Below are 211214 nucleotides of genomic sequence, written 5' to 3' on the forward strand. Positions count from 1 at the left end.
GCGCCTAGCGGGATTCCGCGAAACCTCGGCGGACAGGGGGCGTGTCGCGGCCCCTCCCACTCCAGTCCGCCCTGGGGACTCCGCGCCTTGGGGGTCCCAGTCCCTAGACATGTGTAGGCAGCCCAGTGACCTTGCGCTCCCCCCTCTGCCCATGCTCCACAGCGCTCCTGTCTGGGGCCCCTCCTCGGAAGCCCCCCATCCCACACCCCAGCCTCGGTCAATGGACTCCTACGGCCCGTCCCGCCAGGACCCCAGAGCGCCTCCACTCCAGGACCCCGATTCCGCAGCCACCTGCAGCCTTCTCTGCCCTTGACCTGAACCCCTCCGGCCGTTCCTGGAACTCCCGCGGGCTGGAGGATCCCTGCTATTCGCCAGGCGCGACCAAATTTCGGAGTCCGTGGCGGGACGCTCGGGGAGCAGGGGGTGGGTTCTACCGGGATACAAACTCGGGCCCGAACCCCGCGCCCCTTCAGTGCGCAGCCCCCAGCCTCGCAAGCTGCCGGGCGCCCTCTGTGGGCGCAGGCCGGGCGGCGGGACGCCTGCCTGGGGAGGGTGGAGGCCCGGGACAGGGTCTCCTAAATAACCTAGGCCCACGGGGAGGTCTTTGGGAGTTAGGGGGGGTGGGTATTAGGCAACACTGCCGGGGGAGATGGACCTGAACAGGATCCGGAAGGTAAGCAGGCACAGAGAGAAGACCGGAGAAGCGAGGGCCGGGAGGCCACAGCGCTGGGCCCTTTCAGAGGCGCAGGTGCGCAGATGGCCTGACATGACAGCTGGGCTGGGGTGCTACGGCTGGGCCAGCCCCGCAGCCCCCTCTGCCCCCTGGAAAGGACCATGGACTCGCCCTACTCACCCCTCTTCCGCCGCCGGGAGACCCTCCTGCTCCACGGGGTTCCTCCCCTGACACTCCAGTGGCAACTGGAGGACACTGTCTCCACCTGACTGCACCCGACGGGCTCATCATAAACACCTTATCTGCCCGGCACAGGGCTGGCCATTACCACTGCTCTGCCCCACCCGGGCCTCGCGTCAGGAAGACACCCCAGGAGGAGCTGCCCGCCTCCCGATCCCCATGGCCACTCCTGGCCTGGGGCAGAGATCAGGGCAAGCCATAAGGAGGGCCGGAGTCCCCCACTCCCCCTCCTCAGCCCCTCCTGTCGGCCACTGGAGGCCACCCTGGGGACCTCCCACCCTCTTCCCTCCCCACCTCTCCAAGACCCTGATCCTGGGGGGCTTCCTCCAGTGGACCCCGCTCTTCTGGGAGGGGGCTGCCGCCATCTCAGTGGATTGATTAAAGCCATCGTGGGGATTTTTTTTAACATTTAATTTACCAAGCACGCCGCGGCCAGTCAGAGCTGTCCCCGGGGAAATCTAGGCCAAGGGAGCAAAGGAGAAAAACCCCTGCAATTGAGTGCAGCTCTGACAGGATTAATTGCCGGACTCCGCTTCCAATCAGACCCCGCGTGGCAGTGTTTCAGGAAGGCGGGAGCAGCCCCTCCCTCCCCTCCATGGGGGAGCCTGAGCCCGCCATGCCACCGCCTCACCGCGACCTGCTGGGGACACTGGGAAGCCCCCCCAGCTCCACATGCAGCCCAAGTTCCCGTGGGTGGTCTCCGGCCCACCCCCAGCCAGCCTTTCTAAGAGGGGCCAAGCCCTTCCAGCCAGCAATCTGAGAGCCGGGCCGGCATCCTGACACGCGTCCGCGTTGCACTTTGGAAGATGAATGCCTGGCAGCAGTCTCTGTGATGGTGGGAAAGTGGACCAGTAGGGAAATGGACAGCAGATCCTAACACTCGATCCTCGCTGACAGTAGACACAGGTCAAAGACCAGGGGACCCTGGAAAGATGCCCAGACACAGTGTGCAGCAGGGTCAGGTTTGCATTTCTAGAGAACATTTAGTCCCATAAAGGCCTGGACCTTTCCTGGGAGAGACGCAAGGGACAGGTACGAGTTGTTGCTTCTGCGGAGAGGAGAGGGTGGGCCAGGGAGAGGCTTCCCTCCACTTGCTATCCCCCCGTGTGGTTTTAACTCTTGCAGGGCTTTTAAACCATGAGTGCGGGTGTTTAATAAAGAGATCAAGAAGGGTTGCAGTGCCTAAGCTGCCAGAGATGAGATGATCTGAGGTCCTCGAACTAGGACCCCACTCAGCTCGGAGCAGCCCCTCCCTCCCCTCCATGGGCAGGGTGGGGGCGGGAAAGAAACCTTCCCCCCTCATCTCAAGGGGGGCTTGGGACCCTCCCCACTTCCCCAAGTCTGGTCAGCTCGCCAGGCGCCCCCTCAGCACCCCTCCAGGAGGCTGGGGTCGCGTCTGGGGTGGGGGAGGGGTGCCTCAGGAGGGCGGCCTGTGATGACAGCCCCACCGTGTCCACAAGGGAAGCCCACCTCGGCTCAGGGCAGGGCCTCCTGGCCAGGTCACCTCCCTCCTCCTCCTCAGCTCCGGGGGGGTTGCGGGGGGACAGGCTTCAGGTCAGGAGAAGATCAGCCATGTTTCCAGTTCTCCTTCAGGGGCGGCTGAGTGCTGGGGGCCACTCATTTAATTTTCTCAACAACTCTAGCAGGGGGTGTTATTGCGATCGCCAGCACACAGATGAGGGAACAGGCAGAGTGGTGAAGTGAGTTGCCAGAATGCATCCCAGGCCGTCTGGACCCAGAGTCTGTGCAGGTAGCCCAGGGCCTGGCCTCCGTAGTGCAGCTGTGGAGGGCAGGACAGGGCCTTAACCTGGGGGCTCTCAGCTGGGGGTCAGAAGCAGGAGGCAAGGAAGATCACATCCCCACCCCATCCCCACCCCCACCCCTGCCGCAGTCGGCTGCAGGATAAGGGTGTGTCAAGTAGAGAGAGAGACCAGCAGAGTCAGGCCGGCTCCCTGTAGAACAGGGACGCTCACTGGTCACTGGGCCAGCCCCTCCTGCCCTCTGCCCCGCACCCCTGCCCAGCACCCCACGCCAGGAGGAGCCCCAGGCCCAGAGAGATGGGATCACCTCCAGCACTGTGGTTTCAGCACCTCGGCCAGCACCGGCAGAGGTACTAATGTGGCTCAAGGGCCCGCCCCTTGGCCCTTTCTTCAAGTCACGTGGGGATGGGCTCATATAAGGACAGTGGAGGAGGGGGGCTCCTGGGTGTTGGGTTTTCCATCATTCACTTGCTCATTCATTCACTCAGTTCAATCACCCTGGAGTCATCCTTGACTCCTGCTTGCTCTCGGCGCCCTTGGGTCCTATCCATCAGGATTTCCTGTTCCCTCTCCCTTGACAGAATGCCCAGAGTCAGACTGCTTTTCACAGCCTGCGCTGCCCATGCCCTGTTTTGGCCACCATCATGTTTACTGCAGTGGCCCCTAACTGGAGCCTCTGTGGCCACTGCCACCTCCTTGGGTCTGCTCTCAACACAGTAGCCAGGGGTGCCTTCGAGCAGGTGGGTGAGATCACACCACCTCTCTGCGCAGAACTTTTGCTTCCCTTCTCACGCCCTGGGAGCCCCAGCGTCCCACAGTCTCACCGACTCCTTGCTGTTGCTGAGCACGGCCCCTCAGGGGCTCACTCCTGTTTCCTCTGCAGGGGACGCTGTTCCCCAGACAGCCACTCTGCCCTCTCTCTCTTTTCTGGAAGGTCACCTTCCTGGCAAAGCCCTCCTTGCCCACCTTACCTAAAACCCCAAACCCTCCCAATATTCCCCAGCACTCCACTGCTTTCATTTTCCTCCTCAGCACCTACCGTGCGTTACTATGAATGTTTCTTATTTGTCTTGTTTATTGCCCATCAGCCCCATTAGAAAATCAGCTGTTTCTCTCGTACCTGACACAGAGTAGATACCCACTGATAGTTGTTGAAGAAATAAAGGCATGAGTGATCCCCAGGCATGCTCTTTGTTGCTAATTCCTGTGTGAGGTCCCATTGCAGAGGGTCTCCTGCCCTCCATCCCCTTCCTGGGGGCAGCCCTTCTGGCCCCCCACCTGGATGTCTGCTCTGGCCTCCTCACACTGCTTCCCACCCGATCCAGAGCAAGGCTGCAGGGTCACACCCTGACCCTGGGATGACTTGACCAGACCCACCCAGCCCAGCCCTAGGTCAGCGGGTTTGACCAGCCTGAGGACACTTTCTGGCCCAGATGGAAGCATTCCTGATCTGTCTGCGCCTCCCCAGCTCCTGAGAGGAAATGTACGTGGCACTGAGTGGTCCCCAGACCCTGTAATGAGTGGCCGCACCATGACAGGAGCACTCCGGCCCTGCAGCCCAGCCTGCAAGGCTCCCAGCCCCAGTAGAAATTCTGAGCTCTTCTGAGGTGCCCCACGGAGAGTGGTGGTCGCTCAGCCAGCCCACAAGGCACCCAGCCTGGGCCTCCTCCTCTTTGGACTCTGCTCCTTCAACTTCTTTTGTCCTCTTTGCCTGGACTTCCCCCTCATAGCTGACCAACTCCAACATCAGGGTGCACTCAGATGCCGCCTCTTCCAGGAAGGCTTCCAGCCCTAGGCAGAACTAGTCCCCCAGTCCTGGTACTCCTGCCACACCTGGCATGTTCCTGTGCCCCTCCAGGGCACAGGTGTCACTGATTCCCAGGTGTCAGCGAATGCTTAAGGAAGACAGGAAACCAGTCAGGAAGGTCACCAAGTAGCAGGAGCAGACCCCTCCTCCCCGACTCCCTGGTTGATGGGGTCAGAGGGCAGGAACCAGGACTCTGGGAAGCCAATCCCCTGTGTTCACACAGCCACAGCGGCAATGGGGACACTGCCACTTGTGGCCGGCAGATGGCGCCCCTTGGCCACAGTCTCCGGTGAAAAAGAATGCATCAATATTTAAGAGAGAAACCGTCTGGTTTCCCTCTTGTGCAGATAGGAAAACTGAGGCCCTGAGAGGGGCAGGGGCTTGCTTAGACGCCTGAGAGTGAGAGGTGCCAGCCCTGAGACCTCTTCAGCATCCCCTCCACGTGCCTCCCTGTGTCCCCCCCACCCCCACAGGCCTCAGCCCACCCCTGACTCCCTCCTCCTCCCTCACCCCCGTTCTTGCTCCCTCTCTCCCTACCCCTCAAAGACCTGGGCTCAACCTCTAGCTCGAGGACAGGCAATGACCAGGGTAGAGGGACACATGGGGGCAGGGGGTGCAAGCTGGGAAGCTCTGGGAAACCCCTAGTGCAGCTGCATCGCTGCCCTGCCAACGTGCCAGAAATGGCCTTGCTGCTTCCCGAGGAGCCCGTCTGGGTGACTGTCCCATACAGACAGCTCCCTACGCCTCTCCAGGGCAGGGGCAGAGTCAAGCTCAGCTCTGGATCTGCAGGCACCAGGGCTGGACGTGAAGCTGCCCTTGTGAACACAGGTTGGGGGTGTGTGTGTGTGTGTGTAATACAGCTTACACAAGAGTGTACAGCATGATGGGCCACACACACTGAGAATGCAAACAGTATGAGCTGGTATGCTGGATGAATAAAGATGGGGGTGCTGAGGGAGCCACGCCCTCCAGACCCCAGGGTCCAGGCACACCACTGACCATGTCGAGGACAGCTGCATGCCTCATGAGCCACCATCCCTCACGCATCCTGGGCATGGCCATGGGGGTTCCTCAAAGAAAGAAGAGAAGATGTTGTGTTCCATGAACTTAAGTACAGATGCAATTCAGAGAACAATGAGAGAAGCACTTGGAATATAAAACTGTGATAACAGAAATAAAATTCAAAAGGATGAAAGGTAAAGTCAAGGAAATACCCCCAGAAAGTAGAAGAAAAAGAAAGAGAAAAATAAGGGGAGGAGGAGAAAGAAAAAAAATTACAGGATTAGAGTAAGAAGTTCAATATCTGAATAATAGTAGTTGCAGGAAAAAAGAGCAGAAAAAATAAGGGTAAGGAAATAACGGAAAAAAAAAAAAAAATCCCAGAACTAAGGACTGAGGATTTAATGGCTTCCACAATAAAAAAAAAAAAAAAAAGAAAGAAAGACCAACATCTTTGTGAAATCTCAAAACAACACCAGGAACAAACAGAAGATACTAAAAGCTTGCGATGGGGGGAGGAATCCACATGTCAAGCAAGAAGCAGATTGGCCTCCAACTTCTCAACAGTAGCAATGGAAACTAGAAGAGAATAGAGCAGTTTCCAAAACCCTGAGGAAAAATTATTCCCTATCTAGAACTCTATACCCAGCCAAACTATCAACTGAGTAGAAAAGTAGAATAAAGACAAAAACTTGGCCTTTGATCTTTCCCTTTCTCCAAGTTCCTGGCAGATGGGCTCCTCCCAAATAAGGAACTAAACCAAGGAAAAAGAGGACATGGGATCAAGGAAATGGGACTCCAACCCAGGAAAGAGATAAAGGGCATTTCCAGGGTGGTGAACAGAGGTTTACAGGTGTCAGCTGAGTCCTAAGAGTCCAGATTGGAGCAGGCATTCAGAGCACTGTACAGGGAAGCCTTAGAAAGAAGGAAAGAAAGAAGGAAGGAAGGAAGGCAGGAAGAGAGGGAGGGAGGAGGGGAGGGAGGAAAGGAGGGAGGGCGGGAGGGAGGGAAGGAAGGATATAGATTACATAATGTATTTGAACACATTTAGAAGGGATATAAACTTCCATCATAACTATGCAAATTAAAAAAATGAGGCAATTATTTTTTTTAATTAAAAGGCTGTACCAGAAAGGAATTGTGACATAGTATGCTAACTTGGGGCAGGAATATATAGGGCAGGAAGCTCCTGTTTTTCTTAACAAGTTTTATAATTATTATTTGACTTTTTAAATTATATAAATGCATAAAGTTCACTTTTAAAAGAAATTATTTGTTTAATTTAGAAATGTAGATGAAAGTGAAAACATACTTCTGAATAACTCTAGAGAAAAATCCCAATGGAAATTACAAAGAAAGCAATTGAGTGCTTTATACCACCACCCACGGTCTGAGACCAAAGTGACTCCAAAGGAAAATTAAATCCTTATCTGAATGTTTTTTAAAAGGAGGAACAAAGACTAAAGAAGCCAGACTTCACAAAATGTATGGCCAAGTGTCACCTTGCCCATGGCGTGTCGCCTTGGCCTGTGTGCTGGGGCATCTTCCCAAGACACTCTTCAGGCACGCTGGGGACTTGGCCTGGAGATAAAGGAAGGCTGAGTCTTGGAGGGAGGGGGACAAGGTACCTGGAGCATCCCCTCTGCCGCGACTGAGCTGGGTCTGCCACTTAGAGACCCCCAGGAACCACTTCTGGAGGTGGCCACCTCCACCCACTCCTGCTGAGGCCAGGCCCTCAGGGAAGTTGTGTGTATGTGTGAAGAGTTACACGTGGATTTAGGTTGGCTCTGACGGAGCCTCCATGCCCCAGCACTGAGCCAGTGGAACATCTGAGCCCCCAGGAGAATCCAGCATCACGGGTGGTAAGCACGAGGAGTCCAGGAGAGGTCTAGCTCCAGAGGAGAGCTGGAGACCCAACCTGTGTGTCTGTAACAACACTGTCGTCCCTTGGGGAAAGCCAGAAACATTTCTGGGAAAGGACCATGGCAGAGAATCAGCAGACCGCAGCGGGAGGTTTGAGCTAGTGTTCTTGGGGTAACGGGGCGGGGGGGCTTTTTGAGCCAAGATAGAGCAGCAGGGACCAGATTCACACTGCCACCAGAAATATTCAAAAAGGGACAAAATAGATGAAACAACCGTTCACAGACATAGGCTCTCAGGCAGGACAGGACAGGGACCCCTGAGAGAGGGGAGCAGGTGAGGCAGGGCCTGCGCTGGCCCAGCCCACTGGCCAGGGAGAGCTGATGGGCCTCAACACATGGAGGGGGCACCAGGAGGAGCTCTCAGGCATCCCCGGGCAGAGGGCACACCGTCAGGACTCTGGGGAAGCCAAGGCTGCGCGAGTCTGCAGGGCAGAGTCTCAGAGAGAAGAGCTGCCAGAGCCACCACAGCTCTGGAGACCGGCAAACGGGCCCCTTGAGTCTCTAGCCTGGTGCCCGTCAGCACGTGAAGGAAAGGACCTTCCCCAAGGCCAGAGAAGGAGCCACCGGGAGGGAACGGAAGGAAAGCTGCCTGCGTTCCAACCACGTGGGAACCAAGACAGATGCGCACACGCCACGTCCGCGGCAGCATCAGTCCCGGCAGCCCAGAGGTGGAGGCAACTCAGGTGTCCGTTGACAGAGGAACGGGTCAGCAAGCTGTGGTCCCTCCACACAGTGGGACACTGCTCTGCGCCTTGAAAAGGCAGGAAACCCTGACACCTGCCACAAGATGGATGAGCTCTGAGGACATTCGCTCAGTGAAATTAGCCAGTCACGGAAGATGGAAATACAGGATGACTCTGCTCATTTGAGGTAACTGTCTTAACTCTTAAAGACAGAAAGTAGACGGACTTCCCTGGTGGTCCAGTGGTGAAGGCTCTGCACTCCCAACACAGGGGACCCAGGTTCGATCCCTGGTCGGGGAACTAGATCCTGCATGCTGCAACTAAAGATCCTTTGTGCCACAACAAAGATCCCACGTGCTACAACTAAGACCCAGCGTAGCCAAATAAATTAATAAATTTTTTTTTTTTTTAAAGACAGAAGGTAGAACGGTGGTTCCAAGGGCTGGGAGGAGGGGAACGAGGAACTATTATTTAATGGAGACAGAGTTTCAGTTTCACAAGATGAGAAAAAGTTCTGGAGGTGGATGGTGGCGTTGGTTGCACAGCAATGTGAGTGTACTTAATGCCACAGGACTGTGCATTTAAAAATGGTTAAAAGAATAAATTTTATGTATTGTATATTTTCCCATAATTAAAAAAAATTTTTAAACATGCTGGGAATGGTGTGTGTTCCCACTGACCAGAAGGAATAAGCCTCATCGTTTGCAAGGTGTGGGGTAGAGGACTTGAGGGCTGCCTCATTGTTGGGGCAACAGAATAAAACAGAATAAATGTTGAACAGCTCCTACTTAACAAAGCTAAAAGCAATCCTCAAAAGGATCAAACTCTCTGCAGGTAGCTCAACCACATCCCGGGACAAGGCTCACAATGTTTGTAAGATACAAAATTATCCAGCACCCAGCAGCGTTTAAAGCCACAATGCTTGGCAGCCAATCAAAAATTACCAGACACACAAAGAAACAGAAAACCACAAAATGAGGAGAAAAATCAGTCAATAGAAACAGGCCCAGAGAACCCTCCTACACTGTTGGTGGGAATGTAAATTGGTGCAGCCACTATGGAGAACAGTATGGAGGTTCTTTTAAAAACTAAAAATAGAATTACCATATGATAGAGCAATCCTACTCCCGGGCATATACCCAGAAAAGATGAAAACTCTAATTTGAAAAAGTACATGCACCCCATTGTTCATAGCAGCACTATTCACAATAGGCAAGACATGGGAGCAACCTAAGTGTCTATCAACAGATGACCGGATTAAGAAGATGTGAGATATATCTCTGTGTATATATATATATATATATCAGAATACTACTCAGCCATAAAAAAGAATGAAACAATGTTGTCTGCAGTAACATGGATGGACCTAGAGATTATCATACTAAGTAAGGTAAGTCAGATGGAAATAGCATATGATATCACTTAAATGTGGAATCTAAAAAAATAATACAAATGAACTTACTTACAAAACAGAAACAGACTCACAGACATAGAAAACAAACTTACAGTTATCAAAGTGGAAAAGGGGGATAAATTAGGAGTTTGGGATCAACAAATACACGCTACTATATATAGAATAGATAAACAACAAGGATTTACTGTATAGCACAGGTAACTATATTCAATATCTTGGGGTTTTTTAATTCTGGGTTTTTTTTGTTTTTTTTTTTTGGCTGCGTCAGGTCTTAGTTGTGGCATGTGGGATCTTCGCTGAGGCATGCCTGATCTTTCGTTGCGGCACACAGGCTTCTCTCTAGTTGTGGCGTGTGGGTTTTCTTTTCTCTAGTTGTGGCATGAGGGTTCCAGAGCACGTGGGCTCTGTAGTTTGCAGCACGCGGGCTCTCTCGTTGAGGCTCACGAGCTCAGTAGTTGTGGTGCGCGGGCTTAGTTGCCCTGTGGCATGTGGGATCTTAGGTCCTTGACCAGGGATTGAACCCGCATCCCCTGCATTAGAAGGTAGATTCTTTACCACTGGACCGCCAGGGAAGTCCCTCAATATCAATATCCCTATAAAGCAAAAGAATCTGAAAAAGAATAGATAGATAGATAGATAGATAGATAGATAGATAGATAGATAGATAGATGTATGTATACACACACACACATAACTGAATCCCTTTGCTGTACACCTGAAACGAACACAATACTGTAAATCAACTATACTTCAATAAATAAATTAATAAATAACACACACACACACACACACACACACAAACACACACACAAAGAAACAGACCCAGAAATGATGCAGATGATAAAATCAGTTCACAAGAACCTTAAAACTATTTTTGTAACTATTTCAGTATGTTCAAGAAGATCTAGGAATGCTTAAATACATTAAGCAGAGATGACACTATTAAACAGACCCAATCGAACTTCCATAGATGGAAAATATAATGTCCAGGACGACAATTACACTGATGTAATTAATACCAATTAGACACTGCAGAAGAAGCAATTATTTAGCTAGAAATAGAAACTATCCAAAGTGAAACACAGAGAAAACAAAACTGTAAACAATGAACAGAGGGACTCCCCTGGTGGTGCAGTGGTTAAGACTCCGTGCTCCCAATGCAGGGGGCCCGGGTTCCATCCCTGGTCGGGGAACTAGATCCCGCATGCCGCAACTAAAGATCCCTAACACAGCAACAAAGATCCCACGTGCCGCAACTAAGACCTGGCACAGCCAAATCAATCAATCAATCAATCAATATTAAAAAAAACCAACAACAATGAACAGAGCTTCAGGGAGCTTTGGGTCAACCTCAAATGGCCTAACAGACACCATCTTAAGAAGCTAGAAAAGCAGAACAAACAAAACCTAAAGTAAATAGAAGAAGGGAAATAACAGATAAAAGAGTGGAAATCAATTAAATAGAAAACAGAAAAATAATAGAGAACATTAATCAAACTCAAAGTGGGTTCTTTCAGATGATCAATAAAAATGATAAACCTCTAGCCAGGCTGAGAAAACACAAAATCATCAATATTAAGAATGGGAGGGGGGACTTCCCTGGTGGTCCAGTGGTAAAGAATCCACCTTACAATGCAGGGGACACAGGTTCGATTCCTGGTCAGGGAACTAAGATCCCACATGCCGTGGGGCAACTGAGCCCGTGCGCCACAACTACTGAGCTTGTGCACCTCAACAAGAGAGCCCACATGCCACAACTACAGAGCCCATGCGCCCTGGAAACTGCACGCCACAGCTAGAGAGAAGCCTGCATGCCACAACAAAAGATCCCTCATGCCTCAGTGAAGATCCTGGTGCCGCAACTAAGACCTGACACAGCCAAAAATAAATAAAATAAATAATAACTTTAAAAATCTTAAAAAAAAAATCCTCCCTGAAAACCATCAGGGAGTTTGGGTTTATAAAAAAAAAAAAGAAGGCGAGGGGACTTCCCTGGTGGTCCAGCAGTTAAGACTCCAAGTATAAGCCACTGCAGGGGGGCACGGGTTCAATCCCTGGTCAGGGAACTAAGATCCCGTATGCTGGGCAGATAAATAAATAAATACAATTTTGAAAAAATAAAAGAATGTGAGATGGGACATTGTACAGATTCTACAGATGCCAAACGAATAATAATGGACTATCATGAATAACTTTATACCAATAAATCTGACAACTTAGATTAAATAAACAAATTCCTTGAAAGATACAAACTGATAAAACTCCCCTGAGAAGAAATAGATAAACCAAATAGTCCTATATCCATTAAAGATATTGAATGTGCATTTGAAAACCTTCCAAGAAAGAAAACTTCGGGTCAGGGGTGGGGGGGTGTTGGGGAAGGGAGGAAGTAATCGCAAAGGGCCAGATTAACCCCATTGGGTGGTGGATCTGCTGCTTACCTTGATAATGGAGATGGTTTCATGGATGTATGCATATGGCAAAAGTCATCAGATTGTACACTTTAAACATACATTGTACATTTTACTATATGTTAATTACACCTCTAGACACTGAAAAAATAAAGACAAGGGTGAGCTCCATAGACAATGGAATATTGCTCAGCCATAAAAAGCAACGAAACTGAGTTGTTTGTAGTGAGGTGGATGGACCCAGAGTCTGTCATGCAGAGTGAAGTAAGTCAGAGAGAGAAAAACAAATACCGTATGCTAACACATATACATGGAATCTTAAAAAAAAAATGGTTCTGAAGAACCTAGGGGCAGGACAGGAATAAAGACACAGACGTAGAGAATGGACTTGAGGACACGGGGAGGGGGAAGGGTAAGCTGGGACAAAGTGAGAGAGTGGCATGGACATATATACACTACCAAACGTAAAACAGACAGTTGGTGGGAAGCAGCCGCATAGCACAGGGAGATCAGCTCGGTGCTTTGTGACCACCTAGAGGGGTGGGATAGGGAGGGTGGGAGGGAGATGCAAGAGGGAGGAGATATGGGGATATATGTATATGTGTAGCTGATTCACTTTGTTATAAGGCAGAAACTAACACACCGTTGTAAAGCAATTATACTCCAACAAAGATGTTAAAAAAAAAAAGAATACCTGATTAAAGTCATCAACTATGTGTATTCAATAGTATCCATTGCAATTTCAGAGCTATTTTTTTAGATGAGTTATGATTAAAAAATAAAATAAAATAAGACTTCCAAAAAAAATAAAAAGAGTGATCCCCAACGACTGGAGGGCTTGAGGAAAGCTCTCTTGGACGTGTCCCCTCCCATCTGTGTGCCCTGCAGTCTTTAAGAACCACAGCAGATGCTCAGAGAGCCCATCACAGTGGACACTCACCAAGTCACTGAGGATGTGGAGGAAGTAGGGAACTGTCATCTGCCCCTCCTCCTCTATGAAGATTCTCAACCTCAGAGGCACTTGGAGTTAGACTCGCTGTAGCCTGGGGGGAGCCCGCAGCAGGTTGCCCGTGCAGTAGGGACTCGGGCAGGGATGCTGGGGACAGAGGGACTGACAGGCAGTGTCTGTTCTGGGCTCTTGCTCCCCTGGGGATTAGAGGCTCGGGACATCTCCACAAGCCGCAGGTTCGGGGGTCTGTCCACCCTCATTCCTCCAATTCTTTTCTCTTGCTGAGATCTACTACTTAAGACAGTGGTTCCCTGCCTCGGGCCTCGGTCAGAATCGCCTGGGAACCTGGCCAAGGCGCAGGTTCCCTGCCATCCTGCTCCTCTGAGCCTGGGCCTGGCGATCTTCACCAGCCCTCCCGGTGACAGCCACATGGCAAAGCTGGAGACCACTCGCTCAGAAGACTGGTTTAGCTACTTTAATAGAGACCAAAATAACAGTGGCTTTAAAAAGACAGAAGGTTAATTTCTCTTGTGGAAAAGACAAGCTGGTAAGTGGTCCCAGGAACCAGGGTGGCGGATCCCCCGAACTGGTCCAGGGTGGGGTGACCAGCTGTCCCAGTTTGCCCTGGACAAAGAGGGTGCCCAGAACATGAGATTTCTAGTGTTAAAACCTGAAAGTCCCAGGCAAACCTTGATGAGTTGGTCAGCCTCATCCAGGGAGGCTCTGCCATGGCCCAGGGTGGTCCTCTGTCTGCAAGGCCAGGGCGGGCTTAGCACCACAGTAGCCTGGTTCCACCCGGAAAGGGGAAAGAGGAAGTAGAGGCAGGCCAGAGCCCCACACTAGCAGCGCAGGGGGCCAAGTGCCCAGTGGACACGAGGGGCTTCCATTGCTAACGAGAATGGGTACTGGGGCCCTGAGTATCATCTGCCAGAGAGAGGAGAGGTGTCGGGGGGCAGGGGCAGGGGGCAATGTATGTCAGGAGAGACAGGGCTTGTCACAGAAAGCCCCAGGGACCGAGGGGGCGTGGGGTGAGGCCCCACCCCATTGCTACCTGGGGTCTTCCCCCCACCGGCCCTCCCCCACGAGGTATTACCGTCCCTGCGATAAGCTCTAGCTCTGCCCCACATCAGCGCTCTGGGAGTGGCCCTGCAGTGAGCCCCACGAGATGGGCACTACCAGCCCCGCTGCCAGAGGAAGCAATGTGCTCTCTGAGAGGAGGGAATTGCCACGGTCACTTGCTTATGGGCGGCAAGGCTTGTAACCACGACTGACTCTCAGCCCGTGCCAGGATGGGGGAGGGGGTGGGTACGGCCGAGGAGGGTCCTCCATCACTTCAGCCCCTAAGCCCTCCAACCTTGCCCCTCCCGGTGACCAGAGCCCAGCCAGGCTGGGCATGGTAGCAGCCAGCCAGGCGCCAGTATGGGGTGAGGCTGGAAGCGGGTGGAGCCGCCTGAAATTGGGGCCCCGGGACCAAGCCGTCTCCCCAGCCCGGCTCCTCAAGGCAGCAGCTCAGAACAGAAGGGGGTGGGGAGGGGCCCAGGGGCCTGGGTCAGGGAGGTGGGAGAAGGTTTCAGGAGATGTCCCTTCCCCAACTAAGAGAAAGCTGGTTGGGGCTTGGGGCTTGCTGGGAGGCCACGGGGCCAGAGGCAAGGCAGAGGCTGGCAGCCAGGCCAGGTGAGGACCTGGCCACCCCCTACACAACTGTCCTCATTTCTCTTCCTCTGGGGTTGGAAGGAAGAAGAAGAGACCACGACGAGGCCTGGGGGAGAAAGGACAGCCAGCCCCAGGACACGATGATGCTTTAGAACATATGTTTATTTTCATCAGTCTGTAATGTATATATTCACATCGTACAAAATGATTCCAGACCACAGACTAGGTAACACCCCATGACCCCTCACCTGGACCCCAGCAGGGGAGCCCCTGCCTCTGGGCTGCTGGGAGCACAGCAGGCGGCGCAGGAAGAACACTGTCGAATGAAGCTGCCACTGGCGGTCAGGAGACAGCGTCAGCATCCTTGCTGAGACCCTCCGGGCCCCTCAGAGCACCGCGGACCCGGCCTGGCCCTGCTGTGCTCCCGAGAGGCGGCTGCAGTGGAGTTTACTGAGCAAAAGGGGAAAGTGCTGGCTGGAAGGTGGACCCTCACGCCGGGAACACGACCCCCTCCCCCAGGCAGCCAGAGGGCCCACAGCCCGGGCTGGGGCCACATCCTTCTGCGGCCACCTCTCTCCCTCCACACCACGTCTCCTGTCCTCACACCCACCCTGTAGGGGCCTGGCATCCGCCCCTCCCACCCCCCGAACCACCACCACCACCACACTCACGAGCTGGTGACTGGCCCAAAGCCATCCAGCTGGTCCGCGCGCCTCCGGTGGGCCTCAAACCCAGGCCTGTCCGACCCACCATCCAGGCCCTTCGGCTCCCCTACACCCGGGGCCAAGGAGGCAGGGACCTTCCCTCCCCAGAGGGTGGCGCCAGACCCGCGGGCCAGGCAGGCTCCCGGGCAGGTCGGTCTCATCCTCCGGGAGGGACGCCTCGCCCTGGCGGGAGGTGGGAATGGGGTGACACTTTGCTGAGCCCCTCCCGGGGCCAGCCCCTCCCAGAGATACGCGGGCTCCCGCGGCTCCCACGGGACCTATCGGGCGCGTGCTCCCAGGACGCACTGCAGAGGGGACGCCCTGGCCAAGGCGGTCCGGCCGACCGAGTCCGCGGGCCTGTTCCCCTACCCGGGGCGTGGTCTCCCAACTTCCTCCCAACCCACGTTTCTGTCCCTGGGGGTCCTTCATTCATTCCACACGCTCTCACTGGGCCCCTGCAATCGCCCCGCACGCGCCCTCTGCGAAGCGAAGGCTCCAGCTCTCCCCCAGCGAGCCCACGACCCACTCCCGCCCCGGAGGGCGCGGCCGCCGCGTCACCAGGACCGGGAGGCCGGGGGCTAGGAGAGCTCCTTCACCCCGCGCGGCCACCGCCAGGGCCCGGCTCGGAAGCCGACGGAGTTTCAAGGGGCGGGGGGCTGGGGGGTGTGCTCGGGCTGCAGGAGGACAGCAGTGGCGTCTCCGCTCAGGCAGCGCGCCAGGAGCGTGGGTCCGGCGCGCCCGAACCCCAGCCCTTCACAGGGCTTCCCAGCCCTTCCCAGCGCTTCCCAGGGCTTCCCAGGGCTTCCCAGGGCTTCCCAGCCTTTCCCAGGGCTTCCCAGCGCTTCCCAGCCTTTCCCAGGGCTTCCCAGCCCTTCCCAGGGCTTCCCAGCGCTTCCCAGCGCTCGGCGCCATCACGCCCGGCCGCCTTCCGCTGCGCTCGGCCCCAGGCCCGGCCTCGGGGTCTGCCGGGCGAGGTACGGAGGGCCCGGGCCGGCCTGGGGTGCGCGGCGCAGGGTCCGAGGGCTCCTTCCAGGCGCCCCCGCCCCGGCCCTGCTCCCGGGCCGCGCGTGGGCCGCTCCATTACTGTCGCTGCGTGCAGGCCCGCCGGGTCTAGTGGTCCTAAACATTTCACAATTGCGCTACAGAACTGTTGAACTGTTAAGAACCACTGAACCCAGCGCGCGATCCGCGTCCGCCGCGCTGTGGAGAGAAGAGCCCCGCCGCCCGGGACCCCGGCCGCGCGCCCCGACGCCCGGACACGCAGCGGGAGCGCGGCCGCCGGACCCAGCCCCGCCCGCCCGACCGCGCCCGACGAGCCCCCGCGAGCCCAGCCGTCCCGGCGGCGCGTCCCCTCCGCCCACGGCCCCGCGATGCCCGGCGGTGCGTCCGTGCGGCGGCGGCGGCCAGCGCCTCGGCGCCTTTTAAGCGGGTGGCCGCCCTCCCCCGCCGCCGGAATGCGCCCGCGCCGCGCCGGCCCGACCGGTTTTTCCGGGCGGGGCGGCTCCCGGGCCGGCAGGTCGCGCGGCCGGTCGTCCGCGGCCCGGGTACCTGCTCGGCGCGCCCACGCGGGGGTGGCCCTGACTCACCGGCCTCCCGGCCCCGCCCGGCCCGCCGCCCCCGGCGCCCCTGGGGTCCACGCTCCGAGCCCGGGGACCATACCCGCACCGTCCCGCCAGGGACCCGGGGCGCCCGGGCTCACTGCGGGGAGGTGGGGACGGCGGCCGAGTTGGTGCCCAGGTGAGGACCGGAGCCGGCAGAAGCCCGGGACCCGGGTACCGTCCATGGGTGGCGGGAGGGCCGGCTGGACACGCCCATCCGTGTCCCTTCTCACTTCAAAGGGAACTTCATGGGAGAGGGGAGGAGGGGAACAAATGGAAAGTGAAACTAGAGGGAGGGTGAGGAGGCGCCGGCAGGTTTCTGGTTCTCAGACGCTGTCTCCTCCCAGAGGGTAAGGAGGGCAGCCCGGACCCCTCCTCAGAGCCCACGCTGGAAGCCCCATCCTGCGCCCACACTCCCCACCCTGGGCGGCAGGGGAGCCAGGGCACGACATTCCTGTCCGCGTCCCCTCCACGCCCGGCAAGAGCCCTGGGCCGGCACCCCGCAGCCCCATGCGCCCCGGCCTGCCCGCTTTAGTCACCTGGACGTGTTGGGGCAGCAGAGCTGCCCACTGGGGGCTAATGGCGGAGTCCAAGCTTTAGGAAAGAGAAAATTTGGAGGGAGGTGACCCCTAAAGTCCTCGGCCCACACCCTGAGCCACTGGTGCGGCCCAGGGGTGGGTGGGCAGCGGGCGGTGGTCACCATCGTTTGGCTAAGTCCGGGGTGGCCACACAAGGCCGTGCCGCCAGCTGCACCCCAGTGTCCTCTGGGCTCGGGAGCCCAGGCTGGTCCCAGGCCGGATGCAGCCACCGAGTTGTGACGGACCCTCTAGACCTTGTCACACGTGCTGTGTGTGGTTTACCTGCACCACCACCCAGTAAAGTGAGTAGCAAAGGTTTCATCGTTTCCATTTGCAGTTGGGGAAACTGAGGCTCAAAGAGAGGCAGTGACTTCTCAGAGGTCACACGGCGCTCCATGGTGGAGCTGGGACTCTACACCCCACGTCTCTGCTGAGTCCACTGGCCTGAGTGGCAGTGTGTGGGGGCAGGAACTGGGGGGAGGGGGCACAGAGGTGTGTGACCAAGACAGTGAGCTTGGGAGCTCCTGCCCCCCGTCACCGCATGGGCAGAAAGACCCCACCTCTCCTGTCCCCTGTTCTCGGCCCTGGTGCAGCCCAGGCCGGGGCAGACCCCTCCCTCCACACTGCCTCTGTCGCCGGCGCCAGAGGGGACTGGTAAGAGTGGAGAGGAAGAGGTGACCAGTACCAGCGCCTGGGCCCCCCACTTGCAGCAGGAGGTATTGAGGTGTGACCTGTATCTGGGGTGAGGGCGGCCCTAACTGAGAAATCTGATCTTAGGACGGAAGACACTGGGTAAACGTGGATAACGGCCTAAATCAGAGATGTTTCCCAGTGATAACCCTGGGATCCCAGCGACAGGAGATGGGCCGTTGGGAGCTGGAGCGCCACCCCAAGTGAAATCACCGGGTGCGAGCCACGCAGCTCCGGCCCCTCCGAGACCCCGAGGGGCTCCGGGCACCTTGCACGTGTACCCCGCCCTCGCCGAGCCTCGCCTCACTCCCGCGTCTCCCGCCAGCCCGGCGACCTCTCCCGGTGGCACTACCTTCAAGAGGTGAGGGGGCCGGTGCAGTGCCAGGCGGGCTGGTAGCCCAGCTCTGCCACGTGCCCGCCTGGGACCCTGAGCACAGGCCTGGGCCTTAGTTTCTTCAGCTGTAAAGTGGGAAGGAAGATGGGCCAGTGCCCATTCGGGGGCATCGCGGGATGGAAGCTAGCGCCTGGCAGGTGACCCTTCAACTTTGTTATCCCCGGGGCTACCCCCCCTCGCGCGGCGCTGGGGGCGAGGAGGGCGGCCCTTTACTCCCCTGCTGCGACTTGGCCATTCTCTGAGGAATGGCCCTGGGGAACTTTCCAAACAGATGCCTGAGACTTTCCAGAGCTTTCTGGGATGCCTGCCCAGTCCAGGAGCCGCTCATTGTAGGGCTCTGCATCCCCCAAGTGTGTGGAGGGGCCTGAGAACAGGGGGCCTGGAGGGGAGCTCCCCACATCTGCCCCGCTGGCAGAAGCCTCTCCCCTGCCCTCGATGACCCACTTGGGGGAACGCCAGCGCAGCGAGTGCTCTCCCCCAGGGACACCGGGCTCCAGTGGGCACTTCTCCACTGGCAGGCTTTCTGGGAGGGAGGGCCCATGTGGGGTAACTTGAGGCACCGCAGCTCTCACAATCTGGGCTCCGCGGGGCCTGGGAGACGTGCTGAGTGTGGCGTGGCCGTGAGCACAGGCTCTGCCCCATCCCGTCCCCCGTCCCTCGGAAGCAGAGCCAAAGCGGGTGGCTGTGTCTGGTCAGCTGCTGTGTGCCGGGCGCCACGGAGGACGTGGAGATGGGCACCGGCCGTGGGATGCGGAAGGCGCTCTCCAATTGTCCAGGTACTTGTCCAACGGTCCTGCCGCCCCCTGGCCTTCTGAGGGTCCCGGCCCACCGGCAACTGCAGGGCCTCCGGCTCTGGAGCCCCAGGGCCCCTCTTCCCCGCAGGCCCCCCGCTCACTGGGCTGTCGTCAGGATATGGGGCCCCACCACACTCGTGTGGTGTCACCTGTTTGTGCAAGGCCCAGGCACACCCGTGTCTGGGCAAGATCTGGAAGGCTGCCAGCCCGGGCCTGGGAACCGGGCTGAGAAGCCTGGGGGTGCGGGCGGAGCCGCCCCCGGCCCAGCGCCTCTGGGAGAGGCTGCATGGTGGGTGCAAGGGAGAGCTCTGTGGGGTCACCCTTGCCCTCAGGCTGGGCCCAGCGGCTTCCTGAGCCCCCAGAGGGGCCAGATGGACAGATTGAAGGCAGTCCTTCTGGGGGCAGTTAGAGAGGGGCCAAGGTGGTGGGGGACCTGGAGCGGGGAGGCTCCTCATGGCCAGCAGGGCGGGGGGCGGGGCGGGTGGGGGGGGAGGGAGGCCTCGGGCCAGCCCAGGCCCAAGGGCATGCCCTTGTCGCCGCACGGACTGCTTCCGGTTCAGGCCGTGGGTCCAAACACCTGATTTCAGCTCCAGCGGGGCCTCTGGTAAGGCACTGACACTGGCCTCAGAGAGCCACACCCACCAGGCCTGGGCCTGCCCTGCCCATCCCACACCTGCGCACAGCAGGGCGCTTCCACCCATCCAGGCTCCCCAGGATGGGCCTGGCTCATAAGAGGTAGCAGGTCCGGCGCTACCAGCAGATCAGGGGCTGCAATGAACGGGGCCAAGGGGCCAGCAGACTGCAGAGGCCCCTGTGAAGACCGGATGAGGGGGACCGGGAGGACTAGAGAGATGGTCTCCGCGAGGAGAGTTAAGCAGAAGCAGATGTGGGTGGGGGCTGCCTGGAGGAGGTGACTCCAAGCCTCAGGAGGAGGACTGGGAGGAGAGGAGATGGGGCAGAGGTTGTCTGGGGGAGGGAACAGCCTGAACAGCAGGCAGGGAGGTGAGAAAGTAGGGGAGGGGAACAGCCTGCCCACCCGCCCAGGGGGCCCACACTCACACTCACTCCTGGTGCCTTGGGAAGGACTGGCGGAGCGTCCCTCACCCCCAGGGTGCTGAAGACACCACCCTTTGACCCAGAGCCTGGGGCCTCACAGCCCACACACATACCCATGGTCCTGGGACCCAGACAGACCCACTGGAGCCGGGCTTTGGGGATCTAGGGAGGGAATGGCCCTCAGAGAGATTTTATTGCCCCTCTACCCAACGAAGACCTTTAGGCTGCGTCCTGGAAACAGAATGGGAAGCAGCTCCAGCAGCGAGGAGGGGGGCAGGGGAAGGGGGCGCACAGCACAGTCAGAGCCGCGGGGGTGGGTCGGCTGCCATCCTTCCAGCAGGCCTCAACAGGAAGGAATGGCTTACGCTGCAGCAGGACAGCCTCAGGTTAGACACCAGGCAGCACTTCCTGACAATGGGAGGTCTCTAGAGGAGGAGTGGAGGCCCAGGTACTGTATGGGGGCAGGGCAGACAGACAAGCCCGGGCACCTGTCAGCGGGAAGCAGCCTTTCACAGGGGAGGGACCCAAGGACCTGAGCAAACCCAACCAGCCTGGAGAGTCTTCCGGAAGGCCAGCTGATGGGGTGGGGGTGGGAGTCAGCTGGAACCTGGCCCACCCAGCCCAGTGGGTGCTGGTCCTGGTGGGGCGGGGCAGGGCGGGCAGGCCCCCTCCAGGCTCGGGGAGCTTCTTGGCCATGGCTGGGGCCTCCAGTGCCGCGGCAGGGTGCACAATGGGGCGGCCTGACAGGACGGAAGCAGGGGTTCTGGGGTTGGTCCAGAGCCCCAGTTTGCAGCTCCCCACAGAGGGTGCGCCCCGCCACAGGAGGGGCTCTGCAGGCCCCACTGAGTTAGACCGGCTCTGTCCCCAGGACACAGTCCCCACCAGGTCCAACCCCACAGGGGGTTGGGGGACTTACTGGGCCCAGGGCCTGGTCACCAACCCCACCCTGAAGGCTCTGTAGAAGGGCCACCACTTCCAGGTTCCCAGCTGCCTCTGCCTGCGGTGGGGGGCGGGGGGGGGCGGTGAGGGAGAACGCGGGAGGGGCTGCCTCAGGGACTCGGACCAGCAACCTGGCCCTGAACCCCGCCTCCCACCCCCAGCGGCCCACCAGGCTGCCCTCCCACCCATGCACCAAGGACCCCATGACTCCTCCGTTGCCCTTGTCCCCACAGGTCTGGGCCCTGGGAGGGAACCTGGGACAGGAAAAGGGACGGCCCTCCCTCCCCTGTGGTTCCCGCATATGAAGTGCATCCACCCGGAGAGCAGGAGTTGGGCATTTGGGAAGGAGGAGCCAATGGAGCTGTCAGGGAGGCCTTCCTGGAGGAGGTGGCCTCAGAGGGCACTAGTGGTACTCACGACATGCAGGGCGCTGCGCCCATCATAGCCCGGCTGCTTCAGGTCGGCCCCCGCCTGCCACCATGCCCGCAGGCCTTCACAGTCTGCCCTGGATGCCAGCCTGGGAGGGGGAGCGGAGAAGGGGGAGCCGTCAGAGAGCGCTGGGCACCTGTCCATCTGCCCACCGGCACTTTTGCAAAGCCAGTCCCAAACAGCTGACCCAGCAGTGCCCGAGCCCTGGGGCAGGAGTGCAGGAGTCGCTGCGGGCCAGCTGACGGCCTGGAGTCTGGTTTCACTCAGCAAGGGTGACTGGGACTCAGGTCAAGGGTGCACACACGAACGCACATGCATGAGGATGCACGCACACGCGTGCACGTGCACACACACCCCACCGGCTGAGTGCCGCCCGCCAGTTTCATATTTCACAACACAGCTCTCCCTGGCGGGGCCCACAGAGGCAGGAGGAAAGTCTGAGGAGGCGGGGGATGGCCCTGGACCCAGCAGGCCGCATGGGGGGTCCTGGCTAGGAGGGGGCCTGGGCCTGCCTGCCCTAGGGAGGTGGCGGGGGACTCGTAGAGCACCTCCCAGGCCCTCGTGGGGTCGTCCGCATCCTCCCTTTGCTCTCAGACGAGGCCACTCCCCACCCTGGGACCAGGCAGGGAAGGGGTCCAAGCCAGGTGTGCTGGCCAGGGCAGCCGGGCAGGAAGGGCCATCCCCCAAGGGGGCCCTAGGGACTCCCTCTGGGTCAGGAAACGGCAGCAGCAGCCCCCAAAGCGGCGCTGGGTCATTCCTGAGGTGAATCATGCTGATGGCGCCACCACCCGCCCCGCCCCCAGATCTGCCCCCAGGCCTCTCGCGCTGGTTCCCACACACCCTCGCCTCCTGGAAGAGCCGGCCAAGGGCCCCCCGCAAATCCAGCCAAGCAGCTCAGGTCGGACGACCCACTCCCGTGGGAGCTGGCTGTCACTTCCCCCCTCTGCCTCTTTCCCCATCTGTCAACGGAGCCATCGAGGCCCACCTGGGGTGCAGCTCTGAACCAAGTCACCCCAGAAGTCCCTTCAGAGCCAAGACCCTCCCCGCCTGGGCCCCGCCACCATCCCGCACATCTGAGACCCCCCCGCCCCCCCTTAGCCCTGTCGGTGCTAAGAGGCAGGTCAGCCAGCAGGATTCGTCCCCCCAGGGACGCTGCACTCCAGGGAGGGAGGGGCTGAGGCTGGGGCCAGTGGGCTCTCTCCACCCCACTGTGTCTAGGACGGGGCCTCCAAGGCTCGGGGGTGGGGGGATGCTGGCCGGTGGGGACGAGGGGGCCAGAGCTTCAGGTCCTCTTCCTGGAGAGCAGGCAGCACGCCTCCTCACACCACAGCAGCCGCGGTCTAAGACACCGCCCTTGTCACCCAGCCCACGCCTGGGGGCTCTGACTTCCAAGGCGCTTCCAGCCCCCCGGCCTGCCCCCCCCACCCCACCCCCCCTCCTCGAGGCCTCAGACCCGCCCACGGCAGTCCAGGCTGGACACAGGAGGGGCTGGCGGGCGGGGCACATCAGCAGCGCCACGGGGAGGGGCCCAGGGGACGGAGGAAGGAGCGGAGGCCGGCAGCCCTGGGCCTGCCCCCTGCCCAGCCTACCACCACCCCTCCCGGGGCCGCAGCCCCCCCAGGCCTGCTTGGTGGTCACTCAGAGCGCCTGAGGTCAGAGTCCTGCTGGCAGCTGGCAGCCGAGCGCCGACCAGGGCAGGGCAGCTCCTGGGCCTGCGGTGTGTTCCCGCCGCATGGGGCCACGCTGAGCTCACCCCACGGGGGAGCGCGGCTGCGCGTGAGAGCTGCCGACTGCCCTGCCCCCACCCCGTCCCCCCAACCTCCCCAAACACAACCCAGGCTCCCCTCAGCCCACACCCAGGCCCCCTTCCAGCCGACCCCTCCACGGCCCTCCTCGAGCCCACACGCACGCACACCCTCACACGCGCCCCCTTGCTGGACTGCTCCCTCTGCTAGGAACGAAGCCCACCCTCAAGTGCTCCAAGGGCCCAGCTGGTGCACAATGGGCTCTCCCCGCTCTGAAGCCCGCGTCCTGGGAAGCACAGGTACGCCTGCGACCCTCACCTGCATAGCTCTGTCCCCGAGTCCTCCAGCTCCTGGGGGGACAGGCAGGCCCCAGCTGCCCGCAGCAGCCCAATGACACCCTGATGCCTGCCATGAGAAAGAGCGTGGTGACCGCCTGGACGCCAGCAGGGCCTTGTCCTGTGCCCAAGACCAGGAACCCACCCTCCCCAGACTAGGGCCACCCCACCTCGGTCCCCAGCACCCAGACCCACGCCCGGGGTGAGGGGGGTCAGTCAGCCCTGGCTGAGCGGCAACCCCATCCACAACCCCCCCCAGGCCCCGAGGCACTGCTCTGGGCGCCTGCGTATGGCCCACCCTGGAGGAGCCTCCCTGCCGAGCTCACACCCGCCAGGGCCGAGTCTGGGAAAACAGAATCCCTTGGGCCGGTAGTCTGCCCTTGGGGATGGGGTGGGCATGAGACACTGACGGAAGAACGTGGGTGTCAGGCTGGCCCGGAGCAGGGCCCAGAGGTCTGTGGGTGTCGAGGCACCTGTTCCGAGCCCAGGGAACAGAGAGCACAGAGCCCCGAGGCTGCCCCCTTCCCCAGTTTGGGGGTGTACCATCAACTGCATGGTCACCCCACTTTTAGGGAGCTGGAGAGGAGAGTGGGGTCCCCCCCAGAGCCCTCCAGGGTGAGGCCAGCCCCTCCAGGGCACAGCAGGGCCCGCTTGGGGGTGAGCCGGGAGACCGGTTCGGGAGGTGCCGTGACAGCCAGCTGGGGACGAGCGGGTGGGACCAGGATGGGGTGAGCTCACCATGCTACCACCCACACCCAAGCGTGAGCAGCAGAGTCTCCAGCCAGATCACCGGGCCTGGGCGCCACGGGCACACCCCACGCGCAGCCCTCCCCCTCTGTCCCCCGCCTGTGCTGAGAGCCCTTTGATGCTCCCAGGAGGCTGGGAGGGAGGGGCTACCCCACTGCCCACTGCCCCAAGGGTGAGGCGCCCCAGCCCAGGACTGAGCCGAGAGGTCTGGTGGCCTGGGCTCTCCATGAGACTCATGAAACCCCCAGAAATAACCCAGGGTCCTGCAGGCCGAGAGCCCCCTGGGGAGGGCCCAGGGCCTGTGGCAGACGCTAAACCGAGACCAGCTCTGCATTCGGAAACAGCAAGACTACAAGAGATGGAAAGCAAGGGCTGTGATCCCCATGTCCCAGACACACACTCACACCCGTGTTCACCAGTGCGCTCACGCTCACACACACACACACACACTCACACACACATATGTATGTGACGCCCCTCCCGGCTGCCGGGCAGGGCACGGGGAAACAGGTGGGAGAGGGGTCCCGCCCCTGCCCCTAGGTCTTCCCAGAAAGCTCCAGGCCTCGGAGCAATGTGAGCCCCTAGAACACGGGGCCAAGTGGCTACCAGGCCCCACCCGTGCCCATCCGCCGTGACTTCCAACTGTCCGTCAGAGCAGGAGAGGCCTGCCCCTCGGAGAGATGCCAGGCGGGCCTGGGAGGGCAAGGAGACGCCTGCCCCAGCAGAGGACACGGGTACAGGTGTTCACCAGCCCCAATGCCTGCTCCTCCGGCCTCGTGCTGGCTGGCTGCCCGCCCGCCAGGCCCAACCCCAGGGGAAGGGGTCAGAGCCTGTGACCCCGGCTCCCAGGTGGTGACCACCAGCTCGTGCGTTTTCCTTCACATCGATCCTCACACAACCCGCCCTGCAAGGTGCCGCCGCCCCAGCCTGCAGTGCACGTCACAGGTGAGTACACAGGGTGACCCCTCCAGGGGGCCCCAGCCTCTGGCCTTGGCTGCAGGGCAGGGGGCCTCTGCTCCTCCTTAGAAGGAACCAGACAGGCTTCCCTGGTGGTGCAGTGGTTGAGAATCTGCCTGCCAATGCAGGGCACACGGGTTCGAGCCCTGGTCTGGGAAGATCCCACATGCCGTGGAGCAACTAGGCCCATGAGCCACAACTACTGAGCCTGCGCGTCTGGAGCCTGTGCTCCGCAACAAGAGAGGCCGCGACGGTGAGAGGCCCGCGCACCGCGATGAAGAGTGGCCCCCGCTCGCCGCAACTGGAGAAAGTCCTCGCACAGAAACGAAGACCCAACACAGCTAAAAATGAATAAATAAATAAATTTATAAAATTAAAAAAAAAAAACCTACAAAAACAAAACAAAACTTCCATTAGAAGGAACCAGACGTCAGGTACCCACACTGCCTGCCCGGGGCCCTGGGGCCTCAGCAAGAGCTGAGCTCTGCAAGTCTCCACTTGGGCGGGGGCCCCCCAGAAAACCCAGGCTGGGGCCCTGCCTTAAAAGTTCAGGGTTTGTTGGATGGGGCCAGCTTGGGGGACCCCCCCACTAGCATGCAGGCTGAGCCTGCCCCCTTGGGGACCTGTGCTCACCCAGCCCAACGTCTGGCACTATGTCACCTGCTCTGTACGTGCTCCATCCCAGTGCTGGGCTGGGGGTTTCTCCCCTCGCCCCACCCCCAGCCCCTCAGGTGGAGGATGGAGGGAACACACATGAGACCCCTTGTGCTCTGTAAGCGTTTTTCTTGTCTAGAAATTCCGTGCCAGGGTCTTGCCGGGCCTGCCTGGCTCAGCTTGGAGGTCACCTCCAGGAAGCCCTCCCTGACCACCGTGCCCAGAGTCAGTCCTCCCAGTCTGGGTCCTGTTCACACCTGGCAAGGTCACCGCTAGTGCCTAGGGCCCAGCTGGAGGTGGGCGAGGCTCCAGGAAGCAGGCGTCCTTGGTCCCCCCTGGCTTTGCCTGGGGGTGCTGTGTGACCACCCGCACACTGAGGGCCCCCTCTGAGGCATCCCGGTCCAGGCCCTGCCCCACACGGCACCCCTGCCCGCACATCCGCCACAGTGCCCGCCCCCCGCAGCCCAGTACCTGCCCCTCACGGCCAGCAGCAGCGGGCTGAGGCCATCCCTGTCCCGTGCGTTCACGTCCAGCCCTCTCTGCAGCAGCATGGTGACCACCCCAGCCTGGCCCCCTCGGGCGGCCGAGTGCAGCGGAGTTTGACCACCAAAGTCCTCCAGGCTCAGGTCACTGCCCTGGGGCGAAGCATGGGATCGTCACCCACTGAGGGAAGGCCGGGCAGGGCCAGGTAGGCCACAGGGAAGGGACAGGGTCGGGGTGCACCCAAGGGGGGCCTGACACAGCCACGTGCCCCCCTCAGCTGCAGGGAGGCGAGCAAGCCCCGGCACAGGCAGTCCTGCCCACATCTGGGCAGCGCCCCAGCCCCCTGGGCCTGGTGCAGCTGGAGCTGGTCCCCGAGGGCGGGCAGGGGTCTCACCAGCTCTGCAAGCGCCTGCAGGGCCTCCCGGTCGCCGGCGTGGGCCGCGGCACAGGCCAGGCTGGGTGCCAGGGCATCCCGCACGTCATCAGCCTCCTGGGGTGAGGGGTCCGCAGCACCTTGGGACCCCTGCCGCTTCCTGGGGTCCCCAGCACCCCCAGGAGTGGGCAGGGCCAGGAGCAGGGGAACAGGTGGGCCGAGGTGGAGCGCAGGGCCCGTGGGAACCCTGCTGGCCCGCACACCGCGCCGGCAGTGAGTCCCAGGATGGGGTCCAGCGCCCCCTCAAGTCTCAACATGGTAAAAGAAAGGGGCTGGGCACCACATCTGAGGCCTACTCGGGACCCCCACCCCTGCGAGCAAAGTCCAGGCAGGACACAGGCCACCACCTGGCTCTGTCCCATCAGCTGTGTGACGGGGGCCTGCCACCCGCCCGCTGAGACCCACGTCCTCGCCTGCCTCCCCTGTGGGCCAGGAGGCAGGTGTAACTCATAGGGCACCTGCCTGGGGGAGGGTGGGAAGGGGTGCCTGGCCCTCCCCAGAAGGAAGGGTCGCCTGGCCCCGGTGCTGGGAATTCCAGGGGTCGCCTAACAGCTCCCCAAGGCGCCAGAAGGCTGGGGGTCCCGTCAGAGGCCCCCGTAGGCATCCCCGCACCAGGCACCACGGCGGGGCCTGACCCCTCGAGTCACTTAGGCCCGAGGCATCCACTGTAACGACAGGCCGCACACGTCTGGCTACTGCCCATCCCTGGCAAGCAGGTTAAGCTGCTGCCACTCTCCACTCTCCCACCCTCACTCTGCAGAGGGGAAACTGAGGCACGTGGTGTGACCCGGGTCAGCAACGGGACACAGTGCCTGTCTCCTGCCAGGCGCACCAGGTCTGGACACTTCGCCCAGAGGCCGATGCCGGGGGTGGTGGTGAGGTGGGGCATCAGAAGGCCGCAGTCACCCCCGTGAGCCTGGCCCAGCTTGAATCTCAGATCCCAGGCCCGAAAGCAAGTCCTCGGTCCCTTCCTGGGCCTGGGCACCCTGGCTGGGAAGTAAAGGAGCTCCAAGCCTGGCCCCTCTTCCCTGGGAGACCCAGAGCAGACACCTCTCTCCTGCCAGCAGCAGGACGGACGGAGCGCCCATGGTGCCTGAGAGCGCCCCCTTCACGAGGCAGCCCTGCACCAGGGCCAGTAGGCCCGGCCCGGCTGCCCCCCGGGTGAGCGGCCACGTTCTGAATACTGTGTGCACGCTGCAAGGGCCCCTCTCCACTGCCTGGCCACTTCCCACACACTGGCCCACGAGTCCCTGCAAACCCTCCCCACTGTGGCCCCGAGCCCAGAACCAGTTCGTGCCTGGTGGTTTTCTGCTCCCGGCACCAAAATGCCAGGGCACAGGAGCCCATCCCTCAGGGACCCACCGCCCAGACACCCTCGCCCACGCTGGACAGTACCTGGCTCAGACCGAGGAGCTGGGCGACCCCGCGGCCCAGCGTGCTGCCCCGCAGAGAGGGCCGGAGCTCGTCCACAGCAGGCGGCGTCATCTCCCCGCGCAGGTCCCTGGCCAGCAGCTGCCGGGGGAGCGCACGGAGAGCCGGGCCAGCTGCATCAGGGCCCGGACCCAGCAGCCCAGACCAACCTCGCAGGCCAGGCACCCCAGGCCCCGGGAGAGGGCTGCCCCGGGCCTGAAACTCCTCCCTCGGGCTCCATGCCTGAGGCCGGAGCCTAACCGCAGCCAGATCCCCACACCAGGCCAGCCCCACCCTCCAGCCCTCCAGCTCAGGGTCTCCCGGGGCCCCTGTGGCCTCTGCCCAGCCCCAGGGCCCGGGGACAGCTGTGTCTGAGGCCAGCCTGAAAAGCAAGAGGGAGGGGATACCCTGGGAGCAGCTAGGGGATCCTCGGCCCAAGCCAGACCTGGGGCTCCTCGAGGTGAGGACAGGCAGTGCCCGGGCTTGGGGTTGGCAACCGATCGGGGGAGCCCCCCGTCCCCGCCCCCCTTCCAAACCCAGGCACACACCCCCCGGACTGGGCCCCACCGCCCACCAGTGCGGGCCCGGGTCCCCAGCCGGAGGGCCACGCACCTCCTTCCTGCCATCCAGGCTCAGCCCCGGCAGGCCAAGCACATACGACAGCTTGGCCAGGGCCGCCTCCGATGTCATGTCGGAGCCTGAGATGGTGCCGGCTCCCGCCAGGGCCTGCAGGAACGGAGGCGCAGGCGGACGATGGGGCATGGGGTCACAGCCGGACTTGCCCCTGCCCTCCCTCCCAAGGCCTCGGTGTCCCCGCCCCACCGTGCCAGCGCCATAGTCCGAGGTGACGGCGCCCTGAAGGCAGTGGGTACAGTTGACGATGAGTAGGCCTCGTTCAGCTGCCGCCCGCAGCTCCTGAAGCAGGTCGGGCTTGGTGGGCCCGTTTCCCGAGCCGAAGGTTTCCATGACCACACCCTTTAGAGGGGGCTGCAGGAACACCCGGACCTGCGGGGGCCGGGAGGCGAGAGTCAGGGGCCTTGCTTCCTGCTCCAGCGATGGGGACCAACAGGCTGGCCCTGCACCCTCGGTGCCTGCCACGCTCCCCAACACAACCCCCAAAGGGACCCTTGTCCCCTTCTAAGTGTTAAGGCCACAAACACCGTGGAAATGGGTCAGAGGTCACAAGGAGCCACTGGAGATGAGAAAGGACCATCGGAGGTCTCACGGAGTGATGGGCCCCCCATCCCAGCTGGGCCACCACACTGCCCCTCCCGGCCCCCTGGCCCCTCCATCCGGCCCAAAGCTCTGCCCCGTCTGACACACAACAGGTGATGCTCCCAGCAAGCCAGTGTGTGGGGAAAGGGCCCTGCAGGTAACACACACGTGCAGGGTTCCGCTTAAACCAGGGTGCTGCGCGCACATCCCACGAGGCCACAAGGCTCCACTCAGAAGACAGAGGGTGGGGGCTTCCCCGGTGGCGCAGAGGTTAAGAGTTCACCTGCCAGCGCAGGGGACACGGGTTCAAGCCCTGGTCCGGGAAGATCCCACATGCCGCGGAGCAACTAAGCCCGTGCGCCACAACTACTGAGCCCGCGTGCCACAACTACTGAAGCCCGCACTCCAGAACCCATGCTCTGCAACAAGAGAAGCCACCGCAATGAGAAGCCCGCGCACAGCCATGAAGACCCAACGCAGCCAAAAATTTAAAAAAAAAAAAAAAAAAATAGAAGAGGACGGGGCCTGGGGTTTACCTCGAACAAGGATGGTCCCCTCAGAGGCCACCCTGCGGGGACACCTGTTGCCCAGCTCAGCCATGCCCTGTGTCAGCACAGTTGGGCACAGCCCAGAGGCCCCAGGGCTGAGCACTGTCTGTCCCTGAACCTGCTGCACAGGGGGAGCCCAGGGGCCAAGCTGCTGGCCTGTGCAGCAGGCATCCAGCCCTCTGGCTGTGCCCCCATCAGAGCCTTTCAGAACCGCCATCGGCTCCCTCTGCTTCTCCAGGTAGAGGCCAAAGGTGAAAGCAGACGTGTTCCTGGCAGATACCCGGGAACGGGGAGACTGGAGACCAGGACCCGCTGCCGGACAACGCTCACCACCAGCAGGCCCTGCCCCGACGGCCCGGAAGTCCCTGTCGAGTCCCCTGGGGGTCCCGTCCCCCTGCCTGAGCCTGGCCCAGCTTATGGCTCTGCACTCCCCCAGCTACAGCATGTTCTAGAAAGACTTCACAGGCCAGCATGTTTTCCCAGAAGGAGCCTGTGCGGCTCAGCCCCACTTAAGATGGCAGCCTCGTGCAGTGACCTCTGGCTACTACACGACGTGAGACCCGTGCATGGGCTCCGGCCACCAGCCCCTGGGACGACCCTCATCTTCGAGGGCAGCCCTCACTGGAGCGCGCCTCCAGCAAACCCCTTCTGGTCCCATCGCGGCTCTGCCCCGTCCGTCCCCAGCGCCCTGGGAGGAGAGCAGGCTCCAGTGCACAGACTGCGGCCCAGAGGCTAAGGGCAGCCTGGTGCCGGCCCACCCCGGGTAGAGGGACACACCTGGGAAGCCTCGTGTGTCAGGTAGAAGAGGGGGCTGCAGTGCCCCGCCGGTCACAGCACTGAAGCAAGCGTGTTCTGAGCCCCCTGCAGCCCCGCACTCGGCGCCAGTGATGCCCAGAGACGCTTTTACCCGAGACCCTCCATCCAACTGGCAGCCCAGCGTCTGGGCCTGGCTCACTGCGCAGGATGGAGGCAGGCACCGTGTCCGCCCCAGGGACAGCTGGTGGCCAAGGGGTGGACGGCAGGGACCACCAGAGCAGCCACAAGAAAGCAGAGTCCAGGGCCACACTCCATCAGCCTCAGAGGAGCCCTCGGAACCCGGCGCTGCGACGTCCGCGGGGACAAGCCCAGTTCACAAATAAGGTGAACGGGCTGAGAAGGCAGCAGAGGGGGTGCAGGTCCCAGTGACACGAAGGTGGGGAGGGGAGGGGGTACAGGAGGCAGGCACCGCGGGGGCTGAGCCGGGGTCCCTACCAGGGAGGCGGGGATCCCAGGGTAGAGGCGCAGCAGGCCCACGTCGCGCTCCATGCTGCTGTGCACCACCAGCCGGCCCTGCCCACGGACCCTCCGCACCAGCTCCCGGTTGACTGTGAGGACAGAGGGACCAAATGCACACCTTCCGGCCATCTGCAGGCCACGGCCCCGGCCCAGCCTCCCCGGACCCCCCAGCCTCCGTCTGGTGCCTCCGGAGTCCCGTCTCCTGCCCCCTCTCCCAGCTCGCTCAGGCGAGGGGCGCAGCTCCAGCCTGAGCCAGCCCCCGTGGCGGGCGTGGGGTCCAGGGGGCGAAGAGGACCCTGCAGGGACGGAGGCCTCCAGAGCCCAGCAGGAGAGGGGAGAGGGCAGGTGGAGGAAGGGCCTTCCAGGCAGAGGGCACAGTACGTGCAACGGCGAGAAGCACAGCAGACGGGGCAGAGCCGGGGGATCACCAGGAGTCTGCGATCCTGGGTCCCAGGAGCAGTCGGGGCAGCGTCCTGTGACCAGCCAGCCTCACGTGCCCCACACTGGGCACCGACCTGGCCCACGGCCCAGCAAGTCAATGAGTGAATGAATGAATGAGTCTTCCGGATCCCTAATCTTTGGGGAAAGAAAACCTCCATCTCACTCACCCCAAAGTCTCAGAGGCCTAACGTGAGCCCAGCCTGCTCTCCACGCCCAGGGTGGCTCCTGAGCCCCGTGGAGAGTGAAGGGGGCAGTTACGTGGGGTCAGTGCGCGCCATGCAGAGAACTCCCCAGAGGATCAGGCTCCCCGTGGGTCTGAAGGCTGCTGCTCTGCGGGGACAAAGCCACAGCGGCCTCCCAGCCCTCCTGCTCCACCCATGGGCAGGGGACAGGGGGCAGGGGTCTGGGCAGCAGGCCTGGCCTTTGACCCTCAGGAGCCCGGCGCTGAGCCCAGGGTCCCATTCTCTCGGCCCCTCACACGTGGCAGCCTTGAGCAGGCAGAGGCCGGGCTGGGGGAGCAGGTACCGAGGAGACCCCGTTGTCCAGCCCAGGGAAACTGAGGCCCAGGGAGGGAAAGGGCCTTGCCCAAGGCTGCCCAGAGTCAGGTGCAGAGCCCGGAGGGGAATGGGGGCTCCAGGACCCCTGCCCAAGGCTCCTCCACCACCCCGGTCCCGTGGAGGGGGGTGCAAGCCTGCAGGCCTCCTGCTGTTTCCACCAGAGCAATTCTCATATGATAATAAACTGAGGAACGTTCCAGACACGTGCTGCCCTTTCACGGGGAGCTGGGAGGGTGGGAGACGCGGGGGCTCTGGGGGACGGGCTTGGGGGGAGGGCGGCCGCAGCATCTGTCAGCAGCGAGAGGCGTCCTTCAATTTCAGGCCCCGGCCCCAGCTGGGCGAGCAGATAAGACAGTGGCGGGTGGGAGTGAGGCCACCAGCCAGGAGTTATGGCTGCAGAGGGGGGTTTATGGAGACAGAGAGGGCCCGCGCCCCGCCGCCCGGCCAGCCCATCCCCCTCAGAGCCCATGGGACCCCAAGTCCTTCCACCTGGGCCTACTGGACACCAGGGGACCGCTGTCCCCATGCGCAGAGGGGCCGAGAGGAAGGAAGGTGGTGTGAGGACCGTCCCTGCTCTGTCCTAACAGTGCCACCGCAGGGCCACGCAGCGGAGCCCGCGTGCACAGGGAACACTGAGTCCCGCGTCCCCTTCAGCTACTGGGACCCCGCTGGCCCGAGCCTGTCGGCCTGACTCCCCCACCCTGGGGCCAGGCCTTCCGCACAGCGAGGACCTGGGGCTCCTGGAGGCCCAGTGTGACCGCACATGCCTCATCCACTCAGGGAAGGGCGGGGCCAGCACCCACCCCCCACCTCCCACCGTGCACCCCTCCTCACGCGGCACAGCTCCCGCTCCTGAGCCCCTCACCCCTCATCTGTAACGGCCTCACAGAGGGGAGGGAAAATGCAACAAAAAGCAGTGAGAGGGCGCCGGCCGCCCCAGTGCTGGTGTTGGCCCCCAGCTCCCCGCCTCCCCAGGGGCCCCGCCGGGCACACCCCGGGCAGAGGCTGGTGTTTCTCAGCGCCAGGTGCCGGGACCAGCCCGGGGCCCTCACACACCACACGGGCACCCTGGCTGGGGGGACACAATCCTCCTGGGATCACGGGCTTGGGGGTCCAAGGGCGGCCTCTCCTCTCGGGGCCAGCCTCAGCCCCACGCCCGTCCAGCCGCCCGGCCCAGCCCACAGCAGCGTGCCCTGCACCTCAAGGCCGGCCCGGGCTCAGCGTGGCACAGGTAGGGACCTGGGGATCCAGGGTGAACTCCACACCTGCCAGTGGGCTGCGTCCTGGGAGCTCCCCTCTGAGCCCCAGAGAAGGTGTGACTCAGCCCCCACGGGGGAGGCAGGCCTGCACAGCAGCCGCCCCCTCCTTCCCGCCCACTCCTCCTTCCTCAGCTGGCTGGCACCGGGGCAGGAGGGGCTGAGTGCCACTGCCCACCACAGCAAGGAAGCGATCCATCTGCCAGCACCAGCACATGGGCCACCTCCTCCAGGAAGCCTTCCTGACTCTGGCCCTCAGCAAGCACAGGGACCCCCGCCTGGCCCCCAGAACCCGGGCGTGCTATACACACCTTAGACGCACTGACCGTTCTGGGCCTTACCAACCCCCGGGGCGCTCCAGCAAGCAGGGTGGGTGGGCAGGGGGAGGGAAATGCAGGGTAAGACCCCCAGAATGAAGTCAGGGCTTGGGGCCGCAATGCCTCCCTGCATGGTCCTTCCCTCCTCCTGCTGTAGCCCCACAACCGCCTGGCAGAGGTCCTGCCCGCCACCACGCCTGGATGCCCGCGTCTCGAAGGCACAGGGCTGGGGCGGGTCTCTCACATTATAGGACCAGCCCCCCAACCCCAGAGAGGGCCTGCTCCTCCGGCTGCTCTCCAAGGACAGCTCGTGCCCCCCCACCCCCACCCCAGGGCCTCTCCAGGCTCTCAGTCCTCATCACCTTCCTAGGAAAGCCCCTGCGGGTCCCTGCCTGGCTCAGGACATTCCAGGAAGCCCTGCCCCTAGGAGGTCAAGGCCCCGGCTGCCCACAGCCCACCCTCCCCAGGGCTTGATCTGCGCTTCCTTTCAGGGTGCGGAGGGCCCTGCTACGGCAGAAGGCCTCTCATGCTGGCCTTCTGGAACTGCCCCCTCCAGGCTCCCACGGGTCCTGCCCGCATGGGCGAGGCCACGGAGCCCTCCTGAGGGGCCGGGACGACGCAGGCAGGCAGTCCAGGGAGAAGGGCTGCCTTGGTCCTGCCCTCTGTGTGGCGAGCCCGGCTCCGAGCAAGGCTTCAAGGGCCCTACATTCCCCCAAAGGAAGACGGGCTCTGCCAGGCCCTGGAGGCCCCCAGAAGGGTCCTGGGGCAGGATCCCACCGCTGGAGGGGTGCGGACAGGCGTCCAGGCCCAACACCTGCCCCAGGACCCCCCGGCTTGGTCAGGAGGAGACACGGGGGGCGAGGGGGCAGCATGTAGACGGCAGGGGCTGGGCGGACAGCAAGGCCACCGGAGCGAAGCCGTCACGCCGCCTTGCGGAGGGGCAGCCGGTGCCGGGCGGGAGTCGGAGGGGTTGGCCACGCCCACGGCGGACCCGGAGGGGGGCCGGGGGGCCCCGGAGACACACAGGAGAGCGGACACCCCGGGTGGAGAGAGTCTCCACAGCCATGAGGGCGGCTGAGCCGGGTGAGGCCTGAGCACCAACCCAGCAGCGCTCGCCGAGGACTGGGCCGGAGACGGCTTCTCAGCAGGGCCAGCGTCGGGGGTTCTCCGGGGTGGGGGGCTCAGGGTCCACCACCCACGGGAGGCGTCGGGCAGCCCCACGACGGGGGCTGGGCGGCCTGCCAGGCCCAGGGCACGGAAACGCCCCTGAAAGTCCCCAGGACGAGGTCGCACTACCAGAACCACGTCCCCGGGAGGCCGAGGTGAGTGGCAGAGCCACTGACCGTCACTGAGGGACTCCTGGGCCACGTGCCTGGGGAAAGGCACAGGAGGCTGATCGCCCGAACGCGGCCCCGCCCGGGACGGCCCCCCGGCTCAGAGCCGGGGTTACCTGCGGGGGCCCCACCCTCTGAGCAGCGCCCCCCGCCCCCGGCTTCTCCGCAGCCCAGGGCAGAGCCCCGAGCCGTGGTCTCCCGCCCAGGAGCCCCGCGCAGTCCCCACTGCCCCTCCCTGCTCGCTCACTTGTGACGTCAGCGCCCACGGTGGCCAGAGGCGGCAGGTGGGGGGAGCAGAAGGCCGCGAACCTGCGCGTGTCCACCTTGGTCGCCCGGTTGCCCCGGAACAGCTGGTTCTGGAAGAACAGGCAGACCTGCGGGGGCGGGGTGCAGCTCAGCGCCGGGCAGCCCCTGCCCTGCTCAGGAGCTGTCCCCGTGGGGCGCGCTGGGCGCCTCGGCGGCGAGACAGGCCCCGACGGCGTTCCGTGAAGGCCCTCCGCAGGGCGGGCGACCCCCTCCCAGGGCTCCTCTCCCCGTCCCCTGAGCTGTGAGGGGGGATCTTGTAAATGTCTCCCTGCGTCACCACGTGACCAGGAAAGACGAGGAAAAAGAGCCGCTCCACAACCACGCCCGTACGACGTACTGATGGAAACGTACACACGCACGTATGTATGTAGTGTAAATAAACATATACCATATCATAGGTGTGAGACAACTTAAATATACGTAAACCACACATATATATATATATGACCCGGAGAAAATCCACCACGCTGCCAGCAGCAGACGTCTCGGGGGCTGAGAGGCAGTGACTGTTTCCTGCTGCCTTCTCTGTTTTCCCATGTTCTCTACGGTGACGGTGTACTTCACGTTCAAGGGGAAAGACAGATCTTTAAAGCCTGCCAGACGCCCCCCCACCGTGTGTCCCCCTGAGCACAACACCCCGAGCCCCGGGCCTGGGTCCCCAGGAGCACGCAGGGAGGAGGGAGGAGGGAGGAGGCGGTACCTCGGGGATCACGTACTGGCCAGCCAGCAGCAGGGCACCCAGCAGGTTCTCCCGGCCGTCGTTCCACAGGGCATGGATGGGCACCTGGGGGAGAGGCCACGGAGAGGAGAGGGGCTGAGGCTCCGGCAGCGTAGGAGGGACTCAGTGCGGAGCCCGGGCAGGGTCCAGGAGAGGCGGCAGGCAGGCTCGGGGCGGTGGGGACCGCTGCTCGGGGAGCTGCTCCTGCTGGCCATGCCAGTCTGGCCCGCACCCCAGCACCCTCTGCTCCCCGCAGGCCCCAGTGCCCGCTGCCGGAGGCCGGCCGATGGGCTCCTGCCCAGGGACCCGCCACTGCCCAGCCCAGCTCCCTGGCCCTGGGGCACAGAGGCCCTGCTCCCTCACTGCCCCGGCCAGTTCTGGACCGGGTGGGCAGAGGGTGGCCAAGAGCTGACCATGGGTGGAGGCGATGGCCAGAAGCCTCACGCGGGGCCTCCGAGCACCGGGTCCCAGACCTGCTCCCGTGTCTACGTGGAGACCAATGTCTCCAGGGCTGACTCTGACCCGTACCCAGATCCCCACCACTCCTGCCCAGGAAGGCAACAAAGGGCTGGACTGCTGCAGGGTGTGCAGACGGGCCGGCTGGGCAGGGGTGGGCCCAGGGCCTCCAGAGGAAGAGCCCTGGCCTGGGGCCACAGTCCTGGGTCCTCATAAGGGGTGTGGCAGCGGACCAGCAGCCCCGGGCCTTGAGCCTCAGTCTCCCCTGCGTTATAACAGGGACGCTCCGTCAGGGCCAGCGCGGGGGTTAGAAGAGCACAAGCGCGATCCTTCCCGGGGCCAGCAGTGCTCATAATCCTGCCCTTCATCCCTTGGGGGAGGCCTGATGGCGACCTACACCCAGGGGCTCAGGAGCGTCTGGGAAGAGCCAGGGTCAGCCTGCACCCCATCCCTCCACTTGAGCTCCGAGTGGGACGTGCTCGGCAGCAGTGGGGTGTGTGCGGTGCGGCCCTGGGCCTCCCCTGAGTGGGGCCGCCCCACCGTGACACCCGCAGGGACCGTGGACAGAGCAGGGCAGGCAGCCGGGTCGGCACCTGGCCACGGAATTTCCCGACCTCTGACCCCAGGGAAGCCTCCCCAGGGCCTTGGGGAGGGCTGGCCCGATGGCGCCACCGCAGGCAGCCTCTGACGCAGGCCCTGACTGGGGTCCAGGCTTCCCCCACCCCCCCCTTCAAATCCAGCAGTTTTCTAGAATATTCCACCTGTTGGCTTTGGGGGTTGTGCTGGGTCAGGGTGAGAGAGGAGGGGGTAGCATGTGCCCAGGTGCCCAGGGATGGCATCGGTGGGAACCACAGTGGGAAGAGGAGAGCGACAAAGGGAGGGCAGCTGGACAAGGCCGGCAGCAGGCTGTGGACCCACCCCCGGGGTGGCAGGGCTGGCACCAGGCAGGACCAGGGCATTGACCAGCGCCGGCCGGCTCAGGCAGCGCAGGAACCAGCCCGGGGAGCTGCCGGACCGAGCAAGGAGCCCGGGGACCCGCCTGGGCCCCCAGCAGCGCTGAACTGCCCTGTGGCCTCAGGAAGGCCCTGACCTTATGCCCACTGGGCAGCCCGGGGTGTTACCTGGGCACCAGTGAGGATGACAGTTTTCTGCAGGTTTTCCAGCATGAAGGAGAGCACGGAGGCGGCGAAGGCCATGGTGTCGGTGCCATGGATGACCACAAAGCCGTGGTACTGCCCGTAGTGTCTCTGCAGGAGGGGCGGCGAGCTCAGGCAGGCCTGGCCTCCGGGGCCACCAGGAAAAGGAAGGTAAGGGCCCCACGTGCAGCTGGAGGGACCCGGGTCGCCGCTGGCCGGGGAAGCCCACTGGAAATGGAGCTTCTGCCTGGAGTGCCGGCGCCCGTGCTCTCCTCGCGCCCAGGACAGCCTTCTCCCGTCCCCTCGGGCCTCCCCGCGACACCCCTCGCCCACGAGAGAACTCAGGTCGGGGTCTCTGAACATTCTTATCTGAGGAAGGGAAGGTCCCCCCCGTGCAATGCCCGGTCTGGGCTCCCGAGCACACTGGTCAGCTCCGTGCTCCTGGAGGGCCCCTTGCTCCGTGACCACTGCCCCTGGGGCAGCAGGGGCTGCGCGGTGAGCAAGCCCACCAGCCTCTCGGTCCAGTGGGAGGGCCAGGCGCGGACACAAGCGATGGGCACAAGGCACAGCCAGTGCTGGGAGCTGGATGTGACACGGGAGGTGGGAAGGTGCCTCCAGGCGCACAGGCCACCTCTGCAGGGATGCACCCCCGGCCACCACCTCCTAGCGGGCAGCCACGGCTGGGCCTCAGTGGGCAGCTGGCCCAGGTTGTGGTTGCGAGGGGCACGGTCCCGGGAGACAAGGGGACCATCCCTCGTGGCCCATTGAAAGACCAAGCCAGGCTGGGCCCATAGCTGCAGGGGAGCCGAGCCACGTGGCGGGCTGGGGCGCCCTCTGCTGGCCACACAATGAATCTGCGCGTGGCTGGCCTCTGCAGCCAGGACAGCAGTCCTAGGCGTTCAGAGAAGCGGTCAGGCGCCAACTGTAGGATGCTGCGGGCCACAGAGCAGGGAGACTGCCCCAGATCACGGCTACGGACATTCAGAGACACAAGGGCCGGGCCCAGGGCCTCACGTGGCCCCAGGCGCTCACCGTGAGGGGGTGAGGCCCCAGAAGCCGCTCTGCCCCAGCAGAAGGAGCCAAGCGTGGAACTGGGGCCAGCGCCCAGCTGCCAGGAAGGGGCAGGCTGTGTGACAAGCCTCTCTGCGGGCAGCGGGCTTTCTTAAGGGAGGAAGGTGAGAAATGGGCCTGGCGGGGGCCAGGCTTGGGCAGGAATGGGGGCTGGCGCTGGTGGCCTGGGGAGGACGGGGAAGAAAGCTGATGGCGGGCGGCTCGGGCTGCAGGTAAGGCGTCCACACTGTGTGTAAACCACAAGGCCCGTGCAGGCTCCGTGCCCTTCTGTGGGCCCTAAATCCACGAAGACTATACGGTCTAGGGTGGGCGTGGGCACGGGGTGGACAGAGTAGGGGTGGGCCAGGCATGAAGTCTGCAGGGAAGCGCTGCACGTCTCAGCCCAGGGTTCTAACTGGGACAAACTGACGGAACAAATCGAGACGGCCACCCGGGCCACTTCCTCGCCGGGAAAGCGGACGTGGCCCTCGATGCCCACCCTCATGGGTGCAGGTAAAAGGGCCTTGGGAGCCTTGCAGCTGAGGTGCGACCCACTTGGCTCCTGGCCCCAGCCCCGCCCACACTCCCCTGTCACCTCACCTCGATGGTCTGGGCGATCTGAACCCACTCGGTGATGGTCATGTCACTGGAGTCGAAGAGAGGCTGGCACTCCAGCACCGTGTACATGACCCTCTGCTCGGGGCAGGCGGGGCTGGCGGGCCTGCAGGAGGTGGAAAGCAGGCTCGCACTCTGCGCCCGCTCGCACGGCGGCCCCGCTCCCTTCTGCCCAGCCAGGCCCCCGCACCCAGGGCCGTGGCCGCGGGCTCTGCATCCCCACCGGCTCCCTTCCACTTGAGGCCCCAGGAGCAAGGACCGTGGTCCCCAGGAGGGGCCGAGGACAGGCCAGGCCAGGTTGCTCCAGAGCAGTGTCTCCTCCCCTCGGTGAGCCAGGACGACCCTGGGAGGAGGGCTGCTGGCAGGAGGGAGGTCAGCGACCGCGAGGGCAACTACCCGCTCAGCCGGTCAGCAGTGAAGAGCACCGGGCAGCCCGGGCCACGAACTGGGAAACAGAGGGACCTTCACGAGGAGGGGACACCTGGGACCAGCCCTTGCCTCTCCTGACGGGCTTGAGTCCCCACGGGGCTCCCTTGAAAGGGGGCTGTAGTCAGTTCTAGAGCCATCAGAGCGGGAGCCCGCGGGGGCGGCATCCTCTAGCAGCTCGCCATGGACACACCAAGAAGCCACAGCCTGGCAGGGGCCAGTCTCAGGGTGCCCCCCACCCCATGACAGCTGGCCACGGTCCCCGGCCGGGACCCCAGAGGAGCCGACACTCACGGCAGCACTAAGGTGTCCTCGGGGAGCCCACAGGCCCGGGCGTGGCCCTCGTCGTGGAGCATGGGCAGCGCCCTCAGAACCGCGGCCAGGCCCCTCCCAGGGACGAGCACTGCAGGCCAAGTGGCGCGGGGAGGCGGGGTCAGAGGTGGGTGGCCACACCCCCAGCACCGCCCCCTCCCTCCCCACTGGGGGCCAGGCCCCGGCAGGGGTGGGGGGCTGGGAGCTGGCTGGGTGAGCTCTGGCCCCCAGGGAAGTCAGAGGCTGGGCAGACGGGCCTGCAGCTGCCCCGGGCCCTGGCAAGGATGGGCAGCTGCCCCGTGTCGGGACTGCTACTCTCACCCAGACAGCCCCGGGGCTCCGCCACCGAGGCTCAGGGGGCCCTGGCCCTCTCACAACTCGGACACACGTGCCCACTCTTCTTTCCCCCCTTCCCAGAACGTCCACACTGCTCTGCCCATGGACACGCTGTTGGCTCTGCCTGGAAGTCCTCTGCTCCTTTCCGCTTCTCACCCGGCAGGTGCTTCATCCCAGCTCAGGATACCACTTCCAGGAAGCCCTCCTTGATGTCCAGATGCTGGTGCCATTCCCACACGCTCCCCGTTACCCTTTTTCCCTACCTGGACTGTGTGTGACACCTTCAGGGTCCAGCCCAGGCCCTCTGCCTGCAGCCTCCATGTCCAGAAACCTGCATCTAAGGAGGCACTGGGCAGAAATGGTGTGTGTTCTAAGAAAACCCTAAGAAGTCACAAGTGTTTCCTGGAAACAAACAACTCCTCAGCAAAGGCTCCCAGAAGAACCTTTGCACTGGGGCCCTGGCTTTTTGTCCCACCCTGCTCCCTGCAAGCTCCATGACCTTGGGCAAGTCGACTAAACTTCTCCAGGCATATGCACCCCTCACTGAGGTTCTGTTGGGCGTCTCCCACGTGCCTGGCTACATCGAACACCTGGACACAGAGGCGAGAACAGCAGGGTCCTCCCTCGAGAAGCACCCTTGGCTGAAACATGTAAGACCTTCAGGACCAGGGTCAGTGGTCACCCTGGGCGACGATATTGCTCCCAGCCTTCACCCTCTGCCCAGTGTATCAGTCTCCCGCTGCTGCGTAATAAACTGCCCCAAGTAAATCCCAGGCCCAGATCGTGCCAACCCCCAGTGAACACAGTTGCGTTGGCCCAAGGATGTTCGTGGTGCCGTCTCCCCAGCCAGAGGAGACCCAAGGGGGAGCACCTTGAACAGCCCCCCCACCCAGGAAGCGCCCTTTAGGGGCTCCATATGCTTTGCTGCAGGAGTGACGGGGCTCAGTAGACAGAGGGGACATCCGTGTGTGACTGCCAGCCCGGCCACCCTCCCGAGATGCCTGAAGTGTGACCAGGCACACACCTGCCTCCACAAAGGTCTGGACTCGCCAGCCCTGACGGCAAGGAGGCCCGAACTCCAGACCCTGGGCGTTGAAGGAGGCTCAGAGTCGCCCACCCTTCTGCGGCAGGCCCCCAAAGGTGTCCCCTCCTGACCCCCAGGACCTGAAATGCGAAGTCTTTGCAGCCGTGACTGAGTTAGGGTCCTGGGATGATGAGATGATGCTGGTTTATGCGGGTGGGTGCTGAGTGCCACCACACGCATCCTTGTAAGACAGAGGCAGAAGAGAGCTGACACCCAGACAAGGCCGTGTAAGGACAGAGCAGAGACACGAACACAGCGGCCTGCAGGATGGAGCATCTCCCGAGAGATGCTTCTGCTGCTCTAGGCCCCCGTTTGTGGTCATGAGTCAGGGCGGCCGCAGGAAGCCCGCACGCCACTCTTCACTCCAGCTGCCCTCCCAGTGGGTGGCACTGGGGTGTCCATGTAAACCTGGGGATCCACTGATGGGGCAGGTGATGTGCACGGTCACCTCCACCCAGAGCGAGGCTATTGCTAGTGGACGGTGGGGCACTGGCTTCCGGGGACACTCCACGCCTCAGGGCGGCAGGAAGGTGCAGGGCCAGCGAGCCCCACACGGCCCAGACCCTGGTGTCCCCGCCTGGGGAGCGTGTGGGTGGGCAGGCAAAACCAGCCCAAGAGAAGGCTAAACCCTCCTTCTGTTCTATTCGCTCTGTGCAAAATTCTGCCAACACATCATCACACGAAGCAGCCAAAAGTGTGGGGAAAACAGCCTTGAGGGAGGGTCAGGAAGTCAACGAACAAAAAATATTTTTCTGGGATTTGTAATGTTCTTGGCTTTTAAGAACTAGCAGTTTGTTGTGATTTCCTTCGTCATTCTAAATAAACACCTGTCCCCCCCCCCAACATAAAACAAAAAAAAGGGGACTTCCCTGGCAATCCAGGGGTTAAGACTTCCACTGCAGGGAGCGTGGGTTCGATCCCTGGTCAGGGAACTAAGATCCCACGTGCTGCGTGGTGCAGCCAAAAAAAAAACTAACAACAACGAAACAAACAAACAAATAAATAAACACCTGCTTTCTCATCTAATTCTGATTTTGTAAATTGTATTCTCTCTCTTAGCACGGGCCGCCAAGCTTCAGGCCCTACAAAAGCAGAAGCCACCCTGCCGGGGCCCTGTCCCCAGGCCGTGCAGGCAGGGAGCTGAGTCACTGGCAGCGGCCCCACCAGACACACTCATCTGTAAGCGCCGTCCCAGGACAGCCGTCCCAGGACAGCTCAGGCTATAAAACGGTGAACTTGAGAGCGTGTGGCAACGTGCTCAGGAAGGGGGTCTAGGCCAAGGGCACAAGAAGCCATGGACGTCACCCCTGCGGATGAGGCTTGGCTGCCAGGCCCTCCGGTGGCCTCCTGGGATGTCCTGGCACCTTCAGCTGCCAGGCTCCGAGGCTCTACTCACCCTGCCACCCCCGCCAGGAGCCAGGCCCACGAGGGGCGCTCAGGGCGTCAGGGCCCCTCAGCCGTCATGCTGCTCGGCCTTGGGCTTGGGGTTATCGGCTCATTTGGGATTCACGATGTCCCTTGACCAGTGACATCGTCCCTGAACTCAGAGAGGGGATGGGTGAGGGGCATCCCTAGCTGCCACGGCCTCTGCCCTCCCCTCGCCATCCTGACCTTTGGCAGGGCTCACGTGTGGGGCGTCGAGTGCCCTGCAGGCCACTGTTTACCAGCAGGCGCAGAAAGGCTCCCAACAGCGACAATACAAACAGCTTTGCCGTGGCCGCCGCTCACCGCCCCCGCCCGGGCCGGAGCCCACGTCAGCAGTGCCAGGCGAGTTAATCATTGACGCCCTCCGGATCAGAATTCCCGGGCAGGAGGGGCCTGGAGTGTCTGCGTCCCCCCAGCCCCCCGCCGGGCTCAGAGAGGGCAGAGGCCAGCAGAGCGCGGCGGCCCAGCGGGCCCAGGCCTGGTTCCTCCATCCACGTGGCTCCTTCCCCAGCCTGGGGTGCTGTCCTGAGGTCTCGTGGGTGGCTCCTGCCTGTCCGGAAGGCGCTCCCACCGCACCCCATCTTTCTAGAGTCAGTCTCCAGATCACCTTCCAGACGTGGGAGTTTACATCCTCCCTGGAAAATGCAGCGCCTGGGAGAGTGAGCCTAAGGGGCCCCGGGGAGCTGGGGGGGCTGTGAGGGGACACGACGCAGTGCAGGTGGGATCCAGGTCAGAGCCTGCAGCCTGGACCCTGGAGAACGATGAGTCGAGCTCGGTGGAATCTCAGCATCACAGCTGGCCAGGTGCCAAGCCTGGAGGGGCAGCGACAGGGGTGGGACGGGGCCCCAGGCAGTCCAGGGATGCAGACAGGGCCGACCACTCCCCTCTCTCTGCCCCAGGCCTCGGGCAGCACGGGGCAGACTCCCCAGCAGCCCGGGAGGAGCAGCTGGGGGGAAGGGGGTGAGGGGGTGTGGAAACCACGCTCCGCACCCCTGAGCCCCTCCAGGACAGGGCTCTGTGGGGGTCTGAGTCCTGGGGCCCAGCACGGAGTGGGCCTCAAGAGACGTCTGTGGATTGGCAGCCGGGGTCGGGGGGTGGCACGAACAGGCCCAGAGGACCCAGAAGCAGTTGCTGGAGCGAGAAAGTGCGAGTGGCATCTGGGTAGCTGCTTCAGTGGAAACGGCGGCCAGGAGGAGAGGGCTGGGGAAGTGGCCCCAGGACCAAGGGCAAAGACGAACGTCCTGTTAGCATGGGGGGCGGCGGGGCGGAGGCGGGGCAGCTCTGGCAAGGCCCCCGCTGTGGGGCTGGCAGAGGATCTGAGTAGGGGGACACTCCAGGGCCAGGTGTGAGGTTGCCCTGGGTGTGAGGACAGCCCGGACAGGCACCTGGGGCCAAGGAGGGAGCCCGGGGGGGCCTGTGTGGAGGGCACAGACAGTGTCCACTCTCCCGGGCGTGCTGGAACATTCTGGAGGTGTGTGCAGTCCTCTTCCCACCCCTGCAGGGCCCCAGGCTCCCCAAACCCGGTCCCTGCCCGAAGGTGCTCTGCCCGGCCTGGGGGCACCCCTGCCCCAGCGGCCCGCAGAGCTCAGCGCCCGGCCCAGCAGTCACCGCCTCGCGGACCGACTCAGGCCAATGTCACAGGGGCAGAGAAACGAAACGCCCAACCTGCCCGGACTCCTCGTGCACGTGAACACTTCCCAAAGGTGTCTGGTGCCCGCTGCCCGGCCGAGCCCGGGCCGGGAACAGCGGGGAACGGCTGGGGTCGCCTCGCAGCCGCTCGGTGGTCCCGAGTGAGGGGCCTCGGCAGACTCTGAACACCTGCCCACCGGCTTGTCTGTGCGGGGAAGGGCGCTCAGACAGACGCCACGGTGGTCGCGGCTCGGCCCCGGGAGAAGCCGGCGACAGCGCGGGGGAGAGGCTGTGCCCCCGGGGGAGGCTGACCGCCCACCGGGAGCGGCGGGGTCAGGTGCGCGGCACCGCGGGGCCTGGCGACCCCCGACAGGTCAGAGGGCGCGCGCACGACCCCCACCCCAGCCCCGGTGCCCGGACGCCGGCACCCACTCACCGCCGCGCTCGCTCCGCATGCCGATGGTGCCGCCGGTGTAGATGGCCAGGAGCCGCCGCTCGGGTTCCGTCGCGCGCGCCATGCCCGTGAGCCAGGGGACCGGGGACCGGGGGGACTGACGGAGGCGGCGGGGCGCGCAGAGGGCAGCCGGGGGGAGGGGCGGAGCCTGCCGGGGGCGGGGCGGGGGAGGGCGGCACCTGCGGGGGGTGTGGAGGGACCTGCCTGGGGGCGGACACTCGCCGGAGGGTCGGGGCCTGTCCCAGGATGGGGGGAGGGGGGAGGGGCGGGGCGGGTCCGGTCCCGGGTTGGGGGATAGGGGACAGGTCCCGAACCATCTCAGGCGATCCGATTTCAGTGCAGCGGGCCGGGGCGTTTCGAGTAGCTGTGAATTGTGGCTCAAAGGCCAGATGCCTCCCGGACGGCGGTGCCAGAGGAACCCCCATGTGGAGCGGGGTCGCCCTCCCCTCCCAGGAAGTCCCCCGAGGCCCCGGCGCTCCAGCAGATCCAGCACTGTTGACCATGCCCTCGATGTCCAGTGTCTGGGATGGCGGGGGCAGGCAGAGACCCCAGCCGGCCCACTCACACCGTCCAGAAGGGCCCGAGGGGACCCCCTCCAGGGCTAGATAGAGCCCACCACCTTCAGTCCCAGGAGAGCCTACGGAGGGAAGGGAAGGGGGATGCAGGGTACCGGGAGGAACAAGCTGCTGGCTTCATCTCAGATGCATTGAGTCCGTGTTTCCCTCCCTGGGTGCCAGCACACCAAGGCCCTGTACCCTGACTGGCGGCGGTGGCGGGCTGGGGGAACGACAGGGACCACGACGTGGTTTGCTGGAAAACTGATTCCTCTCCAGAGAGAGCCCTTCCTGTACTTGATTTTGATTCCATGGAAGTGATGAAATAAAATTCCTATTTTCTGGGCTTCCCTGGTGGCGCAGTGGTTGAGACATCTGCCTGCCAATGCAGGGGACACGGGTTCGAGCCCTGGTCTGGGAAGATCCCCCATGCCACGGAGCAACTGGGCCCGTGAGCCACAACTACTGAGCCTGCGCGTCTGGAGCCTGTCCTCCGCAACAAGAGAGGCTGCGATAGTGAGAGGCCCGCGCACCGCGATGAAGAGTGGCCCCCGCTCACCGCAACTAGAGAAAGCCCTCGCACAGAAACGAAGACCCAACACAGCCAAAAATAAATAAATTAATTAATTAATTTTTAAAAAAATGTCTCAAAAGGGTCTCCATACTCAAAATGTGGGGAGCCTGTCCCACTGGAGGGAGATGTCCTCTGCGACCCTCACCTCCCTAAAAAAAAAAAAAATTCCTATTTTCTGGCAAGACAAGGGTAAAAATAATTCTGGCCTTAAGGGAACAAAAATCTTCCTAAGAGGAACTTGCTTTTCTCCTATGCCTTTCAGATGTAAGTGTTCTACCTGGTCCTCTCTGGGAACTCTTATCCAGGCCGTCTTCTAAAAATGCAAATTTCAGGACGGTAACTCTTAACCTAAGAAAAAACAAGAGGGAGGGGAGGGATAGGTAATTTGGAACTTGACTTGTCAAGGACAGATACAAGTGTCTTCTCCCTGTATATTAGTAAAAAGTGTTTAGCCATCTAAACAGGTGACCTTGATTTGTTCCATCTGCCAGAAACCCAATTTGAAGCCAACCCCTTTTGTAACTGATGAGATTTTTTGTGGGGGTAACTTTACCTTTTATTATTATTTTTTTTATTGCAGTATAGTTGATGTAGATACTATATGTTATAGGTGTACAATATAGTGATTCACAGTTTTTAAAAGTTATGCTCTATTTATAGTTATGTGAAACAAAATTCATATTTTATGGCAAGACAAGAAAAATTTGAACATAAAACCTCTTCTCTGCCCTTTGGCCTCCTCACTCCCCGCACCGTGCATCGTGTGTCTGCATTAGGCACCGACCAGACCTCCCCCTCCCCCATCAGCAGGACTACCTGCTCAACCATAAAGAGGAACTTCCTCCCAGCATCGACAAGACAACTCCTCAAATGGTAATGTTCCTTCTTGATCTTGTAAGGGGTCACATGACTCACCAGGATGACGCTTAGATCTGGATTATGTAAACTGTCAATAATACGTCATTTGATGTATAGCCTCCTGTCTCAAAAAATTTATACAACTGTGCCTTGACCTCTAATGGGCAGAAGAGTTCTCAGAGCTTTCTGAGATGCTCTTCCCAGGTTAGAGTCCTCAAATTTGGCTCAAATAAAATTTTCCATTTCTTTCTTAGATCAACTGATTGCTTTTTCATTGACAGTTATTATAAAATATTGGCTATATTCCCTGTGTTGTATGTAACTGATGGATTTTGTACTATTGTACCTGATTCATGGATGAACTTTTGGAATGGGAACTATGGGGTCTCTGTGTCTGTTTGTGTGTTGTATCTATATATATATGTGTGTGTGTGTTGTAGATGTGTGGTGTTGCCAAATTTAACTAGTAAAAGAGCTCTATTTAACTGGCTTAAAGGGCGTTAAGCGGTTCTATAAACACTCAAAAATATAAAATAAACTAACCCAAATGAATTTCAGGATCACGTTATCCAGATTAATTTTTAATGAATGAAAACAAGCTCAAGTGTGTTGGTTTAATTAATATAGACATGTCTTTAGGGTCATCAACATTAAGTATAATACTTTTATTATACCCAGGTTTACTAAAAGTCAAATAAGATTTATTTCCTGTTGGGACTTCCCTGGTGGCACAGTGGTTAAGAATCCGCCTGCCAATGCCGGGGACACGGATTCAAGCCCTGGTCCGGGAAGATCCCACACGCCACAGAGCGACTAAGCCCTTGTGTCACAACTACTGAGCCTGCACTCTAGAGACCGCGAGCCACAACTACTGAGCCTGCGTGCCACAACTACTGAAGCACTTGCGCCTAGAGCCCATGCTCCGCAACAAGAGAAGCCACCGCAGTGAGAAGCCCGCGCACCGCAACGAAGACTAGCCCCCACTAGCCACAACTAGAGAAGGCCCGCTCGCAGCAACAAAGACCCAACGCAGCCAAAAATAAATAAATTTTTTAAAAGAATTTAGTTCCTTTAAAAACAAAAATCTTATTCCTGTTGCAAAATTTGTCAGCAAGAAAAATAACTTGATATGATGAAACTTTTAAGTAAATTAAATGTAAATAAGAGTTTCTAGGTGAATTCTTTAGGAATAAGTATGTTTTAGGACAGTCTACTTAAAAATAGTTTCTCCAGATTTTTGGTAACTTGAAACTGCTAAATTAAGTTAAGTGATGGGAATTCATTGAATATCCATATCATTTCCAAATAAGATACTGAAACATTCATTGCTAAACAAGTCTAAGTTTACCTACTTTTGTCTTTTTTTTTTTAATTTATTTATTTTATTTTTGGCTGCATTAGGTCTTCATTGCTGCACATGGGCTTTCTCTAGTTGAGGCGAGCAGGGGCTACTCTTCATTGCGGTGGGTGGGCTTCTCATTGCAGTGGCTTCTCTTGTTGCGGAGCACAGGCTCTAGGCGCATGGGCTTCAGTAGTTGTGGCTCGCAGGCTCTAGAGCACAGGCTCAGTAGTTGTGGCGCATGGGCTTAGTTGCTCCACGGCATGTGGGATCTTTCCGGACCAGGGCTCGAACCCGTGTCCCCTGAATTGGCAGGTGGATTCTTAACACTTGCACCACCAGGGAAGCCCTTACTTTTGTCTTCTTATTAGAGAAAAACTAAAGATGTTTTGTTCATTGGACAGGTCTTGTATCCCACTGAGGAAAGAAATTAGTTTCTAGACTATGTTCTTAAATTTGCCAATCAGGAAATGCTGGTATGATAAATAGTTCATAATTGACTTCTTCTTGGTTTTCACTAAGGTTTTTTAAGGTTTTAAAACTAAGGTTAAAATTGTAATTAAAATATGTAATTAAAAATTAATAAGGAAAGCACTACTGTATGCAAGGCAGAAGAAGGTAAAAGAAATGGAAATGTGTTTTTGTAAGGGAAAAGAAAGTAATTTTGTCCTAAAGCTGGTTATTTCTAAATGGTAAAGAAAATAAAGCACAAATTAATATGGATATAGAAAGTTGTAGAAGGTTTGCAGGGGGGAAAAAAAGATCTTTAGAAGGGAATTCTAGGGACTTCCTTGGTGGTCCAGTGGTTAAGAATCCACCTTCCAATGCAGGGGACGCAGGTTCGATCGCTGGTCAGAGAACTAAGATCCCACATGCCGCAGAGCAAGTAAGCCCACGTGCCACAACTACTGAGCCCGTGTGCTCTGGAGCCCCAGTGCCACAACTAGAGAGGAGCCCACGCACCACAACGAAGAACCCGCGCACCGCAACAAAAGATCCTGCACGCCGCAGCAAAGATCCCGTGTGCCACAACTAAGACCAGATGCAGCCAAATAAATAATTAATTAATTAATTTTTAAAAATAAAGGAATTCTACGGTGGTCAGGACTAAGATTAGATTGAATTTGAGTAAATGAATTTTGTTATTAAAAATAAGCTGGTGGGAATTCCCTGGTGGTTCAGTGGTTAGGACTTGGCACTCTCACTGCTGGGGCCGTGGGTTCAATCCCCGGTTGGGAAACTAAGACCCCGCAAGCTGTGCGGCGAGAAAAAGAAAAAAAAAAAAGGCTGGCGCAAAAATGGAGTATGATTTTCTCTTTGTTAAGAGAACAAAGTTTTCTTAGAATATCAATCTGCTTTTGATAACAGATTGTAAAGTTCCTTTACGTTTTAATTAATCTATTGTACCTTTATGTATATGCCTTTGAAATCTTTTATTGTCACTTGGTTAAGTGAATAAGTATTGTTTCACAGAGACCTATGATCCTATTTGACCAAGGGTTTTTAAAGACTTTTTGATATTTTTGACAAAGATCAAATTCTAATTGAAGTTTGTCTGACCCCTGACTAACTTTGAGGTTTCCCAAGGGCCCCCAGAACACCTCAAGAGAATTGTTTGCTCTTCTTATCAAAGAAGCGTATTAAACTAATTAGGCTTATTTGGTATGTTAAATAACAAGGGAAGCATCATCAAATGAGTGATAAACCTTCTTAGGTTATATTGTTTGGGTAAATTTTATTAAAACAGATAGTCTAGAAATTATACGGGGATGTCCCTGGTGGTGCAGGGGTTAAGAATCCGCCTGCCAATGCAGGGGACACAGGTTCAAGCCCTGGTCCGGGAAGATCCCACATGCTGCGGAGCAACTAAGCCCGTGCGCCACAACTACTGAGCCTGCACTCTAGAACCCACGAGCCACAACTACTGAGCCCACGTGCCACAAGTACTGAAGCCCGCACACTTAGAGCCTGTGCTCCTAAACAAAGACAAGCCAACCCAATGAGAAGCCAGCACACTGCAACAAAGAGTAGCCCCTGTTCACCGCAACTAGAGAAAGCCCACGTGCAGCAACGAAGACCCAACGCAGCCAAAATATAAATAAATAATAAATATTTATTTTAAAAAAAGAAATTATATGGAACTCCTAAAAATCGGGTATATCCTGATAAAATGTTATCAGTTATAATTCTAGTTAACATCTTAAAATGTTGTATGTCACAACAGTAACCAAGTTTGTCAATTGCATTGTAATCAGATCTTTAACCATGCCTTTTAAAGTCTTTTGTCATTTATAGATAGTTATTGTTTTACTCAGATGCTTTTGCAAAAATGCTCCATCTTCAAGAAGATTCATATAAAGGACTTTTGGACAAGTACAGGTTTCTGATCCTTTTCAGGTCATACTGCTGAGCTGGGTAAGAAATTAAAGAATTCTTTAACCTGGTGACTTCATAAAGCTGTTAAAAGAAGATTAAGGATTAGTCACATAGACTGAGCAACCTGATGAGTATGGTTATAATTTTTTGTGTTTTTGTCTGGAATATTACTGGTTTTTAAACTGTGTTTTCCAGATATAAGGAAACCCTCCCCCTTAAGCTACTTATGACTTAAATTTGGTAAATTATACCTTTGTAATTAGAACTGAAACATTTATCTTTTCTCTCTACCTGATCCCTCCAGAAACTGGAAACTCTTAAGTTCCCAGCAGCCTTTCCAGGTGAACAAGGAAGGCCACCTCCTGACAGGTGCAAGAATCTCAAGATATTTGTGGGACCTCTAGAAGAAAGGAATCCACCCAAATCTATAGCTATTACAGGCAGAATCTGATGACAAGACCTTGGCATGGCTTTCCTGGCCTTGAGAGGTCTTTTAAAAGTTCAATTTGAGATTCTTTATAAAAAGTTCCAGCACAGCCATATTGTAAGAACCCGGATGATCAATTACACTTATGGAAATAATCAGGCCAAGTTTATGGAAACCAGACTTATTTTGCAAATTAATTAGTCTTAATTTGGCTATATCTGGTAGAAATGAAGGTAACTTTAGAAAGAAAAATATTACATTTCAGTGAACATTAAGTTCTAGTGTTGTTGTCTTTAAGGGTGTTTTTGTTTTTGTTTTGTATTTACTACATAAGAATCACTTCCCAGATGGCTCCTTGTTGCTATGTTACATTAACGTAAAGTTTAACTGAATTATATTAAAAGGACATTCTAAGTTTGTTTCTGAATCTTATCACAATAATCTATCTTTGGATGAAGATCGGATGCCCCATGAACTTCGATCAGGAGATTACGCATACTGGAAAAGGCATCAGATAAAGGATTCTTTACAGCCAGGTTGGAAGGGACCCATCAATCCTCCTCCCTCGAATGGACTGCAGCTCCTGTTTCTGACACGCTACTTCAACTAACTAAGACCAGCACTACCAGACTAGCATGAGAAGACAACAAACATCTGAAGTAGACGCCTGACCCAAGATGGTATGCAAGACCAGGCTTGTATACCAATTACTTTGATAATTGTTCACACTTTTGCTTATGAGCCCAATGTACTTCTCCCTTGGGCTCAAGGTCACCTATGGGTAGTTTTGGAGACAGTCCCTGCAGATCTGCCTGTAATGTGAGCACAACGGGTTTGATCAATTTTCCAATGGTATGACCATTTGGTGGCAATATTTGTTCCTTCACTTGGAATAGAATATAACATTAACCACAGAGGCTTTAACAAAATTTACTCAGCAAGCTTTGAATGGTAGGAATCAAGCCATTAGCTTGCTTGATTCAGAAGTCTTCATGATGAGAAAATCAGTCCTGCAGAATCGTATAGCCCTAAATATTCTCTAACTGCTTTCCAAGGGGGAACTTGTGTTATGACACATACTGAATATTGGGTTTTTTTACCTGATGAGTCTTCTAACATAACTCATCTTAAGATACATATGAAGAATCAAATTTCAGCTCTGAAGAATCCTCTTCCCAATTTAGGGGAGATACTAGGAAAATGGTATGGTTTAGCAGGATCTTTGCTTAAACCTTTACTAATGACATCGTTACTGTTATTGTCAATTTTGATTACAGTTTGTATAACATAGAAAGTGATAGTTTCTTGGGACTTCCCTGGTGGTCCAGTAGCTAAGACTCAGGGCTCCCAATGCAAGGGGCCCGGGTCTGATCCCTGGTCAGGGAACTAGATCCCGCATGCATGCCGCAACTGAGAGTTTGCATGCTGCAACTAAGAAGTCTGCATGCCGCAACTAAGACCCGGAGCAGGCTAAATAAATAAATAAATAAATATTTTTTAAAAATAAAGTGATAGTTTCTTGTCTTTCGGTCTGTGTATCACCTACTTCTATTAAGATGATATCTAAACAACTTGAAACTATTGCTCACACCTATAGTTCTCTATAAATTAATGAACATGCACAATGCACATGCAAGGTAAAATTGGCATAAGTCCTATTGGACAAATTGGAATTCACCATTAGTCCTTGCCAAATATCTTACTAGTGCAACCCCGAAAGGGAAAGAAAGAGCTGGGTTTACTAAGACCCAACATTGAGGGACATGATGGACTCAGGGCAGGTAAGCAGCCGCCCTGATATTGAGGGACCAAATATTTGACCACCTAATGCTTTCTATCAAAAGATTAATGATCAAAAGGGGGAAATTGATGAAATAAAATTCATATTTTATGGCAAGACAAGAAAAATTTAAACATAAAAATTTTCTCTGCCTGTTTGGGTTTCCTCCCTCCCCCATAGTGTGCATTGTGCATCTGCATTAACCAGACCTCCTTAGTAGATAACATTCCTTCTTAATCTTGTAAAGGTCAAAATGACCCACCACATTCTTAACTTCTTAGGAGATAAGCTTCCGTCTTAATCCTGTAAGGGGTCATGATGACCCACTACTCACTTTGAACATGCAGATCTGAATTGTGTAAACTGTCAATATGTCCTTTGACATATAACCTTTTTTCTCAAAAAAACTTACATAACTGTGCTTTGACCTCTAACAGACAGAACAGTCCTCAGAGCTTTATGAAAGACTGTCTCCCAGGTTATAATCCTCAAGTTGGTTCAAATAAAATTTTCCATCTGTTTCTTAGATTGATTGTTGATTAATTTTTTTCATTGACAGAAGTTATTTTTGATAACTGACAACAATGCAAAAGTAATTCTTGTCTACACACAAGCAAATGAACCTGTCCAGTGAGTGTTTGTGTTAATCTGCTCAGGCTGTCACAACAAAGTACCACAGACTGGGTGGTTTAAACAACAGAAGTTTATTTTCTCACAGCTCCGGAGGCTGGAAGTTCCAGGTCAAGCTGAGCAGGGTGGGTTTCTTCTGAGGCCTCTCCTTGGTAAGTGGATGGCTCTCTGCACACACATCTGTCCCTTTGAGTGAACAAATTTCATCTTCTTAAAAGAACACCAGTCAGATTGGATTAGGACCCACCCTAATGGCCACATTTTTTTTTAGTTTTCACCTAATCATCTCTTTCAAGGTCCTGTCTCCAAATACAGCCAGTCACATTCTGAGGTTCTGAGGAGTCAGGGCTTCACCGTGTTAATATAGGGGGAGACACAGTTCAGCCCCTCCACCCAGAAAGCCCAGTTTTGCATCTGTTTGCACATTCACATCACCGTTCCTGCTTTATATGTGTGTCTGTCATTGGGCTTCTCCCCGGAGCGGGTCCTAACACCTGCCTGGGCCCCTGCCTGTGGGGTAAGTAGACTCTTTCATACGTGCTCCTCTGTCTGTATGAGCCACAATTCACCTTGGGAAGCTGTTCCTTTACAACCCACTGGTTAACCGTAAGTCCCAGGAAACCGAGTTTGTATGTCGGGCAGGGTTTTTCTGGTGATACCCTAGCAATGGCTTCTCTTCCAGGGTGTGTGACTGAATGTCATTTGCAGACACCGTCTTTAGGCAGCTCAGCTCCTCTGCCAGCCTTCTTCACTGTTCTGCTTTGATGGTATTTTTGCTTATGGTTACCTACGTCTAAACGTTCTCTCACTTAATTGTTTATGTGACACGTGTGTGGGTCCCTGCTGTGTGCCAGGTGCTTCTCTAGGCCCTGGGGACTCAGCCCCTGTCCTCCTGGAGCACACCTTCTAGTGGGGAGGGGCAGCAACAGACGACCCTCCCCCAGTGTCAGGTGATGACAAGTGTTGTGAGGAACAGCAGGGGGCAGAGTGACAGATGGTCCTGTTCCCAACAGGGTGGCAAGGGACAGTCTCTCTGAAGGCTGATGTTTGAGCAGAGCCTAAGCAGAGAGTAAGCATGCCAGGCAGAAAGAGGCAGGTGCCAGGCCCCCAGGCAGGCACAAGCCTGGGAGTCTGAACAATGCCCAGGAGGTCAGATGCTGGCTGAGGGGCCGTGGGGCCAGGTAAGTACCCTGGGTTTAACCCTAAATGTGACTGTCGGCTCCCAGAGGGCTGGCTGGTGCGTCTTAAGCTCTGCTGTGCGGACAGAGGCAGACAGGAGGGGTCAGGAGAGCCGCTGAGGGCTGTGCAGTCAGGGTCCTGCAGAAGGGTGACAGTGGCTGGGGAGGAAGTGAGACGTGGTCATCCCGGGAGCATGTTTTGAAGCTTGGGGTGTGAGGCAAAGACAAGACTCAGGGACAACTCGTGCTCGCTCTGGCAGCACATATACAAAGACTGAAACAATACAAAGAAGATTACCGTGGTCTCTGCACAAAGATGACACGCAAATTCGCGAAGTGTTCCATATATTTGGGGGAATATAGCCAATATTTTGTAATAACTGTAAATGGAAAGTGACCTTTAAAATTGTATAAAAAGGACTTCCCTGGTGGCGCAGTGGTTGGGAGTCCACCTGCCAATGCAGAGGACACGGGTTCGAGCCCTGGTCCGGGAAGATCCCACATGCCGTGGAGCAGCTAGGCCTGTGCACCACAGATGCTGAGGCCCACGCGCCTAGAGTCCGTGCTCTGCAGCAAGGGAAGCTACCGCAGTGAGAGGCCCGCGCACCGCGGCGAGGAGTGGCCCCCGCTCGCCGCAGCTGGAGAGGGCTCGTGCACAGCAGTGAAGACCCAACGCAGCCAAAAATAAATAAATAAATAAATTTATTTAAAAATACAATAAAATAAAATTGTATAAAAATAAAAATCACTATAAAATTTTTTAAAAAACACACCACTGGACAATGGATTAATGCGAAAGTGGAAAACAGTGACCCATGGACCAAATCTGACCCACCACTTGGGCCAGTTCCAATAAAGTTTTTTTTTTAGTAAATTTATTTACTTATTGATTTATTTATATTTGGCTGCACTGGGTCTTTGTTGCTGCGCGTGGGCTTTCTCTAGTTGTGGCGAGCGGGGACTACTCATTGCGGTGCTCGGGCTTCTCATTGTGGTGGCTTCTCTTGTTGCGGAGCACAGGCTCTAGGCGCGTGGGCTTCAGTAGTTGTGGCGCACGGGCTTTGTTGCTCCGCGGCACATAGGATCTTCCCAGACCAGAGCCCGAACCCGTGTCCCCTGCATTGGCAGGCGGATTCTTAACCACTGTGCCACCAGGGGAGTCCCCCAATAAAGTTTTTTTTTTTTAACATCTTTATTGGAGTATAATTGCTTTACAATAGTGTGTTAGTTTCTGCTTTACAACAAAGTGAATCAGTTATACATATACATATATCCCCATCTCCAATAAAGTTTTATTGGAACACTAAAAAAAAAAACAGGGACAACTCAGGTTTGGACCAGACCAGCACCTCTGATGGAGATGTTCTTTCCCAAGTCCAGAAAGCCTGGGGCAGGAACTGGGGCCATACTGGGTGCCTTATGTTTGAGATGCCACCTGGAAAGCCCAGAGGAAACAACAGCTGTATGTTCCAGAGTCAAGAGCACAGGGATGACATTTAAAGTCATGGCAACAAGGTGTCTCAGAGTGGAAGCAGGGAGACCGAGGCCCAGCCTGAGCTTGGCATTGCAGCTGTGAAGCCAGGAAAAGGGGAGAAGCCAGGAGAGTCAGGGGTGAAGGTGGGGTCCACATGCCAACACCAGGGCTTGAGTGTGTGTGTGTGGGGGGGGGGTGCCCAGACCCTGAGCAAGATGAAGGCCCTGGGCAACCTGACCCCCAGTCGTGGAGCAGAGGGGACAAACGACCCCTGGAGGGCTGCTTCAGTGCCCATCGTGCCCCTGCCGGCCGATCTGGCTCCTCCCACAGAGATTGGGCTCCCTGACTCTGTGGTTGGGGGGATGACATGTGCAGCCCTCTCCCTGGGGCGGGAGCTGTCTCCAGTCCTCTCTCTCCCGCTGGGGGCAGGGAGCTGTCCTAGACCCTCTCCCTGGAGTAAAGAGCTTCCAGGATCCCCCAAGGCTCCTCCGCTGGTCAAGCCTTGCCAGTGGTGCCCAGACTGGGAGGGGGGTTTGGAGGACCTGGGCAGGGCCATCAGTTCTCCTCAAGGTCACCCCAACCCCTGCCTTTATCTGTTTTACTTGTCAAGTTGTTCAGAGGAACTTGTTTCTTGGACCCCCAGGGATCCCTCGTACCCTCTTTTCGCTCTCTCGTCCCATCCACACCCTTGCTAGAGCCAGTCCCTGCACCCGGCGCAGGGGCGCTCGTGCTCAGAGCCCCTCCCGGGGCATTTAAAAAATATGAGGCGGCCCCAGCCCAGGCAGCGGGATCACGGTGGGCGAGGCGTGTCTGGGGCTTGGAAGCTCCTGGTTGGTCCCGATGCACCCACAGCCCCACCTACTTGCTCCCTGCCCACCCGGCACTCGTACCGTCTTCCGGAGCAGGGCTCTCAAAGCCAGCCCTGGTCTAGAGCCTCACCTGGAACTTGGAAACGCACACTTGCCAGACGGCCTGACTCAGAAACCCGGGGGTGGACCCCGACAGTCTATGCTCCGATGGCCCCGCGGGGGGACAAGGACGCAAGCACAAGTCTGAGAACCACGGGCCTAGACCGGGGGCCGCAAACCATGACTCAGGGGCCAAATGTGGCCCAGCTGTCCCCCCAAATGAAGCGTTACGGGGACAGTCACGTCCACACACTCATGTGCGGTGTGGGGAGCGGCCGGCGGAGAACCGGTGGCCACGTGGTAGCTGGCCTTCCGGTGGCAGATGGGGACCCCCCTCCACTCAGCCCGCCCACTGGGACAGGCTTTCATCCCTGGTCGTCGCCTCCGCCCTCACGGGTCTCGAGCAGCGGTCTGAGGGCCCGGCCTCTGCAGACAGACACGTGGGGACTCCATGGGGGCAGAGCAGCCGCGGGTCCTGAAGGTACGGTGGGCGCCGGGGAGGCAGACCCCCACCAGTCCTCTGGGAAAAGCACGCCCCCTCTCGCCTGAGGCCCTGGCAGACACCGGGGGGCCACAGGCTCCCTCAGCTTCGCCCCCTTTAACAAACCCACCCGAGGGGCCAGGCACTGCGTGACACCCTCACGAACACGACTCCTTCGGCCTGGGACGCCCCTGTGTGTCAGGTGAGAGCCCTGAGGCTCCGAGAGGCTCCCGTGGCCAGTGGACAGCGGGCGGGCCTGTGGACAGCAGGTGGGGTGGCAGCCCCTGTACGGGGGCCGCGGGCACCGGCTCAAATGGCTGCAGTGCAGACTGAGGGCCGCCAGGCGGGAATGATGACATAAGGTGATTTTTAAGGCAAGAAAAGAAAAGAAAAATAAGATTTCTCTGCCGTTGGCCCCCTTCAGCGCGCCCTGTGCGTCTGCATCACACACTAACTAGACAGCCCCCCACCCCACCCCACGAGACACAGGAATGCCCGCTCGCCAAAAAGGCCGTTTCCCCTGGCGCCAGCAAGGTCACTCCTTAGGAGATAACATTCCTTTCTCAATCCCGCGAGGGGTCACGATGACCCACCACTCCCCTTGCTGGGCTCTGTAAAGTGTCCACACGTTGCCTTGACGTGTGACCCTTTGTCTCAAAAACATATACAACTGTGCTTGGACCTCTACGGGGAGGGACAGTCAGTCCTCAGAGCTTCTGAAGGTCTGTCCCCCGCGTTAGAATCCTCAGGTTGGCTCGAATAAAATTTTCCATTTTTTCTTAGGTTGACTATGGATGAATGTTTTCGTCAGCAGGAGGCTGGAGAACAGAGCAGGGAGAAGAGCCGCACCTGGGACACGGGGAGAGGCGCGGGGAGGGAGAGGCGCCGAAGAAGCCCTCCCGGTGGGGATGGGAACCGAGGAGAAGAACGGGGCGCATCTAAGCCCAAATGGCCCCCCGAGCTCAGAGACCCAGCTCGGGCCTTCCTCCCCGGACGCCGCCGCTCCACACGCCCACCGTCGACACGCTCCTGCCTGGGCCCGGTCACTGCGGGGAGCGGCTGCTTCCCCCCTGGGACTCAGCCCCGGGAGGGTGGCAGCAGGCCACCCGGCATGCACGCCAGACTCAGGCCTTGCCTCTCACCGCCTCGGGCCACTCTGAGCTGTCACAGGGCAGGCCACTGCTCCGGGGATAAAGGGCGGTGTGGAGGACGAGGGACGGGGTAGAAGGGACCCAGGGTGACCCGGGCGCCAGGCTGAGCCTTTCTGAGCCGTGCAGGGGGTGGTGTCGGGCTGCAGGGCAGGTCCCTGCGGGGATGCGGGGTGTGGCTTGCAGAGAGATGCGACTCTTCCTTTCACTTGAACTCTTAGGGGCCTTTGTAGGGGGATTAATTGGCCTGATTTCGTGCTGTCATGTGGCAGGGGATGGGGAGGCCCTGGGGGGAGAAGCGGGGGAAGGGGGGGACGGCCGGTCGGCGGAGCAGTCAGAACACAGGCACGTGCATCCACCAAGGTTGCCGGCTGACGCGGGTGCAGTTCAAGGCGCCCCAAAACAATGACAACGTAACTTCAGAGATCACAGGTCACCATAACAAATACGGTAATAATAATAAAGTTTGCGATACTGAGAGAATTACCAAAACGTGACATAGAGACACAAAGTGAGCAAATGCTGCTGGGAAAACAGTGCCAATGGACGTGCGCGACGCAAGGTCACCACAAAGCTTCAGCTTGTAAAAACACATGGTATCTGCAAAGGGCAACAACGCAGCGGCGGCCTGCAGTGTCCGCCCGGGAGCTGCACTGACGTGCGTGGTCCGTGATGAGGGCGCCCCCTCTGGCCGCCTGACCCCGTTTTAGTGAGGTTTCCCTCCATGAATTTTCACACCCCTTTTGGACTAATCTGGTAACCTAGGACGCACCATGTTTCCCTGAGTTCTGTGAGCCGCTTTAGCAAATTAATTGAACCTGAGGAGGGGGTCACGGACACTCTGATCTACAGACAGTCGGTCAGAAGCCCAGGTGACAACTGAGCCTTGTGACTGGGGTCTGACGTGTGTGTGTGAGGTGGGGGAACCATCCTGCAGGGCTGATCCCTGGACGTGAGGGCTGACGGGACGTCCCAGGCACCTGCTGGGGCCCAGGGATTGCTTGCTGGAGGTGAGGGGGAAACACCCCGACTGGACCTGGGACAAGGAACCGGAAGGGACCAAATGGATGCCTTGCACGCGAAGACGGTGCCACGCGTGTGACCAGGGGCTCTGGGAAGCGTAGGCCGCTGCTGCCCTCCCTCTCCCCGGAGGGTCCGGGCGCCCTGCAGGAGCCCCACCCCTGCCCCCAGTCGAGGAGGTGTGGGGCGTGGCCGGGCCCTGGGGGAGGCTGACTGGGGGGGCTCTTGGGACGCAGCCCTGCAGGGGAGGGAGGTCCAGCCCCAGGGAGACCCTGGCCAGCCCAGGGCCTCGGGGCCGGCCTGCACAGCCGTCTGGAGTCGGAGGGAAGGTGCTTTCAAGCCCTGTATGGATGGATCGGTCACTGGCCGCACACTTCCTCTGGAGGAAAGTGTGATCTCGGGGAGCAGGGGAGGGCAGGGCTTCTTCAGCAAAAAACGTCCCCAGAGAGAACTGCCAGCCGAGGGCCCCTGCCAGCCGGAGGAGAACACCTGTCACCTTGAGGGGAAGCCCGTGGAGCATGGCAGCATCTCCTGCAGCATCCAACAGGCTGGGGAGGTCTGCTGCAGTAGAGCCTCCGAGGGAAAAATATCCTCCGCCCCGATCTCACCCCACACAGGAGTTAATCTGACATGCGTCACAAACCCAAATACAAATGCTAAAACTGTAACATTTCTAGAAGAGAACACAGAAGAATTTCTCTGTGACTTGGGGTTAGACAAAGATTTCTTAGGAAACTCAGAGGAACTAATCATAAAATAAAAATTTTAAATTAATAGAATAAACATCAAAATCCCAAACTACTGTTCATCTCAAGACACTGTTAAAAAATGAATAGACCACATATAATAAATAACTCAAAATGGCTAAGAGACCTAAACGTAAGACCTAAAACTATAAAACTCCTAGAAGAAAACATGGGGGAAAGCTTCATGACACTGGACTTGGCAATAATTTCTTGGATGTGACACCAAAAGCACAGGCAACAAAAGAAAAAACAGACAAATGGGACTAGATTAAACTTTAAAACGTTTGTGCATCAAAGGACACAATAAACAAAGTGAAAAGCAACCTACAGAATCAAAGAAAATATTTGCATATCATGTACCTGATAAGGGGTTAATAGAACATATAAAGGATTCCCACAAATCAACAAAAATCAAATAACTCACTTTAAAAATGAGCAAAGGACTTGGATAGACATTTCTCTAGATTATATACAAATGACCAATAAGCGCCTGAAGAGATGCTCAACGTGACTAATCATCAGAGAAATGCAAATAAAACCACAATGAGATATCACCTGATACCCAATAGTGTGGCTACTATAAAAACAACAACAACAGAAAACAACAAATATTGGTGAGAAGGTAGAGAAATTGGAAGCTTTGTGCACTGCTGGCAGGATATTAAAACAGTGCAGGCACTATGGAAAACAGTACGGAGGGTTCTCAAAAAATTAAAACTAGAACTACCATATGATCCATCAATCCCACTTCTGGGTATTCACCCAAAAGAACTAAAAGCAGTGTCTTGAGGACATCTCTGCACACCCATGCTCATAGCAGCGCTATTCACAATAGCCAAGAGGTGCGGGCCACGCAAGTGTCCATGGATGGATGAACGGAAAAGCCTAATGTCCATCCACACAATGGACTATTACTCAGCCTTCAAAAGAAGGAAGTTCTGGCACAGGCTGCAACACAGGTGAGTCTTGAGAACGTTACACTAAATGGAATAAGCCAGTCACAAAAAGACAAATACTGCATGAACCTGCTTACGTGAGGTAAGACAGAAAGGAGAGTGGTGGGCGTCGGGAGCTGGAGGAGGAGGAGGGGGTGCTCTTCAAGGGGGACAGAGATTCAGATTCACAAGACGACAAGGTCCTGGAGACGGGTTTCACAGCAATGTAAATATACTTAACATTTTGTAACGGTAATTGTTTTGTGTTTTTACTACAATAAAATGAATAGGCAAGGAGAGACTAGGATAAAATTTTCGCAAAACATATACCTGACACAGCACTAATATCCTGAATAAAGAACTGCTACAGGGGCTTCCCTGGTGGCGCAGTGGTTGAGAATCTGCCTGCCAATGCAGGGGACACGGGTTCGAGCCCTGGTCTGGGAAGATCCCACATGCCGCGGAGCGGCTGGACCCGTGAGCCACAATTGCTGAGCCTGCGCGTCTGGAGCCTGTGCTCCGCAACAAGAGAGGCCGCGAGAGTGAGAGGCCCGCGCACCGCGATGAAGAGTGGCCCCCGCTCGCCGCAACTAGAGAAAGCCCTCGCACAGAAACGAAGACCCAACGCAGCCAAAAATAAATAAATAAATAAATAAATAAATAAACAAACCCAAAGTTTAAAAAAAAAAAAAAAAAAAAGAACTGCTACAACTCAGGAATAAAAACACCAACCCCCAAAATAGGCATAAGACTTGAGCAAATAATTCACTAAGGAAGATACAGGTAAAATTTAATACAAAGAACAATTAATAAGAGGGAATTAACTACTTTAGTTTAGTGGGGTAGACAGAATTCTCAAGACTACAGGAAGAGAAGGCTCAAAGCAGCCATCACTTCGGGAGGTTTGGTCATTCCTTGTAAAGTTAAACCACCATCTGCTCTATGGCCCAGTAATCCCACCACTCCTAGGTATTTATCCGAGAGACATGAAAACATGTATCTATAAGGACTTGTTATATGTCCTTGTCTTTTTTTTTTGATGTGGACCATTTTTCTTTTTTTTTTAATTTAATTTTATTTATTTTTTTAATTTATGGCTGTGTTGGGTCTTCGTTTCTGTGCAAGGGCTTTCTCTAGTTGTGGCAAGCGGGGGCCACTCTTCATCGCGGTACACGGGCCTCTCACTATCGCGGCCTCTCTTGTTGAGGAGCACAGGCTCCAGACGCTCAGGCTCAGTAGTTGTGGCTCACGGGCCCAGTTGCTCCGCAGCATGTGGGATCTTCCCAGACCAGGGCTCGAACCCGTGTCGTCTGCATTGGCAGACAGATTCTCAACCACTGCGCCACCAGGGAAGCCCCTGTCCTTGTCTTATAAAGGACAGCAGCTTTATTCATAATAGGCCCAAAGTGAAAACAATCCACATGCCCATCAGTAGGAGAATGGATGAATAAACTGGCGTTTTCGTACAATGGATAATAAAAGAACAAATTACTGATTTATACAACAACATGAATGAACCTCAAAAATATTATGTTGAGCAAAAAGCAGCCTGACCCAAAGAGTACGTTCCGCTGTAGGATTGCACTTACATGAACCTCTACCACAGTCAAGACTGCAGTGAAGGAGGTCAGAACGGTGCTTGCTGTGCATGTGGAAGCTTCAGCGCTGATGGAAACACCCTGTCCTCTTAGTAGAGGTGCGGCTGCATGAATTCATCAGCATTCGCTGAACTATGACTCAGATCCACACACTCCCTGTGTGTAAACTATGCCTCAATTTTTAAAAAAGGCAAAAATAACCGCTGATTTAGAGCTATATGAAAAAAGGAGAGAACATAAAAAGACCGGGCAATATCTTTTTTTGTTTTATGCTCTCCCAAATCAAGTTACTTTGTAATAAGCCTAAGCCACCAATAATATACAAACAATAAAACTTATATAACGCTCCATATTGTTTATAAAAATGTTTCCACAAAGTTGGAAGAAGTTCTGCTTTCTGGTCATGATTTCTCAACAGTACTTCCAATTTTGTTTTCATCTATGAGGTAGTCCCTACCATTACCAGTTTGCAAGCTAACATTCAGAAAAGCTTCAAAAGCATTGCTTATGAAGACGGACAGCTGCTGAGGCAAAACCTGCAGTTCTAGGAGAGAGCAGCCAGAGGGCAGTGCTGCTATTCTGATGTTTCTCGACTTCCGAGGAAAAAAATGTTCCCCACACTGGAATTGGTTTCCAGAAACCCAAGTATAAGTAGCTCATTATGAAATGTAATTTAAGCAAGAAAATATTATGTAAGAGATAATACGCCTCTCTCTAATTGCAGGTCTTCAAAAGCACAGTCTAATTTAAGATTCCTCTGAAGTCTTTGCCTATCATCTTTCAACATTATACTACTTCTCTGAGGTTATAATGCCATTTTTCTCTTTCGTTTAAAAGAAAAATCTTTTCCAGTTAATGTTCTAAAACTACTGTTCCAATTCAAACGCAAATCCAGGGAATAATCCGTAACATGTCAGAAAGCGGAGCACTGTATTCTGCAGCACTTCCTCACGTGGTATTTAATTGCACTCTCTCAGCCATTGTTCTCTAGTTTCTAGGAAGTCTTAACTTGCCATCAGGGACTGGATCAGATCCATCTTTTGCATTCCCTAATGTACAGAGTAACCTCATGGTGGAGAGAGAAGATGCTTAGTAGAAGATGCTTTACTCACTTGGATTCTGGCAATTTGGATACTGTCTATGCTTCTAAAAGGAAGCCTGGACTTTTGAGAGTGGGAAGCAGGTGGTCAAGAGTTACTTTGAATTCAGCCAAGTCAGAATGTATAGCCTGGAAGCAAATATCCATGACTGCACTGAATCTAGATGATATCCATTTGCCTTGGTCTCTTCTTGTGATTTTTAATACTCCTTCTGTAACTGAGCACTTTGTTGATTGAACGTGTATTCTTTTACTTTTTAAGTTTTTTTTTTTCAGTAGATATTGTATCAAACAGGAACTATGTTCGGCTGCTTGTAACACAGACCAAAAATAACAGAGAGTTTAAAAAGTTAATTTCCCTCTCACATAAAAGAAGTCTAGAGGTAGGCAGTCCAGGGCTAGTGGGATGGCTGTGGTTGACAGGAACCCAGATTCTGCCATTGTATATGGGTGGTTTCCACTATCAAGGTCATCTCAAGGTTGAAGATGGCTGCTGAAGCACCAGCCATCAGGTCTGTGTTCCAGGAGAGCAGCACAAAGAAATCTAAAAGGGCCCATCCTATCCCAGATGACAGAGGTCATTATCTAGAATGTATCCTTCCACATTTTTCTCTGTGCTCTTAGTCCCTTCCAGACAAGCATAAGCACAAATACACACACGTGTACGTGTAACATGGTTACTTATTTTTGGAATGAGATAATATGCACATTTCCACACCTCTCTGTTCCCACTCGCCCTTCCTTGTGGAATCCCTTCAGGGAGCAGCTCTAAGTCTCAGCTCACTCTTCATACAGCTGCAACTATTCCCTAACGGCGGCGGCCGGATCTTTTTAAAAGTGCTGTATCATTTTAAAAGTTGCTGATGTGGAGGTGGAAGGGAAAAATATATATATTGCTGGTAAAATATGAAGTGTTTTAGCTTCTTTGGAAATCAGTCTGGCAACATCTGTGAACATTGAAAACAGGCCTCTCCTTTAACTTTGATATGTCAGGACAGCTGCTGTACAGTGTAAGGCAGAAGAGAAGTGGTGACTACCTGTCAACGTCAGGGAAGAGTTGCAGCTGTATGATACAGCGCTTTAAAACATCTTGCCCACCAGTCTGTGGGTATAAAGCTCGCTGGTTTCTATTTCCCTTACTCCTAAGGATTTTGAGCATTTTCATGTTTCTGGCCATTAAGATTTGCTCTTCTCTAGACCTTCTATTCATATAATTGTTGTTTTTCTGTTTGATTGTTGCTCTTTCCTGACGGGTTTTTTTTAAGGTTTTTGTATAGTATATATTAGCCCTTTGTCATCCACATCACAAATATTTTCCATTCTACCCGTTGATGGGTTATGGTGTCTTTTGTCATACAACGTTTTTCAGCGTTAATCAAATATGTTTGTATCTCCTTTTATAGCTTCTGGTTTTCCCATCTAGGTTAATAAGGGACTCCCGATACCTCAAACAGGATTCTATCCTTGGGCATTTACTCATCCACATACATTTTAAGATATTTTCATCCAAATCCAGAAAGATACCTCATTGGGATTCTTGCTGGAATTGTACTATATTTGCATATTAACGACATCTTTCATGATGTAAAATCTTCCCAAGTATGCTTCTTCATCTGTTCAGATTTTGTTTCTGTCTTTCAAGACGATCTCAGTTTTCTTCGTGAGGGTATAGATCCTCCACCTTTATTCTGAAGCATATTTTTTCAGGATGTACATGGAAGGCCTTCTAGGCTCTCATCGCCACGGAAGCTAATGACTTTTGTATCCCTAGCGTGCATCTAGAAGCCTTGCCAAAGGATCTTGTTGTTGCAGAGCTCACACAGCAGGCACGATACTGGACTCCTGGAAAGGCCTGCTCGCAGGGCTGGCCTTTGCCTGGCATCTGGGAGCTTAGATTTCAGGAGGGTTCCCGCCGTTCTCTAACTGATAAGGGTGCCTCACTGAGCCTAAACCCTTTGCATAAACGCTGAGGTTTATGCTGAACTGGGAGACTGGCACTGCAGCACATGCGGGGCAGAGGGGGCCTAGGTGACCAGCCTCCAAGACGACCGACCCCTGGGCCCTGAGGCTCTGAGGAGCTTCCTGGTGGACAACACTTCACCCAAGCTGTCACAGCTCGTTGCTGGGCAGGTTAATGTGCGTGGCTCCCCTGGGAGAGCACTCTCGGAAGTTGGCACCTGGTGTTTTCATGGACTCTGCCCACGTGCCTGCTTCCTTTGCTGATTTTACTTCGTATCCTTTTGCTGTCGTAACTCTTAGCTGTGAGTCCTGCTAGTGAATCACCAGAACTGGAGGAGGTCTTAGGGGCCCCAACACATAGATTGTACATCATATCAGCAAAACAGAGCTTTGTCTGTGTCTAATGTTGTATCAGTTATTCCATCTTTCTAGGTTTACTGCATTTGCTAGAACCTTCAAGTCATTTTTTTATTAATTTTTTATAAATTTATTTATTTGTTTTTATTTTTGGCTGCGTTGGGTCTTCGTTGCTGCACGCGGGCTTTCTCTAGTTGCGGCGAGCCGGGGCTACTCTTCGTTGCGGTGTGCAGGCTTCTCATTGCGGTGGCTTCTCTTGTTGGCGGAGCGCGGGCTCTAGGCCCGTGGGCTTCAGTAGTTGCTGTGCACGGGCTTAGCTGCTCCGCAGCATGTGGGATCTTCCCGGACCAGGGCACGAACCCATGTCTCCTGCATTGGCAGGTGGATTCTTAACCACTGTGTCATCAGGGAAGCCCCTTCAAGTCGTTTTAAACAATAGCGACAGGAGACATCCCCGTCCAGTTCCTAATTTTAACTGAATGGTCTGAATGCTTTGCCACTGAAGAGAACACTTACTGTGGATTTTGGGCTTTCACTCCTTTTCAGGAGCACCAGCCTCCCAACAACTCGGTTTAGACCCCAGTGCCCGCAGCGTGGTGACAGTGAGAACTGCGCCCGGGACGAGCCGGGCGCGCGCTGAGCTCCTCCGTCCACAGGCACGCGAGGAACAGGTGCGCAGCGCGAGCGGGGACCACTCACGGCGTTTCTCCCGAAGTCCGCCGGTCCCTGATCACCGAGTGTGTTATTTCACTCACACACAAACTGCAAAGTCTGTAGGGACGTCGCCGCCTTGCCTCACCAGGGACAAACTCACATGATGTCTTACAAAAACGGACACTTGAAAGAGGAAATCGGCCAATAAAGGTGAAAGTGAAGCAAAGATACGAAAAGCGCTGATAACACTGGCAGTGAAATCGGAGTGGACCCTAACGGCCCTAGAAGAGAGGCTGCCGGGGGGACGCGGGCCCTGCGGCTGCTCTGGGGCTGGAGGCGCGCGGCCCGGGACCTGGGGCATCGGGGAGGAGGCCGCCGAGGGAGCGGGGCCAGCTTCCCGGCAAGAAGGCTGTGCTGGAGGCTCGTCCCGACCTAGGAAGGGCTGTGCCAGTTCACACCGCGGAGAAGAGGTTCCGCACCAAAAGTTACAGGGTGAAAAGAGGGAAGCGCTGTTCAAACCACTGTTTTTTCACTTTCTCAGTGTTTCTAATCTTAAATTAGAGTGTACGACATGCACTAGATTGACTATTCTTTTCATTATTCTCTGTATTTGAAGCAGACAGTGTTCCACTGTTCTGACCAAGCATCTCACAGGACAGCTTCGCAGACTCAGTCTGCATTTTCGCCGCCCCGCCTGCTGTGCAAGCAAGAACTGCCTGCAACTCTCTCCTGTTTCTACTTTACTTCACTTTTTTCTTTTGACTTAGAAATGGATGCTAAATTTCATGAAATGCCTTTTCAGCATCCATTGAATAGAACCACACACTTTTCCTCCTGTATTTATGTGGGACGTGGCTGATGGTTCTTGACATGAAACTTCTCTTAGGTTCCTGGAATAGGCCCTGCTTTGTCAGTTATTTATTTTAACATCGCTGGATTCCATTTGGTGATGACTTAGTTTTTTCTGTCTGTATTCCTAAGCGGGCTCTGTGTGCAGTGACATTAAAGTCACACGCCACCTTCTTCAGAGGAACTGGTGGCTTGAGAGAGATTAGTCAGCATTTGGGTCATCTGTCCTATGCAGGCTGCGAGCCAAGCTGATGCCAGACCCTTTTTTAGTGGTGGAATTTTACTTCATTCAGCCTGTTTTGCTCCCGTTCTTATTTTTTCTCTTAGTCAGACTTGTGAAGGGCTTATCTATTTTTATGAAATCAGCTTTTGGATTTATTTATCCTGATTAATTTCTATTTCCTGATTTTATATCTTTACTATATTTCTCTTCCAAGCAATTAAAAAAAATTTTTAATATTTTATTTATTTTAGCTGCGATGGGTCTTCATTGTGGCATGCAGGCTCTTTAGTTGCGGCATGCGAACCCTTAGGTGCGGCATGTGGGATCTAGTTCCCCGATCAGGGATCGAACCTACGCCCCCTGCACTGGGAGCACAGAGTCTTACCCACTGGACCACCAGGGAAGTCCCAGCAGTTGCTTTTCTTTGTCTAATTTCTTAAGAATACTTAGTTCCTTTTTCTTTTAGCCTGAGAATCGTACACATTTCAGCATAGAGCATCTTTTCATTGCATTCTTGGCAGTTAGTAATTTTTCTTTTAATTTCTTCTTTTGATCCAAGAGTTATATAGGGACATCTTCTTTTTCTAATTTCCAAGCAGTTAAAATTTGGAAAGGAGGGAGACACCTTTTTATTATTTATGTCCAACTTTAATGGATTATAACCAAAAACATGTGGCCTTTAAATTCTCTGATTTTAAAAAAATTGTTTCTTTGTGGTCACGTACATGATCTATTTTTGTAAACATTTCACAAACCTAAGGGAAAGGATACTTTAAATGTGAGGGATGCTGGATTCTACATACATATTATATCAGCTTTATTGACTGTATGATTTAATTTCTGTATCCTAATTGGTCAATTAGAATGCTCAGGAGTGAACCCAGGTGTGCCAAGATCACCCATTAGCACTGTATTTGCATGAAACTCTCCCAGCATTTCCAGAAACTTTCTGTTCACGCTATTCATCACTATGCTGCTTGGTGCACACGTGTTCCTAACACACCATTAATTGTGCCTTTGACATTACATAACATTCCTCTTAATTCCACACACTTGCCCTTAAACATCACCTCGTCTGATGGTAACTGCACATTCCGCTTTTTGTTCTCATTTATCTGGTATCTTTGCCCTCGTCTTTATTTTCAACTTTCACCACTTTAAATGTGTTCTCTTAAAACACTTAAAGCTGTGTTAGCTGTGTAGCGTAGAGCTGGGTTTTGTTTATTTCTCAGCTCTACATAGGCGCTTGTCCTTTGGTGGGAAAATTCAGTCCACGTAATAACTAACATACTTGATTCTGTTCCCTTCACCTTCACGTTTATTACTCATCACGAAGGGACCGCCTCTGACCACTCCCTCCCCAGTTTCCTGGTCTGCCCAGGTTGCAGCCACTGCATCTCTCCCCTTGCTTGTTTGGAAGTCCCCATTCAGGGCTCCCTCCCTTCCACGGCCCTTGTGACCATGGCCACCACGTGAAGACTAGTGTCCAAGTACTTCCCACGCCAAGATGTTTTCTTCCCCCATCTCCCCAACGCACTAACCATGGCCCAGGAGGTCTGTGGAACACTGACGTTTATGATCGGATCCCTACTTCTAAAAGGAAGAACGGGCAGAAGGGGAGGAGAAACAGCAGCCACGGAGAGACTGGGTGAGGAAGTTACTGGATCAGAGATGCTGGTGGCCACCAAGATGGTGACACATGATGGAGCTGCAGACGTTTGGAAATTAAATTCTAAGAGAAAACATAAAACAGTTCAGTGACCACCTATAAATTGCTCCATCCAAGACCCTTCCCTCCACCCAGATGCCTCTCCTGACCTCCAGACGCCTCACGGCTTCTTATACATTTTTGCTCAACTACCCACGGGTGCTTCAAGCTCAAATCCATAATCTTTCCCATTCCACCAAATCTGTTCTTTATTTTCCTGGCAAAAGATGTCACCACTGACCCAATTATCTAAATTAAACCCTAAAGGTCACCCCAGAAGACTGTTCATCACTCACTTATACATCAAGCCTACCTCCTTCAGGGGTCTGAAAATCCATTCTTCTCTCTCTCCCCAGCTCCACTGCCTGCCTCGGTCCTGGAAGGTCCCCTCCTCCTGCCCGAGCAGCTGTTCTCCCAGTCTTTGGTCTCACCATTTTCTGCTCCTATTCATTCCATCTATTCATCACCCTGAAGCCGGAATTATCTAAAGTTCAGACGTTATCATGCCACTGCTCTGCTTAACACCCCTCGCTGGCAGGCACTGCCTTCATTATAAAGCCCCACACTCCACTGTCTGCTGGCATTCTCTCAGACAAAACCCCAACCTGAACCAGCCTACCTGTCAAGCAGAGTTTATTATTAGACTTCTGGACGGTGTCATGGAACCCAGGGGCAGGACTGAGGCCAGAACAAAGGACTCAAATGTCCTTCAAGCTCCCCTGCCCCTCCCATCCCTGCTTCTCTGGACATGATGGCTTCAGCCATCACTCAGGCAGCAGGCTGGCCTTCTCCCCACAGAAGAGAACTCCAGAGCTTCAGGCCTTCTCGTTTCAGCCACTCGAGAGTGGCCTGATGCCCTGATCTCCAATTTAAAAACCTGACGGGCACAGTGGTCCAGTGAAGGCAGGTGCCCACTTCTGGATCAATATGGGGCCCACCTCACAGATGGCCTGGGAGGAGAAGCAATACTCAGAAGGGGTGTCCAGTGTCAGGAGTTCTCAGGACAGGGCTGGGGAGGTACTGCAGGGCAGACAGAACAACAGCTGCTCTCCGCCCCTTCAGTCTCCCCTCCGGCTAGTTTCCCTGCCTTCGATCCTACACCTGAGCCTTCCGGAACCTTCCAGAACCACTCAGCCTCCAGACCGTGCAGGCATTCCAGCGTCTTCACACAGCTGCCCCTCCGTGCCCCAACCACTTTCCTCATCAGACTCTCCACCTGCCCTCAAAGTTCAGCAGAAACGCCGAGTTCGGGGAGACTCCCCCCACGCCCACCTGCACCAGGCTAAGGCCCGCCCTCGACAAGAGCCCCCTGCGGCCCCGGCTGCCCCGTGACAACACAGACTGCGCCCCTCCTGAACGGCTGTCTCCTCACTGAACCACGAGCTCTTGCGGGCAGGAAGCCTCCTTTACTTCTATCTGTAGCGCCCTGGGCCTGGTGCCAGCAGGCATTCACCTGTTCAGAAAGCTGCCTCTTCCTAAAACTATTTACGTTGATAATCTCCTTCTGCACTTCTAAGTCAGAACTGCTGTGATTCACTAATCCACTTCACATTTAGCAAGTCGCTCTTACATCTGAACACAGCACTTTGACGTCTCCATGGCAATAAGCCCTGTGACAGGAGGTGGCTTTGCCAGCTGCCTCGAGACACATGCACTGGCCAGCGCCAACGGGTTTCCCTGCCAGAGAAGCCTGGTCAGGGAGGAGCACCGTCTTGGTGTGTGCCCGTGGCTCTCACCCCCGCCCGTGGCCCTCCTGCTCCTCTAAACACAGGGCCACCCCTCAGCCCCTCCCCTCCTGACAGTATGCCGATTCCCCACTCCCTCCCCAGACTGTGGTGGGTTCTATTCAAACCGTATTTGAATACCAAGTAGGTGTCAGGTATTTCAGATTCAGAAATCAATACAGATTCTACCCTTAAGAGACATATAATGTGAAACCCCTCTCTTAGCATTTACTAAGGGGCGGGGTCATTTAACCCTAACCCCCCAAAAGGCAATCCAAAAATGCTTGTGGAATAAATGAACAACTTAATTCTGGTAGCATAAGCAGATGCTTGGACCACCCAGGAAACGGGATACTTAATTCTGTCCAGAGACTTACAGACAGCTTTGCAGTACAAGGGGCACCGCTGGGGGTGTACAGAGGAAGAGGAGGAATTCACCAGGGGCAAGCAGGGGCAGAAGTCAGTCCAAGCGGAAGGAACACTGTGTGCACGGAGAGAATGTCCAAGTATATGCAATGCTCAGGAAATGATGAGAAATAGCCCCGTGGCACTGGGACCCGGGCTGCCAGGTTGTGTGGTGACACGACAGCCAAAGGCACGTCCAGGCTGGACCAGAGGCATCTGAGCGCTGAGGTGACGTGCATGCCACAGGGTGGAGGATGGGAGGAGGGGCAGCAAGTAGACATCAGGCAGGAAGCTTCAGTTACAAGGCATTCGCCTGCCACTCTGACACCATTCTGACCAAGTGTTCGTGAATCTAAAACACATTAATTAGCATTACATCAACGATGAAAATGTTCACTGAAAGAAGTATTTTCTGGAATGAATTCCACTAAATCTGTACAATTCCCTGCTCAATTTTCTAAACAGAGAATGTTTGGGGAGGTGTGTTCTACCTACAGTTGTATTAGTCAGAGCTTCTGTCACTGTGGGATTTCTTTGGAGCCATTTTTTCCCGTGTTAGATCTTATAAAGATGACGGTTGTGTCCATTTTTTAGCTTTCTGTGGCTGCTGTAACACACTGGGGGGCTTGACACGACAGAAGTGGATTCTCTACAGCTCTGGAGGCCAGGAGTCTGAGAGCAAGGGGCCAGCAGGGCTCCACTCTTCCCACAGCTCTAGGGGAGGCTCCCCCTGCCTCTGCCAGCCTCTGGTGGCTCCGGGTGGTCCTTGCCTCATGACCACATTGCTCCAACCTCCACCTCCATCTTCACGTGGCCTCTTCCCTCTGGGTCCTCTATGTGTCTTTTATAAGGATGCTGGTTAACGGCATTAGGGCCTACCCTAAATCCAGGGTGATCTTCTCATCTCAAGATCCTTAACTTACCTAATCAGATCCTTTCTCCAAGTAAGATCACATTTACAGAGAGTCCCAGGGGTCAAGATGTGGACACAGATTTGAGGAGAAGTTCAGCCCACTACACTGGTGTCCCGAGAACATTCTTCCTCTCTGATTTTTCGAATCCAACCCTCCTCCCTCGTGTCCCTTCCCCTCTGGAACACACCCCAGTCCGGCCACCTGCTCTCAGCACCAGTGTCTCTCCCTGGGCCTTACCTGCGGTGGTCTCAACCCTGCGCCCCATGAAGCAGCCAGGATGGTCTTTCTCAGAAAATCAGTTGAGGCACGATACTATGCTCAAGCCCCTCTGTAAGCCCGCCACCTCACTCAGAATAAAAGCTGGACTCTGCCCCACGGTCCCAGACCTGGCTTCTGTCTAATGTCCCCTCCTAACCATCCTTGCCCCAGCCTCCTGGCTGGCTGTCCAAATACACCAAGCATGTGCTCCCTCCACAGGGCCTGGGCACATTTTCCTCTGCCCAGAACACCTTTTTCCCAGATATCCCCAGATGGGATCTCTACTTGTTGTCCCCTCATCACAAAGGCTTTCCCTGACCGCTGTCTACAGGACATTGTCACTGCCCTGCACCTGCCCCTGCCCTCTACTACAGGGTCAGCAAACCACAACCATGGTCTGACACTTGTTTTTATAAATAAAGCTTTTCTGGAATGCAGCCTCACTCATTTGTTGAAGTATCACCTACGACAACTTCTGAGCTACGACTGCAGAGCTGACGAGCAGCACAGACACCACGGGGCCCACAGAGCCCAGGACGTTTACCACCGGGCCCTTCACAGACAGCAGGCACCTTCTGCCCCATCCCTTCGGTCCCTTCAACTGACTTCGCAGCTCTTACCACTGCCTGCCTGGTTGCCCGTCCTTTGCCTATATTCACTCTGAGGTCAGCACCATGAGGGTGTCAGTGTCCGTAAGCACCTGCCCCGGTGCCTGGGGCACAGTATGTGCTCAATAAACACCCGCTGAAGGACTGTGCAAATGAAGAAACCACAGCCGCCTCAGAGGAGAGCTCGGTGCTGGTGGGATGGGAAGACAGACTTTTCCTACCTGCCCTTTAAAACCTTTTCATTTCACATCATGGATATGTATTACTTACTAAGTAACTTTTTAAATAAAGTTACTTACTTAGCAAGTAATACATAACATTTTAAAAATAAACAACTGTTTAAAAATATGTGACTAGAGAATTATGCACATGAAAAGCAAGGCGATTACCCTCTAAAGTGATGTGGCAGGAGATGCCATCAAATACACTACCTGGTTTGCAGAAAATAATATTTACAAAGTTAATGTTATAGAGACTGATGACTGATTTAACCAGCAATATTGACGTGACTGTATGGGGGATGGGGAAAATAAGGTACAGAATGATGGAAAGAGCTCAATCTTCATCTATTCTAGCAGCAATTAATTAATGACTAAAGCAGAAATCATGAAAAAGCATAATTTACTTAATAAAGTACTTATCAAGATGGAAGCAGTTCCAAAAAAAACAGGTAAGAATTAGAATGGTTTTCTTTGAGGGTGAGAACCAGAGAAATCAGAAAACTGGATTTCTTTTTTTTCTTTTTAAACAAGCCTTTTGGTACTATTTAATTTTTTAACCATTCACAGAACTTGTCTTCAAAAGCTAACAAGCAGAACGGGTGCTCGACGGCTCAGGTCCGTCCTCCTGCACTGCTAACCCCACGGTGCGCTCACTCTGCAGACACGGGCTAACCGCTCCCACCCGGCAAAGCAAAGCGCAAACAGCAGGGTCAAAATATCCTGCTTCTTTTCACAGGGCAGGTGAACTCTTAGCCTTAAAGTTGAACAAAGGACGGTGTGTTGCTAGCTTGGTAGCACCACCTCCTGCGTAAGGTGGGAAGCGCGTTCCCCAGAAACCCCCCACTGGAATGCTTCTGCTCTGAGCTGCCTCAGAAGCAGCTGAGCAAGACTGGGGCACAGGTGAAGTGGGGGCCGTGTGCTCAGAAGGTCGTGTCGGGCGCAGCCGCTGCTGCCGGCACACTCAGCAACCAGCGGGCTTCCTGGCTGCCGGCCCAGCACAGCACTCGGCCGGGCCCCCAGTTTACAGAAGCTCCCCTAGACGGGGTGGTTTTCGAGTGCTCTACATGAGCTCCTGGTCACGATCCCACGTTGCTGACCAAATATGTGTGCTCTCACAAGCCTCAAACTGTCCGCCTGTAAGCAGCCGGCTCAGGTGGACCATTTCTCCGATCCGCCCACTGGCCCTTCCAGACCTTCACTCCAGCTTCTGTCACGCTCGTGTAAGAGCTAACTCAGATCTCATTTACTGCTGCATTTACAGTGGCTCTGCTTTTCTGGTGAAACCCTGCCTGACAAAAGCTGACTTTTAGGGCTTCCCTGGTGGCGCAGTGGTTGAGACTCTGCCTGCCAATGCAGGGGACACGGGTTCGAGTCCTGGTCTGGGAAGATCCCACATGCCGCAGAGCAACTGGGCCCGTGAGCCACAACTACTGAGCCTGCGCGTCTGGAGCTTGTGCTCCGCAACAAGAGAGGCCGCGATAGTGAGAGGCCCGCGCACCGCGATGAAGAGTGGCCCCCGCTTGCCACAACTAGAGAAAGCCCTCGCACAGAAACGAAGACCCAACACAGCCATAAATAAAATAAATAAATAAAATTTAAAAAAAAAAAAAAAAGTTGACTTTTAAAAAGAAGTCTATATTCCTTTATCAGTTTTAGAAATTTGGATTTTTTTCAGAATGAAATACCTTTTAATCTCCTCTGACTAATAACTGTCAGAAACAAACTTAGTCTAATGCTTTTATTGTTTTAACATAGATATACTAGTGACCAGGTAATCTCTCTAATTTCCAAAATGTGGACTAAGAATTTAACTTAAGTAGAAACCTAAAATATACAAAACTGAAGCAGTTTTACCAAAATTAGGTATTTTCCCTCAAGGAAAAAAAATTAGAAAATGCCATGTGGCTTTGGAAAAAACACACAGCTTTCTCCTTGTGGTAAACTGGGAGCCCTGGTTTCTCCTGTGCCCCAGGTTTAAATCACTGTAACAAAATAGAACATACAAGCATGTTCTGGAACCTTACATGAAAGATTAGCTACTTATATTTACCTTAGTAAATTGAAAGCAAAATACAGCTCTTTTTCCAAATGAAGTCTTCTTTCAAAATAATTTTTCCCAAAATGTTTATTAATACAGTGATCTTCTGTTTCTAGAAAAGACAAGACTTTTCCCAATCTTCCACTTCAACAGAAATACCACTCTCCAGCCTCCACCCGAAGAGGAAAGGAACCGGGACCGAGAAGGCCTTTCAGACCGAGTGGACAGAGGGAGGCAGCCCGCGGGTGGAGCCTTTAACAGGCCTCCGTGGCCCCCAGGAGGGCTGGGTACAGCCTGCGTCCCATCTAGGAACTGAGGACAATCAGTTTGTGCAGCTGGTACAGAAAGGCGTTCTTCCCTCTGCTGCTCTCCCGGTCCGCCTGCTCCATCACCAGCTTCAGATCAACCTATCAGGGCAAAAGGACCAGTCAGGCTCTGCAATGGGACTTTTCTAGACATAAAGTAAAACAAATAAAACTATACACACACATATACATAGACATGTAAGATGGCAGAAACTACTCTTTTAATTTTCCAAAAATATTTACAGAATGCTTCTCTATTCTCACAACAATAAATACTATATATCTGCTATTTCATCTTTAAATTCATCCTAATAATATAGCAATCTTTACCCAGAAATCTCCCATACATTCCTTCCTATGTAATTGTGAACAGTGAACGTGAACAGAGGCATTAAAGCATGTAAGTTTTCTAAACCACATCAACCTCAGAATGAAATTCTGCTTTCAAATTAAGCCCTGCTATTAGCTTCAAACACCCCCATGGAGGCTGTAGGAGAGGGGGCTGGGGCACAGCTCTGTGCACATGACGGAGCTGGCTCCAGGGACTGGTCCTCAGGGCTCTAACGGGGGGAACCAGTCATGGAGCACATGGAGAGAAGGAACATTCTGCAGCAGAAGTAACTTCCAGACTCAGAGTGGGAAAACACCATCTCCAGGGGTGGTAGCCTACTTCCACTGCCAAAGGGATGAGGAACTAGTGCCCCAGCTGGTGTATTTATAAAGACATCCTTGGCTCTAGGATTAAAGCTTCAAATTCCTCCCTGAGTTCCTTTCCTGAAATCACATTTTACTCTAAATCTTACAGATAGGAAATGTCAAGGTGCCCAATATGGGCCGTGCTCTACTTCACAACTGCTATGGACTGAATTGTGTCTTCCAAATCCCCAATGTGATGATATTTGGAGATGAGGCCTTTGCAGAGGTTATTCAGGTTAGATGAGGTCATGAGGGTGGGGCTCCCATGATGGGATTAGGATGGGATTAGTACCCGTATAAGAAGAGACACCAGAGAGACACCACTCTCTCTGCCATGTGAGGGCACAGTGAGAAGGTGGACGTCTCCAAGCCACTCCAACAACCACCGATGTACCCTAAAAGCTAATCCAGACATTCATACCTGTTTTATCCAAAATTAAAGGATAATTAGCCTGAGGTCTAATTTTTCACCAAGACATTACATAGAGTATACTATCCAGAAACAGCCTGTGTGGTCCGTGACCCCGCCCCGTTAACCGAAGAACCACGCACTTCGCCGCCAGGCTCCCTCTGCTCCCCGGGCACCCTCCACCAACCCTGCTGGAGCCCCTGAACCCATCAAGAGTTCTGTTCCCATCAATCCTGGTGGCAGGCTGCTCACATGGCCACCTATTTCTCACTCACCTGATTCCACTCATATGGCTTTTCATGCCACTTAGGAACAATCTTCTCTCTTGGTTTCAATGGACAGAACAAACTAAAATTTAAAAAAAGAGAGTTTAAGTCCCCTTAATTATATGTTAGTAACTGAAAACACTACTGTGATTTTCAAAAAGAGATTTAAATCCTATGTACTTTCCCTCAGAATTGTAACTCCAATAAGTTTCTTAAAGGTCAAAATTTATGTAATTATGATCAGGAATATTTTAACCCCCTATACATTCAAAAACAAAAACAAATGGAGCAACGTGGGTCTGTAAGACTGACCCTTGTTTTCTGTGTTCCCCTAGTAACCAGCGGAGGCTGCTCCGTTACCACACATCACCTGGGTTACTGAGTCAAGTTCTAGGAAATGTAAGAGGATCTTTTATACCATTTATTCTCAAGCAGCCATGACAAGTTGGAAATGTCATCAGCTTAAAAAGGCAGAGATAGAGAATTCTAGCAATAAGAATGTAAAGAAGTCTGCAAATCTTCTTGCACCCCCCCCCCCAAACAACTATAAAACTAGGCAAAATCGTCCAAAAAACATGCCTGAAGACTCTGGATATTAACCAAACGCAAATAAGTTCAGAAGCATTCATTCACAAAAAACTGCTGAACTCCAGGTAACAAGAGTGGAGTCTGTGGAATTCGTGCCTGGGGCTACTCCCACCCACCACTCACGCCCACCCCACCAGCTCAACCTGGCACCCTAGTGTTCCCAGGGTGAAAACAGGCATCTTCACTGCCAGACTGAATTCACTTGATTTGGAGCAGAGGGTAAAAACCCTCATGCCTGGCAGCACTGTCAGTAAAGATGGCAACCTCAGTAGGAAATAAATGGAGAAAGCCCACAGCTCTGGCAGCCTTCGGCCCTGGTCCTGCTTGGGGCCAGCAGCAGACCAGCTGACAATCCAGAAATGCAAGAGGGAGACCCTGGAAACGGGTGCCGCAGAGGCTAGCTGGGCTCACCACACATTCCCTAGCTGACGGAGAAGCGGCACACACACGTGCAGCGGAGACCTACGGAGGCCCCTGGCCTGCCACACAGCCCTGGCCGACTGGAAGGTGGCATGCACGCACACGAAAGCCCTGGCAAGAAATAAAAGCCAGATTTCAAAACTGCATGAACTTTGGATGTACTACCTGACCCACACAGAGACCCACCGGCAGAGGGCAGAAGCCTTAACGACTTAGGTATTTAAGCACAACTTCTCACTAATCATTGGCTGAGCACTAAGCAATGCAGACACAAGGATGACCCCTAACAAGCCAGGCTGAAAAATAAAAAGGAGAATTAAAAAGACAGGCACTGGGGCTTCCCTGGTGGCGCAGTGGTTGAGAATCTGCCTGCCAATGCAGGGGACACGGGTTCGAGGCCTGGTCTAGGAAGATCCCACATGCCGCGGGGCAACTAGGCCCGTGAGCCACAATTACTGAGCCTGCGCGTCTGGAGCCTGTGCTCCGCAACGGGAGAGGCCGCGATAGTGAGAGGCCCGCGCACCGCGATGAAGAGTGGCCCCCACTTGCCGCAACTAGAGAAAGTCCTCGCACAGAAACGAAGACCCAACACAGCCATAAAAATAAATAAATAAATAAAAGAGCAATGTACATACCTTAAAAAAAAAAAAAAACAGGCATTAGTGGCCTTACAACATGGTGGGGAACTGATTCTGCAGAATTCTGCAGGGAGTATTCAAAACCCTACATTAATATACTACATTATCTAAAATGCCCAATTTTCAGCAAAAATTATGAGATATTTTGTGAAGAAACAGGAATGTGTGACCCATACTCAGGAATAAAAAAAAGAACAGCCAACAGAAGCTGACGGAGTGGACTCAGATGTAGTTTTAGCAGGTAAGACTTTAAAGAAGTCACTGCAAGTATATACAAAGAATTAAAGCAAACTATGTATAAAGAAATAGAGGAAAATATGATGGTAATGACTCAAAGGTAATCTCAATAAAAATTTAAAACTATACACAGAACCAAAGAGAAATTTTAGAGTTGAAAGGTACAATAACTAAAATGGAAAATTCCTTACGTAGGAGACCAAAATCTGTAGGTGTGAGATGGACGAATAAAGAATCAGTAAACTTAAGGATAGATCAATAGAAGTTAACTAATCTGAACAACAGAGAGAAAAAGGACTGAAGAAAAATGACCAGAGCCTCAGAGACCAGTGGGATAACATCAACTGTACACAAACACATGTAAAATGGGAGTCCCAAAGGAGAGGAGAGCAGGAATAGGGCAGAAAAATCATTTTTAAAAATTCAAAGATGCAAATAGGTTATAAGTAAAAGGATAGGAAAAGATATGCCATACAAACAGTAACAAAACCAAGCCCAAGTAGCTATATTAATATCAGACAAAATAGACTTTAAAACAAGAAATATTACTAGAATAAAAAGAGAGATTTCATAATGACAAAAGGGCTAATACATCAGAAAGATACAAAAATTATAAACATAAACGTGTCTAATAGAGCCCCAAAAGACATACAAGAAAAGCTGACAGACTTGAAAAAAGAAATAACTCAATAATTAGTCAGAAATTTTAATATCCCAGTTTCAACATTCATAGAACTAGAGAGAAAACCAGTAAAGACAGTGAGTCCTAGAACACCAACTCAATCCACCCAACATCTACAAAACACCCCACCCAACAACAGACACGCATTCTTCTCAAGTGAACAGGGACCATTTTCCAGGAAAGACTGTATGTCAGGCCATAAAACAAGTCTCAATAAATTTTAAAAGAAATTCTGAAAGACTGAAATAATTCAAAGTATGTATAATACCTACACAGAAATAAATTATATATCAACATTTTAAAAACTTGAAAAATCCCAAAATACTTGAAAATTAAACAATATACTTCTAAATAACCCATCAAAGAAGAAATCACAAGGGAAACTAGAGAATATTTTAAAAAGAATAAAAATCAAAATACAACAAATCAAGAAGTATGGGATGCAGCAAAAACAGTAATGGAGAGAAATGTATAGCTTTAAATGTCTGTAACAGAAAAGAAGGTCTCAAAACAATAATTAAGCTTCTAAGTTATGAAACTAGAAAAAGAGCATGCTAAACCCAAGGCAATCAGAAGCAAGGGAATAATAATTATGAGAGTGAACATCAATGAAACAGAAAAAAAGATAAACACTAGGGGGAAAAAAATCAACAAAACCAAAAGTTAGTTCTTTAAAGAGGTCAACAGAATTAATAAACTTTAGCTAAGCTAAACTGACTTAAGAAGAAAGAGAAAATCTGAATAGACCTAAAACACAAGAAATTTAATTAGTAATTTAAAATCTCCCCACAAAGAGAAGTCCAAGCTCAAATGATTTCATTAGTAAATTCTATCAAATATTTGAAGAAATAATATCAATCTTATATAAACTCTTTCAGAAAATAGCAGGAAACACCTCCTAACTCATTCTATGAAGCCAGTACTACTCTGATACCAAATCAAAGATATCACAAGAAAACTACAAACCAATAACCCTCATGAACACAAATGAAAAATCTTTAGCAAAAACCTATTAAAAACCTTTAACTTGTTTGCTATAAAACAAGTTTATAGGGGCTTCCCTCATGGCGCAGTGGTTAAGAATCCGCCTGCCAATGCAGGGGACACGGGTTTGAGCCCTGGTCCGGAAAGATCCCACATGCCGCGGAGCAACTAGGCCCGAGAGCCACAACTACTGAGCCTGCACTCTAGAGCCTGCGAGCCACAGCTACTGAGCCTGCACGCCTAGAGCTCCGCAACAAGAGAAGCCACCACAGTGAGAAGCCTGCGCACTGCAACGAAGAGTAGCCCCCACTTGCTGCAACTAGAGAAAGCCCGCGCGCAACAACAAAGACCCAACACAGCCAAAAATAAAAATAAATTAAAAAAATAAAAAATAAAACAAGTTTATAAAAAGAATTACACACTATGTGGAATTCATCCCAGGAATTCAGGCTAGTTTTAACAACCAAAAAGCAATTAATGTAATATACCATACAAATCAAATAAAAGAAAAAAAAAACCATGATTATCTCACAGACACAGAAAAGGCATTTGGCAAAATGTGACATCCTTTCCTGATAAAAGCTCTCAGCAAACTAGGAATAGAAAGGAACTCCTTCAACCTGATAAAGAGCCTCTACAAAAACCCTGCAGCTAACATCATACTTAGTAGTGAAAGACGATGCTTTCTCCCCAAAACCGGGAACAAGGCAAAGATGTATATTCAGCTCAATACAGAGGGGTCTAGCCAGTATAATAAAACAGGAAAAAGAAATTAAGAGCATACAGATTGGAAAGGAAGAAGTAAAACTGTCTTTATTCATAGATATGATCCTGTATGTAGGAAATCCTAAAGAATCTACAAAAAGTACTGGCACTAACAAACAGGTTTAACAAGGTCACAGGATAAAAGATCAATATACAAAAATCAATTGTTCATTTCTAGCAATGAACAATGCAAAAATAAAGAAAACAATTTAAACTCAAAATAGCATCAAAAAGACTAAAATAGAAATAATTTAACAAAATTCTGCACACTTGAAAACCATAAAAAGTGTTAAGAGAAATTAAAGGATATCTAACAGACATTCCAGCTCAGTGCATTGGACAACTCAATACTGTTAAGATGGCAATTCTCCTCAAACTGATCTACAGATTCAATACAATCCCCATCACAACCCCTGCAAGGTTTGTTGTAGAAATGGACAAGCCGATCTTAAATTTTATATGGAAAGGAAAAGGATCTAAAATAGTAAAAAAACAACTTTGAAAAAGAAGAACAGAATATGAGGACTAACACTACCCAATTTCAAGAATTACTATTAAAGACAGACATAAATCAACAGAACAAAATAGGAAGTTCAAAAATAAACCTTTACATTTATGGCCAGTTGATTTTTGACAGGTGCCAAGGCAATTCAGAGGGGGAAAAGACAGTTCTTCAGCAAATGATGTTATAACAACTGGATGTTCATATGTGAAAAAATGAACTTAAGGCTCTTACACGTCACACCATATACAAATATCACCTCAAAATGTATCAAAGACCTCAGTACCATAAGTAAATATAAGAATTAGAGGAAAACAGAGGAGAAAACTTCTGTGACCCTGGGTTTAGCAAAGATTTTTCAGATATAACACCAAAAGCATAAACCATAAAAAAAATTTAAAAAAAGCTAGAGTGGACACCATCAAAATTAAAAACATGTGTTCTTCAGGATATGCCATTAAGAAAATAAAAAGACAAGCTATGCGATGGGGAAAATATCTGCAAATTGCATATTCGGAAGAGACTTTCAGCTAGCATTTATAAAGAATTTCTACAACTCAATAAGACGACAATCAAACCAATTAAAAAACAGGGAAAAGATCTGAAGCTACTTCACCAGAAAAGGTGTATGACTGGTTAATAAGGATACAAAAAGATCCTTTATATCATTAGTTATTAAGGAAATGCAAATTAAAACCATAATAAGATACTACCGTAACTCCACTAGATTAAATACAATAAAAAATACACTGACAATGCCAAGTGCAGGCAAGGACGTGAAGAGACTGGAACTGTCATATGTTGCTGGTGGGAATGTATTATGTGAGTCACTTTGGAAAACAGTTTGTCCATTTCTTAAAAAATTAACATAAACTTACTATACAACCTACCAATTCTACTCCTAGATATCTACCCAAGAGAGAAGAAAATATATGTTCACTCAAAGACTTTACATGACTTTCCAGAGTAGCATTATTCGTAACAGCCAAATACTGGAAACAATCCAAACATTTCATCAACTGGTGAATGGATAAAGGAAATGTGGCATACACAGTGGAGTATTATTCAGTCGTTAAAAAGGACAAACATGTTACAACACCGATGAACCTTAAACATATTATGCTCAATGAAAGAAGCCAGATTAAAAAAAAAACCATTATGCCATGTATATAAAATTTTCAGAGAAGGCCAATCTATGGAGACCAAGAGCAGCTCAGTGGCTGCCTGGAGTGGGGGTAGGAACAGGAGTTGCTGACAAACTAAGAACTTGTGTTTCTAAAAACAGCTTTATTGAGGTACGTACCATGAACTAATTAATTTTAAGTACACAATTTAATAATTTTAGTAAATTTATAGATTTGTGTGACTGTTCTAAGGTATTTATAAGCGAACTTTTGGGGATGACAGAACTGTTGTAGAGCTGAGTTGTGGTGATGGTTAGCACAAGTCCGCAAGCTTACTAAAACCACTGAACTGCTACCCTAACCCCCACCTACCCAGAGCACAGCAAGTCAGGACACGGCCACCCTCGTCGGGGGTGGAGAGAGAGAGGGGCGTAGGGAGAATCAAAGGAGCACCAGGTGGCTGGTCCTTCCTGACGAGAAGGCATCCTGTGCTGTCGGGAGCAGAGCTGTGTAAGAACAGGGAGCATCTGCCAACGTGGTGACCTGCCGCTCCTTCCCATATGCATCTTGGGTGATTTCTTTTAGCTTTATGAGCACTGCAAATGTTTTATAGCACGGTTTCCCTCAGCTGCTGTCACGTAGCACATTCACTGTGTGCAAACACACTGAGATGACCCGTGCACTGTATGTAGTTAAACTTCAACACAAAGTTCACGTGAAAATATTTTCAGCCTTTATCGCAATGGCTAAGGCAACTCTGTTCATCTAACAGCTTTCTGAAAGGTGCGCACTGCTCCCTGTTCTCACGCAGGGCTGGACGTGCTGGGAGCCTTCTGTTTGCTCCTCCCCCGTGACTGTCCTCCCTCCTCGGCCTCCTCTGAGCTGTCCAGGCTGACCTGGGCTCATGGCTGCACCAACGAGGGCCCCCTGTCCTAGGGACTCGGGTTGGGTTTGGCCAACGGGGAGCCCAGCAAGTGGCGGAGGGGGAGGGGGAGGCCAGGATGCTTATCCTGGGGGAAGCGCGACAGCGGGGCCCACTCCTGTACCTTGGTCCTCTCCACACAGCCTCTCAGCCTCCACAGCCCAGGCCCCTTCTTCCCTCCCTTTGCCGAGGTGCCCACTGTGGTTTCCCTCCGACCTGCCTGTGCTATTTGAAAGGGTCTCTTTATCACATATTCTTAAGCCGCCCCTACTTGCTGCCTGGCTCCTGGCTGATGATCAGGACACGGGTGGCTGGTGCCTCCGTCTGGCACCTCTAGATGCCGCCCCGCGTCAGAGGATCAATCTATCACGTCTCATAAACGATTCAAAGTGTTCACAATCTAGACAGCTAAGAAAGAAACCTTGTCGTCACACAACTCACCCTAAAAGTTTCTGCCGAGCATTATCCTGCAACTGTGTGATTCTTTCTGGCCCAAGACACATCGATCCATTTGGTCCATCACACGCTAGCTTGTTTATAGCGGCTCTGAGAATATTAATCTGTAAATAAATGGCAACGTAAATACTCATATGGTTCTTCTATAATTGAATTCCACTCCACATTCAAATAATTCATAAGCATTCAGATTTCATATTTTCATGATTATCATCAGTATGGTTTCTGGAAGAAATTATCAAAACGACACAAATAACACCAATAACCACTATCAATAATTTAAGAAACAATAACAAAAGAAAAAAAACAGCAAGGAAGGTTCAGCCTTTTCAGTGTAAGCACACTTTTTAAACTTCTATTCTAAAATTTAATAGTTTAACCCATGGGGTTACAATGTTCAAAATCTACTTGTATCACATACACAGTAAGCCCTCTGTATCTGTGGATTCAACCAACCTTGGATCAAAAACATTCAGGAAAAAAAAAAATTCCACGAAGTTCCAAAAATCAAAACCTGAATTTGCCATACACTGGCAACTATCTACATAGGGTTTACATTGTGTTAGGTATTATAAGTAATCCAGAAATCATCTAAAGTATATGGGTGGTGTGCACAGGTTATATGCAAATACTACACCATTTTATGTAAGGGACTTGAGCTTCTGTGGATTTTGGTATCTGAGGGGGGTCTTGGAACCAATCTCCCACAGATACCGAGGGAGGATCATATGTTCCTCTCACTTTGTGTGTGTCTTTTCTTCCTTTTTTTCTTTTTAATATTTATTTATTTGGCTGCATCAGGTCTTAGTTGAGGCACGTGGGGTCTTTCGCTGCGGCACGGGCTTCTCTCTAGTTGTGGCACACGGGCTCCAGAGCATGTGGGCTCGGTAGTTGTGGCGCGCAGGCTCTAGAGCACGTGGGCTTAGTTGCCCCGCGGCATGTGGGATCTTAGTTCCCCAACCAGGGATTGAATCCACGTCCCCTGCATTGGAAGGAGGATTCTTAACCACTGGACCACCAGGGAAGTCCCTTGTGTGCGTTTTTTCATTTGAGGTACAATTGGTACGTGACAGTATGTTAGTTGCAGGGGTACAACAGAACAATTCGGTGCTTGTATACACTGCACGGTAAGTCCAGTTACCATCGGTCACCACGTACCTGACCCCTTCACCCTTTCAGCCCCTCTCGGCCCCTGCTGTCGCCCTGTTGGCAGCGTTCCCACAGAAGCCTGAGGAGTGCCCCCAGAGCAACAACACGCCCTACTTTGCTCCAGCCTGTGCCACGGTGTTTAATGAACTTTCTGCTTTGAATAATCTGAAATTTAGGAAGAGCAGCAAAGACAGAACAGACGTTCCGTGCACCCCTCGCCGACGCGAGCGCCTTCCACCCGCGGTCCATCTGTCACTACTGAGAGGCTGACCTGGGCACGTCACTATTAACTAGAGTCCAGGTTCCATGTGGATTTGACCACCTTTTCCACTCACGTCCTCTTTCTGTCCCCGGACCCAATCCAGGGCACCACACTGCACGTCTTGTCACGTCTCCCCGGTCTCCTTTGGTCCAGGGCAGTTTCTTAGCCTTTTCCTGTTTTTTGAGACCTTGACAGTTCTGATTTCTGGTCAGGTATTTTGTGAGATGCCCCTTAGTCTGGGCTTATCTGACGTCTTTCTCATGATTAGGTTGGGGTGGTGAGTTCTGCGGAGAACCCCACAGAGGTGGGGGCCCTTCTCATCCCGTCCCGTCAGGATGTGTGTGCCATCGCCAAGACAGATCACCGGTGATGCTGGCCTTGGCCACTTACCGAGGCAGCGTCTGCCAGGCTCAGTGGAAGCCAGTCACTAAGTCTAGTCCACTCTCAAAGCTGGGAGGAGGGAACAGGGGAGGTTTAAGCTCCATTTCCTGGGTACTGTTGGGAATTCTCCTGAGTGGAAGATTTGTCTCCTCTTCCCCATTTGTTTATTCAACCACTTGTTTACACCCTTTGGACACTGTGAGTTATAACCCAATACCCCATGATTTATTTTGTTGCTCTGTTCCTACCTTGGCCACTGGGCTCCCATGTCCCTGTGACAGGCTGCATCCTTTTGTTTCTTGAGTGCTTCTTTACTTCCTGGCTCTACAGGAAGCTCCAGGCGCATCCTGTGTTTCCTCTGCCCATTTCTCCAAGGAGTCCTGGTTCCTTTTATCGGAAAATCCTATCAGAAACCGCAATCTGGGCCCTGGGTTTGTTCATGGCTACTGGGGTGTCATCGTTTCTTGTGCTCAGAGAGCTAGGTTATCGGTGCATGCGTACGAAATCATGTATACACACGTAACTTACTTGCATGCAGTAAGTTAAACATGAATTCCTCCTGAACCATGTCTCTCAGTCACCCTGTCCCACAGGGTGTGTTCTAGCCTTCCTTTCTAAGTCCATCTCTAAGTCTAGTAATAAGAAACCTGGCTCCCGCATCCGTTTACTCCGTTGCTCAACCCCAGTAACACGCAGTTTCAGAATTAACTTGCACTCCATGAGAAACAACTTTACCAAGAAGAAGACAGTGTATATGTGCAGTTTCTTTTTGTCTGTAGCCTTACCATTTCCAGTCAAAAGTGTTTTCCAAAGCTCCTTTTCCCCTCACCCCCTTCAATGCAATTATCCCCCAAATCCTAGTCGGTGTTGGGGTGTGTGTGTGGGGGTGTGTGGGGGTGTGTGTGTGGGTGTGTGTGTGGGGGGGGTGTGTGTGGGTGTGTGTGTGGGTGTGTGTGTGTGTGTGGGTGTGTGGGGGGGGTGTGTGGGGGGGGTGTGTGGGTGGGTGTGTGTGGGGGGGTGTGGGGGTGTGTGGGGGGGTGTGTGTGTGTGTGTGCGTGTGTGCGTGTGTGTGTGGGTGCATGTGTGTGTGGGTGTGTGTGTGTGGATTGCATATATCAGAGTTCCACTCTTTCATGGGGCACGGACTAAGTTTTGGTTTTTTTTAATTTTTTTTTTTTTTCACTTATTTGGTTGCACCAGGTCTTAGCGGCAGCAGGTGGACTCCTTAGTTGCAGCACATGGGCTCCTTAGTTGTGGCAGGCAAACTCTTAGCTGTGGCATGCACGTGGGATCTAGTTCCCTGACCAGGGATCGAACCCGGGCCCCCTGCACTGGGAGCGTGGAGTCTTAACCACTACACCAACAGGGAAGCCCCAGACTACGGGATTTTTTGTTTTTTTGTTGTCGTTTTTTTTTAACATCTTTATTGGAGTATAATTGCTTTACAATGTTGTGTTAGTTTCTGCTGTATAACAAAGTGAATCAGCTGTATGTATACATATATCTCCATATCCCCTCCATCTTGCGTCTCCCTCCCTCCCACCCTCCCTACCCCACCCCTCTAGGTGGACACAAGGCACTGAGCTGCTCTCCCTGTGCTGTGCCGCTGCTTCCCACTAGCGATCTGTTTTCCATTTGGTGGTCAGACCACGGGTTCTGACGAGCACACGGAGCCGTGCACCCACCCCCGCAGCACACACAGCGCAGCTCCGTCCCTCTCCAGTCCCTGTGGTACCCTTGTGGTCCATCACTCCTCCGCCCCCAGGAACCACGAATCTGTTTTCCGTCCCTATAGTCTGGCCTTTTCCAGGATGTCATATGAATAGAATCATACCATCTGTAGCCCCCGAGTCCTGGCTTCTCTCACTTAATAACATGCATTTAAGATTCACTCACGTTGTTGCATGAATCAACTGCTCACTCCTTTTTATTGCTGAAGAGTACTCCATTGTATGGCTATGCCACAGTTTGTCCATTCCCCTGCTGAAGGACATCTTGACTGCTTCCAGTTTTTAGCTACCATGAATTATGAATGCTGCAATCCATATTCACAAACAGGTCTTGTGTGGATGTAGGTTTTCAAATCTCTTTGATAAGTACTTAAAAGTAGGACTCCTGGGTCTTATGGCAGGTGTACGTTTAACTTTTAAGAACCTTCCCTTCCACAAAGCACTGGCTTCACTCCGCATTCCCACCAGCAGTGACAGTGTTCCTGTTGCTCCACATCCTTGCCAGCACTGGGTATTTTCAGGTTTTTGGATTTTAGCCATTCTAATAGGGCTGCAGAGGTACGTCACTGAGATCTTAACTTGCATTTTCCTAGTGACATATGATGTTGAACACCTTTTCATTGGTTTATTGCCATCCATATTTAATTTTGTTGCTTATTTTATTGAGTTTTAAGAGTTCATTACACATTATGAACAAAAGTCCTTCCTTAGATACATATTTGCAAATATTTCCTCCTCGTGTGTAGCTTGTCTTTTCATCCTCTTAACAGGGTCTTTTGCAGAGCAGGTTTTAATTTGATAAAGTCCAACTTATCAATTTTTTCTTTCACAGGTTATGCTTCGTTGCATCTACAAACTCACTGCCAAACCCAAGGTCATATAGATTTTCTCCTGTATTTACTTCTAGAAGTTTTACAGCTTCACATTTCACGACTAGGTCTATGATCTAAGGAGTACTTTTAAGCCCCAAAGCCCCTTTACATGAAAGGGCAGTCAAGTTCAATCAACAAAGCCACATGCCCCCTGGAGAAAGGACCAGCCCGCAGGCCTCGCCCAGCGCCCCTCCCTCACCCGTTCCTGCACAGCTACGCCAACCTCAGCGACGCCATGGAACTTCCAGCACTCTGGAGGAGTGCTTCCAAACTAGCTGTCCTGAAAGACCAGCTTTGTTTCTCATTTTGTAAAATGCAAGAGAACTGAGTTACTACAACAATGAAATACAAAACAAAAGCATATAAAACATAAGCCCAAATTTTTCATTATTAACTTCAAAAGCTATAAAATTACTTTTGTCACCCAAGTCTCTAAATGGTCAGCCTTAACTTGTGCACTGATCTGGTCCCAGACCAGCACAGGTACTTCCGCTGCAGAGTCGAGTTTGCACCCAAGGGTCAGCCCAGCAAGCCCCTGACCGTGTGTGTGGGAAGGACCGAGTGGGGCAGGACCTTCCTCAGTTCCCAACAGGAACTGGCGAGGATGTCCAGCTGTTCCTGGCCAGGGGTGCGGCCTGGGTAGACACGCACGGCAGTCCTGCTGCCTGCTGCTCAGTTCTACCGCCCAGGAAGGCTTACTGCGCCGGGAGGGACCTAATGAGAAATTCAGAGAGCACCACCTGCCAGGAAGCTACTTCGCACAGAAAAGTGAAACAGGCAGGTCAAGGGAGAGCGAGCGCCTCCAGGACCAGAGGCGTGCGCCTGCACTGTAAGCACGGTGTCAGACTCAGCTCCTGTTGCTGAACGGCTGTACCAGCACCACGAGAGCGAGAAGTCGCTCCCACCCTACGATGCCCTCAGCGGCCTTACCTCCGTGACGTCCTCCACGCTGAACTGCACGTCAAACGCGAGCTCCATGTCATGCTCCGGCAGGACAGGGGCCCCCGTAGTCGGATTCCACCCCAGACCACAGAGGACTCCAGTATAGCACCTGCCATCTCGATCAACTCTAAACGAAAAGTTTTGAGAAAAGTTAATATTTCAAAATTGTTAAGCCACTGGGTTTTTTGTTTTTGTTTTTTTTGAATGGGCAGCCTGAGTTTATTTTATATATATAGATAGTATATATGTATTTATTTATTTATTGAAGTATAGTTGATTTACAATATTGTGTTAGTTTCAGGTGTACAGCACAGCAATTTGGATAGATATACGTATGTATGTGCATATATCCCTCTTCAGACTCTTTTCCCTTATAGGTTATTAGAAAATATTGAGGGGCTTCCCTGGTGGCGCAGTGGTTAAGAATCCGCCTGCCCGTGCAGGGGACACAGGTTCGAGCCCTGGTCCGGGAAGATCCCACATGCCGCGGAGCAACTGGGCCCCATGCGCCACTACTACTGAGCCTGCGCTCTAGAGCCCGCGAGCCACAACAACTGAGCCCGTGTGTCACAACTACTGAAGCCTGCGCTCTAGAGCCCGTGAGCCACAACTACTGAGCCTACATGCTGCAACTACTGAAGCCCGCGCGCCTAGAGCCCGTGCTCCACAACAAGAGAAGCCACCCCAATGAGCAGCCCACGCACTGCAACGAACAGTAGTCCCCGCTTGCCACAACTAGAGAAAGCCCGCGCGCAGCAACGAAGACCCAATGCAGCCAAAAATAAATAAATTAATTAATTAAAAAAAAAAATGCGAGCCCTGCTCACTGACACACTTCTCTTTACTAAAGCCTCTAGGAGTTCCTGTCTGATCTTGGCACGAGAAAGAGCCACAGCTGCAGTCTTACCTCGCGGCACCATCGTGAGTGGGACGGGCACGGTTTCCCACTGATGACCGTTGCCAGGAGACTTGGCGCCACATCCACAGCCCGTTAACAACAGGACGTCCATCAGCGCGGTGCTGATGCTGGGCCTCAACTCCACCTCCACTTTGATCCCTTTTGCCCCACTTCAACACGCGCTCCCGTGTGAGGCTGCGTGTCTGTCAGCTCTGTGAGCTTCTTTCTAAACTAAGTCTCAGGGTAGCTCCGCAAATCACCATAAAGCCTCCCTCAATCACACTGAAGCCGGGGGAGGCGCAGCCGGCCTCCAGACCTGCCAAGGGCACTTTTCTATCAGCACTTTCTCTCCAAAAGGAAGCAGGGGCCCCGTTTCTCCCACTGGGTTCGCATCTTACCAAAGCCTGGGGACAAGACAAGTGAGCGCCCCATACCTGAGCTCCATGACTGGTGCAAACAGCATGCTGAGGAGCGCAGGAAGGCCGGGGATGTGCGGCATCAGCGAGGTCTCCCTCAGCAGCACGGTGGACCCTGCAGACAGTCACGGCCAAGGGCAGCACTGGGCGCGTCGTCATGCGTGTGACACCTTCCCGCCCCACAACTCCTCCTTGTCCTCAGGCCTCCCTCTCTGTGTTGAGTCTGTCCCCACAGATGTGCCCCAGCAGACAAGTGCTCCCTGGTGTGGGTCCCCACAGCACCCCAAGAGGAACCCCTTATCCTAAGGCTCAAGCTTTGACCTCGTTTGGGGACCCGTCCTGTCTGGTTACTCTTGCCTTTCCTTTCTCCTCCTCAGGCTACCGGGTTTGTCCCTGGGCCAAGCTCTTGGATTTGCTCTCCTTTGCGGCCAAGCACAGTGGAATGCATGGACGATCAAGGAGTCAATCCACGCACCCCTGCACAGCGGGAAAGGTGACGATGCTCCAGTTCTTAAACCCCCACCAGCCAATGCACTCGGGAAACAGCCTAAAACACGGCACACAGGCGCGAGGCTGCTCACTGATCACAGGACAAACTGTTCCGGAGCCAAGGGGACAAACTGGAGCCAAGGGGAAGAAGAGAAGAGCGACACCGAAGGGACAGCAGGCCTTCACTCACCGGTGGCGTTAACCGAAAGGGAAGCTGCGACCAGCATCCTCTGGTGGAGGTCCTCGGGGCTGTCGCTGATGATGACAGAGTTGATGCTCTCCTTCTCAATCCAAACGCGCCTGAAAGGAGAGCTGTCGGGAGACGGCTGCTCCTCGGCCCGCGAGGCAGTGAGTGATGCCAAACCCGCGAGGAACACATTTCAAAGACAGTCCAACGCGCAAACACAGGCCCAACAAGTGCGATACACCACGGCCCAGTCTGCGCTAGGCCTCCTCACGCGGGAGTCCTGGGGCCGGTCCTCCACCCGCTTCGCTCTTCCGCTCCTCGTGTGATCCCGGGTCACTCCCTGGACCCACGTGCTGACCCTGCCCAAACCTCTACCTCCACCCCAGACCTCTGTCCCGTGGCCCACCCACCCCCTTCCACCTCTCAGCAGAGCCCCAGCAGGGCACCCTCCACTCCTGCTCCTCCCCCATCATCAACTCTCATCAAGCACCGGCCTGTTGGGTCCACACCGAAAGCTCTCACGAAGCCGCCCATTTCTGCGCCTCCTGTCGCGGACGCGGCACGGCCCGCGGCGGTCCTGCTCTGGAGCAGTGAGAGCAGCCTCAGAGGCCTGCACCCGCCCGAGCGCCCTTCACGCTGGGGCTCTGCACACTTTAAAGTGCTCACAGAGCCCTTGGACACCTTGTGAAAATGCAGGTTCGAAAGGTCTGGGTGGGGCTGAGCCCTGTATCTCTAACAAGCTCTTGGGGACGCATCTGCTGCTGGCCCTGGAGGAGACTTTGAGAAGCCAGGGTCTACCCTGTAGCCGAAGTGACCATTTAAAGTGCACACAGTGAGGCTTCCCACGCGGCTCGTGAGGCTCTGCGGCCCCCGCACTCCCCCTCCACTTCCTCAGAGGTGACCCAAGGCCCACATGCCTGCTGCTGGGACCCTCCCCCCCAGCCCTCGCCCTGCCTGCCCTGACAGCTGGACTTCTCCTGGTCTAACTCCTCTGCAGGCTTCAGGTCTCAGATTTCCCTGGAAAATCTCGATGGCCTTCCAACTGTGGACAGGGGCCCCTCTCAGATGCCTTCGTAATGTTCCATGGCCCCTAACAAGACCCTCATCAACCTATCTTGAACTAAGTGGCTTTCTCTGTCCTACCCTCTGCCCGCTGGACCCGTCACCTAGGGGAGGACACTGACTGTGCCGGTCACGACTGTCCCCCAGCTGCTCCCAGGACACAGGCGGCACGCACAGACCTGCTGAACGTACAACAACTGCAGTAAGCACAGAAAAAACGACGGCTGTGAGGAAAGACACTCCAACATGTCTTATACAGAATGGCTTTCACGTAAGAGAGAACAGGAACCGCAGATTTGGAGCTAGTGGAGAAGCTGGAAGGAGTTAGAAAAAGTACCACATTCCTACAGGTTAGGTATAAAAAAGGTTAGTTTCTGATAAGCTCTGTAAAAAGAGGACCAGAGAAAAAAAACTTCATGGGAAACTTAAGTTAATCATACCTGAACTTGGATATTCTGGTCAGACTATGACACTTCAGTTCATAAGGGTTAAAAGGCCCATGAAGTATTGCCTGTACACATAAAATATACAAGATGTTACCAGTAAGTAAAATGTCACTTCACATACATTTTAAAAATCCAAAAGCCAGCTCATAGTTTAAAAAAAGAAAAAAGCTACACCTTCGTCAGTCATAACATCTTCGAGATTTAATGGGAGGAAAATGCCTTAAAGGAGGTATTTTTCTGGGATGCAACTGATTCCATGGTTTCGCTAACCTTCCTCTCTCTCTATATATATAAATACATACACATACTTTGGTCAAAAAAAGGAAGGAAACACTGCCAAATACTTCAGTAAAAGTGTTCTTTTCAGGCTTCCCTGGTGGCGCAGTGGTTGAGAGTCTGCCTGCCAATGCAGGGGACACGGGTTCGAGCCCTGGTCCGGGAAGATCCCACATGCCACGGAGCAACTGGACCCGTGAGCCACAACTACTGAGCCTGCGCGTCTGGAGCCTGTGCTCCGCACCAAGAGAGGCCGCGATAGAGAGAGGCCCGCGCACTGCGATGAGGAGTGGCCCCCACTTGCCGCAACTAGAGAGAGCCCTCACACGGAAACGAAGACCCAACACAGCCAAAAATAAATAAATAAATAAATAAATTTATTTAAAAAAAAAAAAAAAAAAAAGTGTTCTTTTCATGGCAGCAGACTATTCCAGTTAAATAAGCAGGTCTACGACCACACAGCCAAAGGCTGGGGCAGTAGAAGAGTGAGTCCCTGTCAGCCCTCCTCCAAACGGGCCGAGCAACTGGAGCACCTCCACGGGACGAAGCTAAGCCTTGATGCTGGTTCCCAAAAGCCCACACACTGTGCTTCCCCTCGTTCTGATGGGCAAGCACTGGTCGCCGTGACTGGAGAATGCTGCCTGCCATCCGACTGCCTAGTTCTTGTTGCAAAATTCCTGTACCTCCTGGCTCCTTCTTCACCTCCTCGGAGCAGAGTCCCTCAGAGCTACCTGAGAGGCTGCCTCCTGGGCTTCAAGTCCTCAGAAAGTCTGCCGAATAAAACATAATCCTCAACTTTCAGGCTGGGCATTTTTTTCACTCGACATCGCCTTTGGAAAGGTTAGTTTTAAAAAAGAACTAGTCATGGGACTTCGCTGGTGGTCCACTGGCTAAGACTCCGCGCTCCCAATGCAGGGGGCCCAGGTTCGAGCCTGCTCAGGGAACTAGATCCCACATGCTGCAATTAAGACCCGGAACAGCTAGCTAGCTAGCTAAATAATTAATAAATAAATAAATAAAAAATTTTTTTTGCGGGGGAGAGAAAAGAAGAACTAGTCAAAGCATTGCTCTATACTAAACCCTGGGTTTTGGTCTTTTTTTTTTTTTTTTTTAATTTTTATTTATTTATTTATTTATTATTTTTGGCTGTGTTGGGTCTTCGTTTCTGTGCGAGGGCTTTCTCTAGTTGCGGGGCGTGGGAGCCACTCTTCATCGCGGTGCGTGGGCCTCTCACTGTCGCGGCCTCTCTTGTTGCGGAGCACAGGCTCCAGACGCGCAGGCTCAGTAGTTGTGGCTCACGGGTCTAGTTGCTCCGCGGCATGTGGGATCTTCCCAGACCAGGGCTCGAACCCGTGTCCCCTGCATTGGCAGGCAGATTCTCAACCACTGCGCCACCAGGGAAGCCCTGGTCTTATTAATATAGGCTCCATTGTGAGAAAAGTAACAGTTAAAAACCAGTAAAGAGGGACTTCCCTGGTGGCGCAGTGGTTAAGACTCCGCCTGCCAATGCAGGGGAAACAAGTTCGAGCCCTGGTCCGGGAAGATCCCACATGCCGCGGAGCAACTAAGCCCGTGTGCCACAACTACTGAGCCTGCGCTCTAGAGCCCGCGAGCCACAGCTACTGAAGCCCACGTGCCACAACTACTGAAGTCTGCGTGCCTAGAGCCCGTGCTCTGCAACGAGAAGCCACCGCAATGAGAAGCCCGCGCACTGCAACGAAGAGCAGCCCCCGCTCGCCGCAACTAGACAAAGCCCACGCACAGCAACGAAAAACCCAACGCAGCCAAAAATAAATTAATTAATTTAAAAAAAAAACAGTAAAGAAAAAACCATCATGACTACTAGCTGCAACTCAGCTTATAAATGTACAATGATTTTTTAAAAATTTAACTGTATTTTAAAATAACTCCTATAAATTACCTTGCAGTTTGGGTTACCCAGTTTATTGGAAGAAAAGCTCTCTAACAAAATCCGGATTACATACTTTTCGTCGTCTTTCAGGGGGGATGGCACGGACATGTCTGTCACATATTCTACTGATTTGGAAAAGAGACCCTTGAGAACTTCATGGCTTTGCTGAACAAAATAAGAAAAGTTCATTTTGCTAAAACGAAAACCAGTATTAAAAGCACTTTATTCCAAACTAATCAAAGTACTTCATAGGCATGACCTTATTCTTAGGTGGTCTCTAGATTATTAAGATGTCAAAAGATAATTTTCTCAAGTACATTTTAAAATTCAAACAAAAGAAATAAAACAGAATTCATTAAAGGCTCAATTCATTAGCCTTTATGACCTTTCAGCCATCAGAGAACTGAAAAGAGCGAGAAGAATTTTCTGTATACACAATGTCAGTTTCATATTGGGACTATTACCAGGATCCCTGGAAGCATTTCCCACATGGAAACACAAACCCAGCCAGCTCTACAGGGACGTTTCCTGCTTGTTTGTCCCTTGCCCAACTCAGCACCTCATCCCCAGCAGAAATTATAGAAGGAAAAACAAACCACCTTCAACATGAGCCTCAATGTGGCATCTCAAACCTTCAGATCAAGAAAAATAGCTTCAGAACTGATTTTGAAAGAAACAGTTGAAAAACATTTTGAAATGTTCAAAATACTTGAAACTAATATTTTATAATTACTTTCCTTAGGGAGATAAATCTTGGAATCCATTTTTAAAAAACTCCCCAAACAGAGAACACTTTCACGTCTAATCTTCATTCCAAGAAGAAGAAAAAAACACAGCTCCATAATCAGAAACCAACAAGAACAGCACTTGACCACCATAATTTGGTCTCAAAGAAACTAGAAGCCATTGACGAGGGCACCACAGACCTTAACACACTGAACACTGTCCAGCTCTTCACCCCCCAACACCCTGAGAGGGGAAAAGGGCCCCCCTTCTCTCCCACTCCCCCGCCCCCTGCACACACACACTCAGATACACACACACGCTCCTCAAAGGAGGACGGAAGCGCACACCTTGGACTCATAGGGCTCCTCGGCCAGCTCGGCATAGCCCTCCTTGACGAGGACGTCTCGCACGTTGATGGCGCCCTGCAGCGCCGAGGAGAGGTAGGTGTCCACGTGTAGGACGCCGTGCACCACGGAGAAGACCTTCACGAGGAGGGCACGGCCGCTGACCAGCGAGGAGAAGCGCCGGCTGGCCCTGCCGCTCCAGTGCTCGCCGCACACCAGACACCTCGCGGATGGGCGCATCTTGCAAATCTTAAACTCCAAAGCCTACGGGACAGAAGCGCACAGCTGAGCCAGTTTATAAATGTGCGAGACACTCACCCCAAATACCACTGAAAAGTGACCCTGGTGCAGGGATCCTCACCAGTGATCTCCTACAAATCCTACTGAAAACAGTTTCAGGGTAAGTGAGGATTTCATAGTTAAAAAAACTTGGTTTTCCTTTTCGACAACAAAAAAAGTTTAGAATAACTTTTAGAAAGTGCATGTGGGAAAGCATTAGAAATTACTGCTGAATTAAAACTACTTTTTTTGCTAAGTGTGAAACACTCCATATATTTTAATTTGCTCCAAAAGCAGTACTAGCAAAAATATCTACAGCAATATATTTTTGGGAAAAAGCAGAAACCAAATTCGGAGAGCATGACAAAACGAGTGCCAGCCCTCTGGGCCTTGGCCCTGTCCATAAGCTGAGGGGCGACCACATGACCTCCAGAATCCTTCGAGCTTTGCGCTCTCAGACCACAGGAGCGTCTCGACCTTACCTGAAAGGGAAGTTCAAGAAACTGACAGGGAATCTCCATTAAGACGTCCAGAGCTACGTGCGCTCTGTTTCCATAGTCTACAAAGAACACCTAGAGGATGAGAAAAGTGCCTCAGTTAGTACAGGCCCAGGCAAACACCGTGTGCCACCAACCATGGCCACGCCACCATCCATCCCAGCTCTGTCATCACAGGATTCCAAGGGACTGGGGCTTAAATCCTCACCTCACTGAGGGAAGTAACTTTTCTACTAGACCACTTTTCTAACTGTAATTATTTTGTATTTAATTTCCACTTGAAATTAGAAAAGACTTTCTATCAACTGCTATAAGTCTGTCTCATTTCCCTTTCAGTGATTTGTTACAGAAAAACATACCTCAGCAGAATTTCCAGAAACATAAAGGATTTGTGCTCTAAAGTAGCTTTCTTTATCAGAATCAGCAAAAGGAGCCAGACAGACCAAGTCTGGATGTGGGTGAACGGGCAAGGGCACCAACTTCAGACGGCTGATTTCAGCAGTAAGCTTTTCCAGAATCTCTGAGCTTTTTTCATCAATCCTATATCCCCAGAAGTGCCCCACTTCAACCACCTAAAAAGGAGGAGGAAGAGCAGAGATGAACTCTAGAAAGGATTTCTGTCAAGAGGGACAGAAACTCAAACTGCAGCCCTGGCACACCACCCTACTACAAGTCACAAACCAGATTCCCCGGTCCCTAAGTATTCTACGGGGGAGGGGGTGCCCGGCTTGAGCGAGGTGAGGAACGGTGTCTGGAGGCACAAGACTTGCGGGCACACAAGCACTGTAGGCTCTGGGGGGCACGTGGGAACAGGGCTGTTCCATCCCTGACCAGAGCCCAGGGCCCCCAGGTGCCCTCTGGGTGGCGAGGGCCGGGTGCGGGGTGAACGCACAGCCCCCTGGAAGAGCAGTGGGGGGACGGGGGAGTGGATGTCCTCGCCTGCTGCCGCTGCAAGACGGCCAGGGCCGCACTGCTGGAGCTCTCCGGTCTCCTGGCATCCAGGTTTCTATGGGAAGTCTCCCAGTGAAGGGTAACTACAGATTTACCAGGAAGCCCGATGCATTTTAACTGAAATTTTATTTTGAAGAAGTAAAAACTACACCCCAATGAATAATGGTGCCAATGCTAGTTTTGTGGATATAAACTGAATTACACAAGCAAATAGCACTATGCCAATTAACATTTTTACATGTATCTTGTCGCCAAAACTGATTTTAAAATGTACTAACATTTTAAAAATTAAACTTTGACTCTAGAATGAATATTTGTGTTTACACATTTGTGTTACAGCCACATTTCAATTCAGCAAGCGAGAGTAATTCAAGCTCACCCAGATTTGCTACAGGTAACCCTTAAACAAGGCAGGTTTGTTCTGCGAGGGTCCGCTTACCCGGATACTTTTCAACAGTAAAGACTACAGGACTGCATGGTCCGTGGCTGGTCGAATCTGAGGATGCGGCGGGACCACGGATATGGAGGGCCGACAGTGAGTTACCCATGGATTAGCCCCACATTGTTCAAGGGTCCAGTGTAGATGACTAAGGTACACAGGCTGTGGGCGAGGGTCTCTATACATCCACTATCTCATGTATACAACACGACAGTTCTAGGCTAAGAAGACAGAAAAGCTCTAATGATTGGATCACACCATTCTTACCTCTGTAACATCAATTGTTAAGAGGAGATCTGTAATCATCTGGGATCTGTCTAACGTGTTAAATGAGACTTGCGCAGGATCAACTGTCTGCTTCTGGAAGTCCACATTCACCCTATTTAACACAATTTATTTTAAAAGGCAATAAAAGTATTACAAAGAAAACATGTTTACATATATGAAGTTACTGCTTGAACTATTCCACTGTTTCTATAAGAAAAGAACATTTTAATAACATACCTAAAGCCAGAGATGATGAAGTCGATCTTATCTGAAATGTGTTTCTGATGGCTTCCTGAGCTGCCCTGGGGGAGGGTGTGTACCCCAGTAGTTACATACTACCCTTCAGGAATATATTCTAAAGGTCAAGACTGTTATGGAATATCTACTCTTAAGGATATAAATTCTAAATCTAGGACCTGCAATGTTTCCTAACTTGTGGTTTCAGAGGTGAGTGACTCTGACCTTTAGAAAACTACAAGAATCCAAGCCTATTTAATGTTGTTAGGAAACACATACATGATTTTCTAATAAACCTAAGAATTATCATTCATCCCTTGAAGCAATAATATAATAAATGCTAAAATTCCAGGAGATGAAATATAAATTGATAAAAAGTTTCCTTTCCTAATAATTTTATTCTTAAATGAAGAGGAAGAATTATAAGAGATCTGATCCACCTCTCTTCCCAATTTTCCAACCCATTTATTAAATAAGAGTGACTCAGGCTAAGTTACCCAGCAGGACAGGCCTACTCCACGTTGTTACAGACTGAACCCACTCAACTCCCGAACTCGCAGAATCAAACCATCCCACACTGGATGAAACTCGATGGAACTTACTTCCCTACCTCATCAATTCCTCAAATCCCTGTCAAATTCCTCATGGGGTTAAAAAGATTACAAACAAGAAAAGGTGCAGGAGAATTCTACACACAGCACTGTGTGAATATGACCAAAAGGCAAAGTAATCTGTCAGAAACACTGAAGGGCGATTTAATTGGGTCCAAGAGAAGCCAGCCTGCAAACTGCACGGCAGCTGCCTGGGGGCCAAGCAGACCCGTGCAGGCAGCCCGGCCCCCCCACCCTGCTCAACAGGGACGGGTGGCCTGTGCTGGCAAGCAGCGGGCTGCTGCCAACTGCGCCTGCGTCTTGTCCCGCTGCTGGCTCCGCTAAGGGCAAGGGAGACTCTACTCTGCTTAGGAAGAGAAAGGCGGTAACTGTAAGGAGGAAGAAAGGAAACTAACATTAGGGTCAATCCCTTCGATTTAAACTGAAAATGACACAAATGGTTCTACCCAATCCTCCAAACAGCCTTGTACAATAGGTATCATAGCTATTAAACATATGAAAACACTGAGGTTCAGAGAGGTCAAGTAATGTGCCCAAGCACACACAGCTAGAAGACAATGAAACCAGGCTACCACGCCAGTGCTTTTAGTGTGAACTTAAGCAAGGTTAAACAGTTGTTTAAAAATAATATTGAGAATGTGAAAGCAGGTGGACAGAGTTGTGCCTGCCTCCCTTCTGAAAATACCTTGTGTTCCTGAGCTTGGAAACAGCCCCTCCTTGCACCTTCCCTTCAATCTCCTCTGCAGAATGAACACTGAGTTCAAGGGAAACTTTCAGTTGAGACATCTTAATGGCCATATACACCGCAGGAAGAGTTTTAAACCTCTCTGTTGGATTGCGTGAAAACTCCACAAAGGCTCTGTTCCACAAATGTAAATAAAAAAATAAGTTTATGAGGCATGTTAATTTCTCTCAAGTTTAGAGATTTTCAGTAACACCTCTCTTCAAAACACCAGCAACTCTTCCTTCTGTAATTAATCAAGAAGATGTATTTAAGGGAAAATTATTCACTTAAGAGAAATAAAAGTTACAATGACGTACCATTAAATTAAAACCAAGTATCATCCTCATGTATTACTCAGTATAATGCAGAATAAAGATTAAGTTCAAAAGGAATTTTCGGCTAAGAAATCTTAATTCTCATTAGAACAAAGTGACAGATTTGGGTTTTTGTTTTCCTCTATTTTATTGTAAAATAAAAATCAGACAGAGAAAAGCACACAACTGAGAAGTTCAGTGATCTTTCTGATCTCCCTCCAGAAAACCACCCAGTTTATCACCCAGTAATGTTGAGGCACGCCCCACCTTACGACCCACCCACGTCGCAGTGTCCTATTATCACATCCCTCCCTCTGGGGGAATAAGAATCAAACATGCAGTAAGGGGACTTCCCTGGTGGCGCAGTGGTTAAGACTCTGCCTGCCAATGCAGGGGACACAGGTTCGAGCCCTGGTCCGGGAAGTTCCCACATGCTGCGGAGCAACTAAGCCCGTGCACCACAACTACTGAGCCTGCGCTCTAGAGCCCATGAGCCACAACTACTGAGCCCGTGTGCCACAACTACTGAAACCCGTGCACCTAGAGCCCGTGCTCCGCAACAAGAGAAGCCATGGCAATGGGAAGCCCATGCACCGCAACGAAGAGTAGCCCCCGCTCGTTGCAACTAGAGAAAGCCCGCGCACAGCAACGAAGACCCAACGCAGCCAAAAAATAAATTAATTTTTAAAAAAAACATGCAGTAAGGGTGCCTGCCAGACACTTCCTGGTAAAAAGGAAAAAAGCTTCAAGTTTACATTTGTTTGTATATGCATGTCAAAATCTCCCGGAGCAAAACATCATACTCAGAAAAACAGACTTATGACCGCTTCAACTACTGCCATGGAAATGCGTGATTTTGGGTGACCTGGAAGGACCCTGAGCTGATGAAAAGCGGCCTGTCGCGTCCCATCCCATCCCGTCCTCTGGCCTCTCTGCAGCCTCCTGTCCCCACTGCACTGTCCCCTTGCCCTCGGCTCCCTTTCAACCCTCCTCCACCGACCCTGGGTGAGCTCACAAGTGAGCACGTGCAGTCTCCTCCTGTCCTCAGCTCCCTTTATTCACTTCCATTTCTGCCATCTTTCTCTAGAAGGAGCCTAAGTCTCTCCTTAGAAATAATTTCTTTCAAATACTCTAGAGCACATTTCCAAGACTCTCGTCTTCCCTGAGTATTTTCAACTCAACACGTGGAGAGAGCCAAGCCCGTGACATTCCCTGCGCCTCCCCAGCCCCCGGCCCTGCCCTCCTGTCCACTCCCCCCAGCTGAAGTCCTGGTCCTCGCTGGCTCCTCTCTCGTCTTCGTCCTCCACAGGCCATCAACAGCCGAATCCAAGAGCTCTTCCCTCCCATCCGCTGCCTCCTTTTCATGTCAAAAGTCACCTCGGCTTGGACAACTGCCAAGTTTATGCTGGACGGCTTCTTCTCCTCTTCATCACTCCCCGATTAAGTTCTACAAAACACAGTTCTAGTCATGACACTCAGGGCTCTCTAAATACCCACTACTGATGTTCATACTCGTCAGCTGGTTACAAATACCATCTGAAAGACAGCGCCTGATGCCCACTCTTCAGACTCAATCTGACACAAAACCAGCTCCTGGCAAGAGGGCTCTGGCTGTGCCTGGCACAAACCCTACACTTTCCCAAACCACAGCTCCGCTCACACTGGGCTCCTGCCCCACCTGCCAGGGCTGCCTCCCCTCCAGGCCCCTCCAACTCCTCCAGAGGCAGGCCCAGGTGAATGTCACTGCTCCTACTCTGAGCCTCAGATACAATATCTTCTTCCAACCCCCCAGGCCTCTCCCAGGACACTTCACGATGGGCAAACATCTGTGGAACCGATTTTACTCTCCACGCCGACCACTAATTTGAAAATGTCTCACAGGAGGAAACCGTGCACCCACGTACGACCTGTGCTCCAGTGCCCTTGGCCCTGCACACAGCAGGCCCTGCTGGATCCCAAGGCGGAGGACAGTCTTGACTCAATAACTATTTTATGTCATTCTCTGCCTTTAATATTTGATGCACAGAACTGATAACCAGAAGAACACTGTTACATCCCCAAGTAATTGGTAAGACATTGGTATTACGACTGAACACCAGAAATCTATGAGGAATCGAGTAAAATATAATTAAAATACCTATACAGATATCCCTGACAGCAAGAAGAAGAAACGAACACCGAACGCAATCCAGCAGTAAGGATTAAGGAAAGAGGCCGCTGCAAGCTTAGTGAGAGCCCAGACGGCACCATCCAGGTCGGTGCAAAGAGCACCCGCGCGCAGAGCCGGGGTCTCAGTGAGGCAGCGGACTTTCCACGTTCAAGAAAGATGGTTTAGCTACGAGAATCCAATTTTAAGTAAGTAAGTTTGTATATGTGATTAAGAATTTGACTGCTAATTTATATTAGAATATTTAAGAAAACTTGAGACACTCTAAGTTTAATTAAATCTGTAACGGTTGTTAGCAGCACCTAGAAAGACTTTACTTATTACGGTTACATATTTGCCATGTGAGGCCTTTACATGCTTACAAAGAAAATCAATATATTAATCACAGGAATGGAACTTAAAATGTGTGAGGCAATTAATCCAAAATTTAAGCAGAATGAAAATGCTCAACTTGAGCTATTGGACATTAATCAAAGACAAACTAAAAGTATTTCTTATTTACTAGATTTACAAAGCTTTGTAAATTAAATAAAATGTGTAGGACACGAGAAAATTTTTTCCAATTTTAAAAATTAAAAATCAATTTAAAAACCGTAATAGCCTTTTCTGTGCATAAGTAAGCATTCTCTCGGAAATGAAAACTCAAAGTGATACTCCAAAACCACTTACTTCTTATCTGCAATTAAAATAGGCCAAATGTAACTGAGTTTTACAATATTTGTCTTCCAAAAATATTTAGAACATGTAAGTTCTAAATGACTATCAGCAGATAAACTCTCCTGCAGGCATCTCTGGCGGCCGGCGACTTACTGTGAAATCTCGGATGGACGCGCCCGAGTGCAGCGCACTTCCAGAGCGCCAACCCTGTACCTCATCACGCTACTGAACCTTCTCAGCATCAGACGTCCTTTAGGAGGAACGTGGTTGAAAGAGAAGATAAATTGCTCCTGACAACAAGATAAACCACAGCCACGCTTTAAGAGCTGTCCTCAGCAGCCCTTCTGACGACCCATTTCCACACGCCCCCAGTTGAAAGAATCGGCCCCTATAAACATAAAATCTCGTGGTTCTTTCGTAATTGCAGTGGATTACAAAAATACACTACTTACTTTGCACCATCAAACACGATGGATCTGACTTGGCCGCACTGTCTAAAGAGAGACTGCAGTTGTTTATAGTAGAGAAATCCATAGGGAGGAACGTGCTTCAGCTGTAAAACACCACACTGCATTAACAGGAGCAGACAGAGCTCACAGTCATAATGTTCACAAAAACAGAGCACGCTGTCTTTAAGCACAAGACGTAGACCCGACAGCAGGGTATTTAAGGACTAATGACTTTTAAATTATAATTAAGTTTTAATAATACATGTTAAACAAAGGCTAATTCTTCCCCTGTTAGAAGAATCCAGAAGTCTGAAACAGAAACGTTAAGACTTATTTTTCATTTTTACCTTAAAATAACCAAGCTGACTAAATACATCTTTTTAAAACATAGTATTTCTATATAGGCAGCAGCGGGAACTTAAACGTTAAAGGTTAATGCACCACTTGGTGGAGGAGGGGGTGCGTCCTCGCCCCGCAGGCAGCGCTAACCGGACAGGAGCTGCAGCAACCCCTCCCATCAGGGCGATCTGTGTTCCGAGTTCTGGCGCGAAACTGGGAGTCCCCTGCCCCGTGACCTGCTTATCTCAGGGCCCAGCACAGCTCCATGAGAGGCAGTGGGTGGCTGAAAAGCAAGGGCTGGGGACTCAGGTCTGAGCTCCTGTCCTGGCCTGTCAGGGTTCTGCAGGCAAAAAGTTACGGAGCCACCCCAGGACCCAACAGCCACATCCCTTATTAAGGGGGACAATAAGTCCCCGACTCAGAGAGTCAACGTGAAGCTCAGAGAAGAATGCGTAAAAAGCACTCGACAAAGGCCCTCTCAGATGATAAGCACTATGTAAGCACCAGCCACACTTAGTTTTTATAACGCGCACAGCAGGTGACTTTCTGGCCCCCAGAGTGCAAGGTGAACAGGCTGCCTGGTGGCTGAAGGAGGCAAGCACAGCCCACGTCTGAGGAAACGTGCTGTGGGGCCCCCCCAACCCCGCTGCACAGGTCGGGAGGGAGTACCACCAAGGCGTGAGAGGAAGCCAACCAGAAGGGCTTGGTCCGCCATGAAGGTCAGTACGAGCAGAGGCCCGGCCACACTTCCTCGAGAGCAATAAGGAGCTAATGACCGCCCCTTCAGGTAAAACCCGTCCCCAGGTACAAACTGCATCTCAGCTGCCTCTCGTCCCCAGTGTGAGCACCAGCGCCTCTCCAGTGCTCTGCAGAGACCCTCTCCCTCGTGAACTCTTACTTCTTCAGTAACAGTGTGATGGAAACAGCAAGAGGAGTAAGAGCTGGCAATGACGGCATGTTTACTTTAGGCCAGGAACTCTGCCAAGTGCTCTACACCCCCTTTATTAGATATAGGCCGGTAATGGAACCCAGGGTCCGATAAAAGCCCGATTCCCAAATGCTTTATGCCAGTTGCCTACCCTGAAGTGATCCTGTGCTCAGGTTTAAACAAAGGGTCCACAAATGTTGATCTGATAGTCAGTGCCTGGGACTGACTATCAGATTTGCCCAAAGCTCATGTTAAACACTAATTTCCAGGCCACACTTTCTAGTTCAGATTCTGTGCCACGGGGCCTCAAATCTGAATTTCAAAATAAACAAACACTCTCTAGGTGATTCTATTAAGCATGAATGGGGATCAGAGTTTAAATCACAGTACAAAGGTGCCAACCAAATAACTCTTTACTTTGTGTAAAATGAAGTTGTCAATTAACTAAATGTTCTTAAATTTATGGAGAAGTATCTTAAATCCTTCAAAATGGGACATGAGCAGTCAAGGTTAGCCATGAATACCTAACTCTGCAAGGCTTTCTTTTTTAAGGCCAGGTCTGCAAAACAGGAAGCGAGACTGAGGAACTAGTGGATGCATGTGAAAAGGTCAGACAAGCCATGAAATTCACTTTAGGGGAAAAAAATCCACTTAGTACTTATAAGAAATAGAGACAAGTGGGGAAATAAAATGTTCCGTGTTCGCCACATTGGAACGAAGCTCATCCGAAAACTGGGCACCCGGCCTCCACCCCAGAGAAGGCTGCCCATCTCTCCACCTACCACAATGGTTGTCTTTGGGTCTTTGCCTGCCAGCTCCCTCACTGCCATCTCTTCGTCAGGCTGCCCAAAAGTAAAGTAACTGGGATAAAAAGCACCTGCCAATACAACCTGGAAGAGAAACTTATTTTCATGAAGTAACAGCATTATTTTATCACTTTATCTCACCAATATACTAATCTCATCCCAGAATGACATCTACACTATAAAAGATGAGTTCAATGTTAAAAAAAACACAGAAACACTGGACCTTTAAACCAATCAAGCAGAAAGTCACAATTCTGGTTACTTCGCCATAACCGAAACACTTTCTACATGTCTTTCCTCCAAGGAGCCTGAGTTCTTCTCAGAATGAGGTTTAGAAAAGAGTGGTGAGTTGAACAAGGATACAAATGATTGTACACACAGAGTCCTGGGGGTTAGCCAACTTCTTCTACATTTTCCCTGACACACTTACTTCTGTGGGTCAGGCCCTTTCCCAAATGTTTAGATAAAATTACAATTAAGACACTTCGATTTAGAGCAGCAGGCTTGCATCCAATGTTCACTTCTAAAAGCATGCTGCGAAGAGTCCGTTCTTCAATAAAAATAAACCATGTGAAACATACACCCATGGAAGACTCTCTCCTGAACTTCAAGTAATTTTACATCCAGAGAAACACTCCATTTCCCAGCATCCCCCAGTTTACAGGATCCACCTAGAGCCCAATTCTGTATGCGTCAGCCAACACACGGACACATATAAGAGGTACTCCTCCTCTGAGCCCCTACATCAGAAGCACTGGTCACCTTTCTAGGACACACTTCCCTCTACACAATGCCTAGAAGGTTCCATCCAACAAGCTAATTTGATCATGGCCTCCAAAGTTAAAATAATTTTTCAGTGCAAGGGAAGAGCCACATAATAATATTAAGAGCATTTTTACTTTCTTAAAAGCCAAAACAAAAGGATCTCTCCAGAAGCAGTAATAACATTTAGCAGTCTTTAGAAACACTCCTCCAGAGATTAGAAATGGGTCTGGATCATCAACTCAATGACATGGAAAACCTAAACTAGGTAAGACCAGAGCTCTTCCTGGTGCCCAAACACAGCATGAACACTATGGACCTAAAATCTCCTGTGAGGCATGATTTGTATCAGAAAGGGGAAATAGGGCTTAACTGCTGGCGCACTGGTTAAGAATCTGCCTGCCAATGCAGGGGACATGGGTTCGAGCCCTGGTCTGGGAAGATCCCACATGCCACGGAGCAACTAAGCCCGTGCACCACAACTACTGAGCCTACGCTCTAGAGCCCGCAAACCACAACTACTGAGCCCACGAGCCACAACTACTGAAGCCCGTGCGCCTAGAGCCCGTGCTCCGCAACAGGAGGAGCCACTGCACTGAGAAGCCCGCACACCGCAACGAAGAGTAGCCCCCGCTTGCCGCAACTAGAGAAAGCCAGGGCGCAGCAACAAAGACCCAACGCTGCCAAAAATAAATAAATTAATTAAATAATAATTTAAAAGGCCATCAGATTTCTAATTAATAACTGTAAGCTTTCCAAATCATTAAAAAAAAAAAAAGGAGGAAATAAGCACTGTCAAAACCACGAGACCTAATAAGAAGAAAGAACGAGGAAGAGACATCCAGGAAACTCCAGAGTACCTGCAGGATGAATCGTTGCTTATATGTATACTCTTGGTCCATGACAGGCCGCCGGGAATCAACATGCATGTTGAACTGTGAGATTCTAGTCTTCAATTCTTCATATAATTCAGCCACCTAAGAAAAACACATTGGGAGATGATGTCTCCAAGTGATTATGTTATTCAGAATAGCAAACGCACTAGAAAAGCAGTACATAATGGGGAAAGAATTAGTATGTCTATGGGATGAAACACTGCAGCTATTAAGAACCATATTATTAGGACTTCCCTGGTGGCGCAGTGGTTAAGAATCCACCTGCCAATGCAGGGGACATGGGTTCGAGCCCTGGTCTGGGAAGACCCCACATGCTGTGGAGCAACTAAGCCCGTGCACCACAACTACTGAGCCTGCGAGCCGCAAGTACTGAGCCCACGCACCACATCTACTGAAGCCCGCATGCTCTAGAGCCTGTGCTCCGCAACAAGAGAAGCCACCACAATGAGAAGCCCGCGCACTGCAACGAAGACCCAATGCAGCCAAAAAATAAATGAAAAAATTTTAAAACTCATTTAAAGAACCATCTTATTAAAGATTAATTAATAAAGCATGGAAAGGATGCTCAATACAATAGTAACAGAAAAAACCAGGACACAAAGCTGTATCTGCTTCATGAGCCCCGTTTACAAACACACACGCACACACAGGAAACCACTGCAAATGCACAAACACAGTCATCTACAGGTGTCAGCGGAACAGGAGACCATGATCACAGCCTTTGCTTTAAGTCCTGTAAACACTTCCGAAACCTCTGCCATAAACGTATACTTCCTTTGTGATTAAAAACAAGCTAACAGGGGACTTCCCTGGTGGTGCAGTGATTAAGAATCTCCCTGCCATCGCAGGAGACACGGGTTTGAGCCCTGGTCCGGGAAGATCCCACATGCCATGGAGCAACTAAGCCCGTGCGCCACATCTACTGAGCCTGCGCTCTAGAGCCTGCGAGCCACAACTACTGAGCCCGCGCACCTTGAGCCCGTGCTCTGCAACAAGAGAAGCCACCTCAATAAAGAGTAGCCCCCGCTCACCGCAACTAGAGAAAGCCCAAGTGCAGCAACAAAGACCCAACGCAGACAAAAATAAATAAATAATTCTATTTTTTAAAAAAAATCAAAAAAAAAATCTTCTCTAAGGCTGTAGTATTGATACATACAACTTCTCTAATTAAAAATCAACTAAAAATTATGCAAGTCACTTTCTCTGATCAAAATGCAATAAAAACAAAAATATTAACAAAAAAACAAGATACCTAAAAATATTTCTTTCTACCTGGAAACTCAAATATTCTTCTAAAAACTCTGAATCAAGGAGGAAACCGACACTAAAATAAGTTACAGACAGGGATAACAATGAGATCCCTACATGTCACAAATCAATGAGATGTGCCCCAAACTGTGCTCACAAGAAAATTCACAGCTTTAAATACTTTTAATTAGAAAGCTTGAAAGTATTAATAAATTAAATTCTCATCTCAGTAAGACTAAAAACGTAAACCAAGAGACACAGAAAAACTAAATTAATGGAAAAAATTAAAAATCAATTCTTTGAAATCCTCCACCTTCCCCCTCCCCTCAAAACACCTGCACAGTAAAACTGACAAACCAAACCAAGAGTAAGTTCTCTGAAAATAAAAATAAAACAGACAGATTATCTTGCAAACTGTGCAGTAAAGGATTAAGTCAGCAGGCCCAGGTGTCCACACCTTGGACATGCCAAAGAAAGGTTTGGCTCCTGGCAGTTCACCTCCAGGCCCTTGGAATATCCCGCCTTGTAAGAGTGACTTTGTTTACCTGAGGCCTTGGACACAACAAGCAGTTCATGGTAGCAATGTGACCTTTGTATGGTGGGGCCATACAGTATCAGTAACCTCTGGAGGGGCTAAAAACTAAGGAAGTTAAGGTCAGCCATGTGGGCACCCCACACTTATGTAACCAACCCTCAATAAAACCTTGGACGCCAAGGCTCGGGACAGCCTCCCTGGCTGGCGGTACTTCACGCGGGTTGTCACGCATCGTGCTGCCCAGACGACTCCACCGGGAGAGGACGGCTGCAAGCTGGCCCCTGGTCTCTCCTGGCTCCTCCCCACCCGCCTCTTACCTTTGCTGACCTTAATCTGTGTCCTTCAGCTGTAGTCAACTGTAACCATGAATGTTAACACATAAATTCTACCAAAGTTGGAAACGAGGATGTACTTCTTGGAATACTCTCTGCTACCCTGGGTATTGCTGGTACTTGATAAACATTTGATAAGTCATCTTTACTTGTATTCAAAGAATTTATAACTTACCTCTCTAATTCTCTTGATTTGAATGTAATTTAACCGTCCCCAGTCAAGTTCATCCTTTAAATACATAAAAGGATAATATTCAATATTAATGTAACAAGTTACAGCTAATTTGGCTACTGTAATACATATATCTCAGCTAAAAGTATACACCAAAAAGAATATATACCAGCAAGAAAAATAATATGGCTGGCTCTGTAAAAGGTGGCTTTCACGAGTAACTCATGTAGTTATTTTAAGGATACATCTAGGCATGGCAAATTTAAACACACAGACCTATCAACAATCTTTTGAACCTAGTCAGTTTAGAAGGAGAACAACATGCAACCGCGCCCACCCAAAAAAATGAAGGCTAACAGGTTGGTTTTTTCAAGCCCATTATCTAAAACTTTGCTGAAAACAGCAGAAGGAAAAGCTTCGGGTTTCTCAGTTTTGAGCCAACACGCCGAGGCACGTCCCACAGGTATTTAGTGCTGGCAGCTAAGAGGCTCCTGACACAGGAAGGGTCACTACTACCCAGGGGTGGGCGAAAGGCAGCGCGGCTGCCTCTGGGAAGTGACTACAGCTGAAGGTGGGCCCAGGAGCTGCCCTGGCCTGCGGGCTCTGAGGACCGTCCACAGTGACCTCCGCTCAGGCTGAACGCTGCCAGTTCACACACAGCGCTGAGGCTGAGCTAGAGAAGGCTCGGGAAGCTTCCATGACACGGGCAGCCATCCACAAAGAAACAGCTCACTGACCTTCGGATGCCGCAGCTCTCCTCTTTGTCTGCAAGTCTGCCAAGCCTAAAAACAAATGAACCAGAGTTTCAAAATACTTTATTCGCTAACCGAATTTTTTTAAGTCCAATTTCAACACATTTTGACCACAGAAAATTTACAAATTTAATTTTTCCAATCTACTTCATAGAATTGGACTCCCACCCTCATCTTCTCCCAAAACAATTTTTTTTTTTTTGTCTGTGCCGCGAGGCTCGCAGGATCTCAGCTCCCCGACCAGGGATGGCACCTGCGCCCCCTGCAGTGGAAGCGTGCAGTCCTAACCACTGGACCGCCAGGGAAGTCCCCATCTCCCAACACACTTTGCTTACTACTGGACATCGGCACCCCTCACGGCGCTTCCGGTGGAGACGGCGTGCGCTGACAAGCGGTGGCAGCCGCCTTCACAGCTCGCGCTGGGAAAACCTACCCTGAACGCTTCGACAAGCGCAGCACAGTCACTCTTACTGTTGCCACAGAAATCCACTTTGTTCCTGTAAACAGACGACAAAGAGTGTCACTGGACACCATTAAAACACTATGACTTTTAAAAATATGAATGTTAAATACCTATATCCATCAAGATGCTGCCTAAAAGGCATCACAAAAAAATTCTTCAAAGAAAGAGATGCCGCTAACAAGAGAAAAAACAAAAAGAAGGTAAGGCTGTTGCAGGAGCCTTACATTACCCTCCATTACCGCTTCTCGGCTCCCACACTCACCTATAATAAGACACTCATCTAGACATCCAAACACATGTCCGAGGACTATGAGTTTACCGAGCTGCTGATTAACAGGAAGTTGGGCTAAAACTCTTCCTAAGAAGGTCAATTCACCATCATGGGGGTTTTCATCTTCTCTCTGCCTGCTCACCGCAAGTGCTCCAACCTTTATAAAATAAATTAGTGAGATTAGCAAGCACTGATTTATTCACACTCTTTTCTTCCTTAAGGCAGGGAGTTTAAAACAGGAAACGACCAAATTTTGGTGAATAAGGTTCTAAAAGATACCTAAGTCAACTTATGAAAGATTGATACTAAAGTTTTTTAATTCGTTTTTTGATACTCAGAACACATTTTACCATTTTTTAATGCTGGGAGGTGACGCTCAAGCTACCCCCACAAAAGTCTACTTAAGTCCCAGATTTAACGACCATGGCACGCACAGCACTAAACCAAACCTCCAACCACCACGTCACGTGGTCACTCACAGCCAAAACGTACAGACTGTGCACAGAAAACGACGTCCTCAACTTGACTAAGTGTATTTTACGGACGCCCAAGCAGGTACCCAAGGTATCAGAGGCAGCCCCAGCTCTGAGGGCCCGAGGCAGAATGTCCACAGCCCCAACAGGTGGCGGCGCCCAGGCCGGGGCACTGGGCACTCACTGCAAGCAGCGAGAGAGGAGCGCGGGTCGGAGGAGAGTCAGAGAACGCGCAGGAGCAGAGCAGGGCTCCCAGCAACAGGAAGAGAAGAGGCCAGCATGAGGGTGAAGAGCAGAACCAGAGGGCAAGTGGGGAGGAGGCTGGCGGAGCCAGGGCAGGAGAGCAGAGGTCCACGGCTGCATCTCCTATCCAGCGCTTCTCAGCCCCGCCAACAAACCGCAATCCCCCGTCGGGGGGCGGGGGTGGGGGGGTGAGAGAGTAGGAGCTTCAGCTTCAGACAACTAACAAAGCTGGTCTGAACAACATATATAAAATCTGGAATCAAAAATTAGTCATGACATGCTTTTCCAAGCAAATGCTGATTATTTACAACTGTCAAAATACCTTAAAGATATACACAGTATGAAGCTTTTAAAATTCACCCAAAAAATCTTAGCTTTTCCTAACACGAACAAGTATCAGATGGTCCCACCTCCTTTAGCAGAAGGATGGTGCGTTCAATGTCACTCAGGCTAGGTGGAGAAAGGGCTGTTGCCAGCAGAGCCCTCGGTTCACCCATATCAAGTAATTTCACTTTCAATATTGTGCTTCCTAATGGACAACGCTGAAAAGAACAAAACTTAAATTTAGAAACAGTAAAAATAAGTAAATCAATTAACCTATTCACATGACTAGTACTTTAGAGAGAGAAGGAGAGAAAAAGAAGAAAGGAAAACAGAAAGGGGTGGGAGAAGAAGAGAGAGAAATGGGAGATGAAGAGATGGGGGAAGAGAAGGAGAGGGAGAGAGATAAAGAAGGCAAGATGGAAAAGGGAAAGGGTGAGAAAGAAAGGAGAGGAAGCGGGAGAGAGGGAGAGAAAGGAGAGAGAGGCAGGAGAGGAAAGACAGAAGCCAGTTCCACAGCACGAACTATAAAAGCACACAGCAGCAGCGTCTGTGGACAGTCCTCCTATGGGGCCAGAAACGTGACATGGGTGTCAAGTCCCTCACTGGTGCTTAGTGAACAGAAGTCAGTTCTGTGATTAAAGACAAGTCTGATCAGAAGTAATTTTTCTGGGATCAAAATCACATGACACTCAAAATTATATTACTTAAACTATTCAGCAAAACTGTCTACAAAAAACAAACTATGTCATAAAGATGACCAAAGTTTATTACCAACATCTCAGGAATGACATGGTCGGGGATGGAGCTGTCCCAGAAATCCTTGTATATGAGTCTGTAACAGTATCCTTTAGACACTCGTCCAGCACGGCCTGCAAAGGAGAAACATTCAAACCATGGCATTAATTACTTTAACACTAGCATAAAGATATATTTAAGAATAACCATTAAATATTAAGAAAAACTTCTGTTATCTTCTACCAAACCAGGTCAGTTTGGTAAAAACTTCAGTATAAGTCAGTGTTAGAAGTGATCTTCTATATACAGATTAAGTGCTGACTCCTACTCAGTGATGTATAGTGGAAAATCCAATGCATATTTCTAAAGAGAACCACCTTGGCCCCAAAATACAATGGCAATCAAAACATTTAAAATACCACACATCTCCTGCAAATGCATAGTTCATACTGGTAAAAATACAGAGATCACCAAACGAAAGTAATCAAGTTGGCAAGAGAAGCCCCAGTGAAACGGCTGGTTGTTACCCATCCCAACACCTCTGCAAAGGCGTCCTTCAAGACAATGGCTTCATATGAAATGAGTGATCACATGCAAACAGCTCAAAACCAGGCCTGGACCACGGAGACCATCCTATAAACGACTGTTCTCTTGTGATGGTATTGCTTGTGCAATGGAAACTCCTTTATCCCCAAACATAATAAAATCTGAGAGAGAGGAGACAGGTGGGGAGGGGGGATCCTTCACAAATACTCAGCTTTTAAAAAATGGGGCAGCCCAGGGAGGAGCTTTCCTTCCCCACCTGTGGAGCCTGGACCCCTGCCCCCTTCGGCCCCCACCCACCTGTCCTGACACAGGAGACTGAGTGCAGAGTCCAGACTGCTGCCTCCGCCACCATCTACCCGCCGTATCTTCAAATGACAGGACTGTCTGAATGGAAAATCCCAAGGTAATGACAAAACCAAAATCAACTCCTAGAACTAATCGGTGAAATCAGCAAGTCACAGGGCACAATACCAACACACAAAAATCAATCACATTTCTATACACTAGAAATGAACATGTGAAAACCGGAATTAAAAATGCCATCACAATCATTATAATCCCTCCAAATTAAACTGAATACTTAGGTGTAAATCTAGCAAAACATATACAGGGATCTGTATGCTGAAAATAACACAATGCTGATTAAACAAATCAAAGACGACCTAAATAAAGGGAGACACTCTTATGTTCAGGGATACGCAGCTTCATCATAGCAAATATATCAATTCTCCACAAACTGATGTACAGGTTAACACAATTCCTAGCAAAATCACAGGAGGCTTTTTTTGTGTGTGAATATAGACAAGATTATTCTAAAGTCTATATGGAAAGGCAAAGTAGAATAGCTAAAACAATTCTGAAAATGAAGAATAAAGTGGGAGGAATCCATCTGTTTCGTGATAAGTCTTACTATACAGTGATCAAGACAGTGTGGTATTGGTGGACAGAAAAACACACAAATAATAGAACATAATGAAGAATCAGAAATAGACCCAGACAAGTACACCCAAGCGATGTTTCACAAAGGTACAGAAGGCTTCAATGGGAGGAGAACAGTGGTGCAGGAACAACTGGGCATCCGTAAGCAAACCTCACACCATCTACAAAAGTTAATTCAAATGGATCACAGATACAAATGCAAAACATATCTATGAAATATCTAGAAGAAAACACAGGAGAAAAACCTTTGCAACCTAGGGCTAGGTGAAGAGTTTTACACATGACACCAGAGGCATGATACATAAAATGAGAAACTGATAAATTAGACCACACCAAAATTTAAAACTTTTTCTCTATGAAATACCCTGTTAAGAGGATTAAAGGACAAAATATACACTGGGGGAAATATTTGGAAACCACCTATCTAATAAAGGACTATATCTAGTATATATAATATAAAGAACTCCCAAAACTCAACAATAAAAATACAAACAATCCAGTTAGAAAATGGGCCAAAGACTTGAACAAACATTTCACTGAAGAGATACAGAAGACAAATAAGCATAAGAAAAGATATTTAACCTCATTAGCATTAAGGAAATGCAAATTAGAATTGCAACGAGATATTATTATGTACCTTTTAGAATGGCTAAAATAAAAAATAGTGGTATACCAAATGCTGGCAAGGACGTGAAAAAAACAGATCTCACACACTGCTGGTAGAACTGTAAAATGGTACAGCCACCATGGAGATAGTTTGGGGCAGTTTCTTATAAAAGCAAACATATACTTACCATACCACCCAGTAATTGCACCCCTGGGCTTTTATCCCAGAGAAATGAAATTTTATGTCCACACAAAAACTTGTACATCAATATTCACAGTGGCTTTATTTGTAATCGCCAAGAACTAAAAACAGCTCAAATGTCCCTCAACAGGTGAATGGTACTGTTGACCTTAAAAATAAAATAATAAGGGCTTCCCTGGTGGCGCAGTGGTTAAGAATCTGCCTGCCAATGCAGGGGACACGGGTTCGAGCCCTGGTCTGGGAAGATCCCACATGCCACGGAGCAGCTGGGCCCGTGAGCCACAATTACTGAGCCTGCGCGTCTGGAGCCTGTGCTCCGCAATGAGAGAGGCCGCGATAGTGAGAGGCCCGCGCACTGCGATGAAGAGTGGCCCCTACTTGCCACAACTGGAGAAAGCCCTCGCACAGAAATGAAGACCCAACACAGCCATAAATGAATAAATAAATAAAATTTAAAAAAAAAATAATAATAATAATTGGGACTTCCCTGGTGGTCCAGTGGTTAAGACTCCACGCTCCCAATGCAGGGGGACTGGGTTCGATCCCTGGTCAGGGAACTAGATCCTGCATGCCACAACTAAAAGATCCCAAGTGCCCCAACTAAAAGATCCCGAGTACCGCAACTAAGACCTGGCGCAGCCAAATAAATAAATAAATAAATAAATATTCTAAATAAATAAATAAAAACAGTAATTTTACCAGCAAAAATGGGTTTATTCAGAAATAGCAGAGAATTGCAATTTGGGACAAGCAAGCTATGGCAAAAACCATAGGCAAGTCCTATATAAAGAAGAGGAACATTATTTTATAGAGAAAAAGGAGGAAGCTGGGAGGGGTTGTTTTGAACACAAGTCCACTGGAGAAAAGCGAGAGTTCAACGTGGGGACAGTTTCTCATTGGCCGAGTTGCTGGGGCAGATGATTTCTTGTAGGAGATGCAAGGCACAGTTTTTCCTGTTGGGGCCTATAACTGATGCTTCTTTCCTGTTGCTGGTTCTTGTTGGCTTCTGAAGTTGACAACTCTTCCTGTAATTGAGCTCCAGTGGTACTTCAGGTGGTACTGCACAAGAGCGCCCCCTTCTGACCTCCCCCCTCCATTTTAGTGAGGTTTCCCTTTACTAATTTTCAAAATACGATGGAATATTATTCAGCAATAAAAAGGAAACTTCTGACACATGCAGCAACTTGGATGGAGCTTAAGGACACTACAGCTAGTGAAGAAAGCCAATCTTAAAAGGTTACATGCCGTATGATTCCACCTAAAAACGTCCTTGAAAGGCCGCAGCTACGGCTATGAAGAAGGGGTTTGAGGTCGGCAGAGAGTGGCAGGGGACAGTGTGACTAAAGATGCAGCACCAGGCAGCTCCTTCAAGGCAGCTGGAACAGCTCTGTGTTCTGACCGTGGCGGTGGCTACACATGGGATCAACTGGAGAGAAGCCTGCACGGTGTGAACCTGGGCAACTGACTAGGGTCCGCGGTCCAGCCCTGTGCTGACATCAGCTGCCTGGGCTGACGCTGCACCGAGGTAGGAGGAGGTGTCACCACTAACAAGCTGAGATGCTGGGGCTAGGGTTCAAGGGACTCTACGTACTATTTTTGCAACTTCCCGTATGGGAAAAATTTTCTAATCATAGAAACTTTGAACATACAAAAAGACAAAGGATACAATTCCTATAATCTCAAGACTGACCCAAAAATAATCACTTTAAACATTTTTGTATATCTATTGGGTTGGCTTTTTTCCATTATACCTTATGGCAAAAACCAAACGAACTTTTTGGCCAACAATATTTCTAGTCACTTCTTCTAAACATAGTTTTATGTTCTGGGTTTTTTTTGGCGGGGGGGAGGGGGAAGGGGCGGGGTTGCGATGATTATAACAATACATAAGGTTTTTCCAAGGTGATGAGAAGCTCTCTATGACCGTATATCAGTGACTCCTTAATCAGTCTCTTTTTTTTTTTTAATTAATTAATTAATTTTTTTTTGGCTGTGTTCGGTCTTCATTGCTGCGCGTGGGCTTTAGTTGTGGCGAGTGGGGACTACTCTTCGTTGTGGTGTGTGGGCTTCTCATTGCAGTGGCTTCTCTTGTTGCGGAGCACGGGCTCTAGGCACGCAGGCTTCAGTAGTTGTGGCTCGCGGGCTCTAGAGCACAGGCTCAGTAGTTGTGGCGCACGAGTTTAGTTGCTCCACAGCCTGTGGGATCTTCCTGGACCAGGGCTCGAACCCGTGTCCCCTTGCACTGGCAGGCGGATTCTTAACCACTGCGCCACCAGGGAAGTCCCTTAATCATTCTCTCTTAATCCCTCTCCAGGCAAGTCATTTCAAGAGAGGTAACACGGCAACATGGTTAAAGCTGCGGGCTGCAGCCGGACATCTGGGTCCTAGTCTCGGTCCCAGCACTTCCCAGGGTAACCCCAGCAGGCCACTCCTTCTGTGTGTCGGCTGCATCACTGAGAAGTCGGGGTGTTAACAGCACGCTACCTCACTGGGGGAATGAGGGGTAAATGCGTAAGTACACGGAAAACACTTAGACTCGTGCCTGGCCTGTGGCGAGCATTCAGTAAATGTGGCCTCTATTCTGTTTTTTGATGTGGTAGCTTTGTGACCCAACCCAACAGGTATTCTTGGAGCAGTCCTTCAGCTGTCCTCCCCGAAGCCTCTCTCATAAAGCACAAGCTGCGTCTCAGTCCATGGCGAGAAGGCTGTGCCCTGGAGCCACTCCCCGCAGGCAACTGCACGGCCACTGTGGACAAAGCTCCCCCACCCCCCGACACCCTGGCCCCGACAAACGACTCCACACCCTCGTCTCCCCAGCAATACACCATGTGCACTCGCAGGAAAGGCTGAGCCCTCCGTGGAGCCAGCTGAGCTCAGGAAAAGATCATCCCAGAAGGATCAAAACCTGGAGAGAAGTCAGAGGAAGGACGAGCAGCAGTTACCGAGCGCCCCGCTCGGCTCCCGTGACTAGTTCCTGCGGAAGATGGCGGGACGCTGGTCCAGCAGGTGCAACAGCTCTTACCTGCTGCAGTGCACACGAGGAGGGTGGTGGATATGAACAGAGTCTGACAGTATGAGATGCTGCTGCTTAGAACTTAAAACCGGTTCCAATAAAGGAAATCTCTGAATAAGACTAAACGTACAAAAAGCAAAAAATTCAAGAAGACACCCGAATGTGCCACCAACTCCTATTATTGTGCTGGAACGCAAATGCCTTACCTTTTCTCTGATCACAACTGGTTTTAGAGGCCCAACTCAATCGCAGGCTCTGGTAATTCGTATCTTCATCACAAACCAGAGTTCTAGTCAAACAAAAATCTATAACTGTCATTTAAAAAAAGGAATGTAAATACCAGGCTAGCAAGAAATAATTGCGTAACAATCACAGTGCATAGCGATAAGACAATTTATGAAACACACAGCCTTTAGAATTAGTGTACACACAGAAGCCTCTGGAAATGCATCGGCCATTCCCGACTGCCTAGGACGGGGAGGCTGGGGTCACATTCTTTCTTCTAAGTCCTGGGAGTCTGGGCAGAAAGAACATATGCCCTGTAAGAGCCCACACGTCATAACACGAGCCTACACGGGCTGCAGCGACAGGCCAGCCGCACGGGGCTGCGCAGAAGCACGGCTGAAGTGGGGGACTGCCAGGCCCCAATCCCGTGTGTGTGCTGGCGGGGCGGGGGGACAGCTGCTCAGCATCTCTGTGCTTCAGTGTCCTCCCCTGCAAAACCCAGGGACAGGAGCCCGGGCAGCTCTTCCCAGGACAGGCCCCGCCTCCCCGTCCCTCGGAGGAGAGCAGGAGAGCCGGCGGGCTGGTGCTGGCGCCTGTCCCCGCCCGCCACGTGCTCGGCCTACCCCTCAGGGCCACTTCCCTCCTCAAGAACCTCCTGCTCATTAACTACCCCACCACGACCACCCCTCCTTGCTGGCTCCCCAGGGCTCTTGAACACTCCTCCCGCCATAATGTTTGGGGATCTCAATTCCCATAAAAACGGTGCTGGCAGCACCCCGGCCCTCGGTTTCGTGACCCCATCTTCCACCTGTCTCAGCATCTCCTTCCCACCGCCCTGCCTGAGCCCCCTCCTCAATCTCAACTTCACGCATCCTTCCCTAGCAGCAGACCTCTTCCCTCTCCCCGTCCTGTAACCCTACCGCAGCAGTCCTTAATCCCTACAAACGGACCTGCAATCTGTGCGTGTCAGGACCTGCTAAACTGTCCCTGCCCCTCCGCCTCCTGACCTTCCTTCCCTCCTGACCGAGCCACGGGCTCCCAGCCCCCACCGTGACCGCTCCACACATCCGCCTCGACCCCTGGCCTCCTGTCACCCTGCTCTGCTCAGCTGACTCGACCCCAGGCCTGCTGGTCACAGCTCTCCACCTACACTGCGCAGCCCAAGTGGCAGGAGAGGGAAAAAGAGAAACAAAACGGGCTGCAGGCTGACGGCGCCCTTTCAGCTCCCGGTGGCCAGCGGCCCTCGGGACTCAGGCTGCCCCGTCCATCCAGCCTCCTCACACCTCCAGCACTCTGTCCTGCTCGCTTTCAGCTGAGGCCCGGCCTCTGGCTCACGGGGAAAGCAGAGGCCATCAGAGGACCCTGCGCCCCCTCGGCAGCACCCCTCCGCCCACATCGGCCTTCTCCCCAGGATGGGGCCCGAGCCCCGCCCCCACGGCCGGCTGCCCCGCGTCCTCTGCGCCTCTGGGCCCCGCCACCGCCCCGGCCGCTGCCCCGGCTCTCCGCCCGCCCGCCACAGAAACCGCCTCCGCAGCGCCGGCTGGCTTCGCGGCCCCCCGGGGCCTCGGCGCCGACCCCCCACGACCCCCCGGGGCCTCGGCGCCGACCCTCCGCGGCCCCTCCAGGCCGGCCGCGCCTCCACAGGCTCCCCGCCTTGAACCGCCCTCGTGCTCCCCGGGCGGCGCGGAGCCCTGGCCCTAACCTCCTCAAGGCCGCCACCGGGACACCCGCCGGCGTCTCAACAGCCCGGGCCTGTCTCCGCCGGCTCCCGGGGGTGGGCGCACGGCGGGGAGTCACCACGAGCCCTGAAACCTCCGCACCCGGCCCCTCAGCAAGTCAAGCCCCGCGGGCTGCGCCCAGGAACGGCCGCTTCCGCCTCTGCCCCCGCGCTCCCCTCCTAAGGCGCCCGACTCCCACCCGCCCTCTCCTCGGCCTCGTCTCCGTCTCCCCCCGTCCCCCCCACAGACTGTCGAGCGGACCTGACGCGCCGTCGCTCCTCCCTCACAAGCGCCTCCTGTCCCTTCTACAGAAACGCCCCTCCCGCAGATGCCCCCCACCGGCCGCTGCCCCGCTCCTCCACCCCTTCCTCTGGACATGCCGCAGTCTACCTGACGGCACGTGGTTACCTGTCTAACTGATGGCCCGCCTGTCAACACCCGCCCCCCATGTGTCAGGAGAACGGAGCCTCGCCTGGTGGCGCACTGTCCCCCCAGCACCTGGACGGCCGCCGGCACAGACGGAGCGCTGCCGGGGCGCCGGCTCATCTGTCCCAGCCACGCTGGCCACCTTGCTGCTCCTCGCACCTGCTCCCCACGCTGTCCCGCCTCTTTCCACGCTCACTCCTCACCCAAGTCACGCCGTCCTCAGCTATCACGTCCTCACAGAGGTGTTCCCACAGCGCCCCATCTAAAAGGTCATTTACCCAATTCACTGTAACCCCTTTCTCTGATTTATTTTCCTACATAACATTTACCTCGACCTGAAATTGCACCTATTTTTTCCCCTGCCAATTGCCTGTCTCTCCCACCGAAGACAACACGCCTCACTCGCCCCGTCTGCCTGCCCACCACCGAGAACAGCACCCGGCAAGCGTCAGGCTCCCGAACGTGAATTAACGCAACCTCACAAAGTCATCAAGGACACACACGTGGGAGACCAGACTACGAGTGGCCTCACCCCGAGCTGACGCGGTGTCTTTCTCAATGACCTGCAGCCACCGGGCGGACTCGGGCTCCTCCCTCCGGTCACTATGTCCAGCGGGGGCAGCCCCAAAGCTCTCCCACTGCCCGCAGCGCCCGGGAACGCCCCGATCGCTTCCTGTGTGTGTTAGTAGCCGCACCGCAGAGGCTGCCCGGCTGAACGGACCCGTGAGCTCAGAGGAGGGCGGGGAGAGAGAAGTACAGGAGGAACTTCGGAACCCACTTTCCTACATTCTCTCCTCCAGAACAGGGGAAGAGACGGGGAAGAACAACTCCTGAGGGACACACAGGCTACAAATTCTATGGTTTACGCTGTGAGGAAAACGGCAGGATCTCACCGTATTTGACGTCTGGAACTGTGACAGAACTCTCCGCAATGTTGGTGGACAGAATGATCTATCAAACATCAAAAAAAGAATCTGACATGCTCACTATATACAGGAAATCATTAGGTATTGGGCTCAAATTCTGAAATGAGCCATTTTTTCTATTTTATACAGAAGTGACAGTCAAGGGTCCTGGGGGCGGGGGACGAGGAGGAGGAGTCAGTGCAGTGCGGGCTCAGCAGCCAAACCTGCTCTGAATCCCAGCTCTGCTCCACCCCAGCGTAGGACCCTAGACTACTTAACCTCAGTTTTCTCATCTATAAAATGGAGATAACAACAGTATCCCCCCTATTACTTGAGTTAATAAATGTGAAATGCTTAGAACTGCTCCAGGCGTGAACCAAGTGCTCAATAAGTATTAGCTATTACCTGTAGTACCAGCATCCAATCATTGGACACCTACTTCGTGTCAGGCACTGTAGCACTACCACAATTTAAGTATGGACATATATTATTAAAATTAACCTTCCTAACAGCTCTGCAAGGTAAATATTATCGACTCTACTTTCCAACAGTAAAATTAAGTCTGAGAAGCGATGTGCTCAGAGGCACACACCTACAGGGGACAGAGACCCACGGCATCTGTCCAACTCCCCACGCATGCTCTTAACCCCTACACCTCAATGTTAAGATACAGCCTTTTCCTGGTGGAATCATTCCAGGGGTCCAGTGGAAGCCCCTGATGTACAGAAAACCAGGCCCATGCAACACAGAAGGTTCATAAAAGCAGCAGGCAAGAAACAGGGCAAAGACAGCTCTCCCTGACCTCAGATATGATAGCTTCAGGGGGTCCTGGAATTACCCAGGGGCACAGAGCACAACCAGGCTAAAGTTCCCAGGAAGGTCTGCAGTACATAAGAGCCCTGAGCTGACATGCAAGGTCTAGGCTTCCTCTAGAGATGCAGAACCTTCTCACTGGAATGAAGGGGGCTGGGCTGCATGTCTGGGGTCCCTGATGATCTCAGGCAGCACTAGAAGGGTTGTGATAAGACAATCCCATCATTCACACACACACAAAAAATTAAAGAAATACTCTTAAACCAGGACTAAGAATGTGGGTTCTAACCAAAATCTCCAGAGCAGTGCCAGGGACAAGAGAACAGTCCCCCAGTTTGAGAACTGCTGGGAGTAAGAGGCACTGAAATCCACTAGAAATAATGTCCTGAGGCTGAGGAAATAAAAAACTTTAGCAAACTGATTTATAAAATAAAGACAAAATGAAATAACAGACTTGGCTCATCAGGCAAGTGCTTGTTTAGGTGACTAACCACCAGCTACAGAACATATCGTACAAACAGCTGGAATGTCAGCACTTCTCATTAGCAGAGTCTCTAAGGAAAATGTACCTAAGTGCTCAGAACTGGTCTCCCAGCTGTCCTACCTTTCTGTACCCAGGCACTGGACTTAAAAACACGTTATTCTGTTCTTCCAAAGTCACACTTGAATGGAGTGGATAGACCTGTAACCTAAGAAAGAAGTAAATGAAATAAAATATCCATAAAGAGTAGATATATATGAAAATGAATAACTACTCATTGAGATAATTAAAATTATTTAAGCTAGAAACAATACAATGCTTTACAAGTAAAAATACAACAGTATCATTTTAAACACACCTTTTATGAACCATGTTTGTGAGAATTTCATGCATATAGTTTATTTCACGCAGACCTAGGGAAGAAAAGAAGTGGAGGGGGAAAGAAAGATCTGTATTTATTTCTAAAAAACAACCTTTAAATTAAGATGACATCTTTTATAAATACGGCTCTACCAATTCATTTTATCTGACTTTTTTATCCTCTTCACCTAAATATATCAGAATTACAAGTGAAAAATGCATAATGACACTGACTACCAGTAACTCAAAAATATGAGAAAAACCATATTCTTTCTATGTTTTCCTTTCCACAGCAATGACTGCCTGTGAGTGCTGGCCATATGAGATGAGTAATTTTACATTCCTCTCTTCCCCCCACTGGTTTTCCAAATGTCCTACTTTGATTATGCAAAATTTTACAACCAAAAACTAATATTTAAAAAGTCTTGGTCACAGAAATGTGTTAAATTTTTTTCATAAGGTTCATATTTGTAAATAAAGCATGATTGCAGATATAATTAGTTAAGATGAGGTCACAGTGGAGAAGAATAGGCCTTTATTCCAATAGGACTGGTGTCCTCGTAAGAAGACACCCACACAGAAAATGCCATGTAACGATCAAGGCAGAGATAGAAGTATTGCAGCCACAAGCCAAGGAGGGCCAAAGACTGACAGCCAAGAAAAGCTGGGAGGAGTCAAGGAAGGATTCTACCCAGAGCCTCAGAGGGAGCAGGGCCCTGCTGACACCCTGATTTTGAACTTCTAGTCTCCAGCAGAGTGAGAGAATAAATTTCTCTTGTTCTAAGCCTTCCGGTTTATAGCACTTTGTTACAGCAGCCCTAAAAAAACTAACACAGAACCATTCCCAAAAGATCAATTAATGAAATAAATGTATTGTCAAATGAACTCACATAAACACATAACAGAAAAACAACAAACTAAACTGTAGAATATCATTTATACATATTTTATTCAGGCAATGATCAGCAGTTAGGAAGCATTTATTTCACGTCAGGTGTTCTTAAGATAGTACTGCCCTGACTCTACTTTGGTCATTTCTTCCTTGATACAATATTATGCACACAGCAATCACTGACAAGTATTTATTGGGACAAATGCAACTCCACACCACTGTCAGCTAATGCTTGTTTTCTGGAAATAAAACTAATCCGTATCAACCTAAGCAAAACATGATCAAAGTTTTAAACTCTCATGTTGCATTCCAAAGTAAAATGTTACTCTTATTCATGCTTTTTGTTCTCCACCACAATTAGCACAAATACTCATATGTTCTACATATTACCTTCCAACAACAAAAAATACATGAATTATTGTCATAAGGTTTCATCAAGCTATACCACTTGATTAAAAAATCAAAATCATCATTTTGAAAAAGTACAATTTAACAAAAATTAATCTTTAAGTATCTTAAGAGATTATTTTGTCAAATACTGAAGAAAAAGGAACTCAAGGGCTACCTTGATGATTTTCATGGTATTACAATAATGATATTATTATTAAATAAGCTTTAAATACAGATTGATGACAATCACTTCACATTTATAACCATATATATGAAATAGCAAATTTAACATAGCCAATTTCTTCTGAAGGGGGTCAGACTGCCCTCAAAAAGTTTAACTCTTCATTATCAACGTTTTTAGCAACACAAAGGTTATAGTAAGAATCAAACTGAAAAATCACATTTATTCACATTCCCAGAGTCTAAAAAGAATAAACCTGCACTACAAATACCATTTTTCACAATATGTGCTAGACACAAACTAGTCTCCATCCAGCACAGCGTCTAGACCACGAAAGAATGACACTCACCCGGCAAAAACACCAACACACTGCTCCGCTCTGACACAAATGAGGTGCCCGACCAGGTCTTGGTCCTGTTAAAATGGGAAGTGTACAAATATTAATCAAGGCTAAGTAGCCATTGTTTTTCCAGAATCCTCATATTATGGCTTCTGACCCTGAAAGGTTCTTACATCTAGGTCATCGAGTATAATTTTCCTTCTTTTACATAAGAAAACACAGAGGCCCCAGGACGTGAGACACTGTCCAAAGCCCCACAATCACCCAAGGGACCCCAAGCCTCTTGACTACTTTCTCCCATAAAAACTCACTATCCGCAAAAGTCTTCTTTGAAATTCAGTTACTGTAATCCAGAACCTCAAAATACAAAACATTTAGAAAAACTACTACAAACAAAACTTAAACTCTAAGGAATCCAAACTATTATTAGAAAGCATTTTTATAGACCAAGATCTCAAACTGTCCTCTCGCCTCCCTGCTGCTATCAACATATTTATGTTGTGTGAAGTCAGAACTTTCATTCCTCCACAAACCCTTGAGCCCCTCCCCTGTGCCAGGCCCTCCTCCGTGCAGGCAGGCACAGCAGAAAGACAGACAAGGTCCCCACTCTTTGGAGCTTACATTCTAGCTAGAGAGACAGACAAGAAACAAGGAAATCAGACCCTTCAGTTCAGCAGTAAGACCGTGACAAGAACAAACAGGACACAGAGCCATGGAGCTGCAGGTACTAGTTTACCCCTCTCACCCCCTCCTCTTTCTTTGCAGTTACTGTTCCCAGGCACAGCATGGATTGTTGTTTCTTGACTGTTCCAAGAAAAAAATAAAGGTTAGAGAGGAAATCAATGAAATAGAAAAAGAAAAACAAAAACCTAGCTCTTTGAAAAGATCAACAAATTGACAAATCTACTTAGTTTGACCAAAAGAAAAAGAGAGAGTCCATATTCTACAATCAGAAATGAAAGAGAAGACATTACTACTAGTCCTAAAAAGACACAAACTACTGAAACTGACCCAAGAAAAAACAGACAACCTGAATAGATCTATAACAAACAATGAGATTGAATTAGTAATTTTAAAACTACCCATAAAGAAAGCCCAGACCCCAATGGCTTCAAAGCTGAATTCCAAAAAACATTCAAAGAAGTAATACCAATTCTTCACAAACTCTTCTAAAAAACAGAACATTTCCCAACTCATTTTATGAGGCCAGTATTACCCTGATACCAAAACCAGACAGACCTAAGAAAACTACAGACCAATTACCTTAAGAATATGAATGTAAAAATCCTCAACAAAATACTAAGTAAACCAAATCCAGCAACATATAAAAAGAAATATACACCAAGACCAAGTGGGATTTATCCCAGGGATGCAAAGTTGATTTAACATCTAAAAAATCAATAAAGACAAAAATCACACGATTATCTCAATAGACAAAAATCATCTAACAAAATGTAACACGCTCTCATTTAAAAAACACTCAGCAGGACTTCCCTGGTGGCACAGTGGTTAAGAATCCGCCTGCCAATGCAGGGGACACGGGTTTGAGCCCTGGTCTGGGAAGATCCCACACGCCGCGAAGCAACTAAGCCCGTGTGCCACAACTACTGAGCCTGCGCTCTAGAGCCCATGAGCCACAACTACTGAAGCCTGTGCACCCAGAGCCCACGCTCCACAACAAGAAAAGCTACCACAATGAGAAGCCCGCACACTGCAACGAAGAACAGCCCCTGCTCGCCGCAACTAGAGAAAGCCCACACACAGCAACAAAGACCCAACGCAGCCAAAAATAAATAAATAAATAAACAAAGTAATTAATTAATTAAAAGAAAAGAACACTCAACAAACTAGAAATAGAAGTGAACTTTCTCAACCTGATGAAGGTCATCTACAAAAAGCCCTCAGCAAACATGATAACCTAACAGTGAAAGATGGATGTTTTCCCCCTAAGATCAGTAACAAGACAAGGGCATCCACACTTGACACTTCTTTTCAACAATGTACTGGAGGTTCTAGCCAGGGCAGTTAGGCAAGAAAAAGAAATACAAGGCATCCAGATTGTAAAGGAAGAAATAAAACTATCTTTATTCAATAGATGACATGATCTTATATACAGAAACCCTAAGGAATCCTCCTAGAACTAATAAATGAGTTCAACAAAGTTGCAGAGTATAAGATCAATAAACAAAAATCAATTGTCAGGGACCTTCAAGATGGCAGAGGAGTAAGACATGCAGATCACCTTCCTTCCACATCAAAAATACATCTACATGTGGAACAACTCCTACAGAACACCTACTGAACCCTGGCAGAAGACCTCAGACTTTCCAAAAGGCAAGAAAATCCCCACGTACCTGGGTAGGGCAAAAGAAAAAAGAAAAAACAGAGACAGAAGAATAGGGATGGGACCTGCACCTCTAGGAGGGAGCTGTGAAGGAGGAAAAGTTTCCACACACTAGGAAGACACTTCACTGGCGGAGACGGGGGGTGGCGGGGGGAAGCTTCAGAGCCACAGAGGAGAGCACAGCAACAGGGTGCAGAGGGCAAAGCGGAGAGACCCCTGCACAGAGGATCCATGCCCACCAGCACTCAGCAGCCCGAGAGGCTTGTCTGCTCACCCACCAGGGGCAGGTGGGGGCTGGGAGACGAGGCCAGGGGCGGGAACAGATGCCCTCAGGCGACCTACATGCAGAGGAGGGGCCAAAACCAAAGCTGAACCCCAGGAGCTGTGCGAACAAAGAAGAGAAAGGGAAACCTCTCCCAGCAGCCTCAGGAGTAGCAGATTAAATCCCAACAATCAACTTGATGTACCCTGCATCTTCGGAATACCGGAATAGACAACAAATCGTCCCAAAACTGAGGCAGTGGACTTGGGAGAAACCGTAGACTTGGGGTTTGCTGTCTGGGACTGATTTGTTTCTGATTTTTATGTTGATCTTAGTTTAGTTTTTAGCACTTGTTATCATTGGTGGATTTGTTTACTGGTTTGGTTGCTCTCATTTTCTTTTTCTTTTTATTATTATTATTTTTTTATTTTAATAATTTTTTAATTTCTTTTTTTCTTTCCTTTTTTCTCCCTTTTCTTCTGAGCCATGTGGCTGACAGGGTCTTGGCGCTCTGGCCTGATGTCAGGCCTGAGCCTCTGAGGTGGAAGAGCCGAGTTCAGGACACTGGACCACCAGAGACCTCCCAGCCCCAGGTAATATCAATCGGCAAAGGCTCTCCCAGAGACCTCCATCTCAATGCTAAGACCCAGCTCCACCCAACGGCCAGCAAGCTCCAGTGCTGGACACCCCATGCCAAACAACTAGCAAGACAGGAATACAACCCCACCCATTAGCAGAGAGGCTGCCTAAAATCATACTAAGTTCACAGACACCCCCAAAACACCACCAGATGCAGCCCTGCCCACCAGAAAGACAAGATCCAGCCCAACCCACCAGAACACAGGCACCAGTCCCCTCCACCAGGAAGGCTACACAAGCCACTGAACCAACCTCACCCACTGGGGGCAGACACCAAAAACAGGAACTACGAACCTGCAGCCTGAGAAAAGGAGACCCCAAACACAGTAAGTTATACAAAATGAGAAGATGGAGAACTATGCAGCAGATGAAGGAGCAAGGTAAAAACCCACCTGACCAAACAAATGAAGAGGAAATAGGCAGTCTACCTGAAAAAGAATTCAGAGTAATGACAGTAAAGATGATCCAAAATCTTGAAAACAGGATGGAGAAAATACAAGAAATATTTAACAAGGACAAAGAAGAACTAAAGAGCAAACAATGATGAACAACAAAATAAGTGAAATTAAAAATTCTCTAGAAGGAATCGATAGCAGAATAACTGAGGCAGAAGAACAGATAAGTGACCTGGAAGATAAAACAGTGGAAATAACTACCACAGAGCAGAATAAAGAAAAAAGAAGGAAAAGAATTGAGGACAGTCTCAGAGACCTCTGGGACAACATTAAACGCAACACATTCGAATTATAGGGGTCCCAGAAGAAGAAGACAAAAAGAAAGGGTCTATGAAAATATTTGAAGAGATTATAGTTGAAAACTTCCCTAACATGGGAAAGGAAATAGTCAATCAAGTCCAGGAAGCATAGAGAGTACCATACAGGATAAACCCAAAGAGAAACATGCCAAGACACATATTAATCAAACTATCAAAAATTAAATACAAAGAAAAAAATATTAAAAGCAGCAAGGGAAAAGCAACAAATAACATAGAAGGGAATCCCCATAAGGTTAACAGCTGATCCTTCAGCAGAAACTCTGCAAGCCAGAAGGGAGTGGCAGGACATATTTAGAGTGATGAAAGGAAAAAACCTACAACCGAGATTACTCTACCCAGCAAGGATCTCATTCAGATTCGATGGAGAAATTAAAACCTTTACAGACAAGCAAAAGTTAAGAGAATTCAGCACCACCAAACCAGCTTTACAACAAATGCTAAAAGAACTTCTCTAGGCAGGAAACACAAGAGAAGGAAAAGACCTACAACAACAAACCCAAAACAATTAAGAAAAATGGTAATAAGAACATACATATCGATAATAACCTTAAATGTAAACGGATTAAATGCTCCAACCAAAAGACACAGACTGGCTGAACGCATACAAAACCAAGACTCGTACATATGCTGTCTACAAGAGACCCACATCAGACCTAGGGACACATACAGACTGAAAGTGAGGGGATGGAAAAAGATATTCCATGCAAATGGAAATCAAAAGAAAGCTGGAGTAGCAATTCTCATATCAGACAAAATAGACTTTAAAATAAAGAATGTCACAAGAGACAAGGAAGGACACTACATAATGATCAAGGGATCAATCCAAGAAGAAGACATAACAATTATAAATATATATGCACCCAACATAGGAGCACCTCAGTACATAAGGCAACTGCTAACACCTATAAAAGAGGAAATCAACAGTAACACAATAATAGTGGGGGATTTTAACACCTCACTTACACCAATGGACAGATCATCCAAACGGAAAATTAATAAGGACACACAAGCTTTAAATGACACAATAGACCAGAGAGATTTAATTGATATTTATAGGACATTCCATCCAAAAACAGCAGATTACACTTTCTTCTCAAGTGCGCATGGAACATTCTCCAGGATAGATCACATCTTGGGTCGCAAATCAAGCCTCAGTAACTTTAAGAAAACTGAAATCATATCAAGCATCTTTTCTGACCACAACACTATGAGATTAAGAAATCAATTACAGGGGGAAAAAAAACGTAAAAAACACAAACACACGGAGGCTAAACAATACGTTACTAAATTACCAAGAGATCACTGAAGAAATCAAAAAATACCTAGAGACAAATGATAATGAAAACAAGACGATCCAAAACCTATGGGATGCAGCAAAAGCAGTTCTAGGAGGGAAGTTTATAGCTATACAAGCCTACCTCAAGAAACAAGAAAAATCTCAAATAAACAATCTAAACTTACACCTAAAGGAACTAGAGAAAGAAGAACAAAGAAAACCCAAAGTCAGTAGAAGGAAAGAAATCATAAAGATCAGAGCAGAAATAAATGAAAAAGAAATGAAGGAAATGATAGAAAAGATCAATAAAACTAAAAGCTGGTTCTTTGAGAAGTTAAACAAAATTGATAAACCCTTAGCCAGACTCATCAAGAAAAAAAGGGAGAGGACGCAAATCAATAAAATTAGAAATGAAAAAGGAGACGTTTACAACAGACACCGCAGAAATACAAAGTATCCTAAGAGACTACTACAAGCAACTCTATGCCAATAAAATGGACAACCTGGAAGAAATGGACAAATTCTTAGAAAGGTATAACCTTCCAAGACTGAATCAGGAAGAAACAGAAAATATGAACAGACCAATCACAAGTAATGAAATTGAAACTGTGATTAAAAATCTTCCAACAGGGCTTCCCTGGTGGCGCAGTGGTTGAGAATCTGCCTGCCAATGCAGGGGACACGGGTTCGAGCCCTGGTCTGGGAAGATCCCACATGCCGTGGAGCAACTGGGCCCATGAGCCACAGTTACTGAGCCTGCGCGTCTGGAGCCTGTGCTCCACAACAAGAGAGGCCGCGACAGTGAGAGGCCCGCGCACCACGATGAAGAGTGGCCCCCGCTTGCCACAACTAGAGAAAGCCCTTGCACAGAAACGAAGACCCAACACAGCCATAAATAAATAAATAAATAAATTTAAAAAAAAAATCTTCCCACAAACAAAAGTTCAGGACCAGATGGCTTCACAGGTGAATTCTATCAAACATTTAGAGAAGAGATAACACCCATCCTTCTCAAACTCTTCCAAAAAATTGCAGAGGAAGGAACACTCCCAAACTCATTCTATGAGGTCACCATCACCCTGATACCAAAACCAGAGAAAGATACTACAAAAACAGAAAATTACAGACCAATATCACTGATGAATATAGATGCAAAAATCCTCAACAAAACACTAGCAAACAGAATCCAACAACACATTAATAGGATCATACACCATGATCAAGTGGGATTTATCCCAGGGATGCAAGGATTCTTCAATATATGCAAATCAATCAATGTGATACACCATATTAACAAACTGAAGGAGAAAAACCATAGGATCATCTCAATACATGCAGAAAAAGCTTTTGACAAAATTCAACACCCACTTATGATAAAAACTCTCCAGAAAGTGGGCACAGAGGGAACCTACCTCAACATAATAAAGGCCATATATGACAAACCCACAGCAAACATCATTTTCAATGGTGAAAAACTGAAAGCATTTCCTCTAAGATCAGGAACAAGACAAGGATGTCCACTCTCGCCACTATTATTCAACATAGTTTTGGAAGTCCTAGCCACGGCAATCAGAGAAGGAAAAGAAATAAAAGGTATACAAATTGGAAAAGAAATAAAACTGTCACTGTTTGCAGATGACATGATACTATACATAGAGAATCCTAACGATGCCACCAGAAAACTACTAGAGCTAATCAATGAATTTGGTAAAGTTGCAGGATACAAAATTAAGGCACAGAAATCTCTTGCATTCCTATACAGTAATGACAAAAAATCTGAAAGAGAAATTAAGGAAACACTCCCATTTAACACTGCAACAAAAAGAGTAAAATACCTAGGAATAAAACTACCTAAGGAGAGAAAAGACCTGCATGCAGAAAACTACAAGACACTGTTGAAAGAAATTAAAGATGATACAAACAGATGGAGAGATATACCATGTTCTTGGATTGGAAGAGTCAACACTGTGAAAATGACTATACTACCCAAAGCAATCTACAGATTCAATGCAATCCCTATCAAATTACCACAGGCATTTTTTACAGAACTAGAACAAAAAATCTTAAAATTTGTATGGAGACACAAAAGACCCCGAATAGCCAAAGCAGTCTTGAGGGAAAAAAACAGAGCTGGAGGAATCAGAATCCCTGACTTCAGACTATACTACAAAGCTACAGTAATCAAGACAATATGGTACTGGCACAAAAAGAGAAATATGTATCAGTGGAACAGGACAGAAAGCACAGAGATAAACCCACGCACCTATGGTCAACTAATCAATGATAAAGGAGGCAAGGATATACAATGGAGAAAAGACAGTCTCTTCAATAAGTGGTGCTGGGAAAACTGGACAGCTACATGTAAAAGAATGAAATTAGAACACTCCCTAACACCATACACAAAAATAAACTCAAAATGGATTAGAGACCTAAATGTAAGACTGGGCACTATAAAACTCTTTGAGGAAAACATAGGAAGAACACTCTTTGACATAAATCACAGCAAGATCTTTTCTGATCCACCTCCTAGAGTAATGGAAATAAAAACAAAAATAAGCAAATGGGATCTAATGAAACTTCAAAGCTTTTGTAAAGCAAACTACAAAAAAGACAAAAAGACAACCCTCAGAATGGGAAAAAATATTTGCAAATGAATCAATGGACAAAGGATTAATCTCCGAAATATATAAACAGCTCATGCAGCTCAATATTAAAAAAACAAACAACCCAATCAAAAAATGGGCAGAAGACCTAAATAGACATTTCTCCAAAGAGGACATACAGATGGCCAAGGAACACATGAAAAGCAGTTCAACATCACTAATTATTAGAGAAATGCAAATCAAAACTACAATGAGGTATCACCTCACACCAGTTAGAATGGGCGTCATCAGAAAATCTACAAACAACAAATGCTGGAGAGGGTGTGGAGAAAAGGGAACCCTCTTGCACTGTTGGTGGGAATGTAAATTGATACAGTTACTATGGAGAACAGTATGGAGGTTCCTTAAAAAACTAAAAACAGAATTACCATATGACCCAGCAATCCCACTACTGGGCATATACCCAGAGAAAACCATAATTCAAAAAGACACATGCACCCCAATGTTCACTGCAGCACTATTTACAACAGTCAGGTCACGGAAGCAACCTAAATGCCCATCAACAGACGAGTGGATAAAGATGTGGTACATATATACGATGGAATATTACTCAGCCATAAAAAGGAATGAAATTGGGTCATTTGTAGAGACGTGGATGAATCTAGAGACTGTCATACAGAGTGAAGTAAGTCAGAAAGAGAAAAACAAATATCACATATTAACGCATACATGTGGAACCTAGAAAAATGGTACCGATGAACTGGTCTGCAGGGCAGAAATAGAGACACCGATGTAGAGAACAAACGTATGGACACCAAGGGGGGAAAGCATCCGGGGTGTGGGGGTGGTGTGCTGAACTGGGAGATTGGGATGGACACGTATACACTGATCTGTATGAAATGGATGACTAGTAAGAACCTGCTGCATAAAAAAATAAATTAAATGCAAAAATTCAAAAAAAAATAGATAACCAACAAGGACTTACTGTATAGCACAGGGAACTATACTCAATATTTTGTAATAACCTATAAGGGAAAAGAACCTGAAAAAGTACATATATACATACACACACACACACATACACACACACACACACACATATATAAAACTGAATCAGTATGCTGTATACCTAAAACACAACATTGTAAATAAACTGTATGTCAGTTTAAAAAAATTGGGAAAAAAACCCAAATATCAGAAGCCTATGTAACACTATGGGCCTTATATAAAGGTATTAAAGGTAAACACAAAAACAAAATTATAAACCTTCCTAACTACCAAGAAAAAATTCAAAACATAAAAAGAAAAGGAAGGACCATGCAATAAATGTGACATATTTGAGGCTGAACACATAAGTCATACATCAGTAAGCCTGGATGGCTGAAGCCAATGAGCAAAAGAAAAAGATTTTCAAGTGGCTCACAAAGCAAAACCAACTCTATGCTATATGCAAAACTCACACTTAAACCCTAAGCAATTCAGAAAATGAAAACAAATGGATGGCAAAGATTTTAGAGGCAAAGACAAACAAAAGAAAGCAAGAGTTGCAATCCTGATATATGACAAAGTAGAATTCAGACAACACAGCATTAAGCAAGGCAAAGAAGGGCACAGTATAATGCGGAAGGCCATAGTTCACAACGACACTGTGACAGTTATGAGTATCTAGCAGCAAAAGACTGGAGCAGCCCTCTTCACAAAGCAGAAACCACACATGATGAAGGGAGAAACAGAAATACACTAATAATAGGAGACTTTCACACACCAGTCTCATTCCACGACCATTCCAAGGGTCAAAAGATATATTTAGGGACTTCCCTGGCGGTCCAGTGGTTAAGACTTCGCCTTCCAATGCAGGGGGTGCTGGTTTGATCCCTGGTCGGGGAGCTAAGATCCCACATGCTTCAGGGCCAAAAAACCAAAACATAAAGCAGAAGCAATATTGTAACAAATTCAATAAAGACTTTAAAAAATGGTCCACATCAAAAAAAAAATAATAAATAAATTAAAAAAGCTAACAACATAATGGATAGTGTGCAACTTATGACCATATGTCAAACTTTTCACTCTGATAATAGAAAATTGTCATTTCAAGGGCATGCAGAATATTCATGACAACTGACCATGTGCTAGATCACAGAAAAAAAACCCACTTAAGTTCCATGAAGCAAAAATAATACAAATAATATTTTATGATAACAATTCCATCAAACTTGACATTATTAGTAAAAAGTGCTTAAAGGCCCTTTTATCAAAAAACTTTAAATTTCTCTTGGGTCAAAGGGGAAATATAAGCCAAAACTGAGACTGTCTCAAAAATAATAACAAAAACACTACACATCAGAACATATGGGATACAATCACAGAAATCACCAGATAAAAATTCATGGATTAAATACTTCTATCAATAAAATAAAAGGATGAAACTAAAATAACAATCAATTTAATAGTTAGAAAACAGTAACAAAGTAAACCAAAAAAGTGGAAGGAAGGAAATTAAGGCAAATAATAAATTAAAATAGGGTTCTTTAAAATGTTTTAAATAGGTAACTAATAAACAAATGAACCTAGGTGTAAAATAAACTGATTACCAAACAGAGAGGATTATTATTTAAAGTAATATTTGAAAACAGCTCTCTCTGATTGTATATCCAGTGGGATATATTCTAAGAACAAAAGGAACAGCAAAGCAGTTTTATACTTCACTCACAGGTTTAGTTTTAGAAGGACTATCACTATTTACTTGTTAAACTATTTTATTATTATATTATGGGGAAAAACAAAAAAGTAAATAATGCTTTAGCAACCAAAAGTTTTGGTGTTTAAGAAAAGCACTAAAAATGTAATCAAGCAGGACCCTATGGGGCCTTCCCAGGACAGAAACCACCACTCCACACACACCATGTCCTCCACCTGCCTCTTTTTTTTATTTTTATTTTTATTTTTTTTTGGCTGTGTTGGGTCTTCGTTTCTGTGCCAGGACTTTCTCTAGTTGCGGCAAGCGGGGGCCACTCTTCATCGCGGTGCGCGGGCCCCTCACTATCGCGGCCTCTCTTGTTGCGGAGCACAGGCTCCAGACGCGCAGGCTCAGTAGTTGTGGCTCACGGGCCTAGTTGCTCCGCCGCACGTGGGATCTTCCCAGACCAGGGCTCGAACCCGTGTCCCCTGCATTGGCAGGCAGATTCTCAACCACCGCGCCACCAGGGAAGCCCTGCCTCTTATTTGTAGAAAAACTTTAGCCTCCTAGGCCTTCCGAGAGTTCCAAAGAGCAAATTTAATCAGAGAAGTGAGAAAATGCAGAAACAAAGGAAAACAGTCAAGCAAGACAAAATAATAGCTTAGCCATTAAACAAAGTCAAGGACCTTTAGTTCCTGAGGATCCTCAAGGGTGAGAGGTACTATTCTGAGCCACGTCCTTTGAGCTGTTTTGCAGATACTGAAACCCCCACCAGGTGGAAGAAGTTAACTGCATGGTGACCACAAGCCTGTAGACCCCAGACCAGTTGGAACCAGAAGGCTGAGGATGCTGACTCCCGATTAGCTCTCCACCAACCAATCAGAAGAGCGTCCACGAGCTGATCGTGCCCCCACAACCCCCTCCCCCACTCTGTCTTTAAAAACCTGTCTTTAAAAGCCTTTAAAGGCTTTCAAGGAGTTCGGGCTTTTTGAGCATTAGTTGCCTGGACTCCTTGCTTGGCGCCTGCAATAAACCCTGCACTTTCCTTCACCACAACCAGTGTCAGTAGATTGGCTTTACTGCACATGGGTGAGCAGACCCGAGTTTGGTTCAGTAACAAAAATATAAAAGAAAAGCTAAGAAAAGAACAATATTAAATTTGAGTTGAAATATCATTTCATGTATGGCAGTTAAAAAATACATTACCAACAACAACAACAAAAAAAACCAATTGAAAAATGGGCAGAAATAGACATTTCCAAATAGACATTTTTCCAAAGAAGACATACAGATGGGCAACAGGCACATGAAAAAATGTTCAACATTGCTAATTATTAGAGAAATGCAAATGAAAACTACAATGAGGTACCACCTCACACCGGTCAGAATGGCCATCATTAAAAAGTCTACAAATAACAAATTCTGGAAAGGGTGTGGAGAAAAGGGAACCCTCCGACACTGTTAATGGGAATGTAAGTTGATGCAGCCACTATGGAGAACAGTATGGAGGTTCCTTCAATAACTAAAAATAGAATTACCATATCATAGAGCAATCCCACTCCTGGGCATATATATGGACAAAACTATAATTCAAAAAAATACATGCACCCCTATGTTCACAGCAGACTATTCAAATAGCCAAGACATGGAAACAACCTAAATGTCCATCGACAGATGAATGGATAAAGAAGATGTGGTACATGTATACAATGGAATAGTACTCCAGTGGAATATAACCTATAATGGAGAAGAATCTGAAAAAGAACATATATATATACACGAATCACTTTGCTGTACACCTGAAACTAACACAACACTGTAAATCAACTATACTTCAATAAAATAAATAAATAATACATTTCCAGCTACAGCCACTGAAAAGACTTAGAAGCAATGACAGACACCCCAGTAGCAATGAGCACACTTAGAATCCAAATCCTGTTTTCTAAAAACATTCCTCACTACAAGAATCAGTTCCTTGGAGAAATGATTCTTGGTCTAGTGCAGGGAAAGAACATGGTGAATGGCTTGGAACACCTTGTGCCAGAAAGCAAATAAATGCCCCAAAACTAAGGAAGTCATGTCAAATAATACAGGAGCCAACTTACCCAAGGTCCCCACTGGCCAAATTTTGGACAATTGATTGTTAAAAAAATAAAACTGATTATAATTAACTTTGACACTTTAAATAAATAAAATCCATGAGTCTCAAGAGAATGAGAAGACAAACCACAGACCAAGAGGAAACATTTGCAAAACACATACATGATAAAAAGACCTGTTATCCTAGATATATATATAATGCTCTTAGAACTCAACAATAGGAATATGAACAATCCAAGTAAAAAATGGGCAAAAGCCCTGAAAAGACAGATCACCAAATAAGGCACACAGATGTCAAATAAACCTATGAAAAGATGCTCCACAACATATGTCATCAGGGAAATGCAAATTAAAACAAGATACCATTGCATACCTATTAGAACTGTCAGAACACTGACAGCACCAAATGCTGGTGAGGATGTGGAGCAACAGGAACTCTTGTTCGTTGCTGGTGGGAACGCAAAACAGTGCAGCCACTTGGGAGCACAATTTCGCAGTTTCTTACAAAACTAAACATACTCTCACCATATGATCTAACAAATGCGCTCATTGGTATTTACTCACATGAAATGAAAACTTACATCCACACAAAAACCTGCACTTGGATGTTTATAATGGCTTTATTCACAATTGCCAAAACTTGAAAGCAACCGAGATGTCCTTCAGTAGGCGAACAGATAAACAGACTGTGGTGCATGCAGGTGATGAAATACGATTCGGCACTAAAAAGCCCTGAAAAGACATGGAGGAACTTTAACTGCTTATTCCTAAGTGAAAGAAGCCAATCTGAAAGCTGCAACATGTACGATTCCAACTCTATGACATTCTGGAAAAGGCAAAACCGTGGAGACAGTAAAAGGTCAGTGATTGCCAGAGGTTATGGAGGAGGAAGGGGTGAACAGGTCAAGCACAGATGATTTCTAGGAATCTTTAGGGTTAAGAGTGAACCCTAAACTATAGTCTCTGAATGATAATGATGTGTCAATTGTAACAAATGTGCTACTCTGGTAGGAGACTTGATAGGAGGGGAGGCTGTGCATTTGTAGGAGAGGGGGTATACAGGAACTATTTGTACTTTCTGCTCAATTTTGCCTTGAACCTAAAACTGCTCTAAAAAATAAAATCTATTTAAAAGGGAAAAAAAAATCCACGAGTCCACTGTGACATGAAAAGAGAGAGAGATAAGGAGAAAAGAGGCAGGGTAATAAAAGGAAAATTCCTCTTTATAGAACAATCTCAGAGAATAATAAGAACAAGTGATAAAATCAGAACCTCACTAATGTACCAATGACCCAGGCGAGAGCATCAGTGGATACTATTGGATGAAAGGTCGCTGGGCAGCACCCAAGCCACCACCATTCAGACTCCCTGAGTCCACTGAGGCTCAAGCAAGATCAATGAAAAGACAGCCACACCTATTCACAGCAGTCAAACCACAGGCAAATGACAAGGAATGAGGCTGAAAGTTAACCAGGCAAAGGCAGATTTACCTACAAGAACAGCTGAACCAAAAGGTAACCTCTCACCATAATAAGAGAAGCCAGAAGACTATGGGAAAATATCATAAAATATTGAAAGACAATAAAAAATGGGTGCATTTAATATATGTAAATTATAGCTCAATAAAGTTACTTAAATTAAGAAATTAGAAGAAGTAAAAAAAGGAAAGTCTAAGATGAAAGAATGATGAATAAAATGATATATATTTGAGTAAAGCTAAACACACTGACCATATTAAAAAAAACAAAAAAACTGTGGGAGCTTAAAAACAGAGCTGCATGTAAGTTGGATTTTCCAACTCATGTGTCAAGCACTACTCAAGGCCCCCGACACACGGAGATCCTGGCACATCCCTGACCCCGTCACTGGAGAAACGGTGGAGTCAGAATCCGAACACACAAAAGTGAAACGTCTGGCAGGAAATCTATTTTGAAGGCGCAGAATACAGCCACCTCACTGCAAGGTACTGTTCACCAGCAATGTAAAACAATGAATACCTTGACACTTTCTGTATGTTTACGTTACACAAATAACTAAAAGAAGAGAAATACCATGTCTGTGTGTGTCTAGGGCCTATAAGAGAACAGCTTTCCCAGCAACCGAGTGCTGGTTACTATAAGGACGTGGAATCTATATTCTGTTTGTTGTCCCAATATATAAATGGTATTTATGAGCTGTAGCAAAATGAGCACAGTAAAAGGTCTTAATATGGTATAATATTTTGAAAATTAAAGACTCTAAGTACCACTTGTAACCTAATATTGTCCTTAAGGGAAAATAAATATGTTCTAGGTTTCAAAGAGCCAGCTAAATGAAAAAACGTCTGGATTACAATGGGAAACTGCTTAGAATCGGGAATATATCTTTACAGTAAACGGAAACAAAAGCAAAGAAAGGCTTTCAACAGTTTCTCCTAATATGGTCCTTTAAGTTTTACCTTAGGACTGTGAGTGACTTGACTGACATAACTTCCTTTTTTTTTTTAAAGATTTTTATTAGCTTTTGGTTTTATCTTTCTATTTTTAAATTTATTTATTTTTGGCTGTGTTGGGTCTTCGTTGCTGCACGTGGGCTTTCTCTAGTTGCGGCGAGAGGGGGCTACTCTTCATTGCGGTGCGCGGGCTACTCTTCGTCGCGGTGCGCGGGCTTCTCATTGCGGTGGCTTCTCTTGCTGCAGAGCATGGACTCTAGGCGCCCGGGCTTCAGTAGTTGTGACACATGGGCTCAGTAGTTGTGGTTTGCAGGCTCTAGAGCGCAGGCTCAGTAGTTGTGGCGCACGGGCTTAGTTGTTCTGCGGCATGTGGGACCCTCCTGGACCAGGGCTCGAACCCATGTCCCCTGCACTGGCAGGCGGATTCCCAACCACTGCGCCACCAGGGAAGCCCTGACATGACTTCTGCGTGTCTGGAAAAACTATTCTATCTTCAGGCTGCAGTTTCTAGCTTTAAACACAGTCAGTCCTAAACTGTTCTTAGCATGATTTTAACTACTTTAAAATAGAAGTTTCCAGTAAAAAAATTTGCAAGATACTGACTTTATTTTAAAACATACACAGTGACTACTGAAACAGTATCTACAGTTACTATTATAGAAACAGTAAAAAGCTTCAAAACGAATAAAGATTTCTTAATTCTCAGATACATTCAAGTACGCACGCTGCCAAGTGGAGCATCTCTTACCTACTCTCCTTCATGTCCAAGCCATCAAACATCTGAATGAGGGAGACAGCGACTTCATAGATGTCCTTGGTTATCACTGGCTCCTCCAAGAGGTGAGGAGAAAGCTAGAAAGAGGAAGAGGAAAAGCCAAAACAGGATCACCAAGGAAACTCTGGGGTCGGATGGGTGACCCGCGAGTTTACCACCATAACAAATACCCCGAATAAACATGGCAAAACTGGTATGCAGCCAGTATCTGGTGCCTGCTAAGCATCAAGCCCTTCTCAAGGCCCAACACCCACGGCACACACGTCACGGGAGCAATGGAGGAGTCAGGGTCCACACGTACAGAAGCGAGACCTCTGGCGGGAAATCTATTCCTAAAACAAAGAAAAAGTTGCTCCAAATGCCGGTGGAGCCAGGAAGAGCTTCTGGTCAGAGCCAGTGCTCATGCCCTCGACCTCAGAGAGCCTGAGGACTGCACCAGCATCACGTGGAAAGTAGCCCTAAAAATCACAAGTACCAGGAAAAGGCAACAGCCCATCTGTATCTGCCAATTTACAGTAATAATATAACCATGTCATATTATAGCTACCAAGCTTTTTGAGGGGGTCCCTAGACTACTTTTAATTGTGCATTAAAACAAAGCCACATGGAGCCCCGTTCCTTTAAACTTGCCCTTCAGGTGCTTCTCTGGAACACTGGGGTTCAACCACATCCACAGACCCCCTAGTGAGGTTAGAATTACCCGTCTGAGCTGAGAGCGTTCACAGGACCAAGGCCATCACTGTGTATCTCTCCAGAATATTCAGCATTACGTTATGTCACTGTTGCCAAAGAATCTATTTTATAGCCATACTGAGTTTTTTCACCAAGAATAAGACAGCTTTTTTGTTTATTTAATAATTTTACTTACCAAGTACTGTATGAAAGACACAACATTTGATTTTGTGAAGAACAGATCAGAAGACTTCAGGAGAAACTCCTTTTCCAATTTTTACTTAGAGTAAATTAAGTCAGCTAGTATTCAAAATAATCCATGTTTCATTAAAATTACAATTCTACTAATATAAGTATGACAAATTGACTTTTATTTGATCAATAATTTTGAATAAGCATTCTTGACGTTCAACCTTTAAATAATTTTCTACTTTACCCAAACAATAACCACTATTTACCATAACACAACCAGACAAAAAAGAAATAGAAGAAAAGGTATACTTTTCACAAACTCCAACAGTAGACCCAAACCCCTCTAGAATTGTTTTCCTACAAGCAAGCTGCGGGGAAAGCATGACATCAGTTCACAAGTGATTTCACTGAGTTCTAGAATACAAGCCCAGAGAATATTTTTTGAACACACTGCTAAGATACCAAACATAGCCCTGCTTTCTCCAAGCCAGCCTTGACACAGGTGACAAAGGACATACACCAGTCACAGCCCACCCATCCACTTGTTGAACCCATCCCCTTCTGTTAGCGGAGAGGAAACCAGGAGGAGACACAACAGACAAGCGTCCGCATTCCCGGAGGGCACAGTGTGGCCAGGCAGCGGAGGGAAGTGCACTGCAGAGGGCGTGCTCAGTCGGGAGCAAGACCGTGGAGGGAAGCGCGGCGATCCACACAGGCGGGGCCAGGGTGGCTCCAGTCAGCCCGCCCACCGGTGCCCAGTGTTCAGCGACCACGATGTTTCTGTTCCAAGCTGAGGCCCCGGAGCCCCGCCTGTCTGCCTCCATCCCAACCATCCTCCCAAATCCCCTTCAAGTGGATTACAGCAAAACCAAGCAGAGTTCTAGAACCGTGATGCTCTAGGGTGGTGGAGCGGGCTCCAAAAAGAGCCCACGGGGAGGCCTGGGGAGTGGGCCATGCTCCGCTGCTGGACCAGGCTGCAGATCACGGGTGGCCACAGTTTATCCCAGTGCGCGATTACATTTTATGTCCTTTCCTACGGGCCGGTTCTGTGAGGGTTTTTTGGCAATTAAAAAAAAAGTTGAAAATGAAGCATGAAAAGGGCTCTTCAAAGGACACTGAAAGTAACAGCCAGAGTTGGTAACAGAAAAACCAGGAGGGCATCATGGGACCCAAGGGAAGGGTGAGTTTCAAGAAAATCAAAGTGGCCAACAGTGTCAAATATTAGAGAGCTCAGGGGGTGTAGGGCCGAGTGCTCTGGACTTCACAAGGCGGTTACTAGTGATACTGGGGGGTGCAGGCTTGGCTGAGAGATGGCAGTGAGTGGGGGGCGGGGGGTAGAGAAGTGGGCACTGGGAGTTCAAAGTCTGGCAAAAGCTATGAGAAACAGGGCACCTAACGTGGGTGTCTTTTAAGATGAAAGAGACTCAGCGCTGTTTAAATGTGGAAAAGATGCTAGGAAAGACACGGAGAGGAGGGCAGTGAATCAGACGAGGCCTCTAAGGAGGTGGGAAGGGATGAGACAACCACAGGGTGGAGAGGCCACTGCTCTGGAGGAGGAGGACCTTCTCCCTCACAACACGAGACAGCGTGCTGAGTAATCACATGACAGCACGACTAATCACGGTAATAAAACTGTGATTTTAACAAAGGCCCTCTGACTCCAAAAATTATAATAGAATCTACATAAAGCACCTTTTCTGTAAGGCTTAAAATTAATACGGAGTTAAATCTTGAGTATCGGTTCATTGAAACCCTAAGTGACAGCGATCAGTACAGCGCTGGGGCCAGGTGTCCTCTAGCAGGTGAACACGATGCACCCATCCGCCGCCAGGGCCCACACGGGCTCGGGGCACGTGCCCAGGCCAGACCCCACGCCTCAGCACATCCACAAGGAATCCAACACAAAACACATATCAACAGAAGTCAATCAGACATTGGCCAGGTGAAAAGACTAGTAAAGCATTATTACCCTCATGTTCCAAAATGGGTCAGACAAGGCACAATGTTTAAATGTTACAAATACGGGCCCTCTCCCCTCCACCTTGAATACGGGCTGCACTTAGAGAGACTTGTTTCCAACCACGGAGTCCAATAAGAAAAGGAAAGAATGTCTCTCCTTACCCTGTTCATAACCTTAGGGGGGGTGACAGACAATAAACAAACAAACTAACCTAATATATATATACATATACATGGAAAAAGAAAAGGAGGGCAGAGTCACATTACAAGGGAGCAGCCTGGTAACCACCACCGGGGCCAGGAGATCCGGGCCGCGTCACCAGCGATGAGCCGCGCTGCTGGTCACGACGGGACGGAACAACACTTCACTGCGGTGCTCTTCCTCCCCCAGACTCACAGCCCCGGTCTACTCATGAGAAAAACATCAGAAGAATTCCAGTAGTGGGGCACCCTACAAAATACCTGGCCGGTTCTCCTAAAAATCGCCAGGGTCATCAAAAATAAGAGAAGTCTGAGAAACTGTCACAGCCCAGGGGAACCTAAGGAGACATGACAGCTAAACACAATGTGGGATCCTAGAGCAGAAAAAGAACATTAGGGAAAACCAGTGAAATCCAAACAAACTCAAGTTCAGCTAATAGGAATGTACCAGTGTTAGTTTCTTAGTTCTGACAGGTTTGGGGTTTTTTCTGAAGTGCTACAAAGTGAATGTTAACTGTAGACTCTAGGTGATGGACACATGGGTGTTCACTACAAAATTTCTTTCAACTTTTCTGTTTTGAAATACTGTCATTTTAAAAGCTGGGAGAGGACTTCCCTGGTGGCGCAGTGGTTAAGAACCCGCCTGCCAACGAAGGGGAAGCGGGTTTTGAGTCCTGGTCTGGGAAGATCCCACATGCCACGGGGCAACTAAGCCCGTGCACCACGACTACTGAACCTGCGCTCTAGAGCCCGTGAGCCACAACTACTGAGCCTGCGTGCCACAACTACCGAAGCCCACGCGCCTAGAGCCCGTGCTCTGCAACAAGAGAAGCCACTGCAGTGAAAGGCCCACACACTGCAACGGAGAGTAGCCCCGCTCGCCGCAACTAAAGCCCACGCGCAGCAACAAAGACCCAATGCAGCCAAAAATAAATAAACTAGTTAATTAATTTTTTTAAAAAATTAAAAGCTGGGAGAAAAAAAAGAAGTGCTACATTCTAATGGCCATCACTGGCCTCCCTCTGACATAATTAGATTTGACAAAATATATCTTCTAATGAGGTGAACCCTAGTCGGCCAACTCATTGTAGTAGAGACTGTTTACTTTAACATTATAGATTTCTTTTTTTTTTTGGCGAGCTGCGCAGCATGCGGGATCTTAGTTCCCCAACCAGGGATCAAACCCATGTCCCCTACATTGGGAGCCCAGAGTCTTAACCACTGGACCACCAGGGAAGTCCCTACAGATGTTTTTAATAAAAGTCAAACTCTTATACAGAGCAATCTGGCAACGTCCTTCAAAATTCCAAATGCACACATCCTCTGACCCACTTCCAGGAAGGCACAACCTACACAGGGGTCCTCGAAAGAGGTGTTTTACTCCCTTTCCAAGGATGTCCAGAAACATTTTTGGTTGTCACAGGGGGGTGGGGATGGGAAGGAGCCCTACTTGCACCTGGTGGGTCAAGGCCAGCAGAGCTATTAAATATCAAGCATCCTACAATGCACAGGACAGCCCCCACCATACAGAATTACCTGGCCCAAAATATCAATTGTTCTGAGGCTAAGAAACCCTGGCCTACAAGATACACCTTCACATGCACAAAGATGTTCTCTTTAGCATTGTTTTTAATAAGAAAAGATAAGAAACACTGGAGATTAGTTAAATAAAGAATAATCTTTACTACATGCACCCCAACGTTCATAGCAGCACTGTTCACAATAGCCAAGACATGGAAGCAACCTAAATGCCCATCGACAGATGAATGGATAAAGATACGGTACATATATACAATGGAATAATACTCAGCCATAGAAAAGAATGAAATAATGCCATTTGCAGCAACATGGATGGACCTAGAGATTATCATACTAAGTGAAGTAAGTCAGAGAGAGAAAGACAAATACCATACGATATCTCTTACATGTGTAATCTAAAATATGATACAAATGAACTTATTTGCAAAAAGACTCAGAGACATAGAAAACAAACTTCTGGTTACCAAAGGGGAAAAGGGGTGGGGGAGAGAGAAATTAGGAGTTTGGGATTAGCAGATACCAACTACTACATATAAAATACATAAACAGTTAAGGTCTTACTGTATAGCACAGGGAACTACATTCAATACCCTGTAATAAACCATAATGGAAAAGAATATGAAAAAGAATATATACGCACACACAATATATATATAACCAAATCACTTTGCTGTACACCAGAAACTAACACAACATTGTAAATCAACCATACTTCAATTTAAAAAAAAGAATAATCTTTATACTTATATTCACATAAAAGAATGTTACGTAGCCCTAAAAAGGGAATGAAGAAACTATATGACATGTAAAAAATGTGAAAAGGTAAGTGAAAAAAAAACAAGATGCACATAGAATAGAATGCTATCACTCTGTAAAAAAGAGAAACAATACATCAATATTTGCTTGTAAATATGGAAAGATCCAAAGAAATTAATGACAATAATTTAGTGGGGGAACTGGGCAGACAGAGGACAGGAGTAGGAAGGAGATATTTTATACCTGCATATACTCTTCGATCTTCAAATCCTATAAATGTATTACCCACGTGAAAACAACTGTAAATCAACTGCAACTTTTCATAAGAATATATTATCACACACTGTTCCCACAATGCAATCCTCCTTCAGTTTAGAGCAATACAACTTACATTAGAAAATTTAATTTAACAGAAATAAAATTACCTCTACCCTCAGCTGAATCTACAATTTTGTAGCTGACCAAAAGCTGACATTTTATTCTTCAACGTCAATAAAGTATAAAACCAGTTTGAATAATTTTCACCGGGATATACAATGTGAGTGCTTATCATGCTCACAGTTTAGGACAACAAACCCCGGAGTTTCCTTCCTCTTATTCTTCGCCAGTCCCATTCCACACCATCTCTCTGCTCCAATTTTAAGCTCCAGTAGAGCCTTGCAACTGTAGCTAATAAATGCAGGTTTGATCAAATACAGAAGTACATTCACTGTAAGAGAAACAATGCATTCCAACATACCCTGTTATGATGAATGTGCTCCAAATCATTAAGATAATACTCCTCAACTGAATAGGGCTTTCCTTCCACTTCAAAAATATAAGCAGGGTTCATCTTGTTCTGAACAGGAACAGCAAAGTAATCTGCAAACTCTTTACAGTTGATGGTGGCCGACATCAGGACTACCTACAGAGTAAGAGAAACCATTAAAACAGACAAAATGATGATGATAATAATAACTGAAATGAAATACTTTTACAATTCCAGGCTTGTCTTCTGTTTTAATAATTTTCAAAACTTTAACTGAATACTTCGATTTGATCTCCAGTGTAATTCAAATTATTACAGTTTAAAGAATGCTCAGAGACGCCAACTTTTAAATTTCTCTTCAAGTGCTTTATCAAGTGAGAAACTACATTTCTCCAATAAAGCTAAATTACAACCATTAACCTAAAAGGATACTTTGCATCAGAAAGCTAACTTTAGGGCTTCCCTGGGGGTGCAGCGGTTAAGAATCCGCCTGCCAATGCAGGGGACACGGGTTTGAGCCCTGGTCTGGGAAGATCCCACATGCCGCGGAGCAACTAAGCCCGTGCGCCACAACTACTGAGCCTGCGCTCTAGAGCCCATGAGCCACAGCTACTGAGCCCACGTGCCACAACTACTGAAGCCTGCGCACCTAGAGCCCGTGCTCCACAGCAAGAGAAGCCACTGCAATGAGAAGCCCGTGCACCGCAACGAAGAGTAGCCCCCACTCGCCACAACTAGAGAAAGCCCGCGTGCAGCAACGAAGACCCAACGCAGCCAAAAATAAAATAAATAAATAAATTTATTAAAAAAAAACAAAAAACAAGCTACAGCTTAAAAAAAAAAAAGAAAGCTAACTTAAGACAGAATAAGCTACTAGATGATATACTCCAGAAAAATGAGGGAGTAAAAAGCACCAAAGAGAGGGCTTCCCTGGTGGCACAGTCGTTAAGAATCCGCTTGCCAATGCAGGGGACACGGGTTTGAGCCCTGGTCCAGGAAGATCCCACACGCCGCGGAGCAACTAAACCCATGTGCCACAACTACTGAGCCTGCGCTCTAGAGCCCACGAGCCACAACTACTGAGCCCATGTGCCACAACTACTGAAGCCCACGCGCCTAGAGCCCATGCTCCGCAACAAGAGAAGCCACCGCAATGAGCAGCCCGCGCACCACAGCAAAGAATAGCCCCTGCTCACCACAACTAGAGAAAGCCTGCACATAGCAATGAAAACCCAACGCAGCCAAAAATAAATAAATTTATTAAAAAAAAAAAAAGAAAGGTCCAGATTCCGGGGACTTCCCTGGCAGTCCAGTGGTTAAGACTCCACGTTTCCTATGCAGGGGGCACAGGTTCAATCCCTGGTCAGGGAACTGAGATTCCACATGCCCTGTGGCATGGCCAAAAAAAAGAAAAAGAAAGGGCCGGACTTGTTGAATAACCTTCAATGTCATCTTTAAGATTCAAAAAAAGGAATGAAATAGCCAAATTCTCTCATTCATTTTATAGTCATCTCAAGCAATAAGACAACTTATTGCAAATTTCGGGTTCCATTTAGTCAGCACCCACCAGGTGAGACTGTGAGCGTCCTAAGGTAGATGTCTCTACCTTGGGGCAGGGTGGGAATGTCTCCCTAAACGGACAGAGAGATGAAACACTTGAAGACAAAATATGTCATGATTTAGAGGGCATCTGTTTTCCAATAACAGCAAATCCTTCCATAGTTCCATTATATAATGAATTGACATGCACCCAATCACTGCTGCTTCTGAAAGACTCCTACTTAGCATGGCTGGATTGACCTATGTCTAAACTGCATAATAATTATAAACCTTTTGCTATTTTGGCCTAGTTCACTTCTTTGTCCTTTTTGTTCAAATAGAATGTAAGCAATGTTTACCATTGCCACGGACTTTCAGTTAGCTCCTAACTCAAGTCTCCTATAATAACAGTGCATATAACTATTCTCAAACTTCAATGTGACTCAGTGCTACTTTTGAAACAGAGATTACAGATATAGTCACATACCTTCAGATTATGGTACCTATTCAACCAAAAGCAGTGCTCTAATACCCAGCATTTCATTAGAGTCAACTATTATCAGATCATTTTCTGCAGCCTGGAGAATATTTTACAATTTAATGCAACATAATAACCAAAAAGTACTCCATAGTCTGATCATACGAGAACGCCCTTTAGCCAGCTTCCTAGCAAGATCTGGAGGACTACACAAGACAATGAATTTTAAGAGTCACTGCTTTCAACTGTTTCTATTAAAATAAAGAAAAACAAAACTAAATAATAAATCTTAACCCTAAATGTTTCAGTTACTCATGAAATCAACTTTACCTTCACAAAACGTGAATTTGTTCTTAGAAGTTTGCGGACGACCAACAACAGGAAATCCATTTCTTCAGTTCGCTCATGTACCTGCAAAATAGAAAGGGGGCACCCCACGTGGGAAGGCACACGGCACCGCTGAGTGACCGGAGGGAAAGGGGTTCAACGGTGCGCCTAGGGGCCTGGGGACTAAGTCTCTGCGCTAAACGCCGTCCCTCAGGAAACTACCACTCCTGGTTAAGAGGAAGCAAAGAACGGCGGCCCACAAACCAGAGAGCACACACGAGAGGCGTGTGCGTCACTGTGCCCCCCAGCCCCCGTGCTTCTCTGTAGGGCCCTACTGGCATCTGGAAAGAGGAATGTTTAGCACTCTCGGCCCTGCCCACTGTGACAACACAAAGCGTCCCATCACCGAGGAGCAGCAGACCAGCCTCCCTCTGCCGCTCCCGGCCCACAGCACCCCTCTGCATGGGCGTATTTACACTACTACTTCAGCAAGGGAGTGCAGGGCGGTGGCTATGCCCGAGCAGCAGTGCCCCCTGCCTGGCAGGCTGGAGCTCACAGGGTGGGCTCGGGAAGAGCTGGCTCAGTCAGGAACAGGTAGCGCAGGGCTGGGTGAGGAGCTGAGGGCAATAGGAAGCCCCGCAGTAGCACCCGGGGAAATGGGGCTGCGGGGTCCCCCGGGGGCCTGCTGCTCAGACAGCGCCCTCCTGGCCGAGCCACCCCGAGGGCCTGCCCCGAACCAGCCAACACCCAGGGCTAAGTCACGTGTGGCCATTTCTCTACACTTAGTCGGGCTCCCCAAGGCACAAGGGGACAGCAGATTCTACTCTGGGACATTTCTCTGCCCAAGTGGAGAGATTAGCTACTGAGTCTGAAAGAGGGCGCTCCCTTCTCCTCCAGGCGAAAGGCTCCATTGTTTATTCTCTAGCCGGCTCCTTCCCGGCCGCACTTCCCACTGAAGCAGGTATGGACAGAAATAGTACAGAGAAAGGAAAAAAAAACCAGCAGCTGGAAAGTATTTAACCTTCCTGCATAACGAACGGCTGGAAACCCTAACAGACACCTTATTAATCTAACTCTCATTTCGTTCTATCACCAAACCCCAGAGCACTTCCTCAACACAAACATCCTGCCTCATGTACTTAAGAAAGAAAAATAAAGGCTGTGCTCAGGCAAGAGCCCCAAAGTGACCTCTCCTTAGCGCTGAGACTCCCCTGGCCTCCACACCACCACTACAGCCTCCAGAGCTCTGACTTCACACAACCCGGCTTCTCCCAGTTGCTGGAGGCCGGGCTGCCTCCCCCTCCTGCCCTGAGGACCCCACTCACCCCGTATCCCAGGACGCCCACAGTCCTCTCCCTGCCCCAGGCCCTTCTCCGTTGCCCGTAATTACACATATCTCAGTAGATATGTGCCTCCCCAGCAGAGTGGCTGAGAGCAGAAACTACAACTTCTGCATCTTTACAACCTCAGCACCTAATGAGGCAAGTACTCAAAAAATGTTTACTAAACGAATGATTCACCTGAAGCTAGTTTATTCTTTTTCAAGAGCTAAGAAGTTAAGGACATGATCATTCCATTTTCAACTGCCTGGCCATCTTCAACTTCTTAGATTTCTTTTGAAATTCAAATCATCCTGAACAATAGGAACAAAATTCTTTGTAAAACTGAAACTTCAGGTCTATCCAACCCATTAATTCGTTAACCAAATAGTTATTAGAGCACCTACGAGGAGCTGGGGACACGGTGGTAGAGCGGGAAGCTGCTCGTGTAACCGAGTGACGAGACACTCCCCTGTAGGACAAGCTCCTGCACAGCGTAGCCGACTTCCGTTCAGCTACCATCACGCAGCTTCAGGAAGGAATGCACCCAGTAACGCAGTGTGCATGGGCACGTCCACGCCACTCAGGCGTGTGTGCGCAAAGACACCTCCTAACACAGAGAGTTGCTGGATCTACAGAAATAAATGGAGGCATGAGAAGTAGAGCTCTGGAGTGAACTACCCCACAACACCATGCTATCTGGAGGCCTCAGTAAAAGGCTCAACAACAAACGGTAACTACTGTGGACTTTATAATACCACCTTTGGGCATACTGCCTAAGTTTGAATTTCATCACTACCTAAAGACACTCAAAACTGCCAAAAGTCATAAAAGAAAAATTATGAACCATACCGCACATCACACTGTATTGCAAAGAATAACAACATATTTTCCACCTTTTACTCTCCCAAACAACCAACAGTAATTTAAAACCAAGTAAATGTACACAGGCTAGTAAATGCACCCACTCAGCTTTACCTGCAGTATCAATGGAAGAAATTTTCACATATTGAGGTACGGGGAGGTCATTCTGGCTTATACATGACATGCTTGGACTTTATGCTAATTAGAACAGCCTTGTTTTGTGGCCTCTCACACAGGCATTGTGCATCTGCTTTAACCATTAAAGAAGAGAATGCATTTAAACATAAAAATGGAGTAACTATGGTTCAGGCATCCAAAATGGAGCCGGGTGGCCCATGTGGATGTGGTTTCAGACACGTTCCTCCATCACTTGGAACCTGAATTTTCTGAACTGTATCAGACTCAAGGACACCTTCAGCCATTCTCAATACAGTATCTGCCAGCAGCTGCCAACTGCAACCTTATGGTCTCAAGGTCTCCGCTTATAATTATGCAACCATTTCAGACCCCAACCAATCCTTGCTTAACTAGCACCCTTACTTCTCTCCAGCTCCAATCCTAATTCTCAACAAACAACTTGTATTTTTCAGTTTTTGCCTTTATAAGCCCCCCATTTTGTAGTCCAGCAGAACACAGTTCAAGTGCTTCTTTAATCTGTGTGTCCCAGGCTATAGTCCTCAGTTTGGCTCAAATAACACTCTTTTCTATTCCTATTATAGATTGTTTACTGATTATTTCCATTGACAGTATGTTTCGGTATTATACTGATCACACACATATCAAGAGAATGGAGAGACCTTTCCCTAAAGGGCTGCTCAGGGGGTTTCATTCCAGCCTCTATCAGGTACTCCAGCCCCACCTCACAGTCTCCCACTAATCCTATTTATTTGCTGATGTTTCTAATGCCACAAGAAATAAGTAAAGCTTCTCAAGGCATAATTACTGATGAGGTTTAAAACTCAAGAGTTTGGGGTAGAGGCATTTCCAAAGCTCCTTGGAAAACTGTTTGAACACAGCATCTCCCCACCTCAAAAAACTCTATAAACAAAATCAGGAATTCCCTGATGGTCCAGTGGTTAGGACTCGGCGCTTTCACTGCAGAGGGCACAGGTTCAATCCCTGGTCAGGAAACTAAGATCCCACAAGCCGCATTGCGCGGCCTAAATAGAACAGAATAGAATCAAATCAAAATCAATTAAATATTCCATCCTTACTGAGAAAAGTCGAGAAAGCTAAGACTGGCACAAAGACAGGGTTCACAATACTTTATTAGAGATTTTTTTAGAAAAGTGAATAGATCAATATCATCTATTTACTTTATTCATTTTCTTAAAAGATATTATTGTCCTTGTTTTACTCGATGGAAAGTATCTGTAAGGCACTAAAAATACCTACAACTTTAATTGTCATTAAAGTTCTCTTAATTGTCTGATGTGGCTAACACTCTAAACCAGGGTCAGCAGCCTTTCCCTGTAAAAGGCCAGAGGGCAAATACTTCCAGCTTCACAGAACATATGGTCCTGTCCCAACTACTCATCTCTTCTGTAGAACACCAGCAATCATAAACAAAGAGCAAAACTGTGTGCCGATAAAACTTTACTTACAAAAACGGGGGCCAACTTTGGCCTGAAGGCTGTAGTCTGCCAACCCCTGCTCTAAACAAGGAATCTTTTCACAGTCCTCAACATCCCCACCCACATTTGGGAAGTAAGAGCAAAGTATAAAAACAGAAAATCAACATTCTAAGTAGAATAAGCAGATATAGACCCAAAGTACTTTTTGACACTTTACAAGTAACTTGCACTGTGCTCTCTTATCAAATAGGAACATGAACATAAGAGCAGAGCACTTACTTCATCAATGAAGACATGCGTGAATTCCATCAAACTCTTGGCACTAACTATTTTCTGAAGCAGCACGCCGGTTGTCATATAAATTAACTTGGTATCTTCTGTTGCTATTTTCTCCAACCCTACCTAAAATTGGGGAAGGAAAAAAGAAAGGAGAAAATTTTCAGTTTAAATGGTTCACATTTAACTACCAAAAAATGCTATGTTCATTTCATAATGAAGGTAAGAAAGGGAAAAAAAATTATTGTGTATCACAAAAAATATAGGGCCTAAATTAAAACTGAAATTCTCAAGTTGATTTTTCTTCTTTCTTCTTCTTTTTTGGTGATGGGGGGAGAGATTGGCCTATCTAGTCGTACTTCCCATATCATTTTTATGTTAAAATGATTATGTGTGAAGACATCTTCAACATAAAGATATAATTAATAGATAAAATTATATAAAAGTCATTTTCAAGTCTGAGCATTCTCACTTCTTTTCTATTCAACTGAGAAAGAAACTAAAGTTATCAATAGTTTCAAGAACTTCAGAGATTCACTGTTTTTAAAATTATGCCATAATTCTGCTCTATAAGCAACTGATTTCATTTTCTTTTCCAGCAGAAAATAGTCACATCTTATCATCAACTTACATAAAATAAAAAATTAACAAAGAGGGACTTCCCTGGCGGTCCAGTGGTTAAGACTCTGCGCTTCCGACACAGGGGGCGTGGGTTCAATCCCTGGTCGAGGAACTAAGATCCCACACATGCCATGTGGCATGGCCAAAAAATAAATTAAAAGAAAAAATTAACCAAGAGCGAGATGGCTCCCTCTCAGTCTCACCTGATAGCCCACCAGACCACCCAGGGCCCAGGCGCGCTCTTTACTGATCCACCTGGCGATGCTGCTGGCCCCGATCTTCCGCGGCTGGGTGACCACAATGTTGCAGTAGGTAGAGCGCTGGAGGTAATGATCCAAGATATACTGCGGGAGCTGAGTACTTTTACCACTACCAGTGGCACCGTGTATGATTACCACAGAATTACTTTCTATCAAAGAAACGACCTAGAATTTAAAAAAAAAAAAACCTTCAAAATTGCCACAAATTTAACAATGATGTAATAAAGTATTACCTATGAACCAAAAGCTTTATCTCAGGAAGACTTTCAGAATTTATTTTCTTTTCATCCTTAAAAGTTAAATTATTACCTAACCACCTAAGCATCACAAACGAGAGAAAGAAGGTTACTAACGGTTGCTGAATTTGAAACCAATTTGACCACTGTGAACAATAACTAATTGCCACAGAAATTCAGGCCAAGTTCACTGAGCCCTATATCTCAATTTCTTCGTCTATAAATAGGAAAACACCAAAATGAATTTCTATAGCTCTTGCTAAGTCTAAATTTCTATTATTTTAAAATTTTGTAATGAACCTCCGTGTAATTCTACTGAGAAACATGAAAACACAGCTGTTATTACACTCAAGTGGCTTTAAATTCTCATTTGAAACTCTTCAGACACATTTTTAAACAATTATCTTCTACTGTTCCACGTACAGACTGTACGGAGCAGCTCTAGAACGCCAACCCAATTTCTCCCCACCACCCCCCGCCTCCACCCTAAACATGCGTAAGCTCTTATCACTCTAGCAATTGCCGTGGTCAGGGAATACAAATTAATTTGAGTATTGGCCTCTTAAAAATTAATAAAGTATATCTACTCTACAAAAGCTGCATGATTCGATCTAAAGCAAAATAAAAATTAAATTTAGAACATTTACAGTTTAGTCTTATCTATAACCACTTCTTCCACTAGTATAGTTAATTAAGGTTTCAATATGCTTACTTTTACCCATGTTTAATAACATGTGACTAATTAAAAGTGTAATCATCCTGCTGCTACACTGCCCAACATTGTTCTTAAAATAATGTATCAATGACTGATCAATCACCAGGCAAACAAACCAGGCAGAGTGTAAAGAAAACCCAGTGGAATGCTAGAGAAGACTGCGGCTGAGGGCATTATTTGCTTTCTAAAAAGTCTGGGCAGTGGGTATTTCAAGAAGCAGCTCTCCTGGGGCCCAGCAGGTGTTTACTCACACTTATTTCAGAGCAGGGAAGACTAGATGAATAATTAAATATGAGGAGATGAGCTCAGGGGAAGGCTGAACAAATGAAGCACAGCCGAAAGGAAGGCCATCAACACGCTTATTACACAAAACCACCTCCCCGGGGTGCCTGCCCAGCACCTCATCACTTTCAGACCAGAAACCAAGGGCTGGGTCGCCAGCATTTAGTCAAACAACAAAACTACATTATGACAAAAATAATTTTACCTCTTCCTTACATCGATTTATAGGCAAATCAGGATATTTATAAGTTGTCTCTGGGATGCACATCACATTGCTTGATTTAGCTAAAGGTGGCCTTGGACCTGGATTCAGACAAAACAAATACAATGCTATTTCTTATATGAAAAAAGACAAGGTAGACAACCTACTGTTTTATCTATATATACAGCAAGCTGTACACACACACAAATACACATTCTACAGGCTAACACTGTGAGCAGGGTAATTAGAAAATTCCCTTACACCCACTGCTAATAACTTATACGAGCTGAGCACCACCTTACCCTCCGTGAGAGCAATCAGTGCTGTAGGCTCAGCACTACCGTCTAAGATAAAAGATCTGCAGAGCACAGTACTCATCACTTGAAAATGGCACAAAAATGATTAGCTTAAAGAACAAACTTTTACTTGAAATTTCACACCAATTTGTTAAGTGTTCATTCCTTGCTACTAAAATACATCAGTAGTAGACAACCAAACACCCTAAGGATACCTTGGGAACAAGCACTCTGGAAGGGACACCTTTACTCTGACAAAGACACACCTTGGGGGGCTTCCCTGGTGGCGCAGTGGTTGACAGTCCGCCTGCCAATGCAGGGGACGTGGGTTCGATCCCTGGTCTGGGAAGATCCCACATGCCGCGGAGCAACTAAACCCGTGCGCCACAACTACTGAGCCTGCGCTCTAGAGCCTGTGAGCCACAACTACTGAGCCCGCATGCCACAACTACTGAAGCCCGCGTGCCTAGAGCCCGTGCTCCACAATGAGAAAAGCCACCACAATGAGAAGCCCGTGCACTGCAACGAAGAGTAGCCCCCGCTCGCCGCAAGTAGAGAAGGCCCGTAAGCAGCAACGAAGACCCAACACAGCCAAAAATAAATAAATAAAATAAAATAAATTTATTACTTAAAGAAAAAAAGAAAGACACACCCTGGGGAGCTCTGCCCAGCCCTGTTATTGAACATCCTCCTGTACATACACGCACTACACTCCGGATGCCACAAATTCTTGACAAATCATCAAAATTCACAGGATACAGACTTCTATTGGGAAGGAAGTTTGACTTCCAAAGTAAATAAACTTTGAAAGCTTCCCTGTCTCTCCCAAACTCAGCACTGAGCTGGCTCCCTCCCCAGGTCTCCCCTCAACGCCCCCCTCCCTGTTCCTCCCAGCCCTTCGCTTCTCTGCCCCAGCCTCTCCCTCTGTTCTGCCATCACCCTTCCCACTTGACACACGTGTCCATGCTTTGCTTTTGCTCTCCTACATTTTCCCCTACACATACTCGCAGTTTCAAAATCGGTCTAACTATATAATTAAAATATGGCTATTTTCCTACAGTTGAATCAAGATGTGCAGTACTTGTTCTGAATTTTAAGAACAGAGGAGACCGTTCTGATCTCTCTCAAAGCAAAAACAGCTTCTCTGTGGAAGCAGAGTTCCTTCTAGGGCATCGTGGCACTGACTTCGGGGGAAAGTTCTCTAAGTCCTGCCCTCAACAGCTTTCTAACCTTCTAGTCACCTCACTACTGACCGCCAAACTCCAAAGCATGCATTTCTGTCCACTCTCACATCTCACTCTCCTTCCGTGGCTCCACTTAGCTTTTAAGAAACACAATCACTGACGCTGTCCTGTGTTCCCACTGGTATACTTGTGCTCAATCTCACCCCTTCCAGAAGCACTCTCAGCTAAAAAGCCCTTTAATTTAACCACACTACCTTCAAAACATGTACCAAAACTCAACGTGTGGGACTTCCCTGGTGGCGCAGTGGTTAAGAATCCGCCTGCCAAGGCAGGGAACATGGGTTCGAGCCCTGGTCGGGGAAGATCCCACATGCCACGGAGCAACTAAGCCCGTGCGCCACAACTACTGAGCTTGCACTCTAGAACCCACGAGCCACAGCTACTAAGCCCACGTGCCACAACTACTGAAGTCCTCGCGCCTAGAGCCCGTGCTCCACAACAAGAGAAGCCACCGCAATGAGAAGCCCGCGCACCGCAACCGAGAGTAGCCCCCGCTCGCCGCAACTACAGAAAGCCCGTGTGCAACAACAAAGACCCAACGCAGCCAAAAATAAATTAAAAAAAAAACAAAAAAAACTCAACGTGTGAACAGTTCCTAACTTAAAAATGGTTCCAAGATTTTATTAAATTATTTAGAATTCTAAATGATGGCTGGGTACCCAGGCCAGTCTACAAATGCAAGAACTGAGATGATATATGCATAAATAGGGAAAAAATAGAGACCTTCCCATTCTTGGTGTTGGTAGGCTTATCAATCAATAATAGGCCTTCTTAACACAAAGGGAAGGGATGAGACTCCAAACAAACTAGGAGAGACAGAGGGAGGAGCTCCTGAGCTGTGACACCGCTGGGAGATGCAGTGACAGGGAGTGGGACGCAGGGTGAGAGGGACAAGGCCTGCACGGGGAAGAGAGGTGACACAGACTCTTTAGAAAGACAGAAAGGCAGCAGCTGTATTTTTTGCTCAGAACCTGCACCCGTGGCTCACGGTGCTGCTAAACGAGCCACCACTTTGACAACACTGATGTGACTTACATTCCTTGATTACATGCATTTTGAAGGTTGCTGCTTAAAGACAGAAATGCTACAAGAAAAGAATTGCAGAAGTCCTAACTGTATTGTCTAAACCACAGCCCTCTCTCTGTTTAACAGGAAACACAGGCTGACATTTTTAGGTCACTGGCTGCAGCCGACCGAGCGCAAATCAAGTCCAGCCTCCACATCCACCGCCAGAGGGAAGACAGGAAGCAAAAGACATGTTCACGGCTGTGCAGCTCTTTCACCTGTGCAGCAGCAACCAAATCAAAGGAGGGGGCCAGGAAAATATTACAGGTAAGTTCTCAAAAAAAAGAAAATGGGTAATTTAACGCAAATCAACAAACCACATACAACAAAGTGTAATCCAAAAGTGATATGAGAAGTACCTCAACCTCAAATTTTATTTTCCTGTTATCTCTTTATCCAAGGTTATTAACATTGAAATATCTCACATGAACTGGAAAAAACTGGAAACCATGAAAATTGCGAGTTTCTCAAATATAAAATCTAACCAAAAAAATTCAGGAGTCAGGGTTCCAAACAGTATATAATGGATTTTAACTGGAGAACATAATAACATTTCTTATCATAAAATCTAGACACTGTATACTATAGAAAATAAGTTTAATTACTACATTGCTCATTTAAGCATAAAATTAAATCTTCAAAATAATTACATATCACTTTCTCCAAGTATGGGTTGCTATTCCAAATACAAAATTAAACTTAATTTGAATATTTCCCTTCTCAGTTATTGAAAACTCCATACAGGCCATTCTCTTAAACTCAAAAGAAAAGCCATCAAAGGGATGGAAACAACCACCAAAAATATCACCAAATTAAAAGGGAGGTAGCACTGTGGCATTTAATCACAACTAAGGACACCATCCCAGGACAAATTCAAAACTGCTATATGAAAACAACAGAAACCCTGCAGGAGTCCACAGCTTGGAACCAAGGTCAAGCTGTTCAGAAATGCTACTAAATCTCAATTTTTAAAAAATGATTTACTTTAAACTATATAAAATATTCTAATGTAATTCACAGAAATTCACGGAATGTGCGTTCTTGGATTTCTACTTAGAAATAATTTTTTAAAACAGTTACATAGATGAAATAACACCTGTATCACGCCAAAAGCAAAGGTATTTTTTAATTTATTATTTATTTATTATTTATTTATTATTTTTTTTGGCTGCATTGGGTCTTCGTTGCAGTACATGGGCTTCTCACTGCGGTGGCTTCTCTTGTTGCAGAGCACGGGCTCTAGGCACACGGGCTTCAGTAGTTGTGGCATGTGGGCTCAGTAGTTGTGGCTTGCGGGCTCCAGAGCGCAGGCTCAGTAGTTGTGGCTCACCGGCTTAGTTGCTCCGCAGCATGTGGGATCTTCCCAGACCAGGGCTCGAATCCATGTCCCCCGCTGGCAGGCGGATTCTTAACCACTGCACCACCAGGGAAGCCCCAGCAAAGGTATTTTGAATCAAAGTATTTTAAACTGGATATAACAAAATTTTCATGTTGAAACCTTGGGGCTGGACTGGAATTAGAGGCACCAGTGCCATCTCACAGTTTTAATGTAAATAGACAGAATAGGGATAGAAACAGCTGTATGTACACACACACACACACACACACACACACACACCTGAGAACCTCATCTCTTCCCCACAGGCACTGCCGCACTTCAAAGCATGGAGCGGCACCTCCTGCCTCCTGCGGCCCCTCTCCTCCCTCACATCCCCATCCGTGCATCACCTGGTCACTCACATATACAAACCTCAAGCACACCACTGCTGGTCCTGGAGCATGCCATAGGGATTGCCACTGTGTGGAGGTGGCTAGATTACAAATGAGTGCCTGCAAGTGCAAGTGTCTGCTCTTGTAACTTTTGATTTGGATTCATATTTGAAACTGCTATTTGCTTTCTCTGTCCATGGCATCTTAATATATTTGGAGCTTTTCACTAGGCAGTCATATAGCTTTGAGTGCACTTGGAGGATTCACTCAACGACCAATGTTTATCAAGGTGTGTGCCAGGGACGGTGTGAAGCAATGAGAATATAAGTTAAAAAGACCTGGTCCCTCCTCTTACAGAGATTATCATTTAATCATGTAGTTACACAAATAAATGCTTTTGGAGGTAAATGCTCTGAAAGATAAACTCTCTGGGGACTTAGGACAAGGGTTTCTGACTTGAGCTGGGGTATCAGGAAAGTAACAATTGAGCTTGGAGCTGAAGGATGAATAGATGTTACAGAAGTTACCTAGACAGTTTGGGGATCAGGGGGAGGGGAAAATGTGTGCAGAGGGCCTGTACTAGGAGAAAGCCCGGGGTGTGGGTGGGCAGGGTCAGTTGGAGACTGAATAACAGCCCTCCACAGAGATCCACACCCTCCTCTTCAGAACATGTGGTGACTGTGCTGCATCACATGGTGAAAGGAACTTTACAGATTAAGCTGAGGAGCTTGAGGTGGAGGGGCTGTGTGGGTGGGTCTGGTATAATCGCAGGGCTCTTAGCGGAGTCAGTCGTAGATGTGAGGACAGAAGCCGGAGTGAAACAAGGAGGGGGCAGTGAGCCAGGGAGTGCGGGCGGCTTCTCGAAGCTGAAGAGGTGGGGAATGGGTTCTTCCCCAGAGCCTCCAGAAGGAACCAGCTGTGCAGACCTCTGGACCTTAGCCCAGACTGCTTTTGGACCTCTGACGTTCAGAGCTGTAAGAGAATACTGTAAATGTGTGTTGTTTTAAGCTACTAAGGTTGGGATCACGTGCCACAGGAGCAATAGAGGACGAATGCGGTTGTGTTGGATGAGGCTGGATGAGATATAGGCCCAACTGGTGACAGGGCCTGGGGCCGTGACTAAGAATTTTAGCTTTAATACTCAGAGCAAGGGGAAGCTGTTGAAGGTTCTTGATTCACCTTGGCATGAGTGTGTGCGGGTGGGGGAATGTCGAGGGGTGAGGTCAGTGTTTGGAGAAGACTGCTCTGGTAATTCTGGAGAGACTGGACTGGTGGGGGCCAGCATGGACATGAGAAGTCCAGGCGAGACTGGATGGGGACTGACGACTGGGGTGACGGCATGGAGTGGGGAGCCGGTCGTGGGATGGCCGGACAGGACCAGGTGATGCACGGATGGGGATGTGAGGGAGGAGAGGGGCCGCAGGAAGCAGGAGGTGCCGCTCCATGCTTTGAAGTGCGGCAGTGCCTGTGGGGAAGAGATGAGGTTCTTGTGCGTGCGTGTGTGTGTGTGTGTGTGTGTGTGTGTGTGTGTGTGTGTGTACACAAAGCTATTTCTATCCCTATTCTGTCTATTTACATTAAAACTGTGAGATCGCACTGGTACCTCTAATTCCAGTCCAGCCCCAAGGTTTCAACATGAAAATTTTGTTATATCCAGTTTAAAATACTTTGATTCAAAATACCTTTGCTGGGGCTTCCCTGGTGGTGCAGTGGTTAGGAATCCGCCTGCCAGCAGGGGACATGGATTTGAGCCCTGGTCTGGGAAGATCCCACATGCTGCGGAGCAACTAAGCCCGTGAGCCAACTAAGCCCGTAACAAGAAGGATCACATCATCAAGAGTCATCTGAAAACTAACACACCTCCCCAAAAGGAAATATTAAATGACAGATGTCTTTCCACAATAACACATAGCTATTTCAGGCTTCTATCAAAGTCCACACACTCCCCTACACAGATAAAAATCACCAGGCCTCTGTTCACTGACATTTAAGAGACTTCTAAGGCTTCCTATAAATAAGCAACGATGCAATGAATGTTCTTACACGTACTACGTTGTACTTTTCTTAGAATAAGTAAATATTGAATCAAAGGACACACTATCACTTTGAACTATCACTTCTGGTAATAATGTACTGGGCTGTTCACACAAATATTCCTTCTGAGGACAACTAAAGATGCTAGATGAAATATACAAACATCATCTTTAAAAAACCAAAAGCTTGGCAAGAGAGAGAGGAAACACCAGGCCAAAGTCGATAATAAGGCAAGAACACAGAGAGGAAGACAAAGAATTCAAAGCTGCTTCTGCCTTAGGAGAAAGATAAACAATGAGAAATTAACCTGCATATAGTAGAGTGACCAAAAAAATGAAAAATACAAAACTGCATGAGAGAGTGGGGCATAGATAATGGCTCAGAATTTTCCAGAATTGATGAAGGATACCAATATTTTATATTGTCAAGAAGCCCAAATAAATACCAAGAAGAATAAGGATTAGTATACTTTTACATATGGACTATATTTCATAATTTTCAAAAAGGCTGGAAAATATTACTCTAACCCCAACTTCTGTCCCTAAGTTCCAGCATAAGTACACAGGGTAGAAAGAAAGGAGGCAGAACTTCCTGACTAGGAAGTCAGGTAGGAAGTTTGTGACGGATAACCTTTTATAAAGCAAAAAAATCAAAAACTTACTTCTGTCATATGAATACGGCCTAATGCTAATAAGACAATCAGCTAACTAAAAGAAAGTGCATACTCACAGAAAGTAACTAGCTTAAACCTAAACTCTGAACAGTTGTATCCTTGTATCTCCTCCTTCGGAGGAGGAGAGGTTAAGAAGGATCTTCACCTTTTATTGTATACATTTATGTACTATTTAAAATTTTGTTTTAATATGATTATTATTTTTTAAACTATAATAATTTTAATAACAATAAAATAATTTTATAATAATATATTATTATTAAAATTATAATAACAATTTTAAGTAATTCTAATTAATAGTAAGGTCAGGGACCGTTATTAGTCTTCCAAAGGACAGACTATTTAGACACTATACTTAAGAGAGAAAAACATGAGCAACTCACAACACATCACACACTCACAATTTATAATCTATCATATACTCATCCCCCCAAAATCCTGAATTAACAAGCAATATGGATTCTTTATTGATCAAAATACATTTCTTAAAGACTTTTAAGAAGTTAATGTTTTAACATGTGAACAACTCACATATCACATTTTATGATATTTAAAGATACTCGTTTACCTGGCCCACTGGTTGAACTACCACTGCCATACATATCAAACTCTTGTGCTTCAAGTTTTCTGTATTTGTTAATATACTCCGTCTCTGAGCTCTTTTGGCTCAGTGGCCTGCAAAGAATATTAAAAGTTAGTATACTGTTTACAAAAAGCTAAGAAATTCCCACATGCTAGGAGAATTCTTGAATAGTTACTTTTTCATTAAGTCCTACAAGAAAAACTGCAAATCGTCAATAAACAAATGAAAATACACTCAAATTCACAGTCAGTCACCAAATAGATGCAAATTAAAACAATGAGAAACCTTTTCCACCCTCTGAATTGGCAAGAAGAACAACTATGCTTAGGTTACGAGGAGAGGGAGGCAGATGGGTACAAGCGGTTACTCTGCAGAGCACTATGACCTGTCCTATTAACCTCAGAACACATCTCCCGCCAGCCGACACTTCTTTCCTCAGTATCTTCCCCAAGGGCAGTATTCGCACCTGCAGACAAGGAAGCACATGCAAAGACACATATGGGAGCTGTAGGGGTTCAGAACGAGCCTCCCCAAAATGTGTCACTTTTGTATGAGGATTATTTTGAACTAAAGGCAGTCAAGACGCTACAGGTTCAGGAGAGCACAGAAGCAAAACATCCTCTGACATAAATCGTAGCAATGTGTTTTCTTAGGTCAGTCTCCCAAGGCAATAAAAATAAAAGCAAAAATAAACAAAGGGACCTAATCAAACTTACAACCTTTTGCACAGCAAAGGAAACCATAAAAAAAAAAAGACAGGGGCTTCCCTGGTGGCGCAGTGGTTGAGAATCTGCCTGCCAATGCAGGGGACACGGGTTCGAGCCCTGGTCTGGGAGGATCCCACATGTCGTGGAGAAACTGGGCCCGTGAGCCACAACTACTGAGTCTGCGCGTCTGGAGCCTGTGCTCTGCAGCAAGAGAGGCCGCGATAGTGAGAGGCCCGCGCACCGCGATGAAGAGTGGCCCCCGCTCGCCACAACTAGAGAAAGCCCTCGCACAGAAACGAAGACCCAACACAGCCATAAATAAATAAATAAATAAATAAATAAATAAATAAATAAACAAACAAACCAACCCAAAGTTTAAAAAAAAGACAACCTACAGAATGGGAGAAAATATTTGCAAATGATGCAACAGACAAGGGCTTAATTTCCAAACTATACCAATGGCTCACACAGCTCAGTATCAAAAAAAAACAACCCAATCAAAAAATGGGCAGAAGACCTGAGTAGACATTTCTCCACAGAAGACATCCAGGTGGCCAAGAGGCACATGAAAAGATGCTCAACATTGCTAATTATTACAGAAATGCAAATCAAAAGTACCATGAGGTATCACCTCACACTAGTCAGAATGGCCATCATCAAAAAATCTACAAATAATAAATGCTGGAGAGGGTGTGGAGAAAAGAGAACCTTCCTACACTGTTGGTGGGACCGTAAAGTGGCTGTTTTCCAAAACGCAGCCACTATGGAGAACAGTATGGAAGTTCCTTAAAAAACTAAAAATAGAGCTACCATATGATCCAGCAATCCCACTCCTGGGCATATATCCGGAAAAGATGAAAACTCTAATTTGAAAAGATACATGCACCCCAATGTTCACTGCAGCACTATTTACAATAGCCAAGACATGGAAGCAACCCAGATGTCCATCAAAAGATGAATGGATAAAGAAGATGTGGTACATATATAAAATGGAATACTACTCAGCCGTAAAAATAATGAAATAATGCCATTTGCAGCAACATGGATGGACCTAGAGATTATCATACTAAGTGAAGTCAGAAAGAGAAAGACAAATACCATATGATACCACTTATATGCGGAATCTAAAATATGATACAAAATGTTTTTTTAAAAAAGATGTTTCTTAAGGTGATAGAATTTTGTTACATCCAGGAAGTGTTATTTCATCAAAAGAATGTTCACCGCATATGCTGCATTTCATACATTCTGTAAAATCTCAGGTATAGGAGATATTTATAAGAATTTTGGCTGTACATGTGAAAACATACAGTTATTTAATTAAGAGTATGATGTCCACACTTTGGTGCATGTAAGACACTATGCAAAGTTAAATGTGTAACAGACGTTTTTAAGAGCGGTAGAATTTATTGCCTCTGGGTAGTGTTTTCTCAGTTAAAGGATATGTGCTGCAATTCATATACTTTTTAAAGATGCACATATAAAAGATGTTTCTAAGAGTCCTACATGTATATGTAAATAAGTACAGAAGTTCTTGCACTAAAAATGGGATTCACACACTGTGGTGCATGTAATAAAACATGTATAGTCACCTATGTAAAAGATATTTCAAAGTGAAATAGAATTTTGTTATATCTAGGTAATGTTTATTCAGTGAAAGTATGTGTTAACCTCACGTGCTGCTTTTAATACACTCTGTAGAGGCCAGAAAAAAATAAAATAAAATAAAAAATTTTTTAAATAAAATTAAAATTAAATAAGATACAAATGAATTTACTTATGAAACAGAAACAGACTCCCAGACATAGAGAACAGACCGGTGGTTGCCAAGGGGGAGAGGGCTGGGGGAGGGAAGGATTGGGAGTTTGCGGTTAGCAGATGCAAACTATTATATATGGAATGGATAAACAACAAGGTCCTACTGTATAGCACAGGGAACTATATTCAATATCCTGTAGTAAAACATAATGGAAAAGAATATATGTGTGTATGTGTGTGTGTATATATAGAGAGCCCCATCTATACAGCAAGGCCAACATCTAATTACCAAACATCTGCTCTCCTTCTTATCGTCCTATAAATGACCCTCCTGGGGAATTCCCTGGCGATCCAGTGGTTAGGACTCTGCACTTTCACTGTGGAGGGCCCAGGTTAAATCCCTGACCCGGAAGATCCTGCAAGCCATGCGATGGGGCCAAAAAAAAAAAAAAAAAAAAGACCCTTCTGTCCTTGGAAGCCCTAGGGCCCTCTCCCACTCCTTAGTTCAGGATGTCATATATACCTCCTTTTACCATTCTGTCTTTGAACCTCTCCAGTATGTGGGGTCTCTGACCCTCTCAGGTATGTGGGGTTCCTGAACATGTGAAATTAAATTTTATTTTCTCCTGTTAATCTGTCTCATGTCAATTTAATTTTTAGACCAGCCAGAAGAACCTAGAAGAAGAAAGTTTTCTTCCTCCCCAACAAAGCATTCATTCATTCAGCAAATACTTACTGAACACCTAGCATGTGTGAGGCACTGTCTTAGACACAGAGATACACCAGTAAACAAAACAAAGCCCCTGCCCTCACAAAACCAGCATTCCACTGAAGGACGCAGAACAAACATGCAAGATGCTCATCGGGGATACGAAGGGAAAATAAAACAGGGCAAGGGTATAAAGGACCCTCCAAGGAGAGAGGATACCTTTTCTTGACACCTGTAGTGGTTAAAACCTGGAAAAAAATGAATGACAGAGGGACAAGCTAAACTATGGCATACTCTTACTTAATATGTATCATTTTTAAAGAATGTTATGGCTATATTCGTGCTAATAGATAAAAATGTCCAAAACATTAAGTGGGAAAAAAAGGCAATTGCTATGATATGCAAAATATGCTATCAATTTAATTCTCTTTGTTATCAATGTCTAATGTAAATGCACTGCTATCAGTATGATACCAATTCTTGAAATTTGAGGTTTACTTTAATAAAACGCTATTTGCATTAAAATCTACTTCTGCCTGATATTTATAGTCATATCAGCATACTTCTGGTTACTGTTTACCTGATATTTACTCATTAAGTCACTCAACAAATTAATAATTAAGGGCCAACTCCATGCCAGGCACTGTCCTAAGTACCTAAAGCAGTGAGCAGACTGCCCTCATGGAGCTTACAGTCTAGCTGGGGGACGAGAAATAAAGTAAAGCATGGAGTATGTCAGACAGTAATAAAATACAGAAAAATAAGGCCGGAGAAGAGACAGGGCGAGGAGGGCTGCATGTTGATAAGGTGACACACAGGCAAAGATCAGAAGAAAGAGAAGGACTGGGCAGCTCTGTAAGGGCAACATTCACAGGAGAGCAGGAGCCCTGCGGCAAAAGGCCAGGGAGGACAGGAGACCCGTGTGGCTGCAGCAGAGAAAGCCCAGAAGAGGTTTGGGCGGGTGGGTAGAGGTACGGGGAAGAGCCAGGGGTTGGGGAGCGGGTACCAGAGGACTGGCACGGGCTAATTTTAAAGATTTTGGCTTTTTCTCTGAGTGAGATGGGTTTTGAGCATAGACAGAGCAATAAAAATATCTGATTCCTATTTTACCAGGATGGCTCTGACTGGGTGAAGTAGGGTGGGGTGATGGGGGTTCAGACACAGCAGAAGCAGAGAGACCACCTAACAGACCAGCATAAAAACCAAGGCCAGAGATGACATCGTTCGGACTAGAGTGGCAGCAGTGAAAGTGCAGCCCATAGAATATGCTGACATATTAGACCTGGGGTCTGAAAAAAACAAAGGAGTCAAGAATGAGTCCAAGGTTCCCGTTTCCAGTAAGATGGCGTAAGCACGCTGCACCCTGTGCCTCCCACAGAATGAAGCTGTAACCACCGGGCAGAATGCCCGAGCAGCTGTTGGAGGACTTCAACAAGTAAAGAGTAAGAGGCAGATCGGGGAAGAAGGCCAGAATTCAGAGCACCAAACCAGCGGCAGAAGCTCATCATTTTTTATCTCTGGTGGCCCCTGACCTGAACTCCCGAGCTACAAAATGCACGTGGCACTGGCACAGGACCCCAGGACCAGCTCTAGCTGTGCCCTGGGGGGCAGGAAAGGGGACTCCAAATACTCAAAACGGGGGCAGTGCACACCTTACATTTTTCTTTTCTCCATTCTCTCACAAGCCAGGTGCGGCAGGAGCATCAAACTCCAAGGGAGGGAAACTCCCTCTACAAGAGGGTGGGGCAAACTCTCACTGCCTTTTTTCTTTCTCTGCCCTCCCACTGCTTGGCCTGGGAGGCAGACATCACTGCAGGAAGTGCCTGGCAGAGCAGGGCAACAAAGCCCCTGTCCTCTGGCCAGAGGACCAGAAAAGGGAGGCCCTGGGCTGGGAAAGCATCAGGGAGACTGCAGACACCTGAGAACCTTTAGGAACTGCTGGGCACACCCCTGGGCTGGCAGGCGTGCCCTGACCCCAAACAGCCCATCACAGACTTTGAGAACTGAGCTACAGGACGGCCACTAGATGGCACAGTGCAGGACAGATCCAGACAGCCCTGCAAAGGCTCTGAAAACCAGAGGGACCTTGAATCCACTGCCCATAGGAAGCTGGCTGGAACTTGCAACCTGAACACAGCTGGTCAGCTGCATTCCCCACAGGATTTAAACAAGACACAGAGTCCCATAATATAATATAATATTCAAAATACCCAGGATACGCCACACAGTTACTGGGCATACGAGGAATCAGGAAAATCTCCTGGGTGGAACAATGACTACTTACTTTGAATAATGGTTATCCAATTTGGGGACCCCTACACCTCAAACCAACCTCAAATCAATTTCAAACCAACTCAACACCCAGGGGTACTTATTTTTTTAAGCCTAAAAAGCTGATCTTCTTCTGTATGTTATAACTTTGAAGTAAAGAAGGGCTTAAACAAAAACACAAGAAAGGAAAAGTCAAAAAAGGAAAATATCAACAAACTGAACTAAACTATAATATAAAACCTATGAACGATGTCTATAAAGGTTAAAGAGCAAGAACAGCGGTCACTCTAGAGGGAACATCTGCAGCACAGAACGCAGTCATACACTAAGAACTCTCTTTAGTCAGTAAGATATGGACAACCCAATAGAATATGATTTTTAACATGAAAAAGTACATCTTAGTGTGTTTCAATTGGAGTATTTTAAAGAGGGAATAATATTGGGAAAAGGAATTCAACATCACAGTTTCTCAAATATTAACTGCATCTTTAATAGCCAAAAAAAAAAAGAACCAACCAATAATTCAGAACTTTGAATTCAGTAGCAAAGGAATTAAAAACAGAAAGATATTAGTCCCCTCACAATGAAAAATCTTCCTTTAATTGCAATCAAATGCTGCTGAGAACTGTAAAGGCCCCCTCACCATAAATATATACAAGTTGTATATAAACAACCTGGCTCCTTAGCCTGCCCTTCGAGATTCCAAAATTTTATCTTTTTAGACTTAAGTACTTCCTTACACATCTTAAACTTTTACACACACACATTATGAATGATATGATCCTATCTCACTTCAAGTCATAAAATTTCTTGCTGTTCAGCTAAGAAGATAAAGCCTAGAAAACCATGACAAAGACCAAAAAGAAATTAACCTAACTGCTTCACAGTTTAAGCTTTATGTCTTCCACACAAAATAGCCTAATGAGGTTGCAATTCATTAGAAATAATTCATGTCTTCAACTTACTAAAATGTGTGACGAATAAAATCCAACATTAATCTGGTTATACTCCCAACAAACAGGAAGGATTAATGCAAAGGTACTTCCTTACCTTGATCTACAAATATTTCTGTTCTCTATCTACACGGTAGTAGGGGAACTACTGTAATCAGAGAATGACATTTGAGCTCTACTTCAATCTAAAAATCTCAGGAAATAGGACAGAAAAAATAAAATGTATAATAATACAAGTAGCACACACTAAGTACTAGGAAAATTGGCTTACGCGAGGAAGATCAAAGGAAAATGCACTGAATGTGAGCCAAGGTGTAAGAAAAGTTCTGTGAAGGTCAGACTTGAGTCTCAATAGCCAGCTAGGCGCTAATAGGTCAAGCTGAGGAGGGAGCTGGCCGCATGAAGCGCTTTGTGTGGCTTCCTCGTTGGTCTTTAAACCTCTGCTCAAAGGACAGCCCCTACCCAGAAAGGCCTTCCCTGACCTCCACAGTGAACTGGGGAGGCCTCGAGTGTATCATGACCACTGCACTGGGTGATTTGGGTCCTCGGGTTCATCTTCCCACTAGAAGACAGGCTCCATGCGGGCAGAGAATAGGTCTGTCTGGTCCACTGCTGCATCCCCAGTCCCTAACCTGCATCTAGGACATGGCACAGTCAGAAATATCTGCTGAGCTAATGAGAGCTGCATATAAGTGGAGGACAGAACAGAACCTAGTCATAAAGGGCTATTAGTTTAACAGTAAAGAGAAATAAAACCGGAGTTCAAAGAAACAGGGCACGGGGGCCAAGGGAAAAATGTTTTTCCCTCAGACAGAAGAAAAAATTAGTTGGTATTGAAACTGAGCCCTGAAAAAAAGAGTTACAGTATAGGGACTTCCCTGGTGGCACAGTAGTTAAAAATCCACCTGCCAGTGCAGGGGACACAGGTTCGATCCTTGGTCCGGGAAGATCTCACATGCCGCAGAGCAACTAAGCCCATACGCCACAACTACTGAGCCCGTGTGCCACAACTACTGAGCCTGCGCTGTAGAGCCCACGAGCCACAACTAATGAGCCCGCACACCACAACTACTGAGCCTGCACGCCACAACTACTGAGCCCGCACGCCACAACTGAAGCCCATGCGCCACAATTGCTGAAGCCCACGTGCCCTAGAGCCTGCATGCCGCAACTACTGAAGCCCGCAAGCCTAGAGCCCATGCTCCACAACAAGAGAAGCCACCGCAATGAGAAGCCCGCGCACCGCAATGAGGAGTAGGCCCCGCTCGCCACAGCTAGAGAAAGCCTGCGTGCAGCAATGAAGACCCAACACAGGCAAAAATAAATAAACACGAGAATTACAGTACAGGTACGTGGAAAAGAAAAACGAGCATCTCAGAAGAGAGAGTCAGTGTGACCAAAGCTGAAGTGCCGGAGGGAGCACGGCCTGCATGGGGCAGTCAGGCTTGGCTGACTCAGGTAGAGCAAGAAAGCAAGCCAGGGAAGAAGGGATAGGCAAGGCTGCAGAGGGCCTGGAACAGAAAGTCGGTTTATGCTCCATATCCAATACATTTTTGAAATTTTTGTTACCATTTCAGAGGCAAAAAATTTTAAAGTTAAAGCAATGACAAGGAGGTTATTCAAAGGGAGAAGCAGCATGACTCATCATAACTGCAGTAGAAAATCAGGTAGGACAGTTCTGTCATGATAAACTTTACTCCCCTCCCTTTCACAGTACTATACACAACGTAATATGAAAACCTTCTAGTTACAGATGATGAATCCTGACATCTGGGTTTTTCTAACATATAAGTAACAGGAGCTGGAGGCTGACCACACACATCACTCTTGATCACGCGTGACATGCAGCTCTGATGTAAACGAGGTCTATTCTTCACAGTTCATTTGAAGGAAAAGGCACCAGAAGAAACAAATATTATAAAAGGAAAAGCCACTACACAGTCATTTAACACAGAACTAGAGAGCAAAGAACCTGTCCATGCTTTAACCAAAGACACACACCTCTCTGGAGTAGAAAATTAGCACAATAAAGACCAATTACACATCGGTACTCGCCCAAACTGTGAGTATAAGTTTCACTTTCAGCTCCAAAAGAAAACACGAAAATGATTTTCTATAATGAACTGTAAGATTTCGTTGTGAACTTGATATGTTCTCATGTCTCTATTTTTTTTCTGACCTTAATCTATTATTGCCTTATCACCATGTTTTTAGAGATTATAAAGTATATTTTAAAGTTATCTACGTAAGTGTATATACTGTCCTCTAGCATTACAACTTGTTTAAATATACAAATTTAAATACTATTTAGAAAGAAAAACAAAATGTGTACAGAACATAACATTTACTAAATATTTCACACATGACTGATATCAGCATTCTTTGCCTACTTTGCTCGATTGTAACGAGGTTTCTCAGAATGTATATTGTGCAAATAGTCAAGTCTGATCTACTTTTCCTGCTTTCATTAGAGGGGACAGTGACCTGGCTTCTAAACGGCCTCAAAGTTAAGCTGAAGAATAAAAGCAACATGGTTATTTTTAGAGCTCTACAGGCATAAAAATACAGCACTAAACTGTGACCTGCAGCTATGCACAGCAAAGCATCACATCATGCGACAGTCTTCACTTTAGCTGGCAGCACATCTGTGGTGCTTCAGACGACCTTTCTTCATTTCTTTATCAAAGACATGTCTAAATGCATTTAGGACAAGAATCTGTAGCTGCCGGCATCTTTTTCAAATACACTGAGCTACATTGAAAAGGCAAACCATTATATAATTTGTAAAGATTAAATAGTAAGTTATTTTTGTCATTTCTTCTAGCTTACTTACAAGGTGAATTAATGAGCATTCTCTCCAAATGAAGACATCACAACCTCATTCCTAACACAGAAGGTTAGTTATTTCAAATACAGTTTCAGTGGGTGAAGGAGGAGGCTCATTCTTTCACCAGGGGACACATCCAGGAGGAGGAGATATGCCTGAGTGAAGCACAGCTTCAGCACCAATTCCAGGAAACTCTTTGGCAACATCACCACGTCGGATCCATCAACTTCACAGGTAATCTTTAAACCTTTTCTGTACAAAACATAAGTCAAAAGTATGTTTGCAGATAGCACTTTCCTATATGTTAATATTTTAAAGCCTCCTAAGAACTTTTAATAGCAAGTGTTAGTGGTATTTTCAGAAAATGTTCAGTCTGTAGATTATCTGACTGCATTTCGTTTCTCCTTAGCTACATAAAAGTATTTTCAAAGCCTGGTTTTTGGCACTGACCTAGTTAGAAATTAAGACTTTAATCCATTCTAATCTTGTTTTGACCTGTATAGCTAACCAGTGAAAAATTCATGCACTTTTCTGGCAAAGTTACTGTAAAGAAACAAATATTTGCTCATCAGAATCATAATATTTTATGCAAATAAACAAGTGAGAATATTTCCATAGGCTAAAAATGCCACTTTTTGGCTGGATGAAATGGCCAAAATACAATTCCTACAAATCCACACACTACCCTGACTCAGAAGTAGTGACAAAGACTCTGCTTCGGGAATTAAAATGGCATCTAAAGGAACGAGAGAGATTAATACAAGAGATCGAAAATGAGCAAAAAGTGAAAAAAACAGGTGTGGATTACAATTGGTTGAGAAACTATCAGAATCCCCACGCAACCATCCCAGCTACTGAACAAAGACAACTTGAAGTTCTTTGCTCACAGGTCCAACCTTGTCAAACTGGAGCTATTCTCAGCAGGTAAAAATACTACGTTCTCTTCTTGTGATATTTGCTATCAAGTCTAAGCTCCTCGTATCTTTAGACTGGAAATCGTATTGTATCATATAAATTTTTTAATCATGTGTATCAACTACCCAGCAACCAAAATCCCTAAGGATGGGCCGGACAAAAAAAAATAACTGTTGATATCTCACTGGCTAGGAAATGTTTTAAAGTCTCTTTTGAAATTTCTTTACTAGAAGTATAATTTTAAAGCAATGTGCAGTTTATTCAAAAGGTGGGTAACTACCATATGGTTACATTACCTAAGCTGAATTTTGGAGACAAAGGGCTATGACAAAAGATATTTTCTGAATTGAATACTGATAACTGCTTTGCCTCTAGATTTCGAGAAGTTCTGGCAGAAAATGATGTACTGCCATGGGAAATTGTCTACATCTTCAAGCAAGTTCTGAAGGACTTCTTAAGTAGTACTGACAAAGGCAGTCAGCAAGAGGGCCTAGAAGAGTCACAGAGCACAGCCTGTCCTGTTCGTTCCGTGATCCCAGGAGAAAGCTCCAAGAGTCCAGACAAGGATGAAATACCCACTATTTCAAGTTACGTAGACAAAAACACAAAGAACAGGTTCCCAACATTCTCACATAGGATATGGAACCTACCATATTATTACCCATCAAGTTAAATTACTTGTAACCAGAGGAGTTTTTGACAGTCTTAGTATCAGAACCCTCAATATTAAGAAAAAGAGAAAGTGATGTGACTTAATGCTACTCTTTGTTGCAAGATCAGAAGTTAAAATTCCTGTGGATGTAGCCTATGTTTTAAATAGTGTTCCTTTTTTAACCACTCTAAAAATGCAATGTTTTCATTGAACAGTATGCTCTTAACTAAAATGTTTCCTAAATATTTTCAAAAAATGTGTGAAGTATTTTCTTATACCTCAAACACATCCCAACAGGAACTAAGGCATTTTATTTTGAAATATGAAATATGAAATTTGTATGAAAGTACCAAGTATGAAATTCGATAAATTAACTTTGACATTAACTTTGCTTTTATTCTAAAAGGAAACTATGTATAGAATAAAATAAATGATTGATGTGAATCTTATCTTTACAATATAACACTGAATCAGTCATTCTCTGTGGGGGAGGGGGAAGACGGCAGTGAGGGAAAAAATAATGCGCAGCTTGAAAACAAAGCAGTGCTTCATCCCAACACTGAGATTCGTTTTTAATCTTAACCAGCATTAAGGGAAAGTATTAAAAAAACAGCTCTATATTACATGAGCAAAAAAGAAATGGACTAGTTTAACAACATTAGTAACAGCTACTCAGAGAAAAAGTCAATGCCAATCTATAATTTAAACCAATATTATGTTCATTTAAAATAGCAAAATATTTAAATATAAAATTCAACCTCTCAGAATTTCATTAAAGTAGGGAACTATTCATTAGTCAGATTTATTTCTATGATTACGTGCTAGAATCTATACCATTCTTAAAAGTAAATCCAAGCAACCTAATGTTCATAACTTTATATTTGGAGATTTATTCGAGTGAGGTTTTTTCCATTAAAAAGAAAAAAAAAATCAAGGTAGGAGCTAAATACACACTTCAAAGAAAATACACACTCTGACTATGCGTTTTTTCCCTACTCTTGGCTAACTTCAACACCATTCTGAATTGGCCTCAGTTTGGTCTTAAATCCTAACCATGTCATAAATGGTGTCAACCTACCCAGGGTTTAATAAGACAAGGTAAATGGAAACAAACTCAAAGTGGATTTAAAACAAAGACACCTCTCACTCCTGTTCCCTTTTTGTTCATTTTTCAGGACATAACTATCTATGGCTTCTTCAATCACTATAAGAATTTGTAGAGTGAAAACTGTTTGTGGGAGAGAGAAATGTTCCCCAAAGGGCATAACTGCTCATCGTGCAGTGAACATATTAAGCAGCAAACAAGAGTTTCAGTATTATTACCTTAATGATGGGAACAGAATTTTTTAATTAATTTCTACTGGTGTATAGTTGATTTAAAAGGTTGTATCAGTTTCTGCTGTACAGCAAAGTGAATCAGTTAATACATACACGTATGTCCACTCTTTTTTAGATTCTTTTCCCGTATAGGTCATTACAGAGTACTGAGTAGAGTTCCCTGTGCTCTACAGTAGGTCCTCATAGAATTTCTGTTTTAAACAGAACCTGGAGTTTGTCTGTGGAATCCAGTACTAGAGCCGGAGCCTCACCACGCATACCAGGAGATACACGCCATGCAGAGGCCCAGAACGTTTTTCTCCCTCCAAGGCACATCAAACAGCCACTGAACAAAAGAAATGACTGAGCCCGTGGCACTTTCAAGAAAGGGCCATCCTCCCTGTTCAGACAGGAAGAAAATAAGTTTTAAAAAATAACTCCTATCAAAAAGCTTACAGTGGGCTTCCCTGGTGGCGCAGTGGTTGAGAATCTGCCTGCCAATGCAGGGGACACGGGTTCGGGCCCTGGTCTGGGAAGACCCCACATGCCGCGGAGCAACTAGGCCCGAGAGCCACAACTACAGAGCCTGCGCGTCTGGAGCCTGTGCTCCGCACCAAGAGAGGCCGCGATAATGCGAGGCCCGCGCACCGCGATGAAGAGTGGCCCCCACTTGCCGCAACTAGAGAAAGCCCTCACACAGAAAACGAAGACCCAACACAGCCATAAAATAAATAAATTAATTAATTAATTTTAAAAAAAAAAGCTTACAGTGACTGAAGAAGCTGTAGGCGTTAGGTCATCCCACTAGGCCAGGATGAAGACGAACCCCACACCACTCTAAGTCACCCACGATGCAGTGAGTCAACTGTACAACCAGACTTTTAAAGGGACTGGAAAAATACAAAAAGGACTTTGGTATTCTGAGTTTCTACCTCTCACATTTGTTTTTGGCAATAACCTAATAACCATGTTTCCTATGTCAGTGTTAGTGTATATAACTGAAATCTATAGTTGTTTCTAAAAAATTGACAAATCAGGTAGAAATTACAACACAAATAACTTCCTGAATGTTAACAGATCCACACTTTTATACACTGGGCTATTTATAGTACCTAAAATTGGCAAAAGAATGAGAGTTAAAAATATAAGGGGGGGTGCAGATGTGGGAGAGGACTACTAGGAAAGCTTCAGGTATGTTTTACAAAGATAAAGTATTGGCACAGTAGCTAAAAGTTTTAGGTAGGGAATAGTAAGGAATAAATACACCAACCCACGTAAAAGGATTCTGATAACCTGACATATAGTAAGCTCTGAAAAGGTGGCATTATTAACCAGCCGAACCCATTTAATCACATGAAAGTCATTCTTCTACATGCCAGGCACCGTGCTAAGCCCTGTATGTATGTACATCTCATTTAATCCTAGACTTGAAAGGAGGTGACGTTATTCCCATCTGACAGATGAGCAAACAGCCTCACACCTGTTCGATGCCTTTGCCCAGTATCACAAGAGATACTGAATGGCAGGGCTAGGATTCACATCAGCCTGTCAGGCCCCTACACCACCTCCAGCCCCAACTTACGTCTGAGCTCCAAATGCATACAGGCAATTGCTTACCTGACACCTCCTCTTGGAGACCTACAGGCAACTTAAATCAACATGCTCAAAACCAAATCATAGAGGTTTGTTTCCTAAAAGGATAAATAAAATCCAAGAAAGGAACAGAGGAATCGAAACAACATACTTTACACAAACTAAAAGCACAACTCTTCAAACACCTCAACTAGTGTTTTCCAGTCATTTCTCAGGAAATGGCAACCCTATGTATCCATCCAATTCTACAAGCTGGAAATCAGAATCATTCTGGCCCCCTCACAATGGTGGAGGACCCAGAAACACATCGCAAACAAACAAGACTTGGGGCAAGTGCTAAGTGCTTTAGAGGAGGAGAAAAAGTTGACAAAGACTAGAGAGACTGCCAAAGAAGGTGGGGGAGGACTTCTGTAGCTATGGAGGTCCCAGGAGACTTCTTGAAGGAGCAGAGCCCCGAATGATGAAAGGGGCCTGTCATGGGAAGAAACAGGGCAGGAATGGAAGAGGGCAGGCACTCCAGGCAGAAGACAGACTAGGTGTGGAAGCCCCAGTGTGGAAAGGAGTGTGGTGTCTTCAAGACACAGAAGAATGCCAATGTGTCCAGAATGCAGTGAAAGACAGCAGGAGGTGAGTCAGGTGCCAGATGGGGAACGCTCGGTAAGCCACGATCAGAGTCTACACCTTGTTCTAACAGCCATCTACCCCACAGAAAGTCGCACATGTGCTCCTCAAACCTTACGTGTGAATGTTACTCAAGGATTCCTTCATTCAACAAATATCAACTGGGCATCTACCTCACGCCAGGTATTCTTCTAGGTGCTAGAATAAATTATTGGGGGCAAAGATAGGAAGCCAGGAGACCAAAAATAGAAGGCTTTTGTAATAATCCAGGCAAGAGATGATGGTGGTTTATTTAGACCAGGGTGGTGATCGTATACACAGTGAGACACTCTTATTCTAGAAATACTTTACGGTACAGTTGCCAGGATATGCTGATTCTTATTGGACTGACTGTATACATACACACACACACACTCACGCACGCACACCCCTACCTTAGGGAAATCAGCTCTGGTCAGAGGAGTAACTCAGATTTCAGGATTCATTCAAGGTAGAAGCAAATGAGGAAGCAACTCTCATCATTTCTAGAATAAGGACCCAGCACATTGTAAGCAATCAATAATTGGGACCTACGAAGGCAGTTCATTCATCCAAACAGACATCTGAGTTCCTACTATATGCCAGGTACTGTGCTAAGAGGTGGAGATTCAGGGAAAATCTGCACCCTCAAGAAGTTCTTAGGCGGGGAAAACAACACATAAAATAATTCCTAGGGGCTTCCCTGGTGGCGCAGCGGTTAAGAATCCGCCTGCCAGTGCAGGGGACACGGGTTCAAGCCCTGGTCCAGGAAGATCCCACATGCTGCGGGGCAACTAAGCCCGTGTGCCACAACTACTGAGACCGTGCGCCACAACTACTGAAGCCTGCACACCTAGAGCCTGTGCTCCACAACAAGAGAAGCCACCGCAATGAGAAGCCTGCACACGGCAACGAAGAGCAGCCGCCGCTCGCCGCAACTAGAGAAAGCCCGCGTGCAGCAACGAAGACCCAATGCAGCCAAAAAATAAAAAATATAAATAAATAAATAAAATTAAATAAATAAATAAATAATTCCTTAAAAGTACTAAGAGATGCACATACAGGGCACTAAGCAAGCAGTTGTTTAAAACAGGCTCGCTCACTTGGTTTTCCTCGGACCCTGCTAGTGGTTCCTTCTCAGTCTCTTTTGCACATTTTTTCTCACCAACCTCTAAACATTCAGGCGCTCCAGGCTTGGGTCCTTAGACCTCCCCTCTCTCTGCACTCACCCACCAGGCTCCATCACCCAGAGCCTGGGTGGTCTCGTCTCATTGGCCTCAAAGCCTTAAACTCCCAAACATCTAGCTCCACAGCCAGACTTCTTTCCTCGATTCACGCACTTACTGTTAACTAACAGGATTTTCAGAGTTAACATGTTCAAAATCAAACACCTGGTATTCCCCCAAAACCAGTTCTTCCTGCGGTCTGGCCTTTCTCAGTGGATGGCAACACCTTCCAAATGCGCAGCCGGAAACCTTGGTGTCACCCATGACTGCTTCCCCATTCCTATTCTATACCTGATCCAGCTACAAAGTTCCCGCCTCTTAGTAATATACCCTGAAATCCACCATCGCTTACCACCTCCACTGCTACTGTCCTGGTCTAAACCACCATCCCCTCTCTTGCTTGGATGATGTATTAGTGAGGGTTCTACAAAGAAACAGAACCAACAGGACATCTGTATCTACAGAGAGAGATTAGTTTTGAGGTATTAGCTTACACAATTGTAGAGGTGCAAGTCCAAAATCTGCTGGAGACCCAGGTCAGTTGCAGTCTGAGTCTAAAGGGAGTTTGCTGGCAGAATTCCTTCTTGCTCAAGGGAGATCAGTCTTCGTTCTATTCAGGCCATCAACTGATTGCATGAGGCTCACACACATTATGGGGGTTAACCTGCTTTACTCAAAATCCGCCTATTGAAATGTTAATTCCATCCAAAAAATATCTTCACTGAAAGACCCAGAGTAATGTTTGACCAAATATCTGGGCACCATGGTGCAACCAAGTTTACACATAAAGTTGATACCTGACCTCCCTGTTTCTGCCCTGGGCCCTCTTCATTCATTCAACAGTGACCCTGCTGGAGTGGAGACCACACGCGGCAGCTATGCCCAAAACCTCTAAGCGCCCTCCAGTGGCTCCCCGATGTCAAAGATGAAGCAGCAAGCTGCTCACTGAGACTGAACAAGGAACTCTTGACCTGGCACCCTGTTGCCTCTCTGACTTCATCTCCTCCCTCCCTCTCAATCCCTCTACTCCAGCTGCAGGTGGTAGATACAGAATAGACACTCAAATAGTTTTCCAATTAATGGGAAAATTACCTAATAGACTAAATCTGTTAAACAGACAAAGGTTTTTTAAAAACATGGACTTTTGTGGGTGAATAGAAAACAGAACTCCATGGAGGGTAACACAAGCAAATACTACCATCTAGGGAAGGCCTAAATACTGAAAGGCAAGGCAAAAAGGAAGAAGTAACATGCTTTGGAGTCAAACACACCCACTGTACAACATAACAGATACATGGGCTGGGATAAGTCTCTCAACTTACCTGATCCTTGACTTCCTCAGCTATACGATGGGACCTGCCTGTCAGAAGGAGTGAGATTGCTTGTACTGTCTGCATCACCTGACACAGTGCCCAACACGGCAGGCATTCAGCTTACAGTAAGACATTTCAAGAAGGAAATGTGAAATTAACAAAAAAGGAAACTGGGTAAGAGCATCACCAGATGCTTTTGAAAAGCGATCTGAAAGCTTTCTGTAGTGGAGTTTCTCTGGGACAAAGTACATTTTAAGGTACTGGAGAGTCAAAGATGTCAAAGTGAGAATTAAGCAAGACCGTCATGAGCCCAGGAGTTCGTGTGAGTTAGGAAGACAGAGGGAAGTCCACACACAAAGCAACACTGGGCAGAAGGGCAGTGCGAGTGCAGCGGGCTCCCAGCCACAATCTGAGGACCATGCCCTGCATTCCGAAGGAGAGCTGGCACAGACAACCCTGGAGGAAAACACAACGGCCTAACACAGCCACTAAGTTTCTCTTTTTCATATGCCAAGGTGAAGAAACAGGAATGTAAAAATAAAAGAAAGCATACGCCAGGACTTCCCTGGTGGCTCAGTGATTAAGAATCCGCCTTCCAATGCAGGGGACACGGGTTCAATCCCTGGTCGGAAAACTAAGATCCCACATGCCGCGGGGCAACTAAACCCGCGCACCGCAACTAGGGAGAAGCCCGCAACAAAGACCCAGCACAGCCAAAAAAAAAAAAAAGAAAGAAAGAAAAAGAAGGAAAGCATACCCCACAATCAGCACAAAGGAGCAAAAATACAATAACATGTGCAAAACAAGACAGGCGGAAATCCATAGTATCATTGAATATATCATTTGCAAACCATTCAACTACCCCTACTCACTTTACCACCCTTCCCAACTCCTGGTCCTCTCTAACTTCTCATCACAGGAACTCAAGCAGGGTTTTCTTTCAGAAAGAAATTCACACTGTGACTCTGTACTCATCACACAGACACAGGTCCATCTCACAGAGCAATTCTTATTTGAACTACCATAATACAGTCTGGTATTTTCTATTGCTCTTTGTTTTTTTTTGTTTTTTTTTTTAATGCTGATGGTCACAACTCATATGACTCGTTAAGCTGATTTAACAGCACCCACAGACTGGACTCTGGGGACTCAATGCAAGCCAATCTTCCTACCTGAGTGACTGTCCCTCTCAAATACCTTTTCACTGTGCAATACCCTATACTTATAAAGCCTGCCTTCCCCAACATCAAATGTTTTCTCACCAACATCAAAACTCTCCTTCAGGGCTTCCCTGGTGGCGCAGTGGTTAAGAATCCGCTCGCCAATTCAGGGGACACGGGTTCGAGCCCTGGTGCAGGAAGATCCCACATGTCGCAGAGCAACTAAGCCCGTGCGCCACAACTACTGAGCCTGCGCTCTACAGCCCACGCGCCACAACTACTGAGCCCACACACCACAACTACTGAAGCCCGCACGCCTAGAGCCCATGCGCCGCAACGAGAAGCCACCACAATGAGAAGCCCGCGCACTGCAATGAAGAGTAGCCCCTGCTCGCTGCAACTAGAGAAGCCCACACGTAGCAATGAAGACCCAACACAGCCAAAACTAAATAAATAAAATAAATAAATTTATTAAAAAAAAAAAACTCTCCTTCACTGGGAAGACATCATTCAACAAGCCTCTGAGCAGCCGCTGCGTGCCAGGTACTGCAGCTGCAACAGCTTCATGGTCCGCTCATCTAAGTCTGAATCCCGGCTCTACCACTGTATTAGTTTCCTGCTGCTGCCACAAGTCACCACAAGTTCAGAAGTTTAAAAAAGCACAGATTTATTATCTCGCAGTTTCTGTAAGTCACAAGTCCAGGTGGACCCAACTGGGTCCTCTGTCTAGGGTCCCACAAGGCCAAAATCAAGGTGTCGGCAGGGCTGCATTCCCTGAGCTGGAGGCTCATTCGGTCATTGGCCAAATCCAGTTCCTTGAAGCTGTAGAACTCAGGTCCCCGTTTCCTTGTTGGCTGTCAGCCAGGATCCAGTCTTTGCTCTTAGCTGCCCACACTCCTTCTCAAGCTTTCCATGTGGCCCCTCTAACAATGACCAGTCGAGTCCCTCTCATGTTTCAAATCCCTGACTCTACCCAGAAAAGGTCTCTGCTTTTAAGAGCTCATTTGATTAGATAATCCAGGTAATCTCCCTATTTTAGGATCTGTAACCTTAATTACATCTGCAAAATCCCTTTTGCCACGTAACATAAAATACTCACAGGTTACAGTGGATATCTTTTGGGGGTGGGGGAGGAAGTCATTCTACCTACCTTGACCATTTATTACTGGAAACCAGGCAAATCACTTTACCACCCAAGTCTGTTTCCTCATCTATAAAATCAAGGTAATGCCAGCAACCTCAAGGGGTTGTTTTGAGGATTAAATAATATAGCTATATTTAACTGAGTGCCTACTATTTGCTAGAGACTCTGGCATTAGATGAGCATTAAGGGTCCAGGAAGTTAAAAGGACATTTAAATCCATGCTGGTCGTTTCCGACAAGGTCAATAATAGCTTACTTCAGTACCACAGTGAGTTATTTAAAAGCAATACTGTTCTGCCCATTAAGTCTACTGAGCAGGCAGGGGAGTGGGGGCAGGGGGCGGATCTAAGGGATCATTCGCCAGAGTAATTAAAGGAAACAAAGTGTGTGAAAACGTGAACAAAACAGCCACTCTAAAGCTGTACAAGAGTCTCTCTGTCCCCTCCCTGCCTCCAAGAAACAAATTTACCAACGATCCCAAGCCGCACTTGACTTTACAAAGGCTCGAAACAACCCATGAGACCTTGACTCAGACTCTTGAGTCCATCCACTAGATCAAGTGGGGGTGAGGGCTGGGGGCAATGCACAAAGGTAACTTAAAAAAAATTAAAATCAAAACCACCCTCTCAACTGCAAAGGGTGTCCAACTTGGGGGGAAGAGGCCAAGCAGTGATGCAGATACCCCAAGCAGGGGATACTTCCACACTGACCTTCTTTAAAGAGGGAGCAGGTGTTTCTACTCACCACGTCTAGGTCTCCTAAAAACACAGGCATCCTCTTGCCTTATTTCCACTAAAATCACGTGAACAGATTAACTGACAGCACCCAAGTCAAGGAATAATGGCAGGAGGAGCACCAATAAAACTGAACAAAGATCCAGCATTAGGGCTCCTTGGTGTCTACCCAAATGAGCCGAAACTTTTGACCCCACAAAAAACTGCACAGGAATGTTTACAGCAGCTTTATTCGTAACTGCCAAAACTTGGAAGCCACCAAGATATTCTTCAGTGGCGATCGGGCCGTGGTGCATCCAGACAATGGAATATTATTCAGCACTAAAAAGAAATGAGCTATCAAGCCCTAAAAAGACATGGAGGAACCTTAACTGCATATTGCTAAGTGAAAGAAACCAATCTGAAAAGGCTACACACCGGACGCTTTCCAACTATAAGGCATGCTGAAAAACGCAAAGCTACAGAGACAATAAAAAGGTGGCTGGGGGCGGTGGGGAGAGGGATGAAGAGGCAGAACACAGAGGATTTGGAGGACAGTGAAAGGACTCTGTATGATGCTAATGGCGGATACATATCGTTATACTTTGTCCAAGCCGACAGACTGTACACCACCAAGAATGAACCCTCGTCTTATCGACGGATTTAGTTAATGATAATAAACATACCACAGTAAAGCTAGATGCTGACGATGAGGGAAACTGCTCGGGGAGCAGGAGGTACATGGGACTCTACTTTCTGTTCAATTTCTCCATAAACTTAAATTGCTCTAAAAAATAAATAAATAAAGCCTACCAATAAAAAGTTTTTAAACTTAACCAAACTCTGGAGCGGCTCCGCTCCTGGTACGGAGAAGTTAGCCTGGCCCAGGCCACGGGGTGGGGCTTGCTTGGTGGCCAGCTCACTCTGGGACAGCCAGACATCTCACCAGAGGGGCCGACGCCAGCGACACGGTCATGCAGGGTCGGCGCGGCCCAGGTCCTCATTGCCCAGGCCCGCACCTGCGCCCGCCCCCGTCTCTCCCCCGCCAGCCTCCTACCTCCCGGGCGCCACCGGCCTGGCCTGGGCCTGGGCTTGGGCCTTGGCCGGGGCCGGGGCCGGGGCCGGAGCCGGGGCCTGAGCCTGGGCCTCAGGGCCCGCGTCCCTGCGCTGCGCCTCGTCCCGGGCCGCCTCGGCCGGGAGGGCGGGCGGCGAGCCCAGCAGCTCCACATTGGTCACCGTCTTGCCGATGGTGAACCAGTCATTGATCTGGTCGAGGGTGAGCTTGCGCAGCATGCTCACAGGCCGGCGTCCGCGCCTCTTCAACCGCCGGTCAGAGCTGAGGGAACAGGCAGGGCGGGAACACGACGCAGCGACCGCACGACGCAGCGACCGCACGACGCAGCGACGGCAGGCCCGCGGCCCTGCCCCGCCGCAAGCCCTCCAATCAGAGCGCCCCACGCGTGCCACGCGCCCCACGCGCCACCCTGACCTTGTGCCGCCGGCCCCGCCCCGCCCCGCCCTGCCCCGCCCCGCCGCGCCGCGCCGCGCCGCGCCGTGTGAGGCCTGCCGGGAGCGCTCGCCCGTCAGCGACGCCGAAGTCCGGCTGCTGGGGTCGGCCACCAGGTACCGAAGTTGGCAAACGAGTCCCTCAGGGCCCCTCGGCCGTCTGGGGGCGGGGCCCAGCATCAGCGAACCCGGGATGTGCAAAAACAAGGCCTCCAGTCTCTCTCCAACCTCCCCCTTTGAGGGCTACTCCGTCTGAGGCTTGGCGCTCTGGGCCAAAACGGGACAGACGTTTATTGAGCACCTGCTGTGCGCCTGGCCCAGTGCAGGGTCGTGGTAGTGGACCTCAGCGTGGAGAAGATGGACGGCAAACCAGAGCCTGCTAACCTGGGACACCTTGCACCTAATTTGGGGAAGGGAGCAAGGAAGTCAGGGAAGGCTTCTTGGAGAAAATGACACCTAAGTGGAAACCTGCAGAAGAACCAGGAACAAGCCCGAAGAAAGAGGACTCGGAGGGGGAGGTAGTCCGCTGATGAAGGCCTGAAGGCGGGTGGCCCTGCTGGCTGAATTGAGGATCTGGAAGAAGTTCAGTGGGGCGAGATCTTGGCTAAACTGAGTTCACCTTCCTTCCTTCCTAAATCCACGTCTCGGGGGCGGTGTCCTCCCTACAGCTAGACAGAAACAGGTGGTGAGAGGTTCACATTTGGAGGTCATCAGCAAATGGATGGTGGTTAAAACCCTGGGAGCAGCTGAAATGGTCCAGGCCAGAGCGAGTGAAGGTAGACAGAAACTTGGAAGCAGCCTGAAAGAAGGGTCAGAGAGGAAACATCCAGTAAAGATATATAAAGGAAGAAAGGCAACAGGGAGAATCAGAAGAGTGACATTACTGCCTGCCCACCTTCACACTGTCAGTGCCCAGTGCAGCGTCTGGCACAGTGTGGGCTCGCAGGAAAGAGCCCTGTGAAAAAATAGGTGGAAGGCATCCAGATCATGGCACTGGTCAAGAGTGTGAGGGCCAATCAATTAAACACTGGAAAATGCCCAAAGAGTGGCAGATAAGAGGTCAGCCTGAGAAGAGTGCAGAGAGAAGTCAGACTAGGCCGGGTTGAGCTATTGGTTTCTTACAAAAAACAAACCCAGCATGGTACTGAGCTAGAAGTCCCAGGCCCTGTCTTGGCCACACCACTAACGTATTACGAGCCCTGGGCCTCGTATTTTGACTGTTCCGAGTAGTGCAGGCTTCAAAACTCCCCCTCACACGCACATTTTTTGGCAAGGAAAAAAACACATTTTTCAATAAGTAAGAAAATGTGATCATAAAATCATTTAGACTCTCAGTATGTCATTCAGCATTGGTTGGAAAATACTGCAACTTCATCCATTTTGTGAAGGCTAGCACATGTTCTGAATTTCACAAGTTAGGCCGAAACCACTTCAAACGACTCTGCAAATCCCATTTGTGTTTCCTAGTACGTTACTGTTCCCACACTACCTTCCTTTGTTGATGTTACAATGAGTGTGTTTCTAAGTGGAAGTTGCTCTTTTTCTGAAGAAGGTGCCTTTCACACAGATGTTTTCTGAAGGGCTTTTTCTATGTTCTTTGATCCTTTTGGCTTACTGCCTCCTTCGGTCCTCCTGAGGTTTGAGTTTTTAACTGCAGTTGAAGGACACCGTCTTGATGCTTCTTCAGTTTTGAAATTTGTTGTCATTTAACTGCCACTTTCCAGACGAAACGATGGTAACATTCGGTGTCGTGACAGATTAAACGGCTTTGAGCCCCTTTGTTTCATGAGTAGTTCTTGGTGCTCTTTAGTCACCTGGCCCAGCCCATGTGGCATTCCTGCCCAACGTCCAGAGTTAAAAAGAGGCAGCTTCATAGTTCCGAATAGGCATGTAGACATCTAGGCCAGAGCACAGGGGAAGGCCACGGAGTGGGCCTTGGTGGAGGTTTCGCATATCTGCATCCGCAGAGCCGTTGGAGCTGCAGGCCCAAAGGGAAAACAGCTGAGAGCAATTCCAAGCGATGTTGATTCTGTGCAGTGGGAGGAGCTTTGCCCCAAATACCTTCATGTCTTCAGTGACCTTCTCAGCCACGAAATAACAGAGTTTTGCACTTTGAATTAATCTGCTGGGATGACCCTTTCTTTAAACATTGTTTTCTTTGAACATGTGTTTTTCATGGGCTACGTTGGATTAGCAACTGAGGACATTAAAATTCTGTTGCTCTCAAGTCGAGTTTGAAGTTCAAAAGATTTGTCCTGAAATAGCTTCCGACGATGATGCTCTTCCTTAAGCTTTTCCTAAGTGCTTACTGTCCTCTGCGGTTTCCTAGCTCATTGTAAGTCTAAAACATTCTTCTTCTACGACAGTGTTTCTCAAACCTTGTCCTTGTCTCAGGACCCCTTTACATGCTTAAAAATTGTTGAAGACCCTACAGAGCTTTTGTTTACGTGGGTTCTATCTACTTTATTTAGGGATTACAACTGAGATGTTTTATTTACTTTTTAAATTCATTTAAAAATGATAATAATAAAACCAGTTGATGTTAAAGGGAATAATTATGAAAAGTCACTATATTTGCCCCCAAAGTTTTGTATTTGAGAAGAGTAAAAGACTCTTACATTTTCACAGACCTCTTAATGTCTGCCTTAATGGAAGATAGCTGGTTTCTCCTGTTTTTGTACTCATTCTGTTGTGGCATCACAAGCCACACAGCCTCTGGAAAACTCCACCATACACTTGTGAGAGAATTCTAGTAAAGAAGACAAATAACATCTTACCATTATTACAAACAATAGTTTCGGCCCTCGGGGGCCTTGGAAACCCCCAGCCCACACTTTGAGCATCACTGCCCTAAGTTTTCCAAGTTTTCCAAATGCAGCTTCATTTGATCCTAAGCTTCTTTCCCTTCGAAGCAGGACCAAGTTCGTTGCTCTTCCTTTCAGCCTCCCCATCCTTCCTTCTGAGCTCACTTTCCTTCTGCCTGAATAATGAACACTGATTTTTTTTTAATCTGCAGACCTACTGGTAATTATTTCCGCAGTCTTAGTTGGTCCAAAATGTCATTTTGCCTTCTGTTCTGAATGCTAATTTCCTCACGCATGGAATTCTAGATTGGCAGTTATACTAAGACACCAGTTACACCTATGATAGACTTTCCTGCTGTTCCTTTCTCTTTTGTCTGTGTTCCTGAATGGTTTCTTCTAACCCAGCCTCCAATTCAGTAATTCTTCACCTGTCTAATCCATTGCTAAATCAATCCAATTTCTATTGGGCTCTTTTTCAAATCAGCTAAGTGGCTTTCTTTTGTTTCACTTTTTACAGTTTCCAGTTTTCTGCTGAAATTTTCAGTCTTGTTTTTTATTTCCTTGCACATATTAAGCATGGTTATTTTTATTTACTTATTTTAAAATATTTATTTATTTATTTTGGCTGCACGGGTCTTAGTTGTGGGATCTTCGTTGTGGCATGTTTAGTTGCGGCATGCGGGGTCTTTTAGTTGTGGCAATGCGAACCCTTAGTTGCAGCATGTGGACTCTTAGTTGTGGCATGCACGCAGGATCTAGTTCCCGGACCAGGGATCGAACCTGGGTCCCCTGCATTGGGAGCACAGAGTCTTACCCACTGGACCACCAGGAAGTCCCAAGCATGGTTATTTTTAAAGCCTGCGTCTTTTAGGTCCAGTGTCTGGCACCCCTATGGAAGTCTTTATATTGTCTATTGAGTAGAATTACTGTGCACAGAATTGATGCATGAAAATATGCAGAGCAAAAAATGTTAACACAGAGAAATGGCAAGAAAATCAGAGGCGGGAGATGCAGCTTTTCTGCGTTTAACACAAGTAGAGATTCCCTTTTTCAGGTAGACCAACTCGTCGGCTTTGTCCAAGACCTTCTCTGTTTCAGCACTGAAAGTCCCACTCCCAGGCAAATCCGGACGGTTAAGTCACCGGATTGTGACACACACCCCCCCACGTCCCCTCACCCAACCCTCCAGGCGGCCGAACCCGGGCGGCCGCTGGGGGCGCTGTGGTGCGCAGGCGCGGCTGGGGGGGTTGGCGTGCTGGTCTAGGGCGACGCCGCTCCTTCCGCCTTCCCGGCAGGCCCCGCGCGGCGCTTGCGTGCTCAGTGACCTTTCCGAGTCATCAGCTGTGAGTTAGGGCTAGCTGAGCCGCTAGTTCTTCGCCGAGGTGAGTGCGGGGCTGGGGTCGGCGCTCGGCGCGGGGCAGCCGGTACGGTGAGGGGCCGGATCGCGGGCGGCGAGGACCTGGGGCCCGGAGTGGCCTCCACGGCGGGAGCGGGCGGCGGGCGGCGGGCGGGAGCCTCCCCGGCCCCACCGCGGCCACATCTCCATCCCCCCTGACCTTGAGGTCCAATTCCTCCCCCTGCCCACGCGCACTTTTTACTTGGGTCCCCCAAACTGTAAAGGGAGGTCGTCCGGGGGTTAGCTGTTATTGGCGAGTAAAGTCGAGGCCTCGCTACGCCTTTTCCTTCGGCCGTGAGAGGTTCAACCACCTAACCGAGCTTACTCGGCAGGTTAGTGATGGAGTCAGGATCCAAGCCGAGAGCTCTTACCCCACGTTTAGTCTCTTCTCCCCTTTACACCTCAAGTTTCCTTGCAGCACACTGTTCTCGGAGCTACACTGTACGTATGACAAGGCTTTGGGAGAGGGGGAAACGGGGACCAAAACGGGATCGGAGGTGATTGCAGTTGTACGGACCTCAGCCTGTGAAGCCCGGTCTGAGGCTCAACGGGTCAGACGTTTCCTGTTTCCAGTGTAAGGTCAGGTAATAGTTTGCTGTTAATGTAACATACCAACCACTTTGCAGACTTAAACGGACACAGCGGGCACCTGCTTGGCCTTTGAATAGGATGGGTCTTTGAAGGAATGGGCGCTAATAAAACTCACACAGCTGGGAAACGATGCTAGATAGAGTGAACTCAGGCAGAAAAAGTAGGGGGCCTCATTTTGTAGACATTGGGAACTTGTCGCTTGTCCAGCCAGATATGGCAGCCTTGGGCCAAAGGCGGGGTGGGAAGTAAGCATTTGCCATGTACCTACCCTGTAGCACTCTTGGGTAATTCTAGGTGAGGAGACAACACCAGGGGCCTGGGCCCTGAGCAAAATATGGAGATAACAGAAGTTTCTTTGGCCCCTTCTTACCTCCTTTACACCCTCCTAGTTTGCTTTGCTCTTTTCCTTCTAGATCCTCTTCTGGCCTTGCTCTAAGGCCCCTACCTGACCTGGGCTTGCCCTCAGCTTCTTAAGTCCTTCCTCGTAGAATCTCAGGAGCTTAGTACTGTTGTAGTCAGCTGGACATTTGCAGCAATTCTTTCTTCTCTTGCTGCGATCATTTACTGAGTTTTATTCCACACCAGGCAGTAGGTTGGGGTCCTTTACTTTGAGAGCCCAGTGGGGCAGGTGGAGCTATCCCTGTTTCACAGAAAGGGAAACCTCTGAAATGACAGCTTCAAGACATTCCCAGGATCGAGGGCAAAACAGGTTGAACTGGTGTAGGAACCCAGGATTCGCAGGCTTCCGACCCCATTGGTCTTCCTTCCCAGTCAGTGCTGGGCACAGGGAGGAGAGGAATTTGCTCAGTCCCTCTGAACTCTTCCTGTCCAGGGCTTCCAGAGGCTTCCTCCACATCCTGTTTGGATCCTCTCAGCTGCCTTTTCAGGACAGGGCTGTCGGTTTCTTGTACGTTATGCTCTGACAGAGCATCCCAGTACTGCCTGAAGACAGGAAATGTGAGGGCAGACATGTCTGCAAGGGGTTCCAGGAGGAGGACACAGCCACGGCTTCCTGGGTCACTCAGGGAGCTGGCTAGCCTTCAGGCCTGGGCCTCAGCCTGGGTATGTTCTCTCTTTGGAAGAGCTGGAAGCCAGGCCTCGGAGCGGATACTCAGTAATGAGGAGCAGATCCAGCTGGGTGACTTACAGATCCAGCTGTGTGATCTCAGGCAACTGTGTGATCTTCTCCAAGTAGTGCAGGAGATAAGCAAGTAAAGCACTTCATGAATGCTGTTAAATTTGCATGACATTCTGAGAATAAAAGCTGCGCTCTTTGCTGTGGCTGCCAAGGCCCTGTATGACCTGGCCATCTTCTGTCCACTAGCCCAGCCATGACACTTTATGTAACAAGCACTTGCTGTAGGACAGCAGATACTGTAATTGACACATAGCAACTCCTCCATCTTCATAACAGTCCTCTGAGGCGGGTGCTGTTTTTATGTCTGTTTTAGAGATGAGGAAACCGAGGCAGTTTAAGTTAGCTGGAAAGTGAGAGAGCCAGGATTTGAATCTGAGCGACCACAGTGGCCTTCTCGCTGTTCCTCCCACTCCAAGCGTGTTCTGACCTTGGGTCTTGGCCCATGAGCTGCCTCTACCAAGGACACTGTTTTCCCAGATGCTCTGGCTCTTTAGAGAACTGAAAGTTCTCTCCAAAAAAAAAGTGAGTTGATGGATGTGTTAATCACCTAGACGGGGGAAGTCCCTGCACATTGTGCACATGTATCAAGTCACCACCATGGTGTACACCGTAAATATCTTACAGTTTTATATGTCATTTATGCCTCAATACAGCTGAGATTCAAACAAAACAAACGAAGGACTGAGATACAGCTGATGAACGTGAGCTCAAGTCTGGGTGTTACTCTCACAGGGAAATCACCATGCCTTGACCATGTTCTTTTTCAGCTTTGAGTGCCAACAGTTCTTAACATGGTGATGCAAGTATGCTAGTTTCTTCAAAAGTGTGTAATTCTTGGCATAATTTGGGGGCACTCGTGGAGAATAGCCTTCAGAGAGGGGGACCATTGATGACAGTGCGGGACGGCACGGGCTGGGAGAGCTCTGGGGCTGGAGGAATGTGAAGTGATGGAGTGCCCGGATGGCCAAGGTCAGGGGATGGTGAGAGGTGAGTGGAGCTTGGAAAGCTGTTGAGAGCAAGAGTCCCCATGTAGATGTTGGAATGGCTTCAGGTAGCAGATTCGGCATAGGGGCTGCTCCCTGTTGAATAGTTTGGGAAATAGGGTCAAACTTAATAAATGGAAACCTCTTACCAGTTAGGTTTAAAACAATAGTCATGGTAATATTTATCACTGTGTTCCTTTTCAGATGCTTCAAAGCTTTATTAAGAATGTTTGGATCCCCATGAAGCCCTACTATACCCAAGTTTACCAGGAGATTTGGGTAGGAACGGGGCTGATGGCTTTTATCGTTTATAAGATCAGGAGTGCTGGTAAGTTTCTTTGTGTTTGATTCATTGGAGGTCAAGAAGAAAATTACTTTCAAGAGGAATCACAATTCATATTGTAAAGAAACTATGGTTCTTAAGTAGGAGTGAACATCAGAACCCCTGGTGGTCCTTTGTTAAAACATGGGGAGTGTAAGAGCTACGGCAGTGATAAGAAATTTGAACAAGACCTTGATATCGGAATTGTTAATTTTCTTAGGTGTGGCAATGGTATTTAGAATGCATGGGAGATGTCTTTAGTTTTAAGAGATGCAGGTTAAAATATTTAGGGATGAAGTGTCATGGTATGCAGTGTTTTACTGTACCTTTTCCACTGATCTGAATGTTTAAATATTTTCGTAATTAAAGTTGGGGCAGAGTAACCGTTTGGTTCTCAGTGAAGCAGAGATGAGGCCCAACTGTGTATGAATGAGCGATTGGTTGAAAAGAGGAAAGAAAGGAGAAACTTTAAACTGCAAGACTGGAGGTTAGGATCTGGTAGAGAGTGAAGAGTCCTGCAGATTCTGAAGGGCTATTTAACTGTTCAGAGAACATCTGTGGTAGAATTTTTACCACTTCTTGGCTTTGAGACACTATAGGAATTCCTATTTTCTGAAGGCTTCATTTAACAGCTTTGCCTAAGCTATGAACTTTTCAGCCAAATGATGATTTCAAGTGAGTCGACTAAAGGCATTTTTGTAAAGCATTGATATGACCAATTTTTCTTTCCATTTATTTTAGATAAAAGAAGTAAAGCCTTGAAAGGTAAGATTTCTGCTTCTTAAAATGGGTGGGGAATGAGAAACCCCATCGTACCTTTTTGGGACAAGGTATATCCCTGTTGTGAATTGAAGCTGACGCGAGGTTCAGTAAGCACACAGATGCAGTAGGAACACTTCAGAAGGTGGCGTGTGCTGGCCTGCTGGGAGAGGGTTCCGAAGCTCTGCTCCCCGCAGTCTGAGCGTTGAAAACCATTGCTCACCCCGTGGGCCAAGTACAGCTTCCAGGAGTGAAATGAATTGATCGGGGCTAGCTGGTGCCACCAGTAGGCAAGCAGGAGTTAGCTGTGCCCGTGGGCTGCCCTGTAAAACGTGTTGTGAAAGCAAGAACCACATAAATGTGTGCCCTAGTGCTGGGCATTTCTTCACTTCACTTCCAAGTGACAGTGAAACTCTAGTCATCTGAGTCCTGTGCAAACTTAGGACTGGCCCTTGACCTTGGGGAGAAGACATTTCCATGCCGCTTGCTCTGTGCGCCTGCACGTGAGCTGCGTGCCCATGTTGATTGCGCAGACCCTCCGTATACATCCACGTAGAAATAACCCTCCACGTGCTCCGTCGTACTGGAAGTTGTCCTTTGCGCCTCTGGCTTGTCGGCACGCACCTCTGTGACGAGCTGCCTTCTGCTTCTTCCTTTCCTCCTAAACTGTGTCTGTTGTGCTTCTCCCTGAAAAGCTTCCAGTCCTGCGCCTGCTCACGGGCATCATTAACGAGCTCTCCTTGGATGGGACATCGGTCTGGCTGTGCTGTGGGAACGTGGGACATCATGTTGACTTGCAGCAGTGCCCCTGCCCTTGGACATGAATAAACGTACCTGTGAGACGCATGCTGCCTGCGCCGTGTCTCTCCCTCCGCCCCGCGCCTGCCGCGCTCCGAGTAGGTCTGCGCGCGCCAGGTGCAGCCAGAGCCTCGCCGAGCTGCCCTGTCCTTAGGAGATCCAAGGGGCTGAGGAGTGAACACCTCCGTTAGCGCAGGGGTGGAGGGCAGATCTAGGCTTCACACTCTGAAGGTCAGTAAATGTTAAGCAGATGATTCTGCTACTTAACTCCTGTGACCTCCCTGAGCCTCTGTTTTCTCATCTGGAAAATGGAGATAATGTGTAAGTTCTAACTTAGAGTTACTGTGGAGTGCAGTGAGAGAAAGTATGCAAGAGCATTATTTAAACTGTAAAATGCCTTTTTTAAAAAAAATTTTATTGGAGTATACTTGATTTACAGTGTTAGTTTCAGGTGTACAGCAAAGTTATGTAAAATGCTTTAGAAATAAGCAGTATTAGATCATATGGTGGATGGAATTATAAGCTCTAGAAAATTTTATCCAGAAATCACTTCTAAGGCAAGGTACATAAATTTTTTTTTAAAAAATCAATTGATACCTCTTCTAGTTTGGCTAATATCAAGTGAATGCTGCATAATGTTTTTCTCCATTTAAGGCAATTACCAAAACCCCTAAAATTGCATTTAAAAAATAGATTCTAAAGCAGTAAACGTAGGGGTGGAATTGAGTCCAGTTTGAAATCTGGTGCTTTGCAGGTGATGGGGGTCTGCCTGTGGAATAGAAATGGTGGCCCAGGTCTTGGTCCTGGTCTCTCGCCATGGTTGGTGCCTGACAGATGGCTGCCACTTTTGGGTGGGGTCTCTGAGCCTTGGTTTCTTCTATTGTAAAATGGGGATAAAACCCACTTATCAGGCTCACTGACTGCCTTACGGTTGTTGGCTCAACGGGGAACTGGCGTGAAAGCATCGTACAGCCCCAATGAGAGCTGGCATTGGAGCTGGGAGCAGCGTTCCATTCTAAAGCAGGGATCACGTTTTCTCCGATAAGCTTTTGTTCTCTTCTCCGTCCAGAGGATGAGTCAGCACTGCGGATCAGAAAGTCCTAATCTTAAAAATTACTCGTGGGCCATCTATTCTGAGACAGTATCACCTGGAGGACTGTCAGCAAGGACTAGCGGGGCCCAGCATTTCTGCTTCCATTGGTGTGGCAAGGGGCCTGAGAACTTGTATTTCTCACGAGTTCCCAGGACGTGCTGATGCCCCGGGACCACACTTTGAGAACCACTGAGCCGTACAAAGGAAGTCCCATTCCGCCCCCCACCCCCACTCCGAGCCCTTACATCCACTACACCAGTGTCCACCCGTGTTCCCCTGGTGCTATGCCTCTTAGCACATTCAGTCCTAGGAACCGAATGACGTAGAGCTGCAGTCCCATTTTACATAGGAGGAAACTGAGGCTGAGAGAGGGCAGTGATGTGCCAGAGGTCAGCTAGCCGATGCTGGGACCAGGACTTGCGCTCCGGGAAGCTGAGCTCTTATCCAGAGAAGGAGAAGGTGAGGCCTGGGCAGCCAGCCCCTGGAGTCAGCAGAGGAGCTGGTGTGCGGGCCCTGGGAGCATGTCCCCCTCTACCGCTTGTGGGGTCATTTAGTTACAATCATCAGTAAATAAAAACCCATCATGGACCAGTTGCCCGTACTGCACCTGTGCAGAATGGGGTGAGGGGCTCTTGGGATTTGTGTTGTGAAGGGAACTTGGCTGAGATGGAGCGTATCCTATGAAAGGTGGACCCTCTGGCCTGTGAGTGATGCAGAGTGGCAGGTTGGAGGATGTCGAGGAGAGACCTGCTCTACCCCCACCCCCACCCCCGGAGATTGTGCCCAGCGTCAGCCATGCCTTAAAGAGTGGAACAAAACTGTCTTCCTGCTGCACCAAGTGGTTTCCCGTCCCTAATTCCTAAGTGAAGACAGCGTGTTTTGTCGCAGAAAAGAAGCAGAGTTTTGTTGCTGCCCAGAACCCAATTGCTGTTTGCACACAAGCCGGTCATGTCCCGAGGTGGCCTGCAGGTGGAGCCAGTGCGCGCCGCCAGCCTGTCGTCGCCAGGCTTCCTGTGGGCACTGAGCACAGATGTGGGACTGCCCGGAACTGTGCTGGGCACGGAGGGCGGGGGGTGCGGGGGGGGCACCCTGTTCAGAACAGCGCTCTGGCGGTGCCGACAGAAGAGAGGCGTCTGTCTACAGAAGCAGAGAGGGCCTCGAACTCACCCGCGGGCAGGAGCAGCCAGTTTCCAGATGGAGCTCCAAGGAGGCCCTTTATCCTGAGGTCCACGCATCCCGCCCATCCGTGCTTCGTCAGTGTTCTTCAGAGTGGCCTGTGGAGGACCCTAAAGGCAGAGGGAGGAGAACACGGTCCCAGCATCTGAAGGGGTAACTTTCAACAATGTGTTTCAGCCACCAGGGAGCCTCCGGAGGAAGCATGTGTTTCTTGCTTGTCACTGTATTAATATATCCCGGGGTGCGTGCGCCCCAGTCGAGCTGTGCGGAACCTGTAAGATGATTGATCATAAATTGCAGGTTTGGGACTTCCCTGGTGGCACAGTGGTTGAGAGTCCGCCTGCCAGTGCAGGGGACATGGGTTCGAGCCCTGGTCCGGGAAGATCCCACATGCTGCAGAGCAGCTAAGTCCGTGCACCACAACTACTGAGCCTGCGCTCTAGAGCCCACAAGCCACAACTACTGAAGCCCGCGCGCCTAGAGCCCGTGCTCCACAACAAGAGTAGCCACCGCAGTGAGAGGCCCATGCACCGCAACTAGAGAAAGCCTGTGCGGCAACAAAGACCCAACATAGTCAAAAATAAATAATAAATTAATTAATTTTTTTAAAAATTTCAGAAATAAAAAGCAGAGGAGGGCTTCCCTGGTGGCACAGTGGTTGAGAATCTGCCTGCCAATGCAGGGGACACGGGTTCGAGCCCTGGTCTGGGAAGATCCCACATGACACGGAGCAACTAAGCCCGTGTGCCACAACTACTGAGCCTGCGCATCTGGAGCTTGTGCTCCGCAACAAGAGAGGCCGCGACAGTGAGAGGCCCGCGCACCGCGATGAAGAGTGGCCCCCGCTCGCCGCAACTGGAGAAAGCCCTCGCACAGAAACGAAGACCCAACACAGCCAAAAATAAAAATAAAATAAATAAATAAATTAAAAAAAAAGAAAAAAAAAAAAAAAAAAAGCAGAGGACTTTCTAAAAAAGAATAAAAATAAATAGCAGATTTATGTAAAGGACACTAATTCATCTCTTTCCACCTGGTATCTCACATAGGACCAGGCATTCGTAGTAGGCACTCAGTGAAAGCAAAAGCTTGTTCTTTGAGAAGATAAATAAAATGGACAAATACTCTAGCCAGACTGGTGAAGAAAAAATAAAGGGAGAAGAAAAAAGTAATATCAGGAATGAGGGAGGTGCCATTACTACAGATTCTATAGATATTAAAAGGATAAGGGAATATCACAGAGAGCTTGAAACCAGAAAATTCTACAGGGTGTATGAAATGGACAAATTCCTTGTGAAACACAAACCACTGAAGCTCACTCAAGAAGAATGGAGAACCTAAACAGCCCTATATGAAAGAAATTTAATCTGTAGTTGAAAACTTTCTCAGAAAACTCCAGGCTCAGATGGCTTCCCTGATGAGTTACACCAAATATTGAAGAATGAAATAATACCAATTGTACACAAATTCTTCCTTAATAGAACAGGGGGAACACTCCCCAACTCATTCTGTGAGATCAGCACCAGCATGATTCAAAAGTAGAACAACATTAAGAGAAAATTATAGACCAATATTCCTCTTGAACATAGATGCCAAATTTTTTAACAAAATTTTAGCAAATTGAATCCAATCAAAAGTAAAAAGAAGTCATGAGCAAGGAAGGGTTGGTTTAACATTCAAAAATCAATGAGATCTGGATTTTAATCAATGGCAACATTCAATAGAACGGAGAGAAATTGAGATGTTTAAGAAACCCTGAATAGGAGCAGGCTTAAGGTTACGCTGGCAGGTTCCCCAAGAGAAAGAATCTGGCAAACAGCAGAGAACCTACTGATTCTTAAGAACAAAGACTAATGACATAATCCTCAGCTGACTGACTGATAATCTATCTACAACATTGTTTTCTCCAGGGAGCAGAGATTACTGGCATATTTTTAATATACATGCTGACCTATATTTGTAAGTGCACATGTTAATGCTGAAACTAAAATAGTAGTAGTGGGGGAGGGATGGAGTGGGAGGTTGGGGTTAGCAGATGTAAGCTTTTATATATTGAATAGATAAACAACAAGGTCCTACTGTGTAGCACAGAGAACTATATTCAATATCCTATGGCAAATCATAATGGAAAAAAATGTTTAAAAAAGAATGTGTATATACATATATGTATATGTGTATGTATGTATGTATAATTGAATCACCTTGCTGTACAGCAGTAATTAACACAACACTGAAAATCAGCTGTATTTCAATAAGAAAAAAATAGTAGTAGTTGTTTCTTAGGGCAGTATGCTGTTATGTGTAGCAGAAATAAGGTGTTCTTTGCTTAACTAAAAAAAAAAAATCAATGTAGCTCACCATATTAATACAATAACAAGGAAAAACAATATCTCAATAGATGCAAAAAAAAAAAAAGCATTAGACAAAATTAAACATCCATTCGTGTAAAGTTTCTCAGCAAAGTAGTGATGAAACGTGACATCCACAATATAAGTGCATCTAGGACTTCCCTGGTGGCGCAGTGGTTAAGAATCCACCTGCCAATGCAGGGGACGTGGGTTCGAGCCCTGGTGCGGGAAGATCCCACATGCTGCAGAGTAGCTAAGCCCATGCACCACAACTACTGAGCCTGTGCTCTAGAGCCCGTGAGCCACAACTACTGAACCCATTTGCTGCAACTACTGAAGCCCACGCACCTAGAGCCTGTGCGCCGCAACAAAGAGAAGCCACCACGATGGGAAGCCCACGTACCACAACGAAGAGTACCCCTGCTCACTACAACTAGTGAAATCCCACGCACAGCAGCAAAGACCCAACGCAGCCAAAAATGAATAAATAAATAAATTTATTTAAAAAATATATATATAAGTGCATGTATAAAAAACTTTCAGCTGGGCTGCCCTGGTGGCGCAGTGGTTAAGAATCCACCTGCCAATGCAAGGGACATGGGTTCGAGCCCTAGTCTGGGAAGATCCCACATGCTGCGGAGCAACTAAGCCCGTGCGCCACAACTGCTGAGCCTGCACTCTAGAGCCCATGAGCCACAGCTACTGAGCCCGCGTGCCACAACTACTGAAGCCCATGCGCCTAGAGCCTGTGCTCTGCAACAAGAGAAGCCACCTCAATGAGAAGCTTGCGTACCGCAACGAAGAGTAGCCCCTGCCCGCTGCAACTAGAGAAAGCCCACATGCAGCAACAAAGACCCAACACAGCCTAAAATAAATTTTTTTTTAAATTGTTTGTTTACATCCCCTTTCTGATGTTTCATTGTTAGTGTAAAGAAATACAACCCATTTCTGTATGTTAAACTTGTATCCTGCAATCTTGCTGAATTCATTTATCAGTTATAGTAGTGTTTGTATGGAGTCTTTAGGGTTTTCTATATATAGTATTCTGTCATCTGCATATAATGACAATTTTACCTCTTCCCTGCCAATTTGACTACCGTTTTTTTTTTTCTTGTCTAATTGCTATGGCTAAGACTTCCAATACTGTGTTGAAGAAAAGTGGTGAAAGTGGGCATCCTTTGTCTTATTCCAGATTTTAGGGGGAAGGCTTTCAGCATTTCACCATGGAGTGTTATATTGGCTGTGAGTTTGTCATAAATAGCTTTTATTATTTGAGATATATTCCCTCTATTCCACTTTTGTAAGGGTTTTTATCATGAATAGATGTTGAATTTTATCAGATGCTTTTTCTGCATCTATTGAGATGATCATGTGGTTTTTATCTTTTCTTTTGTTGATGTGGTGTATCACATTGATTGATTTGCGTATGTTGAACCATCCTTGTGCCCCTGGGGTGAATCCAACTTGGTCATGGTGTATGATCTTTTTTATGTGTTGTTGGATTCAGTTTGCTAATTTTGTTTTAATATAAATTTATTTATTTATTTATTTATTTATTTATTTATTTATTTTGGCTGCATTGAGTCTTCGTTGCTGCACATGGGCTTTCTCTAGTTGCGTTGAGCGGGGGCTACCCTTCGTTGTGGTGCACAAGCCTCTCATTGTGATGGCTTCTCCTGCAGAGCACGGGCTCTAGGTGTGCAGGCTTCAGTAGTTGTGGTACATGGGCTCAGTAGTTGTGGCTCGTGGGCTCTAGAGCACAGGCTCAGTAGTTGTGGTGCATGGGCTTAGTTGCTCCGTGGCATGTGGGATCTTCCCGGACCAGGGCTCGAACCCGTGTCCCCTGCATTGGCAGGCGGGTTCCTAACCACTGTGCCACCAGGGAAGTCCAGTTTGCTAATATTTAGTTGAGAATTTTTGCATCTATATTCATCAAAGATATTGGCCAGTAATTTTCTTTTTTGGTGATGTCTTTGTCTGGGTTTGATATCAGGGTGATGGTGGCTTCATATAATGTCTTTGGAAGTGTTCCCTCTTCAGTCTTTTGGAAGAGTTTGAGAAGAATTGGTATAAGTTCATCTTTGTATGTTTGGTAGAATTCACTTGTGAAGCCATCTGGTCCTGGACTTTTGTTTGTAGGGAGGTTTTTTTTGTTTTGTTTTAATTTATTTATTTTATTTATTTATTTTTGGCTGCATTGGGTCTTCATTGCTGTGCAGGGGCTACTCTTCGTTGCAGTGCGTGGGCTTCTCATTGCGGTGGCTTCTCTTGTTGTGGAGCATGGGCTCTAGAGTGCAGGCTCAGCAGTTGTGGCGCACGGGCTTAGTTGCTCCACGGCATGTGGGATATTCCTGGACTAGGGCTCAAACCCGTGTCCCCTGCATTGGTAGGCGGATTCTTTTTTTTTTTTTTTTTTTAATTTATTTATTAGTTTTGGCTGTGTTGGGTCTTCGTTGCTGTGTGTGGGCTTTTTCTAGTTGCAGTGAGCGGGGGCTACTCTTCGTTGCGGTGCGCGGGCTTCTCACTGTGGTGGCTTCTCTTGTTGCAGAGCACGGACTCCAGAGTGCACGGGCTTCAGTAGATGCGGCGCGTGGGTTCAGTAGTTGTGGCTCGTGGGCTCTAGAGCGCAGTCTCAGTAGTTGTGGTGCACGGGCTTAGTTGCTCTGCCGCATGTGGGATCCTCCCGGACCAGGGCTTGAACCCGTGTCTCCTGCATTGGCAGGCGGATTCTTAACCACTGTGCCACCAGGGAAGCCCCCTGTAAGGAGTTTTTTTATTACAGATTTTATTTCACATTTAGTGATCGTTCTTTTCAAGTTGTCTGTTTCTACTATATTCAGTTTTGGTGGGCTGTATGTTTCTAGAAAGTTGTACATTTCTTCTAGGTTGTCGAATTTGTTGGCATGTGATAATTCATAGTGTTCTCTTATGGTGTTTTGTGCTTCTGCAGTATCAGTTGTGATTTCTCCTCTTTCATTTCTTGTTTTGTTTATTTGGGTTTTCTCTTTTCTTCATGGTGAGCCTTTGCCCAGCATTCTCCAGCTCTTCCTGAGCCGAGGGACAGCGCAGGAAGCCCCAAGATGGAATCCACACCTCCTGCTCTCACCATGTTTTGCATACACCCTTCTGGTGTCACTAAGCTCTTTTATTTTTTTTTTAATTGAAGTGTAGTTAATTTATAATGTGTTAGTTTCAAGTGTATAGCACAGTGATTCAATTAGATATGCATATATATCTTTCTCTCTCTATATATATATGTTCTTTTTCAGATTCTATTCCATTGTGGGTTATAATCACTAAGCTCTTTTAATCGTTACATATCTTCCTTGGTAGATGAAAGGAATTTCTTAAAAGAATTACAAGGACGTTTTCCTTCCCAGCTTGAAGGGTCTATGGAGGACTCAGGTGGGGTGGGTGCTGTCACTGCTGCCCCAGACCCCTGGGATCTGCTCATGGCCCTGAGCGCCCTCCCGGCTTTGCTGGCCTCGCCCATTGCAGCCCCTGCAAAGTTGCTTCTGGGGGCTGGCCCAGGGAGGAGCCAGGAGTGCCGGGAGCTCACGTCCCCAGGGCGGCACTCCCCTGAGGGCCCCCGGCTTGGCTTCTTCCTCTTCCAGAGTGTTACAAAGCCTGCTCCCCTCCACCCTCGCGGTCTCCCCTGGGGCCACTTCCCCAAGAAGCCACCCGCACCTGCGTCCTCTCCTGGGGGTCGGCTTCTGACCACCCATCCTGAGCCTCCAGACACCTTTCAAATGAACGTGACAGGAATCCCAGGGGTGCCCAGTACACGGCCCTGCACACAGGTACCTCGGCACGGCGGCCATGCCACTGCGCTCTCCCCTGACCTTCATATCACCTTCCTTCAGGTGACTTGGTACCCCAGCCTGGGGCTTGGGAATGTCACAGCAGACCTGCCAGTGTCCTGAAGTATCCAGGAGACTGGCTGGGGCCCAGCGCCTCCCCCACCCCACAAAGGGACTCCTGTGGGGAGCACAGAGGAGCCGCCTGTCCTGGAGGCTGGGGTTCTACCTCCTGCGAACAATGGCCGGACTCAGTGCAGACACTGCCATTGAAGTGCGGGCATTCTGTCTTTTGAAAAGGGCAGAGAGGAGCCTTGTGTTTGCATCTCCTCTCTGGCCTCAAAACCCAGTGGCTTTTCTAGTGAAACCAGCACTGTGGCCTCCCGTGCCCTCACCCGGGGAGCCGGAGCAGCTCCAAAGTCCATCCCGTGTGCTGAGGCGCCACTGGCCTCAGAGCCTCTGCCAGCCATCGAAGTGGGGTCCCTGGGTCCCCATCCCTGCCAAGAACCCCTTTCCACAGGTGAGCTGTGCCCTGAGCCCCAGGCACTGCCTAGAGGTCTCCGCACCCCACCTTCAGGAAGGAAGCAGGGCTCTGCCCTCACTCCCCAGATCCCTGCCCTCGAGCCCCAGCACCCTGGAGACAGTCGTCCAGGAGAGGTGGTTCAAGCGCACTGGACGGGGCCGCAGCCCCCTTCCAAAAGGAAGCAGGTGCAGAGTGATTGAAAATACGTCCTGTCTGAAATGGCTTCAGCCACAGCGGTGGCTCTCAGAGTGGGGTCCCGGGGCCACTGCAGCGGCGGCAGCATCTGGGAACCGGTAGGAAATGCAGGTCCTCAGGCCCCGCCAGACCTGTGGCATCACACACTCGGGCAGGCAGCAGCCTGTGCTTTAAGGAGCCCTCGAGGAGCTTCTGATCACACAAGTTCAAGACCCTCGGAAGAGCCTGCCTCTGAAGGAAGCCTGGAGCAGAGGCTCCCGCCAGGTCGTCAGCCGCCTGCAGTCCTGCCCAGTCAGTGAGTCACAGGTGAGCACAGCGGGTTTTCCTAACGCAGGGCCCAGCGCCCCGGTGTCACCGGGAAGAGCTGCATATCTGAACGCTTGCTTCCCTTCCCTCCCCCGACGCCTGACCCAGGCTGGCAGCCCCACCGCACCAGTGCCTGGGGGCCACAGTTAGTCTTGTGGCCCTAAGGTCAATTTCTGGTAGCCTGGAGGGTGGCCTTGGGCCCAGTGTCATCTCCCCTCCACCCCCTGGTGCATCCAGTTAGCAGGCTGAGCTGGCCCCCTGCCTGCTAGCCACTGTTTGAGCGCAAAGCTGGGCATCAGAGGTCCTGCCTTGCTGCCCGGCTCTGTCCCCTCTCCAGGAGATGGACTGTCTTCCAGTCCCCAGTTTGCAGTCAAATACAGGCACAGCACAGAGGGAGCTAGTGTCACCACTGGCCAGGACCTCCCCGGGCCCTTCCCACCCACACTGTCCCTCTGTTCACCAGGCCCCTCCCACAGGTGGGCCACCTGCACCCAGCACCTGCAGCCAGGTGCTAGCATCCCAGCATGTGAGCCAATGCGAGCTGACCTACATTTACCTGAAGGTGCCCATTGGACTGGCACAGAGCCAGCCTCGTGTGCAGGGGACAGCCCGACTCCACTCCTGCCCCTCCTGTCAACCGAGGCAGACCGGAAGGAGACCAGGCTCCAGTGTCCACAGACGTCCATCCCAAGATGCTCTCACTTGGCTTGTCCTCACGTCGGCCTGGGCAGGACAGGATCCCTGGGGAACCCAAGGAAAGCATTGGGGCCCCCGGGCCTCCTGGAAGCAGAACTGGATCTGGGAGAAGGAAGGTCACGGCGTCCCTCAGGCCTCCCCCTGCTAGCATTTCTTCTCCCTGGTGCCTGTTCTGCCCACTCCTCTCCTCCTCCTGGTCTTGGCCCGAGGATGAGGTCATGGTGCCGTGCGGGGCCCATGTGACGTTTTGCTGCATCACCCTCCTCCCCGGGGCATCTCCCCTCCTCTCTTCCTGGTCCAGATACCTGAGGGGGACATCTGACTGGCCCAGCCCATCTTTCTGCACCAGGCTACAGGGCATGGCCAGCCTGTGCGTGAGCTGCCTTCAGGTCAGGTGTCCACCTGATCCAATCGGTGTGACAAGCAGAGACTGGCAGCCGGCTTTCCTTCACGACAGCTCTGACCATCACCTCTCACTGCGTCATTGACTGGGCTTTGAAAATTTTGATTTGTAAAAGCCCCCAAGTTCGTGAAATTATATTTAAACCTTAAAGATTGATGTGTCAAGTATGTCAACCCAATGATCCTGACCTAGAAGTCCAGGTTTGGTGGCAGTTGCTGTGGGTGTGTGCTGGGCCCTGGTGCCAGGGGCCTGTCTGGACATCTGCACGCCCCCTTCTCCGGCTAGGAGCCCAAGTCCACTCGTGTTCTCTCCAAGTGGGAACTGAACAGACCAGAGGAAAACACGTGTTTGCTGTGCCTCTGGTTTCACTTCCCAGACAGCGAGGACTCACTGGTCACCTCCACTCTTCTTCAGGGAAGATGGAGGCTGGCCCTCAGGACCAGGGTTCTCAGGGTGAACCTGGGGTCCGGGTGATGGCCACGGCCAGCCTCTCTGTGACTGCCACGGGGAGTGGTTAATAAAAACCTGGGCTGGCGGAGGGATGCCTTTCTTCCAGGAAATTAGTTCAGGAGAGCTTGGTGGCCTGGATCAAGTCTCCTGTTAAAGAGTAACTTACACCCCATATTACATTTGAGTCCCGGGAGTAAATATCCAGGGGAAGTGTTTATTTTAACAGGTGAACAAAGCATCCTTTGTGGGCCAGCTCTGCCAGCGCCAGGATCTCCTTTGATAGCAACTGGCTGGCACAGCCCCTGGGAACATGCAGCCTTGTGGTTGACCAGTTAACCACTTTCCAGGTGGGTTTATCCACTCTGGTCTTTGCTTTCCCAAGCACGGGATTGATGGAGCTGTCAGCACCCCCTCCAGACCGTCCACATCAGAGTGGGATGGGATCTCTCTCCCCTCGTCTGGAGTGAAGGTGTTGTGCGCCCTCAGAGTGGGCCGTCCAAACCTGAACTTCTAGGTCAGGGTTGTTGGGTTGACACCCCATGTACCACCTCTCTAGGGTCTTGCGGTGTCTCCCAGACCCTCCTGGAAGCAGGTCCACAGATCTCCTGGCTGTAAACCCTCCCCACTGGCTGCACCTCTGTGTGTCCCAGGAGGGAGTTTTGCTAAAATACACTTTTCCTGGGCCCCAGCCTGGATGACTCAATTAAATTCCTGGGGGTGAGAGTCTGGCACTTGTACTTAAAAAAAAAAAAAAAGAAAAAAGAAAAAAACCTCCTTTGATTCAAAACAATGTAGGGAGAAGGGGAACTGGGTAGAGTATAAATAAAACAAGATGGGCATGAGTTGATGGTTGATATGGGGATATGAAAGTTCAGTATAAATCCTGTCTACTTATGTAAAAAGTTTGATGTAAAATATTAACAATGTTTCACATAATGAAAGTTTTAAAAAAATGCTCCCCAAGAGATTCTGCTCTGCAGCCGAACTGAGAACGCCAAAAGTGAGCCCCACGGGATTTGATGGGAGTAAGTCGGCTTGGGCAAGATACCGACTCAGAAAGCAGAGCTGCTCCTGACCCCGATGCAGCAGCCTGTGGTCAGCTCCACTCCGTTCCTTCTGAACACCGGGCTCCGTCTGATCCAGGTAACGGTGTGTGAGATGGAATCTGAGAGTCTCCACTGTAGGTCAGGAAGCCTGTAGGGCCAGAGGTAGCTGGTCCAAGTCATGCAGCCAGGAGAGCAGGAGGGCCTGGGGTGCACGGAACCTGCAGACCAAGCCCAAGGACGCTCCTCCCTGGGACTCTTTTGGGAAGGCCCCTACTGACGGCCTGCTGGCAGCGATGCCCCGAGCCGCTGGGCACAAGTGGCCTTGTGAATAAGCCAGTGGCCTCCAAGGGGACAGGCACAAGGTGGTCAGGCGGGGCGCAGCCCTGGAAAACCAGGCCGAGAATGTTGCATGGGCGCTGGCGCCATGGACACACCCCGGCCGCACCCACCCCACCCCTCGGGATTGCCCTGGCCTCTTTCAGCCAAATGCCTGGGAAGTGGGTCAGCTGAGGCAGGCGCATGTGGGGAGCGTGGGGCAAGGTCCATCACCCGGCACGTGCTCCTAAGTCTGGGGAGGTTTGGTGACTTCCCGCCACAGGTGGGCAGGCCAGCAGTGAGCCAGGAGGAAGCAGCGCGCTGAGGAGGCTGGAGGCCACTTCCCTGCGTCCTTCCACCTCCTTGGGAAGCCCGCCCCAATTTGCACCTTGGCCGGCTCGGCCTTCGTGGGAAGCACTGCAGGCCACACCCTGGGCCTGCCCGGGTGGCCTGGTCTTTCTGGCACGTGCCTCACCCTGACCTAAGTCCTGGGGAATGAACACCCGGCAGAGGCCACCCAGAGCCGGTGTCATGGGGATGTGGGGGTGGACGTGGGCAGGACCTGCCCCTGCCCCTGGGCCCGCCTGGCATGGCAGTGGGCCCGGGCCATGTGTCCTGGAGGACAGGGCCCACTCGGTCATCGCCCAGCCCTGAGCACCCTGGCCACAGAGGCTCCGGGGAGTCGGCCCCGGAAGGGAGAGCGAGCGTGTGGCTGGGCGGGGCCTGCAGAATTCCTCGGCTTCCAGCTGAGCGCCAGCTTCCCCCCGATCCATCTGGAATCGCTGAGACTCCCAGAGGCCCTGACTGATTTCCTCCCTCGGGCATCTGGGCTCTGCCCTTGGGGTCCCCTTCACCTGCCACTCCTTTCTTTGTGCTCCACACTCACCACTCCCACCTGCCCCTCTCCCAGTCCCTGCCAGACCGGACCCTCACACAGCTGGAGGTGACGCCGGGCAAGTCAGCCAACCTCTCTGAGCCTCAACTTCCTCATCCGTAAAGTGGGCGTGCTGACTCCTGTGGGGCCGTTGCTGCAGCCTTGGGCCCTCCGCAGCAGACGCAGGTCATAAGGAAGATCTATGCGCACTGACAGAATCTCCAAGATTTAGTCTGCTCAAGGGAAAAGCAGTTTACAGCATGATACATACAGAGCGACACCCTTTGAGTTTAAACGCACACACAGGCGCAAAACTCAAACCATGTGTTTATATAGGCACGAGCTTGTATATCAGTAAAAATCTGGCAAAGTAGGCATCAGAACAAAACAGGGAATATACTGGGAGTCGGGGGGCACAATAAAGGGGCTTGATCAAGATGGACTTGGATTTTATTGGTAACACTTTGATTTATACGAGACTGTGTTCAAGAATTAACTGTGTGGGACTTCCCTGGTGGCATAGTGGTTAAGAATCACCTGCCAACACAGGGGACACGGGTTCGAGCCCTGGTCCAGGAAGATCCCACATGCCGCGGAGCAACTAAGCCCGTGCACCACAACTACTGAGCCTGCACTCTAGAGCCCGCGAGCCACAACTACTGAGCCCATGTGCCACAACTACTGAAGTCCGTGCACCTAGAGCCTGTGCTCCGCAACAAGAGAAGCCCTTGCAATAATAAGCCCGCGCACCGCAACGAAGAGTAGCCCCCACTCGCCGCAACTAGAGAAAGACTGTGTGCAGCAACGAAGACCCAACATAGCGAAAAATAAATTAATTTTTTTAAAAAAAGAATTACTGTGTGATTTCAAATAAGTAAAAATGTAAATTGCACCCTTCTTGCAAGGGCAAGAAGAATTACACTCTGAGAGACTAACGCAGCCCTGCCCTCCTGCCTGGCTTCTCTCACCTTCTTGGCACCTCCGTTCCAGGAACCGTCCCCCAACCAGGCGAGTTATTCACTCAACAAGCAGGTGCTGCCGCCGCCTCTATACTGGCCTCGGCCTGGACTCTGGGTCAGAGGTGGTTCCGAGGTGGGCCTGGCCTGACCTGGAGGGGCTCCCAGCCCGGAGGGACACTGCAGGCAGCCTTGACGCCCAGCTCGGCTTCCACATGTGTCTCCTGAATGTTTGGAGGTGCCAGAAAACCCAGCAATAGTATTTTTCAGGCCAAACACCCATGAATAAACATTTTCTTCCAAAAAGAAAGTTTGTCAGACCAAGATTAATTAGCCAAACAGTAAAACATGCAGCAAAACTAAAGGAGGCCAGATAACCTGCACCCCAACACCAATGAAGTAACAGGAAACGGGTGACTTGGAGGCTTTTTCAAGCCCCTGCAACCCCCCTGCAAGGTGTTCTGAACTTGAGACCCTCCTAGCGGACCCCTTAGGCACCAGCGTTGATTGCAGCGCCCACCAGCATTCTGCACTTGGCCCTCCCCCTTCTCAGCACCCGCCCCTTTCTGATATCCTTTCCCATTCCCTACTCTCAGCCCAAACCAGGCCCAGGCGTCTCTAAGCCAAGTGTGCCCATGATCTACCTGTCCCCGGGGCACGGTTGGCAAACACAGAAGGCCTGCTCTGGGCCAGATCCTGGGGGCGCAGCATCCAGACACAAGCACATCTTCCCAGATCAGCCCAGGGGCTCTGGGAGGTTCCCCAGATCTGGCCACCCTCGCCCGAAGTTTCACACCTAGGCCTGGGGAAAATGTGTGTGTCGGGTTCGGTGGAATGCAGTCCCCAGGAGGTCACACCCGCTGCCTGGTCACCGCTGGGCTCTGGGAGCCCCTGCTCCCTGAAGATGGGCGGCAGCATGGTGTCCATAGCATCAGGGCCTGGAGAGCCGAGTGTGGGCGGGGAGCTGGGAGACGGGGGAAGGGCTTGGAATGGTTCAAATCAAATTCAGCCACTTAGTACTGTGTGGCTTTGGACATGTGAACGTCATCCCCCAAGCCTCAGTTTCCTTATCTGTAAAATGGAGTGGTGATGGTCACATCAGCAGCTCACGGTGAGACTTCATGAGAATGAATTAGGTGATCTGTGTTCCTCAGGACATGATGGTCTGGGTTGGGCAAGGGGCTCGTCACTAAAATCAGGGCCACAAAAATGCACAGCACAGAGTTCCTCTGCAGGACCCCTGTCTCCCGTGCTCCCCAGAGGAGCCTCACGCACGCAGCCCAGCCTAGGTCTTCAGGTACCTGCGTGTGGATGAAAGGGGCCACCCCGCGCCCGCCAGCTCTCAGTGGCCTCCCCTAACCCCGGGAAGCACCAGGGCATCGGAGCACCCCAGCCCCAGATCCGGCAGCAGGAAGCAGCTGGAGAAGCAAGATGGGCAGTCGCCCTGTGGGCTGCGGCCACCAGCGGCTGGGGGACTGTGCCACCATCTGCTCTTAGCCCCCACTCCTGCCCTCACCTCCCAGGACTGTGCAGAAAATACCCTCATTTTTGGCCAGCTTTAGGTTGGGAGGGCCGGGGTGCAGACCCTGCCTGTCTGCCAGCAGCCTTACCCAGCTGTGTCCCAAAGGACGGTGACTAAATCCTTTTTGTCATCCTGCTGCTGATACTGATGAATTGCGATGGGCTGCGTCACCTCCCCATCCATGAACCATGAACCAAGCGAATAGCACCACCCACTCAGTGCTCACAGGTCTTTATCATGAGCTTGGATCGCTTCCGTAATCAAAAAATGACAACAGGGCACTTTAAAAACAATAGAGTAATAATCCCCCAGCCCAGCCAGCCAGGGCAGCATCAGTGAGATCGCGCGGGGAGGGGCTTCCTGAGCTCCCGGCCGTTCAGTGTCCAGACATCCCACACCAGCAGCCTGAGCACCCACGATGGGCACTGGTGTTATTACCACGATCGCGGTCACAGCGGCCGGGCCTCGAGGAAGCCGCAGGCTGGTTCAGCTCCCACTGCCCTGGCCTTTCATTAGCGGCTGTGCCGGCGCCCTCTGTCCACGTCCAGAGCGTTTCTGCCCCTTTGTCACCAGCTGAGGCTGTGCAGGTGCTGCCTTCTGCCAGGAAGGATAGACAGACCCTGCCCCCAGACCTGCTCTTGGTGGGGGCCCTCGGGCAGCCCTCGCGGTCCATACCCCACCAAGCCGACT

General features: G+C 49.3%; 5 protein-coding genes across 22 annotated transcripts; 3 read left to right on the forward strand and 2 right to left on the reverse strand.

Moving 5' to 3' along the window:
- Nucleotides 1-16703: 16703 nt before the first annotated feature.
- On the forward strand, nucleotides 16704-209791 carry LOC309655671 (uncharacterized protein; the record flags this gene model as incomplete). Of its 8 annotated transcripts, XM_082451110.1 has the most annotated exons (6): nucleotides 17129-17163; nucleotides 17548-17693; nucleotides 18169-18284; nucleotides 18407-18442; nucleotides 19143-19251; nucleotides 22497-23344. In XM_082451110.1, exons 3-6 carry the CDS (start codon nucleotides 18213-18215, stop codon nucleotides 23342-23344), a joined length of 1065 nt encoding a protein of 354 aa, XP_082307236.1. In that variant the 5' UTR covers nucleotides 17129-17163; nucleotides 17548-17693; nucleotides 18169-18212. The 8 variants fall into 8 exon arrangements, 5 of the variants coding, with proteins under 5 accessions (XP_082307239.1, XP_082307235.1, XP_082307238.1 ...); XM_082451113.1 differs by lacking the exons at nucleotides 17129-17163; nucleotides 17548-17693 and adding an exon at nucleotides 16704-16952 and having other exon boundaries at nucleotides 18407-18612; XM_082451109.1 differs by lacking the exons at nucleotides 17129-17163; nucleotides 17548-17693 and adding an exon at nucleotides 16704-16952.
- On the reverse strand, nucleotides 20479-45457 carry ASPG (asparaginase). Of its 6 annotated transcripts, none has more exons than XM_082451034.1 (16): nucleotides 45330-45457; nucleotides 40402-40510; nucleotides 39667-39787; nucleotides 38002-38127; nucleotides 36407-36490; nucleotides 35648-35774; nucleotides 31472-31584; nucleotides 29280-29462; nucleotides 29070-29183; nucleotides 28443-28559; nucleotides 27009-27104; nucleotides 26603-26766; nucleotides 23757-23843; nucleotides 21682-21781; nucleotides 21242-21322; nucleotides 20479-20776 (listed from the first exon to the last, which is right to left on the reverse strand). In XM_082451034.1, the coding sequence occupies exons 1-16, from the start codon at nucleotides 45409-45411 to the stop codon at nucleotides 20708-20710; spliced, it is 1773 nt and encodes a 590-aa protein (XP_082307160.1). In that variant the 5' UTR covers nucleotides 45412-45457; the 3' UTR covers nucleotides 20479-20707. The 6 variants fall into 6 exon arrangements, with proteins under 6 accessions (XP_082307160.1, XP_082307163.1, XP_082307159.1 ...); XM_082451033.1 differs by lacking the exon at nucleotides 20479-20776 and adding an exon at nucleotides 20794-21065; XM_082451037.1 differs by lacking the exon at nucleotides 21242-21322.
- On the reverse strand, nucleotides 75968-185823 carry TDRD9 (tudor domain containing 9; the record flags this gene model as incomplete). Its single annotated transcript, XM_082450977.1, has 36 exons — nucleotides 75968-76797; nucleotides 78076-78148; nucleotides 85370-85488; nucleotides 90709-90847; nucleotides 92053-92149; nucleotides 92714-92823; nucleotides 94213-94283; nucleotides 96416-96571; nucleotides 97480-97740; nucleotides 98238-98327; nucleotides 98612-98824; nucleotides 99910-100021; nucleotides 101443-101616; nucleotides 105072-105172; nucleotides 107118-107225; nucleotides 108764-108880; nucleotides 111090-111143; nucleotides 111824-111868; nucleotides 112272-112335; nucleotides 112412-112475; nucleotides 112564-112729; nucleotides 113699-113830; nucleotides 114384-114481; nucleotides 119860-119964; nucleotides 122916-122973; nucleotides 124345-124429; nucleotides 124580-124634; nucleotides 126394-126458; nucleotides 142243-142346; nucleotides 148328-148492; nucleotides 150684-150764; nucleotides 154717-154839; nucleotides 155538-155759; nucleotides 157033-157130; nucleotides 164620-164726; nucleotides 185588-185823. 36 exons carry the CDS (start codon nucleotides 185821-185823, stop codon nucleotides 76696-76698), a joined length of 4170 nt encoding a protein of 1389 aa, XP_082307103.1. The 3' UTR covers nucleotides 75968-76695.
- Nucleotides 165725-180797, forward strand: RD3L (RD3 like). 2 transcript variants are annotated; one of them, XM_082451132.1, is made up of 4 exons: nucleotides 165725-173829; nucleotides 173987-174093; nucleotides 174478-174783; nucleotides 175150-180797. In XM_082451132.1, the coding sequence occupies exons 3-4, from the start codon at nucleotides 174485-174487 to the stop codon at nucleotides 175445-175447; spliced, it is 597 nt and encodes a 198-aa protein (XP_082307258.1). In that variant the 5' UTR covers nucleotides 165725-173829; nucleotides 173987-174093; nucleotides 174478-174484; the 3' UTR covers nucleotides 175448-180797. The 2 variants fall into 2 exon arrangements, with proteins under 2 accessions (XP_082307258.1, XP_082307257.1); XM_082451131.1 differs by having other exon boundaries at nucleotides 165725-174093.
- ATP5MJ (ATP synthase membrane subunit j) lies at nucleotides 190071-208602 on the forward strand. Of its 5 annotated transcripts, none has more exons than XR_014260930.1 (6): nucleotides 190093-190222; nucleotides 190655-190820; nucleotides 193153-193276; nucleotides 194012-194035; nucleotides 203056-204262; nucleotides 204726-208602. XR_014260930.1 is itself a non-coding variant. In XM_082451143.1 (4 exons), the coding sequence occupies exons 2-4, from the start codon at nucleotides 193153-193155 to the stop codon at nucleotides 194757-194759; spliced, it is 183 nt and encodes a 60-aa protein (XP_082307269.1). In that variant the 5' UTR covers nucleotides 190071-190222; the 3' UTR covers nucleotides 194760-194875. The 5 variants fall into 5 exon arrangements, 1 of the variants encoding a protein (XP_082307269.1); XR_014260931.1 differs by having other exon boundaries at nucleotides 190655-190815; XR_014260932.1 differs by lacking the exon at nucleotides 190093-190222 and adding an exon at nucleotides 190320-190568 and having other exon boundaries at nucleotides 190655-190815.
- Nucleotides 209792-211214: the final 1423 nt, after the last annotated feature.

The sequence above is a fragment of the Balaenoptera physalus genome (genome assembly GCF_965194825.1).
Source record: "Balaenoptera physalus genome assembly, chromosome: 2".
In the NCBI taxonomy this organism is placed as follows: domain Eukaryota; kingdom Metazoa; phylum Chordata; class Mammalia; order Artiodactyla; family Balaenopteridae; genus Balaenoptera; species Balaenoptera physalus.

Coding starts and splice junctions, on each gene's coding strand:
- ASPG (XM_082451033.1), bottom strand. CDS start 45,411: ATGGCGCGCGCGACGGAACCCGAGCGGCGGCTCCTGGCCATCTACACC. Junction 29,184..29,279: donor CGGACTATGGCGCTGGCACG/GTGGGGCGGGGA, acceptor CCGTTCCTGCAG/GCCCTGGCGGGAGCCGGCAC. Junction 21,782..23,756: donor TCGGGGACAGAGCTATGCAG/GTGAGGGTCGCA, acceptor TCCCCCTCCCAG/GCTGGCATCCAGGGCAGACT.
- RD3L (XM_082451131.1), top strand. CDS start 174,485: ATGCCACTTTTTGGCTGGATGAAATGGCCAAAATACAATTCCTACAAA. Junction 174,784..175,149: donor ACTGGAGCTATTCTCAGCAG/GTAAAAATACTA, acceptor CTTTGCCTCTAG/ATTTCGAGAAGTTCTGGCAG.
- ATP5MJ (XM_082451143.1), top strand. CDS start 193,153: ATGCTTCAAAGCTTTATTAAGAATGTTTGGATCCCCATGAAGCCCTAC. Junction 193,277..194,011: donor TTATAAGATCAGGAGTGCTG/GTAAGTTTCTTT, acceptor CATTTATTTTAG/ATAAAAGAAGTAAAGCCTTG. Junction 194,036..194,724: donor AAGAAGTAAAGCCTTGAAAG/GTAAGATTTCTG, acceptor CTCCCTGAAAAG/CTTCCAGTCCTGCGCCTGCT.